At 43.9% G+C, this 242,814-nt stretch overlaps 1 protein-coding gene across 1 annotated transcript; it reads left to right on the top strand.

The window, feature by feature from the left end:
* The first annotated feature begins 50,840 nt into the window (after positions 1–50,840).
* LOC148529175 (uncharacterized) lies at positions 50,841–201,256 on the top strand. Its single transcript, XM_088468849.1, has 9 exons — positions 50,841–50,907; positions 96,472–96,660; positions 104,491–104,577; positions 108,895–109,089; positions 140,894–140,935; positions 152,055–152,096; positions 182,648–182,722; positions 182,869–182,932; positions 200,372–201,256. The coding sequence occupies exons 1-8, from the start codon at positions 50,841–50,843 to the stop codon at positions 182,895–182,897; spliced, it is 726 nt and encodes a 241-aa protein (XP_088324975.1). The 3' UTR covers positions 182,898–182,932; positions 200,372–201,256.
* The last annotated feature ends 41,558 nt before the right edge of the window (positions 201,257–242,814 follow it).

Genomic DNA, 242,814 nt, shown 5'->3' with positions numbered 1-242,814 from the left:
CGGGATTTCCAGCACGGTCGGGCTTCCACTGCCGGGAACTCTGCTGATGTCGGCCAGGCGCTGCCGGGAATCGAACCGCCGGCCGCATTTCATACCGATTCCGTCCCAATTGTTATCACACGGAAAGGCAAAACGAGTTTGGACGCAGAGAGTTCTGGGTTTTAGTGGAAGTTCCTGGGAGGTAACGAGTGGCTAGGCAGATGCGGGCTTGTCGTTTACAGCGGCTGTATGTATAGACACAACCGCTCACATAGTACGCCATGCTCAGAAGGAGAAACTGCACCTGCCATAGGGCTGGTTCATATTTCGATGGTGCGTCTGATATAAAGATGCACCAAGATGGATTTGCACCGCTGCAAATGGACATCTAATGATTCACAAATCTGCTGCGGCATTAGCGTAAAGACGCTGCTGCGGCAAAAGATGTGGCCGCGTCTTCATGTGACTCAGAATCAGGCCCCTAAAGTCAAAAGACATCTACTGAGTGTAGTTCAAATCAAAATAAAATGTAAAACCCTGCATCAAATACGAGTACTACTCCTTGCCGAGTCTCAATGCTGATTGCAATGTGACCTGGAGAACCAGTCAGAAAGGCTTTACCTTGCAGGATGTTTCTGGCCCCATCACTATTGTCTTTACAGGTCACTTACATTCACTGTTATGACTTAGAAGAGAGTAGTATTTGTCATCTTTTGGGGGATTTGTTTTAATCCACTTTGACTAAGATGATAAACTTCCAATAGGATTTAGAAGTTTTATAGGATGGAATTAAAGGAATCTTAATTAATTTAAATATTTTTTTTTTAATTTGCATCAAAAGGTTTCATACCATAATAAAACACAGCATTGGGTGGGTAAATAGGACCTCATTCAGAGTCGATCATTGCGGCCGCTCGGTCGTACGCCACCGATGTTCGCTAAACTGCGCATGCATAAAATTTGCAATGAGCGTGCGCAAACTAGCTTTTACGATCAGAAATTGCTCTCTCCTTGAACACAGCCAGGTCGTTAGTTTGAGTGACAGGATGAGGCGTTTGTGGGTGGTAACAGGGGAAGGTGCTTGTGAACGGGGGAGTGGAGATCCGAACGCAGGCGTGCCTGACTATGCAAACGGCGTTTTCTGGGAGTGCATAATTAACTAAGTAGTGTCATGGCACATGTGACATGGGAGGTTTTTACACTGACTTGATCGTAGTGCTTAAGAGAGAGTATGGTCAACCTTAAGCTCTACGACCAGCTCCGATGGTCTCGATTAATCCTTATATGCCCGGAGATGACATGTATTGCGATAGAGAATGGGGCGTATTTTTAGTCTTATGGCCGCATCCTCCCCTCGCTCGTCCAGCTAACGATCCCATCTCAACGACGCAACTTGCGAGCGCTTCATTTGCATATCCGGCCCCTTTTACCTTACGACCGAGCGGCCGCAACGACCGACTCTGAATGAGGTCCATAATGAGGAGGGGTACAAATAGTGTGAAACCACAGCACAACACACGGTAGTCATTAAGCTTGCTGCAATTACCATAATTAAAGGATGCAGTGGGAAGAAACCTTAAGGGCCTGACTCTGCAATGATCGCAGTTGCTTATATGCACGTAATAGGTCGATTTTTGAGTTCTGCTCATGCATATGCATGGCAGTGCGCAAACTAGCTATTGTGAACGGGACTGTGGCCCTGATTCAGAGCCAGACGCTCTGACAGAGTGTTCGCTCTGAATCAGGGCCGTCCCTCTGAATTTAAGAGCGGCCTCTTGGCCGCTCGCATAGCTGTGGGTGACCACCCACAGCTATAGCGAGTGGCCAAAATGATGGTCGCCATGGTCAAGACCATCGCGACCATCGGGCTTGCGACGAGACCCTTGCAGTAGGGTCTCGTTGCTGCAAGCCCTGGAGTGCTTTTGCCTCTATCAGAGCCAAAAACACTCCCACTGACATCACTTGTGATGTCAGTGGGGCCGGCCCCAGACAGCACGCCCCCTTTGGTGCGAGACCCATAACGACGGCTTGGCCGTTGTTATTCGAGTCTCGCGCATGAGCACGACAGCCGCATCCGTCGTGCGCATGCGCACTTGGCCAACATCGACCCGCTTGCGAGCGCTCGCGAGCGGGTCTGAATTAGACCCAGTGATCGCAGAGGATAGGCAGACCCATGGCAGAGTGATTGACAGGAAGTGCCGTTTGTGGGTGGTGACGGGGGGGTGGTCAGGCGAAAGCAGGCGTGCCAGTGTGTTGGGATGGCGTTGCATGGGCGTGCTTAAATTACCCACTGCGATACCATACACAGCCTGAGGCCTCATAGCCTGCGCTGAAGTTAACAATTCCTGAGTGAGGTCTGACCTGCCTTAACTGTGCGTGTTAGTCCGACGTTACCGATTGTTTCGCTTTGTTGCCCAAGTGTACAGATATGAGTATGGGGAAGTGGGCGTCCTTATGTTAGGCTGCGAATGCAAAACATTTATATAACCACGGATATTAGCAATTGCGCTGCGTGCGTATAAGCAGAATAGCGATCCTTGCTGTATCAGGCCCTCATGTGCATACATACGGTCAGATAAAAAGAACGAAATAAACAGTATTGTTTAATCGTTTATATCATTCTTTTTTTTTAACCCCTCAAACGACCATACGATAGTCGATGCGCGGGCACGGATGGTCGATATCGATACCGACCATCGCCCGTGCATGCAGGCCAACCTAGTCGATATCGACCAGGTTAGCCTGTTTGCTATAGGGACCCGCGATCGTCAACCACGGAACATCCAGCACATGCAGGACGATCATACAACGATATCTGATCATTGTTTGATCGTCCCGTGTGTACGGGCCATAAGTCATTAGCCAGAAATCTGAATGCCTACTCAGGCATCCTGAATGTTGTACCAGAATCGATAATAGTTTTAATTTCTGCAATTAATCCATTAGCTTCACGTCTTAAGCTGAGTACACACTAAGTCGATGGGTCGGCCATTTGGCCTACTCGCCGACCTATCTATTGATTGGTAAGCGCATGCACACTTACCAATCGTTATGCCGATGTGTGTCTACGCTCTCAGTGCTGATATCACAACTGGACAGATATTTAAATTGCCTGGCCAGTTGAAATATCAATCACTGTTGGGTCCCTGCTGCAAGTGTACAGGCGATCGGCGGGTCGCTCGTACACACCAGCAGATGACTGATATATCGGCATCGGCTGGCCTTGCAGGTCCGATCTGATATGTCTGTGAACAATGTCATTCACAGACATATTATGTGTATACAATACACCCGCCGATGCACTATTGACCAGCATTTTGTAGCACAGAAGAAAGAATTTAGGATAAGAATTCAATCATTATACTATACAAATTAGAGTAGGGTCATTAAGTGCAAACAAGATAGTTCAAGCCTCAGGAACGTGCTTTTGTAACAAGATCTCTAAAGTTGGAGTGTGATTCCTGAATTGGTTTATTATGTTCAATAATACAGTACATAGGGACCTATTTATCAATATTATTTTTACTAAAAAAAAAATGGAAAAAGGGTGTTTTCACACCCTTTTCACATTATTTTAGCATCATGTAAATGTATTATAGGGCTTTTTGAGCAGTTTTCGTGAAAAGCTAGCTCTTTAATTTGCATTTTTTTTTATAGTAAGCAGATCACATTTTCAATTCTTGAAATGCGATTTGCTTTAAATGTACCAAGGGGAATTGCTGAAAAAATGCCGTGTGGGAGACCTGATTGCTCAGACAGAAAGAGCAGAGCAGGCCCCTGTGATCAGCTTTGTGGTCTAAATAGAACAGAAGCTGATCGCTGTAAAATAAAACATAGGGGTCTATTTAATAAGCAGTGTTAGGAGACAGAGTGAAAAGTGATAAGAAAGTGATAAGGTGCCAGCCAATCAGCTCCCAACTGTCATCTCACAGGCTGTGTTTGAAAAATGACAGTTGGGAGCTGATTGGCTGGCACCTTATCACTTTCTTATCACTTTTCACTCTGTCTCCTAACACTGCTTAGTAAATAGACCCCACAGTTTTAAAAAGAAAAACAGCTGCACTGGGACCGCCAATCGGTGACCTTCTCTGACCAGCGGATCAGCTGATGACTGCTGTTAGCTGAGATACAGGAAAGTGCCATCAGATGGCACTTTCCTGCATCTCACCTGACTGCAGCATCAGCTGATCCACTGGTTTGAGGAGGTCACCGCTCAGTCCAAAGTGCAGGTAAGTATTCTTTTCTCCTTTTTTTTCACACCAGGGGCTAGGACAGCAGCCACCGGGGTAAGCCAGGTGGAGTGGTGGAGGGGGGTTAGCGGGGACGGTGGAAAATGCTAGCCGGCCAGCAGAAGGGGGGCCAAAGCAGAGGCAGAAGAGAGAGCAGTGGCGGCGGTAGTGTAAGCAACGGGGGACGGGGGGTCAGCAGAGCCGGGCAGCAGCAGGGGTCCTAGGGCAGGCTCAGCGGGAGCATGGGGAGGTAGGGAGCTGGGCTGCAGTACCAGGGAGCCGGGAAAGATGGGCAGCAGAAGGGGGAGGGGGCGCATGCACAGACATATTCTCCCTGTATTTTTCCTGAAAAATACAGTGCAGATTGTAGTAAGTAGGGGCCATGAAAACCAAATAAAAAATAGGAATACATAGTGCTCTTTGTTATTTATACACCATGTATTTTACACTTCAGCCACTAGATGGTGTTGGTGCAATTCTCCCAGTGGAAGATCTCAGTTATATAGAGAAAAAGGCCCTGATTCAGAGCCGCTCTGAATCAGGGCCAGTGGAAGATCTCAGTTATATAGAGAAAAAGGCCCTGATTCAGAGCCGCTCTGACAGAGCGTGACAGAGCGCTCGCTCTGAATCAGGGCCGTCCCTCTTACTTTTTGGAGCGGCCTTGGTAATCCAGCCTGCCTGTGTATTTATTCAGAGTGTCACCATCATGGAATCTCTGCATACAGCATCACATATTAAAGAGGCTTATGGAGGACACTGACTTATGTCCTTGAGTGGCCCAACCAGAGCCCAGACTTGAATCCAATTGAACATCTCTGGAGAGATCTGAAAATGGCTGTGCACCTACGCTTCCCATCCAACCTGATGGAGCTTGAGAGGTGCTGCAAAGAGTATTGGGTGAAACTGCCCAAAGATAGGTGTGCCAAGCTTGTGGCATCATATTCAAAAAGACTTGAGGTTGTAATTGCTGCCAAAGGAGATTCAACAAAGTATTGAGCAAAGGTTGTGAATACTTATGCACGTGTGATCTCTTAGTTTTTTTTTTTTTTTTATTAAATTTGCAAAAATCTAAAAAAAACTTTATACATTGTCATTATGGGGTATTGTGTGTAGAATTTTGAGGACAAAAATTAATTTATTCCATTTTGGAATAAGGCTGTAACATAACAAAATGTGGAAAAAGTGAAGCGTTGTGAATACTTTCTGGATGCACTGTATACTCCTTTTAAAGTGTAAATGGGAATCAGCTTTTGTGCTGTGGATGATTGTTTTTTTCCGCGTCTATAAGCGTATGTAGTCTTGCGCAATTTTCTACCGAGTTGCATAGGGACGGATGTATAAGAATTTTTTGCTGCAGATGCACAGTAGAAAACTAACTTTGATGTTATATTAAACAAGGTCTATAGTGTATATGGTTTGGTGGTGTGAAAATAAGTTGTAATAATTTTCCCTGGGATGGAGCATCCTCCATCAGTCTATTCAATGACGTTCATGACACTTAAATTTAAATTGTAGCAACCAAATTTAAGTGATGCAAGGAATCTAGGAAAAATTAAAGTCTCTGCTACATGAAAGTCCCTTGTTGGAAATCATCCAATTTCAATAGAGATTAAGGTCCAGATTTATCAACGAGTGATATTCTTGTTTTCAGTCTTTACTAATCTTAAATGGTGCTCCAACCAATCAGCTCCTGTCATGTTTTTGAAAAATGACAGGATCTTATTGGTTGGAGCACCATTTAAGATTAGTAACGAGAGATAACAAGAATTTCACTCGCTGATAAATCTGGGCCTAAGTTTGTAGTTTATTGGGTGCATTAAAATTAGCCCAAAAATATAAATTATTGATGTGACATTTAGCAAATAAATATCTCCTGTTATCATCCTTGTCTTGTATCGGGGTCCAAGCCCCCATTACAGGGATTGACAGTGGCATCTCACAGCCAGTCCGTGTTTCCCCTGGTCATGGACTAGCATTCCTGAGGCCTGGACTTGCCCATCCAAGTCTGGGCCTGGCATTCTCTGTAGATCTTCCTGCAGTTGCTGTGCATGGACGCCGCTCAGGGCCGGATTAATGGGGAGGCGACAGGGGCGATCGTCCCTGGGCCCCATCGGGGTTAAAGTGAACCGGAGGAGACGGAACCAGTTCCGCCTCCTCTGGCCAACCTAACCCGGCTCTGCAGGGAGGCACCATTTGCCAGACAGCCGCTGAGATTGTAACCAGCGGGCGCCCGGCTCCCTCCCTGCAGCCGGAGACAGAGACTGGAGCTCACTCATGAGCTGTGAGCTCCAGGTCATGCAATGCACTATGGGAGAGACGTCATGACGTCTCTCCCATGGTGCAGAGGAGCAGCCGAGCGGACTGGACGTGGACGGCAGCGGCAGTGGGAGCGGGGCTTATGGTAAGTATTAGCTTTTTTTTTTAGTGCAAGCGGCTTTTGTACTGGGGGCATTACTCGGGAGGGGGGGCATTACTTCTGGGGGCATTACTATTGGGGGTTCTACTACTTGAAGGCGGAGCATTACTACTGGGGCACTACTACAGAGGGAGCATTACTATTAGGGGCATTAATACTGGGGGCATTTATACAGAGGGTACTACCATAGGGGGCATTACTATTGGGGCCACTACCACAGGGGGCATGACTACTGAGGGCATTTATACAGGGGGCATTACTATTGGGCACACACAGGGGGCATGACTATTTGGGGCACAACTACAGTGGTATTACTACTGGGGGTATTTATACAGGGGACATTACTATTTGGGACACTGCCACAGGGGCATAACTACTGGGGGCACTACTAATGGGAGAATTGCATAGGGGGCACCACTCCCGGGGCACTACTACTGAGTGCACTACATAAAGGGCACCACTACTGTGGGCACTGACACTACTGAGGTCCCCATTGTGCATACCCCCAGTTCGTCACATTTAATAGGGGCCTCTCTATGTTTGTTGCCCAGGGGCCCCCACAGACCTTAATCCGGCCCTGACGCCTCCATCTTCGATTTCATTCACATGACTGCATCCACCAACCAGGTTCCCACAGTCACGTTCACATGACCCGTCTGGCCAATAGGCACAAGGAGCACCCTATTTAAACCCAGTCTGGCACTATGCTCATTGCCAGTACAAAACTTCTCTCCTTGAGATTAGTATCCTGGCTCCTGGCATTGGTTACTTCCTGCTTCTGTTCCAGTTATTGCATTTACCAGGTGCATTCTGTATCTGTTTCTGTCTCCAAGCATTTGGCTTTCATTCCAGTCATCTTTCATCTGCAGAGTTCCTGCACCTGATACCTATCCTGATGGGTGCCCCATTTGCAAGCCGGTTCAACATCATCTGCCGCATGCCTCCAGTCGTGTGCAGCATCCAGTATCTATGCTCTCTGCAGTCTGGGACGCGTAGTACGACCTCTCCGTTCCTATTCTACCTTTGGCCTGCTTCCACTATACTGCAGTCCGGAAGACTAGCATTACCTATAAGACTACTAGCACTCTCTTCAGTTACCTTCAGACTATACCACTGCTCATGGTATTCTTATAATCACATCTGTTCAGTCTCAGACATCCAAACACCAATCTATAGTACTCATCCTCATGGGAAGGAGCTTTAATAAAGGCCTTAGTCTACACCTACTCTCCTACTGGCAAAGCTAACCACTGGGGTCCCAAACCTAAACTACAAAACCCCACTGACATGACAGTCCTTTTATATGTCTTCTAAAATGAAACTTTTTTTTTTTTAACATGTGTAAAAAGATTAGTAACACCACTAACCTTACAACCAGCATAGTCACTTCTAACAGATAGCGGAACACGGTGGTTTCTGAATCTTAGAGCAACACCTTTCTTAAATTGGGTTTCCTGTAACATCAGTCTTTAGGCAGTGAAGTGAAAGAATTACCTGTGATCTTCTCTCAAGTATACTCATGTCACAGACTTTATAAGATCCCTGGTTGATCAATGATCACATCAGAGTAAAATAATATATATAGGTAACATATGATTACATACTAAACAAAACATATTGTGAAGTGCGAGACTAGATTGTGTCCAAAATGTTTGTGTAAGGCATTTAGAGATGAACTTATAATGCCTCTCTTGTGTATCTACATTGTACTAGTATGATGTAACAATAGGGTAATGCTATTTTGTATATCACAAATGCTGTAAGTACACTATTAGTTTTTGCCTATCTGACCACCAGATTTATTTATTAGTTAGTAACATTTACTTATACAGTGCCAGCATATTCCATTGCACTTTACAATAGATTTAGCAAACAATGAAATTAACCAATAGCAACAGCTCTGATTTGCGTATCTGCAACAGACCAGAGTTTCACCCAAAGTGGTCCTTTCTGGGTTGAGTGGGTGGATCAAGAGTGGGGCTTATTTTGTCCCAGTTGTTTGTTTCTAAGAGGGGAATTCAATTAGACCTGATACTTTTTTGCGTATTTCTTTTCCATTTTATCACTGTATCTTTAGCGCACAATTCAATTAGAGCACGTTTTTCGTGCAAAAAATTATCGGTACTTGAATGAAAACACATAGGGGTAAATGTATTTGTGTTTGTCTAGAGTTTGATCGAGATCAAACACCCTGGACAGTGCCAGAACTCGGGATAGTGCCAAACTCATAAATTTACTAAGTTTCAAGTTTGGCTAATTTGAGTTTTTCGATGGTGTATGAAATAGAGATTTCTTGGGTGAGTTTTGCCAGCCCGAGTGAGAATTCTCCCACCAGCCCGAGTGAGAATTCTCCCGTCCACCTGCCTGAGTGAGAATACTCCTGCATGTCCGAGTGAGAATTCTCCCGCCAGCCCAAGTGAGAATTCTCCCGCCTGCCAGCCCTAGTGAGAATTCTCCCACCCACCAGCCCGAGTGAGAATCCCCCTGCCTGCCAGCCCGAGTGAGAATTCTCCCGCCAGCCCAAGTGAGAATTCTCCCACCTGCCAGCCCTAGTGAGAATTCGCCCACCCACCAGCCCGAGTGAGAATCCTCCCGCCTGCCAGCCCGAGTGAGAATTCTCCCGCCAGCCCGAGTGAGAATTCTCCCGCCTGCCAGCCCTAGTGAGAATTCTCCCACCCACCAGCCCGAGTGAGAATCCTTCCGCCTGCCAGCCCGAGTGAGAATTCTCCCACCTGCCAGCCCGAGAATTCTCCCGCCTGCTAGCCCGAGTGTGAATTTTCCCACCAGCCCAAGTGAAAAATCTCCCGTCCGCCTGCCTGAGTGAGAATACTCCCGCATGTCTGAGTGAGAATTCTCCGGCCAGCCCGAGTGAGAATTTTCCCATCTGCCTGCCCAAGTGAGAATTCTCCTGTCTGCCTGCCCGTGTGAGAATTCTCCCGTCCGCCTGCCCGAGTGAGAATTCTGCCTCCTGCTCGAGTGAGAATTCTCCCACCTGCACGTCTGAAAGTGAAAAATGTCAGCCGAGTCCACAGAAATGAATGCAGACACACCTTTCTAGCATATTCTAATTGGCTGAAGATGTGACATGTGATGGAGTGTTCCAAACCCGTATAAATATGCCCAGAAACGGGCGAATCTCGAGGGTTTGTGTCAGGAGTTTGGAGAGAGGGTCAGTTTAGTGAGTGCATTTTGCGATTATTCTTTGGTGTGTAAAAATAATCTTGTGCATATTTGTTGTCTTGTCAGTTTTCTGTTAGTGTCTATTTTTCTGTGTATTTTATTTGGTCCTGTCATTGTTTAATTGTGTGTGCGTGTAGGTGTTGCTAGTGGTGGGAGAGGAGGTTTGTGTTTGTTTATCTTTATTTTTTCAGTGTTAAGAGGAGAGACAGGGACAGAGGACCTCATTCAGAGGCGGTCGCTAGGGAGCAATCGGTAGCACCCAAAGTGATCGAGAATATGCAAAACGAGCTCTCAGTCGCAACGCACATCGTAAGCGCGGAAACACCCACAACAATGAAAGCACACCTCCTATCTCTACGGCCTAATTCAGAGTCGGTCGCAGGCGGCAACCTACGTCAGCACGATTAACACCTGTTACAGTGTTAATTGCCTACAAACATTGGTTGAGGCAGAAACCATCGCCTGCACTCGCAATGCTTAAGGTAGACCCTGGGCTACCTTTAGCACTACGAGCAGTAGCATTGTTATTGCAACGAGATGACGTGTGTGATGACTTGCTCAGTAATATATGCACGCCCTTAAAAAGCCCTTTTTAAGGTCAACCACGCCTGCGTCCGCACCACTACACCCCCGTTCACAAGCACCTTCCCCTGTAACCACCCACTAACTGCACGAAATGTCAATCTCAGCTACGACCTCATAGAGACTAACGAGCAAGAGGATTGCGGTCGGAAAGAAGCACCACCAGCTGCTATTTGGAAGGAAAGCTGCCAGCACTTCTGCTTGGAGAAAGAACGCCATTTGGGCAAGGGTTGTCCAGGTGGTTAATGCGGTGGGCCCTACAAAGAGGTCAGAGGATAATTGCAAATAAAAGATTCTCTGATATCAAGAGACTGGTGAAGGTGAAAATGGCCAACAAGGCAAAGGAAGCTGTGCACACTGGTGCTGTCTCCCCATATGAAGAGACTTACTTGGAGTATGCGGATCCCCTGAAGAGCATTATTCCTCTGGAAATTGTGCACCGTTCTCACATTTTTACAATAATATTACTTGTACTTTATGTTTTCACTTGTTTGTTAGGGTAAATTAATGTTAGGGTATATTAATGTTTATGTAATACCTCAAAGAATGCCCAATTATGTTTGTTTTTTGGGTTAAAAATGTAGTGTATAAGCAAATGTTATGCAAAGGTTTGTCAGAACAGGTTTCACCTTATTATATCGTCTGTAATCTGGACCATTGTTGTGTAAGCACATAGGGTCTCATTCAGACCCGGTCACAAGCACCGATGTGCTCGCAACCGGGTTGATAGTTAGCCCTGCGCACGCGCAGCGGCCGCACTGTGCGTGTGCAACCCCTGGAGCGAGAGACAAACTCGCTCCGGAGCTCTCTACAAAAGGGGCGGCTGTCGATGTTGATCGACAGCTCGCCCCGTTTTGTAGGCGGGTCGGGAGGGTGGTTTCCAAAACGGAGGCATTCCCTGCCGTTTTGTGGGCGGCCACACTGACATCATCAGTGATGTCAGTGGGGAGTTTCCTGCTCTTTCAAAGCAGGAAGCTCCCTGGGGCTTGCGGCTGCTGAAACCCAACCTTAGGGTCTCGTCGCAAGCCCCGATGGTCACGATGGTGTTCACTATCGCGACCATCAACCTGGTCGGTCGTTAAGCTGTGGGTGGTAACCCACAGCTTACCTAACGACCAGGAGGCCGCACTTCAAAAATGAAGCAGCCGCCCTCATTCAGAACGAGCGCTCGCTTTTTGCAAGCGCCTCTGTATGAGGGCCATAGACCTATTTTGTAGCAAAAAGCAATTAGCATACCCTTTATTTGGTTAGAGATTGTCGGTACAGTAATGTCTATGCCTGTCTTATATAATAGTACATATGATGTTTGCCCTCATACAGCAATATATTTGAAAAATGCAAACCATGGGTGACCAGTAAACTGATATTCAGCTTCTAGGGGACAACACATGGCAGCATGATTTGCCATAGTGTTGCTCTGACAGCCTGCACAAACTGTTTCAGGGCATGCTGGGAGGTGTAGCTACACAAGCAGATGGAGGTACACTTATTCTCCAATACTCATGTACAATGTAGGAATGGCCATCGGCCATCAATGATTATCAAACATCGATGGTTAACCACCGATGGTCGATAGTTTTGTCATTGATGGCGGTGATCCAATAATTCTCCACCATCGATGGCTCAGAGCCCCATGATGGTTTTTTTTAATCTCTGACGCCGGGACATAGCTCCGCCTCCAGCGTGAAACGCAAAGCCCCACCCCATAATCTGTTTGGCCCATTCCCAGGAACTACTAGAACAGGGCTGACCATTAATGTGTGAAGTCATCGATGGTTTCCCTGTAGTAGGTTATACACCATCGATCTTTACATCTGATGGTACTATTGATGGTGAACATCGATGGCTAACCCACCGATGGCCATCCCTAGTATAATGTACTTTGGGGGTCATTCAGACCCACTCGCGAGCGGCAGTACGCTCGCAAGTGGGTCGATGTTCCCCACTGCGCATGACGGAGGGAGCTCCGTCGTGCGCATGCGCGAGACCCGGCGAGCGAAGGACTTTCCTTCGCTCGGAGCGTCTCACCAAAGGGGGCGTGCTGTCGATGTTGATTGACAGCACGCCCCCTTTGGTGGGCGTGCTGGGGGCGTGCCTGCCAGACGGAGGTGTTACCATGGGAACGCCTACCGTCTGAAGCCGGCCCCACTGACATCACTAGTGATGTCAGTGGGAGCGATTTTGGCTCTGATAGAGCCAAAATCACTCCAGGGTTTGTGGCTGGGAGACCCTACCGCAGGGTCTCCGTCACAAGTCCGATGATCAAGACCATCACGACAATCTTTTTGGCCGCTCGCATATGCTTAGACCCCACTTAGACTCTCCTGGGATTTGTGATATCTGACAACGCCACCAATATTGTGCGGGCATTACATCTGGACAAATTCCAGCACGTCCCATGTTTTGTATCACAATAAACAAAATACACAATCGGGGCGCTATACTGACAAGGGTGGATAAAATAATGATAATAAAGTAATGATGATACCGATCAATTCACAGGACCTACTTCGCTAAAGAAAATACAAAGGTGAATCAGAGAGGTCTCAGATGACTGCTGCTGCCGATCGAGGAGCTGACCCTCAAAATGTAACAAAGAAAAACGCAAAAATGGAAGCGCTGTCCCTGAAGACCTCAATAATGAGTGTAATAATATCTACTATCGATGTTTAAGATAACACAATAAATAGTAATGAGCTGGTAATAGATGGACAATACCATGAGCAAATTATAAAAAAACTTTTATGAAGAGAAATATTAAAAACCACAGATAATTAAATAAACATACAAAAATAGAAATAAAAACCAAATAAAATTAAATACATTGCAGTAATATAATATAATAATGAACATCTAATGGCTTGAAACCATCAAATTGATAATACAATAAAATTGTATAGTAGCTTGCTGAAATTGACTTGTAACCCAAATATGAAAAAATGCCTTGATTGGCAACTAGCTTGTCACACACTTACAGTAAGCTGCAACAAAGTTATCAGTTGATGTTGATAGACACTGCAAGTTGTAATTATAACCACCATTAATGAACGGGTTAGTAAAAAACAGGTGTACACCTCATGCACATGAATTGACACCGGGATTATATCCCTGTAACACCGCTAGCATAGTCCTGATTCAGCCTGTATGGGGGTCCTGATTAAATGCAGGGACAATACATAGGCAGTGTCCTGACAAACGGACACTCCGAAGCCAGTAATATGTTCGGCCAATGTGGAAATAATAATAATATTGGTGAGGTGCCTCAGTGTCCAGTGAATGGATTCCACAGCCTCCGGACGTCCGGGATGTAGCCTTTAACGAGTGCACTCGTGGCCCCCTGGTAAAAGTCTATCAGCGCTCTTGAACGGTTAGCGGGACAGCACTACTGCAGTGAAGGTCCCTGAGCTGATATTCCGGCTCCCGTCAGGCTGTGTTGCAGATGGGATTTACCCACATGGGGTTCAGCTGTGGAGCAAATGCAGCGCGTGGCCGGGAACTCCTGGTTGAACTCCAGTCAGGCTGCGGTGTGTATATAATTCACCCACGTAAGGTTCAGAGGTGCATACTCAGCAAACGGGGGATGTAAGCTTGACGCGTTTCTCAGCACTTGCCGTTTCTTCAAGAAGCAGTCTCCGCAGTGATAGACAGTGGCTTTAAATACTACCTATAGCCAATCAGAGAGACAATTCCACACCTCTGTCTCGTTGGTATTAAATTATCTGGCATGGTAGGATCTTGCATAAAGCCTATTTTTGTATTAAGCAGCATGGAAATTGAACCTCAGCAAACATAATTATATATAAGGGAGAAGACTAATTAACAATAATGTATACACATAAACACCTTCAATATATCTAAAAAGTAAATCTTTAAATTAAATAAAATTAAAACCTATGCATAGTCCATTCATTAATTCTAAATATATAATATAGTAATATATAATTAGTGATAGCAACACCCTTCCTAAAAAGTCTTTAACCAAACTCACTTAGTAAATAAAATAAAAAAAATAGGGAATATGCATTAGTAATAGGAATACGTCAGATAGCATCAATCTGACAAAATAAATGTCTAATCATAAAGAACCACTCTTCTACATCATCAAACATCAGTTCATATAAATCCACATTTAAATAAATAATTAACTCTAGCTGAATTAGTAAATAGATAGATAAATAGACATACCCCAAAATTGCTCAAACTCATACAAATTCCTTGATAATGTTCCTAATAATTTATCATAGTAAAGTATATTTAAAAGTTCACACATATACCTCAATAATAGTAGATTTTACTTCACCATAGTACATAATCATAAATAAATATACAAATATAACCCAATACAGAGAGACTAAGGGCCTCATTCAGAGGCGGTTGGAGGATGCAAGTGGTCGCTCAGAAACTGGGCGGCCGCTTGCATCCTGACCGCCCGCCTCTGTTTCGGTCGTTAGGCTGTGGGTCTAACGACCGCTAGGGTGATGGTCGCGATGGTCAGAGATAGGGTAGGGTCTCACTTGTCGTAAGCCCCAGAGAGCTTCTGGCTCTGTCAGAGCCGGAAGCTCTCCACTGACATCACTAGTGATGTCAGTGGGGCCTCCCCCAAATGGTAGGCATTCCCATGGGAACGCCTCCGTTTGGGCTGCCACCCCCCCGGCCACCCCCCCGGCCCGCCTTCCAAACGGGGCGAGCGGTCAATCAACATCGACAGCTCGCCCCCATTGAGAAAGAGACCCGCTATGATCGGCGCTGTCGGTCATAGCGGGTCTCACATGTGCACGAAGGAGCCGGATCCCTCGTGCGCATGCGCACTTGACAAACATCGAGGCGGCCGTACGGTAGTAGACCGTACGGCCGCCTCTGAATGAAGGCCTAAGTCTCAATCTACCCCAGCAATGTAAATCACATATCTAGATTCAGACTCTTCTTAATCCATATTCATAAAAATTGCATAATAAGATAACCATTAACAATAATCTCATGGCCTAATGGTGGAACTCTAAGGTCCAGTACCAAAGGAATAAAGACAAAGCAACATAAGATATTCAGGGATAATATACAATATAAAATCTACAAAAGGGTCAAGAGGACCCCAATCGATTACCTACAGGGACCTGTAATCTAATCTAAGTCCTCAGATACACAACTAACAGCCAGAACCAAAGGAACTGGTGTGAAAGATGGATAAATACGGAGGGGGAGTATGGAGGATAACAACATAACACCTAATAAAAATGGATAATTACACATTATTGAGTTCTATAGTATCATTGAGTCAATGTGGTATCAAGGTCTTCAGATTAAAAATCCAAAAGGCCTGTTTCCTGCATAGACGTTTGAATCTATCTCCTTTACGATTCGTAATTTTAACTTGTTCAATAGCTGTTATATTGAGTTTTCCTATACCTCCTTCTGGGCAAAAATAAAAATGTCCAGGGACATTATGGTTGGTAAGACTCTTCGCTACACCTCGTTTATGTTCAAGGAACCGTGTACTTAGTGCTCGTGTAGTACGTCCTACATACTGTATTCCACAGCCACATTGTAGGACATAGACCACAAAAGTGGATTTACAGTTAATAAAACTATCAATAGTGAACTCCTCTCCATTAGAGAATGAAGTCACTGTTGAATTCCTTGAATTCACGTGTTGGCATGTCAAACATCTAGTAGATCCACATTTGAAAAAACATTTTGGTTTCGGTGGTAGTCTGGAGTGATTCTCATTGGTCTTTATGCAATCTTTAAATGTACTCGGTGCCAATTTTTGTTTCAATGTATTGGAACGTCTGAAGACAACCTTAGTTGTTTCTTTCAAAGAAGCTGCTAGAAATCTATCCATTCTTAATAAAGAGGAGTTCCTATTGATAATCCTCTTAATTTCTTTTGCCGAAGAATTATATTGTGTAATAAAGGCCAAGGCTCTCATCTCCTCCGTATGAGGCAATGTATTTTTAGTGTCTCTGGACCTATAATTCTCAATTAACCGCTTAACTGACGAATTCTCTCTCCAAAAACCGCTCCGAAATTGTCGGGTTTTTTTATGATTGAATTAGGTCAGGAACAGCTTTTTAAAACTTATCCAACACGGTTTTTAAAAAAAAAAAAAAAATTTTTTAAGCGCTGTATACCATAAAAATGGCAATTTTTATGCTATATAGTACAGTTGGCCATCGATAGAAACATCGATTGTGACCACAGCTACCGATGCTTCCTTAACATCGGTTGGGGGCTGCCATCTATATACGTGTGTGTATATATATATATATATACATACACATATACATGCATATATATATATATACGTGCATATATATATATATATATATATATGTATATATATATATATACACATATATATATAGAGAGAGATATACACACACACACATATATAGATATATATACACACACACATCTGTATATATATATATATATATACACAGATATATATATATATATATACACACAGATATATATACACAGATAGATATATATATCTGTATATATATATATATATATCTGTGTATATATATATATATGTGTGTATATATATATGTATATATATGTATATCTGCATATAATATATATATATATATATATATATATATTATGGGCAGGGCTTTGATTTATTTATGAGGGTGGGGAGAGGCTGCTGATAGCGGGGGTGGAGTGAGGTAAGGACAGCGCTGATAGCGCTACCTTCCCTGCCCGGCGGCTGCTGCTAGCCGGAGTTGGAGGGAGAGAAGGACAGCGCTATTAGCGCTGTCCTCTCTGCCCTGTCAGCAGCCGCTAGGCTGCTGCTAACTGCCAGAGGAGGAAGAGAAGGACAGCGCTATCAGCGCTGCCTTCTCTGCCCAGTGCTGCTGCTAACTGCCGGAGTAGGGAGAGAAGGACAGCGCTGTCAGCGCTGCCTTTTCTGCCCTGTCAGGAGCCACTGGGCTGCTGATCTCCGGAGGAGGGAGAGAAGGACAGCGCTATCAGCGCTGCCTTCTCTTCCCTGTCAGCAGCCGCTGCTGCTAGCCGGAGTAGGGAGAGAAGGACAGCACTGTCAGCGCTGCCTTCTCTGCCCTGTCAGCAGCCGCTGGGCTGCTGCTAACTGCCGGAGGAGGGAGAGAAGGACAGCGCTGTCTTCTCTACCCTGTCCTCTCGGCAGCCGCCAAGGGGGGGTGGGTTTGCCGGCACTGGGCTGGCCGATCACTGCAGTGATCGGCCCACGGGGAGGGCAAAGTGTGCAGAGGGACCGGGAGGTCCCTCTGTGATTGGCGGCTGCTAGAAAATGATTTTCCAGCAGCCGCCCATAGAGCTTTTCTGACTGGTCATATCAGATACGACCATGTCAGAGAAAGCCCAGTCTGGTATGGTCGTATCTGATATGACCATGCCAGGCAAGTGGTTAACAATGAATCCCTATCCATCAGTTTGACTTGTTCAAGCGCTCTGTCCAAAATCGCAGGTGGATAACCTTGCTGTAAAAAAGCACCTTGCATTTTTTCAGATTGTTGTCAAAATACACCTTCATTAGAACAGTTCCTCCGGAGTCGAAGGAACTGTCCCTTAGGTATATTTTTTTTCCAACTTTCAAGATGACAACTCTTGTAATTCAAATATTTGCTACAGTCAACTTCTTTAATAAAGCAAACATATCCAATGTGTTGTTGGACACTTCAACCGTAATGTCTAAATAGTTAATAGTGTGATCACTAAAAGTGCTAGTGAGTTTGAGTCCGAAATCATTCCTATTAAGATACTGTACAAAAATAGTGACTGAAAGTGCATCCCCATCCCAAATAAAAAATAAATCATCTATGTATCTGCCAAAAAGAACCAGGTTCACCCCAAATTCCCCATCCCGGATGTAACGTTCCTTGAACCATCCCATCAGAAGATTGGCGAAACTCGGGGCAAACCTGGTTCCCATGGCAGTACCCCGTGCCTGGAGATAAAATTGTGACTCAAAAGAAAAATAACTGTGCTCCAAAATAAATTTAATTGATGACAGAATTAACTCACGTGATGTCTCAGTCATCCCTGAATCTTGGGAAAGATAATACTGCACCGCTGAAATTCCCAAATCATGTTGTATATTTGTATAAATGGATTCAACGTCACATGTAAGTAATAGGTATGTATCTTTCCATTTAGTATTCCTAATTTTCTCAAGAAAATGTCTGGTATCTTTTATATGGGATCTTAGGGACATCATGTGAGTCTGTAAATGTGAATCAATGTACATTGATAGGTTTGTGGTAAGTGACCCAACCCCTGAAATTATAGGACGTCCCGGGGGAGCAGTGAGAGTTTTGTGTATTTTGGGAAAATGATAATAAATTTGGATCACCGGGTGTGTAATAAACAAAAATTGCCAAACCTCTTTAGTGATCATGTTATCTAATAGTGCCTGATCTAACATCAGTTTAATTTCATCCTTAAATTCCTCAGTGGGATCTTTAATTAATCTCTTATAAAAAGCAAGTCTATAAGCCTCTAGGAGGTAGTCCTGTCTATCCTGGATAACAATCCACCCCCCCCCTTTGTCTGCTTGCTTGATAACTACAGAATGATCCTTGGTTAGTGCATTGAGAGCCATTCTTTCTTGTTTAGTCAGATTATCTTTAATAGTGACCTTCTTATCAGCTCTCTTGCAAAGATCCCTAAAATCCTCCATGGTAGCAGAATAAAAGCTCTCTAAATATGGGCCTCTATATTATATTGGATAAAAATTAGAGACATTTATAAATGATTTAGTATGTGTTGCTACATCATATAGTTTAGACATCTTTAGTCCTGTTGTATTCCTATTCTCTTCAAGTAGGGATTCCAGAATTCCTAATGAGACATCGTCCCCAGAGTCAAGAACAATCGGAGAACCATCAATGTTTTTATGTTTTAATGTTTTTTGCGCAAAGTACCTCTTACGGCTTAAAGTCCTAACAAATTTGTTTAAATCAATAAATAAATCAAAAAGATTAGGCTTCATAGCTGGGGCAAATTTAAGGCCCTTGCCCAGAAGTCTAGTCTCATCCAATGTCAACTTTTTGCTTGACAAATTGAACACTCCCTTGTTAATTATCTCCATCTCAAATTCTTGTTTGGATTTCTTTGGTGTTTTGCTCACACAATAAATTTGGTGGTGCAGAATTTTCGGAAAAACAACAGGGGTGTGCAGGAGACGCTTTGGGTGGCCCGAATTTTGCAGATCTGAGGTGGATCCAAGCAGGCTCAGAGTTTCCCACCTGACTCGGATCTTGAAACCGAGGCAAAACTATAGAGTAGGAAATCTTGCGGTTCGCGAGCTTATGTCTCTATGATCAATGTAGCTTATAGGGACCACACGGCGGATGCCATTTCACTCCGGCTAGGGAAGGTGGGTAGTGTAGGGCTGGGAGAGTGGTGCTGTGTCCTGGGCTGGTGCACTGCTGATCCATTTCAGGCTGGTTCTGCTGAGTGCTCATCCATTCTGGGCTGGTGCTCTGCTGTGTGCATCTGGGCTGGTGCAGAATACATCTGGGCTGGTGCTGCGTCCATCTGGGCCCAAGTTCTGGACTCCCGAAAAAAATATATTGTAAAAAAAAAGTGTTTTTTAGTGTAATATTTTTCTGTGTGTGTGCGCGTGTTAGGCTTAACTGCACAAGATCCAGCCAGCAATGCAAGTTGCAACCTAGTGCCACCCGAATCCAGTCGTGATCAATCGCTGCTCTGGGCCTAAGTTCTGGAGCATAAAAAATTGTCTTCTTTTTATCTTTAACTGTCTGTGTGTGTGCGTGTTAGACTTAACCGCACAAGATCCAGCCAGCAACGCAAGTTACAACCTAGTGCTTCCCCACTCCAGTCAAGATCAATCGCTGCTCTGGGCCCAAATTCTAGAACATAAAAAAAATATATATATATTGTCTTATTTTTGTCATTTTTTTTGTGTGCATGCCAGCCACACCTGGCTGTCACTGTCATCGGCGTAGGTGCGCAGGGGTGCTGTGCTCCTGTCTGTCGAGGGGCTGCTGCACAAAATAATAAACAATTTTTATTGTGTGCATGTCAGCCACACCTTGCTGTCACTGTCATCGGCGTAAGTGCGCAGGGGTGCTGTGCTGCTGTCTGTCAAGGGGCTGCATGAATATTGCAATGAAAACTTTTTTTTGTTATTGGGTTACAAAAAGTTGTTTTTTTAAATCTTACACATAGCAGAAATGTTATCCTAACAGCTTATAAAGTTATATGCTCTAAAAAACTCAAGCCTATATTTATTTATAAACCTATATAGAGTAGACATCCTAAATTCTAAAACTGTTCTATTCAAAAACGTAAACAAAAGTCAGGAGAGGCCTCAGAGAACATAAAAAAGATGCTCTAGGTGCTGAACTTCATGGGATTTCTCTATCATGTTCTGCAGTGTGGAAAGGTTTCATTCACATGTTTTCTATAAAGCAGTTCAAAGTTACAGCCTTCAAAGTATCTGGCTATAACACCCACCTTTGCCAGGAATTACCAAAGATTATTACAAGCAAAGGATTCATCTGTCTGGAATCTGTCTGGGAATTCATGGATCGTATTTGGCCTGAATGCACAAAGATATACAGTGATTCTGTCACTGTGTTCTGTAGCCGACTTTATTCCTACCTGAATCGCAAACTGAAATATGGAATAGTAAGCACAGACAACATGGAGGCCTTTGTTATTCCGCTGCCTGCATGCCAACCAATACCTCCCAGACTACACCCACTGGGGGGACCAGGTCTTGATAATGACCATCCCCATCTGTTGCTAGGCCTTCTTCTTCCAAACCATCCATCCTGGACTTCCTGTCCAAAAAGGGGGAGCAGAGTACAGAAAGAAGAGATAGATGTCCCCGATTAAATTTTTTTTTCATCTATAATAGATGATGTGGAGAGATAAGCGCTTCAGATGTTGGAACAGGGGCCCCCACCTATTTGGCTTCCCTCCAGAGAACAGAGCTCTGTTCCTCAGGAAGTGTATATGCCTGAGCTGATAGGTAGGTAGTCTCTGGCTGTTGGCAAACATCCTTCAGGAGATGGCAATCCAAAATAACAACTATAATAATAATATGTCCACTGATAATGATAACCAGCCTGATCCCTTAACAGCAACATACCCCATATGGCCAACTCATAACATGACACCCAGTTTGCTGCCTCCTCTTCCTTATGACACTAATCCAGTCGCCATGGTTGATCAATCAGCCATGTGTGGTCCACCCAATTTTTGGCCTTCTACTTTCTGACATATTCACATATCTAAGAAGTGGACAGTGGGAACAATGGCAATTTGAAGGCCATTAAATAACTCTATTTTTTTTAATGTCCCTGTACAGGTTGGGAAATTCTGTTACAGAACAGAAGGTTTGCAAAGGATTATTTAAGTCAATTGTTTATTTATTTTTGGAAAGCACACTTCCTGGTCCCCTTATGGGATGAAAAAAATCCACTCCCAGCAAGCAGGTATGGCGCTCAACAAAGAATTCCCAAGAAAGACACAACGTAAGACTTAAATCTGAAATGTTGCATTTAATGCTCTGTTCTGCTTGTTCACATATCTCATATGGTTAAGTGGACAGTGGGAACAACGGCAGTTTGAAGGCCACTAACTAAATCTGTTTTTTTTTAATGTCCCTGTACAGGTTGGAAAATGCCTTTACAGAACAGAAGGTTTGCAAAGGATTATTTAAGTCAAATGTTTTTTGGAAGAACTCTTCATGGTCCCCTTCTGGGATAAAAATCCACTCCTAGCCACAGAAACAGGCACAGGATTCTCAAGAAAGACACAACGTAAGGCCTTAAATCAGGGGTTGCCAACCTCGGTCCTCGAGAGCTCACATTTTCCAGACAACCTAGCTGGTGCACAGGTGTATTCATTACTCACCAAAACATTTAGAAAGATTCATAGGTGGAGTTAATTATTATAGATTTGATTCTGTGAGGAGACCTGGTAAACATGCACTGTTGGTAGCTCTCGAGGACCAGGGTTGGCTACTCCTGCCCTTAAATCATAGATCTTATACTTGTCCACATATCTGTGCTGGTTAAGTAGCACTTTGAGGCCACTAACTAACTATGTTTTTTTTATGTCCCTGTACAGGTTGGAAAATGCCTTTATAGAAGCATTATTTAAGTCAATTGTTTATTTTTTTTGGAAAGCACACTTCCTGTTCCCCTTCTGGGATGAGAAAATCAACTCCCAACAGCAGCAGCCATGCTCAAGGATTCTTCTGTGGCAAGGACTGATATAAATGTACTGTATCACATTTTTTTTGTAAATGCCTCTTCCCCTCCCCTTCTCCCTCATAAATTTTCTTTTGAATCAAAAAATGAAATTAAATTTACTACCAATCAAGTCTTCCTGTCCCTGCTCTACCTTCAACTACATACATACTCCAACTCCCTCAGGCCTCTCTTGAATAATAAAAGTGTTTCCTGATGTGCCATGTTTGAAGTTGAACTGCCTTGTTTTTGTGCCGCCCACTTCAGCAGCTTAGCTTAGTCAGCCAGCTATCTTGGTGCAAATTTTGGGCCTAAATAAAATGAAAAAATCAATATTGTGAGGTGGCCAAAATTGACTGGAAATGAATGGAAATAAATGTTATTTAGGTTATTAATACTGTAGGAACAAAATAGGGCCACTTTTATGTGATTTTAACTGTTTTTTTTTATTTTTTAAGAAAAAATTCAGATCCAAAACCAAAACACGAAAACAAAACACGGAGGTGAGGTCTTGGCAAAACCAATCCAGATACAAAATCAAGGGAGATCCAGATCCAAAACCAAAACATGGGGGTCGGTGCACATCTCTACCCAAAACACGGAAGGGTGGATTTGGCAAAACCAATCCAGATCCAAAACACGAAGAAAAATCCAGATCCAAAACTCAAAACACGAAAAGTGGCCGGTGCTTATAACACAGATTTGCAGGATATAGTCCACTTCAACCACATTGTAGAATTATGTTTTTAAATAAATTTTGAAGGCAATGAGATTAAGGAAAAGTTTCAAACATTTAAATGTGGCAAATTTTGTTTCGATTAAAGACACATTACTTACCCACTTCTATCGTTTAGATTCTCAAGATCAGCTTCTACAAGGGGAGATGGTTACCATAAGCCTAATCCATGAGACACCAACAATGGCAACCAGCCCGGCAGTGACATCCACCCCACCACTACTAGCCCTTACCCCTCCGCCACCACCGACAAATACTTCATACTGGCTTAGAATGGGGGAATTTCAGCAACAACAAATCCAACTACTAAGTACACAATGCCAGCAAAATGAAACAGTTAATAAAATAGGACATATACACAAAGGGTCGAAATGACTTGAATTGCTAATTCACTTGAGCAAGTTAGAGAATCCCATCTCAGGAGTGAGACATCTAGCTCACAGTTTCAGGAAGGTCAATGATACAATGTCGCGACATTGTATCATTGATGTAACCACAAGATTAACCTCAATTAATCTTGCGGTTACGATGTAGCGGCTCCCTGCATAGACTTCAATGGTGAATTCTCACCATAGAAGTCTATGGGACACACAGGCTGGCCGCATTCAGCTAATCAGTGAGCTGCTCCGACGGAGATGCTCCCTGATTGGCTGGCGGCCCCTTCACTGACGGGGCACACGTGTGCCCCGGTCATTTATGCAGAGCAAAGGTATGTGCAAACACATATCTTTGCTCAGTCCATATGGTTCGGTTTTTTGGCGTTTTTATTTTAACCCCTGGATTGCCTACTTGGACAAGTGGACGTGATCTACGCATAGGAGAGGTTGGACGTGATGTACGCATAGGAGAGGTGAGTATGGATTTTTTTTTTCAGGTACACCCCTATGGATTACTTCGGATACTAGGTGAGTATGTGTGAGTGTGAGTGTGCATGTATGTTTTAATAAAATTTTACATTCACGGCGTATGTTTGTTTATTTACGTATTTCTTTAGTTGTGGAACTACAAGTGCCAGTGGGCCCGTAATGCCCCGCATGCTGGTACTTGTGGTTCTACAACTAAAGACAATATGGAAACTTTATTTTTACACTAACACTATCAACCCGGCACCCACGGGCATAGGGTGCCGGGGATAGCCCCGGGCTATCGGTCTAGGCCTGGGGTGTCCTGGAGAGGGGTACCCCTTTATTGGGGGGGTACCCAACTCCCCAGGGATCCCCGGCCTGGACTGACTAGTGGTCAGGGATAATGCTTTGGCCGGGGAAACCGGTGAAAGGTTTTCCCTGGCTGTGGCATTATCCCCCCGCTAGAAAGAGTTCGGTGCTGGTTCTGGAATTTTCAGGGGACCCCTACTCGTTTTGTCCCCTGATTTTCCAGGACCAGCTCAACAAAGCCCTGTGCTGGTTCTTAATATACAGGGGCCCCCTACGGATTTTGGCCCCTGTATTTTTAGAACCAGAACAGGCTTTATAAAGCCCGGGGCTGGTTATGCTTTTGGGGAGGGGGTGCACGTCTTTTTTTTATTTAAAAACATTTTACATAAGTACACACAGAAACATGTACATATCTCATGGATATGTGCATGTTTCTGTGTTAATCTGACCTGCTCAGGATGTACTCGCTTGCCTGAAGCAGGTATATTATTTGGGGACTTTTGGTAATCTTTTTTTGCGAGTCTGAAACAGACACTCAATTACATTGGGCGAGTTGATTGTTTTCAATGTGAAAACATCTGGATGCGAGTTTGAGAATGGAGAGTTTTAGTAACTCTGAAAAATGCGAGTTTTAGTGAACAGACACCCTATTACATTGGAGAGTTGTGAAAAATTGCGAGTTTAGCACCAAACTCGCAATTTACCAAAACAGACACCCTATTACATTTGGCCCTCTGGGTACTTACACATGTGGGTCTAAAAAAAAACCTTTGCATGTTAGGTTGATTTTCAATGTGTTTCAGAGAATATGCCAAAAGGTGCCAAACATTTTTAACACATGAAAACAGTTTTTTTTATGGTGAGTTGGTATAGGCTGAAAATAAGGAATCTAAACCAAAAAATATGCTGATAGTAATTTAGGCCTCAAAATACATTACTTCATAATGGTTTATTTACGTTAGGCAAACAAAAAAAATGCATGGTTAAAAATTGATATTCTCAACCATAAATGTGTTAAGGTTATATCATATTAACATTGGTGTATCACTGAACAGTAATAAAAAATTTTAAATAGTGGCAGATTTATTATCTTAGAAATAGCCAATTATCCTATTTACTAATATAAGTACACATATGTAAATGTGACTATTTTACACTTGTTAAAATGGGCAATATTTTCATGTTTAAGGCCTAAATGGCAGGTTACAGATGAACGTTAAAATGTTGTAACCAGTGGGTTAAATAGTTAATTTCTACATAGGCATATAAGTTACAAACACATATACCCCTTGCTAGCCTCTTGAGGTTTGAAATGAGATTGTCTTAATACAGTTGCTGTTTTTCCATAGAATGGTCAAATGACCTTTTGGGGTCAAATAAGTCATAATTTGAGGGGTCTAGCTCTACCTGTCATTTCTACTACTAGAAGTATAATGAGCCATTCATAGCTTACATGTTCTTATCAGTTAGCTACATTCCATTGGAATGACCATTCGTAAGCTGTGTAGAGTTGCTAAGCATTATGGGTAATTAGCAGTGATGTCCAGACTCTATACAAAGGAGCCTTGAAATAGAGTTCATCTCCAGACATTAGGATATGTCATTAATGTATGTCTTTGTCTGGTAATATCTTAGGCCCTCATTCAGAGCCAGACGCAATTAGCGCTCGCTCGTCCTGAAAATAGAGGTGGCTATTCAAATGAACCGTTCGCTGTTTGCGGTCTGTTCACGCCTCTAGGTCTGAACGAGCGAACAAAACTTGCGGTCGTTTTTTGGGAAACTACGCCCCCTGGCCGCTCGCATCCTACGTCATGTCCGCTATTTATTGGATTAATCGAGTACATCGAACAGGGTATGAGCTGCTCCCTATTCTTGTGGTTGTTTTTGCTACCACAATTTTGCGAGCAGTTCTGGCTTAAAAAAAAACCAGTGACGTTGTCAATGACGCTGATGTTTTAATTAGGCACACCCATAAAACGCCCGTTTTGACCTTTAAGCACGCCTGCGATCGGATCTCCACTCCCCATTTTCAAGCACCTTCCCCTGTTACCACCCACATATGCCTCATTCTGTCACTCAAAATAGCAGGCATTCGCTATTTTGCGAGCACGCGATTTTCGGCCGCACTGACTGGATCACGCATGCGTATAATGATCCGTACACATGCGCAGTTGGGCAAACATCGCTCGGAGCGAACGAGCTGCCGCTTACGAGTGGCTCTGAATCAGGCCCTTAGTGCTTACGGAGCATGTGCAATAGAGATTAGTTTGGTCAATGCTATGCTGGACCAATGAGTGCTTGATACCTAGCACTGTATGTAACTGATATGGGCTTAATATCCAGAAAGCCAAAACCCCATTTTAGGGTATATAAACCAGAGGTACACAAAGGACCCATTGGCTCGTGGTAGACTTGAGACTGCAGTAGAGTGCTGCCAATGTATATTGATTATCTGGGCGTTATTGAATAAACGATGGGCTCCCCAGAGAGAAGAAGATGAAGTACATCTTATGTTGCTGATGATGAATTACCGGTGCCATCTGAATACATAGACAAAAGTTGAGTATACTGTATACTTTGTATGTTGTTTGTTTATTGTTTGTTTGTTACTTGTAAATAAAGTGTGTTCATTTGTACTCACTCATATTGGTCACATGTGTGTACTATTTCATTTCGATCGGAACGAAAACCACTGTTATCCACTTGGTGTCGAGAAGTGGGATTGGAAGGGTTAATTAGTTTGTGACCAATTGATTGATTCTGTAAAAAAAAAAGGTGCAAAATGATGTTTTGCTTTTTCAATGCTGACCTGTATATTGCATTGTGAATGTTTTCTCTGTCTCATGAGAAAAGATTGTGATTTAGCTTAAATCACACTGTATGTTGTTTTGGCCTTCTTTAAAAAAAAAAAAAAGGAAATTGATAAAAAATGTTTTACAAACTTTTGAAACATGTGAAAAATGCTAAGGGTAGATTACAGAATAAGTTCAAGAAATTTCAAAAATGTGTTAAAAAATCTCGGATTAATCCAACATGTTTAGGGACGCCTTTGCAATGTAGTGATGTGAGATTTTGAAAAGCTAATGATTTTGAATCAGATGAAATGCCATTTTGTGTTTCTGAGGATTCTGCCAGTCTGCCTTTGACAAATTCCATAGGGAGGGGGAGAGAATCCCCACAGGCAAAAGTTAAAATGTCAACTGGTGATTTACAGACATCTTGCGTAGAAATTAGTGAGTTTGAAATACAAAGAGAAGTGTGTGAAGTTACGCAGAAAGAACTTGAAACAGAAATTAAACAATGTATTCACACTACAGAAAATTTGTTTGATCAGAGCAGTGATTGTGTGAGGAAAATTTCTGGTGATTTCACAAAATGTGAACAAAATGTTGAAATCCATGAATGCAAGGAATATGGGCCTGATTCAGAGCCGGACGCAAGTGGCCGTTCGCTCGTCCGCCGTACGAGCGGAAAAATTTAAATTCAAGCGCTCACTCGTAAGTTCGTTCGTAGCTAATTTTCCGCCCTATAGTCTCCCAACCCCTCCTCTAGCTTGCGACCATTCAAAATAGCGACCGTTCGTCTCCTCTTTGGTTGCTTTGGATGCTCGCACAAGTCAATTCCGGAAGTGGGCCTGTCAGATTTCGATTACCTGCTCTTTCATTCTTCAAACATACTTGAATCGTTTCAGGCCAATCAATATATTAATTAGCTTAATTGCTCTTCACATGTTTTCAATCCATTTTTTTTTCATTTTCAGTAAACTTTATTGTTGTCAGTGTGTGTCATTTTTCCCGCAGAATACGTATGGTTTCACCAATGGTTTTCTTTTTCAAAATTACATGTTTTTAGGAATGATCCTATTGTTTTCCTGTGTTTGTGAGAGGCATATTTTAGTTTTTTAATTTGTTTATTTAAATTAGCTTAAGCATGTCACTGCATGAAGCCTATCATAACTCACATTATATTTCTGAGGCTGTAGGACACATGACTCATACAATAACCAATAGAATGGTTACTGTTAATTTACAAAGTACATTAGCCAATCAAATTTTTTCTAGGGCCTTTATTAAAACTGTTTTGTGATAAAAAAAATCATTGCCATCATGAGAGCCTCCGCGTTTACTAGGCGGGAGCTCATGGTCCTCACCGAGGTGATGGACCGGAGGATTACAAGCCAGCCTTTCCCCATCACCAACCTACTGAAGCGTATGGCATACGCAGAGGTGCGCCGCCGAAATATCGGGCAAGTGGAGTGCAGGTGGTCGGATCTGCGCTGCCGCACGCCACGCCTGCTGGCATGTTTGCGGATGCAGATTCAAGCAAGTAAGTTTTTTTTTTTTGTTTTTTTTTGCGGCCCTACCTGCGTGTGCATGTTTCCATTATAGCCCTGTTTGTTGTTTTATGACATGCCTGCGTGTGCATGTTTCCAGTATAGCCCTGTTTGTTGTTTTATGACATGCCTGCATGGGCATGTTTCCAGTATAGCCGTTTGTTGTTTTATGACATGCCTGCTTGTGCATGTTTCCAGTATAGCCCTGTTTGTTGTTTTATGACATGCCTGCGTGTGCATGTTTCCAGTATAACCCTGTTTGTTGTTTTATGACATGCCTGCGTGTGCATGTTTCCAGTTGTTTTACTGTTTTAACATTTTTGGTGTTGTACATTTGTTCCCAAACCCCCCAAAAAAACAAAACCTAAACTTTTTTCATCAATCATTTAGGGTCTGAGCGCAGACTCCTGCATCGCGTCCGAAGACGACGCCGGGCTCGTCCCCTATCCCCCACTCCCAGCCAAAACTCCTCTCCACAACCTTCCCCAAATTCCCCCTCCACCCCAGACCGCCCAGTACCTGAGGCCCCTCCTTCTCCCAATTTTCACATCCCGCCAAATTCTACCTGCCCTCCCACCCCCCCTCTTTTTTCATCACCCTCACCTCCCCCCCTCTCTTTTCATCACCCTCACCTCCCCCACCCCTCTCTTTTCATCACCCTCCTCGCTGAGCCAGATCTACCCTCCTTCTTTGGACCAGCACTGGCCCACCTCAGAGGAGGAGGATGTAGGGGCTCCAAGAGCCGGCATACAGATGACTGGTATGTTTCCCTTTTAAACTATGGTTGCTTTGGCATTTTTTGTTTTTTGGGTGATGTTGTCCTTTTGCCTGTGCATTTCCAAATTTTTAAGTATTTTTAATGGTTGGGATATATATTTGTGCTAGACAATGTCTTGGATGTTTACCACTGAAACATATCACACATGTCCAAACACTCATACTTGTGTATTTCTTTTTTACCGTACCAAAAAAATGTTTGTTTTTGGCGTACTTCGCCCTTTTTTTGGTTGGCTTTTTGTGTGTAATTGTTATAGTTTGTATTTATACCATCTTTGCGTTTGCCATTACTTTGTTTTTTTCAAATAAAGTGTATCTTTGTTTAAACTATAGTCTGATTTTTAAGTTGTTGGCAAACATCTAATGTAAGGTGTCATTTTATTAATCCACACATTTTTTTTCCCACCAGAGGCGGCTGCAATCAATGCAGGCGGGATTGCAAAGCTTGCGGGCCCATCTCATCGCCATGCTTGTGGTCCTTGACCACATGTCGGCGGTCCTTCGTCATTAATTTTGTGTTTTTTTGTCCCCCCCAAATAATGTTGTTTCAAATAAAATTGCATTGTATTTTAACAAGTCTTTTTCCTTGTCTGTAAATATTAGATTGTTTAACCTTCCATAAATCGACTATTGGAGCATGTTTTTTAAAGTAAGGTAAATTAGATTGTAGAAAGTGCAAGTAAGTATGTAAGCTGGCACATTAAACACCTAACAATACCAATAGGTTTGTAGAATTACCAGCATTTTTTTATAAATTTTTTGGTGGGTAATTAAAATATTATTTCAAACCTGCTTAGGCCAAGTTTATAAAACATACTGTTTCACCATAATACCTTTGGTGTTTGTTTTTTGCCACAAAGCATGTTAAAATACTTAACATTTTAACATATTACAGGATTAGCCATTAAGAAAGTTTGCATATTTTGGCCCAGGTTACACGTACTTTTAATTTACCAAGGAAAAGTCTTTTTAACGTCAAGCAAAAATTTAATACACAAAAATAATAAACAGAAAGTGAATTGTGACAAAACAATTCACACAGTGAAACACACGGCAAAAAACAACCAACCCCCTCCCCCCCCCCAAAAAAAAACAACACTCAAGAACTGTTGGAAGAAGTAGTAGGCCAACATGAATCCACAAATGAGGCGAAGAAATTATTGTTCCCGAAGTTATATCCAGTGTGGCCACATGAAGACAATTTTGGGGATCAGGAAGTAGGCATCATTTTTTCGTGGAATTTAAGAGAATACAAGAAAAAACAAAAAAGACAAAATTGAAAATTGCCCATTACAATCTTACATGTCTACATTGTGTCAATTAACTAAATGTTTTACAATAATTACCTAAAATATCTGGCCACCACATCATCGCGTATGGCCCCCCCACATAATGACCTCCGACCAACCTCGGGGGGGCCATCCTCAGGCAAGGCCTCCTCTGGCTGCATTAGGACACCACTCCTTATGGCGATGTTGTGACATATCCCACACAGGACCACAATTTTAGAAACCATAGCCGGCAAATACATGAGTTCGCCACCAGAGCGGTGGAGGCATCTGAATCGGCCTTTTAAAAGGCCGATACAGCGCTCCACCACCTGCCTGGTGGCTGTAAGTGCGGAATTATACTCACTTTGTGGCCCTGGTGTGGGAGCCAAATAAGGAGTGAGCAGCCAGAGCGTGCAAGGGTAACCACTGTCTCCTGTGAAAAGACAAATACAACAATCAGGACCATTGTGTAACAAGCTTTGCATTGGTTTCAACTGAAGGTGTCAATTTACCCAGAAGTCATGCATCACCAGCTTGTAGGTTGTCTAATTTGTGCCAAATCCCTGATTGCCGGATGACGAAGGAATCATGTGCACTCCCGGGGAATTTGGCATTCAGGGACAGGATCTGGAGGGAGGCATCACATACCACCATTACATTCAGGGAATAAAAGTGTTTTCGGTTCCTATAAATAGCCTCCAGCCTTGCTGGAGGCTGAAGTGGTATGTGAGTGCCATCCACAACCCCTATGATGTGTGGGAAGCCAGCTATTTGGTAAAAATTGGCCTTCGCCACACTAAGGGAACCCATATCCAATGGCATATTAATAAAATGATGGAGGTGTTTGAAAATGGCCTCCATCACTACCCTCAGGATCCTTGAAAAGGAGGATTGGGAGATTACGGCAACTATTCCCACCGTGGTTTGAAAGGATCCTGAGGCACAGAAATGTAACACCAACATTAATTGCGTAAGTGGTGGTATTGCTGTAGTACTGACAATTTGCCGTTCAAGATCACTCTCTATTAATGAGAGAGTGTCTAGGATGATTTGTGGAGGAAGACGGTATCGTCGTAAAACCTCATAATCAGGCATTCCAAAAAGGGTGACACATGTTCTATATATCTGGGGCCTTGCACGCTTACGAGGCCTACGCCTGGGACGAAGTTGAGGTTGGTCGGGTTCTGGAACCATGGCCAAGATAATACGACCAACATCAACCTGAAATGGTAAGCCAGGTAGATGCTTACAGGCCGGGGTCTTGTCATGAGTAGAACAACCTACATTTCAAAAGTAGAAAATATATTTAGTTATTATTGGGCAAACTTGGATTGTGATCACATTTTTTAGGCATACAAAAAAGAGATGGGAGCACACATTAGTTCGGAAAAACGCACGCTACATTTAGTGGTCAAACATGATTTTATACTGAAATAATAAAAACACATTAGTGCGCTAAATAGTATGCTTTTTTTAAAGTTAAAACTAGACATGAGTTCGTTAAATATTACGCTACTTTTACAGTTCAATAAGAAGACATTAGTGCGCTAAATAGTACGCATTTTTTAAAGTTAAAACAAGGCACATGAGTTCGTTAAATATTATGCTACTTTTACAGTTCAATAAGAAGACATTAGTGCGCTAAATAGTACACATTTTTTAAAGTTAAAACAAGACACATAAGTTCGTTAAATATTACGCTACTTTTACAGTTCAATAAGAAGACATTAGTGCGCTAAATAGTATGCATTTTTTAAAGTTAAAACAAGACACATGAGTTCGTTAAATATTACGCTACTTTTACAGTTCAATAAGAAGACATTAGTGCGCTAAATAGTACGCATTTTTTAAAGTTAAAACAAGACACATGAGTTTGTTAAATATTACGCTACTTTTACAGTTCAATAAGAAGACATTAGTGCGCTAAATAGTACGCATTTTTTAAAGTTAAAACAAGACACATGAGTTCGTTAAATATTACGCTACTTTTACAGTTCAATAAGAAGACATTAGTGCGCTAAATAGTACGTTCAGTTAAAAATAAAAACAACTCAAACAATATTTTGCAAAAGAGTACGCTATATTTAGTGGGAAGACATGATTGGTCCTACAACCCAAAAAAAATTACTTAGCGAAACATAGGCGAAGACCAACACATCGAAATTGTAACTTCATAAAACTAAAAACACTTACCAAAAACAGACAAATAACCCAAAGTCCAAAAACGTCAAGGGGGCAAGGCCAAAATAACTGTAAAAAAAAATAAAAATAAAACATAAGTACTAACATTTTTTAACTATTTACTATTATTGATTACGGTGGTTTGGAAAAAGACTTACTCAAAAACTCAAAAATAAAAAGGTAAACAATAAAAAAAAAGCTAACATAAAAAAATTAAGTAAGAAAAATAAAAAAAAGATCACACTCGAAAAATCCAAACTCCGAACTCCAAAATCCGCAAACAAACACCTCCTCCGTCAAACCTCCAACATTCATCACCCGCCACCTCGACTCGAGTCACACCAAGCCATAAATAGTCTATTTTCCCGCTCAAATTACGGATGGACAATAGGAGTGCACAATCAATGATTTGGCCGAATAATGCTGATGCATGTATAAAAACGTCACTGAAAACCCCTATCGGTCTGCTGTAGTGAGACCTGAAACTCAAAAATGGCTACAGAGTAGCAAAGCACTGTCCAAGAGGCGCCAGGTAAGTATTTGTCTTTTTGGCCCTAAAGGATTTTGTGGAACCAACATTTTAGGTACATTTTACATTAAAAATTGTATTTCCAAATTCCAAAAAGGTGTGGAGGATGTAATGGAAGAGGCTGCTGGCCCTAGCAGGCCAAGAAAAGCCACCAAAAAAAAACGCCAGCCACAATTCACAAGAACGGAGATGGAGGTTTTGGTCCAAATGTGCGTTGACAACCTGCCCCAGGCAGCAAGGAATATGGGTGCAAGCCAGAAATGGAAAATGTGGGATGACATAGCCAGTGCTGTCAATAGGGTTGGTGAGTTTGACCAAGCAACCCAGTTCGTCAAACACCGGTACGTACAAACTACATTTTAATAAAAAGTGTTTACAGGTCCAAATACTGCAGGAATAAATGCCAACTTTTTAACCCACAGATGGAGCGATTTCAAATATCGGCTGAAGCAAAAACTGGCTGATAGGGCTAGGCATGCAGGGGGGACAGGTGGGGGTCCCACCCCTGTGTCACTGGAGCTCACAGATTTGGAGGAGATGGCACAGGGGTGTGTGCAGAATGAGGAGGTGTTTGGTGTGTCGAACATGGATACCGGCATGCTAGACTTTGCGGCTCCTCGTGTTGCCTCAGGTAAATGTAGTAATGTTAATAACTCAGAAATGTGTTTTGGACAATATCTAGATTATAATATTACTGTTTTCTCTTTTTTTTCACAGAGACACAGGCGGATGAGTCTGCTCCAGAGGGGAGCTTTGGCGCAGAACTTCTGCTGGCTCTGCAGGGGAGGAACCAGTAGAATCGGCTGGAGACCCTGTGGAAGACAGTCCAGGGCAATCCCCCTCGCAGGCAGTGGCCCTCCTCACTGATCTCAATATTAAAACGGATCAGCACACTGAGATTCTGGTGAAGCTGGATGCCAGTCTGCTACGGGTGGCGCAGGCCCTGGAGCAAAGTGCTGCGGCCAACATGACCATTGCTCAGGCCCTGGAGGCAAATACTGGGGCCAACATCCGGATTGCAAATGCCCTGGAGCAGCTCGTTCGCCAGCAGATGTTGGAGCCGGCCTCCCTTCCTGCTGGAACATCAGGATCCTCCACCTCGGGCACAACAACAGCCATCCCTCCAAATGTGCCTAGCCCTATGCCTAGTCCAGAGGCCCCAACATCTGCCTCTGGACAGGCCAGCCGAAGGACCTCCCTGACCCGTTCAGGCTCCCTCCCTACCCCGCCCAAACGGGCCAAAAGGCGATGACAGCACTGGCTAAATTTTCCACATTCCTTCTGTGTTTGCCCCATATTCCTTAATGGCCAAAACCTCCCTCTCCCTTCTTGTGAATTGTTTTTAAATTTTGTTTGTTTGTGGTTTGAAAATGCCACTTTTTTGTTTGTGCATTTCTAAAAAGATTTTTTTTTTTTTAGAGTAATCCATAGTTTATTTATGAAAAAAAACACTTAAAAAAATTGTGTATAAAAATAAAAATAATTGGAAAAAGTGAAAAAATCTATTGTTAATTCATTCAAAAACTGGTTAAAAGGTAATCCCACTAACAAAATTACAAACAATACAACGGAAATGTAAACATTATTTTTTATAAAAAAAAGCAAGGGTTAAAAACCATGTAGGAGTTTTAATTAACACTTATCTAAAAAAAAAAGGACGATTGTTTTCTTGGCCCCTAAAAAATGAAGAAAAACAACAAACTTACCCAACAGCCAACCCTCCAGCATTTGTCCAGCCTCAAATTTATCATGGAGGGATGACTGGCAGAGGACAAAGGCATTGTTTGTGACATGAGCCAGGGTAGCCGACACTCCTGATTTTGAGTTTTGCATCACAAACCACCTGCATGTTTGTTGAATGGAAATGGTGCAGATTTAGATACACATTTGCCCTGGTCCTAGGTGGTCTCAGCCCAATGTGTGTGCAGCACATTAAGCATGGCTGCAGTGCTATACAAAGACACCTTGACTGCATGACACTGTGACTCCTGTCTAGGAAAGCAGATTAAGGTGTTTATCAGAGGCTCTAATGCTGCCATAACCTGAGTCAGGTATCTGGAGAAGGTTGACTGGGATATCCTGAGAACTCTACCAGTTACAGACTGGAAGTTCCCAGTTGCTAAAAAGTGCTTCACACTCAGTATCTTATGCAGGCCTGAGACAGCGCGTGAGTGTCCTTTCTCAGGGTCTAAGTCCAGTTTGACTTAGTCATACAGATGGAATATGTTATAACGATTGAGCCGGAACATCTGTATGACCTCAACATTGACCAATGCGTTCAGTTTCAAATGCACCCTACAAAACCATGACCTGCGCTGCCTCTGTGATACCTGCATAGCCTCTTGAGCCTGTTTCTGGGTCCTTCCAGTCTGGTGGTAGAGCCTCTCGTATCCCAGCTATGTGCATGCCACAGCAGTGATGACAAACTCTGCCATTATTGCTCAAACAAAAATAATGCAGCTGATTTCTTCCTTTTTATAGGCATCCTAAAGGCCCCCATACATCAGCAATTGATAGCAGCAATCGTACAATTTGCAATCGATTGTGTAGAAAAATCTTTCCCTTTTTCAATCGAATGTGGCAATTCTGCAATCTGCAATCGATTTGAAAAAGTGAAAGATTTTTATACACAATCGATTGCAAATTGCACGATTGCTGCAATCAGTTGCTGATGTATGGGGGCCGTAAGAGTGTGCTAATTATCCTTAACTTCAAACACGCCTGTAATTTCAGGAGTGTTTAAAATCTCACCAGAGTTTACTGCCTTCTGCAGAACACACAGCTCTCAGGTAGTTCTATTTGTTTTGAGATTTTACATCCAAGTTTGCACCATTCTTGGGAGAGTTTTAAAACTCAAATTTGGATACGTTTCCGGGTTGTATATTTTCAACGGAAAGTAGTTGTGAGTTTGGCCGATAGTTTGATGAATCGAGATTGCATTCTCTCCCGAAATTTTTATTATCAATAGAGAAATCTTTCCTGAGTTTGCCTTCAGTAAATTTCCGAGTTGGTGAAAATGGCTCACCCGAAATTTCACACTCAGCCAGACACGAATTTTATTAAATTTACCCCATAGAATCCGTGACAAGTTTACAGACCTATGTGTTTTCCCTGGCGTCATCAGAACCTGCTAAGGTCCCTGAAAAGAATCCACGATAATAGCTGCCGGTGGCCATGCATCGGGGCTATTTGGATAGCCCCGGTAAAACAATTATCCTGCGGTAATTTAAGGCGGGTAATTGAATTCCCATCCTAAATGTTCAGAGGTAAAAATCAAATACATTTAGGTTCTGCATTGATAATTAACATTATTTGCAAAAAATCACAAAGTAACATGTTTTATTACAAAATTCCACTAGTCTGTTTCTGCTACATATTCAGTATTTTTGTAATGTGTCCTACTAATGTTTATTGAAGTTTTTTTTGGAATAAGTGGGGAGTGGGAAGGGGTGATGCCTGCTCAATGTATCCCCTATCAGAAGAATAGAGTGGTAACCGTGGGAGGGTAGATAGTCGTAATTTTTATTAACTAAATTGGGCCTTATTCAGCAGTGCGCGCTAGTGCAATGTTGAATGCAGATTCACGAGGGTTGGGAATCTGCGCAGCCGCCGGACCTGTACTGCGCATGTGCAGTACGGGTTCTTCGTGTTCGCACTCAGAACGGCAGTACACTTTCAGTTATTGACAGTCTGCTGCCGCTTGTGGGGGGGGATGAGGCCAGGACCTCCATCGGCCGACTCAGATTTCCTGGCTTCTGTCCTTCATCTGCGATGGCTGGCCTGTGTGATCCAATGGTCACTCAGCTGGCCAAGGATCACACAGATGCTGCAGGTCGGATCATTAATGCATGTAGGAGGCATGATGCCTCCAGCTGCATTACCAGCAGCAGAGCAGCCAGCTAGGTTTGTCTGTGGGCCCCAGACTCTGGGGCCCCTAGAATCTTGGGGCCTGGTATGGCTGTGCCACTTGTCCCCCCCTGTCGCCGGGCCTGGGCCCATTGCATGATCTGAAAATGGGAACTTGTCAGCGCTCATATTGGTGGTGTCTCTGTCTCTTCCTCTAAGTAAAGTTCCACACTGATATGATCAATTTCCCAGGCTCCCGTTTTAAATAGCAAGTCCTACAATCGTATATATATGGGTTAATGGAAACTGTGACAATTCTAACCACAGGAAGTGAGGTCATAGATTGTTGCCAATGAATACCAATTAGTGGGGTATATATAGTTCTAGAATCCCTAATGGAGCCACACTACCCTTGAAGAAGTCTGTGGAACGGACGAAACGCGTTGGAAAGCTCCATACCTGCTCTCTATGAACTTATCTAACAAACTCATAAATAAGATAAGCATTTGGCACTTTATCCCTTTTTTTGCACATCTTGCACTTGAAATGTTTAATATATATTATAAGATTCCCCTTTTAATTATCTGAATTCTTGATACATGTATGTTTTTATGTTCTATACATTTTATGTTTAACCTTTTTAGTGTAAAGTCTTTGTACATTTTTGTGTATATATAAAGTACTTGTCTCTATTAATTTTTTGAAATAATGTTCATGTTCAGTATATACATGGAGGTGTAGGTTTCACAATATCAATTTGCACAATTGCACTGACACTTTATCAGTTTCCTGGAAGATATATTTAAGTTTGTACATTAGATTATTGCACAGATAATATAAAAAAAAATGTTTAACTACCCGTTTTTACTTGCACACTGTTTTTTATCTATTTATTGACTAATTGTCATACACACACATCTAAAACACCTATTAATTTTATTATCCACATTTAAGCATTGCTGTCACTATATACCAATTTTACCTGTTAATACCTCATTACTTAATAGTAGATCACCACTGCTATTTATACCACTCGCGTTAGCTGACACCCAGAACCAGATGGGAGAGTGCAATTGGATATATTAAGGTTATATTATTGTATAATTAGTATCCAGGTGGTGCTTATTGATCCTTCACTTGTCTATTGTCACGGCCAGGGTATTTCAGCATGGCGCTAGGCGGGTGTTACCTGTGAGGTCGTTGTGGCGCGGGCTGTCTGGTGGCGGAGCTGGTGTCTGGCGGGGGGCTTTGGCTGCGCGCGTTGTTGTGTGGCCCTGTTGTCACTCTGCGCTGGTGAGGCCTGGCGGCATCTCCGTTCCGTTTGGCATGGGCGCCGCCATCTTGCCTTCTGGCCATGTGATGAGGCTGGCCAATCCTGGTGAGTCACATGTTCCCTCCGGCCAGTAACAGCACGGCATGGGGTATTTAGGAAGGGTCAGTGCCTTCCTTCTTTGCCAGTGCAACGTGTATCTCAGCCTAGCTGAGAGGGAGTTCTCTGTGCTTTCCTGTTCCTGTGAATTCGCTGTCTGCCAGTCTGCCTGTCAGATCCTAGTTCCCACTGGACTACCCCGCTACCTCCATCACCCTTGCCCATACCTGAGTGCCTGAGCCTGCTGACATCCTGCGCTTCAGTTCACTATCTGCAAACCTGGCTTGATTATTTTCAGTTCACTACCTGCAAACCTGGCTTGATTATTTTCAGTTTCACTACCTGCACACTTGGACAGCTCTAATTGTTTCTACCTGGACATTAACCCTTTTGCTCCCACCACAGAACTCTTGTGCACATTTATATTTTCCTGGACTTTTATTTACTGCCACATTATATGTCTACTCAAGCACTTATTAAAAATCCTAGTTTTATTTTCAAATCTGCTTCTGTGAACGCTCCTGCTACCACCCCGGGTCCACAAGCAACCCAGAACATAACAGTTTCACTGGCCCCATGGAGCCGGCCACGGATCAGGAGTCAGGAGTGGATTTGTTCAGGTGCATTTCTAGTCGTTTAGAAAATCTGGAAAACATGCAGCATCAGATGGCTCAATTTCTGCAAGAGATGTCCAAGCGACAGGATAGTTTGCAAACTTCCTTTTCTACCCCTGAAGTACCAGCATCTACATCCGCATCAGCCTCTGGGAATACAGGAGGCAGATCATCTCCCCGCTTACGTCTTCCTTTACCAAATAAATTTGACAGCAATCCTAAACTCTGCCGAGGTTTCCTAAATCAGTGTGACATACATTTTACCCAGCAGCCTGACAACTTTCTAACTGCAAGAAATAAAGTGGCTTATATAGTCTCTCTGTTATCCGGCCAGGCCTTGGATCTTAAACCCAAACCTGTCTTTGCTACTGCTCTACTCGACTCGTGAGCAGCCGGAAATTTCATAACGTCTAGTTTCATAGATAAATTTCAGATTCCTTGTTTGTCTCTCAACCATGCCATCTCTCTGACCTCTATAGACGGACGCCCTTTAACTAACGGGATAGTCACCAAAGAGACTCAACCAGTATTGGTCCGAATTGGGGCACTTCATTCTGAGTCCTTAAAATTCCTGGTGATATCAGAGACCTCTCAAGAAATTGTTCTTGGTCTACCCTGGTTACGTCAACATAATCCCAGGATTGATTGGAGTTCTATGCAGATTCTGTCATGGGGTATGGACTGTCAGAAATCCTGTCTTCCAAAAATTCGACCTGTGAGAAAGACAGTTCCATTAGTTTCTTCTGCCATTCCCAAGGAATATCAGATGTTCGCCGACGTTTTCTCTGAACAACAAGCAAATATCTTACCCCCTCATAGGGAATGGGACTGTCCAATTGAATTGATACCTGATAAGATACCACCTCGTGGTCGTACCTATCCGCTGTCCTTGCCTGAGACTCAAGCCATGACCGAATACATCCGGGACAACCAGGCAAAGGGGTTCATTCGCCCCTCTACTTCACCTGCCGGAGCTGGGTTTTTCTTCGTTGGCAAGAAGGACGGTGGTCTAAGACCATGTATCGATTATCGAGGCCTTAATGACATTACTGTAAAGAATCGATACCCTCTTCCCCTGATTACTGAGTTGTTTGATAGGGTCAAGGGCTCTGTCATTTTTTCGAAATTAGATCTAAGAGGGGCTTACAACCTCATTCGTATCCGAGCTGGCGATGAATGGAAGACCGCTTTTAATACCAGAGATGGACATTTCGAGTATTTAGTAATGCCTTTTGGATTGTGTAACGCCCCTGCTGTCTTTCAAAGTTTCGTTAATGAGATTTTTCCGGGATCTGTTATATGTTTCGGTTGTTGTCTATCTGGATGACATTCTGATTTTTTCACCCTCTGTGGCTAAACATCAAGAACATGTTAAAGAAGTTTTGACCCATTTGAGAGAAAACCACCTTTAGTGCAAACTGGAGAAGTGCATCTTTGGAGTGCCCAGTGTACCTTTTCTCGGCTATGTAATATCTGGCTCCAGTTTACAAATGGACCCCAAGAAGGTACAGGCAATTCTGTATTGGACCCGACCTCAGACACTGAAGGCCATCCAGAGATTGTTGGGCTTCGCAAATTATTATAGACGCTTCATTAAGGGATTTTCTACACTGCTGGCTCCCATTACAGCCTTGACCCGCAAAGGTGCTAATCCTGCCCAATGGTCACCTGAGGCAGAGTCTGCCTTCATCTTCTAAAACAGGCCTTTATCTCAGCACCAGTTCTTCGACAACCCCATCTGGACAGGCCTTTTTTGTTGGAAGTAGACGCATCATCTGAAGCTGTGGGAGCAGTCTTGTCTCAAAGTTATGAGGACAACCGAGTCCATCCGAGTGGGTTCTTTTCTAAAAATTCTCTCCTGCCTGTACAAAGCAACTATGCCATAGGTGAGCAAGAACTACTAGCTGTAAAGTTGGCGTTGAAGGAATGGAGATATTTGCTAGAAGGCGCCAAATTACCATTTACTGGATTTGCGGACCATAGAAATCTCCTATTTCTCAAAAACCTCCAATGTGTGAGTCCTCGTTTGGCCCGCTGGGCAATATTCTTAGCCAGGTTTCAATTCACCCTGACCTTCCGGTCTGGAGCACTTAATCAGAAGGCTGATGCCCTATCGAGATCTCTCCTCTGTGATGATCAATCTGAAAATCAAAGCAATACCCCTGTCTTGGAATCAAGAGTTTTCGCCGCATTACAACTTCAGCCTCCTACGGGAAAATCATTTGTGGCCCCGGAATTAAGGAAGCAGCTTCTCACCTGGGCACATTCCTCTCTCTTCGCAGGGCACTCAGGCACTCGGAAGACCTTGGAGTTCCTGAAAAGACACTATTGGTGGCCTTCTATGAAGGCAGATATAATGGAGTTTATCTCTTCCTGCTCCTCCTGTGCCCAGCATAAATCATCACGACAAGCTCCAGCTGGGGAATTGCTTCCATTACCTACTCCATCACGTCCATGGACGCATCTCTCCATGGATTTCGTCACAGACCTGCCAGTCTCTCAAGGTTTCAACACTATCTGGGTTGTAATAGACCGATTTTCTAAGATGGTCCACTATATACCGTTGAAGAAGTTACCTTCTGCCCCTGACCTGGCACAGTTGTTTGTCCAACACATATTTCGTCTACATGGCCTTCCTGCTGAAATTGTCTCTGACCGTGGTGTGCAGTTTACTGCAAAATTCTGGAGGGCTTTGTGTTCTGTTCTTCAAGTGAAGTTAAACTTTTCCACGGCCTACCATTCGCAAAGCAACGGCTCCACCGAGAGAGTTAATCAAGATCTAGAGAATTTTTATGTCATCTTCCCAGGACAATTGGGCTGCCTTGCTGCCGTGGGCTGAGTTTGCACATAATGCTTCCTACCACTCGTCAACTAACCAAACACCATTTCAGGTTGTATATGGCCTTCATCCTCGTGTTCCCGAATTCCGAAGCCTGCCTGTTTTCGATGTTCCGGCCGTGGAGGACACGGTGCAGAATTTTGCTGCCATCTGGACTCAAGTACGGTCTGATTTGTTGAAGGTATCCTCTCGCTATAAGACCCAGGCCGATATGAAGCGTAGAATAGTTCCACACATGCAAGTAGGAAACTAGGTCTGGTTGTTTACTCGGAACCTTCGTCTAAGAGTTCCGTCTATGAAATTCGCACCCCGCTTCATCGGTCCCTTCACCATAACAGAAGTCATTAATCCAGTGGCCTACCGTTTACAGTTACCCCCATACCTAAAAATTCCCAATTCCTTCCATGTTTCCTTATTAAAGCCCCTAGTCCTGAATAAGTTCCATAATGCTCTACCTGCTTCTCCTCGAGTCCAGATGGAGAGAGGAGTTGAGTTTGAAGTCGCCCAGATCTTGGACTCTCGTCTGCGCAGAGGTCATCTTCAGTATTTGTTGGACTGGAAAGGTTATGGTCCAGAGGAACATTGCTGGACCGATGCTCGTGATGTCCACGCTCCCACGCTCATCAGGAGATTCCATTCTGCCCATCCGGAGAAGCCTGGTGAGTGTCCTGAGGCCACCCCAAAAGGGGGGGGTATTGTCACGGCCAGGGTATTTCAGCATGGTGCTAGGCGGGTGTTACCTGTGAGGTCGTTGTGGCGCGGGCTGTCTGGTGGCGGAGCTGGTGTCTGGCGGGGGGCTTTGGCTGTGCGCGATGTTGTGCGGCCCTGTTGTCACTCTGCGCTGGTGAGGCCTGGCGGCATCTCCGTTCCGTTTGGCATGGGCGCCGCCATCTTGCCTTCTGGCCATGTGATGAGGCTGGCCAATCCTGGTGAGTCACATGTTCCCTCCGGCCAGTAACAGCACGCATGGGGTATTTAGGAAGGGTCAGTGCCTTCCTTCTTTGCCAGTGCAATGTGTATCTCAGCCTAGCTGAGAGGGAGTTCTCTGTGCTTTCCTGTTCCTGTGAATTCGCTGTCTGACAGTCTGCCTGTCAGCTTCTAGTTCCCACTGGACTACCCCGCTACCTCCATCACCCTTGCCCATACCTGAGTGCCTGAGCCTGCTGACATCCTGCGCTTCAGTTTACTATCTGCAAACCTGGCTTGATTATTTTCAGTTCATTACCTGCAAACCTGGCTTGATTATTTTCAGTTTCACTACCTGCACACCTGGACAGCTCTAATTGTTTCTACCTGGACATTAACGCTTGTGCTCCCACCACAGAACTCTTGTGCACATTTATATTTTCCTGGACTTTTATTTACTGCCACATTATATGTCTACTCAAGCACTTATTAAAAATCCTAGTTTTATTTTCAAATCTGCTTCTGTGATCACTCCTGCTACCACCCCGGGTCCACAAGCAACCCAGAACATAACATCTATTTATACAAATATATATATATATATATATATATATATAATATTAACTAAGCAGTTAGACATATATGAACACACACACATATATATATATATATTTTTATATATATATACTACTCTATTATGTGTAGTAAATGTCCACTCCTAGTCCTTCACTTATATATATAATATTGTCTCTTTCCCCCTTCCACCAACTCATTACTCCCAACCCCTTATATAATATGTTTAATGATTTTTCTCACCTCTACCACTTACATAATATATTTAAGGATCTTCTCCCCCCCCCACCCTTTATATTATGTATTTAATGATCTCCCCCATCCAAATCCCTTATATATTAAATGATCCCAGCTCACTTGCAGCCCTTATACATTTACTACAAGGGGGGGGTACTACTACTAGGGACACTGCATGGGGGGTTTACCACTGGGGGCACTGCATCGGGGGACCACTATTGGGGGCTCTATGTAAAGGCCAATACTGGGAGTACTGCATAGGGGGGGGACTACAACTGGAGCTACTATTTACAGGGCACTGCATAAGGGGTACCACTATTTGGGGACTATTACTGAGAAAAATCCCAAATCTTGGAGGCGGGAGTGGGAGGAAGCAATCAGTTGGCATGAGAGGCTGCATGCATTTGTTGAACGAAGAGGTCGGGCAGGAGAGTAAAGGGGAATGAGGTCAGAGATGTAAATGGAAAGGAAAGAGATGGGAGTTTTAGGAGGACAGATAGGAGGAGGTTACAGTAGTCCAATCTGGAGATGACCAGTGACTGTATTAGGGTCTTAGTAGCTTCCTGGGTGAGAAAGGGTCTGATCCAAGAATTATTTTTAAGATGGAAACAGGACTGCGAGAGGTTCCTGATATGTGGTTGGAAGGACCAGGAGGAATCCAGGATAACTCCAAGACAGTGCACTTTGAGGCTAAAGGATATAGTTGGGCCATCAATAGATAAAGAACTAGTGGAGTGATGAAAATATCTCCAAGTATCCTACAGACTGGCTACTGATAAAGCCAGATGTAGGCAGACTGGGAGGAAGAGAGCTTACTATGAGCTTGCTGTATGTTACCCTAACACTATTCCATTATTCACATGAAGATTCTGTGGCTAGTGGATTATACTGTTTCTCAATGGCCCACTTAACTTTGCAATAAGATTTTTTAAAAACATCAACAACATCTGAGAGGATTGGAATATAAGTAGAACAGCTATTTAGCAATAATCAACATTTTACAAACAGCAACTATACATGTTACTCATGTTACTAGTGTTTCATAGTTACTGACTCAAATATAATTTTGTGGCTAGATGACAGATATACACGCAATGATCATACTGGCTTTATAAGTAACTGGAAGTATCAGCATTAGCTTGCAGGAGATGTGCATAACTGATATATATTAATACCTTATTTTGCTGGGAAATCACCTGACTTTTAAGATAACATGAAACTAACTATATACTAAAGGGTTGGCAAATGTCACCATTAGAAGAAAACTCATTTTAACACTTTAAAGTGCGGTAATATAAGACAGTATTTAAAGTACACCACTGACTGTACATAATATTTTTCTTTAGTATATTCGCGAATTATCACTTTTTTACATTTTTAAATTTGTCCCCAATATTAGTGGTGCATAACACAAAAATACAGAATAACGGTCAACACAAGCCACAGAATAACATACATACAAGATTGACAGAATAGCATACATACAAGTGAGTATGAGGATGACCAGCACTGCTGCAGAACACATTAAAAAAACAACACAGTAACAGACAAATACTTAACTAGACAAAGTAACAATGTGGTCAATAAAGAAGGCACGGATCTATGAAACTGTGAAAGATATGGATAATAGAGAGATGAATACAGGTGTGAAAAGGGAGGGGTAGTCAAAAAAAGTGGAGAGGCTGGGAGCTAGAGGTTGAGTTTGTGAATCCTAGCAAAAATCAAGAGCAAGACAATGCTAATAAAAGGCAGACAATGAGATTATGGAATATCAATGTTAAATATGTTATAGGAAAATATCCAATAAGCCCTGGGAAGGATACATAGTGGTTGCTCAATTATTGCAAATAAGCCAGTCAGAAAAAAGTTTAATACATTTATTGGACTTGTTATGGAGATCAGTTGGACATTTTCTCCATTGGTGCCAAAGGCAAAATCTTGTTCAAAACATACAGACAAGAGAGGGCCTCCTGGTGTTTTCAGTGTGCGATTACCAACCACCATTCAGCATTAAGGTTTTTGTCAGCATTTTTGTTGAATTCCTCTAATGGACAACCATGAAGGAGAGACTACGGGGGCTTATAGACCTGTGACTGGGGAAGAGCACATTGTTGAGAAGATAGGTAACATCAAATCCATCCAATTTTTGTGCAGTACCACCAAACGTGGAGAATTTATCCCACTTACCCACAGCCCATCCGGTACTGACCTGAAGCAGTGTTATTGATGATTTTTTTCAACCAAGTAGGGATCAGGAACCACCTATAATAAACCTTTTAGTCATACTCTTAACCAGAGAAGTGAGTGAATATTTGAAACCCTCTTCCTCAACATGGGTATCCTACTCCAGTGGGCTTCCAAATTCCTTTTCCCAAATAAGTTTGTGTTTTAGGATGATGGCTTGTTGCATGGGGGAAAGTTGCAGTGTGCAGGGGTATCACACTTGCATTTGGGACAATTACAGGGTGCAGGGAATCTGTTACAGCATGCAGTGGTGCAGTTGCATGTGGGTGCACTTACAGCATGCGGGGGTACAGTTGCATGGGGGTTTCAGTTGCATGGGTGACAGTTACACGGTGCAGGGGTGGAAGTTACAGGATGCAGGGTTGTAAGGTACAGGGTGCAGGGTTGTCACTTGCATGAGGACAATAACAGGGTGCAGCGGTGGCAGTTGCTGGGGTGCAGTCACAGTGTGCAGTGGGGACAGTTGCATGGTGCTGGGGGGGGAGTTGCAGGGTGGGGTTTTTTAGTAGCTTCAATAAAAGAGATTGGTGATCAGGGGTTACTTACTTCACCCAGGACTAACAGCCTCTCAGCTCAGGAGGAGGAGAAAAGAGTAGGGATGGCCATCTGGGAGAGGAGCAGAGCTAAAGATGATGCACCCATGCAGGGGGGAGTTGTAGTGTGTGGGGGTTTTACCGGAAGTGCGGTAACCAGAAGTGTTGTTACACTAGAGGTAAAGTTAGGGTAAGAATCGGGATATAGCCATTATGATGTCACTTCCGGTGGCGTCCCACGTGGAAGGCTCTGAGATGTAGGCCCTTGGTATGAATAGACCTTATGATGCACACACTTTTACTCCTGTGTTTGTGACGGCTGGTGGGTTGTCTTGACAAAGGCTTGTCTGGAGCAGAAAGGTCGACTATGCATGTGGATTGAATAAAAACTTTTTTTTAACTTTTTTGCATAAATCTTGAGAAGTCTGGTGAGTGCGCTTCTGTACACCTACATATATATATATATATATATATATATATACATACACATACACACACACGTGTATATATATATATATATACAGTGCATCCGGAAAGTATTCACAGTGCTTCACTTTTTCCGCATTTTGTTATGTTACAGCCTTATTCCAAAATGGAATAAATAAATTTTGGCAAATTTAATTGAAAAAAAAACAACTAAGAAATTACATGTACATAAGTATTCACAGCCTTTGCCATGAAGTTCAAAATTGAGCTCAGGTGCATCCTGTTTCCATTGATCATCCTTGAGATGTTCCTACAGCTTAATTGGAGTCCACCTGAGGTAAATTCAGTTGATTGGACATGATTTTGAAAGGCATACACCTGTCTATATAAGGTTCCACACTTGACAGTGCATGTCAGAGTACAAACCAAGCATGAAGTTCAAGGAATTGTCTGTAGACCTCTGAGACAGAATTGTTTCGAGGCACAAATCTGGGGAAGGGTACAGAAAAATATCTGCTGCTTTGAAAGTCACAATGAGCACAGTGGCCTCCATCATCTGTAAATGGAAGAAGTTCGGAACCACCAGGACTCTTCCTAGAGTTGGCCAGCAGTCTAAAGTGAGTGATCGGGGGAGAAGGGCCCTAGTCAGGGAGGTGACCAAGAACCCGATGGTAACTCTGTCAGAGCTACAGCATTCATGTGTGGAGAGAGAAGAACCTTCCAGAAGAACAACCATCTCTGCAGCAATCCACCAATCGGGCCTGTATGGTAGAGTGGCCAGACGGATGCCACTTCTTAGTAAAAAGCACATGGCAACCGGCCTGGAGTTTGCAAAATGCACCTGAAGGACTCTCAGACCATGAGAAACAAAATTCTCAGGTCTGATGAGACAAAGATTGAACTCTTTGGCATGAATGCCAGGCGTTATGTTTGGAGGAAACCAGGCACCGCTCATTACCAGGCCAATACCATCCCTACAGTGAAGCATGGTGGTGGCAGCATCATGCTGTGGGGATGTTTTTCAGCGGCAGGAACTGGGAGACTAGTCTTGATAGAGGGAAAGATGAATGCAGCAATGTATAGAGACATCCTGGATGAAATCCTGCTCCAGAGCGCTCTTGACCTCAGACTTGGGCAACGGTTCGTCTTTCAGCAGGACAACAACCCTAAGCACACAGCCAAGATATCAAAGGAGTGGCTTCAGGACAACTTTGTGAATGTCCTTGAGTGGCCCAGCCAGAGCCCAGACTTGAATCCGATTGAACATCTCTGGAGAGATCTGAAAATGGCTGTGCACCGACGCTTCCCATCCAACTTGATGGAGCTTGAGAGGTGCTGCAAAGAGGAATGGGCGAAACTGCCCAAAGATAGGTGTGCCAAGCTTGTGGCATCATATTCAAAAGACTTGAGGCTGTAATTGCTGCCAAAGGTGCATCAAAGTATTGAGCTAATGTTGTTAATACTTATGTACATGTGATTTCTTAGTTTGTTTTCATTTCAATTAAATTAGCAAAAATTAAAAAAAAACTTTTTACACGTTGTCATTATAGGGTATTGTGTGTCGAATTTTGAGGACAAAAATGTATTTATTCCATTTTGGAATAAGGCTGTAACATAACAAAATGTGGAAAAAGTGATGCGCTGTGAATACTTTCCGGATGCACTGTGTGTGTGTGTGTATATATATATATATATATATATATACACACACACATAACGGGGGAGGTACGGCACTCAAGGCATTATGCCTTGAGAGCCGCACCTCCCCCGCTGTGTATCTACCTATATGTGAGGGCACCGGCAGAAGCTGACACGCGTTAACTGTGAGTGCCATTCTATATAACTTGTATATATATATATATATATATATATATATATATATATATTATATTGGACCCAGTATTCACCAGGATCACCCCAGTTTCCACCCCCTGCTCTGCCCCATCCCGCTCTCCACTCTGTCCATCCCTGTCCTCACTCTATCACGACCACATGCCCGCCGCCATCTCTCCGTCCCACCTGCCCCCAACTCCTGGCTCCCATACCATACTTATCCCTTTCCTTGACGTCGGTCCTCATCTTCTAGGTCTGTCCCATCTCCCTCACTGTGGGCGCCCTTGGGGCACGCGCCGAGGCTTCCACTGCGCACACATTGAGGAGGTGGGACAGATCTTCTGCAATTATTAGATAGAGAGTGGAAATCTGCTCTCTTTCCCTTGGAGAAGGAAATTATATCCTCTTCCACTGAATTACATTCACATACTTATTTTATATTTAAATTGTATTACATTATTGTGTGTTTTTGCTTTTGCTAAAGAGAAGGTAATTTCATCTTTCCTAAATAGAACACTTAGGTGAAAGGACTGGAGTTGGTGGTGTTTGATGAGAAAAAGTTCAAGTAATTAATAATATTATTTAGGAAGTGTAAATGATCATGCACATAATAATATATTTAAGACACAGCATTCTATTTAACCTACACAGCTTGAATTTTTGATAAACATTTAGTAAAATGCAATTCTTTTCAGTACTGGTTTTTGTTTTTAATTATTTTATTCACTGTCTTCTTGGTTGTGAATGACAGTGGGTCCAACCAGTTTATTTTTTGCAAACATGGGGCCTGATTCAGACCCACTCGCGAGCGGCTGTCCGCTCGCAAGTGGGTCGATGGTCTGCACTGAGCATGCGCACGACGGAGGGAGCTCCGTCGTGCGCATGCGCCAGACACGACGAGCGAAGGACTTTCCTTCGCTCATTGTGTCCGATCAAAGGGGGCGTGCTGTCAATGTTGATTGACAGCACACCCCCTTTGGTGGGCATGCCGGGGGCGTGCCTCCCTGACGGGGGCGTTCCCACGGGAACGCCTCCCGTCAGAAGCCGGCCCACTGACATCACTAGTGATGTCAGTGGGAGTGATTTTGGCTCTGATAGAGCCAAAATCACTCCGGAGCTTGCGGTTGAAAACCTCAACCGCAGGCTCCGGCTCGCAATTTCGATGGTCGCGATGGTCACGACCATCGCGGCCATCAAAATGCACGCTCGTATAGCCTGTGGGTGGTGACCCACAGCTATACGAGCGGCCAGGAGGACGCTCCATGAAAATGGAGCCCGGCCCTCATTCAGAGCGTGCGCTCTGCTCAGAGCGTACGGCTCTGAATGAGGGCCATTGCCTGTTATTTAGTACAAAGATATGTATCTTATATTGAGAACTCGTTTCTGTTTTTACCAAATGTGGGCCAATGCTAAGTAATAATAATTAAAAAAAACTAGGTAAACTGCTTATAACTATCATCTTTAGAGAATGGACATGTTTATGGGCACAGTTTTAGATTTCACAGATTTTTACTATCAAGTTACTATATGAAGTTTGCTCAAAGCATGAAAGCAAGCAAGCAATGAGTAAGATTCTTAGTAAGCCAACCCTAGTATTAGCTGGAAAATTAAAGTATGTCTTATTGGAATATATATGTGTGAGAATAGTGAATAACCACTTCCTATATGAACATGAGTGTGATTTCCTGGCTAATAGTTATAAGGTTGTACCTAACTACTATGTGTCATTTTATAGTCACACAGATTGTGGCTTAGATCATTCTTGAAAATTACTAAGTGCTGTATTCATTCATTCTACAAGACTATACAGAGATACAGACAGAGGACTACATTCCACTTTGTCAATGGATATCTACCTAGTTGTGATTGGGCTAACATTGCCATCATTGGTACAATGTCTTCATGATAAAGGTAAGTACATAAAAGGCTTTATTGGTTATAATATATATGATATATAAAAATCTTGTTTGAAAATATTAACTGAATTTATCATTTTCACAAAGTTTATTAAACAGTAAGGAACATGTTCAAGTGTTTTTTGCAACATATACATTTTCTTTCACTATGTTCACCATTTATGCAAGAAATTAAAGAATAACAGAAATCATTGAACCCTAGATAATTGTATTAGACATTAACAGAGGGCCAGTTAAAATATTGTTAAATCATTAAATTTAGGTTACATTTTAAAAGCTTGAACAACTTAAGAAAACCCATGCACAATTTCACAGTGATCCATTCACACAGATGAATTTCCATGCTAACATTTTGAGAAATCAATAATTGAGCTATTGCATGTACCTTTAACAAATAGGCGGGGCTGAACAGACGGTGTAATGGTAAGCATTACAGCCTCACAGCACTGAGGTCGTGGGTTCAATTCCCACCACAGCCCTAACTGTGCGGATTTTGTATATTCTCCCTGTGCTTGCGTGGGTTTCCTCCGGGTGCTCCGGTTTCCTCCCACACTTCAAAAATATACTGGTAGGTTAATTGACTCCCATCAAAAATTAACCCTAGTGTGTATGTGTGTGTGTGTGCATGTGATAGGGAACATAGATTGTTAGCTCCACTGGGGCAGGGACTGATGTGAATGGCCAACTATTCTCTGTAAAGCGCTGCGGAATATGTGTGCGCTATATAAATAACTGGTAATAAATAAATAAATAAATAGGGCTACTATATCATATTGTGGCAGCCTCAGTATTCAAAATTACATAAAACAACCAAATTCTATTGGGCCAATTTAATTAGGGAATATGTAAGATCACATGTTACAGCGCAACGCATGGATACACACACAAATCCCATACAAATGATAAGCTTACATTTATCTGTGTACCTCTATGAGACAGCAAGGTAAAATTCACAATTTTGGGGAGATGTAGAGGGCCATTGCCGGTGTTCATAGTCATCACAACGTCACATCACAAGCATTGTCCAGTAGCTAATTTACTGGTGGCTGGGATGCCGGCAGTCGGAATGCCGATTTTGAAATCCCGACTCAGGATTAAAGATAGGCGTCGAAATCCTGAATGAAGGTAAGCTGAGCATGTTAGCTGTTAGCCGCGGTGGGGGAGTGTTAGCTTTAGGGACCCCCAGGAGGAAATTAGGGTTAGGCACACCCCGGGAGGGTTAGGGTTAGGCTAAGGCACCGCAGGGGGGAGGTTAGGGTTAGGCACCACTAAGGGAGGGTTACGGTTGGGGGGGAGGGGGAGTGTTAGGGTACTTACTGCCCTTGTCGGGATCTTCATCCATCGGGATGCCGCTGTCGGGATTTGAACCGCCGATATTTCATGCCCAACCAGTCCATACATTGCTTCTAATTAAATTTCCCCTCTATATGGTCATCTATGTTTAGGAGAAGAAACACTAAAGTGAAACTAGTATGCTGCTGTGTAGGAGAAGGAGAACTGGAATAATTATTTTTAGGGACAGAGATCCCTTAAGAACCAAATAGTTTTAAATTTCAAATGTATAAATAAATCAAGAGTGGAATTATTTTTAATTTTAAATTATTATTAGATGGTTCTATATCCTGACATTTGTTACATGTGCATTGTTCTTATTACTTATGTATTAATTCTAAAGAGGGTCTGTATATTGTATTTGTGGAATTGTTTTGTATATGTTCTTTCTTATGCACATACCAATACAATAAAATCTATAGCCTTCATTTTAAAATAATTATCTGTGAATTGTTAGAGCATAGAGATTTTCTCAGTCTCCTTAATAGAGGTCTTAAATTTTCCCCATCACGTGACCCCAGCTTTTTTTTACCTATTTGTTGATTTAAATCGATATATCAGGACGCTATGTCGGAAAACATATTTTGCCACAAAGAAATTACAATCTAGAGGTCAACAGAATGATCTTTGAACCATCATCCTGGATGACAGTGACACAGAAGCAATTGAGGCCCTCAATCATTTATTGAGGGAAAGTGACGATGATGCAATATTCACACAAGGACCCTTTAATGGGGATCCAAAGTGTGAAAAACTCTTTGATATCAATAATACACTTAGGAAAAGAACTTTTAAGAATAAATCACAATTTTTCCCTACACAGGTAAAAAGTGCCCCTATGGATATATTCTACAAAAAAAAACATTTAATGAATTCAAGAATCTGTGTACAAAACAAAAAAAGAAATCTAAATATAGGGATAACCTTAACATGAGGAAAAGAGCAGCACTGAAGAAATTGTCTGGTGATCCCTCCATCATTATCAAACCTGCAGATAAAGGTGGAGGGATTGTCATTCAAGATATTAATGGTTATATGACAGAGGTATTACAACAATTGGGGAACACAAATCAATATAGGATTTTGGAGGGGGATCCAACAATATCATTTCAGAAGGAATTGGACGTTCTGCTGGATGCAGCTCTGGGTGAGGGGGTGATATCGAGGGAAGAAAGAAATTATTTGTCACTTAATCACCCTGAGATACCCACGTACTACCACCTTCCTAAAATTCACAAAACACTTGTCACACCACCTTGGCGCCCTATTGTATCTGGTATAGTGTCTATCACCTCACACCTTTCACACTTTGTTGATTTTTTCTTCAGCCGTATGCCACTGCACAAAGATCTCACATTAAGGATACTAATAATTTTTTACACTTAATCAAAGATATAAAGTGGAAAGACACATATATGTTTGTAACATGCGATGTACAAGCCCTGTATTCAAACATCCCTCATGAGAAGGGTATTGAGGTGGTAAGAAATATACTTTTATGGGATAGGGGAGTCACTGATATTCAGAGAAAATTTATTGTAGGTGCTATCACTTTTATACTCACACACAATTACTTTATATTTGATCACGTTTTTATTTGCAGACACTTGGGACAGCGATGGGCACGAGGTTCGCGCCGAGCTTTGCTAACATATGTGGGGGGTGGGGCTTGACGCGAACCTCATGCTCTATGGACGCTACATAGATGATTTGTTTTTTATATGGGATGGCAATGCACTTGAAATTTTCATAGCACAGTTAAATTTTAATAATTATAATTTGACATTCACCAGCACACACCATCTGTCCACAATTTCTTTCCTCGATATCACCCTCTATGTAGAGAACGATAGTATTCTCACTAAAACATTCAGAAAAGATGTTGATACATACAACTTTCTTCACTTTAACAATTCGTATCATAAACCCCGGATCCAAAATATTCCATATGGGCAGCTTAGGAGGATATGCCGTAACTATACAAATTGCACTACATTTGAGAGTCAAGCTTCAGAAATTCTTGAATCATTTAAAGAAAGGGAAATCCCGACATTCTTTTAGAGACAGCACTGGAGAAAACTAGATCACTAAATAGAAATGAATTACTAGATAGAAAACCAAGAGATACCAATTTCTTCTCGGAACATCCTAAGTTTATATCCAAATATAACAACTGTTCGAATAAGATTTGGAGAATCGTATCATCAAATTTTTCGATCCTACTCTCAGACAATGTGCTAAAATATTCCGGCTGATGAAGCAGTCATATTCAGGAAGGCTGATAATTTGAGAGACATATTGACACCCAGTTTTTATAATAAACAGTCAACGGTCACTGATAGAACTAGTACTAAGGACTGTTGGCTGGCTAATAAGCCGAAAGGCTGTTTTAAATGCGGAAGAACATCATGCATTACATGTGATTATATCACTAATAGATGATGTGAGATTACATCTATAAATTCAAATGAAAAATTTTTGATTAAAAGTTTCATCAACTGTAACACGTCCTACGTAGTATATATGTTGGAATGAACGTGTGGGACACAGTATATCGGCAGAACTATTAGACATCTCAGATGCAGATTTCTGGAACATAGGAGACTAATAATGAAAAGTAACACCATGCACAGAGTCCCGAGGCACTTTACATCTATGCATCATTCCAATCCCAGTGACATTAAGGTCACAGGTATAGAACATATCCCATGGACTGAGAGGGGAGGCGACAGATTCTTCAAACTCTGTTTGAGGGAGAACTACTGGATACATAAAATGGGTACTCTATCCCCTGATGGGTTTAATGAAAATATAGAAGTAGTTCTCTAGATTATAAAGGATGGAGGATTTGATATTAATTGATTGCATAGCCTTTCAAAATGATTTTTACATCGTCAATTGTGTTAGACTTGGGGGTGTGGGTGGTTCTTGATGTTGGGGACCCTCTGTCCAGAAGGATCTGAGGTATTTTTCCCTCCGCATCTCATTAGTTTACACACGAGGAGCAGATCATCTGACTCAATAATTAGTGTCGTCATCATTGAAATGACTCATAGTACTTGAGTTGCTCCATGGTTGGAATATTATTGACGTCTTCTAGGTTGCTGACTATCGACCTGATTCAGACCCGCTCGCGAGCGCTGATCGCTCGCAAGCGGGTCGATGGTGCACTAGTGTGCATGCGTATGACGGAGTCTTGCACCAAAGGGGGCATGCGGTCGATGGTGAGTGACAGCACGCCCCCTTTGGCGGGCATGCCAGGGGCGTTGCTTCCCAAACGGAGGCGTTACCATGGGAACGCCTTCCGTCTGGGGCCGGCCCCACTGACATCACTAGTGATGTCAGTGGGAGTGCTTTTGGCTCTGATAGAGCCAAAAGCACTCCTGGGCTTGCGGCAGCGAGACCCTACCACAGGGTCTCGTCCCAAGCCCGATGGTCGCGATGGTCTTGACCATCGCGACCATCTTTTTGGCCGCTCGCATAAGCTGTGGGTGGTCACCCACAGCTATGCGAGCGGCCAGGTGGCCGCTCCAATTTTAGGTAGGAGGACCCTGATTCAGAGCGAGCGCTCTTGTCAGAGCGTCCGGCTCTGAATCAGGCCCTATGTTAGATATAGATTCCTTCATTAAAATCCCTTTCCCCGATCCTTCCTTCCCCTCATATATTCCTATTGTTTTCCTATTTGTTCACAATAAACTTCATATTTCTGTAGTATCTCATTGGAAGTATATTAGCATCAAGTAATCCAAGATTGATAGATGTTTGGGAACAGCTAGTTAATTGTTTAGACATAATACTTTTTAAAGTTGTCTAACTCTACGAACAAGATTAGACAACTACCTCTGAGAAGGTAAAATACCGTTAAACATTGGATCTTTAGTTTAGGGCTGACTAGCGTTCTATATTCTTATGTCTACACAAATCACAATCACAATAGAGTTGGATCCTATCACTGCATAGGTTTACACTGTTTTTTTTATTATTTATATACCATATCCATTTTTCAGTTTGTTCCCCAATATATAACCATTTTATTTATAGTTGTAATTGTCATGTTAGGTATTGTATCAATGCCTATCCTGGATCTATACTGGTATTCTTATCCCCAATTTTTGACTGGTGGGTGAGAATGATAGGTTAAATATATATATTTAGTCACCAAGCATATTGAATAAGGATCAATATTGGCTTTTATAAGGTTCAACATCGTTAAACATCGATCCCAACATATAGAGAAAAATGATGGGTTTCACTGGTTTACATTTTACATCTTTTACATATGCAATTATGTCATCCTTAAAGGCTTTTTTCTCCAATCTACTATGAAATATATTCACTTTGGCATAGGGAGGGGCAGGAACCTCTGAAAACTTTAGGGTTAATACATGTGAGATGTATTTGTATACAAACTTTTTTAGAACTGAAGACTAATGGTAGCATTATTCTTATTGATTCCAACTGGATTAGTCTAAATGCAATATGAATGCAACAACACTAGTACTAGTACTATTATACATTTTTATTTTTTAATATTCCATTTATGTGGTTTATTTATGTATTTATTATTTTTTATATATTTTTTACTAATGCAGCTTATAAGTAATAATTATCTTTTACTATAATAAGATGGGAATGTTTAATTATGTAAGACCAACGAGTTCTGTTGGATACACATGCTGCATAAAAAGACCATATAAAGCCATTCACACAGGCACTAATTGACTGTTTAAACGTCACCTGCGGGAGTAGGCATATACGCACAATGTGTGGACTTCCCCATCACCTTCGAAAAAGTCACAGGACACGTGACGAAACGCGTTAGAAGGGACGCTATTTGATACACTTTCCCACATTGTTACTTTACTGCATTGGATCTCTGCTACATCCAAGATTCACAATCACACTGTGGCTTTTTGCTGAGACCGCAGCAACAATAGAAACAGCTGGCACAACATTACAACTATTCCAGCTGAACATATGGGATTCCAGTTTCTGGAGAAATTAAGGGGGCTCCCATGTTGGTATTTCAACAATCGTGAGTACTCACCATTACAATTAAGCAATTAAGATCATGGTCTGGCAAGACAGGAATAGTGATCTGTATATGACTGGAATATCCTCTTTTGAGCAGAGGGGAATTATTGCTTCACTGCGCCTGTCCAGAGACTGTTTACACACTATCCCAAACGGATTGAGCACGTATCAAGGAATTAGCACCTTCAAGGACTAGCCCATACAACTGTTTCTTTACCTTAGTCTGAGGCTAATTCAGCATAAACACGAACAAGCCACTATATGCAACTTGATAACCGGTAAATTTTATTGATGTTTTGGATGGCTTAAACTTATGATCTAATGCTAGAATACTACGTGGGTTTTATTATTTCTCAACTTGTGGAGGACTATGATTGATATGTCACGATCTGATAATAATACTCATACAACTGTTTGAGAGTGTACATCAACTGTTTAACTGATGTCTGTTTGGGTGTGAACAGCTGCGCACTTAAATGAGACACTAAATACACTACAATTGTCAAGAGTTCATAGTGACTGCCAATATTCACAGGTTCAAGTGTATCAGTGCGACACAATATTTAATTGATTTTTTTATTTTTATATTCATTTATCGTCTGTCTTTTTTAACTGTTTAATAAATATATTTTAGTGTTTATGCATTTATCTAATTATTAATTACATTGTCTAGTTCAGATAAGCTTATCATTAGAGGTAGCGCAAACCATTATGGTTTTTTGGTTGTTTGTTTTGATCAAACACACGCAGAGTTTGTATAGTTTGCTGCAACCGTATATGATTACAATTTTATTCTTAAAGGTACGGGCACCAGAATTGTTATTCTTTTACCGAGAATTTCTCTGTAAAGGCAATACATTAACTCTATCCAAGCTTAGTGGATGCTATTGAAAAATATAAAATTTGCAGTTGTTAGAAACCTTTACTATGGATAGTACTATATAATTTGCAATATATCTTGCAAATATGTGTTAGAATTTCCACATTTGACACTCATGTACACCTTTGGGAACTGATGATTCATATTTCGGAGGATCTGCAGAATATAAGCTCTCCTCTGCCTCATAATTAATATTTAAACCCTCACTTTTTGGTTGGTGTCACACAGGTATTTTAAACACTCTCACTTTTGAGCTTTAGGACATATTTTACTAAGCAGCGGATTCTAAACCCCAGTTTGGTGGTGGTTTTGCGGCGGGTTCTAAACCTGGGTGGTTTAGTGATGGTTTGACGGCGGGTTCTAAATGACACCAAATCCGCTAACTAGTAATTTCAGTCCTTGCCTTGTTCTATCCTATTCTAAAATGTGTTTTGATGGCGGTTTTGAAGACGTTTTGGCCTTAGTTAATCTGTGGATAGCAAAACTAACGCCAAACCGCCACCAAACCGCCGGGGTGTAGAACCTGCCGCTTAGTAAATTTTGCCCTTAGTGCCTAATTTCATAGCGTTATTGTGGTTGGAAAAGTGCAGAGCATTTATAGCCCACAGCCCCCCGATCTCCTTTCGGAATCATAAGCTCATTTTTTTTGGCACAAGCACTCGAGCTCAAACAGCTGTACAAGGTGTAGACCCTTAATATGTGGGCACCATTGGGGGCACCTCTGAAAAAATTATTTCCAAGAATTTAATCTAGTATATAATTTTTCAACATATGCTTTACCACCCATTCAGCATTGTGTTCTACAAAGGGGTTTATTATTTGCACCAGCTAGGAAATCTTTTACGTTCCAGTAGGATATCATATGCTACAATATTGGCCATAACTTGAGACTTAAAGACTTTTTTGACAAGAATGATGCAGTGATATACTCTGCTGCTCCACCTTTTATGTAAGTCTAGTTATACCTTCAATCCACAATCGAGTATTGCCTCATTAATACTTTCCCTGGCAAGACACATCTCACCAGACTGTTCCCAGTGGCAGGTGACATTTGGTGCTGGCCGCAAGCTGGGTGCAGCACGTGGACCAGCAGCCATTTGTACATTGGCGCTGGCCACAAGTCAACTACGGCTCGCAGACAAGCAGCCAATTGAAAGCAGCCGCGGCGAGCACGTCAGACGCCACTGGGCAGAAGGTCAGTTCAACGGCAGGGGGTGGAGAATGAAGACATTGCTGGAAGAGCTCCGGCGGTTGCAGAAGAGGCCAGAGACTCTGGGCTCAAGAGAGAAGAGCTTCGGCTGCATCGCTGCTGGCCAAGACGGGCCAGCATCAGAAGAATGCGGCTTAGGATCGGACAGGTAGGCCTTCTATGAGGGCCTTCCCACCATTAATCTTTCCTTAGACCACCAGGTTATCCACCACTAGGCCCGTGGTGTTAATTAAGCCTGTGGCACTGATAGGCAGAGGGAGGGTGTTTATTCTGGCTTGCCCTGGGCAAAACCCCTAGCTATGCCCATGCTCACTTCTATTCCTCTTGGATCTCTCTGCTGCATTTGACACTGTGGACCACTCTGTCCTCATACAAATGGCACATTACCTAGGTCTTCAAGGCACTGTGCTATCCTGGTTCTCATTCTACAGTACTTATAAAATCGCACAGTAAGTGTACGTTTCTCTGTATCCATCTCCTTTGCATTTCCTTTACAAATTATAATTCCATAAGGCTCAGTCTTAACTCTGTTATTCTCTATCTATACCGTGGTCTCATGGGAAAAGCCATAATCACGAGGGCCGCCCCGTAATTTCAATCATGCTGGGTACATGCTCCCAGTCCCTTTCACCAGTCAATAGATGCTGCATGCATGCGCATGGCATCTATTCACCATTTCCCTCCCCCATCTGCGACACTTTCTTGCTAAGATCAGGATGGTTGGGAGGTATACTAAAGGCGAGGTCTCAAAAGAAAGTGACGTGGTCACACAATAATATCCCCAATTCAAACTACACCACACAGTAGCACAATGTTATTCACATTACACCGCACATAGGGCCTCATTCAGACCCACTCGCAAGCGGCTGTCAGCTCGCAAGTGGGTCGATGGTGTGCACTGCGCATGCGCACGACGGAGGGAGCTCCGTCGTGCGCATGCGCCAGACGCGACGAGCGAAGGACTTTCCTTCGCTCATTGTGTCTGATCAAAGGGGGCGTGCTGTCGATGTTGATTGACAGCATGCCCCCTTTGGCGGGCATGCTGGGGGCGTGCCTGCCAGACGGAGGCGTTCCCAAGGGAACGCCTACCTTCAGAAGCCGGCCCCACTGACATCACTAATGATGTCAGTGGGAGTGATTTTGGCTCTGATAGAGCCAAAATCATTCCAGGGCTTGTGGTCGAAAACCCCGACCACAGGCTTCTGGTCGCACTCGCGATGGTCGTGATGGTCAAGACCATCGCGACCATCATCCTGCACGCTCGTATGTGCTGTGGGTGGTGACCCACAGCTATATGAGCGTCCAGGAGGACGCTCCATTTTTATGGAGGACGGCCCTCATTCAGAGCGAGCGCTCTGCTCAGAGCGTCCGGCTCTGAATGAGGGCCATAGTGCCCCTGATTCACATTACACCACATAGTAGTATCCCTTCATGTTCTGACATGCAGTAGTGCCCCTTTTACACAATGTTCACATTAGTGCCCCTTATACACAATGCCCACAGGAGTAGTGCCCCAAATACAATGCCCACAGTAGTAGTGCCCTTAATACAATGCCCACAGTAGTAGTTCCCCTTATACAATGCCTAGAGCCGTAGTGCCCCTTACACATAATGCCCACAGCAGTGGTACCCTTATGCAGTACCCCCAGTAGTGGTGCCCCTTCCCCCCAATAGTAGTGGCCCCAGTAGTAATGCCCCATGCAGTAGTGTCCCTATAATAGTGTCCCCAAAAGTAATGGTCCCTGTATTAGTGCCCCCAATAATAATGCCCCCAGTAGTAATGCCCCTGTAAAATTGCCACCTGTAAAAGTGCTCCCAGTAGTAATGCCCCCTTTAAGAGTGCCCCCAGCAGTAATGCCCCCTGTAAAAGTACCCCGAGTAGTAATGCCCCCTGTAAAAGTGCCCCCAGTAGTAAAGCCCCTGTAATAGTGCCCCCAGTAGTAATGGAGTGTAGAGGCTGAATTGTGGCCCGGCGGCGGTGGCTAATTACAGCGCTCTCTGCTGGCTGGCGCTCTACACACCTGCGTAGTTGGCATAATGGGCGGGCTGGCCCTGCAGTCTCCTCTCTTTCGCGATAGATGTTACGGGAGGTGGGCCATTGCACAGATATCCCCTTGATCTGCTCCCTGGCTGAGGGGGACAAATCGTCTCCCCACCCCCACCTTCCCATGTCTCCTTGATTTGACCATGCCCTTCCCAGTACCCAGGTCTGTCCATGTTCTTCACGTCCATGATCTCACTTGGATTTCGGTATCCTCTCTATGTAGGTGACACCCAAATATACTAATCCTCTCCAGGGAGTATAATACTAAATTGAGAGTTTTTAGAAGAGGAGATTTTGCCCATAGCAACCAATCAGATTTTAGCTATTATCTTCTGGAAGGTACTAGTTAAATGTTAAGTAGAATCTGATTGGTTGCTATGGGCAACATCTCCATTTCTAAAACCTCTCACTTTAGTAAATATACCCCCAGATCTCTCACCATCTGTGTTAGCCCGTGTCACTGACTATCTTTCTGCCATTTCATCTTAGATATCCTCCCCCCACCTAATCTTTGAAAACCGGAGCTAATAATATTCCCAACAGGGCTGGTGCAAGGTTTCTAGGAGTTGATTAGGCCACCGTGACGGTTCCTGCTGGGCCGGTCGCGCTGTCTCCTCAGTGGCCCCCCTTCACTCATCCCTCCGCCAGCTGCCAGTCCAGCTGCTGTGATCGGAGCTCAGCTTCGATCGGGGAGTGTTACAGCTTCTGTGCATGCGCCGGAGCTTTCTAAAGCAAAAGATAAAATGGCTGACAGGGGAGCTGCTGCGCATGCCCAGCCACAGCAGCTCCTCCCATAAGCCCATCAGGCATCATGTAACAACAAGAGGCGTGCCGAATAAGTGGACGTTGTCACATGCCACAAGGGGCATGGTCACTGAAAATGACACACCACCATTTCTCGTCACTCTGGTAACATTCCTTTCCATTTCATATGCACCTTAATGCCCCCAGTAGTAGTGCCCCTTATGCAATGCCCCCAGTAGTAGAGCCCCTCATGCAATGCCCACTGTAGTAGTGCCCCTTATGCAATGTCCCCATTCCCCAGTAGCAGTGCCCCCTAGGCAATGCCTCCTGTAGTAGTGCGCCTTATGCAGTGCCCCAGTAGTAGTGCCCCTTATGCAATGCCCTCTGTTGTAGTGCCCCTTATACAGTGCCCCCATTAATGTCCCTTATGCAGTGCCCAATATATAGTGCCCAATATACAGTGCCCTCAGTAGTGGCCAATGTACAGTGTCCCTTATACAGTACTCCCAGTAGTGCCCAATATATAGTGCCCTCAGTTTTGCCCCTTATATAGTGCCCCCAGGGCCGGCTCTGGGGGTGTTCGACCAGTGCGGTCGCACAGGGGCACCACCCATAGAGGGCGCGCACCCCTCCCCAACATCCTGATTTCAGCGGGATAGTACTGTCCCGCTGTTCCACCCATGGGCCGAAGTGGCCTGCGGGTGGTGAAATCGGGAGGTTGGGGACCCCCACCACCGCAGCTGTGTGGCGGTGCTGGACCCCGGAGTCTGAATGGATGCGGCGTGCATGCGCACGGCATCCATTCATTGACGGGAGAGGGCTGGGGGAAGCCCAGCTAGTGAGGCTAGCCTGACGCTATTTGGAGGCATTCCGTGTGGGCACGCCTACAAATAACGTCACATAGGGGCCCCCAGTAGTGCCCAATATGTAGTGCCCCTTCTACAGTGCAACTTATACAGTGCCCAATATATGGTACCCCTTATATAGTGCCCCAGTAGTACACCTTATGCAGTGCCCCCAGTAGTGCCCAATATGTAGTTCCCCTTATACAGTGTCCCCAGTAGTGCCCAATTTATAGTGCCCCTTATAAAGTGTCCCCAGTAGTGTCTAATATATAGTGCCCTCATTAGTGCCCCTTATATAGTGCCCAATATACAGTGCTCCCAGTAGTAGTGCCTTTTACACATAAGACACACACAGACACACACACAACACATAATTTACTTACCAGAATCCCCACTAATGCTACTGCTCTCGCCATCGATGTCCACTGCTCCCATCGCGCTCGACACTGTGGAAGAGACGTCATGACGTCTCTCCCTTCACCCAGGGCAGGAGCCGAAAGGCAGAGTTCACGAGTGAGCTCTCTGGCCTTGGGTGCAGCAGCCAATAAAAGTCTGTCTGACTCTTATTGGCTGCAGTGCTAAAACAAACACACCGCCGCTGGTGTGTTTGTTTTAATGTGTAGTGCCACGGACTGCATGTGCCCAGGACACGTGACCTGCTCGACCCCCCAACATTATACCACTGCCCACAGCTTGTAATAACCTTTTAAATGCTCTGCATAATTATAAAGTGCTACAAATACTTATCCAAGAAGTCATTATTGGCAACTTCTGTGACACCCATCCATAACACACATATAAAATGAGTGGCACTAAGGGGGTCATTCAGACCCACTCGCGAGCGGCAGTACGCTCGCAAGTGGGTCGATGGTCCCCACTGCGCATGCGCACGACGGAGGGAGCTCCATCGTGCGCATGCGCGAGACCCGGCGAGCGAAGGACTTTCCATCGCTCCGGGTCTCGCACCAAAGGGGGCGTGCTGTCGATGTTGATTGACAGCACGCCCCCTTTGGTGGGCGTTCCGGGGGCGTGCCTGCCAGACGGAGGCTTTCCCATGGGAACGCCTACCGTCTGAAGCCAGCCCCACTGACATCACTAGTGATGTCAGTGGGAGTGATTTTGGCTCTGATAGAGCCAAAATCACTCCTGGCCTTGCGGCAGGGAAACCCGACCGCAGGGTTTCTCTCGCAATTCCGATGGTCGCGATAGTCAAGACCATCGCGAACATCTTTTTGCATGCTCGTATATGCTGTGGGTGGTGACCCACAGCTATACGAGCGTCCAGGAGGACGCTCCATATTAATGGAGGAGGGCCCTGATTCAGAGCGAGCGCTCTGGTCAGAGCGTCCGGCTCTGAATCAGGGCCTAAATTTGGAGCAATTAAACACAATTAGAAGCTGCACATGTAAAGTGTCGGTGAAAATACCACATGTAAGAACACTAGCTAAGGCATAACATTTAATTTTTATTTATATCATATTCAATTTTGCCAAAAGTATCAAAATTACATCAATAATGTATTTTACCTGGAAAACAGAATTTTATTTAAGCACACATATACAGTATATGCTGAAAGCAAAGTCTAATATCAAGACTTTCCAGTACTTAAAGTGGTCCTAGAGAAGTGGTGGAACGCACCAACTGCGTTTTTTTTTTTTAAAAAGGGACAGCGCCTGGAAAAAGGGGCGTGGTCACACAATAGTATTCCCAATTCAAATTACGCCACACAGTAGCACAATCTAATTCTCATTACACTGCACATAGTGCCCCTGATTCATATTACACCACATAGTAGTGTCCCTTATTCATGTTATGACACACAGTAGTGCCCCTTTTACACAATGCCCACATTTGTGATGTCTCTCCCATAGTGCCTGTGGGAAGAGCCGGAGAGCCAGAGCTCAGGAGTGAGCTATGTATATCTGACTGTGTAGATGCAGACGGACATCAGATAAGCAAACTTGCCAACTCTCCCTGATTGTCAGGGAGACTCCCTGAAATAGTAGCAATCTCCCTGGCTCCCTGAAAAGTCTAGCAATCTCCCTCATTTCATCTTACCCCCATTATGTAGCTGTTATATATATATATATAAAACCCAGATATATACATTCAAATGGGATCATTAGTATCATTTCCCTGTATAAGTTATAAGGCACAATAATCCCTATGGCTACATGCATTTTTATGACACACCTCTCAGATGTAGCAGTACACGCCCACTTTACCACCACGCTCATAGGTGCTGCCTTCACAATCTCCCTGAAAAGCTTTTTCAAAAGTAGGCAAGTATGCATATAAGGTACTACACCTCTAACACATGGTCATTGGACTCTATAATATATTTATGATGTATTAAAGGTGTGTTATAAAAAAGAATGAGAACAAATAATAACTGCATCCAGATTACAGAAAGAGAGAAGCATTATAATGTTTGGTCTTTATAAATGCAAAACCTACGTTACTACCAGTGACATATATTCGAGTGGTTGTTGCCAGCCAAGTAAAGAATGCCTATACTTCCTACTGGAGAAATAAAGTATGGCGATATTTTCTAGGGACATTTTATGGATCAGTATTAATTAGATTAATCCAACAATGTTAAACATGTGTTGTTGTTTTGTGTGTGTGTGTGTGTGTGTGTCACTATTACAGGGGGCATTACTATTGGCCTGGGCACTACAATTATGACCATAACACAGTTATAATGTGTCTTTTACTAAGGTGCCCCTTTCATATACTTGAAAATCTATTTTTTTCACCACTTTAAAATTATGCCAATGGGGAACCGTGAAAAGGAGAACTATGGGGTCTATTTACTAAGCAGTGTTAGGAGACAGAGTGAAAAGTGATAAGGTGCCAGCCAATCAGCTCCCAACTGTCATCTCACAGACTGTGTTTGAAAAATAACAGTTGGGAGCTGATTGGCTGGCACCTTATCACTTTCTTATCACTTTTCACTCTGTCTCCTAACACTGCTTAGTAAATAGACCCCTATGCATTGGAGTGGTCCTCTCACTCACCCACCCCCACAACTTTGACCCATGGGGCTCTCGCTAGAGGGAGAAGCTATAATTTAAGGTTCCCCTTTCCAAGTGCAACTTAAATATAAATTTATTTAATGTAAAAAATAAAACCAAATTTACGTGCGTGTTTTAGAAGTGGAGATTATGCCCATAGCAGCCAATCACTTAACATTTATCTAGCGCCTTCTAGAAGATAACAGCTAGAATATGATTGGTTGCTATGGGCACCATCTCCACTTCTAAAAACCAGCACTTTAGTAAATATGCCCCTTTGTGTAGTCAATTGTGAACAGTTGGGAGAGGCAAAAAACATAGCACGACAAATCCTGAAAACATGGGACTGCCAGGGACAGTAGGCAACTACGTTATGCTTTGTATTGGTCGGTTTTATTGACTAAAAATCCCATTATGTCTGTAGGCAAGTTATAGTCGCTTAATAATGCTGCTTTCATTTCCTCAATATGTCCTTCATTAGAAAAAAAAATCTTACTATCTAAAAATGATTGCCCATCTATGATGGTGCTTAAATTATCTTTAGATTTCTTCGCTATGGAAGGAAACTGTAGGAGGTTTCTGTAAAAGTAAAGGAGAACTTGCCAGAAGAAATTGGTGACTCAGTCAGTCAGTCATATAACTGCTCATTAATCATCCAGCCACAAAGGTGAAGAGAAACAGACAGAAAGTGTCTAAGAAAGACATGTTATTCACTTGATGAGTCATAGTGCAAGTAGAAAAAAAAACCTTTTTTTTTCTTTTTTGCTCAAAATATTTCCTTTCAAAATATTTTGACTTAAAATCATAAAAAGGACTGTAAGAATAAAAATGTCAACATGTTCGGTTAAGAAAAGTGACTGTAATCATTATAATTGGTGAACACAGACAAGGTTATGGTGAAACATTGCTCAGTTTCTGATATTTTCAGTATCAGAATTCATGAGCTATGGAAAAACCCCTATAATAAGAGATACTGGGGTATATTTACTAAAGTGCATGTTTATAGAAGTGAAGATGTTGCCCATAGCTTATTTGCCAACTCTCCCTGATTGTCAGGGAGACTCCTTGAAATAGTAGCAATTGTCAGGGAGACTCCTGCTACAAATTCCGATGCCTACTCCATGTGATACCACAAGAACCCAGCTAGCGAGATCTTCCGCCAATAGCAACCGCCCGTTGTTCCCTTAGAACTAGGATACGTTCACCGGTACTTAGGCGGCCGACTGGACTTATGCTTGAGGTAGTAGTGGCTCACATGGAGATACAGGGGAATTCAATAGGTAAAGAATGTACAGTTAGGACTGACACAGTTGATGATGATAAGGGTATCGATGGTCCAGATGTTGTGAGAGTACAGTTTGGTTTTTTGGACAATAGCTTGGGAGCCGATGGTGTGGCAGCTGTGCCGATGGTGCAACAATGGTGCTGATGGTGCGGCAGTGATGCCGATGGTGCAGCAATTATACTGATGGTGCAGCAATGGTGCCGATGGTGCAGCAATAGCCGTAGATAAACAGTCTATAGCCATAGATAAACAGTTTAATAATGGCTTTGAGAGCCGATGGCGCGGCAAGTGTGCGGATGGTGCGGCAATGGTGCAGCAATTATGCCGATGGTGCGGAAATGGTGCAGATGGTGCGGCAATAGCCGTAGATAAACAGTCTACAGATTAATAATGGCTTTGAGAGCCGATGGTGCAGCAAGTGTGCCGATGTTGCCGTAGATAAACAGTCTATGGTTTGATAATGACTTTGAGAGCCAATGGTGCGGCTAGGAAGCAGTTTGGAGAATGGTGGTAGCCATGGAAGCTACTTGGAGCGGCTAGGAAGCCATTTGGAGAGTGGTGGTAGCACGGAAGCTACTTGGAGCGGCTAGGAAGCCGTATGGTGAACGTTGGCAGCACGGGAGCTGCTGGACGCGGCTAGGAAGCCGTTTGGAGATTGGTGGTAGCACGGAAGCTACTTGGAGATTGGTGGTTCAGTGAACAGGAGAACAGGAATAACCTGACTCTGCAGTCAGGCTGAGGGAACTCACAGACACTCTGTAATCCAGCCTGTGTCACCCAGTTGACACAAGCAGCTGAGATGGTCTAGGCAGGGGCCTAAACAGCAGACAAGTGGATTCAGATGCCGCAGTAACACATAATGGAGGCAGTGAGGTGGAAACACTGCAGGTAACGAGATAAATGCAGACAGATAGGACTGTGGTATATTACTGCAGGGCTGAATGGAGACAGGATCCAGATTCAATAACCAAAGTACTCAGTAGACCGGCAAGCACTAGGAACTGAACACAGCAAACATACACTTGTAATGACACAGTCAAGACAGGATTTCCTGCTTCCTGCAAAAAGCCAGAACAAGGGTAGGACATGATGCAGTATCCCAGTAACAACTAAGACTGGGAATTGCCACCAAGATGATTTGCTAACTGAAAATCCTAACAACTCCTTGAAATAGTAGCAAACTCCCTGAAGAGTGTAGCAATCTCCCTGATTGTACCTTACTCCCATTTTGAAGCTGTTATATTAAAACACACACAATTGGGACTTTCTCAAGACTGACAGATAGAGCTTGTATCTGCCAGGGCCGTAGGGAGGGTGGTGCGGCCAGTGCCTCCGCACAGGGCGGAATCCTCCAGCGGCGCCGGCCACACACTTCTCTGCGCCGGAGGTCTGCAGGAAGAGACCTCCGGCAGTGGAGCGCGCCGCACAGTGAAAGTCGGCGTAGAATCCCGCCCTCCCTCCTTTCATCAGAAGGTAAGGTAAGCACTCAGGGGGGGATGAGGGGGGCGGAGAGTGAGCGAGAGGGGTGGCGGTGCTGCACAGGGCACACTGCCGTCCAGCTACAGCGCTGCTATCTGCTCCTTATAAACTTCCACGTTCTCATTAGATAATTGAATAATTAGTTTCATCTGAATCCACTTATTTCAATGAGTTTTTCACTCTGTGTATCTCCTTTAGGGGTCTATTCAGAATTGATTTTTTGACATAAAAAATACGGAAACTATGATTTACATATTTTTTATGTAGCTCCCCTATTCAGCAATGGGATAATGAAGAAGATAACGCAATTATCATCTCCATTGATTCCCATCTCGCTGAATACCACACTGTAGGGATCAGGTCATTGATCTCTACAGTGCTTTAACACTTTTTGCTATTCAGCAAAGCAAAAAGTGTTAAATCACTCGATAAATATTTCCTTTATATAACGCCATTTCAGAATGGCGTTACATGAAGAAAATACAGTACTTATATTTCCTGAAAACTGCAGGGATAGAGGGAAATTTTCCCATAAGTCCATGCAGCATCTTGTAAGCCCGCCCAGTCTCCATATCTGCTTCCCGGTGATCGGCGGCAGGTAAGTCACTCTAGAGGCTTTTAAACCCCTCAAAATTGATTGATATGTGTATAAAGAGTTTATACTAGCCTGTACATGTATATTTATGTGCAATTATATTTAACATTTATATATAAATGTTAAATATAAAAGCGCATAAATATACATGTATACAGGCTAGTAAAAAGCCTGTATACACATATCAATCAATTTCGGGATGCTGGAGCTGTACTTACCCTTCCGCAGTCACTGGGAAGCAAGACAGAGATTGTTCCCGAGCGCATGACTGAGCAAATATATTCAAAGAAGGGCAACTAAAATGGTGCAAGGTCTACACCACAAAACGTACCAGGAAAGGCTAAAAGATTTTAATATGTATAGTTTAGAGCAGAGAAGGGATAGGGGGGACATGATAGAAACGTTCAAATATATAAAGGGTTTTAACAAAGGAAGGAGACTTTCTTCAAAGAAAGAGAAGTATTAGAACAAGAGGACATGTTCTAAAACTGGAGGGTGGTAGGTTCAGGGGAAATTTTAGTAAAAATTACTCCACAGAAAGGGTAGTGGACAAGTGGAATAGCCTCCCATCAGAGGTGGTAGGGGCTAAGACAGTAGAGCAATTTAAACATGCATGGGATAGACATAAGGATATAATTCAGAAGTAGTAAGGATCAATAAGGGTTGAGGTAATAATATGTTTAAAAATGGGGCAGACTAGATGGGCCAAGTGGTTTTTATGTGCCGTCAAATTCTATGTTTCTATGTCACTGTTGCTGAATAGACCCCTTAATGGTGTTAGGACACATTTAGATGTTATAAGTAGTCCCGTTCAATAGTTTTAAAGAATAGATATCTAATCACTATACTCAAGGGGGGGATTAAGGGGGGGCGACAGGGGCGGTCGTCCCTGAACACCCACACATAGAGGGCCGCCACACAGGGACGCCATGTCGTCTCTCCCATCATGCAGAGCGGGCCGGCCCGGGAGGACGCCGGACGGAGGAGCAGAAGACAGAGCGGGGATTAAGGTAAGTGGAAGTTGTTGTTTTTTTTGTGTGTGTCTGGGGTGGGGTGGGGTACTAGGGGCACTTGAGGGGGTAGTACAAGGGTCACTGCTGGGGGGGTACTACTAGGGGCACTGCTGTGGGGGGTAGTACTACTAGGGGCACTGCAAGGGGTACTACTACATGGGGCACTGCAGGGGTTACTACAAGGGGCACTGCTGGGGGGTACTACTACTACTAGGGGCACTGCAGGGGGTACTACAAGGGGCACTGCTGGGGGGGATTACTGGGGGAACTACTAGGGGCACTGCTGGGGTACTACTAGGGGCACTGCTGGGGGGACTACTGCGGGGACTACTACTGAGGGCACTGCATACTGGTGGGACCACTACTAGGGGACACAGCATAGAGGAGGATTACAACTAGGGGTACTCCTGGGGGGACTACTGTTGAGGGGGGACTGCTCCTGGGGGCACTGCTGGGGAAGACTGCTACTGGGGGCATGACTAGGCTGGGAGTTCGTGGATCGGGTTTTCGTTTGTTTTTTTTGCCAAGTCCGGGGATGCCTACTTTGGAACGAAGAGGACAGAACCTTGCATAGGAGATGGTGAGTATGTTTTTTTTCACAGGTCCCCTATGGCTACTTTACCGGACAAGTGGACCGATGCTACAGGGTTACATAGGTGAGTATGTGTACATGTGTGTGTGTGCCTATGTATGTTTAATAAACTTATACTGTCATCGTGTGTGTGTCCTGTGTTTTTTTTTTTTAAATTTTTACAGGTGAACTACAGGTACTAGTGGGCCCTTAATACCCTGCATGCTGGTACTTGTGGTTCTCCAAGTACCAGCATGCGGGGCAGGCTTGCTGGGACTTGCAGTTCTACTTGTAAAGACAATGTTTGATATTCTTTATTTACACCACACCACACTATCAACCCGCCACCCACCGCCACCGGGCTATCAGCCTGGGCCTGGGGTGCCCTGGAGAGGGTGACCCCTTTATTGGGGGGGTCCCCAGCTCTCCAGGGATCCCCGGCCTGGGCTGACTAGCGGTCAGGGTTGATACTGCGGCTGGGGGGCCCGGTGAAAGGGCTCCCCTGGCTGTGGCATCAGCCCCCCGCTAGAAAAAGTCCAGTGCTGGTTCTGGAACATACAGGGGAACCCTACTCATTTTTTTTCCCTGTATTTCCAGAACCAGGACCGGATCAGAGCCCAGAGCTGGTTGCGTAGAATACGGGGGACCCCTACGTCGTTTGTCCCCCGAATTTTGACAACCAGTGCTGGTTTTGACTAGCCTGGTGCTGGTTGTGCTTAAGTACAGGGGACCCCTACTTCGTTTGTCCCCTGTATTTAAGCACACCCAACACTGGTTGCCGGGGCTGGTTGCTCTTTTTTGGGGGGGGCACGCCATTTTTTTCTTTTTTTACACAGGTTTTTTTTTTTACCACAGCAGCACAGACGGGTCTCACGGACATGTCAATGCTCTGTGCCAATCACACAGATGCATGTAGCACGGATCTCCCGGGTTCGTGCTACATGCAAATGGGCACCATAACGCTGATTGGCTTCCTGTCTGCCACTGCAGTGCCACTCCTAGGTGGGCCACGTGTTTGTGCCGCCCACTTGTGTCGCTTAGCATAGTCATCCAGCTACCTTGGTGCAACCTTTTGGCCTAAAAACAATATTGTGAGGTGTGAGGTGTTCAGAATAGAGTGGAAATGAGTGGAAATTAATGTTATTGGGGCTATTAATAGCGTAGGTACAAAAAAGGCCAATTTTATGTGATTTTAGCGTTTTTGTTTTTTTTTAAGAAAAAATCCAGATCCCAAAACACGGAAGGGTGGTTTTGGCAAAACCAATCCAGATCCAAAACACGAAGAAAGATCCAGATTCAAAACCAAAACACGAAAAGTGGCTGGTGCACACCCCTAGTATATACAGTCAGGTCCATAAATATTGGGACATTGACAGAATTTTCATATTTTGGCCTCTATTCACCACCACAATGGCTTTGAAATGAAACAAACAAGATGAGATTTAACGGCAGACTTTCAGATTTAATTTGAGGGTAATTACATCCAAATCAGGTGAACGGTGTAGGAATTACAACGGTTTCTATATGTGCCTCCCACTTTTTAAAGGGCCAAAAGTAATGGGACAAACTAAACAATCCTAAATCTAACTTTCACTTTTTAATACTTTTTTGCAAATCCTTTGCAGGCTATTACAGCCTGAAGTCTGGAATACATAGACATCACCAGACGCTGGGTTTTATCCCTGGTGATGCTCTGCCAGGCCTCTACTGCAAATGTCTTCAGTTCCTGCTTGTTCTTGGGGCATTTTCCCTTCAGTTTTGTCTTCATCAAGTGAAATGCATGCTCAATCGGATTCAGGTCAGGGGATTGACTTGGCCATTGCATAACATTCAATTTTTTAGCCTTAACAAACTCTTTGGTTGCTTTTGCAGTATGCTTCGGGTCATTGTCCATCTGCACTGTGAATCACCGTCCAATGAGTTCTGAAGCATTTGACTGAATATGAGCATATAATATTGCCCGAAACACTTCAGAATTCATTCTGCTGATTTTGTCAGCAGTCACATCCAATAAATACAAGGGAACCAGTTCCATTGGCAGCCATACATGTCCACACCATAACACTACTACCACCACCATGCTTCACTGATGAGGTGGTATGTTTTGGATCATGAGCTGTTCTTTCCTTCTCTTCTCTTCCCATCACTCTGGTACAAGTTGATCTTTGTCTCATCTGTCCATAGGATGTTGTTCCAGAACTGTAATGGCTTTTTTAGATGTTGTTTGGCAAACTGTAATCTGGTCTTCATGTTTTTGTGGCTCACCAATGGTTTGCATCTTGTGGTGAACCCTCTATATTCACTCTTGTGAAGTCTTCTCTTGATTGTTGACTTTGACACATATACATCTACCTCCTGGAGAGTGTTCTTGATTTGGCCAACTGTTGTGAAGGGGTTTTTCTTCACCAGGGAGATAATTCTTCTGTCATCCACCATAGTTGTTTTCCGTGGTCTTCCGGGTCTTTTGGTGTTGCTGAGCTCTCCGGTGCGTTCTTTCTTTTTAAGAATGTTACAAACAGTTGATTTTGCCACACCTAATGTTTTTGCTATCTCTCTGATGGGTTTGTTTTGATTTTTCAGCCTAATGATGGCTTGCTTCATTGATAGTGACAGCTCTTTGGATCTCATATTGAGAGTCGACATCAACTGATTCCAAATGCAAATGTCACACCTAGAATCAACTCCAGACCTTTTACCTGCTTAATTGATAATGAAATAATGAGGGAATAGCCCACACCTGTCCATGAAATAGCTTTTGAGTTGATAGTCCCATTATTTTTGGGCCCCTTAAAAAGTGGGAGGCACATATTGAAACCGTTGTAATTCCTACACCGTTCACCCCGATTTGAATGTAATTACCCTCAAATTAAATCTGAAAGTCTGCAGTTAAAGCACATCTTGTTTGTTTCATTTCAAAACCATTGTGGTGGTGAATAGAGGCCAAAATCTGAAAATTCTGTCAATGTCCCAATATTTATGGACCTGACTGTATGTACTGTGAGAATATGTATTATGAATTGAGTATAGTGATTAGATATCTATACTTTAAAACTATTGAACGAGACTACTTATAACATCTAAATGTATCCTAACACCATTAAAGGAGATACACAGAGTGAAAAACTCATTGAAATAAGTGGATTCAGATGAAACTAATTATTCTTTTGCCCATATTAATCTTTTCCTTTTATTGGCCAGTCTGAGATATGGCTTTTTCTTTGCCACTCTGCCTAGAAGGCCAGCATCCTGGAGTCGCCTCTTCACTGCATCTATATCTCAAACTAGAGACTTTAATGTACTTGTCTTCTTGCACAGTCTGCACCGGAGCCTCCCACTTCTCTTTCTACTCTGGTTAGAGCCTGTTTGTGCTGTTCTCTGAAGGGAGTAGTACACACTGTTGTAGGAAATGTTCAGTTTCTTGGTAATTTCTCACATGGAATAGCCTTCATTTCTAAGAACAAGAATAGACTGTTGAGTTTCACATGAAAGTTCTCTTTTTCTGGCCATTTGGAGAGTATAATCGAACCCACAAATGTGATGCTCCAGATACTCAACTAGCTCAAAGGAAGGCCAGTTTTATAGCTTCTCTAACGAGCAAACCCATTTTCAGCTGTGCTAACATAATTGCACAAGGGTTTTCAAGGGTTTCTAATCATCCATTAGTGTTCTAATGCGCTTAGCAAACACAATGTACCATTAGAACACTGGAGTGATGGTTGTTGGAAATGGGCCTCTATACACCTATGTAGATATTCCTTTAAAAAACAGATGTTTGCAGCTAGTATAGTCATTTACCACATTAACAATGTATAGAGTGTATTTCTGATTAAATTAATGTTATCTTCATTGAAAAAAACAGTGCTTTTCTTTCAAAAATAAGAAAATTTCTAAGTGGCCCCAAACTTTTGAACGGTAGTGTAATTAAATTTTATGACACGCCTCTCAGATATACAGTACACGCCTACATTACCACCGTGCTCATAGGTGGTGCCTTCACAATCTCCCTGAAATGTTTTTTCAAAAGCAGGCAGGTATGGCCCATAGCAACCATTCAGATTCTAGCTATTATCCAGGGGTGTATCTAGGAATCCGAGCGCCCCTGGCAGTGTAATGGACTGGCGCCCCCCTCCCCTCATAATTTAAGGCAATGCCCCCAGTAGTAGTCCCCCCGATGCAGTGCCCCCTATGCAGTGCCCCCAGTAGTAGTCCCCCCTATGCAGTGCCCCCGGTAGTAGTCTCCCTATGCATTGCCCCCAGTAGTAATCCCCCCTATGATGCATTGCCCCCAGTAGTAATCCCCCCTATGCTGCATTTCTCCCAGTAGTAATCCCCCCTATACAGTTCCCCTAGTAGTAATCTCCCCTATGCTGCAGTGCCCCCAGTAGTAGTCCCCCTATACAGTGCCCCCAGTAGTAGTCCCTCCTATGCTGCAGTTCTCCCAGTAGTAGTCCCCCCTATACAGTGCCCCCAGTAGTAATCTCCCCTATGCTGCAGTGCCCCTAGTAGTAATCCCTCCTATACTGCATTGCCCCCAATAGTAGTCCCACCTATGCAGTGCCCCCAGTATTAATCCCTCCTATACTGCATTGCTCCCAATAGTAGTCCCCCCCTATACAGTGCCCCCAGTAGTAGTCTCCCATATACAGTGCCCCCAGTAGTGGCCACACACCTCCATAAAGTGGCCCCAGTAGCAGACCCCTCGAACTTTGACACACTGTTCAATTTCTGGAAGTAATTGCAAAAATGCACACTCCCGTCGGACTTTGAAATAAGCACAATGGGGCTTGACCACTCATCATGTGATTCTTCAGTGACACCTAATTCTAAAAATTTTTTTTATTTCTTTAGACACTGACTCCCTTTGGGCTTCTGGTAACCTATAGGGCTTTAGGTTAACCTTAAACCCTGGGTCAGTGATTATATCATGTTTAATGACCGTGGTTTTCCCTGGTATGTCTGAAAACAAGACCCTATTTCTGATAAGAAATTCTTTAACTTCCTGCTGTTGAACGGCCGACAGGGTTTTTGCTACTGTCACTTCGGGAACCAAGGGCCCTGGGTTTACTGGAGGGGCTCAGATGGCTGACAGAGCTGCTCTATCCTTCCAGGGTTTTAGAAGATTTACATGGTATATCTGTTCTGGCTTTCTTTTCCCCGGCTGGTAAACTTTGACATTCAGGACAGAACGCACAATAGTCAGACACCTCTTTATTGATCCCGGGCAGGAAACACCTCTGCAAGATCTGCTCAGTGGTTTTTTCTACCCCTAGGTGACCTGCCGTTATATGACTATGAGCCAGGTCTAACACTGTTCTTCTGTATGCCTAATTGTTCCACAATGTCTTCCCCTTTTTTAGTCACTTGATACAAAAATCCTGGCACACCGCCATGTGAGGATACGACAACAGACTATCAGGTTCTATGGGTTTGCCATCAATTACTTGTATATTTTCATTGGCTTTTACTAGAGTAGGGTCATTCAACTGCTCCACGGCAAAGACCTCTCTTCTGACCTCAAGATCAGGCAGGCGATCCATGAGCTCAACAACACTCCCCACCTCAGTGGGAAGCATACGGCCTGCTGAGCCACCATCACTCTCAGGTTCGCCAACCATGCTAGAAAAAGGGAACATCACAGACTCTGAAGAAACTCCCCCTTCTAATGTATCAGTAACTCTCTCAAATGGGACGGGGTTGTTTACTTCTGGAACAAATCGTCTTTCCCACAACTTCCAGAAGTGGGCAAAGTCTCTCCCCAATATCACATCATACATTAAGCTATGTACCAAACCCACAGAGACTATCGCAGAACCACATGGTGTCTCGATGTTCACTTCTGCAGTAATATAATACCTAGTATCCCCATGTATGCAGGTCACACCAACCGTTTTCCCTTTATGATTCAAGGGGTTCACCAGTTCAGCTTTCATAAGTGTAACCAGGCTACCTGAATCTAACAGAGCCTCTACTCGGTTGCCTTCTACAGTGAGTGCACACATATGCTTATCTGTCTCAGCCTGCCAGTCAGCAGTACAGGCTGGCTGTGCAAAGAAAGACACCTGGGGTTAATATGAGCAGTATCACATTGCATAGGTTCAGAGGTAAGTGAACAATTAGCCGCAATATGGCTGAAACCACCACATTGGAACACTCATTCACATTATATCCTGGTCTTTTACGGGGTAGGAACCTTCCTGGCCTGGCTGGGCTGTCTCCAGGTTCCTCCCCCTCAGTCTTACGTACACTCCATCGCCCAGCACCCTTCTCCCCTGGAACAGTCTTACCAGTCTCGATGAGAGTTTGCCGGTGCGTCATCGGGGCTTGGTGGGGCAGACTCAACAGCTGCTCAGCCACCAAGTACCTCTCCACCAGTTTGACTAACTGGTCTGCGGATTTAGGGTCTACATGGCTCACCCACTTACACAGATGCAGGCAGTGATCGTAGATACTGGTTCATCACAACTCTTTCCACAATCTGTGGTCCTGTTAGTGTCTCGGGCTGCAGCCATTTTGTGGTAAGATGGACGAGGTCATGCATCTGTGAGCATGGAGTCTTTTCCATTTGGAACTCCCAGCGGTGTACTCGTCGGGCGTGAACGAACAGGGTGACTCCTAAACGAGTTAGGATCTCTCGTTTCAATTTCTCATAGTCTTTGGCATCAGCTCGGCATAAGTGGTAGTAGGCCTTTTGTGGCTCTCCAGACAAGCCACAAAAACTCTCCCTTTCTGCTGTTCTCTCAAATGTGGTGAGATACGCTTCCACATCATCGCCCGAAGTTATCTTCTGTAGGAAATGACTGGCATGTATGGAGCGAGCGGCGGGAGGACCAGTGGTAGCATCACCAGACCGGGCTACTAGGTGTTGTACCACCTCCTTTAAGGCCTGGCTATTTTCCGCTAAGGTCTGGCAGGTTTCCTCAATGGTAACCTGTTGCTGCCTCTGCGCCGCCTCCAAGGCCAACAGTTGCACCTGGGTGGATTCCTGCTGCACTCTGGTAGCTTCCTGATGAGCCACCTGGAGCAAGGCTTTTATATCGTCCTCCATACTGCTTTTAGGTGTGGGCTGGAAGCAGAATCTGGCTTCTCTAAGCATCTGCGGGTGCCACCTCCATGGACTTCAACGTTATATCCACCATAAAAAATGGGTGTCTGTCACTTTAAATTTTAAACGTAGACATTTTTTCCTGGCTGCAACTTCAGTGTGTATGCCCGCATTCTCCACCAAATGTAACACAGTCATGGTAGGGGTCCATCTCCTGGGGTAGATGGACTCCCTCTTTACACACAGCAGCCGTAGAAACAGGAGACAAGTCTGGGAATCTCGTACAAAGTGGTCGGCACCAGTCTTTATTGTGACACACACAAAAATATAAACAAAAACATAAACATATGTCCTAGCCCGGCTGGGCACTAACTAAACAGCAGATTCCCTTGCTATAACAATGGTAGGGCCTATTGCCCTCACCATCAACAAAACATGTGCATGGTACTTACAGGGTTTTAACCAAGTGTCTCTGAACAGGCTAGACTGCCAGCTCCCCCCAGGTATGAGACACTGCACCAAGAGATTACACAGCTCTTATGAGCCACTTCCAGGTGAAACCACTAATTGGCCTTCTCCCAGGCTAAAAGGCCCAAAACCTGGAGTGGCATGTGGATGGAGCCCTCCCTCTGCTCACATCCACACCCCCAGGTGCCATTCCGGATTTTCACAGAAGCTGACATTACTAGTCTGCTTTTCTAACAGACTTCTCCTGGGGTTTTTTAAAAGACATAAGACAGGAATCTGGGACAAATATAGAAGCCATTCTACACTTCTCCAGTTCTTCTATCACAATATATATATATATATATATATATATATATATATATATATATCTATATATATATATCTATATATCTATATATATATATATACACAGTACTGTGCAAAAGTTTTGGGCAGGTGTGGAAAAAATGATGCAAAGTAAGAATGCTTTCAAAAATAGTAGTGTTAATAGTTTATTTTTACCAATTAACGCATTAATGCAAAGTGAATGAACAGAAGAGAGATCTAGATCAAATCAATATTGTTTTATATCCTAGATTTAGGATTGTTTGTTGTGCTCGAAATACCACACTTCTTTGACTGCTTTATGCTTTGCATTATGTTGTGAGTTCACTAGGTTGGCCTGTGAAATGTTAGTGTGAATCATTTGGAGAGATTATTGTACGACCAGGAGGTTTGATTAGGTGTTTATGCAAGAGCGTAACTAGGTATTTGAAGGCCCAATAGCAAAAGTTTGTAGGGGCCCCTTTGTATCACCCAATGGTGAAAAAAGCATATAACACATGTAACTTTGACAAGGAAGATCAGCCCCCCAAACTCTGGGCCCCACAGTAGCTGCACCCCTTGCACCTATGGTAGTAATGCAGATGTGTTTATGGATTTTAGTCAGATAAGTTAACAGTGCAAAATGATGCTTGCAACTGGGTGATGAACTTCATGTCAACCTCATTTTGAATTAGAACGTTGATTTGGTCCTTCAAATTATACATAAGACATAAAACATAATCAAGATTCAAATAGTCAATGGATTCAATTAGAAATTAGAGGTGTGATCACAATCAAGATTCAAATAGGTCAACTTACATTTTGGTAGAGAGAGAAATTAATTCTGACAGCCCTGCAGCATGCTTGAAGAGTTGAGTTGATAGTTGTGTTTCAGAACTAAAGATATAGAGATATCAGGAAGTTAACTTCTGTTGATTGGTGGGAATTATGGTCAGCGCTACCATAAGGCAACTGCCAAGGGCACCGCTCCTGTGGGGGTGCCACTGACTCTGCCAACAACTTAAATGAAGGATGTCTCTGTAAGAGACATCCTTCATCTACATGATATTGACGGCGGCCACCTATGTTACCAGCCGCTACCCCTGCCTGTACTTTGTCCTGTTTTGATCCAAGGCAGGCTGGCTATGTCACTGACAGCCACATGACTGACAAGTCGTGCTTTAACAAAAATGCTCCTGGTATTGCATGGCTGTCACAAAATATATCTCAGTATATATTATTTGGCAGTGATAAAAATGCTCTTGGTACTGTACGGCAGTCACAAAGATGCACTCAGTAGCTATTGTTTGGCAGTGACAAAAATGCTCTTGGTATTGTACGCCAGTGCTCTCAAAATCTATTGTATGGCTAGAACTAGACAAATGGAGAAGCTTCCCATAGCAACCAATCAGCTTCTAGCTTGTATTTATCAAGTACATTCTATAAAATTATAGGAAGATTGCTACAAGCAACTTCTCCACTCTTTAAAGACTTCATATATCTTCCCCTTAGAGGGAGAGTCAGGCGGAGTTATCCGAGTCATCACTTGGTGGACCCTGCCAGTATGTGTAGCCCAGAGAGAGAACACAACCCTGGTGGAGGCATTGCATGAGAGAACATTAGAATATGTGAGATAACTGTAACCATGAGGTGTTCCACACTTTTCCCCGCCAAGTACATAGAGGCCCCTGACAGCGCAGGGGCTGCACATACATTAAGTTGATTACATCTGGTTCCATACGCATAACGTCCCTCCCTTCACTGGGTGGCACACCACTGCTTTTATAGACATGGGCAAAAAGCAAAAGTCCACCATGATAACACAGATGTGTTTTGGAATTCTTCCAGGAAACCATTTATTAACATTTGTTTTATTTGTACCACCACTGCTATGGTTAAAGTGTGGTGAAATCCAGGGCTAGGTGCTGCCTGGCTCACACAAGTGGAAGCTGAGGCAAGTAAAATAGGACTAATGGGCATTTAAAAGTAGGACAAACCATGATGTAGATTAGCATTGAAAGGGTTAAGCAATAGAGCTTACTATGCTGTAAGATTCAGAATAGACTCTCCTACCATGCTCGGCAGTCGCCGACTTCTGATCTTGGCTGTTGTGCATGCTGCTTGTTGTTCCATAGTGCACTTTAAACGGAGCTGAAGACGCCAGGGCTGGAGCTGTCCATGGTGCCTGACGGGCTCTGCAAAGGCTTATGGGAGGAGCTGCTGTGGCTGGGCATGCACAGCAGCTCCCCTGTCAGACATTTTTCTATTGCTTTAGAGAGCTCTGGCGCATGTGCAGAAGCTGTAACACTGCCTGATCGAAGCTGAGCTCCGATCGCAGCAGCTGGACAGGCGGCCAGCAGAGGGGTGAGTGAAGTTCGGCCACTGAGGAGACAACGCGACCAGACCAGCGGGAACCGTTATGATGGGCCAATCAACCCCTTGTGCCTAGAAACCTTGCGCCAGCCATGTGGGAAATATTATTAGCTCCGGTTTTGAAAGATTAAGGCCCCCATTTACTAATGGATTTTATCACCAAAACGAGTAATAAATTTCACTGTGTACGATAAATGGTGCTCCAGCCAATCAGCTCCCAACTGTCATTTTTCTAACAGTTGACAGTTGGGAGCTGATTGGCTGGAGCACCATTTATCATACACAGTGATATTTATTACTCGTTTTGGTGATAAAACTTGTTAGTAAATGAGGCCCTATGTTTGAGGTGTGGAGGGAATATCTATGATGAAATGGCAGAAAAACAGTCAGTCAGTGACATGAGCCAACACAGATGGTGAGAGATCTGGTGAGAGTGAGTGAGTAAAGTGAGAGTTTTTAGAAATGGAGATGTTGCCCATAGCAACCAATCATATTCTACTTAACATTTATCTAGCACCTTCTAGAAGATAATAGCTAGAATCTGATTGGTTGCTGTGGGCAACATCTCCACTTCTAAAAACTTTCAATTTAGTATTATACCCCCTGGAGAGAATTAGTAAATTTGGGCGTCACCTGCATAGAGATGGGATGCGGTTAAGTTACCTCCGCCTGAATTGCCACCAGTCGGAATCCCAATGCTGGAAGCTCAACCAGGGACTAAAGATAGGCATCTAAATCCTGACGCCTATCTTCAGCCCCACGCTGAAATCCCGATGCCTGGCATCCCGAATAAAGGTAAGCCGGGGCTTTTTAGCAGTTAGACGAGGGAGGGATAGGTTTAGGCACCCTTAGGGGGACTTTGGGTTAGGCACTCCCGGGTGAGGGTTATGGTTAGGCTAGGGGAATGGGGGATTAGGGTTAGGCACCATTGGGGGGAGGTTAGGGTTAGGCACCCACCACGCCCCTCCCCAGGAGGGTTAGCTTTATGGTGACCGAAGGGGGGGTTAGAGTTATGCACCACTGTGGGGAGGTTAGCGTTAGGCACCCCTCCCGGGGAGGTTAGGGTAAACCACAACAAAGGGAGGGTTAGGGTTTTAGGGGGGGGTTGAAGGAAGGACTAATGTACTTACAAACCCTAGTCGGGATCTTCACTGTTCGGGCTTTGGAAGTGCTTTCTAGGACTGCCTGACTGACGTGTAGTGAGATTAGCAGAAACTGCTTCCAATAGGAAGCGCTTCTGCTATTATTACAGAGGGCTGCGTGCTAATTCACTTGCAGCTGCAGGAGATCTGGGGGGATCACAGGTGGGTGGCGGATTTCACTGGGGGGCTGCAGCCCTGCAACACCTAGGTAAAATCCAGCACTGGAGGAGACTGCTGCTGCTCTGCGGAAGAAGCCTTCCTGGACACTTCGCAGCCAAGCACACAGGAGCATCTGCTGGACTGGGGAGAGAGACTGCTGCCAGTGAGCAGCAGCAGTCTGCTCTCTCTTTCTGCCCTATGTGCTACTGACCCAAATAATCTCTGGGCTCCTCCTGTACTTGCTCCCATCCCTCTCAGCTCCCCTGAGTGAGATTTTTGGTTTTTCAAGTAGCACGGTATAGATTGAGATGGAGATGGATACAGAGAAGCGTACACTTAATGTACGATTTGATAAGTACTGTAGAATGAGAACCAGGATAGCACAGTGTCTTGAAGACCTGGGGAATGTAGCATTTATATGAGGACAGAGTGGTCCACAGTGTCAAATGCAGCAGAAAGATCCAAGAGGAATAGAAGTGAGCAGGGGCATAGCTAGGGGGTTTGGGGGTTTGCCCAGGGCAAGCCAGAATTAACTCCTCCCCCCCTGCCTATCAGTGCCACAGGCTTAATTACCCCCAGGGAGAAGGAGGAGGGTCACCGCCGGAGCCCATGTGAGCGGAGCTGCTGCTGCTTGGCATGTGTAGCAGCTCCCTCCCGGCTGAAGACATAGGACCTGGAGCTGAGCCAGGCCTGCCGGAGCACCTGCACCAGGACGACAGCCACAGCGATGGCCCTTCACAGGCCGGGAGCAGCCGCACAGCATAACGGGAAACAGCAGGAGCCAGCAGCAGTGACCGGGAGACACAGGGCTGCTCCACCCCCTACTGCCACCGAACCGAGATGCCCCCTCAAGGCCAGCCAATCATAGCGCACGCCGCAGCAGGAACTGTGACACACAGCAGCGCCACCGGCCCACCTCGGCTGCACATGTATTCTTTGTAGAGAGCTCTGCCAATCAGAGCTCTCTTGTCTGTGGAACCGCGGCAGCTATGTCACGCCCGCAGGCAGTGCAGAGACGGAGACAGTGATGTCTCCGTCTCCAAAAAAAACAAATTTGGTCCGTCAGGGGGGGTTTCTGGGTACTCAGAAACCCCCCCCCTGGGTGTGCTACTGTGAGGTGCCATTAAATTGATCTTTGTCAAAAAAAAGTGACTATTAAATTTGGTTTGGTTATCAATTGTCCCTGATAGCCAAAACGCCATGATGCTTGGTGTAGTCCTGTCTTACATTGTAGAACTTATTTTTAAGGTAAAGATGTCGGCCCAATGTTTTTCATTCTGGTCTTGTACAAATCCTGCAGTTTGGGCCTGATCCTTGGCTGGATCCATTGGGCCAGCACAAACTGTCACGCCTGAGAGTTGGAGTTAGTTGCAACAGACATGGGAGGCTGAAAAAGAGACTAGGGAGGCGTGATTGAATCTGGGTGGCTTGAGCCAGGACTTCCTCATGCATTGAGGGAAGATAGAGGGCAGTGGAACTGCTGGAGTTGATGATCCCGAAGACGGGGACAGTAGTGAACAATTTTATTAGACTGGAAATTGAATTGGAACTGTAGTGGTAGAATCGGATAGGAACCATTGTAGTAGAATCGATGATATGGAATTGATGAAGCAGGGTCGGATTGATGCTGTAGAGTCGATGGAGTAGAATCAATGATGTGGAATTGATGAAGCAGGATCCGATTGGAACTGATGTTTGGAGACAATCGGATTGGATCCGATGTTTGGAGACAGTTGGATTGGAACTGATGTTTGGAGACAGGTTGGAACTGATGTTTGGAGTCAATCGGATGTAGACCTATGTTAATAGGTATCGGCTGGAACCGATGGTGACAGATATCAGCTGCAGCCGATGGTAACAGGTATTGGCTGGAAGCAGTGGTAATAGTTATCAGCTGGAACCGATGGTAACAGATAGCGGCTGGAACCAATGGTAACAGATTTTGGCTGGAACCAATGGTAATAGATATTGGCTCTGACCAATGGTAACACTAGTAGCAAGTTCTTTAGTTAAACCTGGCTGGAACACTGTGGTAGATGGAGACTTGCATTCACCAGACTGGAACTGGATTGGACGGACTGGGACCGTACAGATACAGAGTAGCTGGGTGCTCAGCACAGAGCTGTAACTTCAACAGAAGCAACGTTGTACTGGCAATGTGTGCCAGTCAGGAAATTTCATTTATAGGGGTGGAACACTAGGGACTGGATGCTGCAATCAGCTGGCCTGGGAGCAGCACTCTGAGTGGTGGAGGAGAGTCAGATGACTGGATCCAACATGGCTGCACCCATACTGAGTTTTGGGGAGAACTCTGGAGTGCAGCATGCTGAGTAAACACACTGAGAGCAAAGAGCAGGAACAGTGTGGACCTCATAGCCAGCTGGATGCGATGTGCAGTCATCTGGGACTGATGTGTGGCCACAGCACGAGCGGACCTCAGCGCTAGCTGGAACAAACACTGCAGGGGTAAAACATTGGAGAAACTAATAGAATATGGTAAATATTAGTTAGGACCGTGACACAAGATCTGCATCGGCGTACATAGTTTCCTGGCCTCTTATGTGACCAAGAACCGGCCAGGCTGTGGGAAGCTTCAGCTCCCGCAGCATGACCAAAGAAGTGACCATCAGTCACGATGGTGACCCCAGCCTGCAACGTCGGTCGCAGTGTTGGGATCTCAAATGCAGCAAGGAGGTGTCTGACAACTCTCTCTGCATTTGCATCGGAGATGGATGGATTTGCATAGTCGCTTGTGTGCGGCTATGGTGGGAATAAGGCTTCACAAAGAAGAAAAATATAGGTAAGGGGATGATTCTGAGTCACATGCATAGTGGCTGTAGTTGCAGGCAGCCGCCAAAGTCAAATTCACTACCTTATGCTAATGCCATCCACAAGGCTAATTTGGGGGTTTGTGCACCTGCAAGTGGAAATTTGTGGCACCTATTGATTTTACGACAGCCACTGCAACCATCAACATTAGTATCGGCACTTGCACCAGCCCCATGCTAGGTGCAAGAGATCCGTCAGAAACAGACTTCCCATCCTCATACACATAACTCGCACAGAGCTTTTGATACACTCCCATGATGCTCCCATAACACCCCCACAATACAAAGTAGTTCCATGCACTCACATTGTTGCCACCCCAAAACGCCCAATTTCACGCAAAGACAGATCTGGCCAAGTTCCACATGACTCAAAATAGGACTAGCATACTCCAAAATTTGTAAATTCGCAACTGCATTGTATATTGAAACTCGCCATTTGCGCCCTTGCACATAGATCTGTACAGAGATTGCACAGAGATTGCATGGCATGCAGCTGGGGAGGAGGGTACAAAAAATTACTATGGGGCCCCCATGGCAGTGTCTCTCCTCACTGATGCTGGTGAGGAGAGTCATATGAGAGGAGGGACAGGGCTGATAAGTCTGACAGGGGCCCACAGTGCTGATGATCCCTGCAGCAAACTGCTTCCTAGTCTGTGCCTGTGACTAATAAGCAGTTTCAGGAGGGAATATCAGCACTTCTGGTCCCGTCAGATCTATCAGCTCTGTCCCTCCTCTCATCCAGTACTCGCTCCCCCCCAAGTGTGTGTAGGGGAGAGGCCCCATAGCCTACTTGCCAACTCTCCCTCATTGTCAGGGCGACTCCCTGAAATAGCAGCAATCTCCCTGACTCCCTGAAAAGTCTTACAATCTCCCTGATTGCACCTTACCCCCATTATGAGGCTGTTGTATTAAAAAAAAAAACAGAGATATATACATTAGAATGGGATCATGAGTATAATTTCCCTGCATTGGTTGTATAACACAATAATCCCTATGGCTACATGCATTTTTTTAAAAGTATCAGTGTGTTTTCATCAGCAAATAGATTTTACAAACTGCTTTGGGGCACATTTACGTTTGGATGTAAGTCAGTTATATGACACGCCTCTCAGATGTAGCAGTACACGCCCACTTTAATGCTGCAAACATAGGGGATGCTTTCACAATCTCCCTGAAATTATTTTGCAAAAGTAGGCAAGTCTGCCCCATAGCTACCGCTCCCCTGGAACCCATGGTAGCTATGCCCCTGGTCTGTGGGCTGCATTTCGCCCACCCCTGCCCTAATATCTAACTTATATTGTAATATAAAACACATCTGTGTATGATTTATAATATTGCCTACATATTTACATGTTAGAATAATTAGCAAAGAGTTCATCAAGTAAAATAAAATTACAGTGTCTACATCTAGGATCATAACTGCTATCACTCAGATTCATCAGTGACAGTTGACAAAGAAACATCTTTGCGGGAAGCATCCAGCAACATCAATCAGCAGGCTGCTGATCACACGCTCCATGGCAGAGAGCAGTGACTTTTACAGCAGATTTTCACTGCCCCTTCCATCCACAGCTTATCTACTGTGAGATGAATGACAATAAAAGGTGTGTCCCACAGAAGAATTAAATCAAAGACCCAGGGATATATTTACTAAAGTGTGGGTTTTTAGAAGTGGACTTGTTGCCCATAGCAACCAATCAGATTATATTTATCATTAAACTAGCACCTTCTATAAGATAATAGCTAGAATCTGATTAGGGCAACATCTCCACTTCTAAAAAACCTGCACTTTAGTAAATTTACCCCCCAGAGAGAGACATTATGATAGAGATGGAGAATGACAGGGATATTGACAGTGAAGGGGAGACAGAAGGGGGGCAGACAAAGAGGGGGTGTCGGGATAAATGGGATAGAGCAGTAACTAATACGAGAGAGAAACTGGGCGCTCTCAGGATGGGTGATGTGATAGAGATAGACTGAAAACCCAGGCAAAGCCGGGAACAGAAGCTAGTTATATCATAAAGCTACTTCTAACATGCCTACATCTGTATTAAGCACAATTCAGCATATAAACGTTTTGAGGTTAGAGTGCTTTAAGAGAAAGTGATGGTACAATCTCAATGTTATTCTTTCTTACAAAGCAGTTATAAGTCTACTATGTCTTCCAGTGGCTAGATTGTGGTTTACTGTTTCAAAGTTGCTTCTGAAGCCACAGGTTTCTAATTTACTGCAATTGGTCTCTCATAGAATGATCTTCATCCAAGTGAGATAGTATTACTCATACCGACGGAAACTTAAAAGAATGTGAATGATGAAAGTTGTGTTGTAGTACTGTGACACACCATGCTTGAAATGAAATCCCTTTATTTAACAGACAGTATATAGGGCCTGATAAAATTACGGATCGCTATTGTGATCGCGGCTGCAATTACGCACACAGTTCAACTGCGAAGGTATGCTAATCTCTGTAATCGCTATACAGTCTTAGCAAAACATAAGGACGCCCACTTCCCTTTACTCACATCCGTAATACTTAGCAAGACTGCAAAACCATCGGTAACATCGAGTAACATCGGAGCCTCACGTACAATTACACCAGGTCAGACATTACACAGAAATTGCTAAACTTCCTGTACGCAGTGAGAGCTCAGGCTGCGTATGCCATTGCAGTAGCTAATTTATGCACGCCCCTGTAATGATGTCACAACGCACTGACACGCCAGTGTTTCGCCGACCACCCCCCTGTCATCACCCCCAAACAATCTCTGTCTGTCACTCACTGTGTGATGTTTTACCCAGCTCTGCGTGTATGCAGTGCGATCGCAGCTCAGCGCCATAACACAGACTTTAGATGGATTTAGTCGCTTTGTGCAGCTAAACCATAATGGACATCCGATCAGAGCAACAAATTAATTGCTTTGACAGGTGCCCAATACTTTGTGCACCAAAAAAAACAATTGAATCCCCATCTATATACACTCCCTCCACCACATGTCTTTTGTCAAAAAAGAACAGTACAAAATAGACATTAAACTCCTTTCTGCACTCTAGTACATAAACTCGTGAACAGGGTTTCAGCAAGCTTTGAAATTACAACAGCAAACACACTTTATTGCTGGAATCTCCTCCCCCTGCACCTTAAAGCTTGCAGGCTCAGGGCCTGATTCAGAGCCGGACGCTCCGAACGAGCGCCCGCTCTGAATCAGGGCATTTTTTTTTTTTGCGAAGCGGCCTCTTGGATGCTCGCATAGCTGTGGGTTACCACCCACAGCTTATGCGAGCGTCCATGATGATGGTCGCGATGGTCAAGACCATCGCAACCATCGGGCTTACGACGAGACCCTTGCGGTAGGGTCTCGTTGACCGCAAGCCCTGGAGTGATTTTGGCTCTATCAGAGCCAAAATCACTCCCACTGACATCACTAGTGATGTCAGTGGGGCCGGACCCAGACGGTAGGCGTTCCCATGGGAACGCCTCCGTCTGGGCAGCCACGCGCCCGGCACGCCCACCAAAGGGGGCGTGCTGTCACTCACCATCGACAGCACGTCCCCTTTGGTGCGAGACCCATAACGACGGCTTCCCTGTCGTTATTCGGGTCTCGCGCATGCGCACGATGGAGGTGCCTCCGTCGTGCACATGCGCATTTGGGCAACATCGACCCGCTTGCAAGCGCTCAGTGCTCGCGAGCGGGTCTGAATCAGGCCCTCAGTACACTTCACATTAATCACAGTTCTCACTACTCCTTGTTTCTATGACAAAATGCGCTGAAATGCAGAATAAAGCTGCCGGTAGTCACCTTAACCCACAAGGTGATACAAGATGTATATATATGAATAAAAAGTTATCTTGTCATTTAGATCGTTAAGTTGTATTTGCACACTACAGTACGTTCCAGGTACACTATTGGTAGAAATAGTCCAGGTAGACTGCATGCTGTAGTAGAAACTTTGCAGGAGACTGGACGCTATAATAGCACCCAAGATTTATTGTAACTTATACACTCTAGGTAAGTATGCAGAAGCCTATTTTATTCATTTCTGAAATTATTGTATTTATTTCTACCTCTTTCTGGATATAGTAATAGGAAATAAAAATAAAACAAAAAAAAGTGCTAGTATTGCGTACTTCTGAGAACCACCACATAAAAGGCACGGGTTCTCACAATGAAACTGTCACACTACTCCACAATGTGGCTTCATCTTCCATTCCACACTGCAGGTCCTCTCACATTCTGCCTCTCTTTGCACCTCAACAACAATAAACAGATGCAATATTGCTAAGTATTACAGATATGAGGCAAGGGAAAGTGGGCGTCCTTATGTGAGGCTGTGATCACAATGCTATACTGCGATTGCAATGCATAACACAGCTATTAACAACTGCGTTTCGTGCGCATTAGCAGAATAGCGATCCAAGCTGAATCAGGCCCTGTGTGCAATTCATCTTTTCTAAATAGAATTGCACTTTACAGACACCATGTGGTTTAGCCTCATCACACACACAAAGGCTTACACTCGCACAGCCTTTGCAGCTTCCCTTAGAACATTTATTAGGCTTTACATCTGTAGTCTTACACATACATGCCTACCCTCCCGGTTTTCGCGGGAGGCTCCCGATTTTTCAGGTAACCCCCTGCACCCCCAGAAGGGTAGGCATTTCTCCCGCATTCTGCCCACTTCCTAGTGTAGTGGGCAGAATGAGGAGAATTCTGGCGGCGACCGCGGGTCTCCGTGTAGGGGGCGGGGCTTAAGATGTGATTCTACATGAATCACGTTATTTGGCCCCGCCCCCTATGTAAATTCTAACCAATCACGGCAATTTTACCATGAGGGGGTGGGGCTTAATGACGCAAATCATCAGGCCCCGCCCCCATCACCCCCCTGCTGCTGCACTTACCTGGGCTTCTCCCGGGATGAGCTACTGAAAGGTAGGCAACTATGGTCTTACAATAACCCTACTTAATGGCTGCTGGGGGCTGTTTAGATAAGGATATTCCACCCCTCTAACTTCCTCTGGAGCTTTTTTCCCTCCTTGGTGTTGGATGGACATCTAGACACCATAGCGTCCGCACCATTTTCTTTCAGGAACTTCCAGCTCTAAGTTGTTTCCTACACCCAACTGCCACTACTTGACTACACCAACCCTGATGATTCTTGCCTGCCTGATTCATCAGGGGGTGTGGTGTCATGCTCTTTCCAAATTATCTATCTAATGTCAAAAGCACTGGGATAATTTTCAAGGGGAGATATACAGGTTCCTAACTTCTGTCATGTAGACAGTTAGTTAATTATCAACCTTAATTGCCAGACCACCTGTGAGAGGCTGATAAAAGGTAAATCAGTTTCTCTAGTCTGTTTCTCCCTGTCTGGGGAGCAGGTTGAGGCCTGCGGAGGTCGAGAGACCTTTGCTTGTAATTATAAGTGTGATAAATGCTGTTTTGGTCCTGCCACCTTGAGTGAGGGAATTGTATGTTAGTTAGAGCCAGACAAACTAGGATTTATTTTCATGTCTTGCTTATTTTGTGCTCTCAAATAAAACTAGCTGTGGTTAATTTTTTCAAGACCGTGGAATGGTGTGCTACTACTTGGCTTCTGCGTGCAAGGTGCTTCGTTTATCCCAGGAGACGGCAGCCCTAACCTGATCCTATATATATGTCACAGGATTAGGTTAGGGATGCCGGCTCCTGGGATATATATATATGTATATGTATATATATATATATATATATATATTTATATATATATATATATATAGTGTACAAGTACTCTTTTGCGCAGATGATTCTTATTTTCCAATTTTTCTTAATTATAAATGAAGTGTGTCTGTAGCTGCTTCCTTCTAACGTCCTTCTCCCAGCGGACTGTATTTACAAGTGTATGGCAAACAAACAGAAATAGCACACATTCAGGTGTAGTTAAAATTTTATATATAAAAAAGTGTAGCTCACATACATTCCAGATTGGGAACACAGGGCCTGATTCAGAGCCGGACGTTCTGACCAGAGCGCTCGCTCTGAATCAGTGCCCTCCTCCCTAAAAATGGAGCGGCCTCTTGGACGCTCGCATAGCTGTGGGTTACCACCCACAGCTTTTGCGAGCGTCCATGATGATGGTCGCGATGGTCAAGACCATCGCGACCATCGGGCTTGCGACGAGACCCTGCGGTAGGGTAGGGTCTCGGTGACCGCAAGCCCTGGAGTGATTTTGGCTCTATCAGAGCCAAAATCACTCCCATTGACATCACTAGTGATGTCAGTGGGGCCGGATCCAGACGGTAGGCGTTCCCATGGGAACGCCTCCGTCTGGGCAGCCATGCGCCCGGCACGCCCACCAAAGGGGGCGTGCTGTCACTCACCATCGACAGCACGTCCCCTTTGATGCGAGACCCATAACGACGGCTTCCCTGTCGTTATTCGGGTCTCGCGCATGCACACGACGGAGTATGCACAGCAGTCTCCTATTTCTGTGTGGGGGAACGCTCAGAGTGCCCCCTCCCCAGCGCGCAGCACCGCTTAGTGGCGCTGCAAATCTTTTTTTTTTCTCAGCAAGGGGGCGTGGCCACGCCTCCTGCATTTAGGCCACGCCCCCTATTACCGGGGCCCGCCACGGCTCTTGGCGGGCCTGCTCTGCATAGCAGAGCAGCGGGTGTGTAGGAGGAGAACAGATGCCGTGCGCATGCGCACAGCATCTCTTCTCTTGTGTAGGGAGAGCCTGGGGACTGCCCAGTGTCTCAGAGAGTGCTGGGCACGCCCCCAAAGTGACGAAAACAGGGAAAGCTGCGAGGCTCCGCCCTATTTTTTGTAAGCCCCGCCCCTTTTACTGATGCCTTCGGCGAGCAACCTGTCCCTCCTTGCCACCTCTAAATGTTGGGAGGTATGCTCACCTGTGTACTAACACATTCCACTCCCTGACCTCTGTAGTAACACATTTTCCTCGCACACCTCTGTAGTAACACATTTCCCACCCTCACCCGAGTTGTATCACATATGACATTCCCCTCCCTCACCTGTGCAGAAATACAATCCCTCCCTCACACATTACGCTTCACTCACCCATGTAATAACTTATTCTCCTCCCTCGCCTCTGGAGTAACACATTCCCCTCCCTCACGTCTGAAGTAACACATTACCCCCGCTCACCCCTGTAGTAACACATTCCCCTCCCTCACCTCTGTAGTAACACATTCCCCTCTCACTACTGTTGTAACCTCTCCCACCTCTATAGTTAAGGGGGGCATCCACTACACGATTTTAGCAGGCGATTGAATGATAACGACGTTGTTATCGTTCAATCGTTTAAAAATCGTTTATAAATCGTGCAGTGTTTGGTCGTCAACGATGCGCGCTCCCGCTGGTCGTTTGATCTTCTCATCAGTCGACTGAACATGCAGGTCAATTTCACTTGATCTATTAAAGATAGTTTGCAAATCGTTTGCAAATCGTTTGCAAATCGTTCAGACTGAAAGATAAAATTTTAAGGGAAAAAATCAAGGGAAAATCGTTTAGAGATTGGACAGGGAGTAGATCGTCTAGTGGATGTGCCCCATAACACATTCCTTTCCCTCACTAATCAAATAGTGGAGCCACACCAACTGCCAGTGATGTTTGGCAGCACTTGGGATGACAGTTGGTGTTTGAATACTGAACTCTGCTGCACCCACAATGAGACAGTCAGGTAGGACATTGCACAGGGGGAGGAAACATTTTAGCCCTTTTCACCCCATTAAGAGTCGAATTTAGCAAAATCCCTTCTTAGTAGGCACCTACGTCATGGAAGGAATATTTTCTCAGATTTTCATGTTTCTAGGGCCAGGGATTTGGGCTGGACGTTGATGAGTCAGTCAGTCAGTCAGTCAGTCAACATATATGTAATAGATATACCACTCTTGGGTGTGTGGTCGTGCTCTGATATAAGCACGCCTTTTGTCTATATTATGATTTGGTCAAAATGTTAACATGCAAAATATAGACATGCTTATATTATTAATGTCGACATTTTGACTGTCTATATGTTGATTTAATCAAAATGTCGACATTGATAACATATGCATGTCTATATTTTGCATGTCGACATTTTGACCAAATCAAAATATAGAGTCAAAATGTAAACATTAACTATATAGGGCACTGCACATACAGTAACCTGCAGTCAAATATATCTGTATACGAAGCACACAGACATTGGTGTGGTAAAAAGCCGTAGCTGCTGCATCGCAGCAGTTTGTATACAGATTCCGTATATACTCGAGTATAAGCCGAGTTTTTCAGCATATTTTTTGTGCTGAAAAAGCACCCCCTCGGCTTATACTCGAGTGATGCCGGTACGCAGCTGAGTAGCGTACCATGCGGGCTGCGTTGCAGACTGTATCTCTGTGACACAGTTGCACCGCGTGTGTAGCGCTGACTGGACGGAGTTCGGTCAGCACTACACACTGCCAAACACACAGCCGCCGGAGCCGGCAGCTGTGTGTTTGTTGTAATCAGCAGCCGATGAGAGTCTGTCAGACTCTCATCGGCTGCTGCTGCTCCCACTGCGGGAGCCATCTTCCGGCTCCCGCAGTGGGTAATGGGAGAGACGTCATGACTACGTCTCTCCCATAATGCAAAGTGGCCGGAGGAGCTGATAGAAGTGGCGGGACCAGGAGCGGGGTTTCAGGTAAGTGGTTTTTTTATTTTTATTAGGACTACTGGGGGCACTACCAGGGGGGATTACTTCTGGGGGCACTACCAGGGGTGGATTACTTCTGGGGCACTACCAGGGGGGATTACTTCTGGGGGCACTACCAGGGGGGATTACTTCTGGGGGCTCTACCAGGGGGGGGTTACTACTGGGGACACTACCAGGGGGAATTAATTCTGGGGGCACTACCAGGGGGGGGATTACTACTGGGGGCACTACCAGGGGGGGGATTACTACTGGGGGCACTACCAGGGGGAATTACTACTGGGGGCACTACCAGGGGGAATGAATTCTGGGGGCACTACCAGCTGCTTCATTTCCCACCCTAGGCTTATACTCGAGTCATTAAGTTTTCCCATTTTTGGGGGGTAAAATTAGGTACCTCGGCTTATATTCGGGTCGACTTATACTCGAGTATATATGGTAAGTTTCAGTCGTACATGAATATACAAGTGTTACATACTGTATCAAATTAAGATTTTGAATGCAAAATATAGACATGCTTATATTGTCGACATTTTGATTGTCTATATTTTGATTTGGTCAAATGTCAACATGCAGAAAGTTGACATGCCTATATTTTGAATGCACGGTAAACCACTGTATGTGCAGTTAACTATATTGTTACTGGTTCCTTCTAACTGCAATACTAACTTGATATTAATTTAATCTATGTCTATAAATGCTACAGCAACACTGATACTGCTGTTGGCATGCTAATAGCAATCAGGCTGATACTATTGCTGTTGCGCTAATATGGTAATATCAACAGTCTGATTGCAATTGGCATGGCAACAGTAATATCAGCCTGATGGCATTTATCATGCCAACATCAGTATCAGTCTGTTGCTTTAAATAATGTTGTAAGGTTGTGCAGGGGCGCCGAAAGGGGGGGCGGGTACTACTTACCCCGGGCCGAGACTTGCTTGAGGGGCCCAGTTTGGGCCTGGGTCATACGCTGCCCCCTCCCTCTGCTCCTGGAATTCCCATCTAATTTGTGGCTGCTGTCACCTGTGTTGAACTAGGTAATTGTGATGAGACAGGTATTTCACCACAGGTGGCAGCAATCATACATTGGGAAGTCCAGGAGCAGAGTATTTTGTACCTAATGGAATGGATCATGTTGGAGGGTCTGTAACAGGAGCCGGGTGCTGTACTGTAGTATTAAGTGCAGCACTCGGCTCCTGACACTGTGGGGGAGCCGGCATTGCATACAGGGCAGTCCGCACGTCCTGCACCCCCCCCCCCCCCACGGCCCCACCAGTAAAAAGCACGGGAGTAGGAACTGCGGTGTTTGGGCTGCAAGGCCACGCCCTTTCCTGTGTTGACGCGCTCCTGGGCATGAGGCCACACCCACTTTTCGGTGGCGCACAGCTAAGTCGCGAGCACAGCATCCCTCCCCACACCAGTTGACACTGCGGGGAGGGACACCCTTGTTTAGTGGTACGGTTCTTGTCATTTATTTAGCACGACTATAAAGCGGATTAGTGGCTGTGGCAATTACAGTCACATCAAGTAATGTATGCCGCTGCGGAACTACACATTTCAGCATGCCCTTCCACAGTTTTAGCATGCCCTAATAGCAGCACTACTGTGATGGGGTTTAGCGACCGCTGCAATTAATGTATCCTCCTGTGGAACTACAGATGCCAGCACGTACCGCAAAAGTTTCAGCAGGCCCTAACAGCAATTCTGTGGCAGGGCATGCTGGCATGTGTGGTTCCACAGCAGCTCTCAGTGGGACAATATCTGTTGGAATCACAGCATTATGACTGTCGTCATTTTAACTGTATCCACATTTTGGTTGTCTATCTTATGATTTGTCTATATTTTAAATATCAACATTTTGACCCTGTCAACATTTCAAACTATCTATATATTAAATGTCTAAATTATGTATCTGTGGACATCTTGAATGCCGACATATAGTCCATGTCAACATTTTGGTTGTCTAAATATTGTACGTGTCAACTATATGGTGTCGCTATTTTGAATGTATAAATTTTGACTAAGAAATGTACTCAAACCAAAATTTACATTATTTTAAAATTATTGTTCAACTAAACTTTTATTTTTAATCTCTAACAGCGCATTGCTCACCTACTTAAATTTCAATAAAAACTGAAAAAACTTGCTTATAAAACCTTTGACCGTAAGTGAAAAACCTGAAGTGCTACAAAGGTAAGCAGTAAACTGCTAGAGATTAAAAATAAATGTTTAGGTTAAAAAAAATAAAGAAAAATAATGTACATTTTAGGGTTATAAAAAAAAGCATTTTTCAGGGAACAAGTAATGGGTTAAGAACTGACAGCTGTTCTGCAGCAATGAAAAAGAGGCTTTGCCTGGGCCATAAAGCACCACCAATGGACTACTAAAAGATTGTAAGAATATTAATCTAAATTTGAAATCTTTGGTATTTTAGACAGGGTTTTTTTTTGTCAAGACATCGAGTAGGCAAAAGGATGGTTCCTCAGTGTGTGGGGTTTATTTATTATTGTCTATCTCTTTTTATACAGGAAATTGTGGCTATCCCCAGAACTATAACACCGGCGAGCTCATTGCTGAATCGTTTATGATTAGCACTAGAGTGACATACAAGTGTGATAAAGGCTACTTCGGTGACTATACAGACACCATCATTTATGAGTGTGTTAATTCTTCAGGAATTATTGAATGGCAGGTGGCTGGATATGAGAAACAATGTGGTAAGTTAATAGCACAACCTGCAGATCATTTACTCTCATGCCGTTGAAAATAAAATTGTGCCTGTACCAAGCAGTAGTGTATATATCAGTGTATCCACTAATGGATCTGGATAAGGAGAGGATGGACACTGTCAGTTGGTTCTGACTGTGAGGACATCTGAAGATACCTTTAGTGGGTGGTGGAAGTCCTTCCCAAGTCCAACTGTAGGTTGTTTGCTTTTCTTCTTTCTTTTCATGTTCCTTAGATTTTATGAGGTTTCTTTTTTATACAGAATTGGTTTGCATATGTCTAAAAAGCTTTGCTCAGTTTATCTTTGCGTTGGTGTGTAGCTTGGGGTGTCGGTGAGGGTGGTGGCTGGTAACATTATAGGTGTACTACAGTAGTATGTTTGAAATATGGTATACAATTTATGGGATATGGGTACTGATTATACTGTATAATATTGTTAAATTATGTTGGCCGTAATATGTTTGGCCTGAGTACTCAGCCAATGCATTCCTATGGGAAATGCAGCAGCTGTAGCGTCATTCGCGAAGTACTGTCCTCACAGGATGGGACTAAGGACCTCATTCAGAGGCACTTGCAAAATGCGCGCGCTCGCTCTGAATGAGGGCGGCCGCATCTAAAAAATGTTCCGGCCTCCTGGCTGCTCGCTAGGCTGTGGGTTACCACCCACAGCTTTAACGAGCGGCCAGCATGATGGTCGCGATGGTCAAGACCATCGGGGCTTACGACGAGACCCTTGTTGTAGGGTCTCATCTGCCACAAGCCCCAGAGAGCTGTCGGCGCTAATAGAGCCGGAAGCTCTCCCACTGACATCACTGGTGATGTCAGTGAGGCCGCCCACAAACGGCAGGCGTTCATTTGGGAACGCCTGCATTTGTGAAGCCACCCCCCCCACACGCCTACAAAACAGGGCGAGCTGTCGATCAACATCGACAGCCGCCCCTTTTGTAGTGAGCCCTGGAGCAAGACAATTTCTCTCTCGCTCCGGGTCTTACGCACGCGCAGTGTGGTCGCTGCGCGTGTGCACAGCCAAACATTGACCCGCTTGCGAGCGGGTCTGAATGAGACCCTATGTGTGCTGGGTCCAGTCTTGCTGTTTTTTATTTTAAGAAGACGGTGGATGCCTACATGGACCGAAGAGGACTGGAACTATGGCGTAGGTGAGCCTGTTTTTTTTTTTTTACATGTCCCATTCTGGATTCTACTGGACAAGGGGACAAACGGGCGCTAAGGACAAGTTAAGTATGTAGTGTGAGTGCTGGTGAGTGAATGAGTGACTGCATGTGTAATAAAATATTAAAACCTTCTGTGTGTGTCCTGTCGTTTTTTTTTTATATCATATCATTTATTTATTGAAAAGCCAGTAAAAATCAGACAAAATTAACAGAGGATTAGTCACAAGAGAGTAGGTGACAAAATTAATCTTGGACATCCTACATGTAGCCAGAAAATAACATGCTAAATAATAAAACCTAACATGATGGAGCATTTCAGCAAAAAAAAAAATTCCCAGAAAGAAAAATAAAAAAGGAGAGAATTAGGGAAAAGGTGGGGTGGGAGTTGCCAGGGCTGTAACTAGGGTGGTGCGACCTGTGCCATGGCACAGGGCACCGCAGGGCAGTGGGCGCTGTTTTGGCCTATCAATTTTTCTGCTTATTATCATTTTCACTTGCAGCTTCCTCTTCTTTTATCCCCAGCATCTCCTGGCCTCCCCTATCTCTTTCCTGGCCCTTCCCCATGAGCCCATGGCTTTTTTCAAGTGCACTATCTTATGTCCCTATTTGAAAAATGTGGGGGGATGCTCTCTCTGGCACAGGGCACCAAAAAGTCTAGTTACGGCTCTGGGAGTTGCGTATGAGAATTAGAGGGTCACAATGCACAACTGCAGGTAATTTATTGTAAGTGATCCTCAAAAGTCCGGGTGGATGGAGAGGGCGAGAAGGAAGACAAGGGGAGAGAAAAAAAAGGGATAAGAATTGATAAGTGAGAATATTAGAAAATATATAAAATAGAAAACGAGAAAAGGGGGAACGAGCTGGGGAGACATATAGAGGAGCTATACAGATGTGAGGGAAAGGAAAGAGGAAGGACATCAGAAGGGTACTGTAGTGGAAGCAGGGAGTGAGTGGTTAGGAAAGACCGGGAAGAGTCACACCCTGAGTCCTATACCATGGTGACCATAAACTTGTCCATCATGTTACTTGGAGGCTTGTTATGTACTCAATTTTAGCTACAAACCATGTGCGGTTTATGAGGTTGATCAGTCGGAGGGTGTGGTTGCTTCCAAGATCCAGCAATCTGATTTGTAGCTGCACATTAAATGTGCATAATTAATTTATTTTTATGTTTGGAAAGGTGGCAGGCCAAGGCACACAGAAGCAAGATATTAGGACATGTCCATCAGATGTGGAAGAAGGATCCGACTTGAACTTTCCTTGATGGAAACGTCCTGTCGTTTTTTTTAAGTATTTCTTTTGCAGGTAAACTAGAGATATCAGTGGACCCTTAATGCCCTGCATGCTGGTACTTGTGGTTCTCCAAACACCAGCATACGGGGGAAGCTTGCTGGGACCTCTAGTTCTCCTGTAAAGGACAATATTATTATTATATTTTTTACACACTCAACCTGGCACTGACAGCCCAGGGGTGCAGGGGATAACCCCGGGCTATCAGCCCAGGCCTGGGTGCCCTGGAGAGGGGGAACCCTTTTATTGGGGGTGTGCAAATGCTTTGGCCAGGGGACCCTGTGAAGCGGGTCCCATGGCTGTGGCATTACACCCCGCTAGAAAGAGTCTGGTGCTGGTTATGGATAATATGGGGGACCCCTTCTCATTTTGTCCCCCATATTTTCATAACCAGGGCCGGCTTACAAAGCCAGGTGCTGGTTATGCTTTTAAATTCTTACCAACATCCTTTCTAATAGGCTCAGTATGTTACATCCTAATTTTATCCACCCTGATCATGTAGGAATTATCTTAGGATGACAGGCTTTGGACAACAGCAGGAAAGCAATTGACCTGGTACACCACATTAATAGCTTTAGAACTAATTTTTGATGCCACTTTAAGCCAAGAATGTATTTTATTGCATTGGTTGGACCTTTATGCTGAGAGCTTTAGAGGTTAATGGCCTCCATTGTGACCTCTTCACTGGGATTGCTGCTCTATAGACAACATCCTTTTAAATGGGTCTGTCTCTATATCTATCCCAATCTGAAATGGGACACACTAAGGCCACCCATCTTACCTCTTATTTTTGCACGCTGGGTCCTTGCTGACCCCAACTATCTACAGAACATGCCCGTCAACTTGACCACGCTCATCAGGTTTGGCATGTTCAGAGATAGGAGGTCGGACTCCTGCAGTGAATGACATTCAGTGAACGCCGTTCAGTGCGGGCACTGCACCTCGTCGACCTGAACGTCTGAACGCTAGACGTTCAGTCTTTCAGGCCGCCTAGTGGATAGTCCCCTTAAGAAAGAAGTATATGACGACCTATTCTCAACCCAAGGGACATTTTTGATTACATAAGTATTCTTCTATTAGTTAGCTCCTGTTTGTGTATCTCCTGTTCCAATTACTGTATGACTGCTGAAGAAAATCATCCCAAACTAAGAGGTCCCTCCTTATTTCAGCTGATAAACGTATAATGTGGTGTGGCCTGTGGATCCCTGCAGTAGCTTGTTCACATTTCTGACAAAAAAAACCTTCCCATAACCCTGCATGCAAAGTTCATCAATCCTTAAAGAGGGTGTGCTTGGTCCAATGTGAGTTTAGCAGTTGCCAACGCCTAGACAATGGAATCCAAAAGCTTCAACATTTGTCAGATGGAAGGCGACAGCAGTCCAACTCAGTATCAGTCTCAATGCCAAGATAAGACAGCCATGTTGTAAGACCCTCCATCTTCTTGTGGGCAATAGGAACACCGAACTCTGCAAACAAAGCCCGAAGTGAAAACAGTAAATCAGCACAGTGCTGTGAATCAAGAGGACCCACCACCAGAAAATCATTCAGGTAGTGAGCAACCCTGACTCCCCAGTGCCAGCACAAATACACCAATTCAAAAGGAGCTAAACCTTTTGAACAGCGCACAGGATATGGAACATCCCAAGGGCAAACATTTGTTGATGTAATGATCATCCTTCAACCGAAAGCTCATAAATCAAAATGATTCCCTTTGTAGGGTCCACAGGTGAAACATAATCAATATCGACCTTTTACGTCAATGCTCCAATCCTGATGGACTGCACCAGTGCCAGGGAATCATCATAGGATTGATACACTATCCGACAGTATGCCTCAGGGATTGCATCATTTTGTGAAAACCTCAGAGGATGGGACAAGTGTTGGATCAAGCAAAATTTACCAGTGGCCTTTTTTGGCACCACCCCTACAGAGGACAACACCAAACCAGGTAAAAGAGAGGTGGGATAAGGCCCAATGTTGTACCAGCATGCATCTCCTGCATGACTTTCTCCTTAACCACGATGTGTAAGTCGAAAGCAGAACGTAGGTTTCAGGGCTAACCAGTGTACACACAAACGATAATGGAAAAAAACAAAAGAAAAACCATGCCGCAGTTCACCTGCCACCTCCTTAAGAGGGTATCATGCTAACCACTTAAGCATGGCATCCACTTTAACTGGAGTCAGAGCCCTACTATTGACTGCTGCTCCCGATGGAACAACCTGCAGTAGGGCTTCTGAAATGTGGGATTCAGAGATGTACGCAATGCCATTTTTTTTCCACAGAACGAGCGATTGTTTACCATTGCACATGCATAGAAACAGACAAAAAAAGTGCTTCTCTCAGGGGCACACTTAAAAATAGTATATATGTTTTAAAATATTACATTTTAGAATTGGACTTACCTAGACAAACCATACATTTACCATATATGGTCATATAAATATAACATTGTTCTCAGTGGAATGATATAAGATTCTTGGATACAAAGATGTTCATCAAGCCATACAAACAAATATCAGTTAAAAAGACATTTATTACAAAGTAAAAAAAAAAGTAAATTATTAACATTTAACTTGCTTGCTACACAGAACATAAATGGTTTCCTTCCCAGGAGCCCCTCCAACACTTTGGAGCTGGAATCTCATACATTGAGCAATAGGCTGATTGTATACTGACAAATTATGCTTATATAGGAGAAAACTCCTACATAAGCATTTTAACAAGTATAAAGGTTATGTTTGGAAATATACATAAATATTAATAGACAGTAGGGGGCACTGTTGCCTCAATTATGAATGTTGGAAATCTCACCAACAACTATTTATGGTGTATGTACTCAGATAAATTGAAGGTAAGACAATTTTGACTCAAGATTAAGTATGTCTGGTCACATAACTAAACAGTGACCTTTGTCCTTTTCTAGGTTCTTTCTGTCAAAAACACCTTATGCAATGTCTGACCACCTCCTCATGTCTGACCATTATCTAATGCCTGATAAATTTATAAAGTCACTGCACACAATATGGCTTTCAGCAACCATTTTCTGCACTACCATTATAAACATATATAGGCAAAGTGAGAGATTTGGATGGATATGGATGAGAATTTGTAACTCAGTAGTCCATTATCACAATTGCCAATTGAATACAAACACACTAGACATCGTGAAGGTGAAAATTTTTGTGGGTTGTGACAATAAAGAATGTAACAAATACAGAAAATATTTAAAACCGCCAAATCAATCTGCATATAGCAATGTATTGGTGAAATTCCACTATTCATAAACTTCTATACAGTCCGTCTATTTTGGATAATTAAGATTTTAGTAAATCAATTAACAAAATCTGCCAGGTACATATCATGTATGCATTTGCAGAGAAAAGTTCAGTTCCCAATTCAAAAGGATGTATTATGCAGACAATAATATTTACAATATCTGTTCTATTAATTAGAAGATCAATCTGGTATGGTGACTATTATTTTAAAAGCAGTAAATTCTTTTCTTTTAACACGTGCAGTCATGAGTATCCCTCCGGTCAAACCACCTTGACAGCAATGATATAGTATATATTGTGCATCAATCATTCAAAGATGGAATATTCAGCTCATATCACATTATATAGTATGGTTGCTTGTTCACTAAACAGCTGTTTAGATGAGCTGTTATTGAACAAGCCCAGATCGGCGAAACGCGTGTCCGGATCTTGGGACCCTGGTAATGTCATAGGGTTCCACACCCGCCACATACACCTGCTGTTCTGGAGTCCACCGCACACAAGGTATTTCTAATTCGGCTGTACTCTCATCTGGCATGCCGCCGTGCTTGCCCTGCACTGCGGCTGCAACAGGGTATTACATGGCAGGTACACCTGACAGCAGATGCAGCACTTTACTCTTACTCAATTTCACTGATCCACTGTGCCTACCCACTCATCTTTGTTCAATACTTATGGTAAAACAAAGACAGCAGCAGTTAGTGTCTTGTAAGTACTCAGGGCCTGATTTGCTACGGATCGCATCTGTGATTGCAATGGTGATTATCCAGCAGTCTCACTGCAATAGTATGCTAATCCATTGCGATTGCTATGCACAACATAAGGATGCCCACTTTACCTTACACACATCCGTAATCCTTAGTAAGATTGCAAAACCATCAGTAACATCAAGTACCATCGCAGCCTCACACACACTTGCACAAGCTCTGACCTTACTCAGTAATTGCTAACTTCATCGCACGCTATAAGCACTCAAGCTGCGTAAGGCATTGCAGTGGATAATTTATGCACGCCCATGCAACGGCATTAGAACGCACTGGCACACCTGCATTTTGCCGACCACCCCCCCGTCACCACCCACAAATGGCATTTCCTGTCAATCACTCTGCGATGGGTCTGTGTAGTCACTGCGATCGCAGTCCCAATTGCAGTGTCACTCAGTTTCCAAATTGCTCACTGTCCTCAGAGGAGGTAGATGTGTCAATAGAGTACCAGGGGATGCAGGAAACATATCCTCGGAATCAGACGCTACAGTGGCAGAAAGAGTCTGTGACCCCAGAGAGGAGATTCATAACAGACCCCGAGAAGGACAGGGAAAGATGTGAGGCAGAAAGGCTCTCCACCATAACAGTGGACATAGGAATACATAGCATGGAAAGTGGCAGCCGAGGGCAGCAGCATGCCCATCAACCCCACCAATTGCTGCAGAGACTATGCCAAGAAAGAGGCTAATTGGCTGCCTACGCAACACTGTAAACTGCTAATAACCCATCCCTTAACTCCATAAACTACCTGATATGTACACTAACCATCAAGAAAAAACTCCCAACTCCCTATTCCTGCTGCTGTTGTCAATGGTCGCCAAAGCCTGCTTAAACCCCAAAGGGGTTTAATTGATCTTCAGGCATATGAAATGCCTTTTGACATGATGTACTTGCTGTACTCTGGTTACTTTACACCAGTTGTTTCTTGAATGTCTGTACCTCTGCCAATAATGGTAATTTGTTTGTACTTCATTGTCATGTCAAAACTAACTTGATAGTGCCCTTTACACTGTATTTTACTTTGTTTGGAATCGGATACATATTGAAGTTGTCTATTCATTTTTCCTGAGTTAATACCAAGCAAGTAAGACCAAGGTTCTATGAAATATTACAATTTGTGTAGGTGCCTCGGAAAGTCATCATCAGGAGTTTTATGTAATTCAAATGACGTGCACATGCTAAACTTATGTTTGTTGACTTAGCTCTATGTACTGTAAAGTATATGAGTTCTCTGTCTGGAAAGACATACAAAGCAAAAAAGAAGTGACAGTAAGTGAAATTGACAACAGAGCTGAAAATATATTATTGTTTTACAGATCCTAGTCATCCAGTGACAAATAATGAACTCGGAAGATTAAATAGCACGGATCTCTCAAGCAATGTAAACAGAACAATACAAAGTGGTAAGAGCACACATGCAGCTGACACTAAACACCAAGAGCCCATTTCAAATCTTAATGGAAAATCCACTTGCATACATTTATATCTTCTAGACAGATTTATTTGTCTTAGCATTGTAAGCAATAGTTAATCCACATGCCGACTAGGGAAAGACAGTATGATTGATTACAACATTGCAATCGTACCGACGTTCCCCATCCCCTGCAGTGCCTACACTGAACGATCAGTTGTTCAGTGTAGGCACCCTCCATCATCCCCGAACATGGCCAATCTGTCGTTATCGGCAGATTGACCATATGTTCGGGCGATGATTGATGTCAGAAACGACCAGCGGGAGCGCGCATCGCTGGTCATTTCCGACATTTACATGCTCGATATGTGCCCGATTAATGAGCATTTGAACAATAGTGATGTCGCTATCGTTCAATCTCTCTGTTTCATCGGGTAGTGGATGTGTGCCTTTAGATCTGTGCATTATCAGTGGTTCTCAAACTCGGTCCTCAGGACCCCACACAGTTCACTTTTTCCAGGTCACCCAGCAGGTGCAAAGGTGTATTTGTTACTCACTGACTCGTTTTAAAAGATCAACAGGTGCAGCTAACTATTTCACTTGTAATTATGTGAGGAGACCTGCAAAACATGCACTGTTTGGGGTCCTGAGGACCGAGTTTGAGAACCTGTGCATTAGATACATCAAGCAACTTTAACATCTAGTGATTTACATCAACAATTGTGTTAAGATTAAAACTACAGCAGAACAGTAGTTTTGTTCTATAAGGTTTAAGAGAAAGGTGACTACATTTCATTTATTGTCAGACCCATTTTTTAAGGTATTTTCCATGATTGAAACTGTGAAGTCTCCCAATAGTAAAATGGAATGCAGCTGGAGGTTGGATTAAATAAATGGATGTGGTATGACTTGTTAACAGGTTCTGAATGTCGACAGTCAGAATGTCGACAGGTCATTTGGTCGACAATCAATATGTAGACATGCATTTAGGTCGACATGGTTAACATGTTGACACGTTCAGAATGTCGACATTTACCATGTGGACACCAAATGTTGACATATTGTTTTTATTTGTTATTTTAGCCTAACCCTAACCATCAACAAAACAGCATATGTCGACATGTTAAATGTCGTCATTCTGAGCACTTCAACATTTTAGCCATGTCGACCTAAATGCATGTCTACATATTGATTTTCGACATTCTGGTGTTGACAAGTCGACCGGTACCAAAATAAATTATTTTTTTGCAAATGATCCTGATTCACTTCTTAGTATGTCCTATCCATTTATTTTAATAAATAAAGATAATAAAAATTTAAGGCCTGATTCAGAGCCGCTCGCGCTGTGCGTTCGCAAGCAGCCCGATGTTCTACGCATGCGCACGCTTTGTTCTGCGCATGCGCAAACTACACACTGCATTCACAATCCTCTCGCTCGCCCAGCAAAGGCAGCCTAGGGTAATGAGTGACAGGAGAGGCCGTTTGTGGGTGGTAACAGTGGTAGGACACTAATAATGTGGGGTTGGAGATGCGAACGAAGGCGTGCCTGGGTGTCTCAACGCCATTTTAGAGGCATGCATAATTAACAGGCAGTGTCATAGTACACGTTACTCGCCTTTTTATTACACTGATTTCCTCGCAATGCTTGCGGTAGGGTAAAGCCACCTCAAGCACTGCGTTCGCATCCGATGGTGCTCGATGTACCAATGTTTTAATACGCTTCCTGGAGATGTCGTGTTGCTGGTGGGCAGTTCTGCCTGTGCGATTGGGTGTACGCATACACAAAGCGGCCGCTCGCTTAGAGATGGTGGTGTGTTTATGCCTTGGCGAACGATCGCTTCCCGTGGCGTCACTTTGAAAAATTTGCATACACATCTAGCGAGCGTATGCTGATAGCGAACGGGTCTGAATCCGGCCCTAAGTTTTATTGAAAACAACAATACAAGAGTGCACCAAAAAGGAGCATATCTTCAGCTGGACCATACTTTGTAGCCCATCAACCATGTTTCTAGTATACAATTCTTAATCGCTCCGGTGCACCACCAACCACATATAATTGTTTGGTTAGTTGTATTCAGTGTTAGAGCCATATTCAATATGGGAGCGAAAAGTCCATGCTGGATTTTTCGCTCCACATCAGAGCTTTTCCTGGGATACAGTATCGGGCGCGTGCCCGCTTTATCCCCGTATTCAATTTAAAACCAGCGAAAACGGGACCAGGCGAATTGGGATTGGCGAAAAAAAAACAGGAATTTTTGGGAAATAATTGTAGGACCCCCTAAAGATGTCCAGACCTCGGGGATCACTATGGGTACCCCCGTTTTTGCCTGCAGAAGAAAGTTGTGTTTTTAAATGGTCGCGCAAGGTGTTTTTTCCCGACATTGAAGAAGTGATGCAGAAGAGCACTTAGGTTATTTTTTTCATTTTTTTTAAGTGGTCCCATCAAATTTGGAGTACATGAAAATGGGGGTAAGCATTTTTTTAAGTCACTAAAATGATTTTTCAAAATTCTGCAAAAATGCACCTTCCGCTAGCACCTGTATTGTAGAAAACACCTGCTGCATACATGGGGACCTCCCCCTGAGGCTATTCTGCTAATTTAATAATTTTTCAAACACTTTTTATTTTAATAACTCCCAAACTTAAAGTTAATTTTTTGGGTGTCCCGATTTTTTTTTTTTTTAAATAACATTAGCAGGGGTGCAGGCTAATTTTTTTAAGCCTGCACCTCTAAACCCCAATTCTGCACTTTTTTTCGCCATGTAAAACATGGTGAAAACTTATCCCCGTTTTTTTTCAAATACTTTTCGAACCTGCAAAAAGTCTTTGAAATTGTATACGAGGATAATTGAAACATGCGAAAATGACGTCATCGGTGATAATTTATCACCGATTCTGACTTTTCGCATCCAAATTGAATAAGCCCCCCCCAGTGTCTTAAAATATTGGGTTGGTTTACTATAATATACAGTATGGCATAATTACTACCTTTCCTGTGCTCCCTCCCTCACTTTTTATTGCGACTGTGCAAGAATCCCTTAATCCACAGGTTCTCAAACTCGGTCCTCAGGACCCCAAACATTGCATGTTTTCCAGGTCTCCTCACAGAGAGTAATGAACACACCTGTGCACCTGCTAGGCAGTCTGGAAAATGTGAACTGTGTGGGGTCCTGAGGACCGAGTTTGAGAACCACTGCCTTAATCGTAATCGAAAAGTTCCTGGTTTATCTTCAGAATTATCTGTTATTTTATTGCAATCTGTTTATACCCTTATGTGTAGTGTTTTAAGAAGTTACATGCGCATAAGATCACAGTTATCCACTTATTAAACTAGTGATTATTACATTGTATTCTGATATATTTTAAGGAATAAATTGTTATTTTTAATACTGTTACATTCTGTAGTTCAAAAAGCAAGCAGCACTTGTCAATATTTTCTGTTATGTTTCAAATTTAGAAGTACTGCAGTTACTCCTGTTCTTAGCTGGGATGGCTCTTTATATTCAGTATATACACATAGGGGCTAATGCAAAGTTGTACGTTAACATGTAGCGCATCTTTCATTAATTTGCTCTGTGCATGCGCAGAAAATGAGTGCACATAAGAATGAGAAAGCAAAGTCAAACGCATTCTGATTTTATCTACACATATGAGTGAAGAGGCAGACCTGGGGTATGAGAGGGTGCACTCATGTAGGCAAGTTCAGTAAGACCATGTCAATCAAATGTGGCCCATGCAGACCAATGCGTAATCGTGTACTCGCCTGATAGAAGGTATATATTTTGCACTTAATATAGGGCAGGTACAACACTGGTAATGATTGCAGTAAACCAGTCATATGTGCTGCTCGTGCAAAACATTAAGATGTGTACAAGTCTGTATATGTGTGCATATACACTATTATGCTATACACTTTACCTTTAAGAAATGTACGCCCCCATTTTACTTCCAACTCTGCATTGGCCTCACAGTCAGATATATTAATGAAGTACACCGTTTAGTGCTGGGATATTTTTCCTGTTTTTATTACAGTAGTCATTAAATGGCTCAAATACCAGATACCTCTTACCAGAGCTTTTAATTAAGTGGATATATTTACTTCAAGAATATAGTGCTAAGATAATCCAGCCTCCAGCCCCTTTAGCAATTCAGACTGACCTACTTATAAATATACCACAGCCAGCATGGACACTTGTTACAGTTATGGGAGAAAAAGAAGTGTATTCAGCAAAAGTTGCAGGAAACGTGCAATAAAGCATCCATATCCATAAGCCAGCACATTAAAAGTTAAAATCTCTTTTTGTTTCAGATCATTGTGGTCGTCTGCCAACTGTACCACATGCAAAACCAAATTTGTCTGTATCAATATATCTATTGGGACAAGAATTTAATTACAGTTCCCATGCTAATGGTAATGTCCAGCCAGGATCCCTTGGAGTTCTGAGGTGTATGATTTGTAAGGGAAGTGCTATCTGGGTTAACTTAACTAATGGATGCATCCAAAGTGAGTATATAATATGTGATAGCAACATTAATTCTTAGATACATGGCTGTGGTATAAAGTAACGACTTAAATGATATTATATATTGGAGATGAGTGGCTTGGTTTTCGCTCAGACCTTCCCGTAAAAAAAAATAAAAAATATATACAGTACTGTACGTATGTGTATATATATATATATATATATATATATATATATATATATATATATATATATATATATATATCAGTACTGTGGGCAAGTGTGGACAAAATGCTGCATAGTAAGAATGCTTTCAAAAATAGAAGTGATAATAATTTATTGTTATCAATTAACAAAATGCAAAATGAATGAACAGAAGAGAAATGTAAATCAAATCAATATTTGGGGTAAATTTACTAAAGGTCATTTTGAGTGATTTGAGGTGCGTTTTTCATTCGATTTGGCTTCGATTTTGCTTTTGGGTATTTACTAAAGGCCAAATCGAATGTAAAATCGGACTTCAAATTGAATTTGGACTCAAATCGCCCTCAAATCGACCATCAGAAAAACATTGGTACTTGTACATAGCCCAACACACAAAACCCTTATTTACTATCATTCGATTTGAAATTGACCTTAAAATCGGACTTCAAATCGAACTTCAAATCCCCAGTACAATAGACCTGCTTCATGCTTTCGATTTGAGCATGAGCAGGTCGGATTGACACAGATACATGCAGACACCAGTGAGATGCCTGCATGTATCTGGCTGTAAAGAACGAGTTAAAATTAGAATAAATTGACGTGAGGTCCCCCCCCCCCCCCCAAATCATAACCAGCCATGGACTGCTGAAACCGAGTTCAGGTTGACTAAGTACAGGGTAAAAATGACGTAGGGTCTCCCTGTACTTAGTACAACCAGCACTGGGCTATGGGAAGCAGAGCTGGTCCTGGATTTACAGGGAAAAAATTTAATAGGGTTCCCCTGTGTGATCCAGAACCAGCCCTGGATCCTTTCAAACGGGGGACTGATGCCACAGCCAGGGGAGCCCTATCACCGGGCCCCCCAGTTGCAGCATCAGCCCTGACAGTTAGTCCGCACAGGCCAGGGATCCCTGGGGAGTTGGAGACCCCTTCAAAAAAAGGGGTCTCCCTCTCCAGGGCACCCCTAGTCTGGGCTGATAGCCCGTGGCTATCCCCACCACCCCTGATTGGTGGGTGGCGGGTTGATTGTGTAGGTGTTGTGTAAAAATAGCTAAAAATAAACATTGTCTTTCCAGTAGACCTGCAGGTCCCAGCAAGCCTCCCCCGCATGCTAGTACTTGGAGAACCATAAGTACCAGCATGCGGGGCATTAAGGGCCCACTGGGACTTGTAGTTCACCTGTAAAGAAATGTTGCAAGAAACACACACACCTTACAAAGTATAACATTAATAGATACATACATACACACACTCACACAATACTCATCTATATTACCTCCAGTGGTCCCCTTCTCCAGTAGGCATCCATGGGTTAAAATAAGAAAACAAAAACCCGACCATCACATTAAGGAGTAATCAGTCTAACCAGAATGACTACATCCTTTGAAGCTCTGTGTCTGTGCGTTCATTGGCTCAGAGAGGTCAGGCCCCGCCTCTCAGCCAATGAACGGCTCCCTCCATTGAAGTCAATGGTGGGAGCCGCAGAATAAACTTTAGTAACCCCTGGCTGTGGCATCAGTCTCCCGTTAGAAAGGGTCCAGGGCTGGTTCTGGATCTTGCAGGGGAACTCTACATAATTTTTTCCCTGTAAATCCAGGGCCAGCCCTACTTCCCATAGCCCAGTGCTGGTTGTACTAAGTACAGGGAGATCCTACGTCATTTTTTCCCTGTACTTAGTCAACCAGAACTGGGTTTCGGTAGTCCGGGGCTGGTTCTGATTTAGGGGATGACCTCACGTTTTTTTTAATTTAACTATTTACACACTTTTTACAGCCATATACATGCAGGCATCTCACTGATGTCTGCATGTATCTGTGTGACAATGAACTGCTCATGCTGAAAGTAAAAGCATGAAGCAGTTCGTGTGTTGGGGATTTGCAGTTCGTTTTGAAGGGTGATTTGCCATTTGATTTGGACATGAACATGTCAAATCGAACTGCAAATCACTCTTCAAAACCGACTCAAATCAAATTTTTTTTGCCAAATCTTCCTTCAAATCGAATATTATTAAATTTGGCAAAATCACTGGTTTTCAAGCATTCGATTTGAGAAGTGCTAAATCACTCCTCAAATCGACCTGCAAATCGACCAATAGTAAATTTACCCCTTGGTGTGACCACCCTTTGCCTTCAAAACAGTATAAATTTTTCTAGGTATACTTGCACAAAGGCAGGGATTTTGTAGGTTTATAGTCAGGTGTGTGATTAACCAATCATACCAAACAGGTGTAATGATCATCATTTTGATCATTTTAAACTATTAACACTTCTATTTTTGAAAGCATTCTTACTTTGAAGCATTTTTTCCACACCTGCCTATTGTAAATATAAACCTTAAACCGGCTTTTACTAAAGCCCAAACATCAATCAAGTCTGCTTTGCAATTACAGACATTTTCCTCGGGTTTTAGTACATATAGGTCAGAAACCTGGGACAAATATATCTCCCGTGTATGACCTTACCAGTGCTTTTGTCACTATATATAGTAGAGTACTGTAGGGTCCTGCAAAAAGTAGTTTCGTACAGTAAAAATAGTTTTGATAAAACTGAGAACATTGACTGAGACTTAAGCTGGCCACACATCTAAATATTATCTGTCGGAGCAAATAATGAACAGCAATTTGCTCCTAAATGCCAGAAAATAGATGAAAATGGTCGTTCAGACAAGTTTGTTAAATGTTTGATCTAAACAATTTGTTCAAACAAAAGTTTTTGTAAATTTTCTGGCGTTTGGGAGCAAATTGCTGATTGTCATTTGCTTTCATACCTTACCAGATTTTCAACCAATCAACTAGTTGGCTGGTTGGACAGATAATTTTTAGATGTGTGGCCAGCTTTAGGAGTCAATCATCTGTTCATTCTCTGAGTAAGAAGTCCTGTGACTGATGTATCATATTAACCTCTACATCTAGCTGAGGGCACCCAAGTTGTCTCTCTTATAGGGACTGAGTGGCAACCATTGCTACACACACATACATATATATTATAAGGGCACATTCGTGCCCTTATATTAAGGTTGAATGGAAAAAAACGTAATTCTCCCATAGAGAACTCCCGAGGGGGGGCATAGTGTTTAAAGGCCTACACCTCAAAAGCTATTGGAGGTACCAAGCTGAAATTTGGCATGAGTGGGTAGAACTGTTGCTAGGTGCTGCATGCCAAATTTCAGGGCAAAAAAAATAAAAAAATTAGGATTTGGGAGTAACCTAAATTTCCAACTGTCAGTTTTTTCTGACACTCTCAATTAGGACCACTTTTCTGTTGTTCTCTATGGGGGATTTTTGGGAAGGTATAAGTCAGGGTAGGGGGCAATTTAGACTTGGGGTTTGTTTTTTTAGGTACCTCTTGTTCCAGGGTAGGTATAGGTAAATTAGAAAGTTACAGTTTTTAAACTATTACCTCACGAATGTGCCATTATAGAGATACAGTAGGAAGCTTCAACTTGTTGCACAGCCTCAGTTGGTGCCTTCAGCAGGTGTACTCACTGTGGCTTCACTTGGGTGCACCAAGATGGCTGGCCAGTGCGGGCGGGTAGCGGCAGTGGGACTCGGGATAAGTAAGAGGGTGTTAGCTGCGGCCGGGGAGGGGGGGTAGTGGGTGGTTCATGTCTGGGGCGTGGGGCAGCCCCAAACCACCCCAGGGCACCAACAAATAAAATAAAATGTGGTTTGGGGGTGCCCCACGCCCCAGACATAAGCCACCATAGTGTTAGGGACTTACCCGATGAGGTTACCTTGATGCTGGTGGGTAAGCTCATAATTTCGGCCACATTTATGCCAAAAACCTTGCATATTATGTATAATTGTTAATGGTTGTGTGGTGCATTTGTTTTTTTTCTATGTTATAAATAAACAAACGCAGAAGCACGGACAATATCAGTGAGTCCCATCTGTGCTTAAAAAAATTAAAACCTGTGTAACCCCCCCCAAAAAAAAAATGTTTTGCCCCCCCCCCCAAAAGAACAACCAGCCCCGGGCTTTGAAGCCTCAGTACTGGTTGTGCTAAATACAGGGGACAAATGACGTAGGAGTCCCCTGTATGAAGCACAACCAGCACCGGGCTTTTCAGAACCAGTCCTGGTTGCCAAAATACAGGGGACAAACGATGTAGGGGTCCCCTGTTTTAAGCGCAACCAGCACTGGGCTCTGAGCTAGTCCTGGTTCTGGAAATACAGGGGAAAAAATGCATAGGGTTCCCCTGTATTTACCAGAACCAGCACCGGACCCTTTCTAGCAGGGGGGAGGGGGGTAATGCCACAGCCAGGGGATCCCTTTCACCGGGTGTCCCCCAAGCCGTAGCATCACCCCTGACTGCTAGTCAGCCCAGGCCATGGATCCATGGGGAGCTGGTGACCTCCCCAATAAAAGGGTCCACCTCTCCAGGGCACCCCAGGCCCAAGTTGATAGCCCGGGGCTATCCCCAGCACCCCTGGTCGGTGGGTGCTGGGTTGATTGTGTGTCATGATTGGTGTCTGCGAGTTACCTGTCTCAGGTGGTGATCGGATTTCAACGGAGGCCGGCATGACTGGAATCACAGATAATGTAAATAGCTCTATTTACAAGTCTTGGGTAGCAGTGAAAACTGCCTTTGATGATAAATGACAGGAACTGGAAGGACCGGACTGGGACCGACAGGAAGACTTGTTGAATTGAACTGATGAGCTTGGAACTTGACTCTGGACTGGAACAACGTGGACTGAACTGATGAGCTTGGAACTTGACTCAGGACTGGAATGTGACAATGGCTGAAGGGAAGTCAGGTAATGCTGAGACGAGGGCTAAACAGGGTAATCTGGAATTACTATGACAAGGGCTAGAACTCTGGTGCAGGCTGGACAGGATAATTGGAAATAACAGGTGTCAAGAAGGAATGGTTAGGTTTGGGAATTTGCAGGCTGGACAGGATAATTGGAAATAACAGGTTTCAGGAAGGAATGGGTAGGTTTAGGAATTTTAGGTTCAGGGAGGGAATAGGTAGGTAACAGGGGCAGGAGTTGATCCACAGCAGGAAGCAAGGCAGGGTAACACGATGCAGGTTAACAGAGTGCCAGGGACCAACCAGGAGTAGGACTAGCAGCAGAGCACAGGCCAGGTATTGCTGTAACAGGACATCTGGATGCCAGGTATTACTGTAGCAGGTTTTCAGGATGCACCAGAGGTTGCTGTCAGCAGGCTTACTGGGTTGCCAGGCTTGGCTGTAACAGGTTTTCTGGAAGCACCGGGGGTCGCTGCCAGCAGATTTACTGGATTGCCAGGTACAGCTGAAACAGGTTTTCTGGATAGCGCCAGGGATTGCTGTAGCAGGTTACAGGGACAGACTTGAATGCATGAACCATACACCACGGGAAGACGAGATGTTCAGGCCCAGAATGCTATCAGGAGAGGATATATATACCATGGGTCTGGCAGCAATTGGTGGATACGGACAGGTGGTCTGGTAGTAGCATTCTGAGTGGTGGAAGGCACAACATGCAGAGGGAGTATTCATCTCTGCAGCTCTGAGAATGAGAACCACACCTGTGATTCCAATCAGGGCTAGCAGTGCTCACAGACAGAGGAGAGACCAGGTGCAATAATCAGAGCAAATCCTCCAGGCAAATTACACACACAGATCCATGGGGAAGCTGACAGGGGTAAGTCTCAAGGCAAAAAGGTGACAACTAGACAGGGTCGTGACATTTTGTATATTGTGGTGCATTTGATGATAGTAAAAATATTGGCTTTTGCTGTGGAACTGCAGGACCCAGAAAGCCTCCCCCACATGCTGGTACTTGGAGAACCACAAGTACAAGCATGTGGGGCATTACGGGCCCGCTGGTACCTGTAGTTCCAAAGCAAAAGAAATACTAAAATAAACACACACCATTGAAATAAAAAAATTATTAAAACATACATGCACACACACAAATGTACTCACACATGCACACACGCTATCTCACATACTCACCTAGTATCCCTGAAGACCATCGTGTCCCCTTGTCCAGTAGGAACCCATAGGGTACCTGTAAACAAAAATCCATACTCACCCCTCCTTCTATGCGTGGATCAGGTCCTCTTCGTTCCATGTAGGCATCCCCGGGCTTTGCAAAAACAAAAAAAATGAAGTACGCGGACCAGCGGACTTTAGTACTGTCCTCTTAAGGTCAGTACTATCCGAATGATAGCTTCGCTGTTGGATTCACTATAGAAAGCCGCCTCTCAGCCAACATTGCTGAGGACCGCAAAAGTAACTTAAGGTTATTTCCATGTCCGTTTCAAAAATGCCGCCTCAACGCCATTTTTGAAATGTAAAGATAGCCGCTGCGAGCCAATCACGGCTCATGATGTCATCACCCCGCCCCTTCGGCTGGCTTATATATGAGCCAGCTTGAGGCATCGGCATTGCAGTCCATCGGCGGGGAGGCAGCAAAGAAGAGCTGCCGAAGAAAGAAGATGCCAGGGAAGTCCTGGATGGGCGTCGCCCTCCAGGTGAAGATGCAGGTGAAGTCCTGGGGAAGGCAGCAGCCATGAAAAAGAGCTTAAAGGCTGCCGCCCCCAGGTGAAGATGCAGGAAAATAGATTATTAAAACAAATGGTGTCCTTGTTTTCTTTTAATACTTCTTTTACAGGGGTACTATAGGTACCAGAGAGCTCTTAATCCCCTGCTTGCTGTTACTTGTGGTTCTCCAAGTACCAGCATGTGGGGGAGGCTTGCTGGGAACGTAGTTCTACTATAAAAGTCAATATTTAAACTTTGATATGCACCACATTATACACAATCAACCCGGCACCCACAGGCCAGGGGTGCCGGGGATAGCCCCGGAATATCAGCCTGGGGTGCCCTGGAGAGAAGGACCCCTTTATTGGGGGGGCCGATTAGTGGTCAGGGGTGATGCTATGCTGGGGGACCAAGGGAAAGGGCTCCCCTGGCTGTGGCATTACCCCCCACTAGAAAGGGTCCGGTGCTTTTTATGATTAATACAGGCGACCCCTACACTTTTTGTCACCTGTATTTCTAAAACCAGGACTGGCTCAGCTGAGCGCAGTGCTGGTTGTACAAAATACAGGGACCCCTATGTCTTTTGTCCACTTTTGGTAACCAGGACTGGCTCTGAAATGCCCGGTGAGGGTTGTGCTTCTTACAAATGCTATCTCTCTATCCTGTGCCCTCTGGAATGCCAGGTCAGTCTGTAATAAACTGGTCCCCACCCATGACCTTTTCATCTTCAACTCCCTGAATCTCCTAGCCATTACTGAAACCTGGATCTCACCCTCTGACACCACTTCTCCTGCTGCTCTATCCTCTGGGAGTCTTGCCTTCTCCCACACCCCCCGCCCTGGGGGTCGCCATGGTGGTGGTGTTGGGGTACTTCTATCCACCAGTTATTCCTACCATCTAATACCCTCTGAACAATCCCTTATATTCCTCACATGTGAGGTCCATGCTATGCGCCTCTTCCAACCAGTAAACCTCAGAGTAGCAGTCATTTACCGTCCCCCTGGCCCTCCCTCCAAATTCCTTGATAACTTTGCTTCCTGGCTCCCTCACTGTCTCTCCTCAGATCTCCCCTCCATTATCCTAGGTGATTTTAATATTCCTATTGACATTCCCACAGAATCCTCTGCAGCTAAACTCCTTACCCTCACCTCTTCATTTGGTCTCGCCCAATGGACCTCCTCACCCTCCCATGTGAGTGGGGCACTCACTTGACCTTGTCTTTACTCACCGTTCTGATATTTCTGATTACTCCAATTCCCCATTCCCCCTCTCTGACAATCACCTTCTCCCTTTTAACCTATCCCTCTCTCCTTCCCCTCCTTTACCTCCTAAGGCTACCATTACTAAGCGTAATATTGAGGCTATTGACACTGTTGCTTTTTCCTCCCTGCTGGACTCTCTTCTCTCCCCTATCCTTTCCCTCTCCTGTCCTGAACAAGCTACTTCCCTGTACAATTCCTCCCTTACTTCTGCTCTTGACTCTGTTTTTCCGGCAAGAACTACTCACCCTCGTAGATCCACATCACAACCCTGGAATTTCAAATGCATCAGATGCCTGCAAAAGTGTTCAAGAATTGCTAAGCGTCAGTGGAGAAAATCACGCTCCAAGGCTGACTTCCTCCATTTCAAATGTATTCTCTCTTCCTACAGTGCTGCCCTGTCTCTCTCCAAACAAACATATTTCAAGAACCTCATCTCATCCCAGTCCTCAAACCCCCAGAGTCTCTTTGCCACTTTCAACTCCCTCCTCTGCCCTTCCCCTCCTCGCCTCCCCTCCTCGCTCTCTGCCCTTGACTTTGCCACCTACTTTACATCTAAAATTGACTCCATACATGAGGACATCATATCCCATCAGACCCTCAGCACTCCTCCAGTTCCTTTCCCTGACCACCCCTCCCCTTCTGTATCACCAACTCTGACATCCTTCTCCCCTGCTTCTGGAGAGAAAGTCATGGCCCTCATCTGGTCCTCCCCTCCTTCCACCTCCCCTCATGACCCTATCCCTTCTCGTCTCCTCTGTAACCTGTCTCTTTCTGCCTGTTCCCATCTTGCTCACCTCCTTAATCTCTCCCTATCATCTGGCAGTGTCACATCTGCATTCAAACATGCCCTTGTCTTCCCAATTCTTAGAAAACCTACCCTTGATCCTAACATACTTTCCACCTATCAACCCATCTCTCTTCTCCCTTTTGCTTCCAAACTCCTTGAGCGTATTGTCTACAACCGCCTTACCACCTTTCTTTCCTCCCACTCCCTCCTTGACTCATTTCAATCTGGCTTCTGTTCTCTCCACTCCACTGAAACTGCCCTCACGAAAGTCAGCAATGACCTCCTTGCTGCCAAATCCAAGGGCCACTACTCTCTGCTTATTTTCCTTGACCTCTCTGCTGCATTTGACACTGTAGACAACCCTCTCCTCCTGCAAGTCCTTTTCTTTCTTGGTTTACATGGCACTGCCCTCTCCTGGCTTTCCTCCTACCTCTCTGATCGTTCCTTCTCTGTGTCCTCTCATGACTCCTCTTCCCCCCCACTTCCACTAACAGTAGAAGTTTCCCAAGGTTCTGTTCTTGGACCTCTTCTTTTCTCCCTATATACATCCTCTTTAGGTGAACTCATAAATTCCTTTGACCTCCAATATCATCTCTATGCTGATGATACTCAAATTTACCTTTCCACCCCTGAGCTCTCCCCCTCGCTCCTTACCCATATCTCCAACTGTCTCTTTGCTGTCTCTTCATGGATATCCCAGCGCTTTCCTAAACTTAACATGTCTAAGACTGAGCTGATCATCTTCCCACCCTATTCCACTACATCACTTCCCACAATTTCATTATCTATTGATGGCACAGCTATCTCCTCTAGCCCCAAAGTGTGCTGTCTTGGAGTTGCCCATGCTGCTCCCTACCTTTGCAATGCTCTCCCTCTCCCTATCAGACTCTCCACCTCTCTACAAATCTTCAAACGGGCTCTCAAGACCCACTACTTCATCAAGGTAGTGGGTCTCATCCTAACCCACTTCATGCTCTTTCCTCCATATCTTCCCCTTCTGTGTTGCCCTTCTCCCCTGCAGGTGGCCCGGTTTGCTGCTCCTGTTCCTGATGGTTAATAAATTATAAAAAAGCAATAAAATTCCATAGACAAAAAACCTTACAGTTTCACATTAAGGCTTCTTGATATATATGATCTGAAATTTCACAAAACCTACTGAATTTTTCCCACTTAAACTTAAAAAAGTAATGAAATTCTGATCATTAAGGCTGATGCGTTAATGAACGTGTTCCTTGTGCAATACAGATATGGTATGCCATCTCACCCTGTGGTCAGGGGTGCCGAGAGGGGGGGAGCGGGTACTAATTACCCAGGCCCAGGCTTGCTGGAGGGTCCGGCACCGCTCCCTCCCCCTTTTACATCACAGCAGCCTAGGACACACTGCTGTGTGCTGTGATGCACTGGGAGACTGCTCGTGGCTGCTAAGAAGCAGCCACAGCAGTCAGTGCGGGGAGTGATCAAGCTGATCGCGCTCCCCACTGGTTATGCGCTGGGCTGAGGGGGCTCACTGTGCCCCCATCGCCAGCTGCAAAACTTATTTTTTAAACTAAGGGGGCATGGCCATGCCTCCCATGATTAGGCCACCCCCCCTTTTACCCAGGCCCTGCGCGGCTCTTGGTGGACCTTCCTGTGGTTAACTGCAGATTCAGCACTCTCACAGAGTGAGGTTACTGTCACTTACAAAATGGTGGAGCTGCTAATTCACGGATGTCATGGCCAGTGCTGAGACACGCCCTTTCCGGGTGCTCTGACGGGTTCCCTCCAGCAGGGGTGCAGGCTGCTGGAGGTCAGCGCTGGGTGCAGAGGGGTCCCTCAGAAGAGGTGGCTGGTCTGCAGGCATGTGAGGGTGGCCGAGGCTGGTAGCATTTATTGCGCTGCTAACTGCTGGGCGCCGCCATCTTGAATTTCTGACATGTCTAAATTGGGCCAATCTGGTAACAGCATCATTCCTGAGTTCTGGCAGCCAAAACTGCATGATCTTGTGGTACTTAAGGACTTCCTGGGAGTCCTTTAGTTGCCAGTGCAACGTCCTACATAGTGCAAGCTGTGTGCTAGTACTCTGTGCTCCCATACATGTCATTCCATGTGAATTGCAGTCCCAGCTGTGAAGTATTCAGCACTTAGCTCCCAAAGACCTTTGCTGAATGTGCTACTCCTGTTTGCCTCCTCCATCGACAATTCCTGCCAACCTCGGTTCAAGTGATCTCTTCCTGTGTATCAGTTACTGAGTCAGACTTGCTCCATTTATTTATTTCTGCAATCAAGTTTCTACCATATATTCACCTGCTATCCATGAGCAATAACCTCCTATGACCTGCAGCATTTCAATACCAGGAGACTGTTCAAAAGGTAACACCTGATCCACAATTTAAAACCCAGCTTTGACAGTTTGCACTGGCCACATGGATTCGGCTAGTGGTCAGGATCATAGAGCAGATCTTCTTCAGGGTATTGCCAGCCGGTTAGAGGAACTTGAAGTTTCACAGCGTCAATTAGGACAATTTCTGCAAGAAATCTTACTCCGTCAGGATGCCTTGTAAGCTTCAATCATTACAGTAAATATTCCAGCCACAGCTAATGAGAAATCCACTCCAGTTATTTCTGCTCCTTCACCAGTAACGCCATCCCATCTTCATTTGCCGACACCGAAAAGTGTGATGGAAATCCAAAAATGTGTTGTGGCTTCCTTAATCAATGTGACGTTCATTTTACTCTCCAACCTTCCCTTTCTTCAATTCTAAGATTGCCTACCATCGTGTCTCTCCTATCCGGATCCGCCTTAGATTGGGTCTCACCACTGTGGGAGAGATCTGATCCCCTACTGGCCGACACAGCGTTTTAGGCAACTTTCCAGAGGTTATTTGACTAACCCATAAGATTGACATCAGCATCCACTAAAATTATGCGCCTCCGTCAAGGAAATCGTACTGTAGGCCAATACAGTTCCAAAAATTGGCTTCGGATTTACAGTGGAACGAGGAAGCTCTTAATTCTGCCTTTTAGAATGGACTTTCTGATTGACTTAAAGATTATCTTGCCACTCGAGATCTTCCTACTAGATTAAATGATATCATCTCCCTGTGTAATTAGGTGGACTTACGCTATTGCGAACAAGAAGCAGAGATAAGCAAGGGTGATCGCTTCAGGTTTCGGCTTGCTACTACTCCTCCTATTACACCTGCTACTGAACCGACTAATGACGAACCCATGCAGATTAACCGGGCTCGCCTCACTACTGAGGAACGGCAAAAACGTTGTTGTGAAAATCTTTGTATATATTGTGGAGAGGCTGGTCATCTAGTTGCTTCCTGTACCCATCGTCTGGGAAACTTCCACTCCTAACCAGCATTGGAGACACTAGCTTGGGAGTTATGTCGTTGTCTCCAGTTAGATCTGAATCAGCTTTACCTGTTGCCTTGGAATTGACGCAAGGATCTAAAAATGTTCTCTCTCTTCTAGAATCAGGAGCTGCTGAGAATTTTATTACCGCTGAGCTTGTCCGGGAGTTTCAGATTCCAGTCAAAATACTCGATCATGTCATCACCTTGTCAGCGGTGGACGGCAGCCATATTGTCATTGGAACTGTTTCTCTTCAAACTCAAGCTGTACAAATTCCTGTTGGGGAGTTTATAAAGTTTCTTGTCATTCCCAAAGCCTCTCATGGGATCATTTTGGGTTATCCTTGGCTTTGTAAACACAGCCCTAGAATCGATTGGAATTCTATGCAAGTTTTATCCTGGGGAGACTCCTGCCGTGAGTCCTGTCTGCCAAGTGTTAAACCTGTGAATAAAATTCAAGCATTAGATACCTTGCAGATTCCTAACCAATATGACTCTCTTAGTGATGTTTTTTGTAAAACAGGAGCAGATGTCTTACCTCCACATCGAGATTGGGACTGTCCTATTGAGTTGATGACCAGTAAAGTTCCTCCGCGAGGTCATACGTACCCTCTTTCTTTACCTGAGACGAAGGCCATGTCAGACTACATACAGTAAAATCTGCAAAAAGGTTTTATCCGTCCTTCTACTTCTCAAGCTGGTGCGGGTTTCTTTTTTGTAGCCAAAAAGGATGGTGGTCTCGAACCCTGCATCGATTATAGAGGATTAAATGATATCATGAAAAAAATCAATACCCATTACCTTTGATCACCGAATTGTTTGACCGGGTCAAGGGGACCACAGTGTTACTAAATTGGACTTAAGGGGAGCATACAATATCATCAGAATATGCCTGGGCAATGAATGGAAGACCGCTTTCAACACTCGGGATGGCCACTTAGAATATCTGGTGATGCCCTTTGACCTCTGCAATGCATCCCCCTGTCTTCCAAAGTTTTGTCAACAAAATTTTCAGAGATCTACCTTATGTATCTGTAGTTGTATACCTTGATGACATCTTGATTTTTTCCTCCACTCTTGAAGATCATTGGTCTCATGTGAGAGAGGTTTTGAGTCTTCTGAGGAGGAACCATTTATATTGCAAATTAGAGAAGTGTGTATTCAAGGTACCATCCATTCCTTTCTTAGGATATATAATCTCTGGTTCCAGTTTAGAAATGGATCCCAAGAAAGTACAGGCCATTCTGGACTGGTCTCACCACAACTCCCTGAAAGCTGTGGAAAAATTTTTGGGGTTTGCCAACTACTACTGGAAATTTGTGAAAGGCACCCCTTTCCACCTTGACCTGCAAAGGAGCTATTCAGACTGCCTCCTGAGGCAGAGACTGCTTTCCAAATGCTGAAACAGGCTTTTATTTCTGCACCAGTATTAAGACAACCTTACGTCAATAGACCATTCTTTCTTGAGGTAGATGACTCATTCGAAGCAGTGGGAGTGGTTTTGTCACAAAAATTCGAGGACAATAAGATCCATCCATGTGGGTATTTTTCTAAAACAAATTTACCAGCTGAAAAGAATTATCCCATAGAAGAACAGGAGCTATTGGAAGTCAAATTAACCTTCGAGGAGTGGCGATACCTTGAGGGAGCGAAATTTCCTATCACTGTATACAAGGATCATCGGAATCTCTTGTTTCTAAAAAATATATCCAGTGCCTCAACTCTCGCTTGGCTCGATGGGCAATGTTCTTTTCTCACTTTAATTTTACTTTGACTTTTCGTCCCAGGTTAATTTGTACAGAATTATAGCTGGTCCCGCACCGGACTAAAATTAGATGATGTATCAGTAACCACCTTATTCCATGAATAACAGTGTTTTAATTTAGGCTATATACACTTTGGTTGGCGGCACTGCTATTTTGGTGTTACCCCGTTGGATGGCGTCACCGTGACATGGAGAGAGGAAGGGGAGAGATTGTGGGCTGTCCCAGCAGCTGCAGGAGTGCTGGGGAAGCCCACTGTGTGCCGAGAATGGGAGGCATTAACACCTCCCGAATCGCCACACATAGGGGGTATGGCTTCGCAGTCGAAGCCACACCCCCTTTAGAGAAGCCACACTCCCCTTTCGAGCACGCAAACACGGCGCACAAAGCATTTCAGTCCTGCCGCACCGGATGTCACAGAAGTAAGTGACGCCTCTGGTTGGCGGTGCTCGCTAGGAAATGTAAATTAATACACAACTATAAATCAAACATTTAGCAGAGATGCTAGATACAAGAAAATTCTTTATGTGGGGCACTCTGCTTCAGTGCAATAATGTAATGTCATGCTGCTTTTTATATGCATAACTTGTAATATGGGAAACTAACTTACAATACATAATTGCTCTCTTTCAAAGGTCTATGCAGTTTCATTTAATGTTATGTATATATGTAAACCATTCTTGCAGGCTAAATGTCATTGAGGTCTGTGCAATTTACAGATGTTACTGATATTTGTCAGACATTTCTGATAGAAAAACTGTTTCAGATTACCTTTAGTATTTTCACCATGAAAAGGGTGAGCATCATCACCTCTAAACATCACCATAGTGCTATGTAATTAAGGTACTACTGTACCCAAAGAAGACATAATTTTGTGTTATTCGACTCTCTTTGGAACACCTGTGCTTACAGTGATACATAAGAACAGGGAAAGTTTCCTGTTTTATAATTTTTTTCTGTGATTGTGTTTTGTTTTATAAATTCTATGTATATTGTATCATCTATATATACTCCTAGGTGGCTAGACATTATTGTGAATTATTTGTGGTTTATATATTCGCCACCACACCAGATTGATATTGATGGTTGGATATTAATGGAAGTATTTGTGATTTATACATTCACCACCATATCAACTGAGTTGGATACATTTGTGTTCCGGGGCAGACTAGCTATTCACAATTTGAGTCTGGATACACCTATTTTTTAAATAGCAATAATATAGGTTACATTTTAATATATATCATCTTTATACTTCTAAACATTCTAGACTCTAGATTAACGAGTGCCCCACATAAGGAATTTTCTTTTATTTAGCATCTCTGCTAAATGTTTGACTTATAGTTATTTTCGCCCGGGTTCCCAGAACCAAAAGGCCAATGCCCTCTCCCGCTCCTTATCCTCTGAAAATCTTACAGAGAACTTTAAGGAAACACTAGTTCTTGAGTCAAAAGTATTTGCTGCTGTCAATATTAAACCACGTCCTGGGAAAACCTTCGTGGCACTGGATTTGCGCAAACAATTTTTAACTTGGGCCCATACATCTCGTTTTTCTGGACATGCAGGCATTCATAAAACCCTGGAATTTCTACAAGGAATCTACTGGTGGCCAGCCATGAAATCCGAAATTACAGAATTTATTTCATCCTGCACTCAATGTGCACAACATAAAACTTCCAGACAATCTCCTGCAGGAAATCTTATGCTTTTATCCATTCCAGTCCGCCCTTGGTCTCATTTGGCGATGGACTGTGTAACAGATTTACCGGCCTCCAATGGTTACACCACCATCTGGGTGGTAATTGACCGATTCTCGAAGATGGTACACTTTATACCTCTCAAGAAGTTACCTTCTGCTTCTGAATTGGCTCAGCACTTTATTGTTAACATATTTTATGTACACGGACTCCCTATTGAAATTGTTTCCGACCGTGGGGTCCAATTTGTGGCAAAATTCTGGAGAGCTTTATGTTCCGTACTGCAGGTCAAACTGAAATTTTCTACCACTTATCATCCCCAAACCAACGGAGCCAATGAAAGAGTGAATCAAGACCTTGAGGCGTTTCTAAGGATTTATATGTCATCATCTTAGGACAATTGGTCTGATTCTCTACCTTGGGTGGAGTTTGCGCACAACAGCTCCTATAACTCTTCCACAGGTCAAACCCCATTTTTTACAGTCTATGGTTCTCATCCCAGAGTTCAAGAGTCTCCCGGTCTATGATGTGCCAGCAGTTGCTTCAACCTTACAGAACTTTACTCAAATTTGGGCTCAAGTACGTTCATCTCTTCAGAAAACTTCCAAACGTTATAAGCATGAAGGTGAGAGATCAAGTATGGCTTTCTACCCGAAACCTACGGCTACGAGTACCCTCAATGAAGTTCGCACCCCGCTTTATTGGTCCGTTTTCCATACTGGAAGTCATCAATCTAGTGTCCTATAGATTAAAGCTTCCTCCTTATCTAAAGATACCAAATTCCTTCCATAGCTCCCTGTTGAAACATCTAGTCCTCAATTGGTTCCTCAAAATTCTTCCTCAGTCTCCTAAAGTCCACACGGAAAGAGGTGGGGATTTCGAAGTAAAGAAAATCTTGGATTCTCGGTTCCGTTATGGTCACCTTCAGTACTTACTGGACTGGGAAGGATATGGCCCAGGAGAACAATGCTGGGTAAAAGCGGCAGATGTCCATGCCCCTTTATTGATTTGCAAATTCCATGAAGAAAATCCAAGGAGACCAAGGATGTGTCCAGAGGCCACTCATAAAGGAGGGGCTGCTGTCACGGCCAGTGCTGAGACATGCAGGAGGGCACAGGTCTTACTTGTCTAGGCCCTCTGGCGGGGTCCCTCCGGCGGGGGTGCAGGCTGCTGGAGGTCAGTGCTGGGTGCAGTGGGGTCCCTGAGGAGAGGTTGATGGTCTGCAGGCATGTAAGGGTGGCCGAAGCTGGTAGCGTTTATTGCACTGCTGACTGCTGGGTGCCGCCATCTTGGATTTCTGACATGTGTCTGAATTGGGCCAATCCGGTTACAGCATCATTCCTGAATTCTGGCAGCCAATCCTGCATGATCCTGTGGTACTTAAAGACTTCCTGGGAGTCCTTTAGTTGCCAGTGCAACATCTTACACAGCGCAAGCTGTGTGCTAGCTTTCTGTGCTCCCATACGTGTCATTCCATGTGAATTGCAGTCCCAGTTGTGAATTAACCTTTGCTCTGCCTGAGTCAGTATCCAGCACTTACCTCCCCAGGACCTTTGCTGAAAGTGCTACTCCTGTTTGCCTCCTCCGTCTGCAATTCCTGCCGACCTCGTGATCTCCTCCTGTGTATCAGTTACTGAGTCAGACTTGCTCCATTTATTTATTTCTTCAATCAAGTTTCTACCCTATATTCACCTGCTATCCATGAGCAAAAAAATCCTACGACCAGCAGCATTTCAATACCAGGAGACTGTTCAAAAGGTAACACCTGATTCCTCTCCGGGTCCAATTTCAAACCCAGCTTTGACAACAGAATTGTGTGCATTGGAATACACACATGCAGTCTATGCAACTGAGGTCTGAGCATTTATGTGGCACACACAGCCCACTCAGTGCTCACAATCTTCCCATTCGGTCGCCACAACAATCCCACTGGGTTGCAACATCCACTCCCACAATGATGTCATGCAATATCGTTCGTCGTTTGCAAAAATCTGTCATGTACGTGTCAAATATCTGTCAGAGCAGCCCCAGGAATTTTCAAAAGATAAATCTTTTGTCTTTCAGAAAGATCTGCTAATGAATAGGCCCCTTTAGAATACACATTCAGCTCCCTAATTTCTAAAACTATCATACTGGCTATGCATGTACACTTTCTTCCCCTATATGCCTCCATGCTGCTCTATCTTCCCCAATCCCTACTGCTGTGTGGTCTACCAACAGTGCTAGTCTTTATTCCCTCATCCACACCAAACTGTTTTTCCCCATCCACGCCGCTCTGTCTACCTGCATATGTGCCACTCTGTTTCCTTCCATATGCACCTGTGCCTTCCCCCCAGCCACGCCGCTCTGACCTTCCCTCATCTGTGCCACTCTTTCTTCCTCCATCTGCACCACTCTGTCCCCCCCACCCGCATCTCCCTGTATTTCTCCCCCACCCACATCTCTCTGTCTTCCCCCCATTTGCACCAATTTGTTTTCCCCAATCCCTACTGTTGTGTGTTCTCCCATTTGTGCTAGTCTATATTCTCTCATCCGTACCAATCTGTCTTTACTCATCTGCGCTGCTCTATCTTCTCGGGTCCATACCACTCTGTACCACTCCATACATGTTGCTCTGTCCCTCCAAACTGTGCCACTCTGTCTCCCCACCATACGCACTGCTGTTTTTCCCTCATCTGCAACACTGTTTTCCACCCATCTGAATCACTTTGGTTTCCCCCCTTCGATCCAGCAATTCTGCATCAATAGAGAATTGGCAATAGTATGTGGACACACACATGAAGTGGCAAGGAAAGGTTCAGACCATGGCCTTTCTTTGTGAGTTGTGGTCCTGCTACTGCTCTTTCAAACCCTAGAATGCCTATTGTAGAAGCCAGGGTCAAACTCAGTCAGGAATCTCCTGTAACTTTCCCATCTCTCCCTTTATTTCCTGCGGCCTGTGGCCCTCTCCTCCTGACCCCCCCCCTTCCAACACACAAGTCAATCAAAAGCTACATGCTACACAGGAGCATTATCTTTAATCTTGAATCACAGGCAAACGGAATCAGAAGCATCTCTGGTTCATTGGAACCACTGGGCCCACCCCTATTTGGCCGGGCCCCATGCATGTGTACCCCTTTATATCAGAACTGCCCAATACAATACCTCATCATTTATTTTAATATAACACTCTTCCTCTTATAGTTTTAGATAAAGCTTTTGCTTCCGTGCTGCACTCATACAGTTGTAGTCAGGGGGATACTAAGAAAGGGGGGTACCCGTGTGCAGTCTCCATCCGGTCCCCCTCCTCTCTAGCCAGTGGTGCATTGTGCCAGAGTCCACTGCACAGGTCTCTGTGAAAATGGTGTGCAGCATTTTTCCGGAGATTTCTGCAGCTCTGCCACTGCCAACATGGTACTCCAGAGAGGTAAGTATTTAAGAACATGAGCGCAGGGTTTTTGGTGTGGGCTCCTGTACAACTTGCACCCATTATAGATATGCCACTGGTTGTAGTTATCCAGCAGTTACATGTGTGCCTGGTATTGTTGTTTACAAGGAGCAAGTTTCATGATGGACCTTGGTAGAGCAATTGATGTGACATATTTGGATTTTGTGAAAGTATTCACTATTACTCCACATAACAGTGTGGACTTGTGCAGTGATTCTGCATTTATTGCACATTACTCACTTTAATATATATATATATATATATATATATGTATTTATCATACAGTCTGGGACTGGACAGCATGCACCCTAGCCTTATTTTTGGCCATACAGTACTTGCCTACTCTAGCGGAACATCCAGAAGACTCGCAAATCTCAGTTGACTCTCCTGGATGCCCGGAAAGGTGGGCAAGTCTCCCAAAGACCCCAAGTGACTACCCGCTGCTGCCCACAACCCGGGTGAAGTGGATAGCCTGGGTGGCTTGATAATGATTGTGATCCAGCCCGCCGGTGATCACAGCATTGTATAGCTGGGGGCAAGTTCATGATTGACCAGCATGCCGTAGGCTCTCGCTAATAGTAATAGTATGCATTTAAAAGTGGCAGCAGCCATTTTGTGTCATTTCATATATTGCATAACACTGGTTTAGATACAGGGCCAAATATATATATGTATAGTTGTTAAGTACAACATTTTTAAAATGGATTCAAAATACATTTAATTCATAGAGTGGAAGTGTGAGCAGATGTTTACATTAGTCATGAAGCAGAAAAAAATAATGGATGACTAAAAAGTAAAAGAAACAACAAAAAGATCAACATAAGATGTGTATGGGTATTTTTTTTTCTGTCACAGGGATTTACCTAGATTCTGTTATTGTCTTTTAGCAAAAGTCAGTTTGCTAGCATGCATTTGTTCTATTTCCTTTGTCAAACTCAAAGTCCTTCTGTCAACATTACAGAATGTACTAAAATGGTTATGTACATACAGTAAGTGGAGTTAAATGCTGCTGACATGATTAGACAATTTTTTGGTGGGAATGCTGATGGTGATAATCATATGCATTGATCATGCTAATTTTAAAAATATGCTCTAAATTAATTAATCCCACCACCCAAAAATGTTACCAGCCTCGGGGCCTGATTTAGAGATGGACGCAAACTTGCAATCTTAGCAAATGGTTTAAAAACTACGCATGCGTCGTAGTCACATGGGGTATGCGTCCCGATGGAATACTGTTGTTGCTCACAGTGAGGTTTTATTCGCAAAGTGATTGATAGACAGGGATCATTTGTGGTGGCAATGTGGGAGTGGCAACTCAAACACAGGCATTTTGTGACCATTATCTGGATGTGTCTCAGCCTGCTGCTGCATTCCCGTATGCAATTGCAAAGGCTCCAGTATCTCACTTGACCGTTGTGAGTAACCATAGGTCCTCCGCTGTGCCATCTTCCCAGTGATATTTGGGAAGATGACGTATGCGGGTAATAAAGAAAATGCTGTAGGACAGTGCCAGAGTCCTAGCTTTCACTGCTCCATCTTCCCAAAGATGTCACAGGAAAGATGGCACCGCGGAGGAGGAGGGACCCAATGGGCCATGTGCATCACACACCCTGCACCTGTGTGCTATGGGTCCCCCCACCCCTGAGGGCCCACCCTCTGCCCCCCCCCCCCCAAAAAAATGCGGTAGTAACTTGTGTACGTACGAATATTATGCATCGCTTTATAGAGCAAATTTCAGTCATTCACATGCCTCAGTGGAGCATGAAATCTATATTCCCTATCACATGGACACACATACTAAGGGGAATTTCACATGCCTCAGTGGAGCATGAAATCTATATTCCTTATCACATGGACACACATACTAAGGGGAATTTCACATGCCTCAGTGGAGCATGAAATCTATATTCCTTATCACATGGGCACACATACTAAGGGGAATTTTTCATCAGGAGTCTGTTAACATCAGATTGAGACACGGTAGAGGTATCAATGTTGGCAATTTAATTTAAATTTTTATTATTAGAGGTGATGTTTTCTTTAACATTGTGAAATATTGTTTAGATTTCAGATGCCCTTTCTTAAACCTTCTTTCTCCTTGACTACCGGCTTTAGTAGATGTTAAAGTACCATCATGACTGGCAGCAGTCGTAGCACTAGTACTGAGTTGCTGCTCCTACTCTTCTAACGACTGATCCATATCGACTCACAGTTTTTCTAGTAATGGCACACTAATGACATTATTTTTTAATACAGTGCCTGAACACACAACAGATTTATTTAAAAAAAAAAAAATTAAGTTCCTGAACACACAGCACTGTGCCTCACAGTGCACCTAGTAATGGCACCCTAATGACATTATTTTTCAAAACAGTGTCTGAACATACAACACAGTGCCTCACAGTGCTCCTAGTAATGACACCTTAATGATATTATTTTTTAACACAGTGTCTGAACATACAACAGTTTTATTTAATTTTCTCCAATCTATCCTATCGAATGCCTTCTCAGCGTCTGTAGACAATAAAATTGCTGAAGCATCCATAGATGAGATATGGTGAAGGAGAGCTATCATTATGGAAGTATTGTCCCTAGCTTCATGGCCTGGAACAATCCCCACCTGATCATTATGCATAAGAATAGGCAGGAAATGCTTCAATCTAATTGCAAGAAGTGTGACATCAACATTTAGAAGAGAGATTGGATGGTAGCTGGGACACAGGGAGGGGTCCTTGACCATAATGTGGGCCTACAGGGAATGGCGAGAGAAGGGGTCTGGTCCGAAACAGTATTGTAGGCCTCCAAAAGCAAAGGAGTTAACTTGTCCCTAAAAGTCTTATAGTAAATGATAATAAAACCGTCCAGGCCAGGACTTTTCCCCAAGGGATTTGATTTAATGGCCTCCTCAAGTTCAGATAACGTAAAATTCTTCACTTGCAAGGTCAGCAAGTCTAGGGTATCCGATTCTATTAAGGTAGGCCTTAATGGCTTGTTGCTTTCCAGTAGCATCAGGGTAGGCCAAGGGAGTACGAAGTTTATACAGTGAGGAATAATACGGGTGTCATGGAAGACCCAACCCTTCTCGTCCTTAAAAAAAGGGGATAAAGAAGAGAGCTCATTGAGTTTGCAGAGCCCTTGCCAGCATCTTTCCTGGTTTGTTTCCCCAACTACGGCATTTCCTGAAGGATTGTTTAACTTTGTCCAGTAGAAGTTTCTTTAATGCTTTTTGTGCTTTAACTAGTTCTAAATAAACATCAGAGGAAAGGGAAGTTTTGTGGGTAGTCTCCAGGATCTGTATTTTTTTTGCAACAGCCCCTCTATCTGTCCCACCCTTTGTTTCTTTAGGTAGGAACCCAATTGAATGTATTTTCCCCTTATGATGCATTTATGAGCTTCCCAAATAGTGAGGCTTAAGACATCCAGAGATACATTGCAGTTTGTATAAACTTTAATAGCCTCCTCTATTTATGATCTGCAATAAGGGTCATTCAATAAGGATTCATTAAAACACCAGGATCTACATTGAGGGTCAGTAAACCCAAGGGACAATTCAAGGCTAACTTGGGCGTGGTTGGACCAGGTCGTTACACCTATAGAGGCTACCTGAACCAAGTGAAGAGGTCTATGACCAAGTAGTATGTAATCTATCCTGGAGTATGACTGATGAGGGCTAGAGTAGTATGTAAAAGCTGGTGAGTGTGCAGAAAGCACCTTACCCATCTTGATGTACGGCTCAGAACAGTTGAGGAGCCCAATGAGGTATCCTGATGGTCATCCAGGGCCCAATTGAAATCCCCAACGACTACCAAGATCCCCTGCTGGATCAAATCAATCTTATTCAGAACCTTCTCATGAAAGGCCAATTGACCCTGATTTAGGGCCTAAGTATTGACAATTGTAAAAAGTTCATTAAATATAGAGCATTTAACCAGCAGACATCTCCCCTCCTCCAAGTTATGCACTTCAGCATTCAAAACAGGCAGATGTTTAGCAAATAAAATAGCAACCCCTTTGAATTTGGGAGTAATTACAGTAATATGCTGTGGGGTAAAATTGGTTACTAAGCTGTGGTGCAGAAGAGGATTGACAAAAGTGGGATTTTTGGACCAGAACAACATCCACCCTATCAGCATGGATGGAGTGGAGAGCTTTAGCCCTTTTCTCAGGGATGTTTAACCCCTAGCATTGATAGACACTACATGGAGAGAGGCAGCCATGGATATAGGGAAAATAAAGACCTATACAGCAATACACATTGGAACTGGAGGAGCAGTTTGATTAGTAAAGACAAAAAAAAGAGGGGAGAAAGAGGGAGAAGGGAAGAGGACAAGGGAGAGGAGGGGGGGGGGAACAAAAAAGAAAAATTGCAATGATACAGCAATACGATAGGAATAGTGGAAAACCACAAAAGGACAGTAAGGGAACTACTAGAGTACCCATGTCACAGGAAAAAGACAGTGGTAGGGGGCACACATTGGGGGTCAGTTACTTTGCTATTCTAAAAATATAGGTATATGGAGCCAAAAAAGGGTAAACATACAAAATAGTGATAACAATGGGAACAGTGATAATAAATAGTGCTTTTTGGCAAATATCTAAAACGATGTATGACTCTTAAGTGAGGCATGAAAAAATAAACAAACATCCACGATGGGCAAATATTAGAGAAAAATAAACAATAAAAAACTAGTTCAAAGACTAACTACTTTGTCAACCTGAAACCTCCATACTTGAACCATGGACTAAGAAACTAAAATTAATGTCGTTGGTGACATTGACAAATGAGACTGGAGAGGCTAGACACTAGTCTACAGCATTAGTAAAAGTGATGGTGAATCTAAATGAGAATAACAATTACTGGTAAAGATAGTCCTGTATGAAGGCATAACGACTCCCAGCAATAACAACAGTAAATACAGAGTAAAGGAAAAGTGTCAGTCATAAAACTAGGAAATGTAGCAGGTCAGCCGCAGTTCATTGGGGTCAGACGCCTGTGAAGATTCATCTCCTCTGGGTTTATTTTTGGGATGCTGAACTTGTTGCCAGTGGTCCCTCCTGGGTAGACTAGAAGGCACAGCAATTGAGAGAGGGCCTGCCTGTCACGAAGGGCAACAACTCTTATTTTTATACTATACAGTATATTTAGATATTGGAGCAGTAGTTATCCAACAGGATCAAATACTGTTTTACTAAAAGTGATAGATATTGTTAATATCCCTTATTTATAAAGCACCATCACATGATGCAATGTTGTGATGCAAATAATATACAATGGCATAAAACAAGGTAAAGTTTTGTAGCCGCCTCAGCAGCCGTTCGGCCTCAAGCCACAACATCGGCCTGAAGCTGCAACATCGGCCTGAAGCTGCAACATTGACCTCAGGCCACAAAATCGGGCTCTAGCCACATCGACCTCAAGCTGCAACATCGGCCTCAGGCCAAAATATCGGGTTCTAGCTGCAACATCGGCCTCAAGTCGCAACATCGGCCTCAAGCCACAACATCGGCCTCAAGCCACTACCTCGGCTTCAGCTGTTCCGCCCAGCCACTCAGCAAAATCTTCGGCACCAGCTTCATCTTCACCGGTTGGCCAACTGCTACAGCTATCTGGCGCAAACGCCTCCACTCGTGTCTCCTTACCATCAACAAGACTTCTTGTACCGGCGTTCAGCCAGTTGTCCGGGGCAATTAATAAACTTCTCTTTCCACCTTGTCTGTACCGCTCTTCCACAGGGATTCTTGGGTGTCGGATCCCCGACAATCATAACAGCTGGTCAAAGAGTACCGAGATGAGAGGTAGTGGGTAGGAGTTCTTAATGGTAATGTTGTTCAGACCTCTATAATCAATACATGGATGGAGAGACCCGTCTTTTTTCTCCACAAAGAAGAAGCCAGACCCCACCGGTAACTTAGAGGGACAGATAAATCCCTTTGCCAGTGCGTCCTTGATGTAATCTCTCATCGCCTTGTCTTCTGAAATGGAAAGAGAATACAATCAGCCTTTAGGTAGTTTCGCTCCAGGCACTAAGTTAATAGCACAGTTGTATGACCGATGTGGAGGAACAACATCTGCCAGCTGCTTGGAGAAAACATCAGCGAAATCTCAGAATTGGAACTGCAAGACAACCAGTTTGACAGGCACGGCACCACCTTACTAATTCCCCAGAGGAAGGGGAAATAGTATCCCTGAGCCAAGGGAGACAGAGAATGAATGGTGCTAAAGGACACTGGAGGAGATAGAAGGAAATAGTCTCTGAATGCAGGACTCCAACTGACATATGGAGAAAGAGGTGTTTTAAATTTAATGCGACCACAATCTTTCATCCAGTCCGCAGATAGGGATTTCCCAATCCAATGGAATGGCGGGAACACCTAGTGACTTGAAGAAACGAAAATCTATGAAGTTGCCAGCTGCCCCGCTGTCCTGAAATGGCCAAGTGGTCAGAGAGGAGCTGACAATTTGGATGGCTGCAGGGACTAGTACCGAGTTGTTGGGGGAAATAGGAGCCAGGCCTAAATGCAAATCCTCCTGGACAATTAGGCCTTGCCTTTTACTGGCCTGAGTGGGCAGTTGTTCACACTATGCCCATTGTCCCCACAATACATACAGAGGCTTAGGGTTCATCTCCTGCGTCTCTCTTCGGGTGATAACCGAGACGCACCAATTTGCATTGGCTCCTCCGGATCAGAGGATGGAGCCCAAGTGGGGGAGCGGGTGACCTTGTGAGAAGGTTTTGTTACTGTCTACGTTCCTGGAGATGTCGGTCAAGGGCTGGATCATTCCAACCAAAGCCAGTAGCCCATCTGCAGAATTCAGAAGATTAGTCTTCCGCTGCCTTCTGAACCTGCTTGAGGGAACGCATTTTGGTCTCAGCCAAGGCAGATCTATCAGGATCATGGTACAATAAGCCCATGGCCGTAAAAAAGGCATTAACGGACTGCAGCGAGGCATGGGTTGCGGGCAACCCAATGGCCCAAGTTTGTGAATTGCCCATATTTGTGGATCCCCCTGAAGAAGGGAAATTACCAGTCCCACTCATAGTGATTCTGTCCATGGGGAGATGGGATGTAGCCTGAAGTTTATCTTGCAACTTTTGAGGGAGTTAAGGAACTGCCGGCGATCTCCAGAAAATCGATCCGGCAAGTTCATTATTGGCTCCCTGGGAAAAACCAAAACAGCAGGAGACCAGCCTACTTCAACGCGCAGGGAGAGTTCTTGGACATTCTGAGTGAGGACTTGGATTTGAGCAGCAAGCACCTGGGCAGGATTCTGCAGCTGTTCCATGACTGCTCTCCAGTCTATTTTTTTTGTAGCCAACTATAATTTTATGAATCCCAAAGCTCGTTTCATGTGAACCCCTACAACCCAGGTCAGCGAGGTCTTCCGCCACTAACAGCCACCCGTTGCACCCTTAGACCTATAAACGATCACCGTGTATACTGGCTTGAGAGCCGGTACACAAGTTTGTGTACTTGCGATGCGGCTTTGAGAGCCGATGGTGTGGCTTGGGAGACGGTGGCAGCACGGAAGCTGCTGGTGCGGCTGATAAGCCGATGTAGTTGCTGGTGAGCCTGTGGCAGCACGGAAGCTGCTGGTGCAGCTGGGAAGCCGATGTAATGGCTGGTGAGACGGTGGCAGCATGGAAGCAGCTGGTGCAGCTGGTAAGCCGATGTAGTTGCTGGTGAGCCGGTGGCAGCACGGAAGCTGCTGGTGCGGCTAGGGAGCCGACGGAGAGGCTTGGGAGCCAGTGGCAAAGCAATTCAGCTGGAGAACCAGAATACACTACCACGAGGAGATACAAAATGCTGACCATGCAGCTGAGCTGAGAGAACCTACAGGAACGCTATAGTCTGCGAGGTGGCAAAAGGCCAGCATGCACAAATAGGAGGAGGAACCAATCACGCCATGCTGTGGATAACATGTGACCTCCTGTGGCATGCAGATTGCCTAGCAACAGAGGGAACCGGAAACAACAGCGTCATGAGAAGGTAAACTGTTAGAGGGAGACAAGTTGTGACCGTGACTTGTAAAAATCCTAAAATGAGGCAAAACGTCAACTTCCCGACATCAGATCCTGCGTGTTGTGGATTGCATATAAAACTCCCTCCATCGTGTTCAGGTGCCATTGTGATGCAGGAGATCCTAGGTGTGTGCAGGCAGGGCTCCCTGAAATTTTGTAAAAAAATAATAATTTTATCATTTTAGCAGCCACAGTGCAGACAGTGTGTAGTTGTGTACCTAAAGCCAGTAAAGGCAAGGGCACTGTGTCATTCATTTATAAAACAACATTAGGGACCTGAGGAGCAGTGAGTTCAAGCCATTAGCATTGTGTCTTCTGCATTAAAAAAAGCCATTTAGTAGCAGTGTATTGCGAAATCTTGAGGTTATTTGTTAAAAAAAAAAGAAAAAGGATTTATTTTGTAAAATTTGTGTGTGTTCACTGTTCAGGCCTGTCAGTGATACTGTGTTAAACAATAATGGTCAGTAGGTGCCGTATCACCACATTGATATCAGTGCTGTCAGTCGCAGTGTGACGTTGGCCTTTTTTTTTTGTGTAAGAACAAACTCATTTTTATAAAACTTGAGTGTGTTCAGGCAGGCCAAGCAGTGGTACTGTGTTAAATACTAATGCTCAGTAGGTGCCATGCCACTGCGTTAATATTAGCACTGTAAGATGCAGTGTGAAGTTGTCTTTTTAAAAAAAAGAAAAAAAAAGAAAAATAACACTACCTCTAATAATAAAGGGAAAGTTTACTGCCTGAAAATGTAAAATTGATAACATGCCATACACCACACGCAGTGTTAAGAAATAAGATAAAACAATTTGCGCGCACACACAGTTTTAAAATCAGAGAAGGAAGGCTGCCAACTAGTGGTTAAACCAATTCCCCACTTTAGAAAATATTAAAACAGACAAATTAGTAGCGCCTTAACCTACTCTAAAATGAACAGGGATAGTAAATCCCAAGCAACTGAGATAGTGCTATGGAACTCCCAGGTTCACAAACTAAATTTCCAACTCATAAATTGCAACATATACAGTTACAGTCATTACCGGAGGCCCGATCACCGGTCCCTGGAGTCAGGTAAGTAAATTTTTAGTTTTTTCTTTTTTTTACAGTAATCAGCTTGCGGTCTGTTTAGACCACACAGCTGATTACTGGGACCGACTCCCGGCTCTGCTCTCCCCGTTAGAGCAGAGTAGGAGGCCAGTAACTGGGGGAGACCCTGGATAACGCCACCTCCAGGTGGCGTTATTATCACAGGGCTTTCCCCGATATTTTTTTACATTTTATTTTTAGTAACTCTGGTCGGATCACATTTCCCATTACAATTATGGGAAATGCGATCTGATTACTAAAAATAAGTGATACTTAGGGGTTGGAGTAGAATTTTACGAATTCTACTCCAATTGCCCTGTAATAACTATAGGTGATACTAAAATAATGTGAAAAAGGTGTGAAAACACCCTTTTTCACTTTATTTTAGTCAAAATAATGTTAATAAATAGAGCCCTTAGGGCCTGATTCAGCACGAATCGCAATTGCGATCACAGCTGCGTAATTGCACGCAATGCTGCTGCGAAAATATGCTAATGTCTGCCACAGCTGAGCCAGCATAGAGACACCTACTACTGCTTTCTCATATCCATAATACCTTGCAGTCCTGCGTATATATTGTTAACATCGGAGAACATCGGTCCGTCACGTAAAATTACAGCAGGTCTGACCTGTCTCAGAAATTGCAGTGAGTACTCAAGCAATCCCATGCAACAGAGGACAGGCACAACTGCGTTTCTGCAACCACTCCCCCATCGCCGCCCTCAAACACTCACGGCCTGTCACATCAATTGGCCAATCTGCATACGCCGGTGCAATTGCAATCCATGCTGAATCAGGCCCTTAGTGCAATAATGAGTTTACTGTTGTATTTGGCGGTCATCATGAGATTTCTTATCCGTTATTGTTGACTTTGCCTAGGTGACCGGAAGGTGCCTCTGAGAGCAGCAGCTGCTGGAAGATTCTCTTCCTGCAGCCACCCCACTGTTTATCTGACTGGTCGTATTGTTGGCGACCAGATCAGATAACGCACAGCCTGGTTTGGTTGGAAAACTGCGACCATGTCAGGCAAGTGGCTAATGTATCAGAACAGCTCTGATCACTATTGACTTAATCATTCACCTTCTAGCGCAGGAGAGGCTGTTTAAAACAAAACATTTCTGTTTGTGGACCCTGAGAACCAATATTCATATACAGGTGTGTCCTCATACACCTATCCTTTGTGTACCATATAGCCAGCTCACTGAGCCTGGTGCTGGTTGATTAAAATATGAGGGACCCCTACGTCATTTTTCGCCTGTATTTTGTCAATCAGGACTGACTCAACAGAGCCTGGTGCTGGTTCATAAAATACAGGGGAACCTACACATTTTTTCCCCTGTATTTTAAGAACCAGGGCAGGCTCAACACGTCATTTATTTTTATGTTTTTTACTGTTAATTTTTTTTTTACACAGAAGTCTTCACGGATCTCACTGATTTTGCATTACAAGGTCCGAGTTTTCATAGGAGAAAACTCGCACAGACTCGGATAATCTAATAGCCTTGAACTCACAAGTTCGCAGGCTATACCATTTGATGGGTTGTGGGACAAACTCGGACCTTTAAATGTGCGAGAATGTCTGAGTTTGTCCCACAGAAAAAACTCAGACCCTATTACATTTACCCCATAGTTTACTAAGTACTTAGGATTACCTTTTTTTGGCGCAAAAGAATTAGTATACAGTTGCAGATAAAGCAAAATGATGCATGGCACAGGCCACTCTTATCAAATCTGTCCTATTCCTTTATACCCTAGATTGTGAAATTTTGCTACCTTTTTCCTCCATTGTGCTACTTTTTCCTCCATTGTGCTACTTTTTCCTCAGTTTTGCATCTTTGCACAAATAAAGTGTGCTAGACACTTTAGTGTTTTGGCGCAGCTAAATTGCACAGTCCGTGGCATGCTAAATGAGGCTATTATAAGCTATTTGAGTATAGGTGCTTATAGACACATCTGTAAATATCTTATAGTATAGAAAATGTTAATGTCCCGTGCCAGGTATGTAATCCTAATGTCCTGTGCCAGGTGTGCATTTCATGTGATGTCTTTAAATATAATTGCTCTTTCTGTTTTATTTCACTTTATTATGTTTTGTTTTATATTTTATTTTCTTTGTTCTTTTATGTTCTGTTATGTGTTTTTATCCTCATTGTGCTATTTGTCATGCTTTATTTTACTGTCTTCCAACTGGACTTTGCTGTTAAAGGGATGTGGCCTAAAATAAAGGGGCGTGGCATCACTGGGGATCCCGATGACTTCACTCCAGGGGCAGCCCAGCATCGCCGGAGATGCTGGGCTGCCCCGGGAGACTGGGCTGTCAGCACTATCGGCTCCTCTTCTATGACAGGATACGGGTGCTGCAGGAGAATATCACACTGCAGCTCCTGGCTCCTGTCACTGCAGAGGAGCCGGCATTTTGGTGTCACCCCCTCCGAAGAAAGTAATATGCAGGCTACTTTCTATAAGATTGCAATCTCCTCATCTATGGTCTTTGCCATGGTGTATAGGTGAATAGCATATAGAGATATATATGTCAACACAGAGGTACTTTAGGTCAGAAATAAATAGTATTTCTTCGATAAACTGGAAACTACATCTGCAGGGAGAAAATAATACAATTAGTTGTTACATGGGCATTAGCGTATTTGCCCATCAGGGCTATGAGAATTTCCTGTTTCTTGAGTAAGCAGGACGTCTCCACCTTCTATATAATTGTATGTGTACTGTGTTATTGCTGCACAAATGAGGGATAATAATAAATCCTATTTAGTATTGCACTAGGGGGAACATGGCCATTGATAAGCTACATGTTAAACATGTCTATATTTACTGTGTGTCCATTCATTGGAGATATCCAAGGACATATGTTGTTCACAAATCCCCCCACAGACACACACACACACACACACTTTTCACACAAATTCCACATCCCAGACTAGCAATGCTACACCCATGGAGAGACCATGGGCCTGATTCAGACCCGGACGCTCTGAACGAGCGCCGGCTCTGAATCAGGACGTTTTTTTTTTTTTAATTGTGCGGCCTTTTGGACACTCGCATAGCTGTGGGTTACCACCCACAGCTTATTCGAGCGTCCAATCTGATGGTCGAAATGGTCAAGAGCATCGCGACCATCGGGCTTGCGACGAGAACTTTGCGGTAGGGTCTCGTGGCCGAAAGCCCTGGAGTGATTTTGGCTCTATCAGAGCTAAAATCACTCCCACTGACATCACTAGTGATGTCAGTGGGGCCGGACCCAGACGGTAGGCGTTCCCATGGGTACGCCTCCGTCTGGGCAGCCACGTCCCGGCATGGCTCACCATCGACAGCACGCCCCCTTTGATGCGAGACCCGGAGCGACTGATTGCCCGTAGCTATCCGGGTCTCGCGCATGCGCACGAAGGAGCAGCCTCCATCGTGCGCATGCACACTTGCCCAACATCGACCCGCTTGCGAGCACTCAGCGCTCGCGAGCGGGTCTGAATCAGGCCCCGTGTCCCCTTTGAACACCAGTTACCATGAGTGTCCTTGGAATTGGATTATGCTGGTGGTTATACTGTGCGTACATAGTAGTATTTCTATTACCTAACTTCTGTTTATTGTCTGTTTACAAAGTTCATTTTGTCTAGCGGGACGTTATTGCATTTTATCTCCCAATATTGCTAGATTAAGTCTACACAGCGTAAACACATGTTACCAGCACATCTCTTCACTGCTGTCACTGTATAGTAATGGATGGAGAATGTATTGTTTCCTGCTAAAGAGTCTTTAATTTTTTTTCCATAGAAACATATGGGTCACCCAAAATAGAGGCAACAAGCTGGACAGGTACTGTACAAACGTTTACTGCTTTAAGTCTATATTCTATAATCAGATCATTGGAGAAGTAATTATCTAACAGAATTACATACAGGGTGGATTAAGTGAGGAGTGGGCTTGTGTGCAGCCGCTATGTGGGCCCCTTCCACCTGAGCATGCGTAGAATAGACCCTGGCACTGTTCCAAAGTAGTGCATGCGCTGATCTCAAACATTACCTCCACTTAAACTGGCCACACACTAGACCAACTTTCATCCAACCATCCAACTAGTTGATTGGTTGGAATGAAAATCTGGTAACGTATGGGAGTAAATGATGATCAGCAATTTGCTCCTAAATGCCAGAAAACAGATGAAAATGGTCGTCAGACAAGTTTGTTAAATGTTTGAACTAAACAATTTGTTCAAACAACAGTTTTGGTCCATTTTCTGGCGTTTGGGAGCAAATTGCTGATTGTCATTTGCTTTCATTCCTTACCAGATTTTCATTCCAACCAATTAACTAGTTGGCTGGTTGGATGTAAGTTGGTCTAGTGTGTGGCTATCTTTAGGCTTTTTGTACCTAGCATTGTAAAGGGCCCTGTATGTTTCTGGAATGTTGCTTAGGACCTGATTTAGAGGGGAACAGTAATGCAGCCACACCTGCATCTTCTTACTCAGCGTGACTGTGTCTATACTAATGTTGTTTTACCAATTCAAATCAGAGTCTCTAAAAACAATACTCTCTCTCTCACTCTCTCTCTTTTATTTCTATTTCTCTATAAATATATTATTTTATAATGCATTGATTTTATGCAAATGCCACTCAATAAATATTTATACCTTAATAATATATAAATGTCCTATTTTATATTGATCTTTAATTATTTCTGAAATTGTCAGCTCCTGGTCTTTTCCTCCTTTAGCATTATACCAATTTATTTTGGATAGTGTTCTTCTCAACTAATGAACTGTAAGCTAAAACTGCAATGACAAAACATCTGCTATTGATATCAGCAATTCAGTGCAGCTGTGAACGCAATAAGAACTATGAATAACAACATTTAATTGTGTTTATAAAATATGTTATGTTCGACACAATCTATTCTCCAATTAACTAAAATATAAACAGACATTCTAGTCTTACAACTAGCAGAATTTGTGGAGCAAAGGTACCTTTACTTAGTTCAAAAAAATAAGATGAAGTCTATAAGGTTTAATACCCTTTTGTATCCAGCCAAACATAATTAGTATGTTCATTTTCCATTTTTATAAGGGCACAAATCAGACATTGATTGTTAATTTTTAAGAATAGGTAGGTATTGCAGGTAATAGGTAAAATATTCATCATGCACTAAGCAGGCCCTAGATCTATTGGTAAACTGTGTAGCGCAGTTTAGCTGAAAGATACTTTAGGGGATTACAAGCAGCAATGGGCTACTAATTTAAGTACTGTCTGGTATAATGTAAAGCTAGGTCCAGCTAATATATGGTTAAATGTGCTTAGCATATATTTTCACTTTAACAATTCCATGAAACACCTTCATACCTTTATACAGGAGGAGTAGCTTTAGAAAATCTATTTACTACACACTTATACATTTTATCATCCAAATGACTATGAAATGTATATAAAATAGCATTATCAATATTAGTATTAGCAAGCATCCTAATTGTATGCATTATATTGGAAAACCATATACTTACAGGTTTGGACTGGCCCATAGGGTTACAAGGGAATTCCCCAGTGGGCCCCACTGCCTGTGGGCCCACTTCCTCTAGGTGTCAGGTTTTAGACCTAAAATTATAGGTTGTTACTTTATTAGACAGTAAGTTACATGGTAAAGAAGGACCACTGATCAACATGGGGGCTTGGTTTCCACCTATAGAAACTACACCAAGATTTGACTAATGGCTAGCCAAACCTCTGTGGTGGATGACTACACTCCTTTAGCATGGGCCCTTACCACTGATTCCCCGATGGGCCCCTCATTGCCCAATCCGACACTGTATACTTATAGTATGTATGAAACCCAATAATTAGGTATCACACTAATACAGTTATATCTTATAGCAAAATAAATTTTTATTTGGATAATTATCTTCATTTTCTTATATTGGATATGTTTGTGAGATAGGTGCAACACGTTACTTCATGTACTGTACTGTTTGTAATGTACTGTAAGACAGGATCCTGTGGAAGCTGATAAGAGTTACAGTAATCTAATACTATTCTGTACTACACAAGTTCTGTCTTAATTGCTAATAGTTCCCTACCAAAGTATCTAAAAGTTCTATCATATATTGCTGTAATATTATCAATTAAATCTCCTAAATCTTATATTATCCCTTGATTTGATAATATTCCCCATGTTCCAAATGTAATTACTGTATATTCCCAAAACCCAATCTAACCTTATTCTGTGAATAGTATAAAAATACACTTATACTTTCTCTGCATTACCTGTATGTCTCTGTTTTCTAACACTGACCTGGCATATACATTTTTTTTATTTTTTATAACAATGTCTCTCGCAGCTCTTATTGTCTGGGTCAGTGAAAATCCTATTATGACCAGCACTGTGGTAGTTATAGTAATGTCAATCTGAGGGGCCCATGACTCAGAGAAGCTTATCTGTATTACTAAACTTATAGGTGTTTACATTTAAGATGAATAATGTAAATGGGGAAGTGAAATCTGTCACGACTAGCTTGGAGAGTCTTCCACATCCGGATTAAAGCACTTTGCTACTGTGGAAGTAATTACATGCATATATCTCCTACAGCTTTTACGTGAAGGGGAGATGTACTAAGCCTTGGAGAGTGATAAAGTGGAGAGTGATAAAGTACCAACCAATCAGCTCCTTACTGTCATTTTTCAAAAACAGGGGTCTATGTAATATGCCTTGGATAGAGATAAAGTGGATGGAGATAAAGTACCAACCAATCAGCTCCTAACTGTCAGTTTACAGGCTGTGTTTGAAAAATGACAGTTAGGAGCTGATTGGTTCTTACTTTATCTCCATCCACTTTACAGTATTTCTCTCCAAGGCTTAGTACATAGACCCTGCAGTCTGTAAAGTGACAGGAGCTGATTGGTTGTTACTTTATCACTTTCCAAGGCTTAGTACAGTACATCTCACCTTGAATAAGGTCCATAGTCCAAAATACATGAAGAAATAACTCAGCCACACACTGGGGATGATTCTAAATTGGAAGAAAAGCAAAAAAGAGCAAGTAACTTTGTACCTTGGTAAAATCACGCTGCACTGCAGGTGGAGCCCGCAGGGCTGGTACTAAGGTGTTCGGAGCCCCCCTGCAAACTATAAATTTGTGCACTCCTACAAATGGGGAGAGGCAGTGGGTTACAGTCAGTAGGTGAAAGGCATTAGGTGATGCTGGGGAGAGGCAGTGGGTGACAGGCAGTAGGTGACACTGGAAAGAGGTGAAGGGTGACAGAGAGGGAGTTGTAGAGAAGGAGTGAGTGACACTGGGGAGAGGCAGTGGGTGACAGTCAATAGGTGACAGGCAGTGACAAAGAGGGAAACAGGGAGAAGGAGTGGGTGATGAGGTAAAGTAAAGAGTGAAGGAGAGAGGCAGAGGATGATGGGGAGAGGATGATGGTGAGAGGCAGTGGGTGATGGGCAGAGAGTGACAGGAAGAGGCTGTGGGTGACAGGAAAGAGAGGAAGACTGGGAGAGGCAGTGGGAAGAGAGGCTGGCACAAACAATGTATGGGCAGAAACGTTGTTGCAGACAGAGGATGGGCAGAAGGGCTGACACAGACAGAGGATGGCAGAAAGGCTAGTTTAGACAGAGGATGGGCAGAGAGTCTGGCACAAAGGAAGGGAAGAGGCTGGTTCAGACAGGATAGTCACAGAAGCTGGTACAGAGGAAGGGAAGAGAGAATGGGTAGAAAGACTGGTACAGAGAGGAAAAGGCAGAATGCTGGCATAGGCAAGAAAAGGGCTGAGAGGCTGACAGGCAAGAACAGATAAAGGAGAATGGTACCACTTGGACCATCTTATGTGTCTCCACACACCACTTGGACTACCTTGTCACGTTCGGGCTATGGTGGTCCCCTGTAGAGGGATTAGAAGATGTGGACCCAGGTTGGTCAAGGAATCTGAGATGAGGGGCCTGGATATATGCAAGAAAAAGAGGTAATATTCTAAAGTGGGGCACTCTAAAAGCAGTATCTATTAAAATGTAACCTTTATTACATACTGTATATACTCGAGTATAAGCCGACCCGAATATAAGTCAAGGTACCTACTTTTACCACAAAAAACTGGGAAAACTTATTGACTCGAGTATAAGCCTAGTGTGGGAAATGGCAGCAGCTGGTAGTGCCCCCAGTAGTAATTCCCCCTGGTTGTGCCCCCAGTAGTAATCCCTCCTGGTAGTACCCCAGTGGTAATCCCCCCTTTTAGTGCCCCCTGTAGTAATCCCCCACTGGTAGTGCCCCCTGTAGTAATCCTCCCCTGGTGTAATCCCCCCTGGTAGTGCCCCCTGTAGTAATCCCCCCCTGGTAGTTCCCCCAGTGGTAATCCCCCCTTTTAGTGCCCCCTGTAGCAATCGCCCCCTGATAATGCCCCCTGTAGTAATCACCCCCTGGTAGTGCCCCCTGTAGTAATCGCCCCCTGTAGTCCCCCCCCAGTAGAGAAAGATGTGACAAGAATAAAAAATAAAAATAACTTACCTGAAACTCCCGCTCCTGGTCCCAGCGCTGTCCGCTCCTCTGGCCGCTTTCCATGGGAGAGACGTCATCATGACGACGTGACTCACATCACCCACTGCGGGAGCCGGAAGATGGCTCCCGCAGTGGGAGCAGCAGCCGCTGAGAGTCTGACAGACTCTCAGCGGCTGCTGATTACACCAAACACGCAGCTGCCGGCTCTGGCGGCTGTGTGTTTGGCAGTGTGTAGCGCTGACCAAACTCCGTCCGGTCAGCGCTACACTTGACTCGAGTATAAGCCGAGGGGGTACTTTTTCAGCACATTTTTTGTGCTGAAAAACTCGGCTTATACTCGAGTATATACGGTAAATTGAAAGTGAATTATAAAAACAAAATGTGAAGTGATATGTACTTGTAACATGTATGTTATATTGTCAGTTAAAAATCCTGGCTACCTGTGATGTTGAATCCTTGTATATGAGCATTATACATGAGGTTGGTATCAAGTCAACAGACTGTTTTCTGAGGATGGAGGGATGCACAGAATTTGGAGGATTTTTAGTACAACTACTGGAATTTGTACTCACCCACAACTACTTTGTGTTTAATGGGCAGTTATATTTACAGGTACAGGGAACTGCGATGGGTGCGGCTTGCGCACCGACATACCCAAACATCTACCTATGCTGGGGGGAGTGAGAGGTGGTGTTCAGCAAAACCAATTAAATTTACACCCAGTATCTGTCTGTGTGGCTTCGTTACATAGACAATGTGTTTATTATATGGGAGGGCCCAAAATACATGCTGGATAAGTTCATTGGAATCTTAAATATGAACAACATGAATCTTAGACTAACATATACAGCCAGCCACCAAGAAGTGGATTTTCTCAATCTTAAAATTGGCTTGGATGAACATCAGAACATCACCACCTCCCTACACAGGAAATCTACTGCTACCAATAGTGTATTGCACCACAGCAGTGCACATTTTCCTCTGGTCTTAAAAGGTATACCTAAGGGTGAATTTTTTGAGACTGAGACAAAATTGTTCAAACAAACCAGAATTCTAAAAACAATCTGAAGCGCTGAGTCAGAGATTAACTGACAGAGGGTACAGTAATGTGCCATTAAACAGGCAAAACACGAAGCGATCAGAAAAGATTGATATAGAATAAAGAACGGATATACCCCAAGAAAAAAGTTCTGAATCCAGAAGATAATAAAATAAGATTTTTAGGGGACTACTGTAAGGAAGGCCAACAAATAAGAAGAATCATTCGTGATCATTGGCACATTTTTTTGTTGGATAAAGATCTTAAACCCCTAATTGGAAACCAAGAGGAGATGAGTTGGAGGAGATCTGCAAATCTTAACCACAAGCTGCTACATAGCCATTTTACGTCACAGCTGTTCCATGACTGCTCTCCAGTCTATTTTTTTTGTATCCGACTATAATGTTATGAATCCCAAAGCTCGTTTCATGTGAACCCCTACAACCCAGGTCAGCGAGGTCTTCCGCCACTAACAGCCACCCGTTGCACCCTTAGACCTATAAACGATCACCGTGTATACTGGCTTGAGAGCCGGTACACAAGTTTGTGTACTTGCGATGCGGCTTTGAGAGCCGATGGTGTGGCTTGGGAGACGGTGGCATCACGGAAGCTGCTGGTGTGGCTGATAAGCCGATGTAGTTGCTGGTGAGCCTATCGCAGCACGGAAGCTGCTGGTGCAGCTGGGAAGCCGATGTAATGGCTGGTTGAGCCGGTGGCAGCATGGAAGCCGCTGGTGCAGCTGGTAAGCCGGTGGCAGCACGGAAGCTGCTGGTGCGGCTAGGGAGCCGACGGAGAGGCGTGGGAGCCAGTGGCAAAGCAATTCAGCTGGAGAACCAGAATACACTACCACGAGGAGATACAAAATGCTGACCATGCAGCTGAGCCAAGAGAACCTACAGGAACGCTATAGTCTGCGAGGTGGCAAAAGGCCAGCGTGCACAAATAGGAGGAGGAACCAATCACACCGTGCTGTAGATAACACATGACCTCCTGTGGCATGCAGATTGCCTAGCAACAGAGGGAACCGGAAACAACAGCGTCATGAGAAGGTAAACTGTTAGAGGGAGACAAGTTGTGACTGTGACTTGTAAAAATCCCAAAATGAGGCAAAACGTCATCTTCCCGACGTCAGATCTTGCGTGTTGTGGATTGCTTATAAAACTCCCTCCATCGTGTTCGGGTGCCATTGTGATGCAGGAGATCCTAGGTGTGTGCAGGCAGGGCTCCCTGAAATTTTGTAAAAAAATTATAATTTTATCATTTTAGCAGCCACAGTGCAGACAGTGTGTAGTTGTGTACCTAAAGCCAGTAAAGGCAAGGGCACTGTGTCATTTATTTATAAAACGACATTAGGGACCTGAGGAGCATTGTGTTCAAGCCATTAGCATTGTGTCTTCTTCATTAAAAAAAGCCATTTAGTAGCAGTGTATTGCGAAATCTTGAGGTTATTTGTTACAAAAAAAAAAAGAAAAAGGATTTATTTTGTAAAATTTGTGTGTGTTCACTGTTCAGGCCTGTCAGTGATACTGTGTTAAACAATAGTGGTCAGTAGGTGCCGTACCACCACATTGATATCAGTGCTGTCAGTCGCAGTGTGACGTTGGCCTTTTTTTTTTTTGTAAGAACAAACTTATTTTTAAAAAACTTGAGTGTGTTCAGGCAGGCCAGGCAGTGGTACTGTGTTAAATGCTAATGCTCAGTAGGTGCCATGCCACTGCGTTAATATCAGCACTGTAAGATGCAGTGTGAAGTTGTCTTTTTAAAAAAAATATGTTAAAGAAAAATAACATTACCTCTAATAATAAAGGGAAAGTTTACTGCCTCAAAATGTAAAATTGACAACATGCCATACACCACACGCAGTGTTAAGAAATAAGATAAAACAATTTGCGCGCACACACAGTTTTAAAACCAGAGAAGGAAGGCTGCCAACTAGTGGTTAAACCAATTCCCCACTTTAGAAAATATTAAAACAGACAAATTAGTAGCGCCTTAGCCTACTCTAAAATAAACAGGGATAGTAAATCCCAAGCAACTGAGATAGTGCTATGGAACTCCCAAGTTCACAAACTAAATTTCCAACTCATAAATTGCAACATATACATTTACAGTCATTACCGGAGGCCCGATCATCGGTCCCTGGAGTCAGGTAAGTACATTTTTTGTTTTTTCTTTTTTTTACAGTAATCAGCTTGCGGTCTATTTAGACCACACAGCTGATTACTGGGACCGACTCCCGGCTCTGCTCTCCCCGTTAGAGCAGAGTAGGAGGCCGGTAACCAGGGGAAACGCTGGATAACGCCACCTCCAGGTGGCGTTATTATCACAGGGCTTTCCCCGATATTTTTTTACATTTTATTTTTAGTAACTCTGGTCGGATCACATTTCCCATTACAATGATGGGAAATGCGATCTGATTACTAAAAATAAGTGATACTTAGGGGTTGGAGTAGAATTTTATGAATTCTACTCCAATTGCCCTGTAATAACAATAGGTGATACTAAAATAATGTGAAAAGGGTGTGAAAACACCCTTTTTCACTTTATTTTAGTCAAAATAATGTTAATAAATAGAGCCCTTAGGGCCTGATTCAGCACGAATCGCAATTGCAATCACAGCTGCGTAATTGCACGCAATGCTGCTGCGAAAATATGCTAATGTCTGCCACAGCTCAGCCAGCATAGAGACACCTACTACTGCTTTCTCATATCCATAATACCTTGCAGTCCTGCATATATATTGTTAACATCAGAGAACATCGGTCCGTCACGTAAAATTACAGCAGGTCTGACCTGTCTCAGAAATTGCAGTGAGTACTCAAGCAATCCCATGCAACAGCGGACAGGCACAACTGCGTTTCTGCAACCACTCCCCCATCGCCGCCCTCAAACACTCACGGCCTGTCACATCAATTGGCCAATCTGCATACGCCGGTGCAATTGCAATCCATGCTGAATCAGGCCCTTAGTGCAATAATGAGTTTACTGTTGTATTTGGCGGTCATCATGAGATTTCTTATCCGTTATTGTTGACTTTGCCTAGGTGACCGGAAGGTGCCTCTGAGAGCAGCAGCTGCTGGAAGATTCTCTTCCTGCAGCCACCCCACTGTTTATCTGACTGGTCGTATTGTTGGCGACCAGATCAGATAACGCACAGCCTGGTTTGGTTGGAAAACTGCGACCATGTCAGGCAAGTGGCTAATGTATCAGAACAGCTCTGATCACTATTGACTTAATCATTCACCTTCTAGTGCAGGAGAGGCTGTTTAAAACAAAATATTTCTGTTTGTGGACCCTGAGAACCAATATTCATATACAGGTGTGTCCTCATACACCTATCCTTTGTGTACCATATAGCCCGCTCACTGAGCCTGGTGCTGGTTGATTAAAATAAGAGGGACCCCTATGTCATTTTTCGCCTGTATTTTGTCAATCAGGACTGACTCAACAGAGCCTGGTGCTGGTTCATAAAATACAGGGGAACCTACACATTTTTTCCCCTGTATTTTAAGAACCAGAGCAGGCTCAACACGTCATTTATTTTGATGTTTTTTACTGTTAATTTTTTTTTATACAGAAGTCTTCACGGATCTCACTGATTTTGCATTACAAGGTCCGAGTTTTCATAGGAGAAAACTCACACAGACTCGCATAATCTAATAGCCTTCAACTCACAAGTTCGCAAGCTGTTACATTTGATGGGTTGTGGGACAAACTCTGACCTTTTAAATGTGCGAGAATGTCTGAGTTTGTCCCACAGAAAAAACTCAGACCCTATTACATTTACCCCATAGTTTACTAAGTACTTAGGATTACCTTTTCTGGGTGCAAAAGAATTAGTAAACAGTTGCAGATAAAGCAAAATGATGCATGGCACAGGCCCCTCTTATCAAATCTGTCCTATTCCTTTATATCCTAGATTGTGAAATTTTGCTACCTTTTTCCTCCATTGTGCTACTTTTTCCTCCATTGTGCTACTTTTTCCTCCATTGTGCTACTTTTTCCTCAGTTTTGCATCTTTGCACAAATAAAGTGTGCTAGACACTTTAGTGTTTTGGCGCAGCTAAATTGCAAAGTCCATGGCATGCTAAATGTGGCTAATTGAGTATAGGTGTTTATAGACACATCTGTAAATATGTTATACTATAGAAAATGTTAATGTCCCATACTAGGTATGTAATCCTAATGTCCTGTGCCAGGTGTGCATTTCATGTGATGTCTTTAAATATAATTGCTCTTTCTGTTTTATTTCACTTTATTATGTTTTGTTTTATATTTTATTTTCTTTGTTCTTTTATGTTCTGTTATGTGTTTTTATCCTCATTGTGCTATATGTCATGTTTTATTTTACTGTCTTCCAACTGGACTTTGCTGTTAAAGGGATGTGGCCTAAAATAAAGGGGCGTGGCATCACTGGGGATCCCGATGACTTCACTCCAGGGGCAGCCCAGCATCGCCGGAGATGCTGGGCTGCCCTGGGAGACTGGGCTGTCAGCACTATCGGCTCCTCTTCTATGACAGGATACGGGTGCTGCAGGAGAATATCACACTGCAGCTCCTGGCTCCTGTCACTGCAGAGGAGCCGGCATTTTGGTGTCACCCCCTCCGAAGAAAGTAATATGCAGGCTACTTTCTATAAGATTGCAATCTCCTCATCTATGGTCTTTGCCATGGTGTATAGGTGAATAGCATATAGAGATATATATGTCAACACAGAGGTACTTTAGGTCAGAAATAAATAGTATTTCTTCGATAAACTGGAAACTACATCTGCAGGGAGAAAATAATACAATTAGTTGTTACATGGGCATTAGCGTATTTGCCCATCACGGCTATGAGTAAGCAGGACGTCTCCACCTTCTATATAATTGTATGTGTACTGTGTTATTGCTGCACAAATGAGGGATAATAATAAATCCTATTTAGTATTGCACTAGGGGGAACATGGTCATTGATAAGCTACATGTTAAACATGTCTATATTTACTGTGTGTCCATTCATTGGAGATATCCAAGGACATATGTTGTTCACAAATCCCCCCACAGACACACACACACACACACACACACACACTTTTCACACAAATTCCACATCCCAGACTAGCAATGCTACACCCATGGAGAGACCATGTCCCCTTTGAACACCAGTTACCATGAGTGTCCTTGGAATTGGATTATGCTGGTGGTTATACTGTGCGTACATAGCAGTATTTCTATTACCTAACTTCTGTTTATTGTCTGTTTGCAAAGTTAATTTTGTCTAGCGGGACTTTATTCCATTTTATCTCCCAATATTGCTAGATTAAGACTACACAGCGTAAACACATATTACCAGCACATCTCTTCACTGCTGTCACTGTATAGTAATGGATGGAGAATGTATTGTTTCCTGTTAAAGAGGTTTTATTTTTTTTTCCATAGAAACATATGGGTCACCCAAAATAGAGGCAACAAGCTGGACAGGTACTGTACAAACGTTTACTTCTTTAAGTCTATATTCTATAATCAGATCATTGGAGAAGTAATTATCTAACAGAAATACATACAGGGTGGATTAAGTGAGGAGTGGGCTTGTGTGCAGCCGCTATGCGGGCCCCTTCCACCTGAGCATGCGTAGAATAGACCCTGGCACTGTTCCAAAGTAGTGCATGCGCTGATCTCAAACATTACCTCCACTTAAGCTGGCCACACACTAGACCAACTTTCATCCAACCATCCAACTAGTTGATTGGTTGGAATGAAAATCTGGTAACGTATAGGAGTAAATGATGATCAGCAATTTGCTCCTAAATGCCAGAAAACAGATGAAAATGGTCATTCAGACAAGTTTGTTAAATGTTTGATCTAAACAATTTGTTCAAACAACAGTTTTTGTCCATTTTCTGGCGTTTGGGAGCAAATTGCTGATTGTCATTTGCTTTCATTCCTTACCAGATTTTCATTCCAACCAATCAACTAGTTGGCTGGTTGGATGTAAGTTGGTCTAGTGTGTGGCTATCTTTAGGCTTTTTGTACCTAGCATTGTATAGGGCCCTGTATGCTTCTGGAATGTTACTTAGGACCTGATTTAGAGAGGAACAGTAATGCAGCCAGGGCCGGATTTCCCGCTAGGCAACCTAGGCGTCCGCCTAGGGCCCGGCGGGACCCAAGGGGCCCGTGGACGGGCCCCTTTGCCCGGAGAAGTCTGCACAGTTACAGCGCTCCCAGAGGAGCACTGCGCGAGTACCCCTCACCCAGAGAGTCCCGCGCGGCGGTGTGCACAGTTACAGTGCTCTCTGGGAGGTGTGTGCAGCCGCCTGTCTGCCTGCATGCAGCGCACTGACTCACCCGCCGCCACTCTGTTCCAGCTGCTCCCCCTTGCTCTGGCCACAACCCGCAACTCTTCCTACTCGCCGCCCACCAGCAGCAGCACCCAGTGCTGCAATCAGAGGGGCAGGAGGGGCTGCAGCAGATCCCAGCCAGCCAGAGAGAGACCTACGTGTAAGGTAAGAGAGAGAGTGGAGTGAAACACGTGAGTGGGGTGGGGGAGGGGGGGGTTATGTTTCTCTTGCATGTGGGCCTCTGAATGTCACTGTGTGTGTGTGTGAGGTGGGTTGGTGGGTTAAGATGCCGGGTGAATTGGATAGTGTGAAAGGCTTTCAGAGGCATGAGGGGAGCAGTGTGGATGTAAGGGTGGCAGTGTGAGCTGTGATGGGTGCATTTAGAACAGTAGGGGAACAGTGAGCTGCAGGGGTAGCAGTGAGGTGTGATGGGGCAGTGAGGTGTGATGGGGCAGTGGGGTGTGATGGGTCATTGAACTATGGGGGGGAGCATAAGCTGTGATGTGGGTAGAGAGCTGAGGGGAGCAGTGAACTGTGACTGGACAGTGTGAGCAGTAGGGAGGCAGTGAGCTGCATGGAGGGCAATGATGTGTGAGGAGGAGCAGTGAGGTGTGATGGGGCAGTGAGCTGCTGGGGGGGAGGAGTGAGGGGGCAGTGTGAACTATGGGGTGCAGTGATATGTGAAGCGGGCAGTCTGATCGGGATCAGTATGATTTAACGCCGGCCGCATGGCCGACGGTACAAATCCCGGCAGTGGCAGTCCGACACAGGTGGAAATCCCGAACATCGGCAGGTAAGTATAAACTAACCTATTCTAACCCTCGCCCTCCCTTAGGGGTGCCTATCCCTAACCTCCCCCCCAAGTGCCTAACCCTAATACCCCCTCTAAGTGCCTAAACCTAACCCTCCCATTCCCTGCCACCTAAAGGGTGGGGTCAGCGCTGTGAGGGCAGAGGGGGGGGGTTCTGTGCTGAGAGGGCAGAGGGGGGAACTGTGCTAAAAGGGCAGAAGGGGGATCTGTGCTGAGAGGGGGGATCTGTGCTGGGAGGGGAGATCTGTGCTGAGAGAAGAGAGGGGTCATTGCTGAGAGGGGTCAGTGCTAAGAGGGGAGAGGGGGTCTGTGCTGAGAGGGGAGAGCTGTTTGTGCTGTGAGAAGAGAGGGGTGCTCAGAGGGGAATGGCATCTGTGCTGTGTGAGGGAAGGGTTGTGTGCTGAGTGGGGTCTGCTTTGAGGAGAGAGGGCTTCTGTGCTGTGAGAGGACAGCTGTATGTGCTGTGAGTAGAGAGGGGTGCTCAGAGGGGAAAGGGGTCTGTGCTGTGAGTAGAGGGGTGCTGTGACGGGAAATGGGAGAGGGGTTCATGAATTAGGATTGAAAGTTTAGTGATATGGATAGTTTGAGGGAGGGGGGCCCCAAAATCGGTATCTTGCCTAGGGCCCCATCAGGTCTAAATCCGGCTCTGAATGCAGCCACACCTGCATCTTCTTACTCAGCGTGACTGTGTCTATACTAATGTTGTTCTACCAATTCAAATCAGATTCTCTAAAAACAATACTCTCTCTCTCACACTCTCTCTTTTATTTCTATTTCTCTATAAATATATTATTTTATAATGCATTGATTTTATGCAAATGCCACTCAATAAATATTTATACCTTAATAATATATAAATGTCCTATTTTATATTGATCTTTAATTATTTCTGAAATTGTCAGCTCCTGGTCTTTTCCTCCTTTAGCATTATACCAATTTATTTTGGATAGTGTTCTTCTCAACTAATGAACTATAAGCTAAAACTGCAATGACAAAACATCTGCTATTGATATCAGCAATTCAGTGCAGCTAATTATGTGAACGCAATAAGAACTATGAATAACAACATTTAATTGTGTTTATAAAATATGTTATGTTCGACACAATCTATTCTCCAATTAACTAAAATATAAACAGACATTCTAGTCTTACAACTAGCAGAATTTGTGGAGCAAAGGTACCTTTACTTAGTTCAAAAAAATAAGATGAAGTCTATAAGGTTTAATACCCTTTTGTATCCAGCCAAACATAATTAGTATGTTCATTTTCCATTTTTATAAGGGCACAAATCAGACATCGATTGTTAAGTTTTAAGAATAGGTAGGTATTGCAGGTAATAGGTAAAATATTCATCATGCACTAAGCAGGCCCTAGATCTATTGGTAAACTGTGTAGCGCAGTTTAGCTGAAAGATACTTTAGGGGATTACAATCAGCAATGGGCTACTAATTTAAGTGCTGGTGTAATGGGCTACTAATTTTAGTGTCTGGTGTAATGTAAAGCTAGGTCCAGCTAATATATGGTTAAATGTGCTTAGCATATATTTTCACTTTAACAATTCCATGAAACACCTTCATACCTTTATACAGGAGGAGTAGCTTTAGAAAATCTATTTACTACACACTTATACATTTTTTCATCCAAATGACTATGACATGTATATAAAATAGCATTATCAATATTAGTATTACCAAGCATCCTAATTGTATGCATTATATTGGAAAACCATATACTTACAGGTTTGGACTGGCCCATAGGGTTACAGGGGAATTCCCCAGTGGGCCCCACTGCCTGTGGGCCCACTTCCTCTAGGTGTCAGTTTTTAGACCTAAAATTATAGGTTGTTACTTTATTAGACAGTAAGTTACCTGGTAATGTAGGACCACTGATCAACATGGGGGCTTGGTTTCCGCCTATAGAAACTACACCAAGATTTGACTAATGGCTAGCCAAACCTCTGTGGTGGATGACTACACTCCTTTAGCATGGGCCCTTACCACTGATTCCCCGATGGGCCCCTCATTGCCCAATCCGACACTGTATACTTATAGTATGTATGAAACCCAATAATTAGGTATCACACTAATACAGTTATATCTTATAGCAAAATAAATTTCTATTTGGATAATTATCTTCATTTTCTTATATTGGATATGTTTGTGAGATAGGTGCAACACGTTACTTCATGTACTGTACTGTTTGTAATGTACTGTAAGACAGGATCCTGTGGAAGCTGATAAGAGTTACAGTAATCTAATACTATTCTGTACTACACAAGTTCTGTCTTAATTACTAATAGTTCCCTACCAAAGTATCTAAAAGTTCTATCATATATTGCTGTACTATTATCAATTAAATCTCCTAAATCTTATATTATCCCTTGATTTGATAATATTCCCCATGTTCCAAATGTAATTATTGTATATTCCCAAAACCCAATCTAACCTTATTCTGTGAATAGTATAAAAAGACACTTATACTTTCTCTGCATTACCTGTATGTCTCTGTTTTCTAACACTGACCTGGCATATACATTTTTTTTATTTTTTATAACAATGTCTCTCGCAGCTCTTATTGTCTGGGTCAGTGAAAATCCTATTATGACCAGCACTGTGGTAGTTATAGTACTGTCAATCTGAGGGGCCCATGACTCAGAGAGGCTTATCTGTATTACTAAACTTATAGGTGTTTACATTTAAGATGAATAATGTAAAAGGGGAAGTGAAACCTGTCACGACTAGCTTGGAGAGTCATCCACATCCGGATAAAAGCGCTTTGCTACTGTGGAAGTAATTACATGCATATATCTCCTACAGCTTTTACATGAAGGGGAGATGTACTAAGCCTTGGAGAGTGATAAAGTGGAGAGTGATAAAGTACCAACCAATCATCTCCATACTGTAATTTTTCAAAAACAGGGGTCTATGTAATAAGCCTTGGATAGAGATAAAGTGGACGGAGATAACGTACCAACCAATCAGCTCCTAACTGTCAGTTTACAGGCTGTGTTTGAAAAATGACAGTTAGGAGCTGATTGGTTCTTACTTTATCTCCATCCACTTTACAGTATTTCTCTCCAAGGCTTAGTACATAGACCCTGCAGTCTGTAAAGTGACAGGAGCTGATTGGTTGTTACTTTATCACTTTCCAAGGCTTAGTACAGTACATCTCACCTTGAATCAGGTCCATAGTCCAAAATACATGAAGAAATAAGCAACTCAGCCACACACTGGGGATGATTCTAAATTGGGAGAAAAGCAAAAAAGAGCAAGTAACTTTGGCCCTGATTCAGAGCCGGACGCTCTAACCAGAGCGCTCGCTCTGAATCAGGGCCCACCTCCATTAATATGGAGCGTCCTCCTGGACGCTCATATAGCTGTGGGTCACCACCCACAGCATGTACGAGCGTGCAAAATGATGGTCGCGATGGTCTTGACCATCGCGACCATCGGAACTGCGAGTAAAAGCCTGCGGTTGAGTTTCTCAACCGCAAGGCCAGGAGTGATTTTGGCTCTATCAGAGCCTAAATCACTCCCACTGACATCACTAGTGATGTCAGTGGGGCCGGCTTCAGACGGTAGGCGTTCCCTTGGGAACGCCTCCATCTGGCAGGCACACCCCTGGCACGCCCACCAAAGGGGGCGTGCTGTCAGTCACCATCGACCCACTTGCGAGCGGACTGCCGCTCGCGAGTGGGTCTGAATGACCCCCTTTGTACCTTGGTAAAATCACGTTGCACTGAAGGTGGGGCCCGCAGGGCTGGTACTAAGGTGTTTGGAGCCCCCCTGCAAACTATAAATTTGTGCACTCCTACAAATGGGGAGAGGCAGTGGGTTACAGTCAGTAGGTGAAAGGCATTAGGTGATGCTGGGGAGAGGCAGTGGGTGACAGGCAGTAGGTGACACTGGAAAGAGGTGAAGGGTGACAGAGAGGGAGTTGTAGTGAAGGAGTGAGTGACACTGGGGAGAGGCAGTGGGTGACAGTCAATAGGTGACAGGCAGTGACAAAGAGGGAAACAGGGAGAAGGAGTGGGTGATGAGGTAAATTAAAGAGTGAAGGAGAGAGGCAGAGGATGATGGGGAGAGGATGATGGTGAGAGGCAGTGGGTGATGGGCAGAGAGTGACAGGGAGAGGCTGTGGGTGACAGGAAAGAGAGGAAAACTGTGAGAGGCAGTGGGAAGAGAGGCTGGCACAAACAATGTATGGGCAGAAAGGCTGTTGCAGACAGAGGATGGGCAGAAGGGCTGACACAGACAGAGGATGGCAGAAAGGCTAGTTTAGACAGGATGGGCAGAGAGTCTTGCACAAAGGAAGGGAAGAGGCTGATTCAGACAGGATAGGCACAGAAGCTGGTACAGAGGAAGGGAAGAGAGAATGGGTAGAAAGACTGGCACAGAGAGGAAAAGGCAGAATGCTGGCATAGGCAAGAAAGGGGCTGAGAGGCTGACAGACAAGAACAGATAAAGGAGAATGATACCACTTGGACCATCTTATGTGTCTCCACACACCACTTGGACTACCATGTCATGTTCGGGCTATGGTGGTCCCCTGTAGAGGGATTAGAAGATGTGGACCCAGGTTGATCAAGGAATCTGAGACAAGGGGGCCTGGATATATGCAAGAAAAAGAGGTAGTATTCTAAAGTGGGGCACTCTAAAAGCAGTATCTATTAAAATGTAACCTTTATTACATAAATTAAAAGTGAATTATAAAAACAAAATGTGAAGTGATATGTACTTGTAACATGTATGTTATATTGTCAGTTAAAAATCCTGGCTATCTGTGATGTTGAGTCCTTGTATATGAGCATTATACATGAGGTTGGTATCAAGTCAACAGACTGTTTTCTGAGGATGGAGGGATGCACAGAATTTGGAGGATTTTTAGTACAACTACTGGAATTTGTACTCACCCACAACTACTTTGTGTTTAATGGGCAGTTATATTTACAGGTACAGGGAACTGCGATGGGTGCGGCTTGCACATCGACATACCCAAACATCTACCTATGCTGGGGGGAGTTAGAGGTGGTGTTCAGCAAAACCAATTAAATTTACACCCAGTATCTGTCTGTGTGGCTTCGTTACATAGACAATGTGTTTATTATATGAGAGGGCCCAAAATACATGCTGGATAAGTTCATTGGAATCTTAAATATGAACAACATTAATCTTAGACTAACATATACAGCCAGCCACCAAGAAGTGGATTTTCTCAATCTTAAAATTGGCTTGGATGAACATCAGAACATCACCACCTCCCTACACAGGAAATCTACTGCTTCCAATAGTGTATTGCACCACAGCAGTGCACATTTTCCTCTGGTCTTAAAAGGTATACCTAAGGGTGAATTTTTTGAGACTGAGACAAAATTGTTCAAACAAACCAGAATTCTAAAAACAATCTGAAGCGCTGAGTCAGAGATTAACTGACAGAGGGTACAGTAATGTGCCATTAAACAGCCAAAACACAAAGCGATCAGAAAATATTGACAAGAATGGATATACCCCAAGAAAAACTTCTGAATCCAGAAGATAATAAAATAAGATTTTTAGGGGACTACTGTAGGGAAGGCCAACAAATAAGAGGAATCAATCGTGATCATTGGCACATTTTATTGTTGGATAAAGATCTTAAACCACTAATTGGAAAGCAAGTGGAGATGAGCTGGAGGAGATCATCAAATCTTAAGCACAAGCTGGTACATTTTACGTCACATCGCAAAAGATCACCGCCTGCAGAGGGTACATTCAGATGTGGCTCGTGTAAGGCCTGTCAATATATGACCAGCAGAACAAAGATTGAAGATCGTTTTAAATGACCACATAAAATCAAAGATTTTTTTCAATTGTAACACTAAAGGGGTTATATACTGTATTGAATGTCCCTGTGAGAAGAGATACGTGGGAATGACCACAAGACCTCTTAAAAAAGAATTTTGGAGCACGTGGTTAATATCTGCACTGCAGCTACAGATGTAGGAAATTTCAAACAGATAACATCAGTAGCACGACATTTGCTTCATGTACATGATGCTAAATAAATATGAGACCTTGAAAGCTTTTGGCTTAGGAAAGGTAAATTTGGGCATCAGAGGAGGTGATCTTACCTCTAAACTATTACAGAGACAAATTGGATCTTTGACTTGGGGACTTTGATACCTATTGGAATGAATGAGAATATCCAATATGGAGCCTTCCTACAATAAACTAGGTATAACATTCATAGTATGTGAATTAAAATATACCTGCTTGGTGGGTATAACTAATATGGAATCACCTTGATGCATCTGTACCATAAGTGCTAACATATCCACTAGCAGTAAGGAAATAGATGTATGGAAATAATCTTTTGATTCCAAAACTAAATATATATATATTAACATAATCTTATCATGTGTATGTATAAATTAAATGTATGAAATAACTCCCTAATCCCCCCAGTTTTACAGATATGGATCATAAAAGAAACCTAGAATGAGATTTTTTTCTTCACTAATCTTATTATTTGCACTTTGATAATTTGATGTGATTTTCACTAGTATGCACTTTACAGTAGGCATATATAATTTATGATAGTACCATAGGTTTATGAATTAATAATACATAGACATAACTATATATTAGACACAACTATATATTGATATATTAATTTATTATTATCAATGATCCACCAACAATTAGCATATAGGACAGCAGTCCATTATAATCTTCACAGATTTTGTGACATTTTATTCACATGTATAATTAACTTGAGGGCTATGTATGAAACTATTTCCTAGTCCCTGCAATTTTACAGATATGGACCAGAAAAGAAACCCACAATGAGCTTTTCACTAATTATTTGCACTTTGATTATTTGGTGTGATTTTCGTAAGTGTGCACTTTGCAGTAGGGAGATATAATGTATGATTGCACCACATGTTTATGAACTAATAATACACAGACACAACTATATATTTATATATATAACTTTATTATCAATGATCCACAAACAATCAGCACATATTAGGATAGTAGTTCATTGTAATCTTCACAGATTTCATGACATTTCACATGTATAATTCATTTTTTTAAAACAATTTTTATGGCTTATGGTGATTTTTAAACACAGAATACACTGAAGGGTTTTTTAAATACTCTATCACTGATATGGGCACTTATGAGGAGTTTTAATAATAAGGAATAGGGAAGAAAGGCACCAAATGATGAAGGAAGACAGGACACCCAATAATGTGATTAATATATGGAATACAAGAAATGACACACACGTATAAATAGGAACAATCAATACTTAGGAATAGGCTTTGTGTTTGTATAACTATCTATTTTGCATATTCATTTTATGCAATTATTCTTCAAATTAAAGTATTGTGTAGCTGAACAATTGCTGTAGCAATGTAAGTTCAGGGATATTGGGGGTTAATCTCACCTCTTTCATGTTGTAATTAAATGAGGAGTAGTCCGATTGGTGGAATGGCCTTTAAATAGGAGGGAGTAGCCACACTCTGGTTACTCCATTCGAAAAAGCATCTTGGATGCGAAACGTACGTCAAATGGACCCAGTTTGATGGACACCTATATGTCCATTTAATGTTAAAAATGGCCAAGCTAGTTTCTATTCAGGCAGTTAGCAATACATTGTTTTTTATTTTGCAGCAATACCTTCTGCTATGTGCATAGTGGCGTTGATGTGTATTGAAATCTGGTGTGCAGTGTGACCCTCTAAGTGGAGAGTAGCCCCCAAGGGGATTTATCTTCAATGCTGCCAGCATCAGCTATAAGAAATAATAGCAATACAATGACACTCTCCAAAGTGCAATCCACGATTGAAACATTGCATTTCTAATAGGGTCACATACAGGGTTATGATGTACCTGAGAGGTAGAAGAGTGGTATACTAATTAACAAGAAACTTTACTCAGCAATTACTAGTAGGTGAACCTAGATCAGCTTGCCCATTGAATGGAGGATCCTCAGACATACTGAATGCCTTAATCAACAGGCTATATCATCTAACGTTATACCTAACTTGATAACAAACAGGGGCGGATTGGACCGCCGGGACAGCGGGAAAGTTCCCGCTGGGCCGACCCCTAAACCCCTTTGCTGGGCTGGCCGATTCTGCCGGTCGGGCTGTCACTGAATGCCAGCTGCAACGCTTCCGGGGTTTACGTTTCGCTATGGAACGCAAACCTGAAGTTCTGGGCACCCCAATGACTGTGCAGTGCCGGTGTCCCCATCCTCCCTCATCCTCCGCTTCCCGCCGTCAGCTCCGTGGGATGTCGGAGCAATGCTGCGGGAGATGAGTCAGGGGGCAGGACCATGCAGGGGGGGCGGGGTGTATGCAGTTGTCAGTCAGCCTGGGATGGAGGAGTAGGCAGCGGGACACGAATGGCAGCCAGAGGAGTGGTGCGGGACACGAATGGCAGCCGGAGGAGCAGTGCAGGACACGGATGGCAGGGGCTTACTCTGGCTGTGAGGCAGCTGTCAGTGCAGAGAAAGGGACGACGGCCAGGACCCATGAGCTGAAGTGACCTACTCCTATCCTACCAGCTTCCCACTACTACTACCATTATTACTCCCATTCTGTCCCCTGTTTTGAAATACTACTTCTCCCTGCCTGCCCCACACTACTACTACTCCCTGCCCCACACTGTTACTACTCCCCGCCTGCCCCAAACTACTACTACTCCCTGTCTGACCCCACTACTACTACTCCCTGCCCCACACTATTACTACTTCCGGCTGCCCCACACTACTACTACTACTCCCTATCTGCTCCCACTGCTACTACTCCCTGCCCACACTACTACTACTCCCTGCCTGCCCCACACTACTACTACTCCCTGCCTGCCCCCCACTACTACTACTCCCTGCCTGCCCCACACTACTACTACTCCCTACCTGCCCCATACTACTACTACTCCCTGCCTGCCCCACACTACTACTACTACTCCCTGCCTGCCCCCCACTACTACTACTCCCTGCCTGCCCCACACTACTACTACTCCCTACCTGCCCCATACTACTACTACTCCCTGCCTGCCCCACACTACTACTACTACTCCCTGCCTGCCCCATACTACTACTACTCCCTGCCCACACTACTACTCCCCGCCTGCCCCATACTACTCCCTGCCCACACTACTACTCGCCGCCTGCCCCACACTACTACTACTCCCCACCTGCCCCACACTACTACTTCTTCCTGCCTGCCCCCACACTACTACCCCCTGCCTCCCCCCACACTACTTCTACTCGCTGCCTGTTCCCACACTACTACTACTCCAAGCTTGCACCTGATCTGTGTTTTTATTTTTTTCCTGTGGGGGTCAATGCGTTTTTTTTCCCTGTAGGGGCCATTGTGTTTTATTGATTTCTGTAGGGTTGAGTTTATTTCCCCTTCATTGCAAGGTGAGATGAAGGCGAAAGTGCGGTCCCATGCCCATAAAGGCCACCAAACAAAGAAATTTGTCCCCTCGTGAGCTCGGTTCACTCACCACAGGTTTGTATTCTCCCTCTATGTCCACATGAATATTAGGGAATTACTGTACATTGGACAATAACTGATGATGTCAGGGTCCTCTCTGTGAAGGGCATCTAGACACAACCATTTTGGTAGGTGCCAGTGTGTTTGTTTATCTAGTGGGGACAATGGTGTCTTATTTTTTTTGTGCGGGTAAATGTCTTTTTTTCTTGTGGGGCCAATGTATTTGTTTTATTCTGCGGGGGCCAGTGTGTATTTAATTTTTTTATTGTTGAGGCTCATGTGTTTTTATGTATTTCTTGTGGGGGCCAATGTGTTTTATTTTTTTTCTTGTGCATTGTTTGTCATCTGTGCATAGGTCTGAGTTGCAGTGCAGATTTAGACGCATGCACCAAGAAGTGTTTTAGAAATGTGTTGGGTTTTCCTAGGTAGTTACAGGAGGTTGTCTAAAGACTTAGGGGCCTATGTATCAAGCTGTTTGATGCATAATATTATGTACTGTACTAAAAGCACAATGCAGGTGATTTCACAGACAAAACTGCAGCAAAAGATACAAGGACAGCTACTACTGTGTCCATCTCAGAATCAGACTCTATGAGAAGGGATCCCGGCCCCCTAGACAGACCCCACCCCCTCAACAGACCCTGCACCTATTAGGGCTGCTTCCATAAATTTCCCGGGCTGGTTTTCCATCCCAATCCGCCCCTGATAACAAATCAACAGAAGACATAGCAGCAGTGTGATTTACAGACAGGAGGGATAATATACTCTGGAGTGATACTTTCTGATTATAGCTGACACAGCAATAGAACGAACTTAACAGTAAATCTGATGTAAAGATCACTACTCTACAAATATAAGGGCCATAATACATATATACATATGTTTGAGAAGGTGATATACACATCCACTAATTTGTTCTAATTATATTTTGGCCAGATTAACACTAGACATATTGCTATCATATAGCTAGGATGGAGTGAAAGTGTTTTCAATAGAACTATATGCATGTTACTAGCAGACATTTAGCCTGTGCAAATAAATGATTTCCTGTGTCTGACAACTGCCTGTGGTCATAAATAAATATCAAAAGAATCTCCCTGAGAGTCACTATCAGTGTGAAAAGTGAAAAAATTATTAAGTGCTCTAAACATTATTTGCTTTAATATAGTAAGAGTATCTAAGCACCCCTGGAGAATATTATACAAATAAAATTGTACTGATACTTTCACACTGCCTTAGCAGTCTACAACTGCAGTGTGATAACCTACTGGATCACACACAATTGTGTTAAAGTGTGTACCAGATGTTTAACTTATTTATACAACACAGATTGTTGAACAGTATGAGTGAATTACACATGGTTTACTGGTCATTGTATAATGATACTGCAGGCAGACATAAAGGGGGTATCCACTAGGCGATTTTAGCAAGTAATTGCACGATAACGACATCGTTATCGTGCAATCGCTTGCAAATCAAGCATTCATTGTGCATGCATCGGGCATGTTTTGGTCGGAAGCAACCAGCGATGCACGTGCACGCTGGTCGCTTCCGACATCTATCATCGCCCGTACATGCTGGTTAACCTGACGATCCCTATAAATTGGGGATGGGGGACTTGGGAAACACCTCTGCACAATGTTTAATTTGAAAGTGATTATTGGTATAATGGCCCCAACTCATTGATAACTCACAAATGTATAATTATCCCATGGGGGTGCAGCCATAGACAGTAATAAACAATACACAAAAGAAGAGAGAGAAAAAAAGCACTGCCTCTTTGTTGGCGCACAAATAGAAAAATAAATTAAAATGTAACTTTTAATATAAATATTTAAAATTCACTTTGCCCTACTAGTGAAATATTCCATAGAAAAATAAATCGTGAAACACACATATAAGTATATATTTCATTTTCTAGTAATTATTATTGATATTAAACAATTAAATGAAATGATTTATAATATGTTTGTCTCCATGTCCTTATTCTGTTGTGTTTATTAAAACATTTGGTGTTGTTAATTGAGTTATAATTACTTCCTTATTGATAATGCACTCCCAAATGGATTGTTTCTATTGCAAATCTATGAATGTGGATAGATGGTAGTGTTATACCCCTTTTACACCAAAATCCCGGGTCCGACCCTGGAATTTGAACACTAGTCAATCCTGGGTCGAACTCTGCTTCAGACCCTGTTTACACTGCAATTCGACCCGGGTTATTCCCGGGTTTGCCCCGTTCACACTGAACCCGGGTAATCACTGCTATTTCCCTGCTTTTCCCTATAGATGTAATTAAAAATGGACTTTTTTAAGGCTGACAAAGATGAGGTCACAAAAGGCAACAAAAGAGAGGGGCGGGGACTGCTTACAGCATTGCAGCAATGATGGCAGACGGAGCACATGTGGGTATTCCCGATGTCCTCACTGTTTTCAGCTTTCTGTTGATTTCAGCAACAGAGAATTGGATGCAGCTTCTTATGATGTGGCACCTTGTGCAGGGTTCGGGGCGGAGAGCGCAATTCTTGGCTGAAAGGGCCAGATTTCGACGCCAATATTTGCGCAGGAGGAGAGCACTGATATCAGCCAACATCACCACCATGATGAGATTGACCACAATGAGAAATAGGAGAATGTGGGCAAGAGAACGCCACCATGGAGAAGCTTTCATGCAGACTGTAGAAGCTTTCCAAGTGGAGCAGTGGCTGGAACACTTTCGGATGTCTCGTGCCACCTTTAATTATATATTGGAATTACTGGCACCAGCACTGATGATGCAGACCACCAACTACCGAAAGCCCATCACCCCAATCAGGAGATTAGCCATTGCACTCTGGTGGTATGCTACCCCCGGAGAGTACCGCACACTCTCCTGTCTATTTGGTGTTGGGATTGGCACAGTCTGCAAGATCATTTACCAGGTGATGCGGACATTAGTGGATACCCTGCACCAGCGCTTTATCTCCTTGCCAGAAGGACAGCGCCTAGATGAAACCATCCAAGCCTTCCTCAGGCGTGGGTATCCGCAGTGAGCTGGTGCCATAGACCGGACCCACATTCCCATCATCGCCCCCCATGAAAACCCTGTGGATTATTATAATCGTAAAGGGTGGCATTCCATTATTCTTCAAGCTGTTGTGGACCACCGATACTGGTAAGTAAATTTGTACAAATGATTCTTTCATATCTACATTTATTATATGTTTTTTGTTGTTAGAATACTCTTTTTTTTTTTTTTTAGTTTTACAGATGTTTTCATAGGCTGGCCTGGACGGGCACATGACGCCAGAGTACTAGCTAACTCTGACTTGTACAGCATAGCAGAGGAAAAGCGGGGTGGATGGCTTTTCCCTAGAGAGGTAAGAATATATGGTCCTTTTTCTCTTTATGTCCACTATTCTTATGTGCTTTAGCAAAATATGAAGTGTGAAATGGTGCGGAATGCATGATATTCAAAAGTATTTGCCAACATATATATTGTGCTATAAAATACATGATTTTTTTTAAACCTACTACTACATGTGAATACACCTTATGCCACTTCTCATTATAGTGACCATATTTTTCTTTTAACAGAAATCGGTGACCGTAGATGGCGTGGAGGTCCCGGTCCACATCATTGGTGATGCGGCATATCCTTTGAAGCATAGGCTAATGAAGGGTTACACACAGCATGTACAGTTGTCCCCGGAAAAGGTCACCTACACTCACAGCCTTAGCTCTGCCAGGATGGCTGTGGAAAATGCTTTTGGACGTTTAAAAGGACGTTGGCACTGTCTCATGAAGAGGAATGATGTGGACCTAAAAATCATGCCCCATGTAGTAGCAGCCTGCTGCATACTGCATAACATTTGCGAAATTCAAAAGGACCACTTCCTTCCCGAGTGGAATGTGCAGGACACTGAGGTGGGGGGCATTGCAAGTGATGCAGTAAGCTACGTGGGGGGGCATGAGGACAGCGCCGAGCTCATCCGAGCCACCATTTCTAAAAACCTTCCCTTATTGATTTAAAATAAAAAGCCAAAATTTCATATTTCAAACATGTTTTTGGTTTATTTGGTTTGGAAGTTGTTGTTTTTTTTACTTTAACCATGTGCATATATTCTGTTTTTTAATAGAACAGTTTTAACACATTCTTAGATTGTAGAAAAAGTATAAAAACGGTATAAAACAAATGTCAAACATCGTATGCCCAATATAAAAGAAAAGTGCCTTATAGATCCCTGCGGGCAAAACAATATACTATAAAAGTAATAAAAAATTGAAAAGTGCCATCACACAATAAACATGATACTTTTAGCCACACAATAAAAAAAAAAAACTAAAATAGAACATGTACCGGTTGGTGCAACGATAAAATATTTAAAATGGCCATGTTTACGGCAATTGCCTATACACTGTATACTGTGGTGACTCTTGGTTTGTTTCTGTTGTGTTAGGGTTAGTGCTAGGGTTGTAATAATTGGGCCCCATATTGCACTTCCCAAATCTGTGTTCTGGGTACACTGGGGCCTGTGGTAATGTCTGTGTTTGGTTTGGATAGCCACGACCAAATGTGCGCTCAAAAAACAACATCTGTCTCTCTTGCATATCCATTAATTGCCTCATAAATGACTGCTGCATTTGCCTTTCGGACTCTAGAAACCGATCCAATCTAGCATCCTCCTGCCTCTGAATATCGGCATCCAATTCACGGAGATGCTCCACGATCACAGAAGTCATCGCTCTAGCTGCTTGCTCCGACCTGTTGAGCTTCTTCTTTCTTAGTGGCACATTGTAGACTGCAAAGGGGAGAAACAAAACAATAAATAAATAAAAAATATATATGTCACGACCAGGGTCTCTCGGCATGGTAGTCGACGGTTAATACCTGTGAGGACACTATGATGAGGGGCGTCTGGCGGTGGTGCCTGGCGAAGAGCGTTGGCTGTGCGTGGTTCTGTGGGGGTATACTGTCACTCTGGTCTGGTTAGGCCTGGGGGTGCTTCCATTCCATTCTGGCATGGGCGCCGCCATCTTGTCTCTGGTCAGGTGACCTAGTTGCCCTATCCTGTTGTGTCACATGCTCCTCTCTGACCATTCACGGCTGTGCACTGGGGATTTAAGGGAGTTCAGATCTCCCTTGCATTGCCAGTGCAACGTGTTTCTCTGCGAGAGCTGAGAGAGAGTGTTCCTGTGCTTAAACCTGTCAATTGGATTCATTGCCTAAGCCTGCTTTTCCTAACCTGCTCCAAACCCTGCTGGATTCCTCTACCTCCTCCATATACCTTTCTACCTGCCTGAGTACCTGAACCTGCTGTTTCCCTGCACCTTGTTTCATTTCATTCCCAGCTGGACTTCACTACCTCTGTCTGCATCAGCTACAGCTCACCAAACCTGCATTCACTTACAGCTCATCAAGCCTGCATTCTGTTTTAGCTCACCATACCTATACTGGACTGTTCTGCACGTCACTACCTGGACATTTGTTCATTAACCCTCACAACAGTTATCAAGTGCACTTTAGTGCTATACCTGGACTTTTGTTTGCCACTCCCATGTCTTCTCAGTCCCTTATTAAAAACCCCACTTTTTCATTTAAGTCTGCTCCTGTGTCTGCTTCTATCACCACCCCGGGTCCACAACAAATTCAGAACTTAACAGTTTGCACTGGCCCCATGGATCCGGCCACGGAACAGGAGTCTGGAGCGGATTTTTTCCGAAGTATTGCTGGCCGTTTGGAAAACCTGGAAGCTATGCAGCACCAAGTGGCTCAGTTCCTGCAAGAAATAACTAAACAACAGGATTTAATTCAGAGCATAGCAACTTGCTTGGAGAATGTGGAGACTAAACAGCGACAGATGGCACAGTTTGTGCAAGACATTGCACGCCGTCTGGATACTGTACAAGCTACTTCAATGGCTCCTAGTGTGCTTGCAGCTACTCCTGTCGCCACTCCTGTGATTTCTTCATCTGTATCTACTCCTCGTTTGCATCTTCCCACACCTGATAAGTTTGATGGTACTCCAAAACTGTGTCGTGGATTTCTCAATCAGTGCGATGTGCACTTTACTTTGCAACCCTCTAACTTTCCTGCTCCTAGAACCAATTTGGCTTACATTGTGTCCTTGTTATCCGGCTCTGCCCTAGAATGTGTTTCTCCGCTCTGGGAGCGTTCAGATCCGCTTCTGGACAATTACCCAGAGTTCCTAGCAACATTCAGGAGGATTTTCGACGAGCCTGGAAGAACTTCCTCTGCTTCCTCCAGTATTATGAAGTTAAAACAAGGGACCCGTCCTGTCAGCCAGTACATCATTCAGTTTCAGACTTTGGCATCTGAACTCAAGTGGAATGAACAAGCCTTGACATTGGCCTTTTGGCAAGGTCTATCAGATCGTTTAAAGGATGATCTAGTGACTCGCGAATTACCCTCTAGTCTTAGTGATCTCATTTCCCTTTGTAATAAAGTTGATATACGCTTTAGAGAGCACCAAGATGAAAAACACAGAGCTAAGCGTTTCCCTTCCCCTACCCGTCCCACTCCCTCCCTTTCCGAGGAAGAACCCATGCAGGTAAATCATACCCGTCTCTCTAACGAAGAATGACAGAGACGCTTTAAAGAGAACCATTGTCTATACTGTGGAGACTCGGGTCACCTGGTGGCTTCCTGCACCCGCAAGCCGGGGAGCGTCCCGTTTCTAGCTAATTCTGGGTGCAGTCAGCTAGGAGCAATTCTTCCGTCCTCTAAACATATTGACTCTGTGTTGTCCATAGCCTTAGACATTAATTCTAGCCCTGTGTTTGTGTCTGCCCTTTTTGACTCTGGGGCAGCGGGGAATTTTGTGTCATCTCGGTTGGTAGATAAATTACAAATTCCCTGCAGCACCTTGGATCATTCTGTCTCCTGGACCTCTATTGATGGTAAATCTCTTTGTAATGGAACTGTGTCTAAGAGAACTCAACCTGTTTTAGTTCGTGTTGGAACCCTCCATGTTGAACATATCAGTTTTTTCATTATACCCAAGACTTCCCATGAAGTTATACTCGGATACCCGTGGCTGTGTAAGCACAACCCCAGAATTGATTGGAACACTATGCAGGTTCAGTCATGGAGTGTGGAATGTCAAGTGTCTTGCCTTCCGAAGACCGACGCCTTGTCATGGTCATCATCCCCTGATAGTGGTCTAGAAACACTACGGAATACACCCATGCTTGGGGCAAAAGTTTTGACAGCTATACAACTACAACCACCTGTTGGGAAGTCCTTTGTAGCCCCAGGAGGGGTGCCTCCAAAGCCTCAACCCCAGAGGATGTCTCTAAAGTCATCAAAGGAGGTCTCCAGAGCCTCAGCCCCTTAAGGGATTTCTGAGTGTCCAGCCCCAGGATGGGGTTTTCAGCCCCATACCTCGAGAGGATGTTTCAAGTTTTGTTCCCCAGGAGGGGATTTCAGATCTAGCACCCCAGGAAGGGGCCTCAAGTCTCATACCCCAGGAGGGGTTTTCAGTTTCTAGTTCCTGTTTCTGGCGGGTCAAAGCTGAGGATATCCACGTTCCCAGTCCTGTCAACAAAGTCCACTTGGCTCATCCTGAAAAGCCTAGGTGTCCTGAGGCCACCCATAAAGGGGGGGTACTGTCACGACCAGGGTCTCTCGGCATGGTAGTCGACGGTTAATACCTGTGAGGACACTATGACGAGGGGCGTCTGGCGGTGGCGGTGGTGACTGGCGAAGAGCATTGGCTGTGCGTGGTTCTGTGGGGGCATACTGTCACTCTGGTCTGGTTAGGCCTGGGGGTGCTTCCATTCCGTTCTGGCATGGGCGCCGCCATCTTGTCTCTGGTCAGGTGACCTAGTTGCCCTATCCTGTTGTGTCACATGCTCCTCTCTGACCATTCACGGCTGTGCACTGGGGATTTAAGGGAGTTCAGAGCTCCCTTGCATTGCCAGTGCAACGTGTTTCTCTGCGAGAGCTGAGAGAGAGTGTTCCTGTGCTTAAACCTGTCAATTGGATTCATTGCCTAAGCCTGCTTTTCCTAACCTGCTCCAAACCCTGCTGGATTCCCCTACCTCCTCCATATACCTTTCTACCTGCCTGAGTACCTGAACATGCTGTTTCCCTGCACCTTGTTTCATTTCATTCCCAGCTGGACTTCACTACCTCTGTCTGCATCAGCTACAGCTCACCAAACCTGCATTCACTTACAGCTCATCAAGCCTGCATTCTGTTTTAGCTCACCATACCTATACTGGACTGTTCTGCCTGTCACTACCTGGACATTTGTTCATTAACCCTCACAACAGTTATCAAGTGCACTTTAGTGCTATACCTGGACTTTTGTTTGCCACTCCCATGTCTTCTCAGTCCCTTATTAAAAACCCCACTTTTTCATTTAAGTCTGCTCCTGTGTCTGCTTCTATCACCACCCCGGGTCCACATCAAATTCAGAACCTAACAATATAATATGCACTGAGCCGACATAAAGATAGCAGTGGTGTTTGCGTACATGTGCTTGTACCCTTCTATCTACCTGCGCGCTAGCAGCACTCTGCAACAGTTACCATTTGGATTTAAGTGAATGTAGTGTGTGTGGGTGTAATGTGGTTGTTTTTATTTTTTAAAATACTTACTATTAGCGCGTAGCGGAGGGGTCTTTTTAGGGGGCGCAGTCTCTGAGCTTGTCTCAACTACCTCATCTATGGTGGAAGCGATACTGTCAGCATTCACAGATGAATCCAACCCACTACTTTCTCCAGGCTCATCTCCAGGTCAGTAGGAGCTGTGATGTTGGTCTGCTTTGCGAGGACGGCAGGGTAACCTGTGTAGCCTCTTGACTATCCTCCTGCTGGTTGGAGCAGGATGGCGCAATTGAGGACAGTGCTATGGGGTTTGAAAGCGCTGTATTTCCAAAAGTGCTGTAGCACAATTGGTAATGCACCCATTCCTTGCGGCCTGCACCACTTTTGTTGCGGTTATGATCGTGCACTTTAGTGAACTGCTTACACATGTCCTTCAATTTATTGACCACTTGCTGCTGCGTGTGTTTTATCCCTCGGGACTCCAGCATATGGGCTATATTGTGGTACACTACTGCATCTTTCACTGTGCCAGTCATCTGGCGTTTAATTTCTTCCTCCGCCCTGATGAGCAGTAGCTCTCGGATATCGGCATTGGTCCAGTTCGATGAGCACACATGCTGCTGTAGCAACAGGGTGTGACTCAGGCTGCTGTTATGGCTGTGTATCAGCCTGCGTTAGGAGCTGCTGGTCAGGCTGTGGTGCAGGCTGCAGTTCTGACTGTGGCAGCCTGTGTATCAGCCTGCGTTTTGTGGTAGTTGGTCAGGCTGTGGTGCAGGCTGTGTGCAGGAGGTTAGGCAGGCAAGTAATGGCTGCGTGTGCGTCTCTCTGCAGGGCCCTGACAAATGACATCATCTGCCAGCGCCCCAGAAGCTCCAATCAGCTAATAGCAGAATGTAGCCGGTTAAAATAATCCGGGTAGCACCCGTTCACACTGCCGCATGACACGGGAACAACCCGTTTTCAACCCTGCTCTCAACCCGAGTAAGATTCCCGGGTAAATCAACCTGGGAAATTTTTCTGGAAGCCGTTCACACATAGCATCGACCCGGATTGACCCGGCAATAACCCGGGTTATTCGGTTGGTGTAAAAGGGGTATTATCAAATATCCTCATACATTGATAAAGGTAAATATATCTCAATCTAATAATGTATTCATGCAACTTGTACAACTTGCCAGTCTCATACTGCCATCAATTGGATAAGATGTCTGATCGAGACTGTAAACTATTGACTGTTTTCCACTGTAATAATCACAGCGCCCTCTGTAGGGCAAAATACATCTTTAATTATAGAAATATGCCACATGGGAACATGCATCCATATCCCATTACAAAGTGTAGCGCCCCCTCTTAGGATGAAATATAATCAATCATATAGATATACTTACCTTTACCAATGTATGAAACACAACAGAATAAGGACACGGAGACAAACATAAATCATTTAATTTAATTGTTTAATATCAATAATAATTAATAGAAATATATACTTATATGTGTGTTTCACGATTTATTTTTCTATGGAATATTTCACTAGTGAGGCAAAGTGAATTTTAAATATTTATATTAAAAGTGACATTTTAATTTATTTTTCTATTTGTGCGCCAACAAAGAGACAGTGCTTTTTTTCTCTCTCTTCTTTTGTGTAACCTGACGATCCCGTCAGGTTCAGCATGTGCGGGGATGATGGAGGTGCCTGGACTGAATGAGTGAACGTTCAGTCTAGGCACATCACTAGATATACAAACGAGAGCACTTTTGCAATGTCGTAATCGTGCTCTCGTTTGTATATCTAGTAGTGGATACCCGCCTATACACTATTTGTACCTATACAAAGAGAGGGATGAATAGTCAATTGAGTTGACGTTTTGTGGATAACATGATTCACTGCTGAGAACAGCAGAATGAATGGCAGTGGAGATTGATCCCAGTTGCACAAAGATCAGCATCTTTGTAACAGAAAAAATAGTTACTATATGTAGTTACATGACATTTTCATTCTAGTTACCAGCAGGATTCAGAATATATAAGAGCCACTAGCAGATAGTAGTGAATTTTCAGGTATAGGGGGTTTGGAGAGGTATCCACCAATTAATTGAGGTTGATAATTGACCTGGATAATAAAACACCTCCAATACCAAAAGCTGCATTCTAGCTCAAGGACCACATTCCAAAGACTGGGGTGAATACCCTATATATGAGGTGTCCATTTTTTAACTGACAATATAACATACATGTTACAAGTACATATCACTTCCAATTTTGTTATTATAATTCGCTTTTAATTTATGTAATAAAGGTTACATTTTAGGAGATACTGTTTTTTTGAGAGCCCCACTTTAGAACACTACCTCTTTTTCTTGCATGTGATATTTATTCTAGGGTGCACCTCCCATGAGAAATCAAATCTAAAAATATATTCACTAGATCATATGTATGGGTGCAGTATATAATATGTAAAGAATTGAACTGCTCTTGTGCGGGTACTAGATCCCTTTATTCTTGGTAACACAATGGGCCCATCGTGTTACGAAGTAAAAAGGGATTTAGTACCAGCACAAGAGTAGTTCAATTCTTTACATATAATATACTGCATCCACAAGTACCAGATGTTGGCTTGACATGACCAAAGGCGCAGGGTCTAACTTACTGGGAGGTGTTCACCAGTGACCCCTCCAAGCGGAATTTGGGCTTAAGCTGCACCCAGCAAGCAGGTCATGTCCCTTTGGTCAGGTATCCAGCACATGTGGAAAATGGAAGAACACTATCACAGGGAAAGCACAGGAGAATGATACTGGAAGTTTTGCACTTGGATGATGTACTGGGTACACACCCTGTTGATCCAGACGCAGGACAGACACAGGAGAATGGCACTAGGAGATTGTACTTGGATGATGTATTAAGTACACACACTGTGGTTTCAGATGCAGAACCGGCACAGGAGAATGGCACTAGGAGTTTGTACTTGGATGACGTACTAAGTACACATGCAGTGGCTTAAGAGGCAGAACTAGCACAGGAGTATGGCACTAGGAGTTTGTACTTGGATGACATACTAAGTACGCACACTGTGGTTCCAGACGCAGAACTGGCACAGGATGATGACACTTCAGAGATATTACTCGGATGACGTACTGAGTACACACACACCGTGGGTAACACTAGGAGAGTATCACTGGAAGAAAGGAGCTTGGAACCTGGAACTCTGCAACAGCAAGTATACACTGGAACTAACAATGTTGTTCAGGCAATTTCCTGTTGTCTGGAGCCCGGCTAAATACCCTAAGGTAGCAGTCCATTGGAGGATAATGTCAGCTGACAGCAACCAATGCCACCGTTGGGTAAAGGGCAATCAGGTGGTGTAGACTGTCATGGCTGCGCCCATAATGGTAACTGCAGGAACCATATCATGAAGCGAGCACATGGATGTCCTAGCAGACCCCAGGTATAATCCACAGCACGTCACTTGCTGCCGCACCTGGTGTCTGACCACTCGAGAGGTCAGGGGAAGCCGGCACTGAGGTGAGTAACGGCTGATCCTATGCCGCAACCTGACACACCTCATGTGCCACCACTGCACATGCCTCCACAGACCACCACATGCAACTTTGACCTTCTCATGCCATAACAAGTACCACACTGACCCGCCCCCACATCCCACAACAAATACCACACTGACCCTTCCCACGTCCCACAACAAATACTACACTGTCTCTCTCTACATCCCTCAATAAATACCACACTGACCCTCCCCACATCCCACAACAATGTCCCCATTCACTGTTTTTCTAAAATAAGCTCTCACCTCCCAAGAGCTCTCAGGTTGACCTCCCCAGCTCCTACTGCTGCTGCACTCTGACTCATGCTCCACCCCCTCCTTCCCGATGGGTCTGCATGGCTGGGTGCTGCACACTAGACTAGTTTGCACCCAGAAGCCCTTTATGTTCAGGGTGGAGGGACTGATGTAGGCAGGGATGGCCCGAGCCACAGACCCCCTCATCACAGCTGCTCACACCACAGCCCCCCTCTTCAGAGCCTCTCACATCTCAGCCCCTTACAGCACAGCCCCCTCATCCCAGCCCCCCCTTGCAGCACAGCCCCTTCACAGAGCAGCCCCTCATCACAACATCCCTCAGCACAGCCCTCCTCAGCACAGCCCCCTTCAGCACAACCTCATCCTAGCCCCTTAAATCACAGCCCCTCTCAGCACAGTCCCCCTCATCACAGTCTTCCTCACATAACAGCCCCCCTGATCACAGACCCCCTCAGCACAACTCCCCTCATCACAGCACAGCCCCCCTCACCACAGCCCAGCCCCTCTCCTCTCTTCTCCCCACCATTAGCCTGTAGCAAACTTACCTGCCGACTCCTGCACAGTGGGGGACTGTCGCCGTCAGTGGGGGATTGGTGGTGGCAGCACCATCCTTAGTGCGGTGCTCTAACTGCTGCGTAGCCAGCGCTGGATGTGAAGTCAGAGGGAATGAGAGGGAGGATATGGGAGGGACACTGTCAGGGTGTGCAGCGGCAGCCAGCAGTAGCAACACTGGAATCAGGGTTAGGTCTAAACTTGGGTGTTGCAAGGGACCTCTGATGTCACGCCCAGGTGACCCGCGATCAAAGGGGGTGGGGCAAGGATCAGAACGGGGGGCCAAAAGTGGCCCTTCGTGGGCTCACTTCAGGCAGGGTGGTTTGCTACCCTCGCCACAAATTATATTCCCCCTCTATGCCCACGTGGATGGCAACACTGGAGCAGTCCGGCCCTTCTGCAGCGGTCACGTGGTTGCGCCATCAGAGAGTTCCTTCTCCAACTAGGATCTAGCAGCAACCCTGGACTCAGCAGCAGCAGGTGGGTAGAGTGCCTCTCTAGCCTGGTGCCTTCCTGCAATGCAGGCTTTGCTGAGTCTGTTGGGGAGTTGTAAAATGTGTAGAGATTTAGATTTGAGATGAGTGTGTCCAAACTCAGATATAAATAGCTATGTAAAAATATACATTTGTGGGCTACATGCAAAAGCATCCAGTTCTTAGCCTGCATACATAAAAACATGTATTTGTATACCTTACATTGCAACATGTTGTTGTTGGCTCCCAACAATCAAGCCAACTATCTTCCACTGTCATCAAATGATTACAGACAGGAGTCCTAGAACTCCCCTTTGCAATGGGATCGAAATGCCGATGGCTGTGTAGCCGTCGGTTCAAATCCCGACAGCGCTAGCCCGACATGGAGGATATCCCGACAGCGGAGGTAAGTAATTAACCCGTCCCCCCTAACCCTCCTTTAGGGGTGCCTAACCTTAACCTCCCCCCTAGTGCCTAACCCTAACCTCCCCCCGTTAGTGCCTAAACCTAACTCCCCCCTCCCCGCACCCTAAACCTAACCCTTCCAGGGGGATCCCTAACCTCCCCCCTAGTGTCTAAACCTAACCCCCCCTTCCCCTAGCCTAACCCTAACCCTCCCTAACCCTAAAGGTGCCCATAGACATAGTGATGTGATCACAATCCCACGATGTGTACGATTTCCCCTGAACTCTCCCCAGGCAGCTCCCCGGCAGTCGTGGTCACGATTTGGAGTAAAAAATGTCCAATCTGACTTAAGCTCTATCGTGCATCCAGTGCATTGTGTCCCTGATTAGCAAATCTGCCCTACAGCACAGCATATCTGAAGATGCGATGTACGACGAGCGGGGACGCGCATTGGCATCGCAATCGTGAGTAGAAACTCACGATTTGGGCATATTTTACACGATTTGTCTTCGCGAGTCGTTGAAATCGGGTAAAAAATCACTAGGTGTGTGGGCAGCTTAAGTCCCCCTGGGGCTCCCTAAACCTAACCCCCCCATCCCCGGCTACATCGCTACTTAACTCCAGCACTGGACGATCGGTCCGGCGTCCTATCGGAGTCTCGGCGTCGGGATTAACATAGGCATCGGTATTTCGATGCCTATGTTAAATCCCCTGCCGGGATTGTAGTGACGGGATTGTAGTGTCGGGATTGGTCATAACTACATCCTCTCCCCTCCATCGGCCACCAAAATACATTTGATTTATACTGGCTTACAATTTGTCAGTGGTAGTGAGTGGGTGGATTATTTTTGAGGCAATTTATGTAAGGCTTTTTATTTCACTTTTGCTACATTGTATCAAGAAAGAAAAATAATGTATTTTTGGATTTTTTATTTAAAAGTTGAACTAAGGTTTGAGTCAAGGCTTTTATTAATTTAAATATTATTTGACTAAACTATTTGATTTTTTTGGGGGGGTACTTTGCTTGTGCTTCCTTTAGTCTTCTATTCTCTATACTGGGGCCATTGGGGTGTCACAACGATGGGGGCGACATCTAGTAGCCTCTGGATCCGGTGAAAGGTGGGTCATGTCATTTTCCACAACCAATCTCACAAAGATGCACAAGCCTAGGTTTTCAATATGGCACAGAGACCCTACAGTATACTCCTAGAAACTAGTCTAAGCCATCGGGCTGTGTAAGTATATGGGGAGGAAGCATGCTGACTTTTTTGTTTCTGCTCTGTTTTCAACATTGCAGTGCCCATGGGGTCATTCTTTATGACAGGTGCCAGTTTTGTATGTTAAGTGTTGTATTACTCTGAATTTACTTGGAAATGTGCTTCTTCATCAAGGGAGAAGGAAAAAAATCTTTTTCTGGAGCACTCTTGAAAAAAGTTGGTTTATATGAAAATATTACTTTATTTAGTGACAGTAAACAGACACAGAATAATAATACGACACCAGTATTAATTAATTTGTTATTTTTAAAGATAATTTTTTAATCGTACTATTATTAATTTGGCTTTTTTCACATACCACTGATTATAATCTTGTTTTTGATCAAATAATGATATTGGCCCTCATTCAGAGCCGTTCGCTATTTGTGGTCGCTCGTTTAAAAACAAGGGGTGGCTATTCAAATGATCCGTACGCACATTGCAGTCTGTTCACACCTCTAAGTCTGAACGAGCGAGCAAAACATACGCTCGTTTATTTGTTAAAAACGCCCCCTGGCCGCTCGCATCCTACGTCATGTCCGCTATTTATTAGATTAATCGAGTACATCGACCAGCGTATGAACTGCTCGCTATTCTTGTGGTTGGTGTTTGCTACCACAAATTTGCGAGCAGTTCTGGCTATAAAATAACCCAGTGACGTGGTCACTGACGCTGCTGTTTTAAATATGCACACCCATAAAACGCCCGTTTTGACCTTTAAGCACGCCTGCGTTCGGATCTCCACTCCCCATTTTCAAGCACCTTCCCCTGTTACCACCCACATACGCCTCATTCTGTCACTCAAAATAGCAGGCACTCGCTATATTGCGTACCAACGATTTTCGGCCGTACTGACTGGTTCGCGCATGCGTACTAAAAACCGTACGCATGCGCAGATGTGCAAACATCGCTCGGAACGAGCGTACTGCCGCTAACGAGCGGCTCTGAATGAGGGCCATTGTGTGTTAGGAAAGCAAAGTAGTTATAGGTAGCACAAATGCTATCAGATATTGTACACATGAATCTGAGTGATCTCAGTTAGGTTAGAGGAAGACTATTTCCTTTCAAATGCTGTTTATTCAAAATATAGTAATAGTACCATAAATCCAATATAAGGCAAGTAAGTAAAACACAACCAGTGGTACACACTGACAGATACATTGGCCGATCAATTGATCGGCCAATATATCTGCTGTCTGTCGGCCAGTGTGTACCTGCGATATGTCAGTGAACATCGGTGTTCACCGACATATCGCATTGGCTGTGCTGCACAGCCGATGGACAGATATGTCTGCAGACATATCTGTCCATCGGCAGGTGTGTAGGGGCGGTCTGCAGAGTGACACCGATGCAAATCTTTGTAGGAGATCTATCTAATCTGGGATGTAGTCAAAAGGTAGACAATGGCAATTCGTCATTCATATTGTTGACACCACAATGTTGACAGTTATGATGTCGACATTGTTAAAATTTTGATAGGCAGCTTGTCAACATTATTAGAATGTCGACAGGTGAAATGTGAACATTGTCAGGATGTTGACATTAAGGTTAAGCTATAGGCAGGAGGGTTACGGTTAGTCTGCAAGGGGACGTTAGGGTTAGGCTGCAGGGGCTGTAGAGGGGGTTTAGGGTTATGCACTAGAGCACAGGTTCTCAAACTAGGTCCTCAGGACCCCAAACTGTGCATGTTTTCATGTTTCCTCACAGAATCAAAAGTGAAATAATTAGCTGCACCTGTGGATCATTTAAAATGTGTCAGTGAGTAATGAATACATCTGTGCACCTGCTGGGTGCCCTGAAAAATGTGAACTGTGTGGGGTCCTGAGGACCGAGTTTGAGAACCACTGCACTAGAGGGAGAGGGAGGGGGAGGGTATAGGGAAGAAATACTCACCCGAACCCCTGGAGAATCAGAGCTCTGACACGGAAGTCACATGGCTGCCCAGGCCTGGAAGATGCTGCTGCAGCCACTGGGAGCAGGTAAGTCACAGCTGGGCTACGAGAGACGATATGTGGACATTCTAACATGTCCTAATCACTGTCTACATGATGAATGTCAACATTAACATTATGACCATGTCGGCATTCTCATGTCGACATGGTCATGATGTCGACATGAGAATAGTCTTTCTCTAACCTAACTGAGATTACTCAGATTCACGTGTACTGTAGAATGTCAGGATGCAGCCTGGGATCAACCGCTACTCACCTCTGCGCTGGTGTCCTTGGGCTTAGGTGTCTAGACGCTGGGAGTGGTGACTGAGTATTCTCCCTGGGGTCCGCTAGGGCTTCCGTGCATGCGTCTTGATTTCCGGGGTGCCGGGCATGGGCGCAGCCATGTTGGTTCATATCACCTGACTAGTCTCTCCCAATGGTAGTCCTGTGGTCACTCAGCTGATCCTCTGATCCAATGATCAGCTACCCAGGGGTATTTAAGTCTGACTCCAGGAACAGGAAACTGCTATTTAACTTCGCTGTTCCAGTGACTTGTGATTGTCACCAGTGTTGCTCTGTGGTTTTTCCTCCAGAGTGTTGCTTTAGCCCACTTACAGTTCTCTAGAATTCATGCATTAGCTTCCATGCTATTTTCAGTCTGAGTCTTAGGACCTCATTCAGAGTCGGTCGTAAGCGGCCGCTCGGTCGTACGCATCCGATGTTTCCAAACCACGCATGCGTACGGTTAGTTGTGCGCATGTGCGTACGAAACCTTGTGATCCAAAATGCTGTCGATCATATGGCTTACGAGCAGGTAGTGGCTTCTGAGAGTTGATTGACATGAAAGGCCGTTTGTGGTTGTTGACAGGGGTGGTGGTCTAAAAACGCAGGCGTTCCTCACCGTTTTAAGGGCGTTTTAGGGGTGTACATAAAATACCTGCTACGACCGACATAGAAGGCAGAAGTAGTAAAACGTCACTCTGCAAGCAGGTTAGAGGCCTGGCTGATCGTACAGCTTGAGGTTGGGTATGTGCTCTCTCAAGCCCCAGAGTACAATCGATACTATCGAATGTTACTGATGTTAGGAGTGATGTTTCTATTTTGAGCCACACAATGCAAGCAGCTAATAATCGTTTGTTGTAGCTAAGAACACTGCTAATTGGCATGTAATTGATTCAGCTGCGTTTGCATTAGTGAATAATAAGAATAAATATATTTCATGGGGATGGCTTATTCTATGCGGTTTTTTGTAAATTTTTGGAGTGATTTGCACACAACACAAGCCGCCGCAACCATCAGAAGAAAATTAACATACAGCGACTGACAATGACTGACGGTTGACTCGATCGCTAGCTGCTATCACTCGCTAGGTAGAGGAGGTGCATTGTTCACGTATGGGCGTCACTTTGGTTTCGACCAACCGGCCGTGCGATCGCTTAATTTTTCTGTTTTGCGGTCGTTAGGCGTACGACCGAGCGGCCGCTTACAACCGACTCTGAATGAGATCCTTAGTTCTCTCCCAGTACTCCTGACTTTTATGTTTCTATTCCTGTGTGTCTTGTAATGTGCTGCTAGTTATATTGCAGTTTCTGAAGTATCAGGTTTCCTGCTAATCACTAATTAGTTCTCAGCTGGACATTTAGCAATCCCCAGTATATGCCTGTGTCCACTCTGCTCAGTGTTTGTCTGTGCAAATCAGCACCTGGATTTCTCAGCGATTCTCAGTACATTTTCCAGTATTCTTATGCAAGCCTGTGATTAGGATCTCTACAGTGCCCTAGCATTTACTTCATTAAATATAGTTCCGGTCTTCTGCCATTCCTAGGTACCTGTCCAGAGGGCCTCAACCTGCTCACTTGGTGCGGCGAAAACCAAATCCCAATTGGAGGGGTCACTGGAGAAAACCACCAAGTGAGTTAGACTCCGCACCTCTACGCAGGTCTAGCCAAACCTGGGTTCGGCCGCAACTAGGAGATCTAGTTACAGTCACTTCCCTAGTCACCCGAACCCCCCGGCTCACCGTCCTCCACAGAGGAACACTTGCACTGGATCATGACATAGAATATCTGATATAACCTCAACCCATAAAAATCTAAGCGCAGTGATGGTACAAAACTGTTTTTGTATGGTGGCACAGCCATTTTGTGATTTGTAAATTACCTCCTTTAATAAATCATGGTTATTTTACGTTCTGTCTTATTAAAATTGGCCACACACACAGGTAACATCATTCTGAGAGCATTCTGATAGGATCATTATCTTGCATCAGGTGCATGGCAACACACAGTGCAAATCTAGACGACTTACAGTAATTCATCTTTTTAGATAAACATTCAATACAACCATGGTTTTACCATATATAATTAAATTGTACATTAACCTCTTTATTTGTTTCTTGTAACAGCTGCATACATCACTTTTGGTGTTATTTTCCTAGTCGTGGTAATATTTTTATTATCATTCTATGGAAAAGACAAAGGTGCGTATTATTGTATAATATATTTTTATGTTGATTTAAAAGAAACTTCTATGATTTATAAAAAATAAAGTAACCTAGTAAGTGTTATGGTTAATGAAATAGTATATTAAAAATAATTATTTTTTATTTCCATATGTTTTTTGCAGTTTTTCGTCGGTCCTGTCTTCGTGACTGAAAGGATCACTGAGCTGTTATTGTCATAAGAAACAGGCAAGATATTTGATTTTAGTACATTATTTTTTTTTCTCTAAAATCCAGGCTATGGTACAAGTGTCTGCACCCATATTTGCCCATGCAAATATGTGTTATTCTGACACTTACGCCTGATTGCGTCTGGATAGAGGGGACCAGGTGCTGGGGCATTCCAGCGTAAGCAGAGTACAATAAGTGATTGTTCACATCACTGCAAACAGTTACAGAATGAGGTATAAGGCTGCAAAAGCTGTAATATTTGATGGTGGTCAGGGGTAGCTGCAAATGGTGGATGAAGATGACGGTCTCCAGCATTAGCAAACCACTTGTCATTGGTTGTTTGTTTGGCTTTGCTGACACTGATTGGGGATCCTTCTTTGCTTGTATGACAAGATGGGGGTGGCAGAACCTTTAAAATAAGAGTTTAGCTTGCTAGACACCCCATCTTGTCCAAATTGTTGCTTGTATTGTAGTGTATATATTTTATGTTCATCGCACAATTCTTAATTGAAGTTGTGCATATTACTGGTATTGTGTGAACATACTTATTGCTTGTGTACTTTAATATGCCTTGAATCTGTTCCGCCTCTATGCATTCAGCAGGTGTCCCACTGTGTCTCATTCTTCTTTAGCAAACATACTAGAGCCGCTACTCTTGCCTCCAAGTGAGCTAAGGAATGGGAGGGAGGTCAATGGGCAGTGAGAAGGGTTTAAAAAAATACAGAGCAGTAGATGGCTCACTTCCGGACAGTGCTGATGAGTTTATAGCTCTGGTTGGACTGGTCGCCAGGTGGAAAAGGTTTAGTCACAACAATTCATTGAGGCAGCATGGTTAGTGTAATGGTTAGCACTGAGGTCTTGGGCTTGATCCCCACCACGGCCCTAACTGTATGGAGTTTGCATATTCTCCCCATGCTGCCATAGGTTTTCTCTGGATAATCCAGTGTCATCTCATAATCCAAAAAAATACTGGTAGGTCAATTGGCTCCCTGTGAAAATTAATTCTTGTGTGTTTGTGTTTGTGAGCTTGTGGTAGGGAATATACTGTAGACCAGGGGTGGGGAAACTTTTCTCTGCCAAGGGCCATTTGGATATTTCAAAAATCATTTGCGGGCCTTACTAAATTATCAACTTAAAAATGTGCCTGATATATATATATCAGGCACAGTTATCAAATATACCCACACACTGTATAGCATTACTAAAGCAGAACATTATTAATAATGTCATGTGAACCTAAATGATAACCCAGTTCAGTAATAACAACACACAGCCCCAGATAAAACACAAGATGTGGCCTGCTCACAGTCCAGGTTCTTCTTAGGGGCCCATGATCTCGTGGGTGGTGGTCTTGCAGTCCGTTATGCTCTGGCCGGACTCTGGGCTGGCGTCTGACATGCAGAGGATCGGACCAGTCAGGAGAAGGGAGGGATCCGGCATTACCTTGCTGCAGACATGAGCATGGATGCCCCAGGCACATTGCCTGCCCGTGCGGCGCATGGTATGGCAGCTGCTGGAGGAATATGCACATATAACCTGTGTCTCTCTCTCTCTCTTTCTCTCTCTCTCTCTCTCTCTATATATATATATATATATATATATATATATAGTAGGGGCCACTTTTCGTGTTTTGTGTTTTGGTTTTGGATCTGGATTGGTTTTGCCAAAACCACCCTTCCGTGTTTTGGGTTCTGGGTTTTGTGTTTTGGATCTGTATTTTTTTTTTTAAAAAGCATAAAAACAGCTAAAATCACAGAATTTGTGGGTGTTTCTGCTCCTATGCTATTATTAACCTCAATAACCTTAATTTCCACTTATTTCCTGTCTATTCTGAACACCTCATACCTCACAATAGTGTTTTTATGTCCAAAAGGTTGCACCGAGGTAGCTGGATGACTATGCTAAGCGACACGAGTGGATGGCACAAACATGTGGCCCATCTAGGAGTGACACTGCAGTGGCAGACAGGATGGCAGTTTGAAAAACTAGGCCCCAAACAGTACATAATGCAAAGAAAAAAAAGAGGTGTAAGATGGAAATGTCCTTGGGCCCTCCCACCCACCGTTATGTTGTATAAACAGAACATGCACACTTTAACAAACCAATCATTTCAGCACCAGGGTCTGCCACATGACTGTGGCTGAAATGATTGGTTCGTTTGGGCCCCCATAAAACAAGCTGGCAATTAATCTGTCCCTGCACAAACTGGCTCTACAGAGGCAAGATGTTGTCCTCATCCTCCTCATTCACCGATTCTTCACCCTCTTCAGTGCTGTGTACATCCTCATCCTCACAGAGTATTAATTCATCCCCGCTGGAATCCACCACCACAGGTCCCTCTGTACATTCTGGAGGCTGGTCTCCCTGGAAGAGTTGATAATTCATTTTTATGAACATCATCTTCTCCACATTTTGTGGAAGCAACCTCCTATGCCTTTCGCTGACAAGGTTCCCGGCTGCACTAAAAACTCTTTCGGAGTACACACTGGAGGGGGGGCAACTCAGGTAAAATAGAGCCAGTTTGTACAGGGGCCTCCAAATTGCCTCTTTTTCCTGCCAGTACAGGTACGGACTGTCTGACATGCCTACTTGGATGCTGTCACCGATGCAATCCTCCACCATTCTGTCAATGGTGACAGCATCATATGCAGTGACAGTAGACATGTCAGCAATTGTTGCCAGGTCCTTCAGTCCGGACCAGATGTCCAAACTTGGTCCTGCCTGCCCTGCATCACCGCCAGCGGGTTGCTTAGGATACCTAAGTTGTTTCCTGGCAGCCCCAGTTGCGGGAGAAAATGAAGAAGGAGCCGTTGACGTGTCACGTTCCGCTTCAGCTGACAGTGTTTTCACCAGCAGGTCTTTGTACCTCTGCAGGCTTGCGTCGGCCAGAAAGAGAGACACCACATAGGCTTTAAACCTAGGAATGAGCACGGTGGCCAAAATGTAGTGGTCTGATTTCAACAGATTGATCACACTGGAATCCTGGCAAAGCGAATGAAGGGCTTCATCCACAAGTCCCACATGCCAAGCGGAATCGCTCCATTTCAGCTCCTCCTTCACTTTCTCCAGCTGCTTCTGCAAAAGCCTGATGAGGGGAATGACCTGACTCAAGCTGGCAGTGTCTGAACTGACTTCACGTGTGGCAAGTTCGAAGGGCTGGAGAACCTTGCACAACACGGAAATCATTCTCCACTGCGCTTGAGTCAGGTGCATACCCCTCCTTTGCCTATGTCATAGGTGGATGTATAGGCTTGAATGGCCTTTTGCTGCTCCTCCATCCTCTGAAGCATATAGAGGGTTGAGTTCCACCGCGTCACAACCTCTTGCTTCAGGTGATGGCGGGGCAGGTTCAAGAGTGTTTGCTGGTGCTCCAGTCTTCGGCACACAGTCGCTGAATGGCGATAGTGGCCAGAAATTTTTTGGGCCACCCAAAGCGTCTCCTGCACGCCCCTGTCGCTTTTCAGAAAATTCTGCACCACCAAATTTATTGTGTGAGCAAAACATGGGACATGCTGGAATTTGCCCAGATGTAATGCTCGCACAATATTGGTGGCATTGTCAGATATCACAAATCACCAGGAGAGTCTAAGTGGGGTAAGCCACTGGGCGATGATTTCCCTCAGTTTCTCTAAGAGGTTGTCGGCAGTGTGCCTCTTACTGAAACCGGTGATACACAGCGTAGCCTGCCTTGGAACGAGCTGGCGTTTCTGAGATGCTGCTACTGGTGACGCTGCTGTTGTTGCTGCGTAAGGTGATACATCTACCCAGTGGGCTGCCACAGTCATATAGTCCTTAGTCTGCCCTGTTCCACTTGTCCACATGTCCATGGTTAAGTGGACATTGGGTACAACCGCATTTTTCAGGACACTGAGGACACTTTTTCTGACGTTTCTGTACAGTCTCGGTATCGCCTGCCTAGTGAAGTGGAATCTAGACGGGATTTGGAACCGGGGACACACTACCTCCATCAATTGTCTAAATCCCACTGCAGTAATGGCGAATACCGTATGCACGTCTAACACCAACATAGCAGTCAAGGCCTTAGTTATACATTTTGCTTCAGGATGACTGCTGTCGTACTTCATCCTCCGCGCTAAGGACTGTTGGAGGGTCAATTGTTTAGTAAAAATAGTGGTGTTCCTACTTCCTCTCTGGGATGATGAACGACTCCCAGCAGCAACAGCAGCAGCGGCAGCAGTAGGCGTAGCAATGCAGGATCCTCCGGAGGAATCCCGGATAGGAGAGTCAGTCATGCCAGTGACATGGCCTGCAGGACTACTTCCGATCCTGACTAAGCAGGAAATTGACGAGGAGGGAGTTGACAGTGTGGTTTGCAGGCGCTTGGATACAACAGGACAAAGGGATTTAGGTGTCCCTGGACTGCTTACGGTCTTAGCCAAAGTTTCTGAACTTGACAGGTGCAGGTGACGTATAAGGGAGGATGTTCCTAGGTGGTTAACGTCCCTACCCCTACTTATTTCACCTTTACATATGGTACATATGGCAAGACAGTTGTTGTCCGGATTTGGATAGAAATATTGCCAGATCAAAGAGGTGGAATGTTTGGTCTTCTGCCCAGGCATTACCGTGATAGGCTTTTTCATCCCACGGACAACAACTGTCTCCCCCGGAGCCTGATTTAAACAAACAACATCAGAATCCTCCTCGCCAACTTCCTCCTCAGCGCCAGCTACACCAGTATCCTCATCCTGTTGTACTTCAACAGTAAATGATGGGTTAGAACTGCGCTCTGCTGTATGGGCAGATGGGATGTGAGATGTATTGTTTGTGTCGGGGTGCTGCACCTTCCTAAAAGCAGGAGTACCGGGTCCTAATCACTGTGGCCAGCAGTGATCTGGACACAAAGCAGGGGGAGCCGAGGGTGTAGAGCAGTGATTCCCAACCTCGGTCCTCAAGGCACACTAACAGTCCTGGTTTTAGTGATATCCATGGTTGAGCACAGATGGTTAAATCAAAATAACTGAGGTACTAATTAAGTCACCTGTACTCAAGTATGGCTATCCTTTAAACCTGGACTGTTAGTGTGCCTTGCGGGCCGTGGTTGGGAACCCCTGGTGTAGAGGGACCAGCAGGTCCCACTGACATAGGTGGCTGTGGGAAGATTACCTTCCCGCAGCCGCCTATGGCTGTTTTTGACTGGTCGTCAACATGACAACCATGGCAGCTAAAGATAAGCCTGGTGTTTGATTTAGAAAAGAAGCGGCTGTGTAGTAACATCCAACTAAGGCCTGTATTCAATTAGCCGCGTTAATTTTGCTGCCGATGGCGGAATCATTTCTCCGCCACCATTACATGTTTTGACCACAGAAACTTATCGGGCATGCCCCCGCTATTCGCCCTATTCAATTCCTAAGGACGCGAAAACGGCAAGCCGCCATGTCGTAACAGGCGGAAAGTGCTGTCAGAAATGGGGAAATCAGCCTGGACCCCCCAAAAAGGTGCACTAACATTGGGGATCAGTGTAGATGTCCCCGAATAGCCCTCATAAAGCTGTTTGGTGTACTTAAGTTGTTTCAATAGCTTCTAATTAGCATCTTTGCACAAGTGGTGAAGAATGGCATTAAGTAGTATTTTTTGGTGAAAATAAGTAGTCCTGTCAAATTTTTGGTAATTCAAAATGGGTGCTAGCATATTTTAAAGTCTCTTAAGTGAAGTTAGAACAATTGTGAAAAACCCACCTGTTGCAAGCACCTGCAATCAAAAAAAACACCTCACCCCTACTTGCAGACCCCCCAAAAGTCTATTTCGCTACTTTTTATGTTTGTACCCCAACTTTGTACTTTTTCGTCATCATTTTCAAAGAAATTTTTTGGGGTGTTCCTCCTTTTTTTTTAGGGATTTTTTGACGGTTATCCTTTGGGGGGCTGTCCCAAGGGTACTTGGTGGTTTCCCCACCTTTGCACCCCAAATCCGTCAATCCTGCACTTTTTTCCGCCTACTTTCAAAGGCGAATCTTTTTCGCCTATTACATTGCATTGACTTTCCGCATACGCGAAAAGTTTTTGCAATTGAATACGGCGTAAAGTTTCCACCTGGCGAAAATGACGTCATCCGCGATACTTTTCCGCAAATTCCAACTTTTCGCTTCTAATTGAATACGGGCCTAAAATGCAAATGCAGCAGGAGGTGTCTGTAGGAAATAGACACCTTCTGCATGCCTCTGTGATTCAAAAGCAGTGTCCGTAGATGCTGCCTTGGATCACATTTTGTTGCTGATTTGGCCAGGCACACCTCCATTTTGAGGAACGGACCCGGTCAGGACCCCCTCCCCACCCTAAAATGTCAATCAGGCTGCAGCTCAGGGAGCACTGCGACAATAATCTCAGGGCCTTGTAGAACGGGTCCTGCGTATGTTCAGACGCCCCACCATCGGATATGTACATAAACCATTGGGTTTTCTTAAAAATGAAGGCTGTATGCTGCTTGTGCGATACTCCATTGAACCTTGCCTGGCAGCACTTGGAACACTCCTCGGGAGGAGGGGGGGATGCAGGAGGCCAGGGCTCTGGCGATCAGTACATGAATATCATGCAGCCTTAATTTCTTATTTATTTATAATTATTTAAAAAATGTAACACAGTACCTCCAAGTTCCAACAAGCACACTCATAAAATGAACAATATGGATTATATTTCTCCTTGGGCCCTCCACCCATACCTTAGATTTTAAAAAACGTCAAGTAGCTATAATTCATAAACCATCAGAACCTTTTTGCAACATTTTCCCCACATAAAGGTAACCACACGGGCATCTAATATACTGTAGTAGACAGCAAAGCTACTTGTGCAAGTCAAAGATTATCTGATTTTTTATGTTTTGCCTGAGTGGGGATATGAAAAAGATCCCCAGTCTCTAGATATCCGTATGTGGTACATCCTAAGCACTTAAAGCATCCATTTTTACGGGATAACAGTTGTACACTGTTGTCCACTGTTCTCCAATACTCTTGCCATGTCTGTAGCAGGGAAGTACTCTAGATCCTTGTAGAGCTGGTAGATCATTGTACGGGTATGTTCTTAATATCGGCCATAATCGTTTGCTCTTTTCATCATACTGTAACTTGTGTTTCATCTTTAAAGTAATTCACCCATATTCTTCTATCTATCTACCTATCTATATATAATATACTAGCTGATATACTTGGTTTCACCTGGTAAGACCATAGATATTTATTGGTTCCATTTCCATCTCACCACTCCAGTAACACATTAATCCTTAATTTCTACAGTAATGTATTCCCTCGCTCACTGCTATAGTAAGACAAAACCCTCCCTCACCTGTGTACTAACACTTTCCACTCCCTCACCTCTTTAGTAACACATTATCCTCGCTAACCTCTGTAGTAACACATTTCCCTACCTCACCTGTGTTGTAACACATTTGACATTCCCCTCCTTCACCTGTGTAGAAATACAATCCCTCCCTCACACCTGTAGTAACACATTATTTTCCCTCACACCTGTAGTAACTTAGGGCCTGATTCAGCAAGGAACACAAAGGAGAGAACGCACGCAATCGGTCGATTAATTCGCACTGCGCATGCATAGGCATTGCACTGCACGTGCAAGTGCACAAACTAGCCAGTGCGTCGGGTTATAGTACACAGACTACACGCAGACCCTTCCGATATTGATTGACAGGAACTGCCGTTTGTGGGTGGTGACGGGGGGTGGTCAGGTGACCGCAGGCGTTATAATGCCATTATAGGGGCATGCATAATTAAGGCAGTGCGGCGGCATATGCAGCCATACCGTAAGCTGTACACAGGAAGCGGTCAAAATCCTGTGGCAGGTCAGGACAACCACTATTGTGCATATGAGTCTGGTGGTTCTCGATGTTACCGATGTTTATGCTATCTTGCTGTGAGTAATGGGAGATGGGGCTGGGCGTCTGCATCTTGTGTTGTGGTGTCTGTGCGTATGCATTGATTAGCATATTCTTGCAGCGGACAGGTGCATGCAACTGCTAGCGTGTGTTCCTTGCTGAGTCAGGCCCTTATTCCCCTTCCTTACCTCTGGAGTAACACATTACCCCCACTCATCCCTGTAGTAACACATTCCCCTCCATCGCCCATGTTGTAACACATTCCCTTCTGTTACTAACACATTTGACATTACCCTCTCTCACCTATATAGTAACACATTCCCCTCTCACTGCTGTTGTAACACATTTTAATCTCTCACCTCTGTAGTAACACATTCCCTTCCCTCACTATTGAAATAGGGGAGCCACACCAACTGCCAGTGATGTTTTGCAGAACTTGGGATGACAGTTGGTGTTTGAATATTGAACTCTTCCCCAGCCACAATGAGACAGTCAGGCAGGACATTGCACAGGGGGGGAAAACATTTTTGCCATTTTCACCCCCTTAGGAATCAAATTCCAAAAATCCCTTCTTAGTGGATACCTACATCATGAATGAAATATACTACCCGATTTTCATGTTTCTAGGTCCAGGGGTTTAATCTGTGTATTGATGAGTCAGTCATTTTGTTAATGAGTCAGTGGGTCAGTCAGGACATTTGATGTTATATTTAAATATATATATAGGACTGTACCATGGAATTGTTAATAAATAAAAATGTACAGGATGCAATTCAGGTGTCTACCATAGTATTGTTTGTTACTGGTACTGTAAATAATGATTTCAATGAACTGGAGTTGAAGATTGGCATCTCATGCAAGTTTGATATACAGAGTCGAGTCACATTATTATATTCCAAAGAACAAAAAAGAAGTAACTCGCGACCACAGACCGCTGCTGTGTCCTATCTAAGGTATACCCAAAACCTAAATATACAATTTCAAAACAACAAGATAGTGTCACTAGCGCAGTCTGTATGGAGAGGTCTACAAGGTATCCATCTTCGTCTCACAGAATGTCTTCACCACTGTTTCATTTCAAGATACGGAACCATATTCTGGATAGAACTCACCACTGGCACTCTATTACCGTTCACTGAAAGGTTTCTTTAACACCTCCTTTTTCTTTCAACACATCACACTTCTTAGGGGTCTATCAACAGACACTCACCATAAATCCACCTTGGTTCATACGTATAAAGGTTTCTTGTTACGACTCCCCTTATATATCCAATTGATGAAAAAATGTATCTATTTTCTTAAAACAATTCTTTATTCCAAATCGGAACCATAAAAAGTAAAAATAGTCACATCACAAAAAAAAGCACATATAGCAGTATTGGAACTATAGGTGGCAATAGGATATTCACAATATGGTTTTAAAACCTTTCTGATGACCCGGGCATAATCAGAGAAGGTAATCCAACTTGATGACACGTGGAAGAAAAAAACATTTAGAGAAATATCCAAAAAGAGATGTATAATACCGCCTGTTGTCCAATTCCTGCTGCTTACTCCACCATCTACGCGTTTCGGACTGATTGTCCTTCCTCAGGATGTGGAGCTGTAACCCAGGAAGGGCTTAATATACCCCTCCTCTAAATTAAAAGACAATTAACCAATTATACTAAAAATCGCAAAAAAACCCTCAATAGACCACATTGTGAAACCTCCTATTACCATCTGAAGTCCCTTACAGGATATAACCTTACTTCAAAATTCATAGACATGATAATCTCCCATAGAGTATCCAAAATAACATAAAAAAGGATATAAAAAAAGGATAATATGCATCAATTCAGCGTCAACAAATTCCTGGAATGTAATCCACCACCCACCATAGGAAAAAGACTGTGGCTCCTGCTTATTGCCACACTGCTTCTTCCAGTCTGCACAGCAGAAGTCCTTATAAGGTAATACCCCTCTGTAATACTTCCCTCATAAGTCCTAAAGCCCATATATATGAGCCAATACTTCCGCAGTAGTCGACTACCACACCCGGAAGTGAAAACGATCAGGCGCTCCATCCGCCCCCTCTAACACATAAACCATGTGATTAGAAGCGGTCACGCATACTTCCGGAAATCTCTATACGATGCGTATCACGTCCACATCTGGAATCTGACCCGCAAACCCGGAAGTTGGTTTCAAAGGAATTCCTCCCCATGGGCTCGCTTATTTAGTTCCACAATAGTTATATGCACATATGTGAAATACCACGAAGGTCCACTCCGTTCGTAGATTGATATATAGAGTTCTGGAGATATGCAGCCAGATCCTTAACATCGCATCACCATGGGGAAAGTATATATTCCAAACATTCTGAATTAGTACTTTTCCATAGTACCAAATAAAATATCCTCCGTTGTACATGTAAAAAGGGGAAAGTAAACACCATTAGAGAATAAACATAACCCATAACAACCATATAACAATAAAAAATATATATATGTGTACACGGCTTCTACGTTCTTACAGAAACCATTTTGTCTCGAAATCTATATTAAGTCCTCTCGGGGCTAGTGTTTTTAACATATAGATTTTTTTCATTTCCATTTGTGCAAGACGTTCTTCCATATTATTTTTCCTCCAATTAGGATGGATAACCTTAATACCACAGAAGGATCTAAGTTCTGTGATATTGCACTGATGTTTCTGCTGAAAATGTAAGGAAACATTATGTGTACTCAATCCTTTTTTAATGTTCCTGGCGTGTTCTGCCAGTCTAATTTTTAACATATGGGTGGTCCTGCCCACATATTGTGATCCACATGTGCATTCCAGCAAATAAACACAATATCTGCTATGACAGGTTATAAAATCATCGATCTTATAACTATGATTAGTTTGAGTAGATTTGTATTCCTTTATATGAGATACTTCACTTTTACATAATCTACACATAATGCACTCTCCGCATCTATAAGAACCTTTTGATTTATTCATCGTTAGGTCCCTGGGTTTTGATGTTACATTTTTAACAATAGCATTCTGGATGTTGTTAGCTTTCCGATAAATAAACATCGGTCGTTCTTTAATATATCCCTTTAATACAGGATCTCTAAGTAAGATATCCCAATGTTTAGCTATGATAGTTTCAACTTGTTTATATTGGCTATGATATTTAGATATGAATGGTATTCCCCTATCCTCCCATTTTTTTATAGTTCCATCATTGTTAAGAATATGCCCCCTCTCGAGATCACTGGCCTGAGTCATAGCTTTGGTCACTAGCTCCTTTCCATATCCCTTCTGTATGAATTGATGACTCAAATCGATTGCCTGCACATCAAATACCTTTTTGTCTGTACAATTACAGTTAATACGTTGAAACTGGCTGTAGGGTATACTCCTTAGCCAGTTAGCATGGTGGTTGCTGGTGAAGTCGATGAATGAGTTACAATCAGTCGGTTTATTAAAACTCTTGGTTTTCAATGTATTCCCTTCTATATATATAGTGAGGTCTAGGAAATTCACCTCTACATCACTAATACAAAAACTGAAATTGATGTTATATACATTTTCATTCAAATAGGCACAGAATCGTTCCAAAGACTCCTTCTTACCCTTCCAAACAAAACAGACATCGTCAATATAGCGCATCCAGGACACTAGACTGGCACCAAACTCATGGCCACTCCACACTGATCTATGCTCCCAGAGGGCCATGAATAAATTAGCATAACTAGGTGCCAGTCCAGTGCCCATCGCCGTGCCTGATGTCTGTAAATAAAACGATTCCATAAACCAAAAAAAGTTGCTCTTCAGAACCAATTCTATTCCCTCCAGCACAAAGTTTTTATAGGATTCTGTGAAAGATTCTCTATCTAAAAAGAATCTAACAGCCTCCAATCCAAATCGATGCTCTATAATTGTGTAGAGAGATGTAACGTCGGCGGTAATGAGCCAATAGTCATATCTCCACACAATCTCCTCAAGCTTATAAATAGTAGCTATGGTATCCTTAAGATACGCCGGGGTCTTCTTAACCAGTGGTTGGAGTATAAAATCTAAAAACTTCGAAAGGTTAGATAATACAGAATTTGTGCCATCTACTATAGGTCTACATGGGGGGTTATTTAAGGTCTTATGGATTTTCGGGAGGCCATAGATTACGGGGACAGATGGTTTTTCAATTTTAATATATGATTTCTCATTTTCATTAATAACCCCTTTGCCTGTATATAATACAAGGAAAGTCTCTAATTTTTTAGTAATCCCTGCACTGGGATTCCCCCGTAATTTTTTATAAGTGGTATCATCACAAAGTTGTTTGATAATCTCTGAATTGTAATCTTCAGTATTCATGATGACCACCCCCCCCCTTTATCCGCCGGCTTAATGATGATATTGTCATTCTTCCTAAGATGTTGTATAGCTTCCCTTTCTGCCTTAGTCAAATTATTATTTCTTACTGGTTTGAACCGGGTCCTTTCTAGATCTTCTCTCACCAATCTTTCAAAGGTCTCCACAAAACACCCCTTTTTGTGCTGTGGAAAAAAGGTGGATTTCTTTTTAAATATGGAGCATGGCAATTCTTCTAATATTGGTTCATCTTCAGTCATCTTATTCTTTTCTTCAAAGAATCTTTTAAGTGCCAGCCTTCTAATAAATCTTTGGAGATCAATGAAGATCTCAAATTCATCTGCTCTACTTGAAGGTGCGAATTTTAATCCTCTCTCAAGGACTTTTTTTTCCTCATCAGAAAGAACATGATTGCTTAAATTGTAGATTGCCCTTTTTTTTAGTAATCCCTGGTGTTACTCCCTTCTCTACCTTATTAGGGTCAGAATCCACAGATACATAATTATTAACAATTTCTCTTTTCTTTCTCCTTCTTCTTATTTTATTGAGGCGGTGGGTCATCCCACTGCCCCTTTTTCCCCTCTTTTTTCTCTTCACGTGTTTAAATTGTAATGACGATCTCTTCCTAAAAAATTTTCCTCATACCTTAAGGGAGCAAATCTATTTTCATTATATCTATCCCTCCTATTAAGTTTGTATTCATCCCGAAATGCGGGTTCCCCCTGTTGGTAATCCCTCTTCCATTGATGCCTCCTTCTAACATAATCATCATCTAATCCATCTCTTTCTACCTTCCATCTATCCTCTTTGTACGTTTTTCTGGTCTGCCTGTTGGTATAGTTTGTCCCCGTATTCTTTCTTACATCCCTAACGTTCTCACTCTTCCTCGTGAATCCTCTATCCTCTGTGCGATTTAATGTTTCTGTCATCCAATCTTGAGTCCTTTGCGGTGTTTCATTACTCCTTATTTCTAAAAAAAAAATTTATTTTCTTGTGATGGCATGCTGTCTGCCTAATTTAAAATCCTGTTTGTCCCTAAAATATTTTTTTGTTTTTTAATTCTGATGTCTCTCTCATTTCTATCAATCTTTCTGATGACACTCTCTTCTAAAACTTTGTAATCCTCTGAGGCAGAATATGGTTTAATTAATCCTTTATATATTTCCACTTCCTCCTCTATTTGTTTAAGTTCACGTGTTTTTTCCTTAATAATCAACCTCATCAACGAGTATGAACATGAGTCTAATATTTTAAACCATTCTTCTCTAAATTCTTTGGACTCATTTTGAAATGTTGGTACCTTATCAATGCGCAAACCTCTAGGAATCAGTTGGTCACTACAATATTGCTCTAATGAGGTAATCTCCCACCATAGGATGCAATTCAGGTGTCTACCATAGTATTGTTTGTTACTGGTACTGTAAATAATGATTTCAATGAACTGGAGTTGAAGATTGGCATCTCATGCAAGTTTGATATACAGAGTCGAGTCACATTATTATGACCACCTTTTACACTTGACGTCAGCAGCGCATAGCCCATGAAGTACGTCACGTGCTGTGTGATGGCTTGGTGGGTATATAAGGTTTGCGATAAACCGTCTGCACGCATATCATTCTTTACGGTTATGGGTAAGTTGCAAAAAGGGATGTCCTCAATGCTGCTGCTCAGCTCATCTTCCTCTCAAAACATTCTGCATCTGCCTCCCCTCTCCTACAAGCTCTCCACTGGCTCCCCTTCCCTTTTAGAACCCAATTTAAGGTTCTCACACTCACTTACAAAGCCCTCATTCTTCTCCCATTTACATCTCTGATCTCATCTCCCTTCACTCTCCTGTCCGCGCTCTTCGTTCAACAAATGCACGCCGCATCTCATGCCAATTGATTACTTCCTCCCACTCCCGCCTCCAAGATTTTGCCCACGCTGCTCCCCAGCTTTGGAACTCTCTCCCGCTTCCCATCAGACTCTCCACCTCTCTTCAGTTCTTCAAACGGGCTCTCAAGACCCACTATTTCATCAAAGCCTTCCAGCTCTCATCTTAACTTGCTGCTACATACTCCTTCCTCCCTGCCCACCCCATCTGTGTCACCCTTGTTTGTCTGTCCCTCCCCTTTAGAATGTAAGCTCCTGTGAGCAGGGCCCTCTACCCTCTTGTGCTTCTCCTTACTCTACCTTCATCTACTTCTTACTCTCTACTAGGGCACCTAACACTTGGTTGCTTTGCATTGTTGCTTATCTGGGTGTTATGGTCGTGAATGTAGCAATGTATATTATTCATGTCCTGTATTGTATTGTATTGTACTGTACTGTACTGTAAGTGAATGTAAATTAACCTATTTGTTTATGTACTTTGTAAGGTGCTGCGGAACACTTGTGGCGCCATATAAATAAACGATAATAATAATAATTATTATTGTCTTTTGGGCCATGAGTGGCAGTATTTCTGAAACAGCACAGTTTATGAACTGTTTGCATGCTGCTGTGAAGGTGTATTGTGACTAAACATATGGCACCATTGCAAATAACCAAAGTGGAAACTGCGGAGCACCACGTGCCATTGATGTGAGAGGTGTACATTGGCTACTGCATAATGGTGGGGTTCATTCTGATTGAAATGCAATAGTTATACAACATAAACAATTGAGTGAGTACAAATTAACACACTTTATTTACAAGTAACAAACAACAAACAAACAATTAAGATACAAAGTATACAGTATACTAAACTTTTGTCTACGTATTCAGATGACACCGGTGATTCATTATCTTCAACATAACACGTAGTTCATGTTCATCTGGGGAGCCCTCACTTCAATAACACCCAGGTCTTTCAATTTACATTTTTAGGCACCCTACTGCAGTCTCAGGTCCATGCACGAGCCAAAGAGCCTTTGTCTAGGTCTTGATTTATATACCATAGTCTGGTTATTGGCTTTCCGGATATTAAGCCCATATTCATTACATACTGGGTATCAAGCACTGATTGGTACAACATAACATGGACCATTCTTATCTCTGGCTGGTATCTCCATTACCAGTAAAATGATGGGCCTTTCAAGATTGGAAGATTCTGTATTTGCTGCAATCGATCTGCAAATCACTGAAAAAGATCTGTAATGTATGGGCACAGATTGCTAAATTGGGAAATCCTAAAATCGAGCAATAAATCTTCAAATTGTTCAATTGTGGTTTTCAGATTGCTGATGTATGGGGGCCTTTAGCTGTTGGTGCATTGAGGGTGGTGTGATGGTAGATTCAGCAACTAATAATGTTGGGGTTAGTGTGTAAATTACACAGTAGATTGATCAACTGATAACAATACAAAGTATCCACCTTATTAATTACACCAGTAGACTTTATTAATGCAAATATCTGATCAGCCAGTCATATAGCAGCAACTCAATGTATAAAAGCATTCAGAATAGTGAAGAGGTTCAGTTGCTGCTCAGACCAAATACCAGAATGGGTAAGAAATGTGACCGAAGTTACTTTGGTGTCAGTGATTTAAAATATTAAGAATGTATGTATTGTATATACAGTAAGTCCCCTAGAATGTTCTCTGTATTATTTTCCTTTTACGTTCATTTGTAATGTTTAAAATAAAATGTGAAGGCAGTTAAGAACTACTTGGCCCATCTAGTCTGTCCTAAACACATGTACACGCACACACTATGGTTAATTTTTTTGGTGGAAATCGAACCCATGACCTCAGAGCAGTGAGGCAGTAATGCTATCCATTACACCATGTTTGTAATTTCCGTAATGTTTAAAGCTTTGAACATAAGGAGGAAAATTGACATGTAATGTAATGGGCACGAATCAGGAACAAACATATAGTGCGTTGGATTGTTTGTGGGAAGGGGGCCCCAAACTGGTATATTGCCTAGCGCCCCATGAGGTCTAAATCCGGCTCTGGGTATGATGAATGCCTCCTAAACTGTATTTAAACTCGCAGCGAGTTCAAACCATAATTATCACAAGTGATAATTATGTTTTGATGAATACGCCCCATAGTGATTAGTGTTTCGTATATAACACATTTCGACAGACATAAATAAGCTTACATGATTAAACAGACACTGCTGATTCATTGTTCTAATATTGAAAAACTTAATAACTTAGTAGTTAGCTATTTTCTTAGATTTTGACTGTATTGTATAAAATATTGTGTTCTGGGCTAGTTTGACCTGCATATTGTACAGCCAGATCAAAAGGTGTAAAAGAATAAATGTTTTGGGTCCTGCACTGGGATAGGTGCAGTAACAGTTGCTATTATATGTAACAATTATAACAGTTATGTTGTTTGAAAAGATATTTGTAGCATCATATTGAGAAATTCAGAGTACTGTTCCTTACTTTTATTTTTATCTGAATAAAAAATCATTGGTAGTAAGATCTATATAATGTACAGGTAGGAAATGTTATGTCATATGGACTTACAGTAAATGATTTGTAAACTTTTGTACATTCCACTCTATAATAACTGTCTCCTCCAATGTAAAACTTTACTGGGGACACCTGCCCTGGAACCATAATTTTTACCTTCAAAGTATGCTGGATCACACTTTTTCAAAGAGCCACTGACGTATCTATAACGGGCACAGCATATGCAGTGCACATGGGTCTGTGGAGTAAGGTGGACCATGCACCAGCACTGTATGCCTGCAATGCCCAAACTTCCTAGTTTTTGCCAGCTGCACCATCATTTGTATGATATATTCATGAAGATGGCACTGGCACAAGTTATAGTAAGACACTGACACTGTGCCAGAGCCGTATCTACTGCACATGCGCCATCTTTAGAAAATATCAGAGAAGATGGCGCCACCACAAAAGGTGGAGGTGCTGAACAAAGGGGGTAGGGGTGTTGTGCACCTGGGTTTCCCCAGGAACTGATACACCTATGGGAAGAGCATAAACCTTTTAATGCAGGAGACTGTAATAGACAAGTAATTTACATCGGCCAAGACATGAATGAGGCATCTGTGTTTAAAAATGTCACAACCATCCACTGAGGTGATGTATTGTATTTAGTACACCTTCTAACTTAGAAGTTTGACTCTACAAGATCATTCCAGTACTCCCGGGCTAAAAGTTCTCTGTATCCTTGATCAGAGACATCACAATCCCAAGCTGTTCCAAGGTAACTGTGAAGTACCTCTATTGCATGCTACACAAGAGGTTATTATAGAGTGGACAAAATTCATATTATTTAAGCTTCATATTTTTAGGTCGACATTAACTATATGATTTATTGAAATTTTTTAGGGAGAAGAAATCTTGGAAAAGCAGAAATGCAAAGAGAAAAGTGGGGTCTGAAGTAGAACATAAGATGAATGCTGTCTATGCTCTTCTAAGTCGAAATCAATAGCAAAATGTACACACAATAGATTCATATGTATAAATCATATAAATGCAAATTACTCTTGTGAACAGTCTGTCTGCTCTCAATAACATTTGTCCTAAGCAGTTATAATATTTAAACAATTTAATGTTATAAGTAAAATAGATTAAAAATATATTTTGCATATTTCATCTCAGCCTATGTTGCCTTGTTTGTCATTGAGTATCTGGTAAGTAAAAACTAAATTCCATAGTATATGTTATAAATGTATTTATTGCCCACTTTGTTGTTATGAAGAAGAGACATACTATTGTTCTAGTTTTTAGGTGATGTGGTAAGGAAAATAGGGTTAAAAAGGGTTTATGGATAATGCAAATCATATTCTCTGCTTATTTAGCTTAAACTTCACGTCACTTTTGCTTCACTCTAGCAATAGTCTGCATCTGTTTACCAGAATATACTCATATGCCGATGATGATGATACAATATTTAGCAAAGATGTCCTTACTTACAAGCTTTGCCTAATATGGTAAATATAGCTAACCACAGCCAACACCCTTGTCCATCATTTTCTTATCTTATTTTCTTATCTGAAACATAGAACTAATGTACCTTCCCAAGGCCAAGCTGACCGATATGATTGTACAGTATGTTTCCCCTTTCTTGACGCTGTTGACATGTGATATACTGTATACGTCATGTACCTTATAAAAGTGGATGCTACTATGTTAAAGTGTCAGTCTCTTAAAAACTTCTTCCCAAATGTATGCTCTGTATTTTGGAAATCATTTAATAAATAAATATCTATTTTGCACCTCAATACCTTATTGAACATTATTTAATTTGGATAAAAGTATGACCACATCTATTGGTGCCGTGACTCAGATATCCACACTTCCAGCCAGCAATGAAGGACAATCGGGTGTCTCCCATACTGGGGGTCTTCTAGTGGCCATAGGTAGGTGTACCTTTAATTACCTATAAGACTCCTGATGGTGGAATTCGTGTGATTGATTCTGCTGCTTGCTGTGGTGACGGGTATCCTGAAATCTGGTTTAATTATATATATATATATATATATATATATATATATATATATATATATATATATATATATATATATTAGGGATGTGCAGGCTCGGATAGGTTCGAGTTTGCACGTTGAGTTCGGATTTTTCCCTCCAAAAAAACGGAACTCAGAAAGAGGCAAAACGTCATCTTGCATGGACGAACATCATCATTCCTGGACTTTTGTATATATACATCTTAATTAATTTGATAAAGAAAGGTGATTTAAGATAGAAGAATCTGTATGTTTAAAAGCACATAGGTGGTGAAATATATCTCTGATTCTTCTATTACTGCGGAGTGACAAACTTCCTGTTAGGACTCTTTTTGTATACCGTGCATTGTGCAGTACTGTGGGTTCACCACTGGGAGCTGCTGTCTAATTACCATTCTCTCTGGACTTCTCAGGTCTTGCTTGTGAGGAGATAATGCTGCCTGCAGAGGAGTATCTATAATGGGTGCAGGGGGGCGCACACTGCACAACCTGCACCCATTTATTAAATACTTACCTCTACAGAGTCCCGAGTCTGCGGTACCATCGCTCTACAAATCGCCAAGAAAATGGCCACAGCGGCCATTTGCCCGGCATTATGCGCAGGCACAGTAGGGAAATCACTGGAAAAATGGCTGCCGCGCCATTTCCCCAGGGCCTGCACATGCGCAGTAGACTCTGGCATAACACTATTATTATTTATTTTATCTCATCTTTCAGGTATGTGATTTAGGGGTCTATTTACTAAGCAGTGTTTGGAGACAGAGTGAAAAGTGATAAGGTGCCAGCCAATCAGCTCCCAACTGTCATTTTTCAAACAAAGCCTGTGAGATGGCAGTTAGGAGCTGATTGGCTGGCACCTTATCACTTTTCACTTCTCCTAACACTGCTTGGTAAATAGACCCCTATATCTCTCCTCCTGCTTACTGCATCTACACCAGAGTTGCCTACCCTCCCAAATTTCGTGGGAGTCTCCCAAATTAAGGTGGGAGCCCCCGCCACCCCACAAAGAAGGCTGAATCCCCCGCATTTACACAACCCTGTCTAAAAATCCAGACTAACTTTCAACAACTATCTAACTCTCTACAAGACTGAGACTGCTGCATCACATATAAACCAGATTCTAGAAAAAGCCCTCGATGAAGTAGCTCCATCTACCCATCACACACCATGTAGACTTAGATGTCAACCATGGCATTCTAACTTAACAAGGCATCTACAAAAACTCTCACGTAAGGTAGAACATCAGTGGCTAAAGTCTTGTACTCAATGTGACTTTCTCATAAGATTATCTACAACTCCTATCGTACTGCTCTGGACGCTGCCAAACAAACATATTTCCAATCTCTTATCTATGCTCAAGCCTCTAACCCCAAGCGACTTTTTAAACTGCTTCTTACCCCTCCCTCACCCAACCCACCTGCTACTATCTGTGCACATGATCTTGCTTCCTATTTCAAAGACAAGATTGATAAGCTCCGAAATGAAATGGTATGCTCTTCCTCAGCTAGTGACCTGCTCAATTCCCTACCTGAACCCTCTGGCACATTCTCTTCATTTGACCTCTCAAACGAAGATGAAGTGTCTACACTCTTCTCATCCTCCTACTCTATTACCTCTCCTCTAGATCCTATACCCTCACTAATCAGTGAAGCTCTGTCTCCTGTGCTCCTCCCAACCCTAACTAAAATCTGTAATCTCTCTCTCTCTCTACTGGCATCTTTCCATCACAGTTCAATCATACAGTGATTACTCCCATTCTGAAAAAAACAAAATTCTGACCCTAACACTCTCTCAAATTACCGTCCTATCTCCCAGCTCCCATGCCCCTCCAAGCTACATGGGAGACTTGTCTACATCCACCTCACACACTTTCTTAACTCACACAACTTATTGGACCCACTTCAGTCTGGTTTTCATTCCCAACACTCCATAGAGACAGCACTGACTAAGGTAGTAAATTATATGGTCACTGCCAAGGCTAAAGGCCATTACTCACTCCTAATTCACTCTCTAGATCTCTCTGCTGTTTTTGACACTGTTGACCACTTTCTTCTCATACAAACAGTACAATCCCTAGGTCTTAAGGACAGAGCTCTTTCTTGGTTCTCTTCCTACCTATCTGATCGCTCTTTTACTGTTTGTTTTTCTGACTCTGCCTCCTCTTCGCTACCTCTATTAGTTGGAGTACTGCAAGGCTCTGTCTTAGGTCCTTTGTTATTCTCAATCTATACCACCTCCCTTGGCAAACTAAATGTCTTTCTGCCATTTAATCTTGGATGTCATCTCGCCAGCTGAAACTTAATATTTCTAAAACAGAATTAATTATATTTCCACCGGCCAATAACAGTCACCAACCTGATCTCTCTATCAGTGTTGATAACTCGACAATCCACCCTGCCCCAGAAGTTCGCTGCCTTGGTGTCATCCTTGACTCTGTACTGTCCTTTGTTCCCCATGTTCAATCTATCTCAAAATCATGTTACATACATCTAAAAAACATATCCAAAATTCAACCATATCTCACACAAAACACTGCAAAAACTCTAATCCATGCACTCATTATTTCCCGCCTTGACTTTTGCAATAGTCTCCTTACTGGTCTTCCCAAAAACAGGCTATCGCCATTACCATCCATTATGAATGCAGCTGTGAGGCTTATCTTCCTTGATTGGATTTCAGGTTACTGTTATGCGTTCTCCCTGTGTTCCATTTCAGGATGTGCTGGATACATAACAGATCCTGGGATAATATAGTGGGCTCCGGCTAGGGAAGCTAATGCCACCCCATTTTGCAATCCCAGGATTCAGGATTGAAAAAAAATCTCATTCCCGGGATTGACGCACATGCACTAAAAAAAGAAGCCAGTCAGAAGAGAAACTCAGGAAAATGTGTCAGTTTATCCCTCACACAATTCTCCCTCCTGACACAGCTTATCCCTGACACAGCTCTTCCCTCACATAACTCTCCCCCTCACACAGCCTGTCTTATCTCTGACACAGTATATCTCCACTCATGCAGCTTATCTTCCCTTATATGGCTCCCCCCTCATGCAGCTCTTTCCAACCTCTCTCTTGCACTTCTCATGCAATCCTGCTCAGTACTCCTCCTTCACCACTTGCCCCCTAGGACACCCTTAATGTGGATCTGACACTGACTCCATTGGTGGACTGGCATGCGGCTGCGTGACCTATGATTACGTACCTCTGCATTGCCATTATAGGTCACGGCGGGGCCGTAACTAGGGTTGTGCGACATGTGCCATGGCACAGGGTACCGCAGGGCAGGGGGCACTGTTTGGGCCTGACAATTTTTAGTTGATAATCATTCTCATTTGTAGCTTCCTCTTCTTTTATCCAAAACATATATATTTACCCCTTCAACTGGCAACTCTCAAGCACCTTCAGACACATCCTCTTTTATTTAACTCATACATTTCAAAATACTGTCATACCCGGGACTCAAGCCTATCACCTCTCACATGGCAGTCAGACACCTTACACATGGAGCTATGCGCCCCACAGTTTCTGATGGCAGCCCTGAACACACCTATTGATTGCGCTATCCTACATCTAGAGATGGCGATTATTGTGTATCATTAGTGCAGCCATCGGTACCCCTTCATCATCGTACGGGACAAATCAGATTCATCATGGCCCTTCCCCCATGAGGCCACAACTCATTTTTAGGTGCACATATTTTTAGGTCCCCTATCTGAAAAATGTGTGTGTGTGGGGGGGGGGCACCAATGTACTTTCTGACACAGGGCACCAAAAAGCCTAGTTACGGCTCTGGACAGTTCAGCGCTGATCAGGCAGAAGAACAGTTAATTGAATGCATCGCTGCAGAGGACGCTACACCTGTGTGTTTAAGTAAACCCGAAAGCCCAGGATTGGTGCCTCCAATCCTGGGAATAAATTCCTGGGCTTTTTAAGAATAAATCCAGATGTAGAAGGCATATAAATTAGAAACTGGATGGGGGAGATTGCAAGTTTCCCCTTTGGTGATGCTTCTTATATACTGAAATATATGAAATGTGATATAGTATATGTCATAAGTCTTAAAAAGTGGATGCGCCTATGTTAGGGTGTGTCAGGTGTCTATTTACTACGCCTTGGATGGAGATAAAGTGAACGGACATAAAGTCCCAACCAGTCAGCTCCTAACTGTAATTTTTCAAACACAGCCTGTGACATGGCAGTTAGGAGCTGATTGGCTGGTACCTTATCATCGTTCACTTTATCTCCATCCAAGGCTTATTAAATAGGCCGTCTCTATTCTTTAACGAACTGACTCCCGGATGCATGCTCTGTATTTGGAAGTAATTCAATAATAACTATCTCCTTCACACTTCAAAACCTTATTGAACATTATTTCATTTGGATAAGAGGATATTCCCACATCATAGGTTATTGCAACAGGCAAAATTGCCAACACACAATGCAAAACCCTCTTTGAAATGCAACGGTGACAAAAAAATCAAGATGGTAAAGTTTATGAAGGAGCAACTTCGTATACAGTATATGAGAGTTGAGTGGACCAAAGGATATTTTTGCTAAGTTCCATGTGCCCAGTGTTGCAGACCTGTTCACATTAATATGTTGTTTATTAGAATTACCAAAATGAGATAAGGGTGTGCATTTTTATGGGAATTAAAAATTTTGGTCACACATCCCTCCTCTAATGGAGAGTGGCCTGTAACATTGGGGATATGATCACATAAAGTTGTGGACAGGTGCATCATTCTATACACAATATAGGTAACTGATATCTGATGGCACTATGACAATAACACATGAGTTTGAACCCAAAGAATAAAGTCAATGGTCCTATTCATAAATAGGTGTTATCTGTTGGTGGAGGGCTGAATTTCCAAAGTATATTAGGGGTCTTCAGTCGTGTCGCTAGTGATCGCCACTTCAAAGAACGATGCCGCTGGTATGTATCTCAAAGAAAATGTAGAGAAAAAAGCAGAACATAGCATAATCTTCTTTAGACCTTGAGTAACATATAAACCACAAATGTGTGTTCCAATAAAACCAAAGCAAATTATAAAATGGGTGTGTAATTATCAAATAGGCTTTCAGAACCTTAATGAAGTTCTGATATAGCGTAGTGGGATACTTAAAAGGTGGTCCCTGAAACCTCACCCATGCCAATGGTAACATGATAAGAATCCAGATTTTCAAGACACTTTATATTCCTCCAATCATATCACTGGTGATATCCATTCCCAAAGATAGTGTTGTCAATGTTTATCTCAAAAGAATATGGGAGAAAAGTGGGACATAGCATAATCTCCTTTTATTCACAAGTTTCACAGAACACAAACATGACATCAACATAAAACCAGAAATGAAAAGAAATGAACACGATTACCAGATAGGCTTTCAGATCCTAATGGAGTTCTGAAAAAGCATTGTGGGAGTTGTAAGGTACTCCCCTGAGAACTTCACGGATACTGATGAAGACAGAGTCCAAACAGGATGCAATTGGGAAACTGGCTGGCGTGATATCGACAGCCGGCTTCCCGATTGCTTTATCCCGGCGTGGGTTAAATGACAGGCGTCTATATCTAGACGCCTGTCATTTTCCTGACGCCGGGAGACAGGCGTCCAGAATCCCGATCGAAGGGATGCCGGGCACCGCGAGCAGACAGCCGTGGGGGGGAGGGTTAGGTTTAGGGCTCCTGGGGGAGACTTACGGTTAGGCACCCCCCCCGGGAGAGTTAGGGTTAGGCTAGGGGAGGGAAGGTTAGGGTCAGGCACCCCCGGGGGGACTTAGGGTTAGGCACTCCCCCAGGAGGGTTAGGGTTAGGCACCCCCGTCGGGGACTTAGGGTTAGGCACCCCCCGGGGGACTAAGGTTTAGACAACGGGGAAGGGGGGGGTTAGGGTTAGGCACTTAGAGGGGGGATTAGGTTTAGGCACTTGGGGGGGAGGTTAGGGTTAGGCACCCCTAAGGAGGGTTAGGGTTAGGGGGTTAGGTTAGGTTAGTTTTTACTTACCTATGGACGATCAGGATTTCCAGTGCTATCGGGCTTCCGCTGCCGGGAACTCTGCTTCTGTCAGGATGCCGCTGCCGGGATATGAACTGCCGGCCAGACTGCCAGCAATATTTCATACCGATCCCGTCCAAACTGCTTCTGCAGCAAATTCCATATAACAAGCCAACGCGTTTCTACCCCTTTCCTGGGGTCTTTGTCAAGGCAAGGTAAGCAAGTGAATGCAGTTTCAAGCTGTCCCTTCTTAAATACTGCTGCCCACCAATCAGAAAAACACATGAATCAATCCTAAACTAGACACAGATCTGCTATCTAAACAAAATCCCACCCTCTTCCTCCCAGTGTCCAAACAGAGATCAGGTGTGTGTGCACCTGCATGCAACGAATGATTAACCAATTACATCATTTGGGTCCCGATCATGAGACCCTACTCCGCATGTAGTCCGGAACAGCCTCTGACACCGCGACTCTTCCCAAGCGTCCTCGTTGGCAAGGCAATATGAGAGCTGTCCTATCTCCCTGTGCGTCATCGGTATCTCTGTTGTCATGGAGCGCGGCCGATCAGGTGACTGCCCACGTAGATGTGCTCGTCACTAGCATACTTGTTGTCATGGTGCCCAGCCAGTCACGTGACCGCCAGCATAAGTATAGGATCTTACTGAAGGTGATATGGATTTGTATCCAACTTTATTTGCAATAAAGTGAATATTTCCAAGACGGTGCATCATTACCTTTTCACAGCTGCTCTGCTGTGCAGAGAAAGTGGGACATATCTCTCAACAAAGGCCATAAAGGCCGTAGCCAGAACTTTGTTGGCCCAATAGCAACATTTTCGAGGGGCCCCTCCCCAATGCTGCTAGAGAGACACATCTCTCCACAGTGGTTGTTCATTTTATGCCCCATAGTAGTGCCCTAGTTCATTTTATGCCCATAGAAGTGTTCTAGTTCACATTATACCACACAGTGCCACCAGCTCATAATATGTCGCATTGTAGTTCAAAATATGTCACATTGTAGTGCTGCCATTACATACAGTCAGGTCCATAAATATTGGGACATTGACAGAATTTTCATATTTTGTCTTCTATTCACCACCACAATGGCTTTGAAATGAAACAAACAAGATGTGATTTAACTGCAGACTTTCAGATTTAATTTGAGGGTAATTACATCCAAATCAGGTGAACGGTGTAGGAATTACAACGGTTTCTATATGTGCCTCCCACTTTGTAAGGGGCCAAAAGTAATGGGACAAACGAAACAATCCTAAATCTAACTTTCACTTTTTAATACTTTGTTGCAAATCCTTTGCAGGCAATTACAGCCTGAAGTCTGGAACGCATAGACATCACCAGACGCTGGGTTTCATCCCTGGTGATGCTCTGCCAGGCCTCTACTGCAAATGTCTTCAGTTCCTGCTTGTTCTTGGGGCATTTTCCCTTCAGTTTTGTTTTCATCAAGTGAAATGCATGCTCAATTGGATTCAGGTCAGGGGATTGACTTGGCCATTGCATAACATTCCACTTTTTAGCCTTAAAAAACTCTTTGGTTGCTTTTGCAGTATGCTTCGGGTCATTGTCCATCTGCACTGTGAAGCGCTGTCCAATGAGTTCTGAAGCATTTGACTGAATATGAGCATATAATATTGCCTGAAACACTTCAGAATTCATTCTGCTGCTTTTGTCAGAAGTCACATCATCAATAAATACAAGGGAACCAGTTCCATTGGCAGCCATACATGCCCACGCCATGACAGTACCACCACCATGCTTCACTGATGAGGTGGTATGTTTTGGATCATGAGCAGTTCCTTTCCTTCTCTTCTCTTCCCATCACTCTGGTACAAGTTGATCTTTGTCTCATCTGTCAATAGGATGCTGTTACAGAACTGTAATGGCTTTTTTAGATGTTGTTTGGCAAACTCTAATCTGGTCTTCCTGTTTTTGTGGCTCACCATTGGTTTGCAGCTTGTGCTGAACCCTCTATATTCACTCTTGTAAAGTCTTCTCTTGATTGTTGACTTTGACACATATACATCTACCTCCTGGAGAGTGTTCTTGATTTGGCCAACAGTTGTGAAGGGGTTTTTCTTCACCAGGGCAATAATTCTTTTGTTATCCACCACAGTTGTTTTCCGTGGTCTTTCGGGTCTTTTGGTGTTGCTGAGCTCTCCGGTGCGTTCTTTCTTTTTAAGAATGTTCCAAACAGTTGATTTGGCCACACCTAATGTTTTTGCTATCTCTCTGATGGGTTTGTTTTGATTTTTCAGCCTAATGATGGCTTGCTTCACTGATAGTGACAGCTCTTTGAATCTCATATTGAGAGTTGACAGCAACTGATTCCAAATGCAAATGTCATACCTAGAATCAACTCCAGACCTTTTACCTGCTTAATTGATAATGAAATAATGAGGGAATAGCCCACACCTGTCCATGAAATAGCTTTTGAGTTGATAGTCCCATTACTTTTGGCCCCCTAAAAAGTGTGAGGCACATATTGAAACCGTTGTAATTCCTACATCGTTCACCCGATTTGGATGTAATTACCCTCAAATTAAATCTGAAAGTCTGCAGTTAAAGCACATCTTGTTTGTTTCATTTCAAAGCCATTGTGGTGGTGAATAGAGGCCAAAATCTGAAAATTCTGTCAATGTCCCAATATTTATGGACCTGACTGTATTATGCCACCAGAGCTGTAGCTAGACATTTTGGTGCCCTGTGCCAGAAAGAGCTTTGGTAATATCGTAAACAGGGACGCGCCAAAAAAAGGACATGGTCTCATAGGGAAAGGACATGGCCACACTATTGTACCCCCAATTGACATTACACCACACAGTAGTGCCCCTTATTTACATTACACTTCATGCCTGTAGTAGCGTCCCTTATGCGGAATGCGTATGTAATGCCGGCTGTCCGGATGCCTCCTGTCAGAGTACCGACTGCAGCATCCCGATGGTTGGTATCCCGACAGGGGTCAAGAAAGTATACTTACCCTCCCTCCTAACCGTCCCTTCTTGTAGCCTAACACTAACCCTCCCTCCCTACCCCGCACCTTAACCCTCCTCATTAGTGCCTAAACCTAACCCTTGAGACTTCCTGAAATAGTAGCAATCTCCCTGACGTGCACCTTACCCCCATTATGTAGCTGTTATATTTAAAAAAAAAAAAGATATATACATTCAAATGGGATCATTAGTACAGGGTGAGTCTACCATATCCAAAATGCTTGGGACCAGGGGTATTTTTGGATATACGAATATTCCATATTTTGGAATAATTGCATACCATAATGAAATATCTTGAGACCCAAATCTAAACACAGAGTGCATTTATGTGTTATATACACCTTATACACACAGGCTGCAGGTAATTTTATACAATATATTCAATAATTTTGTGGCTCAAACTAAATTTGTGTAAATACATGAAATTTATGCTTTATATATACATTATACACACAGCCTGAAGGTAATTTTCTACAATATTTTTAATGTTTGTGTACATTGAACCATCAAAAAGCAAATGTTTTACAATCTCACTCATGCTAAAAATCTTCCGTATTTCGGAATATTTGGTTATGGGAGACTCAACCTGTATCATTTCCCTGCATTGGTTATAAGGCACAATGTATTTTCATCAACAAATAGATCTTACTAACTGCTTTAGAGCTCATTTACATTTGGATGTAAGTAAATTTTATGACACGCCTCTCAGATGTAGCAGTACAAGTTCACTTTACCACCGCGCTCATAGGTGTTGCTTTCACAATGTCCCTGAAATGCTTTTTCAAAAGTAGGCAAGTGTGGCTCACAGGGGGTGGGGATCAACCAGCTCCTACCTGAGGGGTATACTTCTTAATGCAGGACATTCCATTTTGACTGGAGATCTTCCTAATTCTGGCACACTATCCTTTCTGGGACAGTCCTAATCTCCAAACTCAATTCCTGCCCCCAGTTTCACCAAGACTGTAAACAAGGAGAATCCTACTCTCTGACAGTGCTGGGATCACTGATGTGTCACTTTGTCTGTGAGTGTGAAACAGGAGTGTGGGAGATGGATTATATTAGTGTGGAGCTTTTGAGTGAGAGAGCCAAAGGTGATCTGGACCCAATTTCTTAGCAGGCAATATCAAAAACTTTGTAGACAACTACAGTGGCGCAACTATGGTTTTTGGAGCCCAGGGCAAGTTTAAGAATGGTGCCCCCCCACATACACACACACACATATACACAAAAACAAAAAAAGTGGCAAAAAAATGGGTGTGGTCACATGTCGAAGGGGCGTGGTCACATAATGAATGGGGTGTGCCGACATGACACGCCACCTTTTTCTCATCACTCTGGGAACATTCCTTTCCATTCCATATGCACCTTGCCTATGTAGTGGTTTCTCAAAATGTAGTACCTCTGAAGAGATGTATCCTCCCTGGGACGATGGCGTCTTCAGTGGGTATTCAATATTCATGTACTGTAGGTCACATCGTTTGGAAGATGCCTGTTTGTGTAGGAATATTAACAAGGTCATCATCATACAACAGCGATTCAATAAGACTCCTTCCCCCTGTGTAACTTCCTTCCCCCTGCGTCTCTCAGCCACACCATCACCTCCTCCCTCTGTCGTCTCTCAGCCACACCATCACAGATACACACAGACTGACACAGATACACATACACACTGACAGACACACACTCTGACACAGACACACACACTGACACAGAGACACAGTGACACACACACTGACAGATACACACACAATGACACAGACACACTGACACAGACACACACACTGACACAGGGATACACACACACTGACAGATACACACACAGTGACATAGACACACTGACATAGACACACACACTGACACACATACACACACACTGACAGATACACACACAGTAACACACGCACACTGACACACACACACACTGACACAGACACACAGTGACACGCAAACTGTCACACATACACACTGACATAGATACACAGTGATACACGCACACACATACCCACACACTGATATAGATACACACACACAGTGACACGCACACTGACACACATACACTGACACACACACTGACACAGTGAATCACACACTGACACAGATACACACATACAGTGACACACATACACACACACACACATGCTGACACACTGACACAGATACACACAAACAGTGACATACATACTGACACAGTGACACACACACACCTTTCACACAGATGCAGCCAGCCAAGTAAAAACAAGGCTGACATCAATTGAAAGTTACACCCTCCCCCAGCAAAAAAAAAAATAATACTCACTTACCTGGCTGCAGTGGCTGGTCCAAAGCAGACAGCGCTGGGGAAGGAGAATCATCCTGGCCTCCGGGGGCAGCTCTGAATGGCAACACTGCCTGGGAGGGGCTGCGCACTTCTGCTGCAGCTCCCCCTACAGTCCCCAGCAGCACCAGCAGGCAGTGGCACACTTGCCTGCTCTTCTTCACAGTAATAAAGTCGTCCGGGACCTGGTGCAATGGTGGGGGGGGCGGTGCGGGTACGACGTCCTGGCTGGCAGCACCCCCCTCTGCTGGGCCTGCCACGGTGCCCAGGGCATGTGCCCCGCTCACTCTGCCCTAGTTACACTGCATTCGGTATGAATAGCCGGCTGCCGCATGACCGGCAGTCCGACTCCCGGCTGCGGCATCCCGACAAAACAGCAGAGCCCGGCAGCGGAGCCGACAGCGCTGGAAATCCTGATCGTCCCTAAGGTAAGTACTTACTAACCTAACCAACCCCCCTATCCCTAACCCTCCTTAGGGTTGCCTAACCCTAACCTCCCCCCTCTAAGTGCCTAACCCTAACCCCCCCTTCCCTGCTGCCTAAACCTAAGTCCCCCGAGGGGGTGCCTAACCCTAAGGGGGTCATTCAGACCCGGTCGTTAGCGCCGATGCGCTCGGACCGGGTCGATGGCCCCCCACAGAGCATGCGACAGCGCCGGTCGTAGCGGGTCTCGATCCAAAGGGGGCGAGCTGTCGATGTTGATTGACAGCTCGCCCCGTTTGGAAGGCGGGCCGGGGGGGTGGCAGCCCAAATGGAGGCGTTCCCAGGGGGACGCCTGCCGTTTGGGAGAGGCCCCACTGACATCACTAGTGATGTCAGTGGAGAGCTTCCGGCTCTGACAGCCAGAAGCTCTCCGGGGCTTACGACTAGGGAGACCCTACCCTAGGGTCTCGTCATAAGCCCCGATGGTCACGATGGTCATAGACTGGAGTCACTGGAGTGGTCGTTAAAGCTGTGGGTGTTAACCCACAGCCTAATGACCGCAACAGAGGCAGGCGGTCAGGATGCAAGTGGCCGCCCAGTTTCTGAGCGACCGCTTGCATCTTCCGACCGCCTCTGAATGAGGGCCTAAGTCCCCCCGATGGGTGCCTAACCCTCCCTCCCCCTAGCCTAACCCTAACCTTCCCAGGGGGGTGCCTAACCCTAATTCCCCCCCCTAAACCTAACCGTCCCCCCCACAGCTGTCCGCTCAAAGCACCCAGCATCCCTTTGATCGGGATGCCGGGCGCCTGTCTCCCGGCGCCAGGAAAATGACAGGCGTCTAGATTTTAGACGCCGGTCATTTATCCCTAGGCGGGATAGAGGATTCGGGAAGCCGGCGGTCAGGATTGCGTCCGCCGGCTTCCTAAACATATCCCGTTACACCACTGGACATCTATATGAACTGAATCCAGGGGGCCCTGAGCCTCTTGGTCCCATAGCAATTGCACCCCCTGCACCAACTATAGCTATGTCTATGCATTCTGGTGGTTAGGACAAAATTACAGAATGGTGGGATGGCAAGACAGGCCAACAGAATGGAGACTACACACTACATTTGGACAGTTGGGAGATATGCCCTAGCATCTCTGGGCAAGCCTTGAAGTGGGCGTCTCAGTCCATGCACATTTGGACGCATGGCTGTGCACCAGGGAAGGGCTTTGTAGTGGCATTAACATAAAGTCGCAGATACTACAGTGGAAAATTACGCACACAACATGCATCCAACTCAGAATCAGCCCTTAGGGGTAAATATCCTAAAGTGAGAGTGTGGCCGGAGGCCAACCATATGTGATTAAAATGGCTGCCACGGCGCTGAAGAGATTAACCCTCATGCCGCGGCACCATTTGTGAAAGGACCTTTAGGCGCCATGTACTGCGAATGTATTTGTAATGTGTTTGAACATGTCATATTAAATGTGCTGTGCGCAGTTGTGGAAATGCACTTATAAGGAATGTATAAGTTGTTTTGTTTTAGAAGGCTGTAACATTTAAGTCAAATGGTTTTGAGACACTCTCACCTCCTAGTGACATGTTAATTTAATTATCCTGACGTAGTGACCAAACCTTCGTTTAGCACATTCATTGAAATGCAATGCAGAGGTCTCTGGTGTGTCTCTATGTACAATACCCAGCCAGTTTGGTAAAAACAAGTTGTTTGTGTTTAGGAAGCTTCTATTTTGTGTAAGAACTTAGAAGGTGTTAAGACTCAGAAAGCCAAAACTGGTTTAGTCATAGACATGTGAAAAGATGAATGCAACAGAAATTTGCATTATATTTACGTTTTCTGAATTTATTTATGTATTTATTTATGTTTTGTGAGATAGCCTGATTGGCTAAGAGGAACCCAGGGCAGACTTACCCCCTTGGTAATGTGTATTGGAGTAGCATAAAAGAAGGCTTCATGCCTGGTAAAAATTGTACAACCCTGTTTATACTTTGTGGAGAAGAACTGCTCTTTGATTTCTGCAACATCTTGTATGCTGATTATTCCCGTTCAATCCGAAGGGACGAGTCTCCTTTAAGACTTTGAGCAATAAACATCTTGCCTGACCAATTGCCTCAATCCTGCGACCAACAGAATTGCGCCAAACGCTATTCCGTTCTCCGGCTGTTCTGGGTAAGAGCTTCGCGTCTCCAAGTTCAAGTCCTCTGCCAAGCTACCATGCAGACCTGGTCCATTGCGAGGGATCAGGAGGAATCAGCCGACACCAATCAGGGGGTGTGGCCGCAGCTAGTCAAACACATACGCAGCAGAAGCGGTTCCCGGTGCCGAGGTAGGAGCCTGAGTGTACCTAGGAAGCGGTTCCAAGCGCCGCTGAAAGTATCTTGGTGGTGGCAGCTTCAGTAAATGCCCACGGCGCAGTGGGCAGAGTCAGTGACAGGCGGTCACTGACGGTGAGTGTGAGTCCGAAAGAGCTAACCCGTGACCAGGGCCGGCCTAGACGAAAGGTGTCCGGTCACAGAGAGTTTTTAGAAGTAGAGATGTTGCTTATAGCACCCAATCAGATTCTAGCTACTATCTTTTAGAATGTGCTAGTTAAATGTTAAGTAGAATTTGATTGGTTGCTATGGGCAACATCTGTACTTCTAAAAACTCTCACTTTAGTAAATATACCCCATTGTATCTTCATTTCTCTCTCTTTTTCCAGAGCGAAACTGACAATCTAGAGCTACAGAGACCTCCATGAACATAAGGGGTTTGTTTTTGGCCAATCCTTCATAATGAATTGGAACCATGCAAAGTTGAGACTCATATTTCTTTTTAATATGGATAATCAATACAATATGGAATCTGAATGCAGGTTTAAACAGAAATCTAAGATTGCACAAATGTACTGAATAAATTAAATATAATTGGAAACAAACACCATCTGGTAGAGAATCACAGGCATGATAGTTTGTGGTTGGTAACTTTCAGAAGAAATAAGAAAGTTTACATTTGTGGAAGATTTTTTTGATATTATTATAATGGTGAGATTGGGAGACTGCCATGAGGTGTGTATATTAGCAACTTTGATTAGCATATTTTAAACAAATCTGGTATATCAAGCTGATGAAATGTATGACACTTAAGACCTAATCCAGGAGGTACACGTCTGTTGCTGCAGCATGGCTGCATATTTATGCTAATGCTGCAGCCGATGGGATTCATACAGACGCCTATCAGCTGCAGCCCTACTTCACCACTGTGCGTATTAAGATGCACCATCGCCCGCACATCGGTTGCACCAACAGAGATTGCACCTGCCCTATGGAGGCGCAGAATCTTTATTTGAACATGACCACTGGTGTCAATGCTACTGCAACATGGCCCCGACTGGATAGCCACCCCTAATGTTTTTCCCAAACTGACTCAGGCCCTGATTCAGAGCCGGACGCTCTGACAGAGCGCTCGCTCTGAATCAGGGCCATCCTTCTCTTCTTTTTCGGAGCGGCCGCCTGGCCGCTCGCATAGCTGTGGGTGACCACCCACAGCTATAGCGAGTGGCCAGAAAGATGGTCGCGATGGTCAAGGCTATCGGGCTTGCGACGAGGCCCTTGTGGTAGGGTCTCGTTGCCGCAAGCCCCAGAGTGCTTTCGGCTCTAACAGAGTGATGTCAGTGGGGCCGACCCCAGACAGTAGGCGTTCCCATGGGATCGCCTTCATCTGGGCAGCCACGCCCACCAAAGGGGGCGTGCTGTCACTCAACATCGACAGCGAGACCCTACTGCAGGGATGGTCGCGATGGTCTTGACCATCGCGACCATCATTTTGGCCGCTCGCTATAGCTGTGGGTGGTCACCCACAGTTATGCGAGCAGCCAGGAGGCCGCTCCAAAAAGGAGCAGGGACGGCCCTGATTCAGAGCGGGCGCTCTGTCAGAGCATCCGGCTCTGAATCAGGCCCTCTGTCCCTGAAAATCCACTTCACGTACTTTTCACTGTATTTTTCACAAAAAATACAGTTGTAACACCCCTTTAACTCAATACTTAGTGTAGTAATGTGCAGTTGGTGCCTTACCAACGTGACAAGGAGTCACACTCTGGAACGATTCTTGGTATTGTCCTTTTCATCGTGATATAGCAACAAGTTTCTGGATCTTCCCACAATATATTAAACGAATCGGTGCCAAAAAGGTTACTGTTTATTAATAGTATCAACAGCAAGTAGGATTATGCAATATACTGGTAACAATATTTAACTCAATGCATTACATCATTAACAAACATGTTGCAACAGTTAAATACAGGATAAGCACACAGGTCTACTGGATAATTTATTTTACTGGAACAGGAAGCCGCCACATCTGCTTCTCTGCAAATTAAGCTGGTTAACTCAACATATTAAGCATAAAACAGTATTCATGCAATAAGTGTATCTTCAGTCAGACAAGGGAACAATAAAAATACATTTGATTAATACTCAAAACAATTTATTTCACAATTGGCTGGTCAGCTACTTTAGTAACGATGTTGCACTATCAGTGTTTTTATTGAGTCTATTATCTCATGAGAAATACAAACGACTTGCCTCAATAAACTTATTAGATCCTTATTATTGTCTCTGCTGCACCTTCCTGTATTTCTTCTTAAGCTTACTTATTAATGAAGCACAGGTGGATTTAGTTTTATAATGTCAACAAAGTTACTAGTTGTAATCCTACTCTGGAAGCTAACTGCTTCCAAAATCTTCTCCCCTAAGTGCACAGATTACAGTGCCAAGGCTGAGTGGAAAGGGACACAGGGCCTGATTCAGAGCCGGACGCTCTGACCAGAGCGCTCGCTCTGAATCAGGGCCCTCCTCCATTAAAATGGAGCGTCCTCCTGGACGCTCGTATAGCTGTGGGTAACCACCCACAGCATATACGAGCGTCCAAAAAGATGGTCGCGATGGTCTTGACCATCGCGACCATCGGACTTGCGACGGAGACCCTGCGGTAGGGTCTCCCAGCCACAAGCCCTGGAGTGATTTTGGCTCTATCAGAGCCAAAATCACTCCCACTGACATCACTAGTGATGCCAGTGGGGCCGGCTTCAGACGGAAGGCTTTCCCATGGGAACGCCTCCGTCTGGCATGCACGCCCCCGGCACGCCCACCAAATGGGGCGTGCTGCCAGTCACCATCGACAGCACACCCCCTTTGGTGCGAGACCCGGAGCGACAGCTTGGCTGTCGCAGTCCGGCTCTCGCGCATGCGCACGATGGAGCTCCCTCCGTCGTGCGCATGCGCAGTGGGGAACATCGACCCACTTGCGAGCAATAATGCAGGACCTGTTCTGCACATGCGCAGAATGGGTCCTGCACCTGCACAGACCCAGAACCATCTGATTTGTACGTAAACCATAGGGTTCGCGTACAAATCCGCATCAGGTCCAAAGACAGATGCAGGTCAAGTCCAATCCTAGGTTTGGTAACAGGTGTTCAGTGTGATAGGCCTGGGTCTACTAAGAGCCAATGGACACTACTGTGGGGGGCTGGCAGAGCGCAAAAAGGAGACAAGCTGGCAAAAGGAAGGGAGTTGGGCTTTCACATGTGAAGCAGTGAGGAATGGAGCTGGAAAGCGGGATGAGGTGCCACAGGTCTGTGAGCCAAGAATGAGTGGTGCCAAGTACCATGGCCACTGAATACCTATTAATAGAGTGCTGGGGACTGCAGCAGAAGCTCCAGTAGTGTGTCTGAAAGATCAGAAGAGGCAGCGTGGCAGCTCTGAGAGCCTCACCAGAGATCCGTGGAGGCTATGTAAGTTAAATTAAAGGGACATGTCATTACCATCTCCGCCCCGTAAGATCAGAAGAGGCAGCGTGGCAGCTCTGAGAGCCTCACCAGAGATCCGTGGAGGCTATGTAAGTTAAATTAAAGGGACATGTCATTACCATCTCCGCCCCGTATTTCGGGAATGGCAAGCCCAGGGACAGATGCAGTGTCTTGTGCTCGCAAGCCGGCCAGCCTGAGTAAGCTGAGGCTTGCTCGGCTTGCTGGCGGCCCAGCACTGTCCACCATCACAGATGGTCGAGATGGTGATCCCAGCCTACGACCTCCGTTGTCATACACCTACTGCTGCATTTAAATAATAGCAAGGACGTAATTAAAAAGCTGCCTGTGTGCCTGTGTGCAGCTTTGCAATTGCAATCCTTGCTGAATCACCCCGAGTCTATTAGTATAAAAAGAAAGGTATGTCTCTGTAGTAGTATATCTAGATGACATCCTCATATTTTCCAATGAATTTTTGCAAATCCCGGAAGATCTTATTTATGAAGTTTTGGAACACAGCAGGAGCACTGCACAGACTGAACGCCATCACCAAATACTCTTAATGCCCATTCCCAGGATTAGAAGCTGTCTTTCACTCGTCACCCTGGTGTATTCTGATGAGATTATATGACCCTCTGAGATCTAACTTCATAAAATCGATTTTTGACTCTGACATAATTTTAGTCCCCATATTCAATACATTTGCTTAACAAAGAAAAATCCTGCCCAAGCAGGAGAGGTAGAAGGGTTGATGAAGCTCCTTTCCAGATTATCCTTTATGTATTCTGACATGGACTGGATCTCTGAAAGGGAAAGAGGATAAACCCTTCCTCTTGGGGGGGTGGATTTTCTCTGGAATTAGATCTATAGGGCAATCCCAGTTTCTATGTGGTGGGAGAGTCTCCGCAGCCTGCTTATTGAACATGTTCTGGAACTCCCTGTATAGTAAAGGAATGGTGGAATTGTGTTGCTGTAAACAGGGGAAGCTGAGGACAAGTGGATTGGAGGCCTTTGGTATGATCAAAAAAGAATTGGCCTTAGTGTGGAGTACACCCACCTTGAGTTTAATAGGAAAAATCTCCTGAACGATGGTACCACCAGAATGCGTCTTCTGTCTACTGCTGTAAAGTAGATTGCATTGGAGGTGGAAGTTAATGGAATGGCCTAATTTTTAGCCAATGCTGCTCTCATGAACTTCCCTGCCGCTCCAAAGTTAATAATGAATGGTAAATATTCTGACCCAATAGGGTGTTTCAGAGTTGCATAAATGACACAGGCTGGCTTGTAAGGACAGTAGGTAGATACTCCTAAACTGACCTTTCCACCATCTGCTAGGAGTGGATCTTTCCTAACCTTTTGGGACAAGACAAAAGCATATTCCTGGGACCAACACAATAGAAACATAGATTTTCTCAGAAACGTCCCTCACGTTCTTCTGGGGTGAGACAGGAACTGCCTAATCGCATAGGTTCCTCTGAATTAGACTGAACCCAAAAATGTGTAATTGGATGAACCTTAGGGTTCCCTTTGGAGAGCCACCCTACTGCAGAGAGATATCAGTTCGTCATGGCTGGTGGATAATTCTGAGACAGACACAGTCTGGCAGCAGGCAGATAGTCAGCTAGCCAATTGGAGATGGTTGGCACTGTACTCATGGGCTTGTTGTTCCCTCTGACTCCCAGCAATGTTGGCCAACATTTGGGTGTTGGTGTTGTTGCATTGTCCGGCTCCCCTTTTAGTTGTGGACTGCACTGCAGCCCCAGCTTTGCAACTGCCGCTGCTCATAATTATCACTGTGTCTTGTATGCCTTTGTCTCTCATCTACTTTGTCACATTACTGTAATATTTTAATTTTTGCTCTGTACTTATGCTATGGCTAAATGTCATGTAATGTACTCATGTTCTATACTTCTGATATGTTCTATGTTTACCCCATGTACAGATCTGCGGATGCTTTGTGGTGCCATATAATGAAAAGATAATTATAGTAATAACTATAATTATACTTTTTATTACTAAACTCTAAATGAGCTCCTAAGTGCCTTCCTCATTGAAGCAACAGTTATTTCATCCTTAATGACAATTAGCAATGTGTGTATTATTATTATTTGTTATTTTTCTCTCATTGGGACGTGAATTCTCTTTATACATAGTACATTGTCTTTGTTCTCCCTTCTGATTATTTTATTTATAATAAAAGAATGAAATATGCATTATGCATTAATTTTAGAACGGTTATTTTTAATTTTGCAAATAAATAAATCCAAGATTTGTTTGTATTAAAACTGTTATTGTTATAAAGTAATAAAAATATAATAAATAAATACAATAAACTACAATACAATTAACAACCAAAACAATTGGGAAATTATGGGCCACATTCAGAGTATCACGGTAAACAGTAGCAACTGCGACATTAATCGCAGCAACTGCTGCTAAATTATGCTAATACCTGCAGGAGACATCTGAAGGTACAAGATACCTCCTGCCTGCATCGCAAATCCGATGCCTGCATCTGAAGATGCAGCATGGGATCACCAGCATAACCATTGGTCGCAATGCTCGCAGTCATCACCCATCTGAGTAAGTCTAAGCTTATTCAGAATGGGCAACGTAACTCCTCACCGGGGCCAAGAAATCTGCTTCTGAAGATGCAGACCTATACTTGCCTACTCTCCCAGGACTGTCGGGAGCCTCCCGAAACTCGGTTACAAAGTGGGAGGCACATATAGAAACCGTTGTAATTCCTACACCGTTCACCTGATTTGGATGTAATTACCCTCAAATTAAATCTGAAAGTCTGCAGTTAAATCACATCTTGTTTGTTTCATTTCAAAGCCATTGTGGTGGTGAATAGAAGACAAAATATGAAAATTCTGTCAATGTCCCAATATTTATGGACCTGACTGTATATATATATATATATATATATATATATATATATATATATATATATGGTAACAGCTTACACAGGATTTAGGACCACTACAGTAAAATATACCACTCAGCCTATGACGTGATACACACACACTGACTGACACAGTCACACACACACATACCTCTATCACTAAAAAACATGAATAAAGCAGCCAAATAAATACAGCCAGCATGATTTATTAAAGACCCCCCTCCCCCCGGTAGTGCCCCTTATACAGTGCCCTCAGTAGTGGTCCCCCTATGCATTACCTCTTATACAGTGCCCCCAGAAGTGCCCCCAGTAGTGCCCCTTATGCAGTGCCCCCAGTAGTACCCCAAAACAGTTTTCCCATATGTAGTGCCCCCATTAGTGGTCCCCCTATGCAGGGTCCCCAGTAGTGGTCCCCCTATGCAGTGCCCCTTATACAGTGCCCTCAGTAGTGTTCTCTCGTATGCAGTGCCCCTTACACAGTGCCCCCAGTAGTAGTTCCCCCTATGCAGTGCCCCCCCCTATGCAGTGCCCCCAGTAGTTCCCCTTATACAGTGCCTCCACCTATGCAGTGCCGCCAGTAGTGGTCCCACCCTATGCAGTACCCCCAGTAGTGCCCCTTATATAGTGCCCCCGGTAGTAGTCCCCCCTATGCAGTGCCCCCACCCCTATATATAGGACAAAGACACAACCAAAAAAAAACACTTACCTGAATCCCCGCGCCTGACGCTGTCCGCTCATTTGTCCTGGCCTACTCTGCACTATGGGAGAGAGGTTGTGACATCTCTCCCATTACCCACGGCGGGAACCGGAAGGTGGAGCTCATAAGTGAGCTCCAGGCCGGCTCCAGCAGTGAGCGCAGCAGCCAATTAGAGTCTGTCTGACCTCTGGGCATATTTCTTGCCACTCAGGACAGTGCACAGTGTCCTGCAGTGGCAGGTGAAACCTAAAGTTTTTAAGTGCAGCATGCTACAGAAGGGGTGTGTGCATGGGTGTCTCTTCAGTGATGATGACGAGACAGTTTGAGCAGAAAGCGGGTATAAATGAGCACTGTATACTCAGAAAACACAGGATGGACATAGGCAGGTGCATTTTTAAAACAGGAGAAATATCTCCAATGCTGTATGACTCCTAGTGAGTGAATGATTAATACAGGCCAACCTGAGCATTGCTGGAGTAAGAGCCTGCAGCGTGCATACAGAGATCAGTGAAAGTAATGGCAGATTACATAAGTTACAGGGGCAGTCAGAGAGCCAATGAGCCCATTAAATAGAAATGACAGTGCCCAGCAGATGCCCAATAACTGGGGGTATGACAGATGGAGCCTGGCAAGGAGATTCCATGAAATGTACTACAGTGCACTTACACCCCTATTAGGAACTGGCAGAAGATGATTGGTGGCAGTCAGGGTGGCAGAGGCGCTATGCTGGTGACTGCCGCCGGCACACACACACACAGGGCACTTACCTTCTCCTTCCTGCCCTGGTTACTCTGTTCCTCTGTCTTGCTGACTTCTCCTCAATGCTCCATGTTATGGCTGCTATGCTGTGTCCGATCCACCTGCGCCACCCCCGCCGCAGCAATTTGTATTGACGAGCCGTGGTGCTTGAGAAACACAATGTATTTGAGCTCCCCACCAGCTAAATTTAATGACGCTGTCTTCCCTGCCTGTGCGTCTAAGATGGAGGCGGAGGCGGAGCCGTGAGTTGTTACTCACAGCTCTGCTCCGCAAAGGCCCATGGGAGGTGTGGCAGCGGCAGGGCATGCACAGTATGCCCACCCGTGACCATCTTGGCTCCTACTGTAGACAGAATAAGCTTCTATGTGTCAGAGTTCAGCCGGGGATCAGCCATCCCTTACCATCCCGCCGGCTTCCTCTGACTTCCCGGGCAGTCGGGCGGCTGGCACGGCGATGTGGGAGGAGCTGAGCATTCACCCTGTAGCTGTGGTGTCAGGCGACCCGGTGAGCGGGGATCGCAGTTTCCGTCATGGGCGCCGCCATGACACTTTTCCTATGTCAGTACTTCCTTCCCTGAGTGGCCCGGCTGGTCAGCTGACGCTGTGGGCCTATCAGCAGGCTTCCTGGGGTATATATCCGGCTCCTGTGCTCCAGGTAGTTGCCTGAACAATCATTGTCACCGCTAGTGTAACTAGAGGAGTCTCGTTCCAGGTTCCCGTGCTTCCAGTGTGTTTTTTCTAGGGCTTCTAAGCGATCTCACCACAGTGCCTTTACTATCAACAGCTTGTGTGAAAGTTTAACCTCCATCTCTCCACAGTGCCATTACTATTCAACAGCCGGTGTGCAAGTTTAACCTCCATCTCTCCACAGTGCCTCTACCAAGCAACAGCCTGTGTGCAAGTTAACCCTCCATCTCACCACAGTGCTTTACCATCACAGCCTGTGTGCAAGTTAACCATTAATCTCATCGCAGTGCTTTACCATCACAGCCTGTGTGCAAGTTAACCCTTCATCTCATCGCAGTGCTTTACCATCATAGCCTGTGTGCAAGATAACCCTTCATCTCATCACAGTGCTTTTACCATCACAGCCTGTGTGCAAGTTAACCCTTCATCTCACTGCAGTGCTTTTACCATCACAGCCTGTTTGCAAGTAACCCTTCATCTCATCGCAGTGCTTTCACCATCACAGCCTGTGTGCAGGTTAACCCTTCGTCTCATTGCACCCTAGTGCATGATCTCCAGCCAGCAATCCGGTATATACTTCGTGGGATATCCAGCTGTTACCGCAGCCTACCAATAAATCTCCACACCTCTCTAGCCAGCACCTCAAGTGCCTTTCTCCAGCCAGGAGTTCTATCCCTCTCCCCACGTGCCTATTACAGGTATTACCCTTGAGCCACGGGTGTTTTGATTCTCTTTTCCCTGCAGGCTTTGGTCACCAAGTCAAAGGATCGCGACCTGCTTACAGGGAGCCGCACAAGCCCATATCCCGCTTGGAGGGGTCACTGGCGAACACCTCCTTGTGAGTTAGACTCCACACCATTGACTAGGTCTAGCCAACGACCAAGACTTGTGGATGCGGAGATCATACGTCCAGGCCCCTCGCCTTCGCCTCCACCCACAGCCTCAGACCTCGGCTTTCAAAAACCCGCCGCCCAGCGTGACAGTTTGTTCAGGCCAAATGGAAGCCGCAGGTGCCCAAGGTACTGGGACTCTTCAAGAGTTAACAAGCCGTATGGATAACCAAGAGGCGGCACAGCGACATGTGGCTCAGTACCTGCAAGAATTGTCCGGACAGTTAATGACCATACAAAATACACTGGCATCTATGTCCACGGCCTCGCCACCTTTCGTTCCTGCCGGTTCTCCAGGGTTACCTCAAGGGGCTACACCACAGAAGTCTCGTCTCCACTTGGCCACCCCTGAAAGGTCTGACGGTACTCCCCAACGTTGTCGTGGTTTCATAAACCAATGTGAAATCCAGTTTGAGTGCCTCCCCCAGAATTTCCCTACCTCCCGGTCTAAGGTCGCCTATGTAATTTCATTACTGACTGGGGCTGCATTGGACTGGGTTTCCCCTCTTTGGGAACGGGCTTATCCGTTAGTTTCTAAATACGAAGACTTTGTGACAGACTTCAAACGGATTTTTGATGAGCCCGGCAGATCGGTTTCTGCTTCCTCCGACTTACTCCGTGTCCGCCAAGGTTCTCGCTCGGTGGGACAGTACGTGGTGCAGTTTCAGACCCTTGCATCAGAACTTAGATGGAACGAAGAAGCACTCAAAGCAGCCTTCCTCCATGGGTTGTCCAAAAGGATGAAAGACGAATTAGCATCCAGGGATTTACCTACGTCTTTTTCTGAGACTATTTCCCTCTGCATAAAGATTGATTTACGCCATAGGGAGCGGTGGGGTAATAGAGGTCATGGGGATCACCCTCGAGATCGTCCGGCCCCAGGAAGTCAATCCCATTCCCCCACCTCCAGGGGTGAGGAACCTATGCAGATCAACAGAACCAAGATAACCACGGCTGAACACAATCGGCGCTTTCAAAATAAATTGTGTCTTTATTGCGCTGCCCCTGAGCACATCTTTAAGAATTGTCCTCTACTGGCGGGAAATGCGAGACCCTAGTTGATGTTGGGAGCATTCAATTAGGGGTCATTTTTAAGCACTCCCAATTAACTGACAGTTTACTGCCTGTATCTCTTTCCCACCAGTTCAGGACAAGGAATGTTAAAGCCCTTATAGATTCCGGTGCTGCGGGAAATTTTATTTCCAAATCTTTAATCCAGTCCCTTGGTATTTTGGTGGTACCTTTACCTGACAAATTACTGCTCTCCAGTGTAGATGGTAAAACCGTGCTAGGTGAATCCATATCCTTGAAATCCCAGCCCGTGACCCTCAGGGTTGGTTGCCTGCACCAAGAGACCATTGAATTCCTCATACTTCCTAACTCTGCTTACGAGCTGGTTCTGGGTTTACCGTGGCTAAGGAAGCATAGTCCTACTTTTGATTGGTCCAATATACAAATTGTATCATGGGGACCAAACTGTTTCCATTGATGCCTAACCCAGGTACTTCCTGTACGTACCCACTCTGTACACCCCAGTACAGGTGCAAAGTTCCCCCCAACCGACAAGCCAAAAGATCCTTCTGTCTCCAGTCTACCACAAGCATATCGAGATTTTGCCGATGTCTTCTGCGAGCAGGCTGCTGATCAACTCCCTCCTCATCGGTCATGGGATTATGGAATAGAACTTCTCCCGGGGAAGATTCCCCCTCGGGGCCGGACCTATCCTTTGTCGGTTCCAGAAACAGCCGCCATGGCAACTTACATTAAGGAAAATCTAGCCAAAGGGATCATACGGCCTTCCTCCTCCCCTGCAGGGGCAGGGTTCTTTTTTGTGAGCAAGAAGGATGGAGGCCTCCGGCCCTGTATAGACTACCGTGGCCTCAACCAAATTACTGTAAAAAATCAGTACCCGTTACCTTTAATTCCTGAGCTTTTCGACAAGGTTCGTGGAGCTAGATTGTTCTCTAAACTAGATCTTCGTGGGGCATACAATTTGATACGAATCAAAGCTGGGGATGAGTGGAAGACCGCCTTCAATACCAGAGATGGTAATTTCGAATATCTGGTAATGCCTTTTGGACTCTGCAATGCACCGGCTATATTCCAAGGCTATGTAAATGAAATCTTTGTGGACATTCTCGACAGCTTTGTCATCGTCTATTTAGATGATATTCTAATCTTCTCTAAGGATCTCCAAACTCATCGCCAACATGTTCGAGAAGTTCTAGTTCGCTGGTCCTTGTTTTTCTCAAGGTTTAACATTAAGCTTCAATTTTGCCCCGGTAATTTGAACAAAAAAGCGGATGCTCTCTCCCAGTCTTTTCTACTCGACACACAGGAAGAAGATCATCTAAGATCTCGCCCAATCCTGGATCCTTTAGTCTTCGCTTCAACTCAAATATTGACTCCGCCTCCGGGGAAAATTTTTGTGACTCCCGAATTACGGAAAAAGTTGTTAATCTGGGCTCATAGTTCTCTATTTGCTGGGCATTCTGGTATTTTCAAAACATACAAGTTTCTTCAGCGTTCTTATTGGTGGCCCTCGATGAGAAAAGATGTTCAAGAATTTATTTTGTCATGTGTAAAATGCTCACAGCATAAAGATTCTCGCAAAAAAAGTGTAGGTCTTCTACGCCCGTTACCCATTCCTACTAGTCCTTGGACCCATATATCCATGGATTTTATCTCTGAGCTTCCACGCTCCAAAGGACATAACACCATATGGGTAGTGGTGGATCGTTTTTCAAAAATGGCGCATTTTATACCCTTAGTAGGTCTGCCATCTGCTCCCCATTTGGCAAAAATTTTTGTTAAAGAGATTTTTAGATTACATGGTCTTCCAAGAGAGATTGTTTCCGACCATGAAGTCCAATTCATAGCCAAGTTTTGGAGAGCCTTATGCAGCGCTTGTGGAACCAAATTAAAATTTTCATCAGCTTATCACCCACAAACTAATGGGCAAACTGAGAGGGTTAATCAGGAACTGGAGACCTTTATAAGACTTTTTGTGTCCTCTTCACAGGATGATTGGGTGGACTTGCTACCTTGGGCCGAGTTTTCACATAACTTCAAGTACCACACTTCCTCCAATTCCACACCTTTTTATACTGTATTTGGTAAACATTCCCGGATTCCAGATTTTCAACATTTACCTTCAGTGGAGGTCCCTGCAGTTACTGACGTTGTAGAATCTTTTTCAACCATTTGGAAGAAGATCCATGCCTCATTGAAACAATCATCCAAGAATTATAAAAGATTCGCTGACAGACGACGGGTCGCGGTTCCTCTGCTGAGAGTTGGAGATAAAGTCTGGGTCTCTACTAGGAACATCCGACTGAAAGTTCCCAGTATGAAGCTGGCCCCACGGTTCATTGGTCCGTACCGCATTCACAAAGTGATCAACCCTGTTGCGTATAAATTGGAACTCCCACCTCAATTGAAGATATCTAATACCTTTCATATTTCTCTATTGCGACCTTTGGTGTTAAATCGGTTCCAAACCACTTCTCCTAAATTACCTCAAGTACAAACTTCTCAAGGTACAGAATTCGAAGTTGGTAAGATTCTGGATTCTCGGTTTAGATCCAACATTCTCCAATACCTCATTGATTGGAAGGGTCATGGTCCTGAGTAGAGGGCCTCGATCAGAACCACAGATGTTCATGCACTCCAATTAATTCGAGCATTCCACATCAAATTTCCTGTTAAGCCTGGTGGGTGTCCGGTGTTCACCCTGAAAGGGGGGGGGTACTGTCAGAGTTCAGCCGGGGAACGGCCGTCCCTTACCGTCCCGCCGGCTTCCTCTGACTTCCCGGGCAGTCGGGCGGCTGGCACGGCGACGTGGGAGGAGCTGAGCATTCACCCTGTAGCTGTGGTGTCAGGCGACCCGGTGAGCGGGGATCGCAGTTTCCGTCATGGGCGCCGCCATGACACTTTTCCTATGTCAGTACTTCCTTCCCTGAGTGGCCCGGCTGGTCAGCTGATGCTGTGGGCCTATCAGCAGGCTTCCTGGGGTATATATCCGGCTCCTGTGCTCCAGGTAGTTGCCTGAACAATCATTGTCGCCGCTAGAGTCTCGTTCCGGGTTCCCGTTCTTCCAGTGTGTTTTTTCCAGAAGCTTCTAAGCGATCTCACCACAGTGCCTTTACTATCAACAGCCTGTGTGAAAGCTAACCTCCATCTCTCCACAGTGCCTTTACTAATCAACAGCCTGTGTGAAAGTTTAACCTCCATCTCTCCACAGTGCCTTTACTAATCAACAGCCTGTGTGCAAGTTTAACCTCCATCTCTCCACAGTGCCTCTACCAAGCAACAGCCTGTGTGCAAGTTAACCCTCCATCTCACCACAGTGCTTTACCATCACAGCCTGTGTGCAAGTTAACCATTAATCTCATCGCAGTGCTTTATCATCACAACCTGTGTGCAAGTTAACCCTTCATCTCATCACAGTGCTTTTACCATCGCAGCCTGTGTGCAAGTTAACCCTTCATCTCACTGCAGTGCTTTTACCATCACAGCCTGTTTGCAAGTAACCCTTCATCTCATCGCAGTGCTTTCACCATCACAGCCTGTGTGCAGGTTAACCCTTTGTCTCATTGCACCCTAGTGCATGATCTCCGGCCGGCAATCCGGTATATACTTCATGGGATATCCAGCTGTTACCTCAGCCTACCAATAAATCTCCACACCTCTCTAGCCAGCACCTCAAGTGCCTTTCTCCAGCCAGGAGTTCTATCCCTCTCCCCACGTGCCTATTCCAGGCATTACCCTTGGGCCACGGGTGTTTTGATTCTCTTTTCCCTGCAGGCCTTGGTCACCAAGTCAAAGGACCGTGACCTGCTTACAGGGAGCCGCACAAGCCCATATCCCACTTGGAGGGGTCACTGGCGAACACCTCCTTGTGAGTTAGACTCCGCACCATTGACTAGGTCTAGCCAACGACCAAGACTTGTGGATGCAGAGATCATATGTCCAGGCCCCTCGCCTTCGCCTCCTCCCACAGTCTCAGACCTCGGCTTTCAAACACCCGCCGCCCAGCGTGACACTATGCAGAAGCTCATTCTGACTAAGGGCCGGGCGGATGCGGATCCCGGTCACATGACCGGCCTGGCCATCCGCTACGCTGCCCGATCGGAGAGCTCCTATCATGGCAGTGCGCTGGGAAGAGAGCGGGTAGCAGCGCCATCTCTCGGGTTGACTGACATCGCGGTATTTGGAAGCAGCAGCAGCGGTGGAGGGGAGGGGGACAGACAGGCAGAACCCTGCAATGCCCCTAGCATTCTGAGTCGCCCCTAGGCATTTGCTTATAATGCCTATGCCTAGGGCCGGCTCTGCTGACTCTCAATGGATGCTAAGACAAACACGTTGTGCTTGTTACTGTGTAGTGTGGACCGCACTCACTGCGTAATGTATGATTGCAGTCACCTGTGGTGTAACACCTGTCTCATCAATTAAATAGTTCAGCAAAGGTGACTGCAATCTTACATTAGGTGGGAAGCAGGGCCAGCAACAGAAATCTTGGGGCCCGTTACACTGATATCTCTGGGGCCCCCCTCGACCCCTCTACACATCCCTCCTGTATATATATATATATATATATATATATATATATAGTCAGGTGCATAAATATTGGGACATTGACAGAATTTTCATTTTTTGGCCTCTATTCACCACCACAATGGCTTTGAAATGAAACAAACATGATGTCCTTTAACTGCAGACTTTCAGATTTAATTTGAGGGTAATTACATCCAAATCAGGTGAACGGTGTAGGAATTACAACGGTTTCTATATGTGCCTTTCCACTTTTTAAGGGGCCAAAAGTAATGGGACAAACTAAACAATCCTAAATCTAACTTTCACTTTTTAATAGATTGTTGCAAATTCTTTGCAGGCAATTACAGCCGGAAGTATGGAACGCATAGACATCACCAGACGCTGGGTTTCATCCCTGGTGATGCTCTGCCAGGCCTCTACTGCAAATGTCTTCAGTTCCTGCTTGTTCTTGGGGCATTTTCCCTTCAGTTTTGTCTTCATCAAGTGAAATGCATGCTCAATCGGATTCAGGTCAGGGGATTAACTTGGCCATTGCATAACATTCCACTTTTTAGCCTTAAAAAACTCTTTGGTTGCTTTTGCAGTATGCTTCGGGTCAGTGCCCATCTGCACTGTGAAGCGCCGTCCAATGAGTCCTGAAGCATTTGACTGAATATGAGCATATAATATTGCCCGAAACACTTCAGAATTCATTCTGCTGCTTTTGTCAGCAGTCACATCATCAATAAATACAAGGGAACCAGTTCCATTGGCAGCCATACATGCCCACACCATGACACTACCACCACCATGCTTCACTGATGAGGTGGTATGTTTTGGATCATGAGCAATTCCTTTCCTTCTCCATACTCTTCTCTTCCCATCACTCTGGTACAAGTTGATCTTTGTCTCATCTGTCCATAGGATGTTGTTCCAGAACTGTAATGGCTTTTTTAGATGTTGTTTGGCAAACTCTAATCTGGTCTTCCTGTTTTTGTGGTTCACCAATGGTTTACATCTTGTGGTGAACCCTCTATATTCACTCTTGTGAAGTCTTCTCTTGATTGTTGACTTTGACACATATACACCTACCTCCTGGAGTGTGTTCTTGATTTGGCCAACTGTTGTGAAGGGACTTTTCTTCACCAGGGAAATAATTCTTCTGTCATCCACCACAGTTGTTTTCCATGGTCTTCCGGGTCTTTTGGTGTTGCTGAGCTCTCCAGTGCGTTCTTTCTTTTTAAGAATGTTCCAAACAGTTGATTTGGCCACACCTAATGTTTTTGCGATCTCTCTGATGGGTTTGTTTTGATTTTTCAGCCTAATGATGGCTTGCTTCACTGATAGTGGCAGCTCTTTGGGTCTCATATTGAGAGTCGACAGCAACTGATTCCAAATGCAAATGTCACACCTAGAATCAACTCCAGACCTTTTACCTGCTTAATTGATAATGAAATAACGAGGGAATAGCCCACACCTGTCCATGAAATAGCTTTTGAGTTGATAGCCCCATTACTTTTTGCCCCTTAAAAAGTGGGAGGCACATATAGAAACCGTTGTAATTCCTACACCGTGCACCTGATTTGGATGTAATTACCCTCAAATTAAATCTGAAAGTCTGCAGTTAAAGCACATCTTGTTTGTTTCATTTCAAAGCCATTGTGGTGGTGAATAGAGGACAAATATGAAAATTCTGTCAATGTCCCAATATTTATGCACTTGACTGTGTAAGTATGTATATATATATATATATATATCAATCTTATGTAATGTTCATGCATCTATATACATCCCTGATTCTCAGGAAACACACACACATATATATATATATATATATATATATATATATATATAAAAAGAAAAAGTATCCGCACTCCAATTATAAATAAGAAAAATGTGGTGCTCAATGTAGAGACTCAAAGTCCAATAATATATTCAAAATGTAATCGTCACTCAACAGGTTATTGATAAAGTATGTAAATTTAATTAAAGGTAGATATAGTCGACGTTTCGGTCCTAACGTACTTTCCTCAGGGCATAGCAGCAAATGTATACAGGTAAGTAGCCAAATGCCAATAAACACCATCACCATTGTCTGACCTATATACTCACACTGATTATCCCCAAAGAACCACCCCTCGCCGCAAAGCCCTCTGGGTGGCCAAAAGCTCAAAAGACAAATAGCCGTCATAAAACGTATCTAAACATGACCTACTAAATAGTGATTGAAGACAGAAATCACCAAATTATCCCAGACAAATGCCAGTAAAACAGCTCATAATCACCCAGAGTTGTAAAACCATAAATGGCCTGCGCTCCACCACTGTGGAACATACACCGCAAACCAGAAGCCACCACTATGTCTCATATCATATTGACTAGCATAACACCCGGGCACCGGAAGTCAAATATATATATATATATATATAGCTCCAGCTATATATTTAATATATATGTATGTGTATGTATGTATATATATATATATATATATATATATTGTCGAAGCTGGATTATTGGCTGAGACAAGATCAGTTTAAAAATTGAATCGCAGCGACACCATCTTGCAACTGGCCGCAAGACGCCATTTTGGGAATGGCCGCATAAGCGCCATTTTAGATAAATTCACACTTTAGTACATGTGGCGATAATACTATTAGAATCATGCGAATGCATCTGTGACCATCGCCATAAGTTACGGCGATTCACCAAAAGCCCATTTCATGACTTTACGTATTATAAAGGATATATTTCAGAAATGGCTTTACAGTATGTCAAAATTGAACAGAGCAAATGGCCACGTGACAACTAGCTTGTGTAGATAAGCTTCCTGGATAACGTCTGCTCTCACTCCAGGTGGCCCGGCTAGAATACACACCTTACATTAGCAAGCTTCGTGCAATGAAATAACTTCAAAGCCTAGAGTGTTATTTTGGGACTTGTAGCTGGGTTAATTTGCATCCACACAAGAGTCTGGGAGAATAAAGAGCTTATCTTTTGAGCCTGGGAAAGGTGGGGGCTGCTGAGAGAGGGGGCATGTGGAACTATCAGGCTCAGCATTTCACACTGCTAGATGTTCACTTAGTAAGTGAGATTTAAGTGCACCATTCCTCATACACACATTAATACACACAATTGCACTGGTAACTAATCGCATATTAGCGAATGCATAAGACCTTGTATGAAAACACTGTTTTATTATCTTCATGCGCACGCATCTGCCCCAAGTTAACTAGCGTCTTTATATCAAACCCTGCATACTCACACATTACATATCCACATAAAAGGTTTAATAAGCTTTAAGGTATAAGATTTAAGTTGGTTCAGTTATTATAAATGCTGTGAAATAAAAATATTTGATAACTAAGGTTTTATACATGCTAAGAAAGCCGTGTTTGGGTTCGTACTGATGCGTTCTCTTTCAACAGAATTCCGGTATTATCGGTGTGGAGATCGCATCATGCATTCTCAACTTATGGACCGTAGAGACTTCAAGCAACAAAATGTATATTATATGAACAACTGTTAGGATGATTGCATGGGGCGGGAGGGCAGAGACCCCCAGTTGTTGGAGGCTGGGTTGAGTCTATTTGAACCAGCCTGTTAAACACTCTGCAACAGATGCTTCCCCCATGGGAACCAATGGCATAAGCAAGAAACTTCTCTATTGTCCTGTCTATTCTGGGGGGGTATAAATATGTGTGCTCAAACACTGGGTCTTTAGTCTTCTTGCTGAATGCTGAATGATGACGGGGTTTCTTGCTGATGCCTAACATCTGGACCAGAAAGCGCTGCGTATGTATACTGTACTTGGGGTCTGTATAATTCCTTTGCGTCTAATTGTGTCTGGATCAATAGCGTGTAACTGACTGTACTTTTTACTTGAATAATACTTTGTGCTTCGGAACCACACGTTCCAAGTCTGGAGTCTTTTATTTACTGTATGACTGCGTACGCAAATTAGCGTCATCCTTAGAGGTTTATAGGTAGGATTTTAGAAGGTACAGGCAGGGGTATATAGAGGTTCAATTTCAATATCATCAGATGGGGGCTCATCGAGTGAAGTCACTTACCTACTCACATGGAACATATGGCTATCGATATCTCAGCAAAGGGTGGAGTGGCCACATGCAGGGTTTTCCTGCAACTGCTTTGTGCTGAAAAATCGCTATCCATTTTCGTGTGAGCAAAGGAAGCTGACTAGAATACAGGTACAAGAGAGGAAAAAGTTTGTTTTCCTTTGTTGATAGAACCTTACATTTAAAAGGGTGCCGCAGTATTGAGTACGCGGCTGAGTCGCAGTATTGCGCACAGTAAAGATGCACTTTTGCGTACGCAGCTAAAAAGTTGTCATACGGTTGTGTGGTAGTCGCATTATTTTGTATGTGACTGGTTGCACAATAGCGTATACATACTTCCGGTTGTGCTTCCACGGTGTTTAAACAAAGCAGTTGAGGTTTACATTTTTCAATATCTGGGTTAACGTGTATTTTTCTGCGCAGGAAAAAGTGTGTAACAGTGAGTATTTGTTGTGAGTGTTTGTTGGTAGGGGTAACTTGTTCCCTACAGTTAGAGGTACCGTATGACCTTTAAGGGCTAGGTGCTAGCCGCTCGGTAAGCAGCTTACTGTTCAGTACACAGAGCAGGTATATGGTTTGTTATTTTTGTTAGGGACCGGCTCTCAGTGTGACTGCAGTGTTCAATAATAAGGTTGGGTTATTTGAGCATTGTAGTTGAGCCGCACTAGGTGTGATTGTGAGCTGAGAGACAATAGGTGAGCGGGGGCATCTAGAAATTCTTCCGTAGGTAAGTGAGAGTATCTAGATTGTCTTTCACCAGTTTAAATCTTTATTGAAAAGCGTAGGATTTTGTCTCAGAATGGGAGCCATGCAACCAGTAGAGATGTTAGACAATGATGTGCTGCTAATGAAAGCTCCGATTGGATCGGCCCGTCGTATTATGCATACTAAGTACGGTACTTATGCAATAAGGTATTGTGATGTATGGTTTAAAATGATGATGAAGAGTGTTAGACCGTTTCCCAGAATTGGTAGTTTTGATAAGGATGTATTAGATAATGTCCGGGATCACATCAGTTTGATGCGCTCCAGAGAGAAAAAGGTCAAATATTATGAATGTTTAAAATTGTGGCAGCATGAAGGGGATGCGTGGCTTAAAAATGTGCAAGCGACGCAAACTAGCATTGCGAGCGCATTGCCAGAAAATACATCTGCGACACTAAATTGCAATACAGGCAAGCCGCAAAATGGCGTGCACGTGTGGCAAGGTAGCATTGTGGAAAGTATTGCCAGCAGTTCACGCTCACCTCCCCCACCTTATGTGGATGGAGCTGCAAGTACAGTTACCAAAAATACCCATAAAAATGTAACAAGCAATTTGTACCCTCTCTTAAGCAACCATAAAGAAAATGTTTATGATGTGGATGATGAGCCTATTGTAATGTCTGCCATTTCCCATGCTGTGCAAATGATAGATGCTGCATCACCACAATCACGGGTGGTGCCGCCATCTCCATCGGTAACAGCAAGGGAAGTGTTAACACCCTCTGCACCCGTAGAGGAAGTTGTTCATACCATACGTAGCAGCAGCAGATTAAACCCCCAGCCAGGTAACCAGGTCAGAGGTAGCAACGCTACCGGTCTGCATCCCATTAGGACGATAACTGTTCCGAATGGAAATGCAGATGCAAACGGTGTAGTGCCCACGAGGGAAGTGGTAATGCATTGTCCTTGGACAAGAGCAGAACTAAATTCCATCATAAATGATTTCCCGGATCCCAAAAAGGAACTAGCCAAATGTCAAAGATTTTTGAGAAATTTGGGTAGTTCTCATGAGCCAACTAATAAAGATTGGCGTGTGGTGTTAAGGGCCTGTCTGCCACGCAATACCGACGTGACAAAATTTATCACGGATTGTGTATTGAATGGTGACGTTCCCTTAACATACCAAGTAAACTAAGGTAACATTTCCCGCATTGTAACTCAACTGGGTATATATTTTCCAGTAGTAGTTAACTGGAACAAAATTTTCACAATTAAGCAAAAGGAGAGTGAATCTGCAGAGGATTATTGCGACCGGGCTCTGCAGGCTATCACCCAATACACTGGGATAGAAGATATTAAAGATAGCACTCACCACAGGGGAATGATAGTCACGGTACTCATGGATGGTCTGAAAGACGACTTAAAGACTCGGGTTCAGACCTCACAACCTGGCTGGAGGGGAGTCACAATAGATACACTCATAGAATCTGCCATAGAACATGATAAAAATATCACAAAGAAGAGAGAGACCCAGAGCGAAAAACTAATGGCTGTCAGTATCCAAGCTCTAGAAGGAATGACAATAACATCAGAGCCAACCGACACACCTGCACCTGAACAATTACATGTCCTCACCAATCCCACACCACAGCAAACACATCCTTACCCCACATATCATACACAACCACAGGCCTCATACTACCCACAAACTTCATACCTCCCACAATACCCTTATCCTTCACATCCTTACCCATACCCACCATCTTTTCCTCTTGCCCAACTCCCACAACAATCCTTTCATCCACCCCGTTCAAAATTATGTTTTAATTGTCACCAAGTGGGACACATAAGTACGTACTGCAAAGTAAAGAACACCACACATGAACACGTTTTTCCCATGGGTTCATAGGTAACCCCTGTATCTTCTCCCAGGCCTTATATGACTGTTTACAATCTTTTCAACCTATCAATGGATCTGTTCTAATGTAAAATGCGGACGATTTATTGTTGTATTTTAGGTCATGTTTAAATGATATTAAACTGTTGTGCTTTATCTCTCACTCACAGGACACAAGGTTGCTAAGGATAAACGGCAGCCATGCCAGGCTAAGGTCGAATACTCTGAATACTATCCAACCCAGTGGCCCAGGCATTATTTAGAGCAGTAGCTATTAATAACAAGATTTAATTGCAGGAACCTGTATGCAGATACTATATCCCTAGAATTATTAAAAATGATGGGGGGACTTATTTTACAGGTGACGTTTCCAAGAACATGTATAAGGTAATGGGTAACAACACTAAGATTATCCCAGACTGTCTTTTCCTTTATTTGCCCCATTTGGAGATACTGTCCAAACAGGCAGCCTCATGTGAAAATATGATAATGAGGTTACTGTGCAGGGTCTCACGAAGATGAATGAGAATAACCGAAATTGAAAGTGTTATTAACTAACATGTCTAATGCAAACTGTCATGATGTCAAATCTGGAGAATTTGTTATGATCCAAATTTTTTTTAGCTCAGGTTGTTTGACTGATCGGTGGAAAGGTCCGTATCTGACGATACAACATCCTCAAAGGGTGGCCGAGGAAGATACGTGGGTCCATTCCACTCACTATAGGGAGGTTAACCAACTGGTGGAGATACAAGGTGGAGACAAGGCCGATAACGTGGACCTGTCGATTGCGAGCTTGTGCCGGAAGGATTAAAAAGGTGACGGTGAGATATCTGAGCTAAAGAAATGTGTAGATCAGTGCTTCCAGCAATGGAGTGGTCTGCTGTGGTCATCCTAGTTTTTTTTCCAGAGTTTTTGTCGTGATGATCTGTTTGGGGATACTCAGTGTCTGTGATGGAGGACCGATTTAGGAAATGGGAGCTGATGGCAGTGCTGATGGAGTGGAGTCAGGAGGAGTACAATGCCAATCAGGGGAGTGTCTGACCAATCTTAGTATTGTAATTATTAAGTTATTTGGGAAGAATACTTCCAGAAGTTATGACCCTCACACATGTTGAAATGCTTGGTATACATAAAAACACACCATCACCATATCTTCACACGCAATATGAACACAGAGGCAAAAGAAACATGATAGCTGGTGACGTGCACAAAGCCACTCAGTTAATTAGTGAGACAACTGGCTTTCAAGTTTTAGAGGCGCTGGATCCCACCAGTATCGCTCGGGGAACACTAAATTTTAGATATAGTCAGGAACTTGCTAAATTGATAGATAATATCACTGAGATGTACGATGACACATTCAGGTATACAGGGAGAGAATTGCAAGCGTACAAGAAAGAACTGGTGCAACACAGGCTAGTGTTGAATTATTTAACTGCTGTTACTTTAGGGTATTGCGTAATGTTAGCCACCCAATTTGGAGTAAAATGTTGCACCTATGTCACCAATGATACCAGCGACCCTAAGGAGGTGATAGACCGGAGGATGGATGAAATTCTGCAGCTAAAATGGGAGTTTCGTAAGAACCATAATGATTCAGTGGCTGAAGTAGGGGAAAAGATAGAAGGATCGGTGTCATGGCTGAACCCAGTGAAATGGTTCTCAGGTCTAGGGGAATGGGTCCAGGAAGTGATCGGCAGCATAGGCAAATTCTTGATCCTTATACTAATTGTCATCATAATAATTGGCATATGCGTCCGGTGTGTTCCTATTGTGCTGAAGTGTGGAAAACGTAAAAATAGAGTAAAACGAAAGAATGAAATTATGATGGTGGCCAGTATGAATACCGAGGTAAATACAGAACTGCATTACAACCCTGAGCTAGGAAATACCATCATTTAATGTTTTATATTTAGACATGCATAGAATGTATTATTGAAATGTTATTTTTAAAACACCTCAGATAATGTAAAGTCTAAATTCCCCTTCAAGACTGCTTTTATAAGACTGGTGCATCCCCACACCTTTCACATGATCTTCCAAGATCCGTGGTGTGCGCATAATAGTAGTTTTATGTCCCCACTCAGAGACACATTATTGATGGATTAAGAACCACCTTGTGCCATCCCATAATAACATTAAATAATATGTAACAGTAAGCCTAAATTAAATTCTAATAGCAGATTGTGATAGCATGTTGTTCGCTATCAAAGGGTGGACTATCGAAGCTGGATTATTGGCTGAGACAAGATCAGTTTAAAAATTGAATCGCAGCGACACCATCTTGCGACTGGCCACAAGACGCCATTTTGCGAATGGCCGCCTAAGCGCCATTTTAGATAAACTCACACTTTAGTACATGTGGCGATAATACTATTAGCGAATGCATCTGTGACCATCGCCATAAGTTACGGCGATTCACCAAAAGCCCATTTCATGACTTTACGTATTATAAAGGATATATTTCAGAAATGGCTTTACAGTATGTCAAAATTGGATTGCATTAGCTGAACAGAGCAAATGGCCACGTGACAACTAGCTTGTGTAGATAAGCTTCCTGGATAACGTCTGCTCTCACTCCAGGTGGCCCAGCTAGAATACAGACCTTACATTAGCAAGCTTCCTGCAATGAAATAACTTCAAAGCCTAGAATGTTATTTTAGGTTTGGGACTTGTAGCTGGGTTAATTTGCATCCACACAAGAGTCTGAGAGAATAAAGAGCTTATCTTTTGAGCCTGGGAAAGGTGGGGGCTGCTGAGAGAGGGGGCATGTGGAACTATCAGGCTCAGCATTTCACACTGCTAGATGTTCACTTAGTAAGTGAGATTTAAGTGCACCATTCCTCATACACACATTAATACGCACAATTGCGCTGGTAACTAATCGCATATTAGCGAATGCATAAGACCTTGTATGAAAACACTGTTTTATTAGCTTCATGCGCACGCATCTGCCCCGAGTTAACTAGCGTCTTTATATCAAACCCCGCATACTCACACAGTACATATTCACATAAAAGGTTTAATAAGCTTTAAGGTATAAGATTTAAGTTGGTTCAGTTAGTATAAATGCTGTGAAATAAAGATATTTGATAACTAAGGTTTTATACATGCTAAGAAAGCCGTGTTTGGGTTCGTACTGATGCGTACTCTTTCAACAGAATTCCGGTATTATCGGTGTGGAGATCGCATCATGCATTCTCAACTTATGGACCGTAGAGACTTCAAGCAACAAAATGTATATTATATGAACAACTGTTAGGATGATTGCATGGGGCGGGAGGGCAGAGACCCCCAGTTGTTGGAGGCTGGGTTGAGTCTATTTGAACCAGCCTGTTAAACGCTTTATAACAGATGCTTCCTCCATAGGAACCAATGGCATAAGCAAGAAACTTCTCTATTGTCCTGTCTATTCTGGGGGGGTATAAATATGTGTGCTCAAACACTGGGTCTTTAGTCTTCTTACTGAATGCTGAATGACGATGGGGTTTCTTGCTGATGCCTAACATCTGGACCAGAAAGCGCTGCGTATGTATACTGTACTTGGGGTCTGTATAATTCCTTTGCGTGTGTCTGGATCAATAGCGTGTAACTGACTGTACTTTTTACTTGAATAATACTTTGTGCTTTGGAACCACACGTTCCAAGTCTGGAGTCTTTTATTTACTGTATGACCGCAAATTAGCGTCATCCTTAGAGGTTTATAGGTAGGATTTGAGAAGGTACAGGCAGGGGTATATAGAAGTTCAATTTCAATATCGTCTATATATATATATATATATATATATATATACACACACACATACATATGTACACATATATAAATATATATTTATATATATATATATATATATATATATACACACACACATGTCATTTATGTCACACTTAACCCCACAAACAGCTGCTGGGACAGTAGAGGTGCAGAGCTGTGTGCTGTCTGTAAGCCCAGCGTTGGTCTGTTCCATTTCCTCCTGTTCCCTCCGTGCTGGGAAGACTTCCTTGCTGCTCCTCGGGGGATCACGTCACGCAAGCGGCAGGCCAGAGGGAAAGGGCGGCGCAGCGTCATGCATGTTGACGTCATGATGCGATATGCGCCATCAGAAGCCCCAACACTCAGTACGGACTCGGCTACTGGATTTAACTTTGGGGAGGGAGGCGGTGCCAGGTGCGGCTGCCAGGGGAGGAGGGGGGGCAATTTATAAATTTTCTATTAACCGCGGACCCACACAGATGCCTGCTTGTGCCCCTGAGCCCACCAAACCTCAGGGGCCCTCAGAACCTCGGGGCCTGGCACGGGTGTACCCCTTGTACTCCCCTGTCGCCAGGCCTGGTGGGAAATCCAGCAGCAGAGTATTTTGTACCTGGTGGAAGAAGTCGTGTTGGAGGGTTTGTATGTTGTATTGGCTCATGTCAGTGATATGGATACGAGTTGTGGATTAGATGCAAGGGTTGGGTAATTTATTTTGTGGGTGAATTGGGGACAAGCCCTAATTAAAAGTACAGTAGGTGTACACTGCCTCCTGCAGTCAGAGTTACTAAAATGGGTTGAAAGTTCCCTGCCTTTCCTTTCTTTTGATCACCGCAAACAGAAGAATAGTATACTTAGAATATAAGACAAAAACACACACTGAGGAAAAATCCTCACAAAGGCGCTAATGTGACTAACAAAATAAACGGTTAAACACAAATTATTAATATAAATAAAATCCCACTTGAATCATAACATGCGATTACTGTATTGGTAGCAGCTACTAACGGATAAGGAGCTTGGCCTTATCAAGTGTGGTTATAACAGATACAGCAAAAAAGAAAGAGCGCTAACCATTAACAGTATCACAGTTTATTAATACCAATAATTCACTATACTATATATACCAATAAGAATTGCTGGTCACATAGACCTAATCACAATATTGCAAATATAAATACATAGATAGATAATTGAAAAATAAAAAATAGGAAACACAATATATATAATCACTATTATATACGCTGCACATAAATGACCCAATTGAAATAATAACCACTAATATAGTAGAGGTACTGTGCAGCATATGTACATTGGAATACACATCAAATAGAACACAGCCTCAGGCGCCTGGAGACCTATAAAAACTAAAAATAAAAACTTCCTTCTATTAAAGAGTTGATGGATGGTGTTCCACAGCCAACAATTAAAAATTCCTTGGCATAATGTCATAAAAAATATTGATAAGGGATAATTATTCCTTGGTTCTCTCTTGCTCTCAAAGATTAAGTTACAAGGTAAGATATTAATGAACCAGATCAGCAGCATACGATTTACAATGTTGCAAAACTAGCAACAGTCAATAGGCCAGCCAGCTGAGTGCAGTATAAACTTAGATTGAAACAATGTGCCGCATTTAATGAATAACATTAATTCAGCAGATAGTCTGAAAAAAGTTCCATATTATTTAAATCAATCAGAGTAATTCAACATAACCGGCAGGCAAAGCAACTCCCAGGGTAATTATTTGTATTTACCCTCCGTATAGGGCTCAATTCCACTATTAGCGTGGAAGAGACTTTTGGGCTAAGGCTTGTTAGATAAATGCAGCTTACCGCTACCGCATGGGGAAACTCCAGAGGTACAG

Source organism: Taudactylus pleione, unplaced genomic scaffold, assembly GCF_031769625.1.
Source record: "Taudactylus pleione unplaced genomic scaffold, aTauple2 ptg000086l, whole genome shotgun sequence".
Classification (NCBI taxonomy): domain Eukaryota; kingdom Metazoa; phylum Chordata; class Amphibia; order Anura; family Myobatrachidae; genus Taudactylus; species Taudactylus pleione.
The sequence above is the reverse complement of the archived record's forward strand: the minus strand, read 5'-3'. Positions and strand labels throughout refer to the sequence as shown.

What these genes read in the sequence shown, in the direction of transcription:
- LOC148529175 (XM_088468849.1), top strand. Translation starts at nt 50,841, where the DNA reads ATGGATATCTACCTAGTTGTGATTGGGCTAACATTGCCATCATTGGTA. An exon ending in ACAATGTCTTCATGATAAAG is followed by an intron (nt 50,908 to 96,471) that starts GTAAGTACATAA and finishes CTTTTTATACAG; the next exon opens with GAAATTGTGGCTATCCCCAG. An exon ending in AACTAATGGATGCATCCAAA is followed by an intron (nt 109,090 to 140,893) that starts GTGAGTATATAA and finishes TTTTTTCCATAG; the next exon opens with AAACATATGGGTCACCCAAA.